At 35.6% G+C, this 268,923-nt stretch overlaps 2 protein-coding genes and 1 long non-coding RNA gene across 5 annotated transcripts; 1 reads left to right on the forward strand and 2 right to left on the reverse strand.

Moving 5' to 3' along the window:
• Positions 1-41,250: 41,250 nt before the first annotated feature.
• Positions 41,251-44,994, reverse strand: LOC127850754 (lysoplasmalogenase-like protein TMEM86A). Its single transcript, XM_052384046.1, has 2 exons — positions 44,819-44,994; positions 41,251-42,454 (listed from the first exon to the last, which is right to left on the reverse strand). Exons 1-2 carry the CDS (start codon positions 44,837-44,839, stop codon positions 41,594-41,596), a joined length of 882 nt encoding a protein of 293 aa, XP_052240006.1. The 5' UTR covers positions 44,840-44,994; the 3' UTR covers positions 41,251-41,593.
• Positions 44,995-45,067: 73 nt separating this feature from the next.
• Positions 45,068-235,486, forward strand: LOC127850649 (protein phosphatase 1 regulatory subunit 12A-like). 3 transcript variants are annotated; one of them, XM_052383821.1, is made up of 26 exons: positions 45,068-45,346; positions 66,613-66,693; positions 74,005-74,179; positions 78,706-78,780; positions 79,238-79,459; positions 80,137-80,320; positions 84,241-84,700; positions 85,447-85,535; positions 90,396-90,421; positions 90,842-91,733; positions 94,139-94,296; positions 99,643-100,477; positions 140,850-141,085; positions 143,083-143,221; positions 149,075-149,178; positions 154,582-154,693; positions 157,639-157,778; positions 158,965-159,129; positions 160,378-160,479; positions 161,196-161,327; positions 163,460-163,534; positions 165,567-165,590; positions 178,350-178,436; positions 179,655-179,792; positions 210,115-210,309; positions 227,196-235,486. In XM_052383821.1, exons 1-25 carry the CDS (start codon positions 45,195-45,197, stop codon positions 210,301-210,303), a joined length of 4,992 nt encoding a protein of 1,663 aa, XP_052239781.1. In that variant the 5' UTR covers positions 45,068-45,194; the 3' UTR covers positions 210,304-210,309; positions 227,196-235,486. The 3 variants fall into 3 exon arrangements, with proteins under 3 accessions (XP_052239781.1, XP_052239797.1, XP_052239788.1); XM_052383837.1 differs by lacking the exon at positions 143,083-143,221 and adding an exon at positions 146,877-146,970; XM_052383828.1 differs by lacking the exon at positions 165,567-165,590.
• Positions 235,487-257,233: 21,747 nt separating this feature from the next.
• LOC127868117 (uncharacterized) lies at positions 257,234-258,170 on the reverse strand. Its single transcript, XR_008043891.1, has 2 exons — positions 257,915-258,170; positions 257,234-257,539 (listed from the first exon to the last, which is right to left on the reverse strand). It is a non-coding gene; the product is annotated as an uncharacterized LOC127868117 (long non-coding RNA).
• Between the last annotated feature and the right edge of the window lie 10,753 nt (positions 258,171-268,923).

The raw sequence follows: 268,923 nt of genomic DNA on the forward strand, positions 1-268,923 counted from the left end.
TAATTGAGTCATACATTTGCACTTAAAAATGTCATCTTATATTTTCAATTAAAATGTCATCTTGCATTTGCTTTTAAAAATGTCATATAACAATTGTCGTAAAATGCCATCTTACATTTGCACGCACAAATGTCATCTTACATTTTCAGTTAAAATGTTATCTGACATGTGCTTTTAACAATGTCATCTTACATTTGCACGCACAAATGCCATCTTACATTTGCACATAGAAGTTAATCTGAAATATGTCCTTAAACATGTCATGTTACATTTGCACTTTAAAATTGCATCATACATTTGCACTTTTAAATGTCATCTTACATTTGCAATTAAGATGTCATCTTACATTTGCACTTAAAAATGTCATCTTACATTTGCACTAAAAAATGTCATCTTACATTTGCACTTTTAAATCTCATCTTGCAATTGCCCTTAAAATGCCATCTTGCTTTTGCCCTTAAACATGTTATCTTACATTTGAACTAAAAAATATCATCTTACATTTACACTAAAAAGGTCATCTTACATTTTCCCTTTACAATGTCAGCTTACATTTGCACTAAAAATGTCGTCTTACATTTGTATGTGAACATGTCATCTTACATTTGCCCTTAAAAATGTCATCTTACATTTGCATGTATAAAATGTCATCTTACATTTGCAATTACAAATGTCATCTTACATTTGCACTTAAAAATGTCATCTTTCATTTTTGCATGTAAAAATGCCATCTTAAATTTGCACTAAACATGTCATTGTACATTGGCACTTAAAAACTTCATCTTACATTTGCACTGAAAACTGTCATCTTACAATATTCCTTAAAAATGTCATCTTCCATTAGCCTTCAAAATGTAATCTTATATTTGCATGTAAAAATGTCATCTTACATTTGCACTAAAAAAATCATCTTACATTTGCACTTTAAATGTCATCTTACATTTGCACTTAAAAACGTCAGCTTACATTTGCACTTAAAAATGTCATCTTACGTTTGCACTTAAAATGTCAGCTTACATTTGCACTAACAAATGTCATCTTACATTTGCCCTTAAAAATGTCATCTGAGTGTTATGCTAAGGTTTATCATTTGGGTACCATGGCGCAGTGGATATGGTGTCCGCCTAGCGACCCGGAGGTTTTTCCCCACTGAGGTACCTAGTTTCATTTTAGCACCAAAAATGTCATCTAACAACTGTACCCAAAAGTGGCACCTGTCTACCCAAAAATGTAGTTTTACCCTTTTGCAAACATGCAAATCTTATGTTTGCATTTAAAAATGTCATCTAACATTAGAACCTAGGTGAAACAAGGAAACAGGAAAAACAACATAGCATATATAGGCATCAGCAAGTAAACAAGGTTCAGTTTTGCATTTAAATTCAATTAATACATGTTCATACTGGTAATTAAATATTAGTCAGTATCAAATATTCGAAAGCAGAATGCAGTATCAATATGTATCAAATTATACACAGACAGTAAGTAAATAGATAATGCACAGTTGAAACGAAATTGACGAAATTATCCATCCTTTTGGGAATTTTAAGATGGCCATTGGGAATTTAGTTGTTTTCCCTCACTTGAAGAAAGTACCTTTGACGTATACTTTATGAAGAAGGAAAAAAATTCCTGATATACAAGTTGTTCTTTCATGTACTTGTACTACAGAAGGATACTTTCCTACATGTGTACACTTAAGTAATGTGATCGGATGAATATTATCTTCGCGAAAGAAAAAAATGACTTAGATTGTCCAAAATTGTTTCTAGTTTTCCAACTCATTAACATTGATTTTCAATTACTGATGACTTAATGAACAAAAAAAACCTTTCAAATAGTGGTAACAGTCTGCGTATTTAATGATGGGTTCAAAGGAATTATTATTACTAGAAATTATGACCTATGGTTTAATAATAGTTATGCCCCCTTCGAAGAAGAGGGGGTATATTGTTTTGCACATGTCGGTCCGTCCGTACGTCCGTCCGTATGTCCGTTCGTCCGTCCACCAGATGGTTTCCGGATGATAACTCAAGAACGCTTAGGCCTAGGATCATGAAACTTCATAGGTACATTGATCATGACTCGTAGATGACCCCTATTGATTTTCAGGTCACTAGGTCATATGTCAAGGTCACGATAACCCGAAATAGTAAAATGGTTTCTGGATGATCACTCAAGAACGCTTAGGCCTGATATCATGAAACGTCAGAGGTACATTGATCATGACTCGCAGATGACCCCTATTGATTTTCAGGTCAATAGGTCAAATGTCAAGGTCACGGTGACCCGAAATAGTAAAATGGTTTCCGGATTATAACTCAAGAACGCTTATGCCTAGGATCATGAAACTTCATAGGTACATTGATCTTGACTCGCAGATGACTTCCATTGATTTTCAGGTCACTAGGTCAAAGGTCAAGATCACAGTGACCCGAAATAGTAAAATAATTTCTGGATGATAACTCAAGATTGCTTATGCCTAGGATCATGAAATTTCATAGGAGCATTGATCATGAATCGCAGATTACCCCTATTGATTTTCAGGTCACAAGGTCAAAGGTCAAGGTCACGGTGACTCAACTTAGAAAAATGGTTTCCGGATGATAACTCAAGAACGTTTACGCCTAGGATCATGAAACTTCATAGGTACATTGATCATGACTCCTCGCAGATGACCCCTATTGACTTTCAGGTCACTAGGTCAAAGGTCAAGATCAGGGTAACTTGACACAGTAAAATGGTTTCCAGATGATAACTCAAGAAAGCTTACGCCTAGGATCATGAAACTTCACAGGTACATTGATCATGACTCGCAGATGACCCCTATTGATTTTCAGGTCACTAGGTCAAAGGTCAAGGTCACAGTGCCAAAAACATACTCACACAATGGCTGCCACTATAATTGACAGCCCATATTGGGGGCATGCATGTTTTACAAACAGCCCTTGTTTTAAATAATGTAAAGGGATTGGTATTTGAAAATGTTTATTAAGTTTGGTGACAGCAAAATAAAATATATTCATGGTATCAAACCAAATATCAAATGTGATTTCGTCCCTTGAGGTATATAACTAAGCCTTTGCTGTTGCGGAAGTATTGAGAAACTCATTTGATGTAGTATGAACATTTAAAAGCTGTTAAGCCCGATATTGTGACTGATGTAAGTTTTCATTCAGACAGTACAAACACTAAAAACACTTACAAATCAGGAAAGCAAATGATAGGTTATTGAACTATTTGTCTATTTCTGATACAGGCTGTTTTGTCGGTTGTCACAACTGCAAACATGCCAGGCCTGAGCCATTCTCAATACAAATTACAAAGCCTTTTTCCCCAATCATTATTCACAGTAGCATGAACCAATGATTTTTTTCAAACATAAATAATTTATGTAAAATGCTTGCAGGAATACTATTTAAGGTTTAAGAAGGCATTTTCTTTATGTTTCAAGGGAATTTTTTGAAAATTATGTTTGATGTATTTTTTGGCAACAAGGAGTTACGCACTTTAAAATCATGTTATTTATTTCATAATAAAACACGGGTACCATGAGTACCATCTCTAAACGCACCAATTTGCACTGAAAGAAGCCAAAACTACATTTTAATAATTTTACTTTTTTTTCGACATAGCATGTACAAATATTCCAGTATATTTACTGATTTTTGTCATATATATAATGTTTTTTTGTCTTGAACGCCCTTCATTTATCAAAGCATCGACAGCGCAAGCCGATGGCTTATCAGGAGTTATTATAAAATGCATTTCAGGCATTGCTATGTGACAGATCGGTCTGAAATTTTGCATGCACATTAATGATAGATTAATAATTATAAAGAAGTGCATTTTTCACGATTTAAACAGTTCAGGTTGTCTTATAAACGCAAAACAGGACATGTCACAAAGGAGCAGTATTTACAGAAAAACCACCATTTTTATCGCGGGGTATTGTGCGTTCTTGTTAGTTTCACTAAATGAATGCGTTATGTTTCATAAATTTAACGAGCATTGCAAACTTTCAAGAACATTTGCTTTTTTATGGGAAAATAACTTTTAAAAAAGTACAGAAACTCGTCTTGAGCACCTCTAAACGCACCAATTTGCACTGAAAGAAGCCAAAAACATATTTTGATCATTTTATATTTCTTTTTCGACATAGCATGCACGAATTTTAGTGTATATTTATATATATTTTTTGTTATATATGTAATGTTTTTTTTCTCTTGAACGCCCTTTATTGATCAAAGTACCGACAGCGAAAGCCAGATGGCTTATCATGCGTTATTATAAAGTGCATTTTCAAGCGATTCTACGTGAAAGATCGATCTGAAATTTGGCATGCTTTATTCATATTTTGTGTTTATGTTGGTTTGTATTGTGCTGTTTTGTACTGATTGGGCAATCGGTCACTTGCCTTAAATAAAGGACCAACTAATTGTTTTAATGAAAATTCAATACTGCTCCAGCAGCTGGAGTTTCACTTCTTTATAATGCACATTAAGGATAGATTTATAAGGACAAATACGTGCATATTGTTCGCGATTTAAACAGTTAAATAGGTTGTCTGATAGGTAACATTATACTAAGTAATCGAGTCATGTAGGGCTGTACTCTCTAAAAAACATAATATTTTACTCGAAGCCATGTTTTACAATTTAGACTGGTGTTCTGGCTTTATCTCATTGCAGTATTGAAAGGGAAAGAATAGGTGCTTACTACCATATCCCTGACATATGAGAAGTAAGAGACTAGGGTACACATTTGCACTTAAAAAGGTTACATTCCACTATAAAATGGCCGGAAAAATTAAGGTTTTGATTTGTGTCAAGATCTTTCTTGGTTTTAAATGGATCTTTTCACGGTTTGGTAAATTGACAAAATTGAAAAAAGTTGTTTCAGATTCGCAAATATTCGTTTTATTTATGATATTTGTGAGGAAACAGTATTACAGAACATTAACCATAGTCCAATATAGCCATTATATGTATCTTTTGACGATTTGAAAACCTAAAAATTATAAAGCGTTGCAACGCGAAACGATTTAATAATTTGGAGAGTTCTGTTGTTGTCGTTTTAAATTACGGAACAACGAAGATTGCTTATATAATGTATAAAATGCTTCAAATGTGTATACCCGGCGGAATAGCCGAGAGGGCTAATGCGTTTTTACTTCAGGCTAACTCTAGGACTCCGGGGGTCACTGGTTCGAGCCCTGGTACCGGCTACTTTTTTACTTTTTTTAATTTTAATCTTGATTTTTTACTGGAGCTTTTAAGATCCAATGTTTAAATTTATCAATATAAAGCATTTAATGACAAATTTCAAAATATGCCACAATCTGTGAAAAGGCCCCTTTAACATGACATGCCTTTTATATTGCTTAAATCAATTCAGCTTAGAATGACGTTTCAGCAAAGGTATGATTATTGGGGTATCTATATGCAAAATGTTGCATTTATTTTCGCTTAAAGTTGTCGCTTTTACATTGAATTAAATAGAGAAATTATTTAGTATATTGAGACCTTAACTGCCAATTTGTGATATCACGAGTTGCCTCCCTTGTTGATTGAATATGATTTGCAGCTTAGAACAGTATTGAAGTTTATTTTGAAGAAATTTTCTGTCCACAAAAAAAAGAAAATCATAACATTTTGTTAGTTTATCAACTATTCAATGAAAAGAGATTTATATGTATATTGTTTTCCCGCAATTTCTTGTTTAGAAATGCACAATTTGAAACCAAATACCATTACCTAAACATAGGACGTACAGAACAAAATATACAAAGTGTGACGTTGACTTGATAATTTAATTATTTCTGCTGTAACGCAATAATCTTTGTAAAAAGGTTTTAAATGAGATTAATCTTTTTGAGTACTTGTGAAACAGGGTATTCACTCTGACATTAATCCTTTAATATTTAATATTACTAACCCATGCAAGAATGTGAGCGAGTATCAGTGTGGGTGCTAATTGGTGAGTGAATGAGTTACTAACACTGCATGTTTTTATGTGAGATGTTTTAACTATAGAATTTCAATGATTTTATACACTAGTTTATGATCATTCCTTCATAACGTCTCGGTAGAGACAGATGTACTTTGTATTTGGCATTTTCCAATTGCCAGTGTATATTTACTTTTAAACTTAAGTCCTCAGGTCGCTGGTGAGTTTACTTTTATTGTTAATATAATTACAGTGTACTGTATTGTATTGCTTATTGTAATATAAATGTATTTGATTATAATGTATTTCATTGCAATGTTTAATTATTGCAATTCGAATTAGTTAGATATAATTGCTTTTGTATTATTTTTCAGGCTATCATTTTCAATATTATAGACATCTATAAAATAAACAGTATATACGACAACCCACTTGTGTTCTATATACACAACTCGGCTACACTTGTATTCAATTATTTTTATTCCCCAAAAAATTGTTGCATCATTTCATTTCCGCGCAACACCGTATTATTGACATACCAGCGATTTCTGAAATCTCTCATGATGTTAAACCGATTGTCAATACAGCCCAGATTAAATATATATTCAAGTTTCCTGTTCCTTCAAAATATTTAAAATTGTATTAAACGTTTATTGGCCCCTTAAGTTGTTAATATTTTAAACATATGCATTTAATTTGAGTTTCCTGCCTTATTTTACTCTTACAACAGGCGACATTATGTTACATTTGTAGTTGTCGTATGTAGCAGTTTCAGTGCTATGCGTACAAAAAACATAAAAGTAGTGCACACATTATTAGCACAATTAATTTTAAAATGGAGTGACTTGAATAATTTAGTAGAAGCAGCCGCAAACTTTCGCGCAAAAATAGTACGCTTACTGATAAAAACTTCAATAATTATATAAGCAAATATAACAAAAAGCACGGTTATTAGTACAATAGAATCATACCATGGTGTTTGTTTATATCATGCATAACATCGGTAAGTGATAAGCTTCCGGTTTCAAAAAATCACTTCAACCAATAATAATTGCGAACATCCCCGGTATATATGCCTTGACTAGAAAGTATCCAATTAAGTTTAAGAATTCTTCACCACTTTTAATTACATATGAGGACAAAATAACAACATATGCGGTGACTCGTTTCGCGTGTTTGTCGTTATGCAATGAGGGATGCCGGTTTGCTGTGTATTCTGACAGAGGATCTGACGCTGATGTGTGCGATCTGTATTATTTGAAGGATGCTATGTATGACCGTTTGAAGAACTTGCAAGTTGCAAGCGGTTACATTAAGGTAAAGACCAGGTTTCACAATGATTAATTAGTTCTTAGGTAAAAAGTATTATATACGTGTTTTATACACGGGCTACTTTTTTTTACCTATGTCACACTTTTAAATATTACTTACGAGATACTATCAATAACATGAACTACTAACTTTTTAGTGGATACATATAGCAAATGAAGTCATCATACTAAAGGATTATCATGTATTTCTATATAATGGTATGTAATATTTAAAGAATACTATCAATATGAGGGACCATTTAACAAGAAAACGGTGACACAAAACAAGTGCGAATTAGTTTATATGGTTAACTGTATAATTAGTAAGGGGCTCTTTTTTATATAGAACTTCTATATTTAATTAGGTAAAGAAGTGGATAATGGTTTGACTACTTGAATTGCGGAATTTCCTTTAAACATTGTGGCCAATTAATATCGTGCAGATATACGGGAAAATAAGCACTACAAATTTGGCGGATAAATTTTCTTGCGAAAATTTCTTGTGGCGGAAAAATTCAAGTAGCTGACAGTCTCCTTTGGTAGGCACATTTTTGGAAATTTCAATAATATAATAATTCTGAGGGTGCTATAAGTGTGGCCAGTTGTCTTAGGATTGCTGAGTATAAATCCATTCTAAGGTGGTTACCTTCTTATTATTACAAAAAATATTTTATTACGAAAAATAGTTTTTTGCGGAGATGGGTTTTGTTCGGATATAGGTAACTCCCAGCTCTTATTTGGCTTTTATCTGGATAGTTCGTCACTTTGCTGATTTGCTTTACATTGCGAATTTGCATATTGCGGAATTGCTTTATATTGCGGAACTTTGCGGATTTGGATTACATTGCGATTACTTTGCGTATTTGGATAACATTGCGATTAATGTTGCGGATTTGCTCACTATTGCTTATAATAACTTTGCATTGACTGTCAGCTACTTAAAATCAGGAAGGCCACTTGGTGTAATCATTCATGATTTACATGTAGTTTTCTATCTGTGATGTTGTGGCTCATTTTTCCCAACTAAAATTTTGTTCTTACTGAAAAGTTTAATTATTTAACCTAGTCCATATGTTCTAGTCATTTGTTATTGCAAAGGGAAGGTAAAACAAAGAAGTTATAACTTTATTTTGTGTTATTCGAAATTCATATACTAAAATAATATATGAAAATATCATTTCCAACTGTTTAAGCATTGTTAAAAGAGTTGGCCTATACATTCAAAATCGCATTCATTTTTAACAGATTTTGGCATTTCCTATCTCACTTGAACATGCAATTTTACTTGCTGAATGCGATGATTTTTTTCGATTGGTTACTTTTTCAATATTGCAAATACTTGTAATGATTCTAAGCCGAATGTAATAGAAAACAGTATGTGATGTGATATGTAAGAAAAAAACTTGACAAGTACACAATTTCACTGTTTTTCTCCAGCATTTTTCTCCGCCGCCGGCTCAGTTTGTTGCGATAGCCTAAAATCTTAAAAAATAACTGTTATATTCTAGTGAGCATCAATGCTTTCCCAGTCCACACAGTGACAAAAGGGTAACATAACGAGCGTCATTAACTGAAACTATGTCTTGCAGTAAATCTACATGAGCCGTACTCTGTGAAAATGTGGTTTGATTCATGTGCGTAAAGTGGCGTTCTAGATTAGTCTAAGCTACCTACATTTATGCCTTGCCATTCAAAAATGTTTTTGCTTTAGAAAAATAAATTGATTTTAATGAAATGTTATAAAATTTTAACTTTTAACGCCAGCAACTTCTCGATTATCAGAAAACACAATAACGGATAAAGATAACTAAACGATTGGAATTTATACTTGAAGGCTTTAAATAATGTAGGATAAATCTTTCGCCGCAGATTCATCAAAGCACGGACAATTTTGAAATCTATCGGTAATATCCGCCGTTTCCGATGTATTTCGTAATCGCAGGATCTCCGCTCAGTTTTTGTAACGAAGCAGTTGTTTACAATATTTTAGAAAAGTATTTGTCTTAAGTATTATTACTTTCTGTAAACATAATTAATCTATCCACAAAGGCTGCCTATTGTGTCGATGTTGCATTTACAAGCACTATTGGTGGGTTATGTCTAGCGACTATCAATCAACTTGTTACAGTCTTGTAATCTATGCTGTGGGCGGGTGTCCTAGAAAATCATTTCGCGAAGTCAAAAAATAGATAAAGCGACATACTCAGAAAATATAAATAGCGACAATTTAGTTGTGGAAGAAAGAACTATCGCAAAATGTACATTCTGGCAATCTTCAACATTTTTCGCGGCTAGATAGACCAAAAAATAATTAAGATATGTAAAGACTTTTGGCCGGAAAAATTTGGCGTCTTGTCTGCGCTTTCAGGTTGTGTTGTGTTCTAGTGGTAGTGATAAATACCATCGCCCATTATCATCACATATTCTCAGTGTCTACGAAGTATTTATTGGTAACTACCTATAGCCGATAATTGTGCATAAACATTTGCACATTCGAATTGTTTGTCAATGTATCAACATGAAGCATTTCTCTATAACAAAACTGGAGTGTATATTTTACAGGTGTATCCAAATGATAAAGTGTTCGTTGGCATACCGAATCACCTAGACAGGAGCAGTTCCGAGCGATATGGCTCTGGGGGGTCTTTTTGAGGGACAGGAAGATTAAGTTTCATATTGATAATTTAGGTTTGGTAGTAGTGATAAACAAACAGTCTTCCAAGTCGAAACGTTTGATGTTTCTGGTTAGAACATTTGTGTTGTTAGTTATGAAATACTCGGTGGTGTTTAAAGCAGTACATATTTCATCAAAGTCCAATTACATTGCTGATGCAATTTCTCGTAAACAGTTTCACAGGTTACAACAGTTAGCACCAGAGGCACAAGCGAGTCCAGAATCAGTCCCGCCGGAGTTTTTACTGATGATCTGCAACAAGAGGCTAATAGATTGCTAGACAATTCCCTTGCTGCTAATACAAAAAAGGCATACATCGTTGGGTTAGAGAGATTCTCTGAGTTTAAAAGGCAATACGGCTTGTCAGATGCCTGGCCGCCTACAGTTGAACAGGTGGTTCGATTTGTAGCATGGCTATCCCTACAGAAACTATCCCACAAAACAGCAAAATCATACTTAAGCTCTATAGCTTTTCATTGCAAGCTGCTTGATGTTGTTGACCCTACCAAAAAGTTCATTGTTTCAAAAATGGTGGAAGGAATGCAAAAAGATAAGAAAACACACGATAATAGGCTTCCAATTACCCTCTCGTTACTGCAAGGGATAGTAAGCAAACTTAATATTGTGTGTTCCAGTGTCTACGAAGCAAAACTGTTCACTGCAGCTTTTATGCTAGCGTTTTTCGGTTTTCTAAGAGTTGGCGAAATAGCTGTTCCTAAAAAAGGTGATAGTATTTTACAGGCAGCGGTGTTGGCAATAGAAGATTTACAATTTGATCACAATGGGGTAATCATTTCAATCCGGCATTCAAAAACTGATCAGTTGGGCAAAGGGGTAGCGCTCAAAATTACTAGGTCAAACAGTGAATTTTGCCCAGTTGTGTGTCTTAACCAGTATCTTCATGTTCGTCCTCAAGGGCCTGGTCCCTTGTTTTTGCACTTTAACAAACAACCAATTACTCGTTACCAATTTTCTGCTATTCTTAAGAAAACGGTTTCTCTTTTGGGTCTGAATTATGGGTCTTACAAATCCCACTCCTTCAGAATTGGAGCAGCAACTGAAGCTTCCCAACTAGGCTATTCAGTGGAGATCATTAAACAGGCAGGCAGATGGGCTTCCAATGCCTACCAAACATATGTTCGTCCTGTTCCTGTTGTCATGCCCAGCATAATAAATAACCCCCATTAAAAAGGTATGGTTCATATAGTTAGATTCATGTGACTAACAAAAACCAAGTTGTATTTAGGGAAAACCATCTGGATACTGGGTTCATCAATAATCAAGCAAGCCTTCATAGCAGCAAGATTACGACCTGAAGGGGCCAACCTCTGCCTTGAACCCAACATCATCTGGTGGCAAGGGTACAGTGGGTTAACACTTGCAGAATCAAAGAAAAAATTTCTTTCGCTTGCCAATGTGGGTAATTCTCCAGACTATATTGTGTTACATTTAGGCGGTAATGATCTTGGTCGTCGGTCACTGGTGGACCTTCGACAATTGATTGTCGAGCTATTCAGGACTATACTGTTTATATTTCCAAGTGTTAAGATTGTATGGTCTGCAGTGCTTCCAAGGTCAAATTGGAGATATTCTGAGAATAAAGTTGCTATGGACAAAGCAAGAAAGCGCCTTAATAGTCATGGTTCATCTAGGGCTTTGGCATGTGGAGGGCATTACTTGGCCAACTCTGACTTTGGAAAATTTGAGGAACATTTGTTTGAGAAGGACGGAGTCCACTTGTCAACTCTGGGTACAGATATTTTTCTTTCTAATATGTCTGCAGGGCTTGAAAAATTTATAAGGCATAATACACCAATCCATTACTGAAGTTCTAGATGCACGAATTTGGGGGTTCTTACAATTTTAAATCCCAAACATTATGTATGTTGGTGTTGCTATTGAGTCCAAAAATAGATATTTGCAGTTAGTTTGTATGCATATTTTTCTTACTCATATGTCTGAAAAAAAAAGAAAAGTTTTTTGCTGCTAATTTTTATGCAATTTTTTGCTGCTAGTTTTTATGCATTTTTTTCTGCTGGGTTTTATGCATTTTTGCTGCTAGTTTTTATTCATATCTTTGCCTTGTGTTTACAGTTTACTGCTTCCGACTCCAAGCAGTGGCCACCCGTCATCTCTGGCCCAGCTGGTTTCGAGGTTGGGGCATTTGGGCCGCTGGGTCAGCGTTGTTGGGTGGCCATATGGCAATCAGTGCCGGATGGATGCTTTTTACCTGGCACATTTTTTGGGGAAAATATATATGATTTTGTTGGGAGTGCTGATGGCCGTCACCCGGAGTCAGCACTCATATACAATTTATTTGTGCAGTTAGTTATTTGCAGTTAGTTTGGGCTTGCCATGTTCGCACGTGGCCCTTGCTGCTTGGAGTCGAGACATTATATGCCAGAACCATTTTTTATGTTTTTATGTTATAAGGTCCTTTAATAAAAAGTAAAAATTTAGTTGAGTTTATATTTACTGTGTGAAAAGGGTTATTCATCGGAGTTTTCATATAGGCTTGCCCATGTAATGCTAGGTGGCAGTTTGGGTTTAGTTCTTGGCCTCTACAATAATATGGTCTATTACTAAATAATATACCTGTTTATTGTTGGGCCACTGCTGGGCTGGTTTTTCAATTTTCTTATTGTTGGTGTTTTTTAACCGAAGTAGCGAATTTTACAGATTTAAAATTTCTTTCTCATTGTTATCTACACAAACAAAAGGTTGTAAATTTTCTCCCCTCCCACCCAACCCATGTAGTTTGTTTTTACAAAGTGTTGTTCTGTCACACTTTACTGCGTCCGTTATATATTTAAAAATTTGGTCAGGCTTAGGGTAAATATAGATTTATTTTAAGTTTAATTTGCCTGTCCACATTAATTTTATAACATAAGGGGAAACTGATTGTTTTCGGTACTAGATTTGGTTTTAGTAAATTACATATTCTGCTGGTTTGAGTTGCGTTTTTCAGTTTGCCGTGTAGACGCAGAGTACCAAACGTCGGATACAGGTCGGTCACGACTCCACTTCCGATGGGGCAGTTTGTACACCTCGGGTTCGTCGACAGTCGCTTGAAGTTAACAGTTCCTTGGCAATCAGTGCCGGATGGACGCTTTTTACCTGGCACATTTGTTGGGGAAAATATATATGATTTTGTTACGAGTGCTGACGGCCGTCACCCGGAGTCAGCACTCATATACAATTTATTTGTGCAGTTAGTTATTTGCAGTTAGTTTGGGCTTGCCATGTTCGCAGGTGGCCCTTGCTGCTTGGAGTCGAGACATTATATGCCAGAACCATTTTTTATGTTTTTATGTTATAAGGTCCTTTAATAAAAAGTAAAAATTTAGTTGAGTTTATATTTACTGTGTGAAAAGGGTTATTCATCGGAGTTTTCATATAGGCTTGCCCATGTAATGCTAGGTGGCAGTTTGGGTTTAGTTCTTGGCCTCTACAATAATACATTAAATATGGTTGTACTTAATAGTTTGAATACCTTCTAGCTCCTTACTGCAGATTATTAAAAAGGCTAAGCACTGTTATTTGAAACTCATAATTTTATTATGTATCGATGGATTAATGTTGCAGATAATTTGATAATATAACTTTGAAATTACATTTACATGTATTATGTAAAAACAAGTTTAAAATAGCTTAACAACAAGGCAAAATCAGTAACGTGTGTGACGATTTTTGCCGGTACGTTATCCTTAAGGTTCATTATTCTTTTAGTTCTTCCTATTATTTACACCAAAACGGAAGTACATTTCCCGCGGGCAAGCATTCGACTATTCGGTAAGTTCCACGCAAATAGCGTGTGTATTTTGGATTGATCATTGTATTTTTATGTACATAATTTGATGATTTAATAATACAAGTCGGTTATTAAGATGCACAATATGTATTTCATAATATAGCCACAGTATTATACAATTACTGTTTGAAACGGTAGGGTTGTGTTAACATGAAATGAAATAATAGGGTGATGTCTTTAGCAAGCGGGTCACGTGATATATATCAGTATAAAAAGCGCTGCACTACTGGGAGAGGGCAGTCTGCGTTCGATCGTCGAACAGAACACAACGTTGAATACGTTATAGTAATTAGAGACCAAATACCATTGGAAGTACCTGTGACTTTGGATGCCTAGTGAGTAGGGGTGACCCAAGCAACTTTGCGCATAACATACCATAGCTTGCTGGGTAAGCTTGAGACTCATACTAGTCCGGGCACAGGTCTCCTTTGGTAATATAAGTCAGTGCACGTTTCTGGTCTCTCCGGTCAGCCTGAGCAAGGGACATCTCTGTGACTTTGGGTACTTTTGAGTGGAGGTGACCCTGGCAACTTTGCGCACAACATGCCATAGCTTGCTGGGTAGCCTAGAGACTCGTATTTAAGTCCGGGTCAAAGGTTTTCATTCCAGTTAGTGCACGTGTTAGGTCTCGTAGGTCAGACTGAGTCTGTCAAGCTTCTTATTGTCGCTTGCACAACACTGACCGATTGTCATCCTTGCAAAACGCATACATTGGACACTGCAGACACGTTAATATAGGTCAAGTCGACCCAAGTCAACTCAAGACGACCCAAGTCGACCCAAGTCAACTCAAGACGACCCAAGTCGACCCAAGTAAACTCAAGTTGACCCAAGTCAACTTAAGACGACCCAAGTCGACCCAAGCCAACCCAAGTTGACCCTAGTCAACCCAAGTCGACCAGAGCCAACCCATGACACCTAAGTCAACCGAAGTTGACTCAAGTCAACCCAAGTCACACATGGCATATGAAACCGGCTTGTAAAGTGATTAAGCGTTCATCATACCAATGATACAAAAATACAAATCATTTATAGTGTAAATATTCATTGATTCCAGTTTAAATTGAGGAAGTTGATTATCTAATCAAACGGCGAAGGAAAGCCCCAGGAAAAGCTGTGTGTTGAAACATACCACTGGTGTTTGGAGCCACCGTATATATCCCGAAGAAACGACGAACACGTTACAAAAATTGGTGGCAGCGGTGGGATATATAGGGACGACCTTTAAGCATCCCAACTCAGCGTCACAATGGCTTCACATCAAAGCGACTTTGATAGGATTAGAGCCGAGCTTGAGCATGTCAAGCTAGAAAATACAAGAGTAAGGCTTGAGGCGGAGATCACTGGTGTTGAAAGGGAATTGCACCTGGCTGCAAATAGATAGACCTCGACGTCAACACCCAAACCTTTGTTTGCTAAAGATCATAGGTCAGTAAATTTTAAGCATATCGAAACTCCGATTCATGGTGACCATTACCAGGCTGACGAATCGATAACGCCAGAAAGGTTCATAACCACGCGGAGACAGGGTATACCAAGGGCTCTTGATGAGACTCAGGGAAAAATGTTTGATTTATCTAGACGACGTGATTGTCACTGGGAAACATTTGACAAAATGTTGATCAATCTGAGTACCGTGCTAGAAAGGTTCAGGGAGGCTGGCCTTAAACTTAAACACAACAAGTGTCATCTGTTTGCGGAGGAAGTAGACTTTATAGGGCACATAATATCCTCAGAGGGGATACGTACGGACCCAAAGAAAACTGAAGCCGTACGTACCTGGCCGATTCCCGGATGTGTGCGGGATGTACGTTCGTTCTTGGGACTCTGCAGTTACTCCAGGCGTTTCATTTACCAGTTTGCAGAGCTAGCGAAACCTCTACATCGACTTACCGAGAAAGGTGTGAAGTTTGACTGGACACCGGAATGCATGCTTGCATTCGAGTCCTTGAAGCAGAAACTGATGGGAGCCCCAATTCTCAGTCACCCAGATTTTCGCGAACATTTCATCCTAGATTCTAACGCGAGTGATATGGCCATAGCAGCCGTACTGTCACAAAAGCAGAATGGAGAGGAGAAAGATAGTTGCTTTTGCTAGTCGAACTCTGAGCAAGTCAGAACGCAAGTACTGTGTGACACGCAAAGAACTGCTAGCGGTGGTACCCTTCGTGAAGTATTACCGGCATTATTTATATGGGAGAAAGTTCCTGTTGCGAACAGATCATGGCTCACTCCGTTGGATTATGAACTTCAAAGATCCAGAGGGTCAGTAAGATCGGTGGCTTGAGATTTTATCTGTTTATGACATGAAAATCGAGCACAGACCAGGTAGGTAGCATGGCAATGCTGATGCCTTGAGCAGAAGGGTATGTAAGCAGTGTGGTCGTGACTGTCCGGTATTGGGCAATGGCATGGTTCAAACACTGGAAGCGTATAGGCTTGGAGAAGTGTGTGAGTCTGAGAACAAAAATGAGTTGCTCTTTGATATCCAATCGCTCCAGAGCAATGACACCGATATAGCCACCGTGATAGAATGGCTTATACAAAATTACCACCCAAGCCGTACTAAAATTGAGCCACGAAGTATGTACCTTAAATCTCTGTTGAACCAATGGGAACGCTTATATGTGAAGGATGAAATCGTAGTCAGAAGATGGGAAGATTTTGATACAAAGACTATACAATGGCAAGCAGTTTTGCCTCTGGGTAAGAGAAGAGAGGTATTGAGATATGCACATGACATTAAGGCCTCAGGACATCTTGGAATAAAGAAGACAGTGATTAGGATAATGCAACGTTTCTATTGGCCGGGTCTACAGCATGATGTTCAGATCCACGTCAATGGGTGTGAAACGTGTGCTAAGCGAAAAGGACCCAACAAGACTAATCGAGCACCAATGCAGGTTGCAAGAAGTGGCTATACTCTAGAGCGTATAGCAGTCGACATTTTGGGGGAATTGCCAATGACCGAGAATTGGAATAAATATATTTTGGTGGTATCCGACTACTTCACCAAGTGGACAGAACCGTATGCAACGCCAAATATGGAGGCAGCAACTGTTGCTCGTGTCATTGTGGAACAATTCGTGTCACGATATGGTGTGCCAAGAAAACTGCATTCGGATCAAGGATCACAATTCACCAGTAGACTGTTAACAGAGATGTGTCGACTGTTACAAATAGAGAAAACTAGAACGACACCCTACCATCCGTAATCAGACTGGATGGTGGAGCGGTTCAATCGAACCTTGTGTGCAAAGCTCAGCGCATTTGTGAATGAAAATCATCGAGACTGGTATTACCAGTTACAATTCGTTATGATGGCTTTTAGGTCATCGGATCACGAAACTACTGGTGTCACCCCAAATCTTATGATGCTTGGGCGTGAAAAAAACTATTCCTCTGGACCTAGCATACGATATGCCAACACATGCTAAATTTACACCACCTAACGAATGGATGTGGCAGTTGCAAGAACAGCTTGAAACCGCTCATGCGTTTGTTCGTATATATACTGGTAAGGCAATTGAACGACAGAAGCAGTATCATGACAGATCACTTGCCTATGAACATTTTCATGTAGGGGACTCATTATATGTGTTCTTTCCGGTTAAACGTTCAGAGTGGTCTCCAAAATTTACTTCTACCTTTCGTGGACCGTTTCAGATTCTTGAGAAAGTGGCAACCGTTTTGTATAAGGTAAATTGTGGTTGGTCTGGATCTGCGCAGGTCATACACACAGATAGATTGAGGAAAGTAAGACCTCAAGTGCTGTTGGGTGAGTTAGACACAAATAATCCCGATTCTATGACAACTCAGGACAAAACTGAGGTGTCGGGTGACGACCCAGCGAGCCAGGCTTGCACGATTGTTGTTACAACGATGACCTTGGTTCGATAAGTAGGAAAAGACCTAAACCACTTTGGCATCATGACTATGTCTTTTCTACTTTCAGTTCCGGAATGCCCAACACAAAGATCACGCCCAGATCGAAGGCCATGTGTCCACTATGCAAAGAAGAAGTCACTGCTGGTGAAAGATTCGAGCTGCATGTAACCCAGTGCGCCATTAATCCGAAACGCCACAAGTTCCAAGTGTGTGTTAAAGACTACAAAAAGCTGGTGTACCTTAAAAGACACATAGCTAAGACAGGACATACTCAGACGCATAATGTGGAGAGCGTTTAAACACCCACAGCTGACAGCAGTAGTGTAAGCAGTTGGGACAGCGACCCAGAGGTGGAAATAGCTGCATTGATTTCAATATCGGTAGAGTTATCAGAAAGCGAACGGTTCCAGAGCCGGTAAGAGCGCCGAAGAAACTGCGTCTTTCCACGGAGGGCCAGTCATGCAGCACCTGGATAGAAGATCGCCCAGCTGCGGAAGCTGTCGCTACGAATGGCGATAGTACGACCAAGGACCTGCCAACGGTGGTTTGTACAGCCGTACAGACTGATAATCGTGGGATGGATGTTCATCGATGTAATGTATATGACATTACATTTGGGAATCAGGCAATGTTGTTTGTACACAAGGGATGCCGTTGTGTTGATAACCCCCTACGATGTAATGTTTGTGGGCAAACATGCCAAGATGAGATGAACTTTTTCATACACATTACAATGGGTCACACTGCCAAGTGATTGTGTTTTTCAGTAGAATAATGATTTTAGAACTGTTTACGTTAGCTGTGCAGTTTGTTTGTTACAGTTGCGTTAATGTTTTTTGTTGTTTTTATGTCCCCCACTATAGTAGTGGGGAACATATTGTTTTTGCCCTGTCTGTTGGTTGGTTGGTTGGTCTGTCTGTCTGTCTGTCTGTCTGTTTGCGCCAACTTTAACATTTTGCAATAACTTTTGCTATATTGAAGATAGCAATTTCATATTTGGCATGCATGTGTATCTCATGAAGCTGCACATTTTGAGTGGTGAAAGGTCAAGGTCATCCTTCAAGGTCAAAGGTCAAATATATGTGGCCAAAATCGCTTATTTTATGAATACTTTTGCAATATTGAAGATAGCAATAGCAACTTGATATTTGGCATGCATGTGTATCTCATGGAGCTGCACATTTTGAGTGGTGAAAGGTCAAGGTCATCCTTCAAGGTCAGAGGTCAAATATATGTGGCCCAAATCGCTTATTTTATGAAAACTTTTGCGATATTGAAGATAGCAACTTGATATTTGGCATGCATGTGTATCTCATGGAGCTGCACATTTTGAGTGGTGAAAGGTCATGGTCAAGGTCATTCTTCAAGGTCAGAGGCTGAATAAGGAAAAAGGAACCAGTTCCTTATTCCTTATTGAAGCCGAATAAGGAACTGGCATTTTCTTACTTTAACATCAATGAAATTGATCCAAAATTAACCACATATAAATGAACATATTATTTATATATTGGTTGTATATGTAACATTTTAATTGCAATACATTTCTACTAAGTTTTAAGTGATGAGTATCCAGTTTCTTTTTCAGTGTGAATAAGGAATAAGGAACTGGTTCCTTATTCCTTATTCAAATCGAATAAGGAACTGGAATTTTCTTTCTATAAATTTTAAGTCAAAATGAACCAACGAGACGAATAACTCAACGAAAATTATTGTAAATGTATATCGGGTGTAACAAATATTAATTGCAGTACATTTCTACTTTGTTTTATTTAATAATAACATAGTTCCTTATTCGGTTTGAATAAGGAATAAGGAACTGGTTCCTTATGTCTTATTCAAATCGGATAAGGAACTAGAATTTTCATATTTAACAAAATATTAACATGAACCAAAGGGACCAATTAATCAATGAACATCATTCTAAATGTAGGTTGGGTATCAACAAATATTAATTGCAGCACATCTCTATTACGTTTCATTTAATGATAACATTGTGCCTTATTCGGATTGAAACAGGAATAAGGAACTGGTCCCTTATTCCTTATTCGTATTGAATAAGGAACTGGCATTTTCATACTATTACTAAACAAACTATTAAAATGAACCAAAGAGACCAATAAATCAATGAAAATAATTGTTAATTCATGTTTGGTATCAAAATCATTAATTACAGTACATCGCTACTATGTTTCATTTATAGATAACTTAGTTCCTTATACGGATTGAAAAAGGAATAAGGAACTGGTTCCTTATTCCTCATTCAGATCGAATAAAGAACTGACATTTTCATACTTAACAAAATATTAAAGTGAACCAAAGAGATCAATAAATCAATGAAATCATTGTAAATGTAGGTTGGTTATCAAAAACATTAATTGCAGCACATCTCTATTAAGTTTCATTTAATGATAGCATAGTTCCTTATTCGGATTGTATTCACATCAAATAAGGAACTGGCGAGTTCATACTAAATAAAATATTAAAATGAACCAAAGAGACCAATAAATCAATGAAAGAAATCATTGTAAATTTAGGTTTGGCATCAAAACATTATTTGCAGTACATCTCTACTATGTTTCATTTAATCATAACCTAGTTACTTATTCGGATTGAAAAAGGAATAAGGAACTGGCTCCTTATTCCTTATTCAAATCGAATAAGAAACTGGCATTTTCTTACTTAAACATCAATGACATTGATCCAATATTAACCACGTATAAATGAACATATTATTTATATATTGGTTGTATATGTTAAATTATAATTGCAATACATTTCTACTAAGTTTTAAGTGATGATTATCCAGTTCCTTATTCAGTTTGAATAAGGAATAAGGAACTGGTTCCTTATTCCTTATTCAAATCGAATACGGAACTGGAATGTTCTTTCTATAAATTATAAATCAAAATGAACCAACGAGACGAATAACTCGACGAAAATTATTGAATATGTTGGACGGGTATAACATTATTAATTGCAGTGCATTTCTACTTTGTTGTATTTAATTATGACATAGTTACTTATTCTATTTAAATAAGGAATAAAGGAACTGGTTCCTTGTTCCTTATTTAAATCGAATAAGGAACTAGTATTTCTTACTTAACATATAAAATAATATGAATTAAGAGACGCATAAATCTAGGAAAATCACTGTATATGTAGGTTGGGAATAAAAAATATGTATTTATTACGGTACATTTCTTTTTAGTATTCTGTGTAATGATAACCTAGTGCCGTTTTCGCGGCTGAATAAGGAGAGCATAACCAGTTGCAATATCTAAAGATATCATTTATAAACACCGAGAACAGTTGTGCGCCAATGTTGAAGGTGGCCGGATGTAACGTAGGTATCCTAGAGCGAGGCAACGCGCTTTCGGAGATAGAAAATCTATTGAAATAAGACCACCCAAATACAGCTATGTAAGTTCTGGTTTTTAATTAAAAAAACAACAGCAACAACGAAATACAGAAGAATTTCGATGAAACTTTCCAGTCTAATAGGAAACCGTGGCCGCTGCTTCCGGTTCAGTCTCGCTTTATTGTGACGTCGCACTGATGACAACTCAGTCCGGAACATTGGCATTCGTCTTGTGCCGAGGTTGAAAGTCGCTAGTTCCTTATTCGGATTGAAATAGAAAAAGGAACTGGTTCCTTATTCCTTATTCAAATCGAATAAAGAATTGCCATTTTCTTACACACACATACAAATAAAATGAAGCAAAGAGACCAATATAGCAATGAAAATAATTTTAAATGTAGGTTGGGTATTAAAAATATGTAGTGTAGTACATTTCTAAATAGTTTTTTGCGTCATGATAACCAGTTTTGTGTGGAAAAAAGTAACCAGGTGCACTTACTTCGGAACAAAAAGGACTAGGGACTACCTAGACAAGCGCTATTTCGTCGTTTATCACGACCTTTAATCTGGTGGCAATGTTGAAGATCGCCGGATGTACCGTTGGCATCCAAGATAAGGAAGACGCGTTTTCGGAGATAGAAAATATATTTGAATATAAGCACTCAAGTCAAGCTGGTACATGTTTATACATTTGTTGTTTTTAATTAAAAACAAAATACGGAGGAATCTCTATAAAACTTTCCAGATGCCTGTGAGTCGCTGCTTCCGATGCAGTCTCGCCTTTATGGTGACGTCAGTGACGTCGCACTGACGAGAACGCTGTCCGAAATATTCCAACAGCATTCGGTACAAATAAAGTCGGAACTGTTAGGATAAGATCGGCGAGGGACTGCTTTCCAAAGAAGCCATCACCGTTTTGTAGACCCCACAGTCAATAGTCGTGTTTTGAGGTTAAAGGTCGCCGGATATACCGTTGGTCTAAGTGAGTGAGAAAACGCGTTTTCGCACTTAAACAAATCTATGAAGAAAACACACATTTAAACCTAGTATGCGCGCAAGCAGAGCTCTAGATAAGATGCGTATCTGCGTATTTACGCGTTGAAAAATTAACAAAACGCATTAAAAATCAGCCAGGTACGTAACATTACCCAATATAAATCTTGGTACGTATTTTTAATCGATTAAAGTATTTTAAAGAAAGGCTGTTCATATCATCATTATATCTTCTTTCCTTTGCATTTATTTATATAAATAACCAATAATAATATTTCTGAATTAAACACGCCATGTAATATATCAGTTATCTGTGTAAATATAAATACCCCTCAGTATTCCTCAGTATCCTTTATTGCAGAAACACAGGAGTAAAATACGCTTTAACAATAATATCAGAGGGTAACATACCCTTTCGACTAAATCCTTATCTGGAGCTCTGCGCGCATGCGTTTGAATGATAAAATAAAATATTGAGGCATCTCGATTAAACTTTAAAATCTACTTGAGGAACCTAGACCGATGCTTCCGTTGCAGTATTGATTTCATGTTGACGCATTGAAATCGCTTTGCATCTTTAATCATATCCATTTGTAACTGTTTATGTATAAGAACGGAATGGGATAGCTAAAACATGACTAGTATTTAGCTATCGGATATTCTTCTACAGAAGTTAGGATCAGAAAAATACTTCAAGAACTGTATCAAAGATATAAATTTAAAAAATCTTACATTAAAAATAGCCAATAATAACAAATATATAGCTGCGCTTTTTTAGAATGATCCGAATTTAAATATCTGAAATTATGGCATCTGAATAAGGAATTGGCGTAACGTTAGTTCCTTATTCAGAAGCTTGGATTTCGGACAATCACTTTCAGATATTTTCAATTAAAGATGTAGTGTGGGTTATTTAAGCTTGATTATGTTCTATGGAAATGTTCTACTGTATATTATATTTTGCGAAAAGCGCTGAAAATAAGATAATGAAGACGATAGTAAGAGACTGGCCTTTTCATAATCAAACATAAATACAGTAACCCAACATTAATGAATGTCAATGTTAATCATGGTATATGTAAGTTGGATAAAAAAAAATACTAAGTGTCGTACAATTCTACTTTGCTTATTAAAATGATAACCCAGTTCCCGTTTTTTTGCAACTAAATAATGCACTAGTAACCAGTAGCTATAACTTTAGACATACCACGTCCAGTAGGCCTGGTAATCAAATAGAATTTCTTCGCTTCCCGTGACCTTTTATCGCTCGCCAAAGTTGTAAGTTGCCGGATATATCGTTTGCATCCAAGATCGAGAAAACGTGTTTCCAGTGATAGAACATCTGTTTAAATGTTTAAACTCAATTACCGATTGTTTACGCATTTTTTAATGCAACTTTCCAGTCTAATAGAGGCACCCAGGTCGCTGCTTACAGTGCAGTCTCGCCTTGATGGTGACGTCAATCATGTCTTACTGACGGCAACGTTGTTTTAAATATCTCTGATGGTCCCCTAATATATAGTTTGTCTGCACGAGCGAGAGATATTAATCAACATTCAAAGGGTTAATGCAGTCAATTACACATTTTTTAAGCCAGCACCTAATTATACTGTAGCATAGATGTGAAATTCACTCCTCCTTGTTTATTTGATTTATTTGATTTTTAAATAGCAAACCTCGTTTTCTATCTTGTCCCCATGACATACTCAGTCGAGGGAACGACTTACTAACTTGTGGGAACGAGTGACCTTTGTCGTGGTCACGCCTTACTAAGTCGAGGGAGCGAGATTTACAAAAAAATAGGAGTGACAAACTGAATTAAGTAGGAGTGCAAACCTTATTCGATTTGAATACAATCCGAATAAGAAACTAGGCTATCATTAAATGAAACTTAATAGAGATGGACTGCAATTAATGTATTTTTTTTTGATAACCGACCTACATTTACAATGATTTCATTGATTTATTGATCTATTTGGTTCATTTAAATATTTTGTTGGGTATGAAAATGCCAGTTCCTTATTCGATTTGAATAAGGAATAAGGAACCAGTTCTTTATTCCTTTTTCAATCCGAATAAGGAACTAGATTATCATTAAATGAAACATACTAGAGATGTACTGCAGTACAATGTTGTGGATACCCAACCTAAATGTACAATGATTTTCATTGATTTATTGGTCTCTTTGGTTCATTTTAATAGTTTGTTTAGTATGAAATTGCCAGTTCCTTATTCGATTTGAATAAGGAATAAGGAACCAGTTCCTTATTCCTGTTTCAATCCGAATAAGGAACTAGGTTATCATTAAATAAAACAAAGTAGAGATGTACTGCAATAAAATGTTTTTGATACCCAGCCTAAATAAACAATGATTTCCATTGATTTATTGGTCTCTTTGGTTCATTTTAATGGTTTGTTTAGTATGAAAAAGCCAGTTCCTTATTCTATTTAAATAAGGAATAAGGAACCAGTTCCTTATTCTTTATTCGCACTGAATAAGGAACTGTGTTATTATTAAATAATACTAGGTAGAAATATATTGCAATAATTATTTTTAACTTCGAACCTACATAAACCATGATTGTCATCGACATTTTATATTATTTGGTTAATTTTAACTTATGTTTGAGAAAGGCAATACCATTTCCTAATTATCCTCTTTATAATACTTGTTTTCAGCGTGTATAGTGATGTAGAATATAAAAAGAAATGTGACAGAATACGTCCATATAACATAATCATGCTTAAATAACCCACACTACATCTTAAATATAACATATCCGAAAGTGATTTTCCGAAATACAGGCTTCCGAATAAGGAACTAACTACGCCAATTCCTTATTAAGATGCCATAATTTCGGATATTTAAATTCGGATCATTATAGAATAGCACAGCTGTATATACGTTATTATTGGCTATTTTTAATGTAAGATTTTTAAAATGTATATGTCGGATACAGTTCTTGAAGTTTTTTCTTCTATACTGCAATACCCAACCTAAATTACAATGATTTTCGTTAATTTATTGGTCTCTTTGGTTCATTTTTATAGTTTGTTTAGTAGGAAAATGCCAGTTCCTTATTCGACTTGAATAAGGATCTAGTTCCTTATTCCTGTTTCCATCCGAATAAGGAACTATGTTATCATTTAATGAAACTTTAATAGAGATGTGCTGCAATTAATGTTTTTGATACCCAACCTACATGTACAATGATTTTCATTGATTAATTTGTCCCTTTGGTTTATTTTAATATTTTATGAAGTATGAAAATTCCAGTTCCTTATTCAATATGAATAAGAAATAAGGAACCAGTTCCTTATTCCTTATTCAAACCGAATAAGGAACTATGTTATTATTAAATAAAACAAAGTAGAACTGTACTGCAATTAATATTTGTTACACCCGACATACATTTACAATAATTTTTGTTGAGTTATTCGTCTCATTGATTCATTTTGACTTATTATTTATAGAAAGAAAATTCCAGTTCCTTATTCGATTTGAATAAGTAATAAGGAACCAGTTCCTTATTCCTTATTCACACTGAATAAGGAACTGGATACTCATCACTTATAACTTAGTAGAAATGCATTGCAATTAGAATTTTACATATACATTTGTACAACCAATATATAAATAATATGTTCATTTATATGTGGTTAATTTTGGATCAATTTCATTGATGTTTAAGTAAGAAAATGCCAGTTTCTTATTCAGCTTGAATAAGGAATAAGGAACTGGTTCCTTTTTCCTTATTTAGCCTCGAATAAGGAACTGGATTATAAATAAAAACAAACATGTGTAAATGTACAAGATTGATTTTGTATCACATACATGTACAAGGGCTGTTTGTAAAACATGCATGCCCCCCTATATGGGCTATAAGTTGTAGAAGCAGCCATTGTGTGAATACGTTTTTTGGCACTGTGAACGGTGGTGGTGGTGGTGGTTGTGGGTGGGTGGTGGTGGTGGTGGTGGTGGTGGTGGTGGTGGTAGTAGTAGTAGTAGTAGTAGTAGTAGTAGTAGTAGTAGTAGAAGTAGTAGTAGTAGAAGTAGTAGTAGTAGTAGTAGCAGCAGCAGCAGCAGCAGTAGTAGTAGTAGTAGTAGTATGCATTACAAAAATGCAGTTAGCCTTACATTTGGTAAAATTTAAATATATAACAAGGGAGGCAAATGCTGTAACAATAAATTTAAACTTATTGCATTTGTTTCCCCTGTATATAAGAAAGATATAATAGTGTATTACCTCCCCTGTCCTGCTTTTATTTATATTAATCAACAAAATTAAACATTAACACAATATTTTATATACTAAATATACAAAAAATCTCATATTCTGATAATATTTTTACTGATCCACTGTATTTTACTAAAAGGATGATGTTTCATTGGACTGATAATTATAGATTTAGGATTACAGACCAGTTGCTTCAGTAATATTGTTTAGAGTGTGCCCTGTTGGCCGCGTATGCATTCTTGAGTTATCATTCAGAAACCATTTTACTATTTCGAGTCACCGTGACCTTGACCTTTGACCTAGTGACCTCAAAATCAATAGGGGTCATCTGCGAGTCATGATCAATGTACCTATGAAGTTTCATGATCCTAGGCCCAAGCGTTCTTGAGTTATCGTATGACAACCACCTGGTGGACGGACCGACCGACGGACAGACAGACTGACCGACATGAGCAAAGCAATATACCCCCTCTTCTTCGAAGGGGGGCATAAAAATAATAGTATATGCTTTAGTTTTTTTATGTGAAATAAGTATTCGAATTAGAAAATATTGGTTCGGGTAAAACAAGAAATCCTATGCAAGCGCAAAGCAGGAACATGAATATGTAACGTAATAAATAAATGTATTCGAGTTATTTTGTTTTGATTTAATTCAGAAATGTTTGCATTATTGTTCTTTAAAATCCTAAAACAAATATGTTATGCGTGAATAAGGAATAAGCAACTGTTCCTTATTCCTTATTCGAAAAAGGAATAAGGAACTAGGAAAAAGGAACCAACTTATCACCCATCATAAAATCTGACAAAACAGTTGCCTAGGAACTTCATATCTACAGCTGTATATGCAGTTGGATGCTGTTGGTATTCATAGTGGTTGGTTCACCCGCTTCTCACCTTAGTACCAGGGCTCAATTCCCACCCCTTGCACATGTGAGTTTGGTTGTTGGTCACCATACCCACTACCACACCAAAATCAACAAAATCAAAATTTCATTAACAACTCACTAGCTAGTAATTACAGTAGTTCAAGTAATTCAAATTTTGTCTCTTCTTTCAAGAGCCTTGTTAATAAGTAATGAGTGTTGGGTCACATTACATGTCCTTCGATGGATGTAATTAACTTCAAAATATACATTTGTACAGTAGGATACTTGATGATTAGCTGATAGGAAGGATATGCAATTTGTTATCTTTTGATTAAATGCAGATTATCTGAGAACCAAATAAGGAAAATGTGAATACTTTAATAGTTGTACATCATGGTACATGTGTCGCTAACAGTTTTCTGTGTATCAAAACAAACATTTAAAGGACCATTGTTAATACTTTGTACAATTCGTGTGTGTGTCACACGACTTGTTGCAGAGCAATGGGCCATTGAACTTAATAGACAATTGATTTGAGCAATCAACATGATGATTTCTCTTTGTGTGTGATCAATGGGTAGTAGCAAACTACAAAATTTTACTAGCACATAAGTTTTGCATCTGCTTGAAATGAGCTATTGCATTTGGAGGGGGGGTGGGGTATTTGTCATCTTCAATGACTGTTCTAGTTGTAATCAGGGTGCAGGATTATCGTGGTTCACATGTGTTTACACACGGGCTGGACATAATGTAAACACACTGTTAAGAACTTTATTTTGCAAATATCTCAAGTTATTGAAATTCGTTTGCAAAAACTTTAGTGCAGCTAGTGATGATATCTTAAGGTATAAGAATAAATTATTGAATACAGTATGTCTGCAATCTGTGCCAAAATTTCATGTTGCATGCAGCCTAATCGTGTACATAAATGCTGAGCACATCTAATTTTTCGACCAAGAACACAGGCTTATTAAATGAAGAAATGCTGATGTATTTTAAAATGCCATAAGCAGCATAAAAAACTGTCTTTTATGCACTAGTTGAATTTCTAAATAAAAATTGTTTAAAGTGATATTATGGGCATTTTTCACTGTTGAATTGAGCTGAAAAGAATTAACATGTCAAAAAGTTAGTTAATATGTGGTTACTGACCAATTATCTGCAACTCATCTTGCTACCAGTTGTTAATAAAAATAAATTTTATTTTCGATATTTTACGTGACTGGTGAGTCCTGTAAGCCGAAATGATCCGTAAAACAAAATTGTGTCTTTGTTTCGTATGAACGAACCTGCACTAAAACTAAATTAAGTATCACATTGTACATGCATGATCAGTTGTAAAACGAAAGTACGGTTGATATTCAAATGCATTATTTTTCTCTTTCAGTGATATTGTTTTTGTATGTTGATGCTGCATTAACAAATATAAGTGTATATGAAGCGAAAACACCAAAAATAAACAACGGTTGCGATAGACACCTATAAACTGTTAGATTCCCATAATATCACTTTAAAAAAGTTCTTTGAAAAAAAAGCCTCACTTTCCTGTGTGTTCACATCCATTAACGTTTAATTGTGAACCCCTCAAAGTCATGTGATCCTGCACCGTTATACATGTATATTTTTACCTCGCTGTTGATTGCTTCAATAATGACTATTGCATGTATGTAGTTTCAATAAATATTTTACAAAATTCATCTTGTATATTTTAATTAATATGTGTTTATAAATCAATTATTAAAGAATAACTTATGAAATGTGGCCAAATGTCTGGCTTTTAGAAAAAGCTGAGAAGAAAAGTTATTTACAAACAAACACTATCCTGTGAAACAATTTATTCTAGAATATCTAAGTAAACACTAGAAAAAAAGAAACAATTAAATAACATGTGAATGTGTAAAGAATGTGAACAGAAAGACCTCATATAATAACATCACATCTACCAATATCACATAAAGATTATAACAATACTTTCAAATTCTATCTTTCATTACAAGAGCTTTTTCTTCTAAGAACTTCTGCCCAAACTAAAATGTTGACAGTACTTTGACATGATTAAATTTAAAAAGTGTCTGTTTTAAGCAATAAGTTACCCAACATTAACTGAATACTGGTATACAATTGAAACAAAAGATAGCTACAATAGTAAATAGTTTTTACCAGATGTAGTTTAATCGCCTGAGTTGATATTAAAAATTTAATTTATCTCATATTGAAAATTATATACGTCTTCATTAAAGTAAAAAACACAATCTTTTATCTGTTTTGCATGAGGTGTTTTAATGCTAAAAATATCATAGCAAAGACCAGAAGTGGTATAATTTTTGTTATAACAATTGGATCATTGGGCAACTTAATACATGATAAATATTATGGATAACCATCTATTCTATTAAAACAATAATATAATATTTCCAAATATCCACTCAATAATTCGAAAAATTTGTAAACCATGAATTATCCCGAGTTGATAATTTAAATAGGAAAGACTTACTTAAGAAAAAAGAAACAAATAGAACAGCCAACAAGAGAGTACCACTAGCTATAACTTATTCTAACAACCTTCCAAATATCCACTCAATAATTCGAAAAATTTGTAAACCATGAATTATCCCGAGTTGATAATTTAAATAGGAAAGACTTACTTAAGAAAAAAGAAACAAATAGAACAGCCAACAAGAGAGTACCACTAGCTATAACTTATTCTAACAACCTTCCAAATATCCACTCAATAATTCGAAAAATTTGTAAACCATGAATTATCCCGAGTTGATAATTTAAATAGGAAAGACTTACTTAAGAAAAAAGAAACAAATAGAACAGCCAACAAGAGAGTACCACTAGCTATAACTTATTCTAACAACCTTCCAAATATCCACTCAATAATTCGAAAAATTTGTAAACCATGAATTATCCCGAGTTGATAATTTAAATAGGAAAGACTTACTTAAGAAAAAAGAAACAAATAGAACAGCCAACAAGAGAGTACCACTAGCTATAACTTATTCTAACAACCTTCCAAATATCCACTCAATAATTCGAAAAATTTGTAAACCATGAATTATCCCGAGTTGATAATTTAAATAGGAAAGACTTACTTAAGAAAAAAGAAACAAATAGAACAGCCAACAAGAGAGTACCACTAGCTATAACTTATTCTAACAACCTTCCAAATATCCACTCAATAATTCGAAAAATTTGTAAACCATGAATTATCCCGAGTTGATAATTTAAATAGGAAAGACTTACTTAAGAAAAAAGAAACAAATAGAACAGCCAACAAGAGAGTACCACTAGCTATAACTTATTCTAACAACCTTCCAAATATCCACTCAATAATTCGAAAACATACCGACAAACTATATAAATCAGACAGAATGAAAAATATATTCCCAGACGTACCAATAGTTGCATACAGACGAGATAGGAATATCGGTGACATTTTAGTTCATGGAAAAACAAATAAAGAAATAAACAAACGTTCTCAACTAATACCACAATCGTGTAAAACTAATTGTATAGTCTGTAAAATGTTGAAAAGAGGTTTTCATAACAACCCAAAAAGCGAAATTCCAAACGAAGCAATAAAACAGAACTGTAACATTTATAACTTGGTGTACGGTATATTTTGTATTAAATGCCAAAAGATGGTATACGTCGGAGAGACAAGCAGATCATTAAAGGAACGTGCCAAAGAACACGAGGCTGACGTGCGGCTACGAAGAAATAAACCGATCTCAGAACATTTCAATGGTGCTGGCCACAGAGTGCAGGATATGGGTGTATCAGTGTTAACACAAATAAGAGACAGTTCCCATTATTACAGACTTATTAAAGAACTGGAATTCATAAAGAAGTTTCAAACACAATCGCCAAATGGACTTAATACAAAAAATCAACTTGATGTCCTGCTACGGGAAACTATCTTGTAAAAAATATATGTGAAAAACATTTTATAGTAAACATCAACCTAAATGTATGTAAAAATAAGAGTACTTTATGCAATTTATCTTATCCATAATGTGTATATGTTATATAGAATAGCAAGTATATATGATTATTTAATCAAATATCATTATAATATTTTACATAGATATGGATTGAAATAATTAAAGTCATTAAATAAGTTTACCCTATTTAATTAATGATAATAAGTTTAGGTCGATTATAATTACATATGATGATGATTGTTTTATTGTAAAATATCAATTTATTAAATATATAAAGCACACATTTTACATAAGATTAAGACAAAATATGTAAGTGTTTAACGTCATTTCATTTTTGGCGCATTTTTACATTTTTTGGCGCCATTTTAAATAACGCCATTTATGACGTCATCATGTACAACGTCATTTGACGTTTAAAAACATTTTTCTTTGTTATTTAAATTGTGCAGTCAAAAGACGTAAAAATGTAGTTAACATATAATTTCCAATGTTTTGATAAAGGCATTATGCCGAAACGTCAATTAAAGGAGTATAATCAGAGAGTTATAATTATTTAATATCCCTTCGGATAATTCAACTGAGCTAATATTATAATAAATATTGCCATTTGGGCAATCAGAATGTTGCTTTTTTACGAAGATTATTATTAAAATTATTAAATTAAAAAGAAAGTGTAATATTCTTAGTGCAGCATAACCATAGTTGACCATTGAATGCAGCCTTTTACTGGAGTTTGACAACGTGCATTTGGCGAATATATTTAAAAACATTAACATTTGTTGACAAACAGCAAAAAAGAAAATCACACCACAAACAACTCATACAAACATATTTACATTCAAATAAACATAACAATTGAAAACATGCTGGAATTAAACCATATGGAGCCCAAAACAACAGTAACAATAAATGAGCTGTATAGAGCTAATTGACAAGGATTTATGGAGTCCCAATAGTGTTGTTATCTCACGAATATCAATAATGGCATCACGCTCCTTGTACTGGTACAAGTAGTACATATTAAATCTGTTAGCTATAAATATTTTATAGAAACACTGCAAACAAGTACGGCTTTCTATATTTCACCGAACATTGATGTTGACAGAGTATGGCCTTATTAAAATTACCAAAGTTAATGCTCATTGATTATATTATAAGACAACATTCCTTGTGTGAATTCAAACAAATTAATTTGATACAAGTGTAATCATTTGTAAAATACACCAACAAAGTCTTAACCGCTTAAAAAGGCATCAATGCTTTTTATCGTTTGTTCAGATCAACGCATTTTCTATTTCTGTGAAATTCCCTTGACAACTTTCTTGTTTTCTAGCATGCAATACATGTGTAACAAAACAGGCTTTCTTTGTTAAACATATGCCTGGATGTCATACAACATTGTAGTTTCCCATATTTAGAAAATGTTCGATACATGGGATGTGGTAAATACTGCATTTCAGCAGTGACAACCTTAGCTCTATTTTATCCAATAAATCAACTGCCATACACTGTATATACAGATATATAAGAACATATCAATAGGCCAGTCTTTGGGAAAACCTGTCTAAATGCATGTGTGAAAAGTATCGTCCCAGATCAGCCTGAGCAGTCTCCGCTAGCTAATCCTGGACCACGCTTTCTTCTGTTATGGTATTGTCGTTACAAGGTTGTCTCTTCTGAACCAAATTCCGGTCTAGACGGAAAGTAAAGTCCCTGATTAGCCAATGCGGACTGCACAATCTAATATGGGACTATATTTTATGCACTTGAATTATGCCCCATTTACCCTCAGAAAGGCTCATATTTAACCCTTTACCCTTTAGATACGTATTTTCACACATATGTAGTCCCTTAGTAAGTTATATTAGAAAGATCTTTATTACTAGATTCAAGTTTTTAAGGCTTCATTTCCAAACCTTTTGTTACTGATGAGCAGCAAACAGCATAAAACCGGAACAGACTGCGAGTTACTCTCAGGCTGTTTTGGTTTTATGCTGGTTGCAAAAGCCATTTTCACTTTGCTTCTTATGGGGGAAAGGGTTGAAAGTGCATTGATACGACAACGTTGCATTGTATTGCTGAGATTAACTTCCTCACATGAGTATCAATATGTGCCTGGTTCTGGAAAATGGGGCCTAATGCATGTGTAAAGTGTAGTTTCAGATTAGCCTGTACAGTTTGCTGACAACATGCATTAAGACCTATTTTGCCAGAGAGGCTCAGAGGCTCCAATATACATTTACTTTACATATAAACTCAGTTCAACAATATTGGAATAGATTTCAGTTAATAAGAACACAAATATATTTAACAAAAATAGCATACTTAAAATATAAAGTGATTACCGGTAATAAGAAATGAAAGAGTGATCATTTTTTACTACATGTATTAACAATTTTGTTCATCCATTTACATCTGAAAGCCAGACAATGGGATTGTTTTTCTCACTCCGCTTAGTCTTTAGCAGCACAAAAGTAAAATTATCATGAATACCAATAAAAATATGATCTTTTATCTTCATCACATCATCAATAAAACAAAATAATATATATCAAATAATACATACAATTAAGTACTACAACCATATTAATTAATTAAGAGAACATATTCCGAATATTCAAAAGCAGAACAACATTATTTATGGTAATTTTGTTTGCAGTATTGAGATGTAACCATACATCATTACTAATACATCTACCACCAAAAATATGCAAAATAATCAGAAAACAGCTAATAATTGCCTTCTACCTCGTATCTAAGCAACTGGATTACAACCCACACAGTGAAACAGATGTGATATTTTCTGGAGGTTTTCCAATACATTTACAACCTTACATTTATTTGTCACTAAATCAATACTAACCTTTACAGAGTATACTGTAGTGTGCATGGAAATTTCTACAAAAGGTGTATCTTTATGCTAAAAAGGGGCAGATACTTATACTGGGACACACTCAAAAGGAGAATTAATTCTTATGCTTAATGTTTACATTTGTCTGGGATAATTAACCTTTATATTGTCGGCAGTTCAACTTTAATAAATATGATACGTGCTCTGTGAAAAGGGGGTTTAGTGTATGTACGTAAAGTGTCGTCCCAGATTGGCCTTTCTTGAAACAAAAAATAGCATAAAAGCGGAAAATGTCGTCCCTGATTAGCCTGTGTACTGCACAGGCTAATCTGGGACGAAACTACACACATGCATTAAACCCCCTTTGCACAGAGCACGGGTCATATGTTAACAATATATCCATTTGGTTAAAGGAGGCTGTTAGAATAACAAATTATGTTGCGCATAGTGGTGATGTTTTATAAGTTCAACTTTATCCCAAACATTGTCAATTTTGTGAAAATGTGCAAATAGATCCTAAAATTCCACCCAAACAAAAAATTAAATGCTCATAAATATTGTATCCATTTCACAAACATTGTCCTGTTCACAGTATATATTTACATAAAACTCTTTGAAATCATACCATGTCTGTTACAGGAGGAAATGTACATTTACATCATCATCAACTAAAACAACATATCATGAGAAGTGTCAGACCACTATGACGTCAAAAAGAAGAATGAAGGCTTCATTTAATTTCAAGTAACATGTGCGATATTGGCTTAAGGAGCAATGTTCTTTCTTCTGAAAATAAAGTACCAAGTAACAAACAATGACCCTACACAGGCTTGGTATAAATCTTCTCTAGTCTACGCACTACGAGCTTTAAAGAACATATGACGCATGAATAAATGAATCATGCACCAACTAATCTTAAGTTAACCACACATTGTGCACACAATGTTTATTTCTCATTATATTACAGTCACATGCTGAACTCAACTCTTGAACTTTATCACAGGAAGTGATCATTTGAGTGTTATAATAACTAATTGCTTTTCATCATGTTATAATACTTATTCAAGTGTTACAAAATTATATGACACTCCATACATGGATTTCTTGTTTTTGATTAAAAGTTTTCTTAAGATACAATGATTTTCACTAAAATAATTGTAACTTCACAAAATGCAATCTATACCCAAAGTGCATATAAACTAACAAACTGCATGATGGCCCATTTTGTTAAATTTTTTATAAATATTGGTTCTGACTTAAGAAAAGAGGACCCAATACAATTGAACCCCTCTAAACCGGACAACCTCGGACCGACAGGAGTCGGGAAATTCCGATTTAGAGACGATTCTGGTTTAGAGGGGACTATTTTACTTTCAGAAAGTCAATTACATAGCCTAATGTGGAAAAAAAATTCAGCAAATTTTAATAGTTTATTTACATATATCAGCAATAACTGTCACAACATAAATCAAACAGTGCACCCTGAAAAACAATATTTTATACATGTATGCATTTGTTATGTGAATTTACTCTTTTCAAACGATATCCCCGATCGTCGATTTTCCTACCCCATATTTCTCTGACAGTATCTTTAGTGTAGGTATAGAGAACATCTCTGACTCTTTTATCAATTTGATTTTGTCTTGTAGAGACAATACACACACATTTGCTTAAAAGGAGGTTCATTCACTGTTTAAGTCTTAGTTATCTTAATCAACAATTTGAAATTCTAAATGAATATTTTACTGCATCCGCTTCAATAACTCTGCAAATCACCATTTTATGACACTAAATAAGCAATTGTAATAAACAACACAAAATTAAATAGCATTAAGATTATTAAAATTCAGCATGGCTTCCTACATCAAAAACAAAGCACACTAAAGAACTCTATGTTTGTTATCAGTAATTATAATCAATATTATCACCTCCATCGATCGATATGTACATCACAGGACAAGTATCTTTAAATTGTTTTGTGATGTTTATAGTTTGCAATTGTTTCGTCCACCTTTGTTAATTTCACTCGTCTTTAATCCGCTATTCACCACTTTTTGACACTAGGTCTAAGGTGCTATTAACCGGCCCTGAGCGGTTTTGAGAGGTACAATTACGTATGGATTGACCCAATTTTGATAAAAAAATGACCGGTATTCAGAATTGAGGGGATTCCGGTCTTGAGGAGATATTTTACGTATGGTTGTATAGGGGAAAAATGGGACCGGACAACATGTCCGGTTTAGAGAGATTCCGGTATAGAGAGGATCCCGTATAGAGGGTTTCCACTGTACATATATTTTGTTTCACAACTTACAATCATAACTAAAATTTAACATAAGAACAGCATCCAATTACCCTGTTAATGGTGTAAAGCATAACATTGGAAGACAGTTGTAGAGCTCATGTTCATAGAAAAAAAACAATAGCATAGAAAATGAAGCACATTAATTCCATTAGTTACAATACAACATACATGTTTCACACCCTACAAATCTGTTATCATATTTTTTCTCATAAGATTAAAAAATATATACACAGAAACACGCATCAAAACATAAGTATGCTATGCAATGTGCAAACAAAATATGCAAATAACAAATATGCAAGCAAGTACATCAAAGTTTCACAATACTTGATGTTGTATTTCCATTCTACCTAACAAACTAGTTTGCTCACCTTAGAGGAGTCAGTTCATTCAATCTTTACCAAATGTCAAACTTGACCCAGATATTGTCCAGACAAATACCCTGGTCAAGTTTCATCATTATTGAACCAAAACTCTGGCATATGGAGTGTTTTTGTTTTTGTAAGATTTGACGTGGTGGCCTATATTTTGAGTTGACCCCCCTTACCAAACTTCAAACTTTGCTTACAAAAATAAATATTATCACCAAGATTCATAAAATCTGAAACAAAATTGTGAACTCTAGAGTCTTTACAAGGATTTTGTATAATATAATGAAAATTTGGACGATCTACATGTAAGGGCAATAATTATGGCATTAATTATGTGAAATATATATCAAAGCAATCTTTTCACCAAGTTTCATGATGATTGGGCAAAAAATGTGACTTCTAGTGTTCAAAACTTTTATATCAATATAAGAACCCCCCCCCCCCCCCGCCGGCCATGTTATTCAACTGACCGGAACCATTTTCAAACTCAACTCTCATATCAAAGTAACAAATATTCTGACTAAATTTCATTAAAATTGGGCCAAAATGTGACTTCTAGAGTGTTCACATGTTTTCACTTTATACATATAGAGAAAAATGCCCCGCCCAATGTTTTGACCAACTTTCATGATGATTGGGCAATGATTGTGACTTCTAGAGTGTTTACAAGGTTTCTCTATAGCCAAATAAGGAAAACTGCCCCCCACCCCCAGCAGTTATGTTATTCAACTGACCAGAACCATTTTCGAACTCAACTCTCATATCAAGGAAACAAATGTTCTGACCAAAATTCATGAAAATTGAGCCAAAATTGTGACTTCTAGAGTGTACACATGTTTTCACTTTATACATATAGAGAAAAATGCCCCGCCCACTGGCGGCCATGTTTTTTCACCGATCTGGACCATTTTTGCACTCGTCAGGGATATCAATAAAACCAATGTTTTGACCAACTTTCATGATGAATGGGCAAAAATTGTGACTTCTAGAGTGTTTACAAGGTTTCTCGACAGCCAAATAAGGAAAACTGCCCCCCCCCTCCCTGGCAGCCTTGTTATTGAACTAACCGTAACCATTTTCGAACTCAACTCTCATATCAAGGGAACAAATGTTCTGACCAAATTTCATGAAAATTGGGCCAAAAATGTGACTTCTAGAGTGTTCACATGTTTTCACTATATACATATAGAGAATAATGCCCCGCCCACTGGCGGCCATGTTTTTTCACCGATCTGGACCATTTTCGTACTCTTTCGTGATATCAATAAAACCAATGTTTTGACCAACTTTCATGATCATTGGGCAAAAATTGTGACTTCTAGAGTTTTTACAAGGTTTCTCTTTAGCCAAATAAGGAAAACTGCCCCCCCCCCCAGCAGCCATGTTACTGAACTGACCAGAACCATTTTCGAACTCTACTCTCATATCAAGGAAACAAATGTTCTGACCAAATTTCATGAAAATTGGGCCAAAAATGTGACTTCTAGAGTGTTCACATGTTTTCACTATATACATAAAGAGAAAAATGCCCCGCCTACTGACGGCAATGTTTTTTCACCGACCTGGACCATTTTCAAACTAATCTGAGATATCAATAAAACCAATGTTTTGACCATTTTTCATGATGATTGGGCAAAAATTGTGACTTCTATGGTGTTTACAAGGTTTCTCTATAGCCAAATAAGGAAAACTGCCCCACCCACTGGCGGCCATGTTTTTCAACGGACAGGAACCACTTTTGAACTCAGCCAACATATTATTAAGACAAACATTTTGAGAAAAGTTACATGAAGATTGGGCATGAAATGTGACTTCTACAGTGTTTACAAGTTTTTTCTTTTTTCTGACCTAGTTTTAGACCCTGCACAACCCAGTTTAGAACTAGACATAGATTTTAATGGGACATAGCTTCATACCAAGTTTCATGAAGATCGGACAATAAATGTGGCCTCTGGAGTGTTTACGTACAAATGTTGACGGACAGACAGACAACGGACAAAGACTGGTCACAAAAACTACATAACACCACAAAAGATAGTTATGATGATAAATATTGCACGGTGACACTGACATTTACAACAAGTAATTAAAGGTGAACAGTTTTTTTTAGTTAGGATATGAAATTTTCTACTTAAAAATGCACATATGTGTGAACAAGTCCCTTTACCGGTAAATGCCTAAAAATAACAAGCATAATAAAGATTAAAGAACCAAGACATATAAAACAGTGTGTATTTCATTTCTGTCTAAAAATAACTTTATCACAACATGACATTACCAGGTTTACTTGTATTGGTAATAACAATACTAAATGATCCATCAGTTGATCAGATTTGTTCATATACATGACAATCATAACTGGCTGGCTGGGGCTAAACAAATTACCATCAATGTAATAATTATCTTTTGTCAATCAAATTTGTGTTTTTGTCCTGCTTACAAATATTATTAATTGTCGGTCAAATTGCCTATCAGGTTAATTCAATGTAATGCTACTTCCTGTAGTTGGTGTCAAATAAACCCTCAGGCATAATCTGTACAAAATATACAACCTACTGGTCGGGTACGTAATTCCGGCCACTTTTGGGACTATTTTAACAAAATCTTTTGTTTTAGGCAACTGGTTGAAACTAAACTTCACATATATAATCCTGGGTTCAAAACTCACCTAGCATGAACATTTAAATAGAATTAGATCAGTGTATGTTACTTTTATGAACAGTAATTAATGACATATAAACTATCAATTTTCGTAGGGCAATTGTACCTAAAAAATCGGCCACTTTTCAGTTTAATCTGCAGGTACAATTACAAAGCAATATCTTTAGACGAATGTCCTCATTTTAAGAGTATTTATACAGGATTACACAAACACAATTTTTGACTTGAAACTTAATATATATGCGACGTTTTTATACCAGTTACTCCCCCTACCTATTTTAATAAATATTAACAGGCCTGCACGGTTAATGGGGAACTGCAAATTCATAAAAAATATTTATTTTCAATAGTTTTAATCAATTTTTACTAACATAGCTAAGAAAGTAAAAACATTTTGTTTAAAAAGTTGACTTTAGTGTCGATTTTTAGTAAACGCTTATATTTAATTCTACAACATGTAAACTATTAGTATTCAAATCAAGGGAGGTAATTCATATATTAAAAGTTTATATTTAGGTCCTGATTTTTTTGTTTTAAATGTATGTTTTTATACAATTAATTAAAAAATACCTTAATAAAAGTTTATCAGAGAGAAATAATAATAATTTTATCAAATATATTTGTTTCTTATATAAGTATAATTTTTTGCATTGGCTAAGACGTCACTTTTCCCATGAGAGAAATATCTTGTGTTATGTTTGAGACATTTTAATGCAGACGTTTACAGTGATATGCTTCTTTAATTTGCAAAATATTGAGAGTAGGATTGGTTTTCAAGTTGATTGTTCTAAAAATAATCAAAACATGTGTGTTTAGATCATGAAAATGATTAAACACAGGTGGCCGATTTTTTACGTACAGGCCGGAATTACGTACACGACCAGTACTGTACTTGAGATTACATTTAAATGTAAATTTTAACTTAGGAACAATAAAGAATGACTTTAAAGTCATGTTTTTCGGATGACAGTGATACACATTTACATCAATAATGATGTTTTAAAGACATTTAAAAGTCATTGGAGGATTAACACAACCATAAACATTGAATATGTGCCAACTTGCCACCTCGCCAACAATTACCATAAAGCCCCGTCTGTTTACAATGTCATTACATGGGTTACAAATGATATCGTTGGAAGTATTGTGGCACACTACACAGAACTAGACCTTTAAGTGTTTTATTTTTAAGTTAGAAATATGTTAATGAGATAAAGACAAATTATTGTAGTTAGGAGAATTATTTTCATCATATTACACAATTTAATGTATTTGATAGCAGGTTTTTTATACTTTATTTCAAAACAAAAGATTCATGTACATCATGTATCTTGATCTCAAAATTCCAAGAGTCAAATGTATTTATTTATGTGATCACAGGAATTATAACTAAAGTAGAATCCTGCTTTCTGACAATTTACTAATGCAAATTATCTGGCTTGCATTATTTTGATACAAATGTTATAAAGATTAGATGCATAAATAAAATAATCCTGGACTTTTTTTTGTCCACATTATAACCCCTGATAATATTATGCACAGGGTCATTTGACTCTCTGTTTTCAAAATCAATTGAAATCCCTGAAAAATGAAGTAGTCAATATCCTATCATTGTACATGTCCTGTGATTTGAAAGTACCAATAGCATGAATTCTAAAATTAAATAAGTAATTGTTTATTTTGCTGAAAGCCACATGTTTAAAATATAAAAATTTAAAACATACATTTTTAAAAAACAACAACAATATCATGTAATAATTTGAAGGGGAGAACAAGAGCACCGCATAATGGGTGCCACGCTCGACTGCGAAAGCTTGTAAGAATATTTATTTAGAGGTCACAGTGACCTTGACCTTTGACCTAGTGACCCAAAATGGGTGTAGCGTGTCGAACTCATCAAGGTGCATTTACATATGAAGTTTCAAAGTTGTAGGTGGAAGCACTTTGATTTTAGAGCCAATGTAAAGGTTTTAGCACGACGCCGGCGGACATCGGACGACGAGCAGGCTATGACAATACCTCGGGTTTTCTCCGCCTCACTTATAAACAGCCTCACTTATAAAAAAAATGACTTCAACTAATAAAAAACTTGTAGAGTCCCCAAGAAGCCCAAACATATGCTTGCTTTTGGTTTAATCAAAAATAGTATGAAAATGAACCATTATTTATTATGAAACTATAAGCATTTTTATTACAAGTTCATTGAGACATGATCACTCTGTCAGTAGACTAGAATCAAGAGTAATGTTTCCACTGCACATTATTACTCTTTATTACTCTTTATAATACCATTGGTCCTGTCACTGAAGGTAGCAGAAAATACTGACAAGAAATGCAGGAACGCTCAATTCATTTCCTACAGTAAAGTTCATTTTACTGGAATGCATCGCTGTATCAGTGTTTTCGGCGTTGATGGTTCATTCATTGAGATGTCACTTTGGGAAGAATCACTTTCATTTTGTACATGTCCATTCTTAGTTCCCTTGTTTTCCATTGTTTCAACCAGTTCCTTTTCTTTCTGGGCCCTTTTGGAAGAGTCAATGAGTTCATCAACCTGGCTATCCACAACAGAGAGAGCTATTCCAAACTGAGCTGCGTAGTACGTCACCATGATTATTGGGTGTGCATAGGGAATCGGAAACTTGAATCTGTCAATGGCCAGGGTGACATCTGATATCACGAAAGCCAAAGCGCCGAAGCACCCAGACAGCTTGGTCCACTTAATCACGAGATCGCCAAAGAACTGAACTCGTGCCACTGCGCGCCATGCCATGGTGCATATCACAGTGATGTAAGCTGCCACCATGTAAAGCATTATTCCATGTAGGGCAGTGCTGAGAAACGAATACACCAGAAACCCGAGTCCAAACACTACCGCCCCTGCATATGGGTTAAACGGCTTCCATCCAAAGGCTCTTGAATAGCAAATCTGTGCAATAGCAAAGCAGGCAATTCCGACCTCAAAATATTTCTTCGCCCACACAAGACAAGCATCTCCTAAGCACGAAAATATGAGTCCTATAAGTATCCGTCTTGAATAGCGGTAATACTCTGTGATGTTCATTCCATTTAAGAGAACAAACAGAATCAGTGAAATAATTGGAAGACATTTCACTATGCAGAAGAACCAGGGTGCGCTTGTTTCTGTAGCTGGTGTATCAGCAAACAGCACAAAGAAAATGGTGCAGGTCTTGAAGAATGGAACCAATTTTGGTCCAACACTCTTCAGCTGCAAAATAATAAAAATTGTCCATGCATTTACCTGGTAATGGCAAACCCTTACAGAAAAATGGAACCAAAATGGGTACATCTTGGTAATAAATCTATTTTATTGATTTCATGGTTTTGAATTACATTAATACATTATTTTAAAGCATGTTTGGATGGGCAGAAACTGAAAGAATGAGAGACATGTGGTTAAAATTGTAAGGCTTGTAATATGTTATAGAGACAAGACAACGTTGATACACTACCTAATAAGGGTGCTGGAGGTTTCGGTAAATGACAAGTTCGGTAAATTGATTTATATAGTAAAAGCCGTGGAGGTTTCGGTAAATTGATTTTATAGAGGAGGTATACCTACAACGAGGTGTTAATGACACCTATAATCGGCTTACAATAACATTAGGGGCATTTATTTGCAAACTGTGGATTAATTTTGAGTTGAGTAATTAATGCTATGCCTAAGGTAAAGAATTAAGGGAAATGAATGAGCTACCTTTGAAAAACGAATGATGTTAGGAAATTGTTGGTTAATTTTACGATTTAAATAACGCAATACTGTTTTTTTCTTAATTGATGCTTTTATTTAAATAACATAATAGTAACATAATAGTAATAAGAAGTAATGATTTATGGCGGAATCAATAAAAATGATTTCATGTTGAATTTTATATTTATTTATATGTTTTATCATTTCTTTCTGGTTGAGAAAAACACAAGAAAAAACATTGAACGAGTGATAGGGACAAGTCCTGTGGCTAATCGTTGAAAAGATTGAAGGGGAGAGCCGTTTTAAATATGAAATATTTAAAAATTCATCTAAGGCATGCAATCTAAACACAGTTTGGGCATATGAAGGTATTGGGAAAATAAAATTGTATAATACTGAAAAGACACTGTTTAACTCGTATAAATAAAGTTGCTAGTATGCTTATTTTGATTTTTTTTGCATTAAAATAACCATTATTATTTATTTTTAGGTCATTTAGAAAAAATAAGAATTATTTTCCAAAACGTTAAGAATACATTTTCAGAGTTAAGAATACTTTTTGAAAATCTTGTAGTAATTTAAGAATTTCACAAAACCTTACCTGGAGCCCTGTTTCACTAAGAAATTACTTACATTTGTGTCTACGGTGACACCATCTTCCACATGCATCACATGCAATAGCGTGCGCACGAGAAATGACCTCAATATTGCAGAAAATACATGGATGTTCAGCCATGATTGTATGATACAGTAAAAGAAATCATATGCATATATACATACTTTAACATTTGAGCAACAACACTTACCATAATTACTCGACAACCCGTGAAAACCTTCTCTTCATCCTCTCTTTGATTTCTTATTTGACAATGACCATGATAATTTTATAATTACCCAATTACATAATAATGTTATTTTTACCACAAATAAACATCCTTTGATGTCACCACCAGTATTTTTTGGTAAACATGATTAAAGAAGGAAAACGTTTGTTTATTTCACAGTTTGAAAGTTACTGGTCGTGTATGTAAAAACTCGGCCACCAGTGTTTAAGCATGTTCACGATCTAAACATACATATCTAGATTAGGTTTTTATCAACTTATTGTTTAAAAACATATATAAAATACAAAACGATCATGACCTAAAGATAAACTTTTAATATATAATTTACCTCCGTCGATTAGAATATTAATAGGTTGCAAGCCTGGATAATTAATAATAACACTTTGCAAACATCTCTAACTTGATAAAATCAAGTCCGTACATTTAAACAGATAATTTAATTAGTGCCAAACAACTCAATTAATGTAATTTAATTAGTGCCAAACAACTCAATTAATGTACATCAAAATTAATCCACAGTTTGCAAATAAATGCCCCTAATGTTATTGTAAGCCGATAATAGGTGTCATTAACACCTCGTTGTAGGTATACCTCCTCTATAAAACCAATTTACCGAAACCTCCACGGCTTTTACTATATAACTCAATTTACCGAACTTGTCATTTACCGAAACCTCCATAACCCCCTAATAACACTGACACAATGATGCAATTTTCATTTAGGTCAGCAAAACCTTTGTTATGTCTTATGATTTAATGCTCTGAGCCCTAGGTAATCTGTGTATTCGTTCTTCAATTAAAACAATTTTATACTTTATTACAACTTATATTTCATTAAAAAAAAACATATCAAGAACTTTCACTTCAAGTTCAATATTTTCATTGTTGACCAACACAATACATTTAATACGCAAATTATGAAAATTCAGTTTTACGTCCATTCTTTTGTGCAATTGTCTTCATGTTTTATATAAACTGGTTCTTTATAATAATAATAAAGAAAATATGTAAATGTCTGAAAGATAAATAGTACTCACAACTGTAAGCGGCTTTGTCATGGTGAGAGTCGCAGATATATCAGTGTCGAGACAATGGCCTTCCAGTCGCACATATGACCATGAGCAGTTTGTTTACTGTTTATAAATTTTCTTCGGCTCAGTTAGAAGTTATGGGATTGGTCGTTATGTCGGTTATAGGTCACGTTTGTATCCAATGCAAATTGAGTTTTCAAGCAAAACAATTATTCGGATATGCTCGGATCAGTGACGATCATCGGAAAAAACAAACGCTGCAATTGGATTACGGTATTTTGCTTAGCCAATCAAAGATTGCGATTAAAACATGCAGCAAAAAATGGTAGCTGCCTGGAAAATAAGGAAGTAACTAAACTCATTATTAAAAAAACTTCAAAAAATGTCATTTTTTAATTTAGGCCTTCCTGGCATTGGAAAGGAACAAGACTTACTTGATGCTGCGCGTGTAGGAAATTTGTCTACAGTGGTCAAATTATTATCTAGCATCAAACATGATAAAGCAAAAAGATCAAAAGTTGACAGATTAACAAGGTAAGACTAAGAGAAGTCATTGCATGTGCACTTACATTTCACACGAAGTGGTAAATACAAAGGACAACATCAAGGCACTGAACACAGTTCATTAAATGGTATCGGAATCAGCAGCATATATAGACAAGTTAATTGTTATTGTTTACATTCGGGATTTTCCGCGCATGCGCACTGACTGGTTGGCAAAAACACTGGTTACAGTCACGTAAAACATGTATATAAGGCTTTTGTTTAGTCAATTAAACAATAAAAAATCCGAAATAAACATTACAACTCTTAAACAATAATTCAGATATATCATATTTAGTACCAATAAATGTATATTCATATATATAATTTCCTCTTTATAAAAATACAAATTAGTTATTAGCATCAGAGTAAACATGGTCGGAAGACTAAATACTGACAATACCACACATTAAAACAATAAATTAGCCCTATTCTTTTTTATAGTAAGACTTTAAAAATTGACAGGTTTTTTTTTCCACTTTTTGGGAAGATAGCCCGTGGCTTTGGAATTGGGAATTTTATCTGCATTTTCATGAAATTGGGAAAATTAATTCATTAGCCTTTTTTTCCACACGAAAAGTCCACTAATTAGGGAAATACTAAATTTGATATAACACTTTATTATCATTAAAATTAAAAGAACAAAATCATACAAAACTTTGTTAGATGTAATTGAATTAAAATTTAGATAAAATACGCATAAGACACTTCTTTCTATAAAAAAAAAAAAAATTTTTTTTTTTTTTGGGGGGGGGGGGGGGGAAATTGGGAATTTTTTGCCACATTTTGGGAAAAAAGTATACTTTTTGGGATTGGGAACATAGCCGAATTTCGGCTATAAAATCAGGCCAAAAAAAACCCTGATTGATATTTCAAAACTTATAAAACATTTCTTAATTTTATTTTAACTATAAACGGTGTGGATATTGTAATTGCTTATCAGCGATCAAAAGTGTATTATAAGAGGCGCATTTAATCAATTATAAAACAAAGCCAAAAAAACAGAATTGATAAATGTTGTGGTAAATTTCTTTTCCATAGAAAGAATTTTCGTTTCGTTTCCATTGAATTACAATATTAATACATTTTAATATACAAATGGAAATAAAACCTGCATCTTATGCAAATTGAACTGTCTTTGCATGTATATTGAAATCTCTTAGCAAGTAATAAGGAGTGATACATGTAACAATCTAGCATTTTATGATAAATATATATATTTATTTAATTTATTTTACACAAATATTGTTTATCCATTGTGATTGCTTGGTTTCATGATGGTGTTACGTGCACTGCAAGAACGTACAATCTTTACACTAAATTGCCAAGTTTACATTTGCCGGTATCAGCGTTAAATACATCAATTGTGTAGCAGTAATATTGAACAATATTTTAAAGTTATAAAGCACTGTATTATTATGATTAAACTGGCTAACATATAAATACACATGTTCCTGTTAATCCGTTTTTGACAAATATCTTCTTTTTTTAATATGTTAAATTATTTATTAAAGCAAATGTTACGTATTTTGGCTTAAATATTAGGCTTGCTCTATATGCCAAGAGATGACATGAAGGTATCTTAAAGTCTGCCACATGTGGTCTATGCAGGGACCCAATTAAAGTATAGGTCCCTATGTTTATGACACCGGCATGTTTTCTGTGTAATTGTCTGGGCAGTCTCCGATCATAACGAGATAATATGCTTGTGACGAACAACGGTGCAATTAAACACCAGGTTAGAAATGCTGAAGCAATTAAAAGTGTCAAAATTGGTTTGCACAATTAAATCAAACAATTAGATTTATGAATTTACTTGTTGTGTAACAAGGTTTAGTTTGTACAGATATATTAAGGTTAAAATTAGTTACTATATGTTGCGAAAAAAAAGTGATCTATTTGTTGTTTGTTTTTATCCTTATTTGTGTTCTTTCATTAAATTTAATTTATTCTAAAAGAATTTCCATTTCTGAAATTTTGTATCTAAAATGGACGTGGTGATGCGTTTAGTATAGATTTTTGTGGTTACCACATACCGAGCTCGTAGATAGTGTACGTTCCACTCCAGAGCTCGTTTTTAGAAAAAAACAAATAATAAAAACAATATAATCGATCCAAAAATGAATTTCCATGCATGCTTATGTTTTATTCAGACATAAATAGTAAAATTATATTTGATACAGTTCATGATTATCAATAAAAACGATGATTATGTCAACCTTCTCTATATGCGCTTATATGAATTCCACCTTTTTTTGCCATCCAGTGGGCCGAGTCTAATCTTTGCAGGTGGGTGTGACGTCACGCGTTAACTCGTCTATAGCAATCATTTATTATCCCCACGCTCCGAATTGGAGCGGGGGGATTATGTGGTTATCTCTGCCATCTGTCCGTCCATCTGTCCTGGCCACTATCTCCTCCTGCACTATTAGCACAAGAACATTGAAACTTAAACACATGGTAGCTGTGAGCATATGTGCAACAGTGCACTATTGGTAATTTTTATCTGACCCCTGGGTCAAAAGTTGCGGCGTGGGTATACTCGTCGGCCACAGCCATGCCATTTCTAGTTCTAGTTTAGCATAACACATGAACATTGATGAGAAGAATTAAAAAAAGATTTAAAAAATGAAGGTAATCGCATGTCACTCATAGACAAATAGTAATTGAAAGTCATTACAAACTGGCAACAAAATAGGTAGTCCAACTTGTTGACGCTGTCAAATATTAAGCTACTTTTTATATTGGTAATATTTGGAGCGTGTCTATATTGTTGCGCAAGGATTTTGTGCGCAACATTCAAGCCCAGATATGAGACGATTAATATCAACGGATTGCAATAATATTTACATACCTGTGTAGATAATTCATTTCTTGATAATGTCATGTAAAAATTATGTAATGACACTTTCAATTTTGCACGCCTGAGCAATTTAAATCCAACGACTATTCAAATTTTCAATATCTCTCGATTCGCTCGCTGTGGAGATATAAATCGATAACACAGCCTTGATGTAAAGCATTCGGAAGAATAAACGGCTTAAATACAGTTTGCGTTCGTCTGTTGTGGTGCAGAGCATTATATAGTTAACCGATGTTATTATAATTTTCTGGATTAATTAAACATTGTTTTTTTTCTAAAGTGAGAATTAAAAAGTTTTGAAATTAATAACATCTTTTATTTTTATATGGTACATAAATAATAGTGATACAGATCGTACAGTATACCGTCCTATGTAACATAGAATGTAAGTAGATAAAACAACACAGACAGAGGTGCGAAAAAGACATGTATAAAAAGTTGCTGAAACTTAGAAGAGTGAATAGAAACTGCACCATATCTGTTTTTAACATATGCTTATTAAATCGACAAAGATGAGCATACTAGATCTGCTTAGGTAAAAGTCGGTGTTAAAGCTCATGTTAAATAAAATTACGCGTACACATTACACCTTAATGCCTTCTTTTGATTGGTTCATATTTAAATCAGTTTCATGACATGACGACAGGTCAGTGAGTGTTTTGCGTTTTTAGCAGGATTTTAACTGAAGAATTTATGCTTTTGAAGTTTATAACTTCAATTCGAAGATATTTGAGATAAAAATGGACTTCTGAACTAAAACATTATGAGTTGGTAATATTAGTTTGCAATTTTACGCAAATTGATGAAAATTTAATCTTTCTGGTGTCCACCACATAATTGACTTTTCCCCGAAAAGACGTTCCAAAGAATTTAGCCCATATAAAAAGTATCTCTAAATTTTGTGCGCGTCTTATAAATAAGACTACAAAATAGGTTGTATATCATCTTGGAGAAAAAAATCAGCAAAACTAAATCACTGATAAATCACCATAATGATTAATAATTTTTGTTTGCTGTCCTGATAAAAAATGTTATTAATTGTTCGAGGTATGCTGATTTATCCACAACTGTTGCAATAATAGCAGAAATTGTAATCAACCACTGCTTTATATATTTGAAACAACTCAACAGAACATAAAGCCATCCTTAAAAATTCTTTTGTTTGGCATATCCCGACCGACCCACTAAAATTGGCCCGATTTTTGCTCGCCGAAAATTCTTTCCGCAAAATTTTGCCTTTCGGCTTTTTATCCTTTCCGGTTATTTGCGTCATTTAATTGAATGCTTTTTCAAGGATATCTAGAATAGCAATGAACAAAACGCGTACCCATATTTATTTGAGTCGCCTATTTATTTGGCTTATGCATATGCGATTAATTAGACTTTAAATACAATTAAACCGCTCCTGTTTTTAGCTCACCTGAGCACAACGTGCTCATGGTGAGCTTTTGTGATCGCCTTTTGTCCGTCGTCCGTCGTGCAGCGTCAATATTTGACTTGTTAACTCTCTAGAGGCCACATTTATTGTCCAATCTTCATGAAATTTGGCCAGAAGATAGGTCTCACTGATATCTTGAATGAGTTTGAAAATGGTTACGTTTGCTTGAAAAACATGGCTGCCAAGGGGCGGGCATTTTTCCTTACATATATATGGCTATAGTCAGCGCTTCCGTTAGTGGACATCCGGGCGTAAATTATGCTCGAAAACGGCAGTCGTACGTCCATTATGCAAATGGTGGAAGTCCCTTGGACGTCCGATAATCCACATGTACGCTGTTTGCGAATACACAACACGCACAATGTCAACAGTAAATCGGGTTATTTAGACGGTTAACTCCGCCCAAAGACCTATAGGTCTTTGCTCCGCCTAAGAGCTACAGTTTTCAATGAATTTCTCAGCGAGTGGTCAATATTGATTTTTCCAGCTATCAATCACATGCTTCTTGGTAAGCGTATCAGCCAATCAGCGCTTAGGCAGCAGAATACATGCTGACCCCACGTGAAGCTGTATACAATAATATTAGCGACCTCTGCGCTACGAAGTTTTTATTTAGCAATCAAATTTAATTAAGTCAACGCTTTCTTCGAGGAAGGATGGCGTGACGTTGTACATGAAGTCTAATTTTTGCATGATTTTCATGTGTGCACGAAAAACACGGGAAATGTTTATTTGTTGCTAGAATGTTCTTAACTTTCCGTGAATAATAAAATCTGGAAATGATTTCGGATTACACGTTTGATTTATAAGCATTTGAATATACTTAAATTGAATAACGTTAATTGTATACCGATTGTCATAACGCATAATGCAACAAGTAGTTAAATAACGTGTTTTGAAATTGCCAAACTAAGCATATTGGTCTACATGCATGAATGACCTGACAAGTTATATTGCGATTCGGAATTAAGTGTACTCGGTATAATTAAAAGAAAGATGCTTTTTTACACTCCAAAATTTGTTTCACTTATGCAAACTTTTCTGAAAGGAGGTACATGAAACATTTTAGTTAAGTAGTTGATTTGTTGTAATCACTAAATATGAACGTGCTCTATGCTCGCAAATCACGTCACGTGATTAACGCATGTTCAATGGGAATTCCCCCATCCCACAATTCAATTTGTATATGCCAAAATGGCGGACGTTGCAGACGTCAATATTGGTCGTATTTTGGTTTTCAAAATATAAATCGTAATAATACTGGATTATCGGGTAATGGATAGAGTTGGAACATGTACGTATATTAAAATTCTGAAATAAAAGTGGGACTTCAAAATTTATGTTTGGGACGTCCAAAATTTTAGGCTTGGAAGTCAGGACTTCCAACTTTTAAAAGCTAACGGAAGCGCTGTATAGTAATATCTTGTTAACACTTAAGAGGCCACATTTATTGTCTGATCTTCATGAAACTTGGTCAGAAGATTTATACCAATAATATCTTGGACGTGTTCGAAAATGATGCTGGTTTGTTGAAAAACATGGCCGCCAGGGGGCGGGGCATTTTTCCTTATATGGCTATAGTTAAACCTTGTTAACTCTCTAGAGACCACATTTTTTGCCTGATCTTCATGAAACTTGTATTAAAGATTCATCCCAGTAATATCTTGGACGAGTTCGAAAATGATGCTGGTTGGTTGACAAACATGGTGGCTGCCAGGGGGCGGGGCATTTTTCCTAATATGGCTATAGTAAAATCTTGTTAACACTCTAGAGGTCACATTTATTTTCCGATCATCATGAAACATGCTCTGATGATTTGTCCCAATGATATCTTGGATGAGTTCGACCATGATGCTGGATTGTTTAAAAACACGGCCGCCAGGGGGCGGGGCATTTTTCCTTATATGGCTATATATTGTAAAACCTTGTTAACACTCTAGGGGCCACATTTATTTTCCAATCTTGATGAAATATGGTCAGAAGATTTGTCTTAATAAAATATTGGATGAGTTTGAAAATGGTTACGTTTGCTTGAAAAACATGGCCGCCATGGGGCGGGGCATTTTTCCTTATATGGCTATATACAGTACAGCCAAGGCGAAACAAACATAATCCGCGGCTACGCCACGGCCAGAAATTTAGTATGCAGCGGCCGTTTCGAGTGTTCACGCGGCGTATCACCGAGGCACTCGGCATCGATCCGTGCAACGACGCCGAGTCTGTTTTAACCTCGCGTACTTTCGCGGAGTAAATCTGCCGCGGCGGATTGAGTGAAAAGATAAACACCTACATGTACATTTGTGTAGCATAGAAACCTAGATTTACGGTACTTTCATATTTATTATTTTCATGTTCTAATAAGTGATATGGCACAAAATGCGCTTTAACAAGTTATCGTTGAATAAATTATGCACAATGTTAATGTTTCGTTTGATTCTGAAATGAGCTTTATTAAATTTGTAATCCGAAACACACTTCCGAATTTTAATGCTAATGCGACATTAACAAATTCTAGCGTCAAATAAACAGTGCTTAAATATCCTTTGTCTCCATAAAGTGCGCGCGAAAATTATGCAGACATGTACAACATCGCATGGAAAGTTTGGGTGTATTTTGTGTTGTATAAAAACATTTACATCACGTCAGGCGATTTATGCGTGTTCAGTGGTAAAAAAACACCCCAATTGGACGTTATTTCATCACATCTTTAAATAGTAACAAATGCCAAAATGTATTTGATACTTAAGAATAATTGCTTTGTGTGTGCGTCTTGAGCATTTTTATCGTAAATATTTACCGGAATTTGCTTTAAAACTAAAATATACGGTATTATTGGGTAATGATTAGCGATATCAACTGTATAATATAAACAAGATGAAACTACTTTATATACGCATAGTCAAACAATAGTTATAATAAGCTGATAATTAACGAAACAACAATTAAGTGTTGGTTATTGATGTGGCATCAAACTGCTTATTGTCTCAGCTAAAATATAATAGCAAAAACAACAAGCAATTACAAATCCCCCAACTGCTGGAGTCCTGACAACTCCTATGTGCCAAAACATTATTACGTGACATTTATGTGTGAAATACATACACTACGGGCGGGAAACAAACTAACTTGGCCAGACACATTAAATATGCTTATATGCTTATACATGTTGTCGTAAAAATTAAACCCAAAACAAATATTTTGTTGATCGTTTAATATAAAGACAATAATCATACGGCGCAATAAAAGCACACAAAGTAACTTAAAGTACTTTAGCCGATTCTAAAAATGACAATGGCAAATGATTATTGGAATTTTATTAATATGTGCCCGTGATAATCGTATTTTGATTTTATAAATTAGATTTTTTTTATTTGCATTCTTTTAAAATAATAATTATTTCTATCCTGATGACAGCAATTTCTTTAGAAACGGGAATGCAATCACTAAAAACAAAACAACAGCATGCTTTTTTATTAACTAGTTTATCTATTTTGAATCCGCGCACATTAAATTATGATTTTAAATATTATTATAATTGTTCTTTTTAATTTCTTTGACTTACTTACCATTTTAAAAAGATTTTGATTTGAAGATGCGCATGGACTCGGCGTCATGTCGCGGATCGCGGCTTGCCTCGGCATGTCTCGGAGGACAGATGCAAAGCATTGCGGCGAAATGCGACTTGCCGCCGCATACTGACGCGGTTTTAACGGCCGACTCGGCATCGACTTGTTGCGCCTTGCCGCCACGGATCGCGAAATATGTTTGTTCCGCATTGGCTGTACTGTAAGGCTATAGTAAAATCTTTATAACACTCTAGAGGCCACATTTATAGTCCGATTTTCATGAAACTCGGTCAAAAGATTCATCCCAATAATATCTTGGACGAGTCAAAAAATGATGTTGGTTGAAAAACATGGCCACCACCGGGGTGGGGCTTTTTTCCTTATATGGCTATAGTAAAACCTTGTTAACACTCTAGAGGTCACATTCATTTTCCGATCATCACGAAATTTGGTTAGAAGATTTGTCTCAATGATATCTTGGACGGGTTTCGAAAATGGTTTTGGTTGCTTAAAAAACATGGCCACTAGGGGTGCGGCATTTTTCCTTCTCGAAAAAGTGCACTAAATGCGCATTTAATGCGCTTTTAATGCGCATTAAAGCGCATGTTATTGGCACCGTATTTTGCTAAAAAAATACGGTGCCAATAACATGCGCTTTAAAGCGCATTTAACTAAACAAGTGCATTTTTCTGTTCAAATAATACACTTTTTGAGTGTATAAATGCACTTTTGTGTGTTTTTATTAAAGTGTATTTAAGTGTTTTTAACCAGGTTTTCCGAAGCAAAAAACTGGTTATTAGATTGGCGAATGCGGGCGGGCTGGCTGGCTGGCGGGCGGGCGGAACAAGCTTGTCCGGGCCATAACTATGTCGTTCATTGTCAGATTTTAAAATCATTAGGCACATTTGTTCACCATCATTGGACGGTGTGTCGCCCGAAATAATTACGTCAATATCTCCAAGGTCAAGGTCACACTTTGATTTCAAAGGTCAAAAATGGCCATAAATGAGCTTGTCCTGGCCATAACTATGTCATTCATTGTGAGATTTTAAAATCATTTGGCACATTTGTTCACCATCATGGGACGGTGTGTCGCACAAAAGAATCACGTCAATATCTCCAATGTCAAGATCGCCACGACTAAAAATAGATTTAAAAAAAAAAAAAACTTACAAAGGGGGTTAATTTTGTTTGTTCATTTCAAAAGTTCAGTTTGAGTTTTCTCCCTTTATCAGATTTTTTTTCACAATGAAAACCTGGTTTTGTGACAATTTTGTCCCTTGTTAAGTGAATTAACATGCTTAAGTATATTTAAGCGTATTAATTAGCTTACGTTTTTTTTTTGTGCCCCAAAAAGTACATTTGAAGCGTATTTTAAGCGTTTTAATTTACTTAGGAATACATGAAAAAATACACTTAAAAACGCTCTAGTGTATTTTTTGAAAAAAAATACGCTCTAGTTTATTTTTATGCCCCCCTTCGAAGAAGAGGGGGTATATTGCTTTGCACATGTCGGTCGGTCTGTCGGTCCGTCCACCAGGTGGTTTCCAGATGATAACTCAAGAACGCTAAGGCCTAGGATCATGAAACTTCATAGGTACATTGATCATGACTCGCAGATGACCCCTATTGATTTTGAGGTCACTAGGTCAAAAGTCAAGGTCACGGTGACCCGAAATAGTAAAATGGTTTCCGGATGATAATTCAAGAACGCTTATGCCTAGGATCACAGTGCCTTCCCCAGGAATTTGTTCAGGCGCCCCGGGGCCGACCGGGGATGGGTTCGGGAGGCGTGTCCCCTGCCGACGTTGATTTTTTTTTTAATTGAACGTGTCAATTCACGTTCTGTGGTGCGTTATAACTCAAAGAAAAACAGCGTCAAAAGACGTCATTTGGTGCGCTATGACTCTTCAAAAAAATCCCCCAGTCATTAAAAAAAAAATATTTTTTTATATTGTTTAATTGTTTTAAAACTTTTCCGCACAGATAGTAAAATCCCGACTCAAACGATTCCCCAATACATCCGTTTCAACCCCACTCTATTACTGTATACTTACTATTTTTCAAGTTTCTATTTATTACCCGATAATCCCGTTTATTCCGTTTTTATCAATCTCTTTCTGGTAAATATTTACGATAAAAGCTTTCAGTTATTTCTTTAACACAAACCTTGCCATTTTTTAAGTGACTATTTATAGATTTGATGAAATATTGCCTCTGAATATGCGTCAATCCCCTGACCTGTTGTGTGCTTGTTAAAACGCTCAATACACGCCATTTGTATGCAATAGACGCGACGTTGTACATGCTACATAATTTTCGCGCTCTTTTTAATTGAGAAAAAGATTCGACACAAAATAAATTTGCACTGCTAATTTGAAGCAAAAATATTTAACGTTGCGGTAACATTTACATTCGGAAGTGTGTTTCGGATTAAAAACGCGTTAACATCGACTTAATGGGTTTCGGATTAAAAATTTAATTATTCCCATTTGAGATTTCAACAAATATTAACCGTTGCGTTATAAATTCAACGATAGTTTGTTTACACACTTTACGAGTCGAATAAATGTTTTGACGGAATTATGCATGAAATTCACGTTGTCCACGAGGATCACGACCGGTTGCCATCATCAGTCTTCTAACTATCGATTATTGGACGAAACATTTACAAGTGGGCGTTATTAATTCAACGAAAATTTGTTAAAGCGCATTACGTGTCGAATAAATGTCAGAAAAACGATGTGAATCAGTTCTATAAATGGACATGTTGAAATATACATGTACTGGAATTAAATAAATTGTTATCACATAATTGTAACCAGGAGTCATTTGCACAACTTACTCGCTATAATAATTAATTGTTTACCACTTGCAATTAATTTCTCGTATTAATTATGAGTCATAGGTAACACTTGTTTACAGTAAAAAGGTGTGATGATGATGCCCGAAACCGTCTTTAATGTTCTGTACTGTACTAATTACCGGTTTTATATTACTCAAATGGTACGACTTCTTGCTAATCAAGCTGCGATAAACTCGTACTTCATGCCCGACGTCAATCAAAAATAATGGTCGATAGTTAACCCCGCCCTCATAAGCATTCGCGTTACCGATTGGACGATGAACTTCACAGTTTGACGACTGGAAAGTTACCAGATACATCCTTGTCAGCATTTAAATGACCGTGTAATGTGGCTAGAATAATCGATACGCGCGTCATGCTATTCTCTTATCAGTGGATTATCCATTACCCCATGTGGTGTTTATGGCGATTACTTGTGAAAGTAGGAACCGAGTGCTCTTTTAAAAAAGGGAATATTGATACACTGATAGGGAAACCTTGATTTTTTTGGACAATATCCACTTTCTTTTACTGAAGAATACACTGATCGGAAAATTTCAAGCGCCCCGGGGACTCTGATTTCGAAATTCAAGCGCCCCGGCAAGGGGCGCTTAAATGGCCTGGGGAAGACCCTGGATCATGAAACTTGATAGGTAGATTGACCATGACTCGCAGATGACCCCTATTGATTTTGAGGTCACTAGGTCAAAGGTCAAGGTCACAGTGACAAAAACATATTTACAAAATGGCTGTCACTACAACTGAGAGCCCATATGGGGGGCATGCATGTTTTACAAACAGCCCTTGTTAAATAACAATTTAATGTCATAATTTGTTTTTTAAAAACCTGTTGCCATATATAGTTTAAATTCAAGATTATTACCAATGACAGCTTCTCGTTCAGCCTCTGGTAGGCAGACACGAGGATCCCCTATTGTGGTTATGCCACCCTTGAACGAACAGGTGGCCAGCTGTTCCTCTGTAAATACAGCTCTCATAGCTTTTGCCAGTGCCTTGGGCATTCTCCTCTCAAATTGGATCACACTTTTAATGATCTCCTGAAAAAAAAGCAATTTAAAACAATAATTCCGATCAATGTAAATTTCACCTTGGGGTTTAACCTTCAAATATAAAATATAAAAGTTTTTATTGAATATGGGGGAAAGAAATCTGTTCATTAATGACAAGAAATAGGTATAAATAAATTTTAAGATGACAATAACCATAAAATACAGCCATAATTATTCAAATGGTGTTTTTTTCTTTAAAATTGCATGACATTTACTTATCCATTTACATTTGCAAGTGACAATACATAAATATGATAATGATCATAATTAATTAAATTAAAAAGAGATGCAGAAATGAAAATACAAACCTGTTACAGCTGTTCTTCAGTATTCCAAAAAAACGGCAGTTGTTGAACTATGAGACCATATCACTTTAACCACCCACTTTGAATCTTCTTTGCAACAAACTTATTGTTGATTTACACATTGTAGTAAATACACATTGTTTTCATCACACAATATTTCATGTGCTGAAAGAATTTGTAGACATTTGACACTAGAATTATAAGTCTTAATGTTGCTCAATAATTTAAGTTGCTGAAACCAAATTGTTTACAAAAAATAACTTCCTGTGCTCCAAATAACTTGCTGTGCTCCAACCAATCAAAAGTGGTTTGTTTTCAAATAGATGGTGCCAGAACCAATCAAAAGTCTATAAACACCCCTTTGTTTGGGCTAGATGGAGCACTGATAGAGGGATTAGTGTTTATGATGCTAATGGATCTCTTATCTGATCCTGATCTTATCTGATATTTATTGAATAATACACAGCACACTTAGCATTTTATATTTAATTGTGAATATTTCAGTATAACATACTGATTGTTGTTAGCAAATAATAATAATATTATAAATATTATTTAAATTGTCTTTTAAAATGTATGTTAATAGTCAATGTGGTAGACATTAATGGAATTGGGGTTAAATATCGGTGTAAGAAAGTTCAAATACTTATTTTTTATGTTATGGAGATATAATTGATTCCGGCAAGCCCACATAATATTTTCGACACTTTCAATATTTGTAATAAGTTACCCACAGCCTGATTTAGTTGTACTTTTTCCTTTAAAAGCTGCTCTACTGATTCACATATTTTATGAGCAGACAAATTGCAACAATAAGACCATAAACATTATGTGAAGATAAAAAAGAATTCAGTACAATCCTTCTTTTAAACTATATCTCTGTCCTCTAACTTCAGTTATTTGCTATAGTGTTGCTCTTTTTTATGAAGATGCACTAAAACTACACTTGTACAGAAAGACTTTTTTTTTTTGGCAAATCAGAAGATACACTAATATGCACAAAAAATGCACTTGATTAAAAAATGCACTTATTGCATAAAAAGATGCACTTTGTCTACAGAAGATACACTAAAAGTACAGTAAAATACACTTAAAGATAATGAAAATACAGAAAAATGCACTTTAGTGCACTTAATTAAATTTGTATGAAAAAAGTGCAGAAAAAATACACTCTTCAGTAAAAATGCAGAAAAAATACACTTTTTAAAGCGTATTTTGTTAAAAAGTGCATTTTATTTTGAGAAGGGTGGCTACATATGGATGTAGTAAAACCTTGTTAACACTCTAGAGGCCACATTTTTTGTCCAATCTTCATGACATTTGGTCAGAAGATTGGTCTCAAAGATATCTTGGATGAGTTCGAAAATAATTATGTTTGCTTGAAAAAAATGGCTTCCAAGGGGCGGGGCATTTTTCATTATATGGCTATAGTAAAATCTTGTTAAAACTCTAGAGGCCACATTTACTTTCCGATGTTCATGAAACCTGGTCAGAAGATTCATCCCGATAATATCTTGGATGTGTTCAAAAATGATGCCGGTTGGATGAAAAACATGGCTTCCAGGGGGCGGGGCATTTTTCCTTATATGTCTATAGTAAAACCTTGTTAACACTCTAGAGGCCACATTTATTTTCCAATCTTAACGAAACTTGGTCAAAAGATTTGTCCCAATAATATCTTGTTATCTCAGGTGAGCGACTTTGGGTCTTTCAGGCCCTCTTGTTTTCGTATCCCTTTAATTAAAATACGCTGCTGTCGTTCAGGATAGTTTGGGAGTAAAAAACAAATTGATTTATTATCACAGTTCAATTTAATTCGGCAATCGGCAGAGATGTGTAATATTATCGCCATATAACTAATTATTTAATTATCACTCTGTAATTCAGATCGGTAAATATTCGGAAGAAAGATGAAAAGTGGTCAGCTTAGAAATATTTATTGACGGGTATCGTCACGTTTTTGTTTCATTTGTTTATCTCTAGCGACCGGCCGCTATTTTGTTAGCAGACTGCGATATTACATTGTAAATGTGTATTCAAATTATACAACATCTGCGCATAAATGACCCAATATTATCCGATTGCTCCACCAGTTCTCACGTTTCATTCGACAACATCATGTCATGTGAAAGCGAGCTCAATGTTGATTTGCCAGCTACCATGTGCACTTCAATAAAAATAAGGTCAGGTCAAGCGATGTCTAATCAGGTACAGACCGCGTTTTGTTAATTGTTCAAATTGCGAACACTTTCAAACAAAGAGACAAATATAGAAAACCAGTCCAGATTAAAATGGCGGATGTTTTCAACGAAATTTTACTAGATTTTCGAATTTTAGCAATTTAGATTTTTCTTGAGCCAAATTCTCCATATTTTTGCAAATGGCGCAGATGGCTCAAATTGCGCTGATGGCTCAAATGGCGAACGACAGCACGAGCATTGCAAACGTGTTATTATTGGAAAAAAATGCTTACTATTACAGGGCTCGCACTGTCGTTCATCATTTGCGAAAATATAGCGACTTCAGAAGTGTGATTTCTCCGTGGATCCGCGGATCGGGTTGTCCTGGGACATTTCCGCTATTCCCGTAAATACGAAAAAAATTGGTGAAAGTACGACCGAATCCGCGGGTGTATTTCTTCAGCGGCCGGAAAAATCCGCGGCCTGCAAAACCTCTCTGCATATTACACTGGTATTCTGTCTTAGCATTTTTTGAAACAAGCGATATCATTGGCTGTCCTTTCCCAATCTTACCATTAAAATCGGTCTCTTAAAATGTGTTTCATATCTTTTGGATGATTCGATTGGAAATGGCGCCTTTGTGAAGCGTTAATGAAGTCGAAGGAACGAATCTCACAAAATCTCGGAGATTTATTAATTTATTGAAAAACAAATTTAAATGGGAAAGGGAAGAAACAACAGTGGATATAAATCAGAAAGCGATACCACTTTCTGAACGGGTACGAAAGATCGACTGTCTTGGTAAGGCTGAAGTCATATTTTATTCATGTGAGAAAATCTTGAACTACGTAAACTGTGGTAAATTGTCGTTAATTGAACACTGTAACATTTTTGACCTTATGTAGAATTTAAAGGCATTGAGCTCCAATGAAAGATTCCCTTCATCGTTCACAGGTATCGGAACACTTATTGATTTTGATCACAATTAATACTGGCTACTTTGCGTAACATGTTAAGTGATTCTTAAAAAATTTTCATAAAAAAATCTTGCGTATAAGTTTAAGTCTAAGATGGTGTTTATTTAAAGGCCTGTTTTAAGGTTTCACCGTTTGCCATTGGGTTATGCACGCGATTCGGGTTGTAAAAATCAGTCTACAGAATTTTACTCCTCTCGGACTTCACCTCAATCACACCCCTGGAATTTGGCTCAAGAAAAATATAATTTGGGAATATGCTAAAATCTCATTAAATTTCATTGAAAACATCCGCCATTTAAATCCGGATTGTTTTTTTATAACTATTTTTCTCTCTTTGTTTCCATGGACGTTTTGAAGCGCATATGGTAGCTGGCCAATCAAAATTAAGTTTGCTAAGGGGTAATATTGGGTAATTCATGCACAGATAATGGAATGCACAGTTGAAATTGTCGTCTAGTGCCTGCAATATAATGGCCGATGGCAAAAGTCGTATAAAAAATAAGCAAATGAAAATAAGCGTAACACTATCAATTATTTTTAAGCTCATCACTTTACAACTTTCTACCGTCTATCGATCTGAATTAAAGGATGATAATTAAATAATTAGTTACATGTCGAAGATGTTACACCTTTCTGTTCTTGATTGAAATTAAAATGTTATAATTACTTTGTTGTTTTTTACTCACAAACTATGCTATTGTAAAGTAATATGTCAACCAAATAGTATATTATTACGTATTTGCTATGTTACTTGTTTTCATTTTCTGTAGTTAAACGATATGCACATTTTCATGTGCAAAATGCGTACAATTTTTCAGATTCTCGTTTTAGGATAAAGTATATTTTGCCGGCTATATTATATTTTCGATGTTCTTTATACAAAAAATAGACTTATGAATACACGTGCGGTGATATGCCTGACGGTGCAGAAAAATTGAAAAATATTTACCAATTTCCTTTCATGAGGCAGAAGACTTGGAGCTTTATTATGCCCCCCTTCGAAGAAGAGGGGGTATATTGCTTTGCTCATGTCAGTCTGTCGGTCGGTCGGTCTGTCGGTCTGTCAGTCCGTCCACCAGGTGGTTGTCAGACGATAACTCAAGAACGCTTGGGCCCAGGATCATGAAACTTCATAGGTACATTGATCATGACTCGCAGATGACCCCTATTGATTTTGAGGTCACTAGGTCAAAGGTCAAGGTCACAGTGACCCGAAATAGTAACATGGTTTTTGAATGATAACTCAAGAACGCAACGCCTAGGATCATGAAACTTCATGGGTAGATTGATCATGACTTGCAGATAACCCCTATTGATTTTGAGGTCACTAGGTCAAATGTCAAGGTCACGGTGACCCGAAATAGTAAAATGGTTTCCGGATGATAACTCAATAACGCATACGCCTAGGATCATGAAACTTCATAGGTACATTGATCATGACTCGCAGATGACCCTGATTGATTTTGAGGTCACAAGGTCAAAGGTCAAGGTCACGGTGACCCGAAATAGTAAAATGGTTTTCGGATGATAACTCAAGAACGCATACGCCTAGGATCATGAAACTTCATAGGTATATTGATCATTACTTGCAGATGACCCCTATTGATTTTGAGGTCACAAGGTCAAAGGTCAAGGTCACGGTGACCCGAAATAGTAAAATGGTTTTCAGATAATTACTCAAGAACGCTTTTGCCTAGGAACATGAAACTTCATAGGTACATTGATCGTGACCAGCAGATGACCCCTATTGATTTTCAGGTCACTAGGTCAAAGGTCAAGGTCACAGTGACAAAAATCGTATTTACACAATGGCTGCCACTACAATGGACAGCCCATATGGGGGGCATGCATGTTTTACAAACAGCCCTTGTTTGATAAATACCTTTCAGTTTGGTATATGTCGGAGTTCATTTTCAGAAAGAAAAAAAGGTAAACAATATAATATCCCTACCTATCTACCCACCCAAATTTACCTGGGTTGGGTTATGCCAAACAAACATTTTTTTTAAGGATGGCCTTATATTTAATTAAACATTAAGTGTATTACAAATATAGAAAATCAAGGTGCTTGGCATGACATACAGACTTTAGGTTAGATTGTTAGCAAGTATACTACTACAAATATATTCTTATAGGTACAGTATTGTTAGAGTTATACAGTAGAGTTAGAGTGTAAAATGTAAAGCAAAACATGGCATTCCCATCAACACAGTGATCATCCTAGAGGGCGACGTAGGCGACATGGTCGCCTTGATAAATACCTTCCAGTTTGGTATATGTCGGAGTTCAATTTCAGAAAGAAAAAAAGCTAAACAATATAATATCCCTACCTATCTACCCACCCAAATTTACCTGGGTTGAGTTATGCCAAACAAACATTTTTTTTAAGGATGGCCTTATATTTAATTAAACATTAAGTGTATTACAAATATAGAAAATCAAGGTGCTTGGCATGACATACAGACGTTAGATTGTTAGCAAGTATACTACTACAAATATATTCTTATAGGTACAGTATTGTTAAAGTTATACAGTAGAGTTAGAGTGTAAAATGTAAAGCAAAACATGGCATTCCCATCAACACAGTGATCATCCTAGAGGGCGACGTAGGCGACATGGTCGCCCTACTATGCTTGATATCGCTTTCTGATTACATCAAAGCGAAAACAAAATTGCCGACATTTTCCAATATTTTCTCCTTTGATAATCTGCTGCGCATGTGCGCAATGCTGTCACTAATACTGCCATTGTTTACTGTGTGCAAATATCTGTTATCTGATCTACTGATAGCGACAAGATTTGCTACGCATCACTGACCGCTGATGCAAGTCAACTTGGTTTATTCCAGTTGAGGCATTGTGTACACGCCGGTCTCACCAACAATAGTGTATTGTCTTAACCATCTATGTATAGAATGCCAGTAGAGGCTCCCGACCTCGTTTACAGTTTTTCAATCGGCTCTTTTTATTTGTCACGGCTGCCAGGAACCAATACAGCCATTGTTCACATGTTGGTCATTTATTGTTATACTTGACGTTTTGTACAACTTAAAACAGTCATAATATATTTGAGTAGTGAGCTTAACAAATTTCACAAACAAAGAAACAGACTTACAAATTAAAAGTTTAATCCAAAATAGCAGTAAAAGGCACGTGGGAACATTCCATTAAAAGTCAATGACATCATTCAAACAGAATTACCTGCACACGACACTCAGTTGGGACAATTACAATTTAGGTTATTTCAGAATGTTCAGTTATGGTGTGTTACATCAATTTATGTATAATCGAATAAAACACAACAAATCTTGAAATAATTAAGCTATGGCCGGCATAGAACATAAACATGTATTATTGAAGAATCTCCCACAAAATGTTCTGTAGGTTTATAAGTGTACACGTACGTTATTCTCTGTTGTTAGTCTAATTTGCAAATTGAGACTGGTGCATATTGCGGAATTAATTGGGATAAATTGCCTTTTTAAATTCAGTTAAAAATGTGCATATGCAATAAAAATTGAAGAGAAATAACCAACTGCTTTACAGTGACTTATTGTGCGCAAAGGGGATAACAAATAGCATTAAGAAAATATAGTATTTGCATTGTTATTGTTATGCGTTTATCATATCGCCATGAGACATTGCCCGGTCTTTTATTGAATGATTTCTGATTGGTAAGCGGCTGGCACTGACATGAGCAGTAACTGATGAAACCTCTTTGCTACTGTCCGAAAACGGTACAATCTATGAATGTTGCTAATGTCCGGCATCTTGCAATTTTAAACTTTCTATTAGCAAAGTAAAACACTGCAATATTATATTTTAAAGCAATATGTCACCCAAAAAATATATTGGTTGCGTATTTGCTAGGTTACAGGTAACTGGTTTTTATTTTCTGCAGTCAAACGATATGCATATTCTACTTCATGTGCAAAAGACGTTTATCGACATGTATTCAGACAGTCGTTTTCCGATACGTATGGTTCGTCGATTTTAATTATTTTTGACGTTCTTTATAACATTTTTATAGAATGACGAATAAACATGCAGTGTTAGGGATAGTCTGGTAGACAATATTTCGCAATGTACTAACCAGAAATTGCACCTAAAAGAACTAAAAAAGAGAACAATATGCTATGGCTCTGCCCTATATTCCTTTTATCCTACATCCTCAGGCTCTTGGCTTAAGAAGTAATTACATATGAATGAAATGTGTATTTTGGCCAAATAAAACACATGTTTTACAGTTCTTAGGAGAGCAATATCTATATAACATCATGGCATTTTAAAATAAAATGTTTAGTTAGTGTTTCAGCATATTTTATTTTAGATACATGTATGTTTATTAATTGTGAAACATTAATAATAAAGTACCTATAGCGTTTGATCAAGTCGGCTCATTTCTCCCTAATAAAATAGGAAGGAGAAGTCACTTCTCCCTAAAATTTTGGGCTAGGATGATCCCTGCAACATGCTATGCCTTAATTGTAACTTGGACAAATGTGGTGCATGTATACCCTTAATATAACCATGAATGCTAGATGAACGATTGGAATACACACATATTACTGAGTGAAGTTGTTAAATTTCGTACAGGTTATAATGCATAGTTTACATAGTTTGCTTGTGGGGAATGAATCAGTGGAAAGCACCAGTCAAAAAGATTGAGTTATTATCCCCTGCCATAGGCGGAGGGATATTGTTTTGGCGTTGTCCGTCTGTCCGTCCGTCCAGAGCAATATCTTGGAAGTGCTTTGGCGGATTTCATTGAAACTTGGTATGAGTATATATATGGATAATAGAATGATGCACGCCAAATGTCATTGTACACCATCTGATAATAACAGACTTATGGCCCTTTGTATCTTGAAAAAATGTTTTTTGTGTGTCTTGAGCCATATCTTGGAAGTGCTTTGGCGGATTTCATTGAAACTTGGTATGAGTGTCCAGAAGCATATTGGCGGGGGATATCAATTCAACGAATTTGCTTGTTTAATTTATTTTTACATACAAGCAAAATTGTCTCTTGAGCCATTAGCTGCCATACTGCTGAAAGTTAAAAAGATTGTGAAAAGTAGGAATATAGTATATGTATACAAACTTCTTAAAGGGGCCTTTTCACGGATTTTGGCATGTATTGAAGTTTGTCATTTAATGCTTTATATTGATAAATTTAAACATTGGATCTAAAAATCTCCAGTAAAAAATCAAGAATAAAATTTTAAGAAAGAAAAAAATGTTACTCTCAACAGGGCTCGAACCACTAACCCCTGGAGTAAAAAGTCTCCCATTTAGACCACTTGGCCATCCGTGCTCATACAATGAGTGATGTGTTTTATACTTTATATAAGCAATCCTCATAGTTACACAAAATATAACGACAACAACAGAACTCTCCAAATTATTCAATTGTTTCGCGTCGCAACGCTTTATAATTTTCAGGTTTTTAAATCGTCAAAAGATGCATTTAATGGCTATTTTAGAGCATGGTAAATGTTCAGTATTACTGTTTCCTTACAAAATGAAAATTTGCAAATCTTGAACAACTTTTTTTAATTTACTCAATGTTTTTATGCCCCTGAAGAAGGGCATATAGTGATACGTCATACTTTAGCGTTAGGTTTCGAGATATGCTCATAACTTCTATGTCGCTTCAGATGTAACCTTCATATTTGGTATTCATGTGTATATGGAAAAGGCCTTTTCATACACACACAAATTTTGACCCCCTTGACCTTGAACTTAGGGTCCGCATTTAGGTTTTCGAAATCTGCGTTTAGGTTTCGAAAAAGCGTTTTTCGGGGGCATATGTCCTCTGATGGAGACAGCTCTTGTTGTTTTAATGAAGTACTTTCTAAACAAAAATCCAGTCTAGGCAGAAAGTGTTGTCCTTGATTAGCCTGTGTGGACTGCACAGTCAAATCTTGGATGATACTTAACCCAATGCATTTAGCCCGGTTTTCCCATGGTAAGGTTCAATTTAATTAATACTAATATTCTGTTCTATATTTCAGTTTCCTGAAAACCCTGAATATCAACATTACAGACAAGAACGGCTACACCCCACTGCATCAAGCAGCTGTCAATGGTCACAGGTAAGGCCAGACATGTTCATTTTTTAATGAGTTTGCACTGGTTAATCAGCGACCACTCTTTCCATTTGTGTAGAATTTTGCATTTACAGGAAGTCTCTTCTAAATTAAAATAGGCTTTTCTGGGAAGACATCTTATGCACATGCATTAAGCCCCATTTTCTGAGAGCTCATGTTGATTTTGCCATCACAGATTCACACAAAGCTGACAGTCACTGATAGTATCCCATATTTATTTGTCAGGGGATAGTTAAAAAGTTATTAAAATATTAAACCCAAAGTATTACCATATATGCAGTCAGATTTAAATTGATAGAACTAAATGTCAATAATATTTTTTCACAGTCTCTTGTTATCATCCCTGGCCTTTTTTGTGTTACCAAAACATAATAATCCTTAATGTTAAAACACGGTCACAAAATAAAGCATGATTTGAATGCATCAGTGCATGTCACACAATGTTATTTCACAAGTTTCATCACTGAAGTAACAAGAAAACAAAATTAATTAGGTACACATGTGACAACTGTGTATGAAGGTAGAGGTCAAGGTCATCTTTCAAGGTCAGAGGTCAAACATATGTGGCCCTAATCGCTTATTTTATGAATACTTTTGCAATATTGAAGATAGCAACTTGATATTTGGCATGCATGTGTATCTCATGGAGCTGCTCATTTTGAGTGGTGAAAGGTCAAGGTCAAGGTCATCCTTCAAGGTCAAATATATGGGTCAAAATTGCACATGTAATGTCAATTCTGCAATTATGAAGCTAGCAATTGTATATTTGAGATGCATGTGTATCTCATGGAGCTGCACATTTTGAGTGGTGAAGGGTCAAGGTCATCCTTCAAGGTCAAACGTCATATAGTGGGACATTGTGTTCCACAATCACATCTTGTTAGCATATACAGCACATGTGAATCGGATCATATGACCGACTTTCTCGCATAATGCCCTACCTATTTATCTATCTACTCATAATGCTTTGTTTTGTTTTCTTTGCTTCCATTGTTTATTTTTCTGTTGTATTTCCTTGTATCTATCTACCCATAACCCTTTTCTTTGTTATCTTTATTTGCATTGTTTACTGTTCTGTGTTATTTCATGATGAAGGATTTGTTGATGCCCATAGGATTGTAGCAATTCGTGACATAGAGCACTCACAGTTTGTATTGTGTAGTGATGGATACTTATAGTATTTTATCAAGATACACGTCAGTCGGATTGTTCTTTGCATCGTTAAATGTGCTAGTTCTTATGTCTATACATACAAATGAAATTGCTCTAGAGTCGTCTCTACGAAACATCAAAGGCCAATCTCAACTTTGCCGGTGTATCCGATGGCCATATACACGCGCCATAGTTGGTAAACGTTACGTTTCTAACTCACTGTTCGTAATTAGATCTATTTTCGTCTTAATTACAGTCGTCTTATTTACATGGATTTATGCTATCATGTTGCTTTCTGGGGATATCGAATTGAACCCAGGCCCTGTATCGATTAGCTCTCTTGATTCCAATATAACGGAGTACAATTCACTAAACTGCTTATTAGCAATGCCCAATAACCTTTCCTTCTTGCAATACAATGTCCAGAGTATACGGAACAAAATAGAAATTCTTACAGCAGAACTTTCAAATTTCGATATATTATCCTTTTCTGAGACGTGGCTTAACAACTCTATCGAAACTGATGAACTCCTTATCCCTTCTTACCAATGTCCCGAACGCAAAGATCGAATACATGATAGCCATGGTGGGGTTATGCTTTATGTTAAAGATTGTATCCATTATAAACGCAGAGTTGACCTCGAACCGATTACGTTAGAGTGCATTTGGATTGAGCTCCACTTGCTGAGTATGAAGCGTGTTTTATTTGGAATATTTTATAGACCACCAAACGCGGATGCATCATATACCAACTTAATTGACGACTCGATTGGTTTGGCAATCGAAACTGGTATATCTGACATCATTATAACCGGTGACTTCAATATGAATAATAGTCAACCAATACTAGTAAGAAAGCTTGACTCCTGGTGCCTAGAATACAATCTTGTCCAAGTTATCAATGAACCTACGCATTTTACGGAAAGATCCTCGTCAATTCTTGACCTATTGCTATTAACAAACCCCAACAGCTTGGTATTGTCAGGTGTTGGTGATCCCTTTCTTGATCAACAACAACGCTATCATTGTCCTATATATGGTCTTTTTAAATATAAAAAGCCAAATGCGAACGTATACGAGCGTCATATATGGAGCTATGAGGATGGTAACTACGATTTGCTACGTGAAACGTTTTCTTCACTTAATTGGAATACAATTTCAAGTTTGGATACTGACACATATTGTACTAATATCACCGACACTATTATTCGTAATGCCAAACTTTGTATCCCAAACAGGGTTATAAAAATCAAACCGCGTAATGCTCCATGGCTAAATACACATATACGTCGAATGATTAGAAAACGCAAACGGGCTTACCGTATTGCAAAAACTAAAAAAAGTGATTATCATTGGTCCAAGTTTCGAACAATCAGAAACCAGACAATATCTTTTATTCGCCAAGCGAAAAATCAGTACTACGACAGTCTAAGCGATAAACTTAAAGAAAATAATGACACACCTAAGAACTGGTGGAAAATACTTAAGTCCTTTATCAATAAACCTAATAATAACATGAACTCTCATATTATTAATCCATTGGACAACTCCACCGTGACTGATTGTTTTGAAAAGGCGAACATTTTAAATACATTCTTTCAAAGTCAATCAATTATTAACATTGATAACGTAGGTACACCAGAGCTCACTTATGCTCCAAATACTAACTCTTTAGAAACTTTTATTATTTCACCTTCTGATGTCCATGACATCCTTAAGTCTCTTTCTGTTGACAAAGCATCAGGACCTGACGGCATAAGTAACCATATTTTAAAGGAATGTCGAGCTGAATTATCCACTCCTTTATGTGATTTTTTTAACTTCTCACTTAACAAATGTATAATGCCAAGCTGTTGGAAAGAAGCTAATGTCACTGCAGTACTTAAAAAAGGTGATCCTAAAGAAGTGAGTAACTACCGACCAATTTCTCTACTTAACACGATGGAAAAAGTCTTTGAAAAAATAATATTTAAACATGTGTACAATCATCTTGTAAGTAACAAAATTCTTACCCCATTCCAGTCCGGTTTTCTGCCGGGGGACTCAACCACCAACCAACTCACTTATATATATGATACGTTTTGCAAAGCCCTTGACAATGGATTAGAGGTCAAAGCTGTCTTCTTTGACATAAGCAAAGCCTTTGACAAAGTATGGCACCAGGGTCTATTACTTAAACTCCATGCCTATGGCATCCGCGGTAAGCTGCTATCTTGGATTCAAAATTATCTTAATGGTAGACGCCAACGAGTAGTCATTCCAGGCGCCGTCTCTAATTGGGCTTTACTAGAGGCCGGGGTTCCCCAGGGCTCTATACTTGGGCCCCTCCTATTTTTAATCTTCATAAACGATATTGTAAATGATATCCAAAGTAGCATCCGTCTATTCGCTGACGACACATCCCTGTACATTATTATAGACGAGCCCAACCATTCAAATGCAATATTACAAAATGATATCAATAAAATTTCTAACTGGGCTTTAAAATGGCATGTTCTATTTAATCCATCTAAATCAGAATCACTTACATTCTCCAGAAAGCAACAACCTAATCAATACAACTTCACAATGCTCGCTACACAAATACCTGGTGTTAGTTCCCACAAGCATCTAGGAGTCTTCCTGTCGAAGGATTGTAAATGGCACATACATCTTAAATATATAACTGATAAAGCATGGGGTAGAATTAATATTATGCGCAAACTAAAATTTAAGCTTGACCGAAAATCTTTAGAAATCATTTATACGTCCTTTATTCGCCCACTTATCGAATATTCAGATGTTATCTGGGATAATTGCACACAAGAAGAAAAATATGAACTGGATAAAATTCAAAACGAAGCAGCGCGAATTGCCTGTGGAGCAACCAAATTAGTGTCCCTAAATGATTTGCAACACGAAATTAACTGGGAACCGCTGCAAGATCGACGCGATAAACATAAACTCATATTATTTTACAAAATGCAAAACTCTCTAAGTCCTCAATACTTATCCGATCTGGTACCCCAACAGGTAGGATCTATTGCGAGGTATAATCTTCGAAATGCAAATGATTTACGCACTACCGAATGTAGATCAACCCTTTATTATAATTCATTCGTTCCCGCAGTAATACGAAAGTGGAACACATTACCAGACGAGGTTAAAAATAGTGAATCGCTAAACATCTTTAAATCCAAGTTAAACAGAACCTTAGTTAAAACTCCGGCGTATTATTATGTAGGTAAACGCTATCTCCAACTAACTCACACGCGGTTAAGAACCAAATCAAGTGCACTAAATGATCACCTTTTTGCGAAAAACATTATCTCGTCGCCTCTTTGCTCTTGTGGTGCTATTGAAACTACTAACCACTTTTTTTTCTTATGTCCGAAATATAACCACATTCGCACTGAACTTATTAACATCATAACCGGTATAACTAGTGATGTGGAACTCGATACACTACTCTTTGGATGTTCGCACCTCGACGAAAAGGAAAACTCCAAAATATTTAAATGTGTACAACAATATATTAAAGAATCCAGGCGCTTTTCATAACAATCTGATACTGACCCAGTCACAAATTGCTGCAACCTCATGTACGATCTCTTGCATAAACAGTCCTTCATCTCCATATTTCTCTTTCAACACTTTTTTTTATTTTTCAGATTTATCGCGTATAGCTCTTATTTCTGGCATATCCACTGCTAACTAGTCTTATAATACACCCATATATTGCGTAACTATTACTGCAAGGAGAGAAACTATATAAGATTTATTTCTTTCGTTTCAATCCTTTTCTTATACTGATTGTTTTGTAAATTACTTGATGTACACTGTGTTTGCCAAAAGAAATAAATATGTTTAAACTAAGGTAGAGAAAGCTTTTTTCATTTAACCATATCGCCTTTGCTTGGGAGAATTTGCATATGATTATTTAAATATTTGACAGAAATTACTTTATCTGTCTGTTGCAACATAGGCACAATATCTTTTTGTTGGTTAATAGACAATGGCAACATTGGGGAAAAAAATGAACCCACAGTCTTTGTAATGATATTGCATGTTTTGCAAAAATATATTACAGAACTATCTTTTTTGAAGAGTTTCTTTTTTAACTTGAAAGCTAAATCGGGTGGGGGGGGGGGGGGCCTTAATAAACAATTGTTATGTTTAGAGGAAGTATGGATTCAAACAGCTTGTAATAGCTGTAACTTGAACTTATGGTGTCTATTTGTAAATATTCAAGGAAATACATTGTCTACTCAAGTGCCATGCAAACACACAGTTTTAAATCAGTTATTAGAATAAGAAAGCCCTGGCGCGTGCCTTAAATCATTATAAGTTATTAGAATAAGAAAGCCCTGGCATGTGTCATGCTTGAAGAAAGGTAACCCCCAGTAAGCACGGGAAAGGGTCTGCACAGACTGTACAAACTACACAGGTTATTTGGGAGCCGGGATCCATGCTACAAACACCATCAGCAGCAAACAAGACCAAGACTCCAAGATAGTCTCCCTAACAGCTGCTTTATTATGAAGTTTATTATACTGCAGTTACATGTACCCTCTCACTGCAGAATACTTGGAAATGATTAGGCAGACAAAATTGCAGAAACACACTTATTTATGGAGAAAAGTCAAGCTCACACATTTAGAATTCTTTCAGAATTAAATACTGTAACAATCATTCTTATTAGAATGCAACAAGCATTGGTGGATAAAATGTTTCACCTTATTTGTACCTATGGATAAGATGAGATTCTCCAAAGTTATAGAGATCTCAATAATACCTTTTAACATTGATGTTCCCATATATATGTGTGTGTATATTTATTCCCCTGTGCTTTATTACAATCCACTCTGCTATTTACCATGCCATTTTCACTGTCACAATCCCTTCTCATATATAACTATCCCTACTGCTCTGTTACAATCCATGCTGCTCTGTAGCAATACCCTCTGCTCTGTTACAATCAACCCTTCTCTGTTACATTCCACTCTGCTCTGTTTCAATCCCCATTGCTCTGTTACAATCTCTTCTGCTATGTTACAACCCCTTCTATTCTGTAACAATACACTTTGCTCTGTTATGCTACCACATGCTCTGTTTCAATCCCCTCTGCTCTGTTACAATCCAGTCTGCTGTGTTGCAATCTCCTCCACTCAGTTATAACCCCCTCTTCTCTGTTACAATCCACTTTGTTGTGTTACAATCCCCTCTGCTCTGTTCCCTCTGCTCTGTTACAATCCCCTCTGCTCTGTTACAATCCCATCTGCTCTGTTACAATCCCTCTGCTATGTTTCAATCCCATCTGCTCTGTTACAATCCATTCTGCTTTGTTGAAATCACCTCGACTCTGTAACAACCCCCTCTTTTCTGTTACAATTCCATCTACTCTTTTACAATCCACTCTTCTATGATCCAATCAGCTCTTTAACAATCCATTCTGCTCAGTAACAATCCCCTCTTCTCTGTAAAAAACTACTCTGCTGTGTTACAATCCACTCTGCTGTGTTCCAATCCCCAGTGCTCTGTCACAATTCCATCTTCTCTGTGAAAATCCATTATGCTCTGTTACACTCCCCTCAGCTTTGTTAAAATCCCTCTTCTCTGTTACAATCCTGTCTGCTCTGTTACAATACTCTCTGCTCTGTTACAATCCACTCTGCCGTGTTGCAATATCATCTGCTCTGTTACAAAACATTTTGCAATCTTACAATCACCTTTAAATTGTTACTCCACTCTCTTTTTCTGTTACAATCCCCTCTACTCTTTTACAATCCGCTATTCTCTGATCCAATACACTCCAATGTTACAATCTCTTCTGCTCAGTTGCAATCACCTCTGCTCAGTTCCAAACTACTCTGTTACAATCCCCTCTACTTTGTTACAATCCACTCTTCTCTGTTACAATCCACTCTTCTCTGATCCAATCCATTCTGATACAATCCCTTCTGCTCAGTTACAATTCCCTGTTCTCAGTTATAATTTCCTGTGTTACAATCCCGTCTACTCTGTTACATTCCAATCTGCTGTTTTACAATCTCTTCGCTCAGTTACAATTCTTTCTTATCAGTAACAATAACCTCTGCTCCTTTTCAATAACTTCTGCTCAGTTACTACCTACTCTCATTACTATTATGCTGTTTATAATTACAGGGACATAGTAGAGGCCCTTCTGAAGGCTGACGCTGAACCTGGCCTGGAAGACAACCAGGGATGCACGCCTGTGCATCTCGCTTCATGGAGTGGGAACCCAGAAATTGTCATGCAGCTCCTCAATGCTGGGACCCAGCCAGAGTCTGCGGTGGAACCGGTACAGGTCAACCACCAGGTGAGGCGAGGCGAGGGTAGATGTAAACTTGTTCTGTTTGGCTTATGGATATGAGCCTGACTCTGGGAAAATGGGGCTTAATGCATGTGTGTAAAGATTTGTCCCAGATTACCCTGTGAAGGCCACGCAGGCTAATCAGGGATGACACTTGCTGATTTCATGGTATTTTTCTTTTAAAGTAAGTCTCTGCATTAGTAGCAAAATTTCCAGATAAGATGGAAAGTGTCATCCCTGAGTAGCCTGTGCGTTTTTTCACAAAACGATGCTTATATAATTATTTGCCAAACATACAGGAACCTGTGCTTGGAATTATGCACGAACAGATTTTGGATCATAACATGTGAAAGTTTCTTTTAACCATTTCCCACTTAAAAGCAAAATGAAAATGGCTATGTGCAAACAGCATAAAACCAGAACAGACTGCGAGTTACTTGCACTCTGTTCAGGTTTTATGCTGTTGGCTGCTTATCAGTACCTAAAGATTGGAAATGAAGCCTTTAAAACTTGAATCTAGTAAGAAAGTTATTTTACTGAATTCAGCTTTCTAAGGAACTACAAAGGTGTCAAAATACGTATCTAAGCGGTAAAGGGTTAACTAGAGGCTGAGTTGAAAACTGAAACAGTCCGGTTACATTTCTTGAAAATTGGTCCAGTGTCTAATTCTTACATTTTGAAGCTTTAAAGCGTGGTCTTTTATTTAAAGTATTTTAAAGATATATTTTATTTCAAAAGCTATTGCATGTTTTGTGTGGACCAATGGATGGGGGCAGAAGGGTAGAAGCAAAGTGGAGCAGGCTCCAGCACCTTGTTATATATTACTGAATAGCCTGTGTAGACTGCGATGACTGATCTTGTTATATATTACTGAATAGCCTGTGTAGACTGCGATGACTGATCTTGTTATATATTACTAAATAGCCTGTGTAGACTGCGATGACTGATCTTGTTATATATTACTGAATAGCCTGTGTAGACTGTGATGACTGATCTTGTTATATATTACTGAATAGCCTGTGTAGACTGCGATGACTGATCTTGTTATATATTACTGAATAGCCTGTGTAGACTGCGATGACTGATCTTGTTATATATTACTGAATAGCCTGTGTAGACTGCGATGACTGATCTTGTTATATATTACTGAATAGCCTGTGTAGACTGCGATGACTGATCTTGTTATATATTACTGAATAGCCTGTGTAGACTGCGATGACTGATCTTGTTATATATTACTAAATAGCCTGTGTAGACTGCGATGACTGATCTTGTTATATATTACTGAATAGCCTGTGTAGACTGCGATGACTGATCTTGTTATATATTACTGAATAGCCTGTGTAGACTGCGATGACTGATCTTGGACAACACTTGACGCACATGTATTTAGCCCCATTTTCCCAGTGCAAGGCTAGTTGAAGTATTTCATACTTCTTTTTGATATAGGTCAATCTAATTTTATTTTTTGCTAAGTTTATTACTTAAGGATCTAGTATAATAACAATTGCTTTTTTTCACAAAGTTGTTTTTGTAATGTAATGCAATGATGCAGACATGAGATGGGACAGTTTTTAATGTCTATCAGCATAAACAAATATGACAAAAAGACCCAACATGGATCAAGATAACTTGAACAAAATCTTCCTAGTATTTCATTATATGTATGATTCACACTTTAAACTACATGTACTTTGCCATTTATCAAAGGTTTACAAACCAACATTATCTTAAAAAACAATGATGACCGATCTTCAGTTTATCACAAGCAGATGCAATAACTTGTGTGTCAAAGTACAAAGTCCTTTTACAATCATTTTACTGCAAATTTTTATGAATGATGAAATCCTCTTTGGCATAAGTTTTCCCAAGATAATTTGAATAATTCAGAGTAGACCTACCCTTAGCTGATAATGTATCAAGATGATATTTGATAAACAAGTTATTTAGCATTTGTTGTTGACGTAGATATTTACAGTCATATCAGACAATCAGTGATGTGTAATCAGGTTTGATAAAAAGTTACTTTGAAAAACAAATTTTGAAATTTGTTGTAAGTGTCTACAATGAGTAATCATTTGAGCCCTTCTCTGAAAACACAGGGCCTTATGCATGTACATGTACACAAAGGGAAATCTGGGGCACCACTTTGTGCTTGTGCTGTATTTTTCATTCAAAGGAAGTAACTGATATCTCTTCTTAAAGTTTAGGTTCAAACTGTCAACCTGTGCTTATTTGGGAAGACATTTTGCACATGCATGAAGCCCCATTTTCTCAGAGCTATGTTCACAATGAAGATATTTCAAGTGAAAACTAATTCAGTTTGCTGACTTTGAGTCATACACTGGTTGTTCCCCTTCATTGAAGCCAAACTTTAAGGAAATACAGACTTTAATAAACTATTCACACGCCTTTCATCAATTTAAAAAACAAAGTTTTAATTATCCTCTGAGTATAAGGAAGCTTTGACATTGGAAGTGGATCTACCCAACAATGATAGTGGATCTACCCAACATTGATAGTGGATCTACCCAACATTGGTAGTACATTTGTAGATCTACCAACCATTGGTAGTGGATCTACCCAACATTGGTATTGGATCTACCCAACATTGATAGTGGATCTACCCAACATTGGTAGTGGATCTACCCAACATTGGTAGTGGATCTACCCAACATTGGGAGTGGATCTACCCAATATTGATAGTGGATCTACCCAACATTGATAGTGGATCTACCCAACATTGGTAGTACATTTGTAGATCTACCAACCATTGGTAGTGGATCTACCCAACATTGGGACGATTGAACTTTACCGGTACGCGACACTTAACATCAAACAGCGTACCCTAACCCTTAACACCTAACACATAACAACTAACGCAACACCTTATAATCCTTTTTATCCTATATATTTCCTTAGTATCGGGGGCTACCGCCCCAAAACCCCCGCTTTGTCGATAGTGATAAACAACTGTGTATCGGTAAAGTTCAATCTAGCCCCAACATTGATAGTGGATCTACCCAACATTGGTAGAACATTTGTAGATCTACCAACCATTGGAAGTTGATCTACCCAACATTGATAGTGGATCTACCCAACATTGGTAGTGGATCTACCCAACATTGATAGTGGATCTACCCAACATTGGTAGTACATTTGTAAATCTACCAACCATTGGTAGTGGATCTACCCAACATTGGTAGTGGATCTACCCAACATTGGTAGTGGATCTTACCCAACATTGGTAGTGGATCTACCCAACATTGGAAGTGGATCTACCCAACATTGATTGTGGATCTACCCAAGATTGGTAGTGGATCTACCCAACATTGGTAGTACATTTGTAGATCTACCAACCATTGGTAGTGGATCTACCCAACATTGCTAGTGGATCTTCCCAAGATTGCTAGTGGATCTATCCAACATTGGTAGTGGATCAACCCAACATTGGTAGTGGATCTACCCAACATTGGTAGTGGATCTAGCCAACATTGGTAGTGGATCTACCCAACATTGGTAGTGGATCTACCCAAACTTCTATAAATGCATTTCATGTCAACAAAATCTTACATAACACATTGTTCTGGACTAACAGATCATGGTAAATGAGAACTTGGTAACTATTCTATACATTCATGAATAAGTAACTTGAAACACTGAAAAAACCTACATAATTTGTAACTAACTTCCCTAAATTGCAGAAGATTTTTGCTGTATAAGTGTCGCTATAAATGACGATCACATCATAGTTCATAGACTATCAATACTTAGAATTCTCAATTGTGCACCAGAGATTAAGAATTTAAAAAATAGGACCAATTAAAAAAGCAAAATAGCCCTGCTAGCACAGAACTTAAGGTTGCAGTGGTTTATAGGAGATGTTCTTGGCCTACCCACCACAGGTCTTAAATTTAAAAGCCACTTTGGCAAAGCTCAAATGATTATTTTATGCCCCCGGTAGGGTGTCATATAGCAGTTGAACTGTCCCTCAGTCCGTCTGTCTGTCTGTCAGTCAGTCAGTCAGTCTGTCCGTAAGGTAAAGGTCATCCTTCAAGGTCAAAGGTCGAAAAACATAATCCAAGGGAAGTAACAAGGGAGATAATTTATATTCTTTATCATTTGGCAGGTACAGATCATTTTCAAAAGGGAAGTAATATTTTTTAAAGAGATATAATCAACAAAAAAAATCTAATTCAAAGCAGCGCAGAAGGGGTGATTGTGTTTCTGACAAACACGTCTCTTGTTCAAAAGACATTTGCTTTACCCAAGAAACTGACTCTGTTTAAAGTGATAAAAATTGATTGATTGATTGATATGTTGGTTGGTTGGTTGATTGATTGATTGATTGATTGATTGATTGATCAAGCAACTGATCTTTCTTAGAAGACACTTGCTTTACCCAAGAAACTGGCTAAACTGTTTCTCGGAGAGCTTAAAAAGCAATACATTCATTAATTCATTTTTTAATGGATAATCGGATGTGTTTCAATACATAACAATTGATTCATTGATTGATTCATTGATTTCAGAATAAGAATGGTGACACAGCTCTGCATAGCGCTGCTCAGTATGGCCATGTGGCGGTGGTAGATGTACTTTTGCAGGTTAGTGAATAAATGTATGAAAAAATGTAAGTACTTCTTCAATAAAGGCCTATCCCGCTAGTGCAGTGGTTGACACGCAGGCCTCTCACCTCGGCAGTATGCGCTGTCTGGTGGTAACTGTAGTTGACACAATTAGGCTTTCTTTGGGTACTGCGGTCTATCCCCCCCCTGCCACAGACACACACAAAGGCACAATACCAAAACCATATTGAATATATTTTGGCAAAAATAATTGATTGGAAATTGCAAAGCTATCGTAAATTAATAAAAAGAAAATAAATTCATCAGGTTGGAGTGCTGGGACACACACATGTTCCTCACATAACGCAGTCTTGTACATGGAAGAGCCTCATCAACTTCAAGTCTTTGAAAGCCTGTACTAAAGCCTTTGGGAGTGGTTCATACTGAGCTAGGAAAATTATAAAAATCATTCAATTTTAAATCAATGCATTTTCAGAAATCGGCCAACCCAACAATCCGCAACATTGAGAATGCCTCCCCGCTTGACTTGGCTGCCCAATATGGCCGCTTGGACGTCGTGAAACGACTGTTGATTTCACATCCCGAGCTGGCCAATCGTCCGTCAAGCGTCCAGTCCCCACTGCACCTCGCGTCTCGAAACGGACATACTGACGTTGTCAGCCACCTGCTAGATAATAAGTTTGATATCCAAACAAAGGTATACAGAGTTTAGTTTTAAGATACTGATTTAAGTTTTATGTAGATGATTCAAAATAATAAACAGTTGAATCTTTTTATTTCAAAGTCGCTTGGGCTGAGTAAACTTCTTCGACATATTCCATTTTCATTTAAATTTGGAATGAAAAAAACTTTGAAATAAAGAGAATTCTAATTGATGGTGTTCAAAAGAAAAAGATCTACTGTAGTCAAAGCTAGTGTAGATGGTGGTGACAAAGGGAATACCTCAAAATTAGGAGGTCCTATGTTCAATCACATGAATCTCAAGATCTTCTTTTAACCCTTTTCCCCCACTCTGAAGCAAAGTAAAATGGCTATGTGCAAACAGCATAAAACCAGTAAAGCCTGGGAGTAACTAGCTGTCTGTTCAGGTTTTATCCTGTTCGCTGCTCATCAGTATCTAAGGGTTGGAAATGAAGCCTAAAAAAACTTGAATCTAGTAAGAAAGGTCTTAAATTAAATATAACTTTTTAAGGGACTACAAATGCGTGAAAATACCTATCTAAGTGGTAAAGGGTTAATACACCAAGTACTGGTTTACCTCAAGATACAGAAAACCTAGTTTCTAAATAAAGATTTGAATTTCGATAAAATTGAGCTGAAAATAAATGCTCAACTAAATGCTTGAATCTTATTGGAATAGTTCTGTATGTACAGACGGAGTACGGCACTGCGCTTCATGAAGCCGCGCTGCACGGGAAGCTGGACTGCGTCCGTCTCCTGCTAGGGTGCGGAGTTGACGTGAACGCGAGAGATGGGCACGGACAGACGGCACTTGAGCTGGTCAGTGCACACTGCATGAAGCAGAAGTCCTTCACAGAGATCACAAAGGCTATTGCGGGTAACCTTATTTTTCTTTTGTGAACATTTAATCTTACTATCAGAAGACTTTAATTCAAGCCGTTCTTGGAAATAGTGCTTGTATTCTATTTCACTTAGAAAAAAATGCGCCTATGAAAGGTTAATCAAGAGTTTTTACGGCAATTTTGAAATACGGCTAATGAAGTCTAAAATACCCACATATACTTGCTTTTCATAGAAATTAATTTGAATTTATTGTCCACATCACAAAATATTAATTCAAATATGCATGTTTTTGCAATATCAACTGCAGAGTTAATTTACCTTTGATGGTCAGTGTGCATCTTATGTGACACACTTCATTCACTGATTTAACAAATGCCTTTGCAGATTAATTTGAGTTTTAATGATTGATTGGGCTTACTTTTTAAGTATTTGAACATGTGTTATTAGCTCCACTGGCCAGAGGCCAGCGGGGCTTATGTCATGGTCCTGTGTCCTTCGTGGGTGCGTCCGTTGGTGCGTCCGTGTGTTAACTTTTTCTTTAAACATCTTCTTCTCCTAAACTACTGGTACAATTCTGATGAAATTTCTCAGGAATGTTCCTGGGGTGAACCTCTTTCAAATTTGTTCAAATTATGCCCCTAGGGTCAAATTTGACCCTGCCCCGGGTGGTCAAAAATTGAAAATTTGCTTATATAAGGCCTATTTTGTGAAAACATGCGAGACAACTCTTCTAAATATTGCATTTAAGTTTACAGTAGTTACCCCCCCCCCTTTTGATTATTAATGTTTTCATAATAATACAGTGTAGTTGTGCGTATCATTTATGTGTTAATTGTTATTAGAGGTTGGGTGTTTTGAGCTCCACTGGCCAGAGGCCAGCGGGGCTTATGTCATGGTCCTGTGTCCGTCGTGCGTGCGTGCATTAACTTTCCCTTAAAACATCTTCTCCTAAACTACTGGTCCAATTCTGATGAAATTTCTCAGGAATGTTCCTGGGGTGAACCTCTTTCAAATTTGTTCAAATTATGCCCCTGGGATCAAATTTGACCCTGCCCCGGGGGTCACAAAAATGAAAATTTGCTTATATAAGGCCTATTTTGTGAAAACTTTCAAAATCTTATCGTCCATTACCATTGGGTCTAGGGCTATCAAATTTGGTATATAGAGACATCTAATAGTCCTCTACCAAATTTCTTCAAATTATGCCCCTGGGGTCAAATTTGACTCTGCCCGGAGGTCACAAAATTGAACATATGCTTATATAAGGCCTATTTTGTGAAAACTTTCAAAATCTTCTTGTCTATATTCATTGGGCCTAGGTTTATCAAATTTGGTATGTAGAGACATCTTATAGTCCTCTACCAAATTTCTTCAAATTATGCCCCTGGGGTCAAATTTGACCTTGCACCGGGGTCACAAAATTGAACATATGCTTATATAAGGCCTATTTTGTGAAAACTTTCAAAATCTTCTCGTCCATAACCATTTGGCCTAGGGCTATCAAATTTGGTATGTAGAGACATCTTATAGTCCTCTACCAAATTTTTTCAAATGATGCCCCTGGGGTCAAATTTGACCCTGCCCCGGGGGTCACAAAATTGAACTTATGCTTATAGAAGGCCTATTTTGTGAAAACTTTCAAAATCTCGTCCATAACCATTGGGCCAGGGCTATCAAATTTGGTATGTAGAGACATCTAATAGTCCTCTACCAAATATCTAGAAATTATGCCCCTGGGGTCAAAATTTACCCTGCCCCGGGGGTCACAAAAATGAAAATTTGGTTATATTAGGCCTATTTTGTGAAAACTTTCAAAATTTTCTCGTCCATAACCATTGGGCCTAGGTCTATCAAATTTGGTATGTAGAGACATCTAATAGTCCTCTACCAAATTTCTTCAAATTATGCCCCTGGGATCAAATTTGACCCTGCCGCGGGGGTCACAAAATTGAACATATGCTTATATAAGGCCTATTTTGTGAAAACTTTCAAAATTTTCTTATCCATAACCATTGGGCCTAGGTCTTTCAAATTTGGTATGTAGTGACATCTTTTAGTCATCTAGACTACCAAATTTCTTCAAACTATGCCCCTGGGGTCAAATTTGACCCTGCCCCCGGGGTCACAAAATTGAACATATGCTTATATAAGGCCTATATTGTGAAAACTTTCAAAATCTTCTTGTCCATAACCGTATGGCATAGGGCTATCAAATTTGGTATGTAGAGACATCTTATAGTCCTCTACCAAATTTATTCAAATTATGCCCCTGGGGTCAAATTTCACCCTGCCCCGGGGTCACAAAATTGAACATATGCTTATATAAGGCCTATTTTGTGAAAACTTTCAAAATTTTCTTGTCCATTAACGTATGGCATAGGGCTACCAAATTTGGTATGTAGTGACATGTAATAGTTCTCTTCTTAGTTTGTTCAAACTATGCCCCTGGGGTCAAATTTGAAACTGCCCCAGGGATCACAAAATTGAATATATGCTTATAAAGGGCTTATTTTGTGAAAACTTTAAAATCTTTCTGTCCATTACCATTGGATCTAGGGCTACCAAATTTAGTATGTAGTGACATCTTATAGTCCTCTTCCAAGTTTGTTCAAATAATGCCCCTGGAGTCAAATTTGACCCTGCCCTGGGGGTCACAAAATTGAACGTACGCTTATATAAGGCCTCTTTTGTGAAAACTTCAAAATGTCTTGTCAATAACCATCCAGCCTAGGGCTATCAAATTTGGTATGTAGTGACATCTTATAGTCCTCTACCAAGTTTGTTCAAATTATGCCCCTGGGGTAAATTTGACCCTGCCCTGGGGGTCACAAAATTGAACATATGCTTATATAATGCCGATTTTGTGAAAACTTTAAAAAATGTCTTGTCCATAACCATTGGGCCAAGGGCTACACAATTTGGTATGTAGTGACATTGTATAGTCCTCCACTTAGTTTGTTCAAATTATGCCCCAGGAGTCAAATTTGACATTGCCCTGGGGGCCACAAAATCGATTATATGCTTATATAGTGCCTATTTTGTGAAAACTTTAAAATTCTTTTGTCCATAAGGCATAGGGCTACCAAAGTTGGTATGTAGTGACATCTAATAGTTCTATACCAAGTTTGTTCAAATTATGCCCCTTGGGTCAAATTTGACCTTGCCTGGGGGGTCACAAAACTGTACATACGCTTATATGGGGCCTATTTTTGGAAAACTTAAGAAATCTTTCTGTCCATAACCATTGGGCCTACGGCTATCAAATTTGGTATGTAGTGACATCTAATAAACCTCTACCAAATTTGTTCAAATAATGCCTCTGGGGTCAACTTTGACCCTGGGGGGGGGGTTCACAAAATTGAATAAACGCTTATAAAGCGCATATTTTGTTAGATCTTTTAAAATCTTCTTGTCGAAAACCATACAGACTATGGCTACCAAATTTGGTATGCAGTAACATCTTATAGTCCTCTACCAAGTTTGTTCGAATTATGCCCTTTGGGTCAAATTTGACCCTGACTCGCAGGTCACAAAATTGAACATTATATACGCTTATATCTTGCTTATTTTGTGATAACTTTTTAAGATATTATTGTTCTTAACTCTAGGACCTAGGGCTACCATATTTTGTATGTACATGTAGTGAGATATAGTAGTCCTCTGCAAAGTTTGCTCAAATTATGCCCCTGGGGTTAAATTTTACCAAGCCCAGTGGGTTACAAAAGTGTACATGTGCTTAAATAGGGCCTATATTTAAGTATTTGCACATGCAGAGAATATTCGTTTCAGCCTTTTTTTAGCAGTGGAGCGATACAGGGCCATCATGGCCCTCTTGTTGTTATTTAGCTTAATTCATTCTTTTTAGATTTCAGAATTCAATCAGTTGATTTGGTCAGCCCCCACCAGAAGTCGCAAAATCCAAAGTTGACTTTTTTCTCATTTCCTCACCTTTAGATCACATTGAGCGGTCTTCTCCACCACCCCATGACATTGGCTTGTACGAGAGTCTTGCAGCATGTCGCAGCGGCTCTGAAAGCAAACCCACAGCCGCTGTACGGCCAATCACACATGACCCAACGAGCCACGCCCTTAAACCGACCACACCCAGTCCTTCCTTGAAACCACGCAGTCCGTCGTTGAAGCCACGCAGCCCTTCTCAACGGGAGGCTTCGAAACCTTCGTCACCCAGTTCTAGATCATTGTCACCTGGCTCGCCTACCTCACTTACTCTTTTCCCAAGTGTACAGTCACGCCCCACTACCCTGGATCAGTCAGACACTTTGTCTGGAGCACCAGATGTGAACAAAGAACGGCCTATTCCGGCCCCTAGAATGTCCCTTATACAGCTGACCCCAGAGGATGAGTCTAGCACTCCCTTGTATGCACTCCCTGCCAAGGATAACCCTGTGGAATGGCAAGTTATCTCTGTATAAAAGCAGTGCTCTGGAAAAAGTGAGATTAATGCATTTGCATAAAGTGGTGTCCCAGATTAAACTGTGCAGTCCGCACAGACTAACCAGGGATGATACTTTTCCATATTATGTAATTTTTGACTGCACAGGCTAATCTTGGATGACAAGTTATTTGTTGCCACCTTTGTCTAGTTCCCATTACCATGAGCTGAATGATACAGTTGGGAAGGAAACAAATAATCAAATATACGAAAACAGGCTTAGCATTTGAATCAAAAATACCAATATGAAGATTAGATTTTTTTGTTAAAGTATCGTGTATACTAGGCATACACATAAAAGTGGTTACTTCTACAAAGTTGCATTGAAATTTTGTGCAGATGACTGCCATGCATAAAGAACACATTCCAGGTTCTCACGTTATGTAGCCTCAGACGTGGAAGGATCTCGTGAATTGTTAAAGTATTCTTTTCTATTATATTTTATTAGAAGAGAAAAAGTCGTAACAAGGGAATTGTGTCATCACTGATTAGCCTATATGGATTGCACAGGCTAATCTGAGACAATACTTTCCGCACACGATTAAGCCTGGTTTTCCCAGACCTCGGCTCATACTGATTTACATCATAAGCAATATGTATCTATATGGAGTGTTTTCACATCTTTGACGAAATTTAACGCACATGCATTAAAGCCCTGTTTCCCCAGAACGGGGCAGCTTGTTTGACCTATTGATAACCATTTCCAGTGTTGTCCCCAGCCCGCCTGCTAGGGACGTCCCACCTCTACCACCTAGACAGTCCGTGTTTAGCATTGAGAGTAGGAGTCAAGCAATAGGTGAGCAAAGGCTGTACTTGTAGCTTAAGGTAGCGCACCCCTAATGGGCACATATCCAAATATAATCTAATTAATTATTTTCTTAATCAGCATCATTTCACTGAACTACATGCAAATTCGTAGGTTGGCTTTCAATGCTTTTTAAAAAAAATGTACCGATTTTTTTAAAACCACCCCCACGCTCGGCTTTGTCCAGTTTATTTTCACCCCTGGGGTATATAAAAGTTCCATAATTCATTCAAATTTCCAAATATGGGCATGCAGTTGGTGTGTACAGATGCAGCAAAGGTGTTTAAAGTTTAAACAAGATGAAATAAGTATTCTTTTACAGACATTTATTATGCCCCCCTTCGAAGAAGAGGGGGTATATTGCTTTGCTCATGTCGGTCGGTCTGTCGGTCAGTCCGTCCACCAGGTGGTTGTCAGACGATAACTCAAGAACGCTTGGGCCTAGGATCATGAAACTTCATAGGTACATTGATCATGACTCGTAGATGACCCCTTTTGATTTTGAGGTCACTAGGTCAAAGGTCACAGTGACCAGAAATAGTAAAATGGTTTTTGAATGATAACTCGAGAACGCATACACCTAGGATCATGAAACTTCATGGGTAGATTGATCATGACTTGCAGATGACCGCTATTGATTTTGAGGTCACTAGGTCAAAGGTCACGGTGACCCGAAATAGTAAAATGGTTTCCGGATGATCCCAACTCAAGAACGCATACGCCTAGGATCATGAAACTTCATGGGTAGATTGATCATGACTCGCAGATGACCCCTATTGATTTTGAGGTCACTAGGTCAAAGGTCAAGGTCACAGTGACCCGAAATAGTAAAATGGTTTTCGAATGATAACTCAAGAACGCATATGTCTAGGATCATGAAACTTCATAGGTAGATTGATCATGACTTGCAGATGACCCCTATAGATTTTGAGGTCACAAGGTCAAAGGTCAAGGTCACGGTGACCTGAAATAGTAAAATGATTTTCGAATGATAACTCAAGAACGCTTTTGCCTAGGATCATGACACTTCATAGGTACATTGATCGTGACCCGCACATGACCCCTATTGATTTTCAGGTCACTAGGTCAAAGGTCAAGGTCACAGTGACAAAAATCGTATTCACACAATGGCTGCCACTACAACGGACAGCCCATATGGGGGGCATGCATGTTTTACAAACAGCCCTTGTTTTTTACAAATTTTTATCTATTGAAGAGCGCCATGAAATGTAAGTGATTTTAGCCAAGTTAAAATTGGGTCGGTTAAAAACAAAGTGTCATAAAATTCAAAATAGTATCATTTAAGTTATATTTGAAATGTAGTTTTTATAGAAACACTATATACAACAAAAATACCAAGAAATAGACAGATTGACCGTTTACTTTTTGAAATAAAAATAATTCGTATTTTCAGCAGTTAATCACCCAATTTATCCATAACGTTGTTTTAATTTTAAAAATTGAAGGATGTGCATAAAAATTTCAACATATTTAACAATAAACATAGCTTATATGCTATATTAAATCAAATTACGTTAGAAAAGAAATAAAACGCGTCGCAAAAAGTAAGCGATGTCGGCAGGATTCGAACCTGCACGGGAAGATCCAAAAAGATTTGTAGTCCATCACTTAACCACTTGGCCATGACAACTTTACATTTGTGCAAGCTTAAATTAGATATCCATAAGTAAACAGGTAAAAAGGCTTGTCGATCTTTGAAGAAATCGCGAAATCGTATTTTTTCAGATGATATTTGGATCAAAGTCAATATTTATTGTGAAAATAATGTATTCTAAAGGAATTACGTAAACATATATCAAAGTTGGAAGTTTGAAAAAAATAAAATGCATCTCTCGGAAATAACAGATCATTGAAGATCGGCAATGATCGTAAAATAAATCGCGGGAAATCATTAGGGGTGCGCTACCTTAGACCCTATGCTTATTGAATGTACATATATTTTTTAGCTCACTTGAGAACAATATGTGCTTGGTGAGCTATTTTGGTACTTCTTTGTCTGGCACCCCGGTAGGGTGGCATATAGCAGTTGAACTGTCCATCAGTGTGTCAGTATGTCAGTATGTGTGTATGTCAGTCAGTCTGTCCGTCTGTCCGAAAACTTTAATGGCCATAACTTTTTCAATATTGAAGATTGCAACTTGGTATTTGACATGCATGTGCATCTCAGAAGGCTGCACATTTTGAGTGGTTGTAAAGGTGAAGGTCATCCTTCAAGGTCAAATGTCTAATATATGGCGTCTGTCCGTCCGTCCACAAACTTTAACATTGGCCATAACTTTTTCACTATGAAGTTAGCAACTTGATATTTGGCATACATGTGTATCTCATGGAGCTGAACATTTTGAGTGGTGAAAGATCAAGGTCAAGGTCATCCTTCAAGGTCAATTGTCAAATATAGGCGTCTGTCCGTCCGAAAACTTTAACTTTGGCCATAACTTTTTCACTATGAAGTTAGCAACTTGATATTTGGCATGCATGTATATCTCATGAACCTGCATATTTTGAGTGGTGGAAGTTCAAGGTCAAGGTCATCCTTCAAGGTCAAAGGTAAAAAAAACAAAAACATTTCAAAGCAGCGTTCTCATGAAGCTGCACATTTTGAGTGGTGGAAGTTCAAGGTCAAGGTCATCCTTCAAGGTCAAAGGTAAAAAAAAACAACTTTTTTTCAAAGCGGTGTTCTCACGAAGCTGCACATTTTGAGTGGTTTTTAGAAGTTCAAGGTCAAGGTCATCCTTCAAGGTCAAAGGTTAAAAAATAGGGGGCATTGTGTTTCTGACGAACACATCTCTTGTTATATCTAATTTTCATCAAAATTGGTCAGAATGTTTATCTTTACAATATCTTGGTCAAGTTGGGTTCTTTGTTAAAAGGGGCCAAAGACTTGGTCATGAGGTCACATCTAAAAAAAAAATCTTGTTACTACTCTAGAAGCCACATTTATGTCTCAATCTTGATGAAACTTGGTCAGAATATTTATCTCAACAATATCTAAGACAAAATCAAACCAGGGTCGTGTGCATTCAAAACTGTTTCACTAGGTCAAATCATTAATAAACTTTGCTTTCACTCTTAAATGTTTAGTTTGACATGATCTTGTAAAGTTTGATTCTGGGTCAAATGTGCTACAAAATACTAGGTTACAATGTTAATTCTAAGAAAAATATTTTGACCTATCTAGAAGCCACATTTTTCATCCGATGGAGATGAAACTTGCACAGAATGTATGTCTTGACAATATCTAGGCTTGAATCTGGATAACATGTGTTGACAAACTATATATACAGGTCACATCTTAGAAAACTGTGTTACCTTTTTAGAAACCACATTAATGTTCAATTCAACTTTTTAAATATTTATCATGATAATATCTAGGTCAAGTTTGCTGTTTGTTCATGTGTGTCCTTGTGTAAGGTCTTCAGGTCAAATCTTAGAAAAACCAAGTTACCACTTAAGGTTAATCTATGACATACTCTTGACGAAACTCTGTAAGAATTGTTATCATGTTAATCGCTAGTTTGAGTTTGAATCTAGCTCACACTTGTCCAAAAAGTAGGTCATGTGGTCCAATCTTAGAAAAACCTTGTTGCCACTCTAGAAACAACATTATGGCTCAATCTGGATAATACATGTACTGAATGTTTATCCTGACAGGAGCTAGGCTGAGCTCTTATCTGGGTCACAAATACAAGTTTGCCTGGTAAATCGGAAACAAACTTGTTACTTTTCTAGATGCCTCATTTATAACTCATTCTTGATGAAACTTGATCAGATTATTAATATTGACAATATCTCGTTTGTGTCCAAATCTTGGTCACCAGGTCAAATGATAGAAAAGTCATATTAACATTCTATTACCACTTTGGTAACAATATTTATCTTTACAATATCATTTAATCTGGTCAAGTGGGGCCAAAACAAGGTCACCAGACCAATCCTTTGACAATTGTTGTACCCTGAATTCATCTTAGTGCTTTAAGACCTCCATTGCCTTCTTGTTTATTTTTGACGCATTTATCAAGATGTCTGACAATTTGAAAATATATATATATTCAGTTGTGTTGATTGTAGAAACGTATATATATTTATTCAGTTGTGTTTATTGAATATGCCTGCTTCTTCGTGTACATTATATAGATTGGCTATCCAACATTAATCTGTCAATAAACTGTTTGCATGAATACATATATAAAATATTTATAATTATGTTAGTTTCTGTATATGAAGCAAGTTAAATCAATAAAAGTGCAGCACAAAAACTGTACTGTTCTGATATAAAACACATGAAATGCTTGCATTGACAAAATCGAATCCAAATATTTGAAATTATTCAAGCACATTTTTTTCAAGTGCAACTTAATGTTTATTGAGGGCCTGGATGTCAGGTTAGTCTTTGCATAGCTGAAATGTATGTACAGTTTTAACCCTTTACCACTTAGATACAAATTGTGTTGTGTTTGTTAATTGTAGCCCTTAGAAAGGTACATTTAATTTAAGGCCTTTCTTTCTAGACCCAAGTTTTAAAGGTTTCAGTTCCAACCCTTAGATACTGATGAGCAGCAAACAGCATAAAAACCTGAACAGTATTGTGAGTTACTCGCAGTCTGTTTTGGTTTTATGCTGTTTGCACATGACCATTTTCACTTTGCTTCTGGGTGGAAAAGGGTTAAAGGAAGTGAAATGACCATAACTGTTATAATTTAATTAGGATTTATTAACTGATTTTTTACAAGTAGCTTGTATGAAGGTTTTTTTTTTCACTTTTACTAATGAAAATTTTTATTATAGAAAAATGTGTCATGCACATATATTGATGTTTTCTCAAAATTTCAGATAAAGCTGTGGAGAAATCAAAATCGGTGAGTGGAGGAAGTATTCAATACATGTATTTCAAAACAAATTATTTCACCATAACTGATGCAACTTTTTTACCACTAAATTATTGTAATGGAAATTTATTTTTTATGGTTCTTCTATTGGTGTAAATAGGTTGACATTTAGATAATTAAAATTTCATTAATAATAATATGGCGATTAGGTGAAAAAATAGTCCCATGTTAACAAATATATGCTTAAGTGTATACAAGACAAATAAAATGTATTGGACAATAAACAACAGCAACAAAATCTACAAATAAATTGTGCGGACATTTAATTGATTTATTTAACAGTAGATTCATATTCATGTTTAAAGTATCACGTTCTCAATTCTGCAAATGTTAACCTTTATGGCTTTTTCTTTACCATAGCACTTTTTGCACGAATGGATATCATTGTAGAACATTCCAAAAAAGCCTCCAAGAAAAACCAAGCCAGTGGCTCCACATCTTGATCTGAAAATTGCTTCGTCAGAGACTTCAATGGTACAACATTCCCCACCACCCAATCAAAATGTATCACTTCCTGTCATGGCTGACTCAGCAGTTCCTGCTTCCCAGCATTCCACCCAGCATTCTGACCAATCACATTTCAGTATTGATGACAGCTGTGATAGTAGTTCTACTAAGGCAACTGATGCAACAAAACCTTCTTATACTGATTGTCAAGATGGAACACATTGCGAATCTAAATTATCTGACACTCTTGAATGCTCAGCTAACCCTAAAACTTGCAAAACTGCTGTAAAGAGTGTGAATTTACAAATGAACAAACCAAAATCACGTCCAGTGTCTGAAGTGAAACCTCAGGTCCATTCTAAAGAAGATAGTACAACAGAAACAAAAGTTGACAATTATGGCATTCTTTTCCCAAATTTAACCACTAAAATGCACAAGGACTCCAACAAAGAAGCTTTAAGTGCCACTGGTGATGAGTATGTCGTGCCTTCAACTTTGGCAGAAGATGGGAAACAAAAGAAAACAGTGGAGAGCTCTAAATGTGCGTCTGTCGAAGCTGCTGATGAAACTGCCTACATGCCAATGTCAGGATGTGGGGATGAGCTTGATGGTTCAGCAGACATCATGAAAGAACATGACTATTGTGAGATTTCTGAGAACAGTCCTTCCGAGGGGTCTGAGTGTTCCCTGCTTTATTCATCTATTGATGAGGTAAGCCAGTCAGGAAAGGCAACTGAAAAAGCGTCGTCAGTGTCATCTGCTGCTACAAAAAAGGCTACACTACCCGCTTTGACGGACAGAAGTGTTGACCTTGAAAAAGGTATTGGTCACATGAGTAAGTGAACTTTTGTTTAATAATTATATATTTTGTTCTTTTTATGCCCCTAGATTGAATGATTGGGGGTATATTGATTTTGGCCTGTCTGTCATTGTATGTGTGTGTGTGTGTGTGTGTCACTAAGTGTGTCCCAAAACTTTAATTAAAACTTTAACATTGGCCATAACTTTTGCAATATTGATGATAGCAACTTGATATTTGGCATGCATGTATATCTCATGGAGCTGCACATTTTGAGTGGTGAAAGGTCAAGGTCATCCTGACCTTCAATGTCAAAGGTAAAAAAAAAACAAATTCAAGGGAAGTAATAAGCTTTAAAGAGAGATAATTATCTGAACCTGCCAAATGATAAAAAATAAATACCGTATTTTACCATGTATAGCGCGCTACCATGTATAACGCGCATGCGATTTTTTAAAGCCAAAATGGAGGAAAAAAAGAATTCAAGACCAAAAACCTGAAAATTTGGCCGAAAATGGCCGCCATTTTTATATTGCGCAATCATTTAATCTGAGTTTTTCGGGGGCTTATTTTTTTGTTTTAAAGTAGGGAGTGTTTATACGATCAGGAGGGTTGGTTGCATAGCACTATATTTTCGACAATTTTTAAGATTATTCTCTGGAGAACACTGATACGTCCTTATTGCCGCCCACTGCACGTGTTTTTTCAAGACCCCTGCGCATTAAATTCGAACCACTATTACCTATTCCTCACACTTTAACAGTGTAACATTTTCATTACCTGCCGCTCACAACATCGTATGACATCTTCTGCAGACCCGCAACATTGCAATGTCCAATTTTACACAAATCGTCCGTGGATCCCATTTTATTTCTCATCGCCTTTAATATTTCCCCATTAAGAGATGCTCCCCATTAATTCCAGTTTGACCCAGTATTTCGCGCCTTCACTGCGTCTAGTTAATAAGTATTTATAGTGAGACAAACAATACACCCGAACGCTCAATTCCATACAGTTGGTGTTATCGGCGTAAAGCCATTTGACAAATATCATTTGTTTGTCTCTATTGAAAGAAAATAAAACTAGTCTATATATCTATTGTTGGTTTGTAACCTACGTAGTAAACCCGCACAGTAGCATATTAATGCAGAGATCGGAAAATCATTGATAAATGTATTCGTCGTTTCAATGCTTAGGGCCGAGTAATTTCGGCAAATCGGAACTCAACTTACGTAAAACACTTGCTCAATTAACCGTTGAACTCCACCTCCGTTCTCTGCAAAAGGTTCGAAGGCGGAGCTTTGCACATGTTATTATTTAATTGGACGATTGCCATTGAGGAACAAAAACACGATTGGTTCGGCATGTTGATTGCTAGACAAAGGAAGCCAATTTTGTCGGCGAGAAATTTGTCGCTTTATTGCTGCAGACAGGATGCGGCTTTCCTTTGATGACGTCAAACTGTTAATTCACATAGAGTGCAAATTTTCGGAATTGCTAACATTAAACTTTGGATTAAATTATCAAAATAAAGCAAAAGCGAAGTTGAGAAATATGATTGAAATAATTAGCCTCAGTTCAAATAAGACGTTTTGCGTTGTAAATCAACAAGTTTTCATGACAACAAAAACTTTAACAAACACTACCGCGACGCACGGGGATCGATATACCTCGATTTTTTTTAATGAACAATCAATGAAGAAGTGTGAAAACACCAACAAAGACATTTATTTCCTCTTTTAATTTTTGTCAAAACTGTTACTACCCCGTTCATTCCTAACCTTTCCCGCTATTTGTTGTTTCGACAACGGCCCCTTCAGTCTATAACATTATAGGGTGTAGTTTTCTTCAATAAAAAAAAAATGGCGGCAATTGTGAAGATTTACCATTATGAAATGGATTTTTTGCAATTTAGCAACCAGGAAAGCGTTGTGTCAATGTATTACGCGCACTGAATTTTTATTTTGAAATTTGAAGGTAAAAAACTGCGCGCTATGCATGGTAAAATACGGTAAATAAATCATCAAAGCGGCGCAGTAGGAGGCTTGTGTTTCTGACAAACACATCTTTTGTTGAATTTGTAACTGAAACAAGTTCTCGTAATGTGAATGTGTTTTAAATGTTAAGGCTTCTAACATCATACATGAACCACATTAAAAAACACTGAAAATTTATATAAATTGTATTTTCTTTATTTGTTAGAATTTAAGTTTGAATGGTCAGGTTTGATTATTTGAGCTTCGTATACATGCATAACATTCTCTTCTTCCAACCAAAATATAGGGAAAAAAAATTTGTATAGTTGTTCAGCTGAGATTATAACTTAATAAATGAAACGCCTCTATAGGATCAGTATAACTGTTGCTAAATGCAAAATGCGATCTACTGTGTACTGTTCCTCTTCTGATATATAACACGAATTTGAAATATGCATGTTCCAGGTCACTCAAAGCCTCTCCACCTTGATTTTCGCAAGGGTCGTGTCTCGGGCCACACCCCCCTAACCCCCACAGGCTACCATCAACCTCCCACCCCTGACTTTCCCCCACCCTCCCCCGCAACCGCATTGCTGGGTATCGAGAAAAAGATCAAACAAATGGTCAGTATAGTTATTTGAGAAAACTTGGCTGAATGCACGCGTTTCAAGTGTCGTCCTAGAGAAAACTTGGCTGAATGCCCGCGTTTCAAGTGTCGTCCTAGAGAAAACTTGGCTGAATGCACGCGTTTCAAGTGTCGTGCTAGATTAGGATGAACAGTCTGCATTAGCTCATCAGGGATGACATTTTCCCCTAAAACTGGATTTTTGTTAACAAAAGCCTTCCTTTGAAAGAAAAATATCATACAAGCGGAAAGTGTTGTCCCTGATTAGCCTGTGCAAGCACAGAGGCTTATCTGGGAAGACACATTAGGCACATACATTAAGCCTAGTTTCCCCAGAACAAGGCTCATATAATAGAGTTGTTATATTGTCAAGCATATGAGTCGTGTTCTGAGAAAAGTGGGCATAATGCATGTGCGTAAAGTGTTGTCCCAGATCAGGGACGACACTTTCCGCCTAAATTGGATTTTTGCTAAGAAGAGTCTTCATTTAAACGAAAAATGTCATAAAAGCAGAAAGTATCGTCCCTGATTAGCCTGTGTGGACTGCACAGGCTAATCTGGGATGACACTTTACACACAGGCATTATGCCCAGTTTTCTCAGAACACGATTCATATTGTCAAGTATATAGGCTTGCCAAACAAATTAAGTCTTCTCTTGTTGTCTGGTGCAAACAAAAAAAATTCTTTTCATCGTTGTCTTTTTAAAAAAAGGATGTTTAAACAAAGAAATCTTGTTATAACTTCAATTTCTATCATACTATCATACTCAAATATTATACAAAAATATTGTTTGTTCCAAAGGAAAGTTAAACACCTCTATTATTTTTAACTGTGTCAGATATATGCCTTCTTTCTAACAAGTTTTCCCCGCATTTGGTTTCTTTCAGAATGTTTATCTTATATGTTCTTGCTTTCATCAATTTCATTTTCAATGTCATGTTTTTAATATGTTTTTGATTGTTTGTAAGCAAAAAAAAATCACCCACACTTTAGTGCTAAGGGATTCCATTTCTGTATATTGTATATCTTCATATTTCAAAGTGTGAGGAGAGTTAAATTGATAAGCTTAATTTTCATTATAAATATAGTATAATAGACAAAAATGCAAGATTCAATGACAAATGACAGCAATTAATATGTTCATATTTATACTATGATCCTTTTATTAAATTATTATTGTAAAACTGTTCAACTTCTTGCTTCTTTGCTTTTCAGATGTACATTTTTCCCATAGAATGTTTTAATATTAGGTTAGAAAAAACAACACAAGTTTTTAATATTTGTTTTTTTTATGAAAAATTTGGCATTTGATTCAAATTTTAAGGTGTAATTGAATGTAATGTTCAATTTCAAAAGATGGTGATTTTGTGAATGTTTTGCGCAACAAGGACTGTATCAAAAATCGGTAAAGGGAGGTCACTAAATTAGGTGGTCAAAGCATGGAATACCTTCTTTAATGTTATTTACAGAGCATAAATAAGTGTATAATATTTCAATTTTATTGAACATATTCATATATTAATGGCTAGACTGTTGCTGGCGTCACCTCCAAAAATATAATAAGAAAGTTTGCTCAAGCTGCAGCTGTTTACGTTACAGTTCAAGTTTGAAGGCCTGGAAATTCAAACGAGTGAGGTATTGAATTGCATCCATGTGATTGTACAGTCTAGATTATATTAAGTGCAATGATCTGTGTAGCCACTGTACAACAATTGTGTCCCCTGAATATTGCTATTATTGGTGGGGGTAGAGTTATTGCCCTTAGATATTTAAAGGTGTCCATTCACCTGCATGATGCTCTTTTGAATATTGACAACAACAGTGTGTGATAAAAGTTTTCTGTCATAGATACTAGATAACCCCTGAATTTGTCCCTTCTTGCATGTTTTTCATAATGAATATACCTAATTTGTGTCTTGTTCTGAGAAAACTGGGCTTAATTCATGTGCGTAAAGTGTCGTCCCAGATTAGCTTGTGCAGTCTGCACAGGCTAATCAGGGACGACACTTTCGGCTTTTATGGTATTTTTAGTTTGAAGGAAGTCCCTTCTTACCGAAAATCAAGTTTAAGCGGAAATTGTCATCCCTGATTAGCCTGTGCGGACTGCGCAAGCTAATCTGGGACGACACTTTACGCACATGAATTAAGCCCAGTTTTATCAGAACAAGACACATTTTATCTCCCCATGGTGTGAGCCTTCTTCTGGGAAAACTGGGCTTCATTCCTGTCCCAGATTAGCCTGCGCAGTTTGCACAAGAAAATCAGGAACGCTTTTCGCGTTTATGGTAATTTTGGAGTAGAGGAAGTCTCTTATCAAAAATCCACTTTAGGCGGGAAAAAGTTTTCCCAGATTAGCTGGTGCAGACTGCGCAAGGACGTCACTCGATGCACATGCATTAATCCCAGTTTTTCTAGAACAAGTCTTATTAATTTTAGTGTACCAATAATTGTGTGATGATGCATGTTTGGGTTTACATTTTTATATTACTTAACGATAAATGTATTATAGCTTAGAATATGCCTTGATTTGTGGTGTGTTTGATTTATCTTGTACATTAGAATGGTAAAGTTTTTGAAGGCACACTAGAAGTAATTGTCATAATGTGTAATTTTAATGTGATCATTTTACTATGCATTCTTTGTAAATAATTATTACTTTTGTTAGGAGGCAGTTAGGGGCGGGTAAGGGGAGGGGGGGGGGGTGTAAAGGCATAATTATTGAAGACATTTTATTCATACAAATAACATGGACTGAACTTTAAGATCAAAATGTAACTGGTTAGCAGTTACATGCTAAAACCCTGATATTGAAATGTGTGATGGATTGAGAGAATCCTTTGTGGCCAATTGCATTTTAATGTTATTTTGTTGACTTCAAATAGGGGGTGGGGGCAACTGAAATGGAGCACTATCTATGATATAAAGTTGCTTATAGTTTAACAAAGTTTTTTTAATTTCATGTCTTATGCTTTATACTTTAGATAAATAAAAACATCAGATTTTTTCACATCCTATAAATCATATGTTAGTTAAAACTATTACAACAACATGTAATATTTCACGCACAGCTGGTGATATTTTAATATCTTTCTGTTGTAAGGCTAGAATAAAAGGCTGTGATGCGAAACACTGTGTCTACATTTATACATGCGCATGCATACATATTGAAGTGAATCTGTGTTCAAACTGAACTGTTTATCAGTTTAATGTTTTATATCACTTATTGGGTCATATTTTGTGATTGTCAATTTTGTATTTAGGACACAAGGAAATTTTGAATATATTGGAAAGAATTTCAACTTAATTCTGAATTCATATTTTGTTATGATGTGTTATTTGATGTTCCAGAAACATTTGAAAGATTGTAGAGAAAGGTAATACTGTTTTGGGTTTGTGGAATAATTATTGACAATCTTTCAATATATTTATTTTGCATTTATACTTTGTTTGTTTTCATAGTTAAGGGGAGAAGCATGTGTTTGTCTATTATTTTACCAAGTTCTCGGTACCATATTGAATTGTATTTAGTTTAAACCTATTTATTTTAGCTCAATTGCATTGAAAGCCTCAGTCTTATAGAAACGTTCTCAAGTCCATTTCCTGGGACAATAACCAGTACCTGTTATCTTTGGGGAAGATCCAGAGAAAGCTCCCCAAGTGGGGATCGAATCCATGACCTTCCGATCGCTAGGTGTACACCTTATCCATAACGCCAAGGCGAACTGTATATAGTTTCATGGTTAAAGCAACTATACATATGAACAATTTTTGGTGATCATGAATATTCTCAATTGACAGTAAACATTCTTCAGTTTCAATGGACATGCTTAAGTAACAATTCACACATTCAAAGCCCCTTTTTCTACAAACAATTTCTTTGCATGATTATTGCAAGTTCTGGGACAACCAGTTTGAATGAATGCTTTGAAGTGTTGCAGTCCCAGATTTTCCCCTGCATTACACACAGGCGAATCAGAGACGACACTTTTCGCTTTTATGGTATTGTTCATGTAAAGGAAGTCTCTTCGTGGCAAAATCCAGTTTAGGCGGAATGTGTCGTCCCTAATTAGCCTGTGTGAAGTGCATAGGCTAATATGGGTCGACACTTTATGCACATGTATTAAGCACTATTTGCTCAAAGCAAAGCTAATTTGAGATTTGAAGCTTTGTTATCATAGGACCAAGATTGTTATAGTAATGAATGATAGCACATTGCTAAAGTTTTGTCCCACGTCATAAAATACTGCAAAAAAAACAAAAACAGGAAGGTATTTGGTTTTAAACGGAAATTTAAGTTTAAATCAAACTTTGGAACAAACATCTACATCATTCTGTAATTATGTGAACATAAGTGTCATTAAGCCATGTTTGGAAATTGCTGGATTTGTTTTCGTTTTTTAGGAACTGTATGTACTACATTTACAATTTAATTTTTATATAAGAACATGTAAATAGTTCAGCTTTTTTTGGTCAAATTGACTTGCATTAGTGGGACTTGGTGTTTTGATAAAAGCATGCTTTAGACATTTATATTAATTTTTCGGACTGATAGTTTTATATTAATATAGGGTTATTTATGTTGAGTATTGCATACGTTATCATTATTATAATGTGGTCTTCTAATAAATTCAATGTAAAGTGTTAAAAGGGAAGTAAACAACTGTTGCATAATGGGTTCCAGAGTTTTTTCCCATGTATTCTATTTGCAAAATCGGCAGCATGTTATTTATTTATGTTAGAGAGTTAACTTCAAATAAAAGAACTGAAAATTTACATTTGTGCCTGCCTGTTGGAAACAGGGCTGAATGCATGTGCATAAATTGTCATCCCAAGTCTCTTCTAATCTGAAATTAAGTTAACCCTTTCAGTGCGGGAACCGAATTTTGAAGGCCTTTGCAAACAGTTTGGATCCAGATGAGACGCCACAGAACGTGGCGTCTCATCAGGATCCAAACTGTTTGCTATTCTGATAGTATTCTTTGAAAAAAATCAAAGAAAATGCTAATTTTAGAAATTCAGCAGACGACATTTAAGCAGACGACAAATTTCCCAGCATGCAAAGGGTTAAACCAGAAAGTATCATTCCAGATTAGCCTGTGCAGATTGCAAAAGCTAATCTAGAACGCCAATTCACACATATGCATTAAGCCCCATTTGCCCAGTGAGAGGGTCATATGTTGAACTTAAGGTCTCCATGCACTTTCAACTTTATTCAACTTTTTTAACATATGGGTATGAGACCCTTGGTATATCAATTGAAATAACAATATTCATATGTGTAAAATTATTGTGGAAATACAACAAGATTACAAACAATTTACTCCTTTATGATTTTATTTTAAGGATTCCAAACGCAAATCCAGGGATGGCTCATCACTAACTGACACACTTGCTGAATATGATGCAGTCAGCAAACAAGGCAAGGGAGCTAAAGTCAAGGTCACAGACACTGAACCAGAAATATCTAAAGTGCAAGAATCTGATGAAGAAAAAGCACAAGACACAAACAGTGGTGAATGTAAGGACAAAAGTGAGGCTGCTGTGATAATTGGTGCAGAAATGGATAAAGCGGAAACTGAACCTCAGTCTGTTGCAAGCGATGATGGCAAACAAAGAACTGTGATAGATCAACCTAGTTCAAGCATTCCAGAGTCTTCCATTCCAGTACAGGCTGTGATAGGGGCAAGTGATTCTGTCAAAGACGCAGGCATGGAAAAGCCTCAAGTGAACTCAAAACCGTTTCGTCAAAGGAAGCCAGTAGATGGAAGTGCTAGTATGAAAGCGTTAAGTGGAGATAGTGCTAACAAAGATACTGAACACTCTGATGAAACCAGTGAAGCCTACATGATAGAAGCGGTAACTGAAGACAAGTCGATTGAAGAAATATGTAAGACAGTTGATAATCCTGGAAATACAGGCGATAGTGTAGACGAAAGTAAACCTGTAGAGAGGTCAACTTCACCTAAAGGATCAGGAGGGGAGCCAATATCCCAAGGGTCAGTGTCACCTGAAGTGGGGTCACTTGCACCTGAGAAGGCAACTTTGCCCCTGGGTTCAACTATGAGCGAGGGATCAGCTATGCCCCAGGAGTTGGTCCCTCCCACTGGGTCTGACTCGCCCATCGTGATGCGCAGACCAAGCAGATCGTCAGCTGACAGGGATCTGGATGTATTTAAAGGTGAGCCCTGTGGTTATTATAGGAGTCTTGTTCTGAGAAAACTGGACTTAATGCATGTGCGTAAATTGTTGTCCCAGACAAACATGTACAGTCCACACAGGCTAATCAGGGACGACATGTTTTCCCCTTAAATGGCATTTTTTGTTTAAAGGAGGTTTCTTCTAAATGAAAATCCAGTTTAGGCGGAAGTGTTGTCCTTAATAAGCCTTTGCGGACTGAACAGGCTACTCTGGGACAATACTTTCCTCACATGCAATCACGCATTAAACCCGGTTTTCCAAGAGCATGGTTTAGTTGAAGTTTTCAGATATTGTATACCTCTTTGCTCTATTCTACGTTCTGTTGACCATGCTCATGTTGAATGTTTACAATCCTGATTTTGTTATTGAAATACGTATACAATTAAGTTCCAAATGTTTGTGGCAATATTTTATGTATTCTTCATCAGCTGTTATAATTTATTTTAGAAATGGCTTTTAACTAAAATAGTAAACAGGAAATAAAGGCACGGCGGTGTTTCTGCGCTAAAACCGCTGGAGGAAAAGCCTGATATATTATATTTGAGCCGCACTCTGTGAAAAGAGGGTTTAATCATTAATGCATATGTGTAAAGTGTCGCCCCAGATTAACCTGTGCTGTCCGCAGGAAGAAGAGACTTGTGGAACGAAAATTATCATAAAAGCTGAAAGTGTTGTTCCTGATTAGTCTGTGCAGACTTCACAGGCTAATCTGGGATGGCACTTAACGCACATGCATTTAACCCCCTTTCACAGAGCAAGGGCAATGAGTACTTTTGGGTACACAATATGATGTTGATTTCTTGAGTTTCTTTTTCTCCACCACTGCTGCCTGTGTTCAGTTGTTAAAGATGTCAGCTGTAAGTCTGTGGTGTTGTGTTGTGTTCTTTTGTTGCTTCTACTTAAAGATACATCAAGGGCTGACTGTAAAACTGTTGTATCTCATAAAGATATGTTAAGGAGACATCACACATATTCCTTGACTTAATGAGACCATGTGACTTGTCTTGATACTGAAAAATCATTTATATTCGTCACCATGAAATTTCATGTTTTTTTAATACTAAAATGACAATTAATTGACATGTAAATTCAAAGATTCCAGAAGAATATGCTTTGGTCATTTACTGATGTGCTTTTCATGGAAAATGTCAAGTGTCAGCTGAATACATAGCGTAACATACCTCCGTGTGTGTATGTCAGAGTTTATTAACAGGTCATGGCTGAGTCTTCACGACTACCTTATGTGCTGATCTGCCCCTGTGACTTATCAGGAAAAATATTTCATTTCATGCCAAAGTAGGTCAAATTTACCCTGGCTGCCCAGGTTTTCGCCAAAAAAAATAGTTTTTTTTAAATACAAATGCACCAGTGCATGGTGGCCAATGGGACCTTAATGTTCATTGGTAGTCATCATTATCATCACCATCACCATCATCGTTATTATTATCCTCCGCCATAGGCGGAGGGATAATTGTTTTGGCGTTGTCCATCCTTCCGTCCGTCCGTCCGGCACTTTTGTGTCCAGAGCCATATCTTGGAAGTTTTTTGGCGGATTTCATTGAAACTTGGTATGAAAATATATATGGATAAGAGGATGATGCACGCCAAATGGCATTGTACATCATCTGTTCATAACAGAGTTATGGCCCTTTGTATCTTGACAAAAAATGCTTTTTTGTGTCCGGAGCCTTATCTTGGAAGTGCTTTGGCGGATTTCATTGAAACTTGGTATGAGTATATATATATATGGATAAGAGGATGATGCACGCAAAATTGCATTGTACACCATTGGATAATATAGGAGTTATGGCCCTTTGTAATTCTTGAAAAAAAAAGCTTTTTGTGTGTGTCCGTAGCCATATCTTGGAAGTGCTTTGACTTTGACGGATTTCATTGAAACTTGGTATGAGTATATATATGGATAAGAGGATGATGCACGTTGGCATTGTTCATCCGTCCAGAAAACTTTTGTGTCCAGAAGTATATTGGCGGGGGATATCAATTCAATGAATTTGCTTGTTATTATTATTAGCTCGACTGTTTTCGGAAAAAACCCGAGGTTTTGTCATAGCCAGCTTGTCGTGTCCATTGTCGTGTTGTCCGCCGTCGACGTCGTGCTAAAACCTTAACATTTTGTTAAGGTTTTGAACATTGGCTCTAAAATCAAAGTGCTTCCACCTACAACTTTGAAACTTCATATGTAAGTGCCCCTTGATGAGTTTTACATGCCACACCCATTTTTGGATCACTAGGTCAAAGGTCAAGGTCACTGTGACCTCTAAAAAGACAATTCTGACAAGCTTTCATTTATTAAAAAATTAACCCGCAGCGGAGCGTTGGCACCCGTTCTGCGGTGCTCTTGTTATTATCCTTATTGCCATCATCACCCCATCACCATTATTATTATCAGTGTTTATTATTATAATTATTATAAACAGAAATTTACCCCCATTTGTGTAGTATCTTTATATATGGATTGCAATACAAACACCAAATTTGTGTGTATTACATTGTATTTAGTGTCTTTCATGTCTAAAGTAATTCGGTCAACCTCCCCCTCCCCCCCCCCCCCCCAAAAAAAAATAATTTAACTTTTGGAATAATTTTTTGTTTTGATCTTTAGATCAGGGATCAGTCAAAACACAATATAAACAAAATAATGTTATGCAAATAATAATGATTTTACAATATGCCAAAGCAGTGAAAGTCTCCTTTTATTCTTGGAATTACAAGCGCTATATCATATGCAAATATGTAACTATACTGATGTGATGGACCAATTCCTTAAATTTAATACACCTGCTTAACACTGTATACACAGATTTAGATGGGATATTTTGGATCTACCCTGTTTGTGAAAATTTTTGTTGGCTTGTTCGCAAAAAATGTTATAAGTTTGGTCACCTAGCACCTGCCACATTTCTCAAGATATTAAATTGAAACTTCAGGTATGTCATCACCATAAAGAGTGTATGTGAAAGACACTTCATTCCCAGTGATCCATTAATTATTTGCCCTTGAACAAAGCTGACATTCATGAGTTATTTGCCCTTGAACATACCTGACATGACGGTTATGACTGTTTTAGTCATGGTTATTAAAATGCTGTACATTTGTGTCTTTTGAACATAAACTCATAGTCTATAATTCATGGCAGATGTATCTAACAGGCTATTATAATTCTTCATTTCTCAGAAAACTTCTGTGGAAATTGGTACAGAAAAGCAGCTTATTACCTCTGAAGCATTAGGAAGTATATTCATGTAATCTCTATTGCTCTTTGATAACTTGAGTAGTTCTGGAACCAGCATGTAAATATTTTGATATTAGAATATTAAGAAGCAATTTGCACATTCAAAGCCAGAAAGGTTCATCAGCAGATGTGTGAACCTTGCTTATACAGCTTTGTGGCTTTCAGTGGCACTCAGTATGTGGAATGGTTTTGCTTGTACGTATTTTTCAATCCAGAATCCAAAGTAAATCTAATATTGTTTGATTAAACCTTTCTTCACTCGTGGGATAAATTTAAGTACACAATCACACTAACATAGTATTCTCTATATACACAAACATCCATTTCATTCAAAGAACGGTAAGGAAAGCACAACTTCCCTTGAAATTCAATTAAAATATGCCAACAGCATAGGCTAATCTAGGAGGACAACATATTTTATGCACATGTATTAAGTCTGATTTTCAAAGAGCATGGCTTTGTTGTAACGTTGTTACTGACTTTTCCTGCTGTTTGCTATAAATAGACAAAAACTTTTTTTACATGAAAAAAACACATGAAAAAACAATACTGACACATTTTATCCACCAATTTTAGTCCTATTCAAAAAAAGGATAACATGGTATGATATGTCTCCTCTTAGTTTGTACCAGCAGATTAGTGGATTTTTCCAAAAGCTAGCCAGGGTGTGTCCTTGTGGAGCCTTGCTAGATTTTATTGATCCAAAGAATATGGGATTGATTTGGAAATCTAATATCAGTCTTTGATGTGATACTGAGGGAAATGAGAAGTCTTACATTTGCATCAACAATTATTGCCCTCTGCATGTGGCATTGGATTTCTATTTCTCTGAAATATCCAACATAACAGCAGGCATCAGGTGAAAACAAAGAAATTAAGGGTTCAGGGATTTATGGGTGGCTGTAGGGAAAAATATTGTGGCTTTCAGATATTGATTAAGTTACAATGTCAATATTATCAATGACATGCAATTCTAAAGATACTTACATTTACCTTCCAGGAACACCTGCTCTTATTATTATTATTAGCTCGACTGTTTTCGGAAAAAACCCGAGGTTTTGTCATAGCCAGCTTGTCGTGTCCATTGTCGTGTTGTCCGCCGTCGACGTCGTGCTAAAACCTTAACATTTTGTTAAGGTTTTGAACATTGGCTCTAAAATCAAAGTGCTTCCACCTACAACTTTGAAACTTCATATGTAAGTGCCCCTTGATGAGTTTTACATGCCACACCCATTTTTGGATCACTAGGTCAAAGGTCAAGGTCACTGTGACCTCTAAAAACACAATTCTGACAAGCTTTCATTTATTAAAAAATTAACCCGCAGCGGAGCGTTGGCACCCGTTCTGCGGTGCTCTTGTTATTATCCTTATTGCCATCATCACCCCATCACCATTATTATTATCAGTGTTTATTATTATAATTATTATAAACAGAAATTTACCCCCATTTGTGTAGTATCTTTATATATGGATTGCAATACAAACACCAAATTTGTGTGTATTACATTGTATTTAGTGTCTTTCATGTCTAAAGTAATTCGGTCAACCTCCCCCTCCCCCCCCCCCCCCCAAAAAAAAAAAATTTAACTTTTGGAATAATTTTTTGTTTTGATCTTTAGATCAGGGATCAGTCAAAACACAATATAAACAAAATAATGTTATGCAAATAATAATGATTTTACAATATGCCAAAGCAGTGAAAGTCTCCTTTTATTCTTGGAATTACAAGCGCTATATCATATGCAAATATGTAACTATACTGATGTGATGGACCAATTCCTTAAATTTAATACACCTGCTTAACACTGTATACACAGATTTAGATGGGATATTTTGGATCTACCCTGTTTGTGAAAATTTTTGTTGGCTTGTTCGCAAAAAATGTTATAAGTTTGGTCACCTAGCACCTGCCACATTTCTCAAGATATTAAATTGAAACTTCAGGTATGTCATCACCATAAAGAGTGTATGTGAAAGACACTTCATTCCCAGTGATCCATTAATTATTTGCCCTTGAACAAAGCTGACATTCATGAGTTATTTGCCCTTGAACATACCTGACATGACGGTTATGACTGTTTTAGTCATGGTTATTAAAATGCTGTACATTTGTGTCTTTTGAACATAAACTCATAGTCTATAATTCATGGCAGATGTATCTAACAGGCTATTATAATTCTTCATTTCTCAGAAAACTTCTGTGGAAATTGGTACAGAAAAGCAGCTTATTACCTCTGAAGCATTAGGAAGTATATTCATGTAATCTCTATTGCTCTTTGATAACTTGAGTAGTTCTGGAACCAGCATGTAAATATTTTGATATTAGAATATTAAGAAGCAATTTGCACATTCAAAGCCAGAAAGGTTCATCAGCAGATGTGTGAACCTTGCTTATACAGCTTTGTGGCTTTCAGTGGCACTCAGTATGTGGAATGGTTTTGCTTGTACGTATTTTTCAATCCAGAATCCAAAGTAAATCTAATATTGTTTGATTAGGTCCTGGTTTGGCAGATAAAAAGACTATGATGTCTACCATTTTATAGTTAATTGCATACAGTGTAATCTGTGTTAAGCAGCCAATCTAGGGAAGTGGTCAAAGTGGCGGCTTAACCCTTTACCACATAGATACATATTTTGACACATCTGTAGTCCCATAGAAAGTTGAATTTTGTTAAAGACCTTTCTTACTAGATTCAAGTTTTAAAGGCTTCATTTCCAACCCAACTGATGAGCAGCAAACAACATAAAACCTGAACAGACTGCGAGTGGCTCGCAGGCTATTCTGGTTTTATGCTGGTTGCAAAAATCATTTTCACTTTGTTTGAGGGAAAGGGTTAAGGCAGGTGGCTGCATAAGATGACCACTCTTTAGATGGTTGGTCAGCTGATTTATCATTCTCATTCAAATAAACAAACGACACAAGCAAAAAAACACTGATTACTTTTTATGTCTTTAGTTATATACATGTACAAGTGCATTTGTATTTTATACTTGCATAATTAGTAAACTATATGCAATATCATGCTTAACTAAGTGAAACTAATTTTTATCCTACAGCTAAATGATTTTATAGAACAAATACGACTCATAAAGAAAAGATAAGGTTTTCTCCACTGTTATTTTTAGATCAGGTTTCTTCCACACTTATTTTAAGAACATTACGTAGGGACTAGTTTTTTTTTTGGCCTTTCACCCCTGATTGCGTCATTTAGGTCATTGGGTACGCAGTCGTTTAACGAGTTTACGAGTGTGTGTGTTTACGATGGATTATTATAATATTATGAATGTGAAAAACAAAGTGTTAGGATATAAAACTGGAATGAAACTGGTCAGACTGCATTTTCGATTTAGTTAAAATTACTCGAATAACGCGATGTTTTGTTTAACAATCGATGGATTAAATTTAAGAAAAGTGTCAGTGAATTGTTCTTTAACTTTTCGAAGGAAATCGATGTCGAATTAAAATGGTAATTTCTTTGATGGTTTAGTCGTTCCTTTGTCAGTCTATCAAAGAATGTCTATCCACTTAGAATTGCCTGTTTACATCCAGTGCTTTAAAATGGAAAAGATGGATGGCGATGAAGAAATTTGTCTAGAATTTTAACTCGTCATGGAAGCAAATTAAACATTACGAAAATAAACATGGACGTGGTTATTATACAACTTCGGTGAGTAGAACAATACTTTTATGTAAGTAAGTATAAAGTGTGTAAAAAGAAGAGTTGTTTAAAGACTAAAAAAATTAACAATATCGGCGGGAATAAATGCTGAATCATGCTTCACATAGCCACGGTATGTGTCTACACATTTTGTAAATTTCAAAATGGCGGGAGCCATGTTTGTTTTTTGGTTTTTTACAGTGGTGAAACAAGAATTGCAATTTGAACACAACCGTCTGTGTTCTACTTGAGTGTGTTACATTTGGAACGCTGATTAAATTTGAATCGGGGCGTATAGCGATATTTTGTCTCGTTACTTTTCTTTTGCATGGAATTCTTATGGACTATTTCGATTTCCGTAAACAGCAAAGATCACAATAAATATTACTAGGCAATGTAAGATTCAGTTAATTTAATGTGTTTTTGCTTTCATTTTAGGAATAAATTAAATAAAACAATATTGTAGGTTAAATAGAATACTATGTTAGTGTGATTGTGTACTTAAATTTATCCCACTCGTGTAAGGAAGGCTTACAAGGCTCGGCAAGCCTCGCCATGTAAACCTTTCTTCACTCGTGGGATAAATTTAAGTACACAATCACACTAACATAGTATTCTCTATATACACAAACATCCATTTCATTCAAAGAACGGTAAGGAAAGCACAACTTCCCTTGAAATTCAATTAAAATATGCCAACAGCATAGGCTAATCTAGGAGGACAACATATTTTATGCACATGTATTAAGTCTGATTTTCACAGAGCATGGCTTTGTTGTAACGTTGTTACTGACTTTTCCTGCTGTTTGCTATAAATAGACAAAAACTTTTTTTACATGAAAAAAACACATGAAAAAACAATACTGACACATTTTATCCACCAATTTTAGTCCTATTCAAAAAAAGGATAACATGGTATGATATGTCTCCTCTTAGTTTGTACCAGCAGATTAGTGGATTTTTCCAAAAGCTAGCCAGGGTGTGTCCTTGTGGAGCCTTGCTAGATTTTATTGATCCAAAGAATATGGGATTGATTTGGAAATCTAATATCAGTCTTTGATGTGATACTGAGGGAAATGAGAAGTCTTACATTTGCATCAACAATTATTGCCCTCTGCATGTGGCATTGGATTTCTATTTCTCTGAAATATCCAACATAACAGCAGGCATCAGGTGAAAACAAAGAAATTAAGGGTTCAGGGATTTATGGGTGGCTGTAGGGAAAAATATTGTGGCTTTCAGATATTGATTAAGTTACAATGTCAATATTATCAATGACATGCAATTCTAAAGATACTTACATTTACCTTCCAGGAACACCTGCTCTTTGTGACACATGTTGATTAATTGTTGTGTTAGGTGCTAGGTGCTTAAGTTATTTTAAAGAAGATTATTTATCTAAAGTTGCCATAACATTATGAACATGGCATTTACCATGCAGACATTGTTGTCAATTGATGTTATTTGCCAATGAAATAGGTTGAATATTTTGCCCATTGCATTAATCGAAGTAGAAACATCATATTGTAGATGGCAAAACCAAGCCTTTGAAGATTACATTTAGAGATTCAAGTTTTAAAAATTATGTCTTAAGAAAGCTTTTATTTTTTCACAAATAAATTATAATGTTGGAATATCAAATTATATTGCAAGCAGTATAAATCCTTTCACCCAATTATAAATTTAAAACTCTGTACACAAATTCCAACTATTGGGAAATAAGGTTTCCATTCAAGATACAGCAAACAAGTCATGTTTCCTTTTGTTGAGGCAAATGACCATTTGACTGTCAAGTCGGTTACAAGACAAAGATATAATATTGATGTATAGGTTATAGTACTAGGACGGACTTGTATTGATCAAGAACCCAGTGTCAACAGAGACTTTTGACCAATCTATGTGGTGTCTTTGGATGTATTGGAGTGTTTTGTGGTGTATAATTTCTAGTGTTGGATGAATACTTTTACTACTTGATGCGTAATTTGGTGTGTTTGGAGTATTAAAAGGTGTTTTGTTTGAAATTTTATAGAATTACCTTTTTACTTATCATCCATACATTTTGTGTTTTGGAGTATTCTGTGGTGTGTACTTGTGTGCATGCTATTGCAGTTTCATTGGGATAATTTTTGATTAAGTATGAATGATCAGACTAACAAAACATTCTGGAAGTTGCAGAATATTAGAAGAAAAGCATCACATTTATTCTGCTGTTAATAGGCATAGAAAATTGTTGAACAAGCTTCTGCATTCTGCATGGCTCTGGTGTGTAATTTTGAATCCATTGAGTTGTTAAATGGTTATTAAATTTAAAGTCACACACCTTGAAATGAAATAAATGGCACAGTAAATTTAAGTATACATAAGAAACATATTTTATCTATGCCAATTAGATTATATCTGGTGGTTACAAGGTAGAAATCTGTCTCTTTTGCGCTTTAAAACTTAAAAATAATCGAGTTTGTCGAAATGGACGTATAAGTCTAGAAATCCTACTATCGGTTTTAAAAGCGGTACAGTTAGAAAAATAATATATTACTTGCATAAAGCTATAGATTTAATTTTATCTATCTCAATCAGAATATATCTAATGGTTACAATGTAGAAATCCGTCTTTATGCGCTTTAAAACTTAAAAAATGATTGCGTTTGTCAAAATGTACCTTTACGTCAAGAAATCCTTCTTTCGGTTTTAAAATTTAAAAGAATAATAAATTACTTGCTAACGAGGCTTTAGATTTAATGACAATTTTGCACACTTTCAAATTGCATCTATAGGTATTGATTAACATGTACTTCATTTCAAGGTATGTGGCTTTGACTGTATTTTCTTTTATCGTTATTTAAAAAAAAATTACGCTATCAGGTTTAATTGTTTTTACACTTTAATGTTGTAGAAATAATTCTGGGCCAAGTTTGACATTAGGAGCTTCTTGATTTAGCAACTTTAAATCCCCAAAGCTTTGAATAGACTGTTCCTCATAGTTTGGCAATAGTTTCATTGTCAATCATAAAGGACCACATTGTATTATGAGGCTTATCTTCTGCTGGTCCAGCAGATGGTTCATTTTGTGTATATTTGGCATTGTTAATAACTGTTTGTCCAACATTGCCACAACTGAGAAGTAGTAGTGAGTTTAGCCTATTGTGCTACAGTGATAAACTACAGTGATGCATAATGAAAGATTTGTGAGATGTAATAAGGCACACAATTATATTAAACTGTATATTTTGTTATTTTGGGGATTATAAAGATTACAAAAAGCTCTTTGTTATCTTTGTATGTCCAGTGTGTATGAAATGTATTATTGTTGTTTACATTTCATAACCGACATTTAGCTTTAAACGTACTAGGAAGGACAAACTGTCATGTACAATCACTTACATACTATCTAGTGGTGTATTTAAACATTTGACCTCGACCAATTGACTTACTGTACAGGCCTGTCAATAAGTATCATGATGGAGGTCCATTCCTATCACTGATAGATGTTAGGCCAATGTTGAGTTATGAATGGTTTACGGGAGGTCCTTCCCTATCACTGATAGATGTTAGGCCTATCTTGAGTTATGAATGGTTTACGGGAGGTCCTTCCCTATCACTGATAGATGTTAGGCCTATCTTGAGTTATAAATGGTTTACGGGAGGTCCTTCCCTATCACTGATAGATGTTAGGCCTATCTTGAGTTATTAATGGTTTACAGGAGGTCCTTCCCTATCACTGATAGATGTTAGGCCTATCTTGAGTTATGAATGGTTTATGGGAGGTCCTTCCCTATCACTGATAGATGTTAGGCATATCTTGAGTTATGAATGGTTTACGGGAGGTCCTTCCCTATCACTGATAGATGTTAGGCCTATCTTGAGTTATTAATGGTTTACAGGAGGTCCTTCCCTATCACTGATAGATGTAAGGCCTATCTTGAGTTATTAATGGTTTACGGGAGGTCCTTCCCTATCACTGATAGATGTTAGGCCTATCTTGAGTTATTAATGGTTTACGGGAGGTCCTTCCCTATCACTGATAGATGTTAGGCCTATCTTGAGTTATGAATGGTTTACGGGAGGTCCTTCCCTATCACTGATAGATGTTAGGCCTATCTTGAGTTATGAATGGTTTACGGGAGGTCCTTCCCTATCACTGATAGATGTTAGGCCTATCTTGAGTTATTAATGGTTTACGGGAGGTCCTTCCCTATCACTGATAGATGTTAGGCCTATCTTGAGTTATGAACTGTTTACGGGAGGCCCTTCCCTATCACTGATAGATGTTAGGCCTATCTTGAGTTATGAATGGTTTACGGGAGGTCCTTCCCTATCACTGATAGATGTAAGGCCTATCTTGAGTTATGCATGGTTTACCAAAGGGTCCTCCCTATTGCTGAAAGTTGTTGGGCCAAGGTTGAGTTATGAATGGTTTACTGGTGGTATGTTGTGGAAAAGTAAACAATAATTTAGTGCTTTCTGAATGCTGGCCACTTTCTTGTTTATGTATGTTGAAAATTGGGGTAGGTTTGACAAGAAATATCTTTAAAAAAGATATACGGCGTTGATAGTTCAATGAATGAGATCAAGGATAGCGAATGTCTTTTTCTGTGCAGTTCTTAGCTGCATCACACGCAGTACGGGATGTTACGCGGAGTTTACGCGGCTTATTTTACATTATTATATATTGCTGGTCATAAACCTATAGATACAAAACAGAAAACCAAAAGAAGAATGGAAGTGAAATTAAAACATGTGAGTCAACCGGCCACACGCGAAGTATCCGTATTTATAGGCGCATTCTTCGAACAAATCTGTTTTAGTGGTTTGTCAGGCATTGCTATTTGATTCGATTATAAACAGTATCGAGAATCATCGCGCTCATGCTTAATACATTAGTCAATATGGTTGAATAATTATTGTTAAATTAATCAAAAATAATATGTATCATTGTATTGTTGAAAACACATTAAGAATCTATTATTGACATACCATAATTATATTGCTGAATATCTTCATTTAACATATTTCTGGTCGAAAGAAAATTCCAGGTCACCTAGTTCACGGATAGCGTCTTTGTTATATAACGATTATTTTACTGGCCGCGAACTCCGGTGATAACCTGTATATAAACTCTGACATTCACACACTGGCCGCGAATTGACCCGATACCTCGCGGGTTGAAATGCAATGCATTAAAGTGAGGCCTCGCTTCCACTGCCCTTTATACTTTTACATGCTAACATGTTGACAGAAATATGGAAGTAAGTACTAAATATGAGAACATTAAGCCTTTAAGTATAAACGCGTTTGCGCTGACAATCCTCTGAAAATAAAAGGTGCACGCACAAACTGTATTGATGTCGAGAATTGAGTGTAAAACTGTTCTATCTATTAAGCCTTTCATTAGAGATAAAATTGTTTCATGCAGTAAAACAGTGATACAAAGACGCGGATATGTTCCCAATGTTCTGGTGGTATACTCAAATCAGCCAATGAAATAAATGAAGTGTATTCATTTGTACCTAGCCGCGGGAAATTTTATTTGAGTTTAATTGGACACTTACAAAGGTCAGGTAAGGTGAAAAGCTGGCTTAATACAGCTACGCCGAAAAAGTCTGTAAATCAGCAGCAAAAAATCATGCTCATCAGCATCATGCTGAGTCATAAATTGCGCTTAACCCTTAACCACTTTGATACATATTTAACCCTTTACCACTTTGATACATATTTAACCCTTAACCACTTTGATACATATTTAACCCTTAACCACTGATACCTATTTAACCCTTTACCACTTTGATACATGTTTAACCCTTTACCACTTTGATACATATTTAACCCTTTACCACTTTGATACATATTTAACCCTTTACCACTTTGATACATATTTAACCCTTAACCACTTTGATACATATTTAACTCTTTACCACTTTGATACGTATTTAACCCTTTACCACTTTGATACATATTTAACCTTTTACCATGCACTTTGATACATATTAAACCCTTCCACTTAGATACGTATTTAACCCTTTACCACTAAGATGTGTATTTAACCCTTTACCACTTTGATACTTATTTAACCCTTTACCACTTAGATACGTATTTAACCCTTTACCACTTTGATACGTTTTAACCCTTTACCAATTTGATAAGTATTTTACCCTTTACCACTTTGATACGTATTTAACACTTTACCACTTCTCTTTACCACTTAGATACTTATTTAACCTTTTACCACTTAGATACGTATTTTGATGCATCTTGATGCATCTTTAAGTGCCTTAGAAAATTAAATTTACTAAAAGACTTTTCTTTCTAGATCCAAGTTTAAAAGTTTCATTTTCAACACTTAAATACTGATGAGCACCAAACAGCACAAAGCCTGAACAGACTGTGAGTTACTTGCTGTTTGCACATAGCCATTTTCACTTTGCTTCTGAGTGGGAAAGGGTTAAACTTTATCAGTTACATCTGTTCACTGAATCATTTATTTGTAAATAATTTAGTGTTAAACACACTTAAAATGCATTTAAGGGAACTAATTTATGGTGAAATGTATTTTTTTGTAATGAGAAATACCCAATTTGTAAGGCGCATAAGTGTATTTATGCAGACGAATGCAGAAAATACTTGTTTTAGTTAAAAGTGAGTTTTTGAAGTGTGTTAAATTTGCATTTAATGTGCATTATACACAGAACAAATAGGGTATATAGCTGAATTGAATTCGCTTTAAATACAATTTTTCTTGAAGAGGTAATACTGTGTTTGGAGGAGCAACATTTTCTTAAATTCTTAGGTTTCTTTGTCAATTCAACTGAGAGTGGTGTTTACACATTGATTGATCAAGAGATTCTGTTGTTGTTGTTTTTTTTCAGAGAATTTAGGTTGTAAAAACAATATCTGACATTAATTGTGTTGTCTGTCTGAATAAAGTATGGTCTTGGGATTTAATTATAAACCCACTGTTGTTTTTAGGCTACATCTGAATAGAAACTATGGTAACCATAATAATAACTGATTTTTAGTCTTTAATTTGTGTTTCATTTAGTTTATTACCAGTGCAACAGTCATTGTTGATATTAATTTCCTTGACAAGAGTGTTAAAGAAGAACACTTTCACAACCAGAAAAAGTTAGTTTGTTTCAGTGGCCTTAGTAACTTACTAGATCATAAGTTTGTTATTGTTTATTTGTCTATTTTTCATTAGTGTTTTCAGCATACTGTGTATATTACTTTTATGGCTTAATTTATTTGTGAGGATTATATAAGATAAAACAAATTTTAATTTTCAGTGTGGAATTAAAGTACAGTGTATTGAATGTTATTAAGAAAAGCAGAAATTTATTGATAGTTTTACTGTGTAAGTATAATAATAAGTTATTGAACAATTAAATTTTGTAATATGGTTTGTTAGTTAAATAAAGACAACAGGTCATATATAAATGTTTTGGTGTATGCAAATAACATCTCTTATAATTGAATGTCAACAATTCATACAGAAAAAATTATTTGCACTGATAATTTAAGAATTAAATTTAATTTGGACCTAATCTTTAAATGGCTAACTTAACATTATCAATCTATTCTTGATAGCGGTTCTGTGTTTCTTTGCATTCTCTATTTATATAAAGTTATATTAATATAATTCATAAAGAAACATTTGCAATGTTTAATATGAGCCTCATTCTGCAAATATGGGGTTTAATGCATGTGTGTAAAATAGTGTTGACACTTTCCACGTTTTTAAGATTTTTTGTTTAAATGTTCAAGTCTCTTCTAAATAAAAATCCAGTCTAGGCAGAAAGTGTCATCCCAGCTTAGCCTGTGCAGACATTACCGGCTAAGCTGGGATGATACGGCTATTACGCTGGGATGACACTGCTAAGCTGGGATGACACTTTGAACACATGCACATACATGACCAATATTCAAACCTGGCGTAGACATACAATGTGACCAAATTGTGATCTGGGTAACAACATCCTTGGAACTGAAGGTGGACATGACATGTTGTCAGATATTTCTAGTCTGTTAATTTTCAGGGATTAATTACCATTTTATACAAATACTTGAAATAGCACATTATCTTCTGATTTTGTTTTGTTTTTGTTTGCGATACCTTTGGAACAAAGAACCAGAAAACAATCAAAGTATGCAGGTTTCCTGCCAAGACAACATCCACAAAATATTGTCATGGTATTCCATTTTTATGATTTTTCAGAGAGTCATGCCTTTGCATAATAAATAAGCTGTTGTGGTTATCCACACTACCAAACTACTAATGAACCATTTAGGAAGGAATCGGAACATGGCTTCAAAGGGCAAGGTCAATCTGTACACTTGGACTTTGTGCATATTCTCTTTTTTTGCATATAGTGAAAGTTGATATGTCCAGCCTGAGACTTAATTGTGCATTATGCCGTTTTATGGATATAAAATAAATGGACTGTGCTCTGTGAAAAGGGGGTTCAATGCATGTGGATGCATGTGGATGCAGTCCGCACAGGCTAATCAGGGACGACACTTTCCACTTTAATGGTATTCTTTGTTTACTTAAAAGTCTCTTCTTCAAAAATCCAGTAATGGAGGAAAGTGTCGTCCGTGATAAGCCTGTGCCGACTGCACAGGCTTATATGGAACGACACTTTACGCACATGCATAAAAACCTTTTTCACAGAGAACGGCTCATAAAATGTCATTGTTGTTGAAGTAGCAGACACTGTCATGTATTTGAAACCTTCCTTTAATATGTTGAATAAGGGCCTCACTCTGGGGAAACCATTTTGCATGTGCGGAAAATGTGGTCATAGATTAGCCTATGTAGTTCGCACAGGTAAATGAGGGACGACACTTTTCCGCTTTATTGTATTTTTAGCTTGGCTGAAGAAAACCCGAGGTATTGTCATTATAGCCAGCTCGCTGTCAGCTGTCCACAGTAGACGTCATGCTTAAACCTTAACATTGGCTCTAAAATCAAAGTGCTTCCACCTACAACTTTGAAATTTCATATGTAGATGCACCTTGATGAGTTCTACAAGCCACACCCAGTTTTGGGTCACTAGGTCAAAGGTCAAGGTCACTGTGACCTCTAAAAAAAAAAAAAATCTGACAAGCTTTCGCAGCCTAGCGTTGGCACCCGATATGCTGTGCTCTTGTTTATTCATAGGAGGTCTCTTGATAGCAAAAAATCCGATGGAGGCGGAAAGTGTTGTTCCTTATAAGCCTTTGCAGACTATACAGGCTAATCTGGAGCAACTCTATACACACATGCATTTAGCTTGGTTTGGCCCAAAACAAGGCTCATTTATGTCGTCTTAAACAGGAAAATAAGTATGATATACTTATGTACCAGAATGTTATTAATGCTTGATTGTTGTAATGATAACACTTTCAAGCAATCTATGACAAATTTAAGAACTTTCGGAAGTGATAAAAATGGTCTGTTGAAGTACATTAACTTAGCAAATGTCCTGCAGTGTGTGCTTCACTTAGTTCATTACCACACTCACATGTAAAATAATGTCCTGCTTAAAAAATGCCTGTGCTACTATTGTTTAAAATGACAAGAGTGAATGCTGTTTTGTCAAAGGCACAGATCAAGTCAATGAGATTGTTGTCACTACTGTTGTTTTTATGCCCCCCCTCCGGTAGGGTGGCATATAGCAGTTGAACTGTCCATCAGTCCGTCTGTCAGTCTGTGCGTCCGTCCGAAAACTTTAACATTGGCCATAACTTTTGCAATATTGAAGATAGCAACTTGATATTTGGCATGCATGTGTTTCTCATAAAGTGCACATTATGAGTGGTGAAAGGTCAAGGTCATCCTTCAAGGTCAAAAGTCAAAAATACAAGCCAAGGGAAGTAATAAGCTTTAAAAGGGAGATAATTTCTAAACCTGCCAAATGATATAATTAAATTTCTTTCAAAGCGGCGCAAAACGGGGCATTGTGTTTTGGACAAACACATCTCTTATTGGGTTTGTATAGGCAATCGTGACATTTGAGTAAAACCGTTTCTGCAGTAAAAAATGTTAATAGACAAAGAGGAAGTGTCACACATTTTTTCTACAAGCTTTAAACTTTTTGTCACAGTAGTTCTTATTGAGTTTACATGATGTATTTACAATTACCTTAGTTTACTTTTGATTTACTGAGAATCTTAAGAGTTTCATTTCTTCGTAGAGCCAGCCCTTGATATCTACTGGTTAGAGTGATGGAAAACTGAGTTCCATTCCTTCGTACAGCCAGCCCTTGATATCTACTGGTTAGATCGATAGAAAACTGAGTTCCATTTCTTGGTAGAGCCAGCTCTTGATATCTACTGGTTATGTCGATAGAAAACTGAGTTCCATTTCTTGGTAGAGCCAGCTCTTGATATCTACTGGTTAGATTGATGGAAAACTGAGTTCCATTCCTTGGTAGAGCCAGCTCTTGATATCTACTGGTTAGATCGATAGAAAACTGAGTTCCATTCCTTGGTAGAGCCAGCTCTTGATATCTACTGGTTAGATCGATAGAAAACTGAGTTCCATTCCTTGGTAGAGCCAGCTCTTGATATCTACTGGTTAGATTGATGGAAAACTGAGTTCCATTCCTTGGTAGAGCCAGCACTTGATATCTACTGGTTAGATTGATGGAAAACTGAGTAAATGTATTGCTTTTGTCATCCAACTTAGGAAATCATTTCATCTTTCAACTGCTGCCATACCCTTTTTGAGTCTTACTTGTGATATCATTTCTAACATGTCATTATGTGGAAAATATATCAACTTAAAAATTAATTAAGTGATACTTGAATAAGATCTCTGATTTCCATTTTTATTTTACTGTTCCAGCAAAAATGTCACTATCATTCCTGACTGTAATTAAAAAATGGATACCTGCAGTTCCCAGATAATTTCAAATATATTTTGTGGGATATATTTCTCCATTTTTTGTGAACATTTGATTCTGAAGGAGAATTTTGTGTCTGGTTCATGCTGCGTTTCATCAGTTTGCGGCGGCAAAATTTGCGGTTCACTTTTTACTTTCTGTTTGGAGCTTCATGTGTGTGAGGAGGAAATAGTTTTCTGGAACTGTGTGCACATTTAATGGAGTGATGTTTCATCATTATTATGAGTGATAAAAGTGTGTGGATTTAGTAAGTGTTTTCTTGATTATTATGTTGAACACAATTATATTTCGAATCATGAACAGCTGTTACACTGATAGTCATTGTATCTTGTGTTTATTGTTACGAATAGCGTTGCAATTAAATTTGATATCAAGTATTTTCAAACAATTATAGTGTTCTTCTTTTCTTCAAAAGACAAGTGCATCAAGCCTTCCTTAAAAATCTCTTTTTGGAGTAACACAACACGTAAAAGGGCAAGTGGTAGGTAAATTAAAGGTATGTACACAGTAAAATACTGTGTGTATAAATGGAACCTTTTCATAAAGCGCCCAGCTAAGTTGTGTTCTTTTAAGAAAGAACAATTAGAGGAACAACTTGAGTTTGACAACTGGATGAAGAGCAGATATCTGCTAAAAAGCAAAGTGAAAATGGCTTATATGCAACCAGCATTTAACCATAACAACTGGGTGGGCTCTTTAGGTATTGTGCAGCTGTTTGCTGCTCATCAGTATCTTAGGGTTGGAAATGAAGCCTTTAAAACTTGTTTCTAGTAAGAAAGGTCTAAAATTTAAGTTATTTTCTAAGGGACTAAAAACACATCAAAACGCGTATAATCAATAAAGGGATATCTATTTAATGATGTTTTGCTGCGAGTTACTCGCAGGCTGGTCTGGTTTTATGCTGTTTGCACATAGCCATTTCCACTTTTCGTCTAGTAGTGGTAAAGGGTTAATGAACTATACCACATCCAGTTTTAATGCATTCACTGTTCATTCTGGTGAAGCCACATTCTAGACAATTCTTCCGGCATTTGTAGTGTTTATATCAGAAGTTATCGTGAGAAATAAACTGAAGTGGATCATAACTATTTATTTAGATGCTAGCAAACGGGGAACACTAGGCAAATTATGATAAATTTGTTCCCTAGTTAGATATTGGAATGTATATGTGTGAATAGTCCCTGTAAGGATATGAAAGTACTTCAGCTGTTGTCAATTTGTTGTGATATCAGTGATAGTGAGGTGTGAAACAAATACATGATAATAAGTGTGTTAGCATCTATCTGAGTTGACATTTGTGCATATTTATAAATGGATTGTTCTTTGTCGGATGATAAAGTAATTGGTGCTTAGTAATTGTCAGTCTGTAAGGTGCAATTAAGGATATTGAATTTTTAAAACATAGAAAAACTGAATTATTTGGAAATGCTGGTTCTAAGTAACATAAGATTCATTTGTGCCATGCTCTGTGAAAAGGGGGTTTAATGCATGTGTGTAAAGTGCCGTCCCAGATTAGCGTGTGCAGTCCACGCAGGCTAATCAGGGACTACACTGTCTGCTTTTATGACATATTAAGTTTAAAGAAAGTCTCTTCTTAGCAAAAATCCAGTTTAGGTGGAAAGTGTCGTCCCCGATTAGCCTGTGCGGACTGCAAAGGCTAATCTGGGATGACACTTAACGCACATGCATTAAAGTCCCTTTTTACAGAGCATGGCCCATTTGTATGTAAAATCTGAGGTAGATCTCAGTCTTATGTCAGGTTATGCTAAGAATTGTGTAATAAAGGAATAGTATCCCTTTCCCCCATAAGAAGCAAAGTGAAAATGGCTTTTGCAACCTGAATAAAACCAGAATAGCCTGCGACTAACTCGCAGTCTGTTCAGGTTTTATGCTGTTTGCTGCTCATCAGTAACTAAGGGTTGGAAATGAAGCTTTTAAAACTTGAAATTAGAAATGAAATTAGTCTGTTTTGTGCTTTTATTTTGTATGCCCATATGGTTATGTAATGTATCAGACTTTTTCATGCTGTTTCATTTATTTATTTCAATTTGGGGCATTTTATGAGGGTATTCAGGAGTTTAAAGTGAAATTAAAGAAAATAAATGCTGTAGAATCTACATCAATCTACTTGAAATCCATCAGTCTCAATTCATGCTTTTGCTTAAGGTGTTTTTAATGTGGCAATAAAAGAGTTTGAATTTCCTTTCTACTGGCACCTTATAGTCTTAAACAAGGGTAGGTTTTCTTAACATGTCTCTTTGTTCTTTTGAATTACGTTTTTTTGTAAGTCCTATTTTTCTTGAAAGCAACTTGCGGACAGGTTTTAATTATTATATTAGTATTATGTTGGCTTGTTAAAATCTGCAAAATGTGTTGCTTGTTACATGTGGAGATTCAAAAATAAAGTACTTATATGATGAAAAGCAATAACATGAATGATTGATGCTGATGTCAGAAGAAAAATATTGACCATGAACTTGCATTATTGTTAAAACATGAGTGTTAATATAGTGTGAACTACATAGAAAACATGCATGCACAGTGTTGGTTTGATGGAATGAAGTTTTATGTGCAATAACATATAAAACATTTAAGAATATCTTAGTCAAATTGTCTTGTTGTCAGAAATTCAGTGACCTTGAATTTGTGAAACAAATGCTCAGATTTTGTTATTTCATATGATAATTATTATAAGCATCCCTGACTTATAGCAATGTGGGAGGGAGTTCTGCATTGGATTAATTAAATGTGTCAGTAACAAAGCAAATGCCCTAGAGTGAATCCATTTAACTGGATGATACATAGGCTGTGTTTAGGTGTGAATGAAAACTGTGTGACTTGAACAACGAATCCTTGCTGCATCATATTTAAGTAGGAGTCTTATGTAAAAACTAAGCGAAATGGTAAGCTTTTTTATTGTGTATTGTTTGCAATGTTAAGGCTTATCAGAGATAGTAACTTATCAATATTTACTTAAACATGTGATTATCAGTAAATAGAAACAAAACTGTTACTGTATGCTACTGATATTTTATTCTCCTATGCATACATAATCATTAATTCTAAATACTGTATTTTGTTAAATTTGATAAATAATGAGGATTTTAAAGCAATGTACATTTACTGCAGTTTATTGTCGTGCTCTGGGACCCTACCAATTTCTTATCAGGACTATTTTTGAGCAACTATTTACCTGTAGTTTGCACATCAAGATTTTAATGTATTCTTGTTTGTAATGTTATCAAATTGAAATGTTAATTAAATTCTTAGCTACTTATTTTTATTCTATGAATATAACAAAAGTTAATTGGCACCTTGATAAATGATTTACAGCCTCACTTGCAGAAAACAGGGTAAAATGCATGGGCGTAAAGTGTATATAAGTCCCAGATTAGCCTGTGCAATCCGCACAAGCTAATCAGGGACAATACTCTCCGCTTAAACTTGATTTTTGCTTGTAAGATACTTTCTTTAAACAGAAAAAATCACAAAAGCGGAATGTGTTGTCCCTGATTAGCCTGTGCAGACTGCACAGGCTAATAGTATGCACAGGCTAATCAGGGACGTCACTTTACACACATGCATTAAACCCCATTTGCATGATAGCCAGCCACTGTATTAATTAGCCTCAATTGCATATAACAGGGTTAAATGCACGTGCATAAAGTGTCGTCCCAGATTAGCCTGTACTTGCTTTTTACTAAGAGGGGACATTCTTTCAATGAAAAATACAGTAAAACAATTAGTGTCATCCCTGATTAGTCTGTGACGACACTTTATGCACATGCATTAAAACTCCTTTTACAGGACCGAGGCTCAAATGTTATTTCACATGAAAGTTTAAAAAGCCTGTCCAAATTTATTATACCCCCACAAACGAAGTTTAGGGGGGTATATAGGAGTGAACTTGTCCGTCTGTCTGTCGGTCTGTCTGTTGGTTGTATTAAGTGTCCGCTCTCTAATTCAAGTAGTTTTCATCCGATCTTCACCAAACTTGGTCAGAAGTTGTATCTACATGATGTCTAGGCCAAGTTCGAACATGGGCCTTGCCGGGTCAAAAACTAGGTCACAGGGTCACTTAGTGCGTTTTAAACATTCAGCATGTTGTCCGCTCCCTAATTCAAGTACTTTTCATTCGATCTTCACCAAACTTGGTCAGAAGTTGTATCTAGATGATCTTAAGGCCAAGTTTAAACATGAGCCTTGCCGGGTCAAAAGCTAGGTCACGGGGTCAGTTAGTGCGTTTTAAACATTCAGCATGTTGTCCGCTCTCTAATTCAAGTAGTTTTCATCCAATCTTCACCAACTTTGGTCAGAAGTTGTATCTAGATGATCTTAAGGCCGAGTTCGAACATGGGCCTTGCCGGGTCAAAAACTAGGTCACGGGGTCACTTAGTGCTTTTTTAACATTCAGCAAGGTGTCCTCTCTCTTATTCAAGTAGTTTTCATCTGATCTTCACCAAACTTGGTCAGAAGTTTTATCTAGATGATCTGAAGGCCAAGTTCGAACATGCAGGGCCATGACAGATAAAAAGCTAGGTCACAGGGTCACTAAGTAGGTTTTACACATTGAGCATTGTGTCCGCTCTCTATTTCAAGTAAATTAAATCCGATCTTCACCAAACTTGGTCAGAAGTTGTAACTAGATGATTTGTAGGTCAAGTTCGAACATGGGCCATGCCGGGTCAAAAACTAGGTCACGGGGTCACTTAGTGTGTTTTAAACCTCACCATGTTGTCCGCACTCTATTTCAAGTAGTTTTTATCCAATCTTCACCAAAATTGGTCAGAAGTTATATCTTGATAATGTCTAGGGCAAGTTTGAATATGGGTCATGCCGGGTCAAAAACAAGGTCACGGGGTCACTTAGTGCATTTTAAACATCACAATGTTGTCCGCTCTCTTATTCAAGTAGTTTTCATCCAATCTTCACTAAACTTGGTCAGAAGTTGTATCTTGATGATGTCTGGGTCAAGTTTGAATATGGGTCATGCCGGGTCAAAAACTAGGTCACTGGGTATCTTAGTGCGTTTTAAACCTCACCATGTAGTCCGCTATTTAATTCAAGTAGTTTTTATCCAATCCTCACCAACTTTGGTCACAAGTTTTATCTAAATGATCTCTAGGACAAGTTTGAACATGGTCCAGGCCTAAAACTAGGTTACGGGGTCAATAAGTGCTTTTTTTAACATTCAGCATGGTGTCCGCTCTCTAATTCAAGTAGTTTACATCCGATCTTCACCAAACTTGGTCAGAAGTTTTATGGAGATGAAGGCCAAGCTAGAACATGGGCCTTTCTGGGTCAAAAACTAGGTCACTGGGTCACTTAGTGCGTTTTTCAAAATTGAGCATGGTGTCAACTGTTTTTTGTGAAGACGACATGCAAAATATTATGTGTCAATGCGGCATGTGGGGGTATTCGTCACGTCCGTGACAAAGCTCTAGTTTTGTCTGATGTGCCAGTTCTGGTTGTATCTGTTTCCACAATTAACTAATTATGTACCTGGTAGGTTGAAGCTATTGTTTCTCCATGGAAGGCTGAAGTTTATTTACAACCAGTTAGCCAGACCTACCTGTTGGTATCATCAGCCATGGATGATATGGGTGCATTGTTCATTAAGGCTCTGATAATTAGTGTGCCTTTAGCAGTACATTTCATGATTGCAGACCTGGTTTAGACTGTTTTCATTGTCTGTTGGTCTTTTCTATAACGACTATCAAAGCGCTGAAGGCACTGAAGTTGTTCGCTAATGCATAATCTTAGACGCAACTCAGTTTTCAAAATTATGTTATAGCTTTTTATATCGCAAGCTTGAAATGAACACAACCCATTCAAATGTATAAAGAGTGTGTCTTAAAGAACAGGTCACGATGTGTGTGCACTGTTTATCCTCATATTTATGTTATAGAGATAACTTAGACAAAAAAAACACAATATGTCTCTTTTTTTCACAATTGGTTGTGCATAAATGGTCATCCCAGTACCAGAGACTCTCTTTAAACACCACAAAATCAGAAAGTGTTGTCCTTGATTAGCTTGTGCACATTGCACAGGCTAATCAGTGTGCACAGGCTACTCTTATTATCCCCACGCTTTTTGAAAAAAAGGTGGGGATATTGTGGTTATCTCCGCCGTCCGTCCGTCCGTCTGTCCGTCCGTCCGTCCGTCCTGGCCACTATCTCCTCCTACACTAAAAGCACTAGAACCTTGAAACTTACACACATGGTAGCTATGAGCATATGTGCGACCCTGCACTATTTGGAATTTTGATCTGACCCCTGGGTCAAAAGTTATAGCAGTTGGGGTGGGGCCGCGTCAGAAATTATCACTCATTTTTTTAGGTTATTTTACATTTACTTCTTTATTTCTACACCGATTCACTTCAAATTGATACTGGACCTCTCTTATGACAATACGGTCAATCTCAACCATGCATGGCCCCATTCCCAACCCTGGGGCGCCCCGCCCACATAGGCCACACCCACCAAAAATTTCCATTTACTATAATTTTTTCATTTCTACACGGATTCACTTCAAATTGATACTGAACTTTTGTTATGACATTAGGGTCAATCTCAACTATGCATGGCCCCAATCCCAACCCTGGGGCGCCCGCCCACATAGGCCACACCCAGCAAAAAATTCCATTTACTATAATTTTTTCATTTCTACACGGATTCACTTCAAATTGATACTGAACTTCTCTTATGACATTAGGGTCAATCTCAACTATGCATGGCCCCATAACCAACCCTGGGGCCCCGCCCACATAGACCACACCCACCAAAAATTGCCTTTACTATAATTTCTTCATTTCTACACCGATTCACTTCAAATTGATATTGAACTTCTCTTATGACAATACAGTCAATCTCAACTATGCATGGCCCCATTACCAACCCTGGGGCGCCCCGCCCACATAGACCACACCCACCCAAAATTGCCTTTTACTATAATTTCTTTATTTCTACACCGATTCACTTCAAATTGATACTGAACCTCTCTTATGACAATACGGTCAATCTCAACTATGCATGGCCCCATAACCAACCCTGGGGCCCCGCCAACATAGACCACACCCACCCAAAATTGCCTTTTACTATAATTTCTTCTTTTCTACACCGATTCACTTCAAATTGATACTGAACTTCTCTTATGACAATACGGTCAATCTCAACTATGCATGGCACAATTACCAACCCTGGGGCGCCCTACCCACATATGTCACACCCACCCAAAATTGCCTTTTACTATAACTTCTTCATTTCTACACCAATTCACTTCTAATTGATGATGAACTTCTCTTATGACAATACGGTCAATCTCAGCTATGCATGGCCCCATTACCAACCCTGGGGCACACCTAGGTCAAACATTCGGCGTGGGGATACGCGTCGGCCTCTGCCGCGCCATTTCTAGTTTGACATGCATTAAGCCCTGTTTTCCCTGAAAGCAGCCAATATGTACAGATATCAATGATAAACTGGCCAATGTTGTAAGCTCTTTAAACACTATTTATTACATACAGGCTGTCTGCAGCACTGGTACACTGCAGACAGCCTGTATCTTAGCTACACTAGGAACCACCAGTGGTGAACTATAAACAGGCAGTGGTTATCGTTCCTAGCGTAGCTTACAGCAGACTCACTTGCAAAACTGCCTCTTCATTAGTTGATCACTTCCGCTCACAACTAGAAATGATTATGCTGCTGCTGATGATGATAATGATGATCTTGATCATGATCATGATGGTGGTGGTGGGAGTGGGGATGTAGATGATGGCAAATGTTGATTGTGGCGGTATTTTTGATGGTGAGTAGAATGAAGATGTTGATGATGATGATTATGATAATGGCATCTGTAGTGGTAATTATATGGTAGTGGTGGTAATTTACTGTTTAGTTTGATAATGATGGAGCTGATAATGATGATAATGATAAATGTGGAAGAATTTGTGTATTGGTGACGACAATAATTGTGATGGTTGTGGTAGTTAAATTGTGGTGTTCATTATATGTTGGTATTAGGATGATTTGAAATTAAATGTTTAAAAATGCTAAATTATACTCTAAATAATCATCATTATTATCATCATCATCATCATCAATCCCTTGACCGGTTTGGTCATTTGGGTGATTATAGTGTTACTCTAAATACCATGCTGTAAGACATTTTGCATCAGTCTGTAACCATTTCTATTTTTGCCTATAGATCTTGGCACCTACAGATAGTCTGGAATTACCTGACATTATTCCACTAATTGTTCCAATTTATCTCTCACAAGGTACCATCTTAGTGGGTGTTGTATATTGCATGTAAGATACAATGTATTGAGATAAAAACAAATAATTCTTGCTAACCAAACTTCAATATCATAAATGACCCCAGGAATTAGCAGTGTTCTAGGAAGACTTGTCTTAATACAAGTGTGTAAAGTGTTGTCACAGACTACTTTTTCCACCGTTTTGGAGTTTTTGTTTGAAAGATGTCTCTTCTTAACTTAAATCACGTTTTGGCTGAAAGTGTTGTCCCTGATAAGCCTGTTCAGATTGCACAGGCTTATCTGAGATGCCATGTTAGGCACATACATCATCGGGAGTCAAGTTTTCCAGAACGAGGCTTGGATGATAACTTTGTGAATAGGAAATGGTGAATGAACATTGTCCACTTTTAGTTGATTCATTCAATCATCAATGACATGGGAGTATAAATATCCCCCACCCACTGTGCTATGATTGGGTAAGAGAGCTCGTTAATTAGCTAAATTATAGACATGAAATCCTACCTGGACATTTGATATTAACTGCCCTAATTGTTTGATATGACATTGGTTGATTATTTTGTGGTAATAGGTCGATTTAGAACAGTTAGACTGACATGTTTTGTTTTAGGTTATTATGCAAAGTGAAGTACTGTTAGTTACCTTTTTATGCCCCCGGATCGAAAGATCGGGGGCATATTATTTTTGGCCTGTCTGTCTGTCATTCATTCATTCATTGTGTGTGTCCCAATTACTTTTGCATTATTGAAGATAGCAACTTGATATTTGGCATGCATGTGTATGTCATGGAGCTGCACATTTTGATTGGTGAAAGGTCAAGGTCATCCTTCAAGGTCAAATTTATGGCATCAAAGCGGCGCAACAGGGGGCATTGTGTTTCTGACAAATACATCTCTTGTTTGGGATTGCAAACGTCTGAAAAAAGGAGGTTTAGTTAGGGCTCTGGGTTTTTCTTGATTGTGTTCCATGGTGATTTCAGCGATTAATGGCAATATATCGACCAACAGTTGTTTTAGTTTAGTTACTTATTCGAATTATTCGAATTCATATATAGAATTCAAAGGAGTTCTGAGATTTTACAAGTAATCAACTAAAAAAAGCAATTTTGGGGGTTTCACTTGGCAGAGTCGGGTTGCCCAAAACACAGGACTTTATTTGTTGGCCTGACCTGAATGTTGCATTTAAATAAACACAACTACTTAGCTTTTAAGAGCTTAAAAATACATGTAACTTGCATGTATCCCCAGTCAAAAGTTAATTAAAAATAAAGTGTCATCCCAGATTTACATGTGCACTCTGTGCAGACTTTTATGGGAGCACACTTTCCACTTTTATGGATTTTTTTGTTGAAAGGAAGTCTTTTCTTAACAAAATTTTAATATACAGTGTAGGTGGAAAATGTCATCCCAGATTAGCCTGTTTGCTATGCACAGGCTAAGATAGCACAACACTTTATGTACATGCATTTATCCCATTTTTCCTGGCTCATATACCTGTCTGAAAAAAGTTAAAATTTGGGTATCCAGCTGTTACTGCACAGATGCAGCCCAATTTTCACAAGACATTTTCCTGAGAGTGAAGCATGTTTTGAAACATGTATACTCAAAATAACCAAAATAATTCCCATGTCAAATAAACCATTCCAAGCATTCATTGATAGGACTTGAACACATTTACTGGTATTTGCCAGGAGCCGTTGAGACTTACCAGCAAAGTGTAGGGGTTTGGTTTGGCAGTAAGTAATTGAATGGATTTGATGGATGTTTTTGTGGCAAGGAGTTATAGATCAAGAAACTTGTTGCTGTTGTAAATCATGGTTTGGAAATCATGCAGTTGATTTTGAGAGAGAAACATGTGTTCTATTTTTAATATAATTTATTCCTAGTAGCTGTTCAAAGATAATGGCAAAGGGTGATATTTAGGAGTTATTACTTACATTAGGAAATTGTTTGCAGAGAAATTGGTACAATGTGCTAAGCGGCATTTGCCTAAATTATTCTAAGCAAAATTGTTGAAGGATTTTATTGAGTTAGATTCTACTTGAAATAATTCAAGGATTTTGTTGTGTGAGGATTCTTGGAAAAGTTGTTAAAGGATATTATTCTGTATAATGGTAAGACCCACATGTTAACAAAGTTGATTGTTCGCTGGAACATGTCCTCCAAAATAAGAGTAGCTAGGTGTTCTCATTTTTAGGTTGACTATCATAATATGAAATATATATAGTGGAGCTATCCTACTCACCCCGGCGTTTCCGTTCCTGTTAGCGTTAGCGTGCAAATGTTAAAGTTTGCGTGCTACCCCAAATATTTCCTATGTCCTTTGACATATTGCTTTTATATTTTGCATACTCCTTTACCAACATGACCCCAATCTATAAACAAGAGCAGACAACTGTATCAAGCATTTTGACAGAATTATTGCCTCTTTTATACTTAGAATATGCAGATTATTGATAAATCTATGTTAAAGTTTGCATACCACCCCACTTATTTCCTATGTCCTTTGACATATTGCTTTTATATTTTGCATACTTCTTTACCAACATGACCCCTGTAATCTATAAACAAGAGCAGACAGCTGTATCAAGCATTTTGACAGAATTATGTCCCCTTTTATACTTAGATAATTGAACATTTTGCTTAAATTGCCATAACTTCTTTATTTATGATCACATTTGATTCATACTTTGACAAAACAACACTTACCTGACATACCACAATGCACTCCACCCAAACCATCCCCCATGCTCCACCCCAGAATCCCCCCCCCCCCCAAAAAAAAAAAATTAAAATAATATTTTTTTTCCCTTATTTTTGAAAGATCATCTATTAAATGACCACACACCCACATTATACACCCCCCCCCCCTCTCCATGATGGCTTACGTTATACTGTCAAGCACTCGAATAGACGAGCGCGCTTTCCTCTGACAGCTCTTGTTTTATTTTGGTTTACTTTTGTTATGGTGTACAAGTTATTTGACATTATATCTAAGGATATTTATTGACAGAAATGTTCCAAATGTAACAACATTTGTTTTGAAATTTCAATCAGGAATGCCAAAACAAGTTTAAATATAACTTTCTAAGGAACTACAAATGGTTGAAAATACGTATCTAAGTGGTAAAGGGTTAACAAAGTTGTTTGTTCACTGGAACATGTCCTCAAAAATAAGTGGAGGAATATCTTCTCATTTTGTTATTTTGGTAATTTTGTAATGGTGTACAAGTCATTTGACAAGGATATTAATTGACGGAAATGTTCCAAATGTAACAACATTTGTTTTGAATTTTCAATCGGGAATACCAAAACAAGTTTATGGTTTTGTTTTGGCAAACAAACAACTTTTTTAGGCCTTTGTATTATATGTGTTTTTTTATTGACTTTCAGACGAAATATGTTGCTATTTAATTATGGCAGTATTTACTATGTTTTTATGCTATGACTTATACATTCACTGTGTTGTGTGGATGTGAGTTTATTTGATGATGCAAAATGTATATGCTGAATCTGTCTGTTATCTGTTGTGATTATGGTTGTCAGAGTTTTATAAGAGTCTGTTCTCTTGACATTTGAGAAGTTACCCAGCTTACTATCAAAATTGTTCACAGAAATGAAGGGGAGCCGCAGTCTCTTAGAAAACGGGGCTTAATGCTTGTTCCTAAACTGTTGTCCCAGATGAGTATGTGCAGTCTGCACAGGCTAATCAATGACAACATTTTCTGCTAAGACTGGATTTTTTAAATAGAATCATACTTCATTTAAACGAAAAATCTAGTAAAGTGGAAATATTGTCACACTGCACAGGCTTATGAACCTGGTACAACACTCAACACACATGCAGCATAATGATTAAGCCCCATTTTCTCAGAGCACACCTCAACACTGCAATGGACTGGAAACACATTTTGCAGTTCTGGTATGTTATTGTGTGAATGGAAGAATGTACATGATTGTAGAATTCCTTGACTCTAATCATTATCCTTTCCTATTTCTGTTAATGGTTGAGCAGAAAATGGCACATATTAGTACTTTTTTGCAAGTCAGGCATTTGTTGTTGCCAGTTTCATTAGTGACAGACATTGTAGTAAATTCCTTGCCCCAGACAACAGTCAGTATTGTAACAGGTAATGAATGCAGAACAGCTCTAACCAGGGCTGTAAAGATCACATTGTTATCAAAGCTTTCTGGACAGGTTTCTCCCAATTCTTTATTGTGGGAATTGCTGGAGATTTTTAGCCAGGTGGAGATAACATTAATTGTTAATTTTTGACTTATCAGTGAAAATATATAAAAAATCAATTAGTAATCAAGATTTCTCAGGTCTAGAAGGTAAATGTATATTGCAACATTTCATTGACATTGACCTTTACTTGAACATTAAATTAATAGGTGTTTTCCTTCCATTCAAAGTAAACAGCATACAATAAGAAAATATTGGAAAGCAAGAGGTCAGACTTTCTATTAATATTTGTATGAACAGGTCAAAGGTTATGATCAAAGTGCCTTGTATCATGAAGTTTGTTTCTGCTTGATATCTAGAGAAAGCTTTGACCTGTAATCATCTTAATTGGTATTCTGGTGACTTGATAGGAGAAGAAATACTGACCCCTATTTACCTTGAGTTCACTAGGTCAAAGGTCATAGTCACAGGAGTTTTTAACAAGAAATCGTCTCCATACAATATCTAGATAACACTTAGGATCATGTACATTAGTTCTGGTTAGCTTTGAGTGAAACTGACCCCTATCAATTATGAACTTAAAAGATCAAAAGTCAAGGTCACAGGTTCAAACAATAGTGAAAAAAAATCAACAGTTTCAAATAGTGCTGGGAGAGGCATCCCGTGGGAAATGTTGTTCTGCAGTTCACAAATTATTCGTGAAATATTCATGAACTGTTCATGAACCAAGTTCATGAATAATTCACAAATAGTCGGTGAACAGGAAACGAGCCATGCCAGTGAAATGTTTTTGAAATTTTAGTTCATGAACTGTTCATGAACACTAATGGTATGAAGTGTTCATGAAATATTCTTGAAACTTAATGGCATGAAGTGTTCATAAACTATTCTTAAACCCTTATGGCATGAAGTGTTCATGAACTGTTCTTGAACCCTTATGACATAAAGTGTTCATGAACTATTTGTGAACCCTAATAGCATGAAGTGTTCTTGAACTATTCATGAACAACAAAATTCGTGAAAAATTCTTCAGGGATTACTGTTCATAAACAGTTCATGAACATTTTTATTCTATTTTCAATGGCTCATTTCCTGTTCATGGACTGTCAGTGAATAGTTCATGAATCATATTCATGAGTTCATGAACTGAGGTCAAACAAAGGTTATCATAAGTGTAAGCAAACATGAGAGACTACAAACAATATCATCAGCCACAGACTGCCATGCTTAGCACAGAAGCTAGTTTTCAAATTGTTTGTCCATGTCTTCAACACACTGCCATTTCCCTTTCTGGAGCATTTTTGAGGATATTGAACACCATGCACTGCCTCCGGGTCCTTTCTGGTATGAGGTATACTGTTCACATGTGCTCTACAGAATAAAAAATCATGAAATGGTCTATGGTAAAGAGTTATTTACATTCAAACTTAAATAAAAGTGAATCTATAATCAATGTACATTGGGATCTCAGACAACGCAGCAGGAAATGGACTGAAATTTCTGGTTTTGTTAGGCTACTGCATGGTGATTGGTCTGATATTGTTCTGTAGGACATCTATCTGGGGTAAATTAAACAAGACAAAAGTACTATTTAAAATTCATATTTATATCATAACATATTATATTAGCCTGAAAAATAAGATACTTCCCATAAGTGATTATTGTACATCATAACGATAAAATACTGACATAATACTCATTTAATGTACAGTTAGTGTAAGCCCAGTACCTTGAAGACAGAATACACCGCTCTGTTTGAAGCTTTTTCCAGCATTGGGTTGTGGATGCCCACTCAAGTTTAAAATTTGCCATGTGGGGGACATTTATCACCCTGAAATCGGTTTGTTTATTACAAGTACAAGTAACATAAAAAAAACTTAATTTATAAGCAATATATATGCATAGCATTTGTTATATTACCACAGCAGATTACTATTTATTGTAGTATTTGATTTCTTTCTTATTTAAAGAAAAATAACCAGATTTGTTCTGGAAGCGAATTATTTCAGTTAGAAATCTTTGTTATTTGGCATGGCAATAATTTTATAAGTTAATGAAGACTTTGTACCACTTTAAAGCTTGTATTATTGTACATAATAATATATCTTTTGGAGACTGTCACACTGTGCACCACAAGTAAATACATAATTTCCAGTAAAGTGTTACGTCACAGACTTATGGTACGAAGTCCACAGGGTACGAACTCTAAGCTTAAAGATAATTCCATTTTATATATAGCTAAGCAAATGATATAGACATCTTTTAAATTTTTCTAATCACATATAGCCATTTATACTTTGATTCTGAGTGGTAAAAGGTAAACAAAAAGTTTAAGAATTACTTAACTACCAAATTATCACGCGGATTGTTTATCTAAATTTAAATTCCAAATAGCACAAGAATAACTTTCAAACATACACCACGAAAATATATAACTCATCATTACAATAGAAATTTGCGAGCAACAACATCTTTCATCCTATACTTCACATTATTCTTAAAGTGTTTACCTGTTGTTTTTTTTTGTTTGTCACTTTTTCCCCAATAAAACAGTGTATAGTAAACTCTGCAGACCACAATATTTTTGTACAAGAGCAAATCAACGAATGTGTTTAAATAAAATAACGCCGTAACGTCACATCCGGTGTAGACCGGCATTTCCAGTCATCTATTTTCGTGACTTGTCAAAATGTCGTTCGTAAGAAATACAGGAGTTTCTAGTAAGTAAAAGTGACAGAAAAAGTAATTTAGACCACGACTCAACTTCGGGAGTTATATAAACGCAGAGAAACAATGTCTAGAGAAGAGCGTATGCAGCGATAGTTTGAAGGCTAATTGTTGTTGTTGTGCACAGCCATACCGCTGCAGTAATCTCCGCTGAACTTTGTGTATATATTGTTGGAGACGTTACGGTTTTTAAATACTGTGTTTAAGAGAAAGATTGATAGAAGTGTAATTATTAATCATATTTATGTGACTGGAGTTAATGATTAAAGACAACTATTGGACGGTAGTGTTGATAATTATAAAGAAAACTATTCGTGAAAATACTGTTGCGGTCGCCAGATTGTCGAATTCCGGACGCTGATTGACAATTCAAATGGAAATGTAGGTATTTCAATGATTTATGCCTTTTTTAATGTATATCCCATGCTTCAATTAATAAATCAACTGTAGCGTAAATAGTCAGTTTGGTATCCATTAGGAATAATACATGTATTTGGTATTAAATTTGGATGAAGAATGTTGTTTACCCTTATTTATTAATCCAGTTTGAAAGTGCTCATCATATTAAATAATAGTAATGGCATGCATTGTCACGAATGTCTGAATTAATAAAAGTGATGACACTTACACACTATTGATTATATCACACTATTAAACACTTATATCAGTTGGTAATTCCTATACAAGTGCTTGTTTATTTGACCTCAGTTTAGACTACAATTGTTTTGTTAAATAACGCGAAGAAAACGTCAATTATAGAAAACTGTACATGTCATTTCTTTCCAGGAAAAAGGCAAGGCGAGGAGGGAATTATCGGGGCAGTAACTGTGTAAGACCGTCAAAAAGGCATGTCAGTAGCTCAGGAAACTGCATGGCATAAACGGGGCTTTGACAGACTAAAATGTAAGTTTATTGAAACACTTAAACACTTCATTTGAAGCAATTCATTTTCACATTATTAAAGCAATATCTGTAGGAATGTATGTCTGTCTGACCATCTGTCTGTCAGTTTATTTTTAACTTTTAAACTTTTTAAGATATCAACTCCTTACTTCATGCATGAATAGTGCATGCACACATTAATACATACTGTATGTACAATAGCTGCATTTTATATGGATTTATTTCCCCTGTTCAGTTGTCCTTATTTTACTGTCCAAGTTAGTTGTCAGGGGTGATATTTAGTTCTTCTTCAAGGACTGTTTTAGTTTTCTTATAAAGTCAAATAATTTGTTTCAGCACACACATTCTTGATGTCCAACCAAAAGTATGGAGGGAAGATAGTGAAGTAGGTAATGTCTTAGCATATCTGTGGAACGTGCCAGTGGTGGCGAAGAAACCGGACATGCACATGACTGTGTCTACAAGTTTACTGGAGTGTCAGTGGTGAGAAGGGACTCAAGGAGCTTATTGAAGAGGGCACACCTGTTGAGATTTTAGAGGGTGATGGAGATAATAATTTAGTAATTCGGGTGAAAAGAAACTTAAACCTTACACTGCAGAAACATTTTGATAAAATCATGTCAAGAACATTTTCATAATGAAGAACTCAGACTGTCAGCCCAGGGTCACAAATACCATGCGGGTATTTTTTATTCCAAACCTGGCGGAGTTATGTAAAAATCGACCATCAAAATGATGTTTATATTTTGTATATACTAATAAGTTTTATGTTATTAATCACTATTCATTGATGAAGCTATTTTCCTTTTAACTGGTATGATTGAATGATTTAATATGCCATATTTTTATGTCCCCCACTATAGTAGTGGGGGACATATTGTTTTTGCCCTGTCTGTTGGTCTGTCTGTTGGTCTGTTGGTCTGTCTGTTGGTCTGTTGGTCTGTCTGTTTGCGCCAACTTTAACATTTTACAATAACTTTTGCTATATTGAAGATAGCAACTTCATATTTGGCATGCATGTGTATCTCATGAAGCTGCACATTTTGAGTGGTGAAAGGTCAAGGTCAAGGTCATCCTACAAGGTCAGAGGTCAAATATATGTGGCCAAAACCCCTCATTTTATGAATACTTTTGCAATATTGAAGATAGCAACTTGATATTTGGCATGCATGTGTATCTCATGGAGCTGCACATTTTGAGTGGTGAAAGGTCAAGGTCATCCTTCAAGGTCAGAGGTCAATTATATGTGGCCAAAATCGCTCATTTTATGAATACTTTTGCAATATTGAAGATAGCAACTTGATATTTGGCATGCATGTGCATCTCATGGAGCTGCTCATTTTGAGTGGTGAAAGGTCAAGGTCAAGGTCATCCGTCAAGGTCAGAGGTCAAATATATGTGGCCCAAATCGCTTATTTTATTAATACTTTTGCAATATTGAAGATAGCAACTTGATATTTGGCATGCATGTGTATCTCATGGAGCTGCACATTTTGAGTGGTGAAAGGTCAAGGTCAAGGTCATCCTTCACAAGGTCAAGGTCATCCTACAATGTCAAACATCATATAGGGGGACATTGTGTTTCACAAACACATCTTGTTTAATTTTGAATTGTTTTATTTCCCCTGTCATATGTTCAAGTCTTTTACTCATTTTTATCTTTTTTAACATTTGAACTCCTCGATATGCTCACATGTAAAAAGTCGCAAATTTAGTATGGTGTTTCTGGCAAATGTGGGTACCCTTAATTGTGAAGCAGGAACTTTTCATTTTTACTGGTGACCCTTTTGAATAGTTCAGGCTAAAGTATAGTGTTTTTTTTTTTTTCGATAAACCAAGTCAAGAATATTTCATGAACCATTTTTGAATTCTTCGGATTCATGAAAATTTCTTCATTAGTTCTTAAAAAAGGCAAAAATATTCAAATTAAAGTAATTAAAGAACTGGTACGTTTTGTATCTTGTTGGTTGGTTAATTAAAATAGATTATTTTTAGCAAGAATGATGTCTGGCTGAACTATTGCAAATATGGTTGGTTGCCTGAAGTAAAAAAAAGAAGCTTACAAGTACAATTTACGTGGTTATCATGTATAAAGTATGTAAAGATCAAGTATTTTAATAATAATAATCTTAAATGTTACTAACATTAATCAGTATGAAAATAAAGAACAAGATTAGTATGCTAGACATTTCAATATTACTTTCAAAAATATGTATGAAACATCTAGCACAAAGGAATTCATGAATTATTCATGATGGATCCTCAAAGTCTGTCTCAGAAAAGTCATTAGAAATAATTGTTCATGAAATGTTCATCACTAAGTATTTATGGTTAGATGAAGAACTGTTCATGAACTTCGAAGTGTTGATCAATAATTCATAAACTGTTCATGAACGTCTTCTAAGAACAGTTCATGTCCAAAAGTTCGTGAACCAAGCTTAGGAACTTTTCAAGAATCGTTCATGAACAGTTCATGATTGGCTTGAAGTGTTCATGAAGTATGATGATGAACAACATTTTGCAGAGGATACATGTGTTTAAGTGTTGACGTCTCAAGCATATGGTACTGTAGCCATTCAAGTGTGAAAACCGATTTTAAAACCCATAATTAATAACATACTCTCTTAGATGGAAGGTGCAACATAAATGTTAGGCATTTCTCCTGATAGAAATCAGGTAGTGTGCCATGTATTTCACAGTTTAGGCATAATAGCATGTTGGAATCTGTTTGGAATTCAAAATTTATTTGTAAAGTGGGGATGTGGAATGTTGGCATTCCGGTTTAAGTGAATGGAATAGTGAGAGTTTACTGAAGTGTTGAGTGCATCCCCAGAGATGAATCTGCATGCAAGTTGCCTCTTTGGGTTCAGAAAGTGAATGGAATTACCAGTCTAGTTCAAGTGTAGCTTGCCATATTGAGTTCAGCAAGTGAATGTATTATTGCCAGATGATAGTTGGTTGCATATTGGGTTCAACAATTCAATAGAATTGCCATAGGTAAATATGTTGCCATATTGGGTTCAACAATTCAATAGATTTGCCAGATGTCAGTTGGTTGCCATATTGGGTTCAACAATTCAATAGAATTGCCAGAGGTCAGTTGGTTGCCATATTGGGTTCAACAATTCAATAGAATTGCCAGAGGTCAGTGGGTTGCCATATTGGGTTCAACAATTCAATAGAATTGCTAGACGTAAATTGGTTGCCATATTGGGTTCAACAATTCAATAGCATTGCCAGAGGTCAGTTGGTTGCCATATTGGGTTCAACAATTGAATAGAATTGCCAGAGGTAAATTGGTTGCCATATTGGTTTCAACAATTTAAAAGAATTGCAAGAGGTCATTTGGTTGCCATACTGGGTTGAATAATTGAATAGAATTGCCATAGGTCAGTTGGTTGCCATATGAGGTTACGCAATTGAATAGAACTGCCCGAGGTAAATTTGTTGCCATATTGGGTTCAACAATTCAATAGAATTGCCAGAGGTCAGTTTGATGCCATATTGAGTTCAGCAAGTGAATGTATTATTGCCAGATGTTAGTTGGTTGCATATTGGGTTCAACAATTCAAAAGACTTGCCGAAGGTCAGTTGGATGCCCTATTGGGTTGAACAATTCAATAGAATTGCCAGATGTCAGTTGGTTGCCATATTAGGTTCAACAATTCAATATAATTGCCAGACGTAAATTGGTTGCCCTATTGGGTTCAACAATTCAATAGAATTGCCAGATGTCAGTTGATTGCCATATTGGGTTGAACAATTGAATAGAATTGCCATAGGTCAGTTGGTTGCCATAATGGGTTTAACAATTTAATAGAATTTCCAGATGTCAGTTGGTTGTCATATTGGGTTCAACAATTTAATCAAATTGCCAGAGGTAAATTGGTTGCCATTTTGGGTTCAACAATTCAATAGAATAATTTGCCAGATGTCAGTTGGTTGCCATATTTTGGGTTCAACAATTTAATAGAATTTCTAGAGGTCAGTTGGTTGTCAAATTTAGTTCAACAATTTAATAGAATTGCCAGAGGTTAATTGGTTGCCATTTTGGGTTCAACAATTCAATAGAATTACCAGGGTCAATTGCTTTGTTATATTGGGTTTATTAATTGAATGGAATTGCCTGCATAGCATAAGTATGTCATTAGAATGTGCACTTAGTTCTGGTAACTCAGCTATGCCATTTGTGATATGGTAAACTGACTGCCGTGGTCTGACTGAAACACTGTTGAAAAAGGCCAAAAAAATCCAAATAAACAAAGAACAAAATATCTTACTGGAGTCTTTACCTCCTACAAAAAAGATTTTGCAGTGCAGAAACACTTAAAATAATACAGACAACCATCAAACCCTGTTTCCTCATCTGAAATGTTTTGGTGTCTATTTAGATTTATTATAATGATTAGCAACTTGCCAAAATTTATCCAGTGAACTTCTTTAAACAGGAAAACATGGCACACTTTATGGCTTCCATTTATACTTGCAAGTGTGAAACACTAATTAGAAATGCAGCTGTTTGCTGCAAGATATTGCTGATAAGTCTGGGGTCACCTTGACACCCTGCCTGCTTTGATTGTCTGCAAGTGAAATTATTTGATAAAATTGGTTGTGTTTTCTCAATTAGTATATGAGATCAAAATTGGTCTTGGCTTGAATTTCCTGCAGATAAAATAAATAAAATATTTACATTTTGATTGTGCGCTTTGATATATTTCTATAAAAACAACTTAGAAAGATATTCATGTGTAAACAACTCTTATAATAAGTGAACCATTCTCTAGGAAAACTGGGTGTAATGCAAAGGCGTAATGTATCCTCTCAGATTAGCCTGTGCACTCCTATACAGGCTAATCTGGGACTACACTGTCTGTCTAGACTGGATTTATGTGTTTTGAAGAGACCTCCTTGGAATGACAAAACCCATAAAAGGGAAAAAGTCCCTAAAAGTGTAAAGTATCGTCACTGATAAGCCTGTGAAGGCTGCACAGACTTATCTTGGACAATACTTGATGCATATTCATTATTCTGTGTTTTCTGAGCGTCGCTAAATTACATCATGCATCATGAAGGTAGAAGAGTGAGGAAGAAGTTTTATGTCCGGGCTCTGAGTTATTTTGAGTAGAATAACAGTATTAGCAATAAACTAATCTTATGACATTAACATCATGATTGTGATTTTCACTACAAGTTTAAACAGCTGTAGAATATCATCTATTACGTGTAAATACCTTAAACATTAGCTGTGCTCTGTGAAAAGGGGGTTTAATGCATGTGTGTAAAATGTAGTCCCAGATTAGCCTGTGCAGTCTGCACATTATGACGACACTTTATGCACATGCATTAAACCCCCTTTTCACAGTACAAGGCTCAAATACAAAGTATACGCTGCTGGTAATCAAAACACTTCACAGACATTTAAAAAGGGGTTTGCCAATTTACGTGGGATTGTTTTGTGTTGGTGATATGTTTTCCTGTGATAAAAAACAAACACACAAGTAATGCACTGTTTACAGAATTTTATCTGAGAACACAGATTAAATGCACTTTAGATAAACAAACCATTAAAGAGGGGTAAACAGGATGTTAACTTCCCTAGAACTCTGAGAAATGTTTCGGGAGTGTGGGGGTTTCTAATCTTGATGGCAGTAGATTTGTTTATTGCTACCCTGCCATTTGCTCATCAGACAATTATGCCCCTCCATAGGTGGTTTGTGATAATGCCTTGATATTGGAAAATGGGCTTAATACATTTGCACAGTCTGCTTATTTGGCTAATCGGGGATGACACTTTTGGCCTAAACTGATGAATTCTTTGCCAAGAAGAGAGTTTTCCTTAGGACAAAAAAACTAACATGAAAGCAGAGTGTCATCCCTAATAAGCCTGTGCATACAACACAAGCTGATGTGGGACAACACTTTATAAACTTGCACTTAGCCCCAATTTTACCAGAACAAGGATAAATAGGCATGTATGATTTCGATCAGCACCCTTGATAAAAAAGTCTCGTTACTGGAATACAAATTAAAAGTTTAGGGTCAGAAAGAAGAAAAATAAGTGACAGTCAATAAGAATGTGGACACAAACAATTATTACCTCAAAAATGTAGACACAAACATTTTTTTTAGCTAACCTGTGCACTATGTGCTCATGGTGAGCTTTGTGATCACTGTTTGTCCATCATGTCTTATGCGTAGCGCCGTGTGCAGTGTCAACATTTGCCTTGTTAACACCCTAGAGGCCACATTTATTTTCAGATTTTTATGTAATTTGGTCAGAAGATATGTGCCAATGATGCCTTGGAAGAGTTCGAATATGGTTCCAATTGCTTGGAAAACATGGCTGCCAGGGGGTGGGGTATTTTTCCTTATATGGCTATATTAAAACCTTGTTAACACTCTAGTTAAGACTGTTTGCGCTTGATATTTCCATTGACTATTCACATCTTGTGCATCTTTTTCAGGCCTGTTTCGTGGATCCAACATCGGTACCCCACGGAAAGACACGACCTCATTCTACCAGGATGTGTTGAATAAGAACCGTGTTCAGTCAAGCGTGCAAGGGGCATCAGCCAAGATGGACAGCGCTGATGACATTGACGTTGATGCCGTCATGAAATCGATGGACGTGGAGATTACGAAGCGTGCGTCCGCCAGTCATGAGTCCTCGTCGTTTGATGATGCTGAAGAATGGGAGAAGGTGAGATTATGTTTTGAATTTGAGCCTCGCTCTGTGAAAAGGGGGCTTTAATGCATTTGCATAAAGTGTCATCCCAGATTAGCCCCTGAAGTGCGTACAGGCTTATCAGGGACAATACATTCAACCTAAACTGTATTTTTGCCAAGAAGATACTTTATTTTTACAAAAAATATCATAAAAACAGATTGCACAGGCTAATTAATTGAGGACAACACTTTCTGCATAGGCACAGGCTAATCAGGGACAACACTTTCTGTCCAAACCTGATTTTTTGCTAAGAAGATACTTTCTTCAACGTTACATATCATACAATCAGACTGCACAGACTGGGATAACACTTTATGTACATGCATTAAACCCCTTTTTACACAGAGCGAGGCTCTATTTCATTTTGTTGTTGTCCTGTTTTTGTTCTCTTGGGATTTATTGCTGTATAATGATAATAATCATTTGGGATTCTGTGTTGTCTTTGGTCTTTTGATTAATGAATTTTTAAACTGGGTCCATTTTGTATATACATTGTTTCATTTTTTATGCGCCCGTTTTCATAACGGGACGTATTATGGTTTCACCCTTGGCGGGCGGCGGCGGGCGGGCATCAGCATCCACAGCAGTGTCCGCTCTCTTATTCAAAACTTTTTCATCTGATCTTCATAAAACTTATTCAGAAGTAGTATCTAGACAATATATAGGTCAAGTTTGGCATATGCGTCATGCCGGGTCAAAAACTAGGTCACGGGGTCACTTTGTGCATTTCAAGGATTTAGATTGGTGTCCGCTCTCTAATTGAAGTAGTTTTCATCTGATCTTCACCAAACTTGGTCAGATGTTGTATCTAGACAATATCTAGGTGAAGTTCAAATATGGGTCATGTCGGGTCAAAAACTAGGTCGTGGGGTCACTTGGTGCATTTCAAGGATTTAGCATGTGTACGCTCTCAAATTGAAGTAGTTTTCATCCGATCTTCTTCTAACTTTGTCAGAAGTTGTATCTAGACAATATCTAGGTCAAATTCGTATATAAGTCATTGCGGGTCAAAAACTAGGTCACGGCGTCACTTAGTGCATTTCAAGGATTGAGCATGGTGTCCGCACTCTAATTGAAGTAGTTTTCATCTGATCTTCACCAAACTTGGTCAGAAGTTGTATCTAGACAATATCTAGGTCAAGTTCGAATATGGGTCATGCTGGATCAAAAAATAGGTCATGTGGTCACTTAGTGCATTTCAAGGATTTAGCATGGTGTCCACTCTCTTATTGAAGTAGTTTTCATCCGATCTTCACCAAATTCGGTCAGAAGTTGTGTCTTTATGATATCTAGGTCAAATTCAAATATTGGTCATGATGGATCAAAAACTAGGTTACAAGGTCACTTAGTGCATTTTAAGCATTAAGCATGGTGTCCGCTCTCTAATTTAAGTAGTTTTCATCTGAGCTTTACCAAATTTGATCAGATGTTGTGTCTAGATTATATGTAGGTCAAGTTCAAATATGGGTCATGGTAAAGTTATCAATTGTCCAAAACCTTCAAACGGGCGTATCTTGTGACAGTTTGGCACTCTTGTTGAAGATTTAAAAAAAAAAAAAACTAATTAAGCATCCAGTTTTTAAGTGAAATCCAAGTATGATGCAATTACCTATGCAAGGTTATATTGTACAAGTAATTTTTTAAAATAATGAATAAAACAGGTGAAAATGCATGTAATAAATTGTTTAAAAAAACGCAGTTTATTCCAAGATTGATGTCTTTGTCTCCAAGATTGATGTCTTTGTCCAACTTAAAGTTTTAAATAATGCCGTTGTGTGTACATGTTTACTACCAGTTGCTAGGAGAATAAAGTCAGCAGAAGTCATTTATGTTTCAAAACCTGTGACAAAAATTAGCACTAAAATATAACAATGTCATAGCAGGCCACTAGATGATATTTGTTGTATGATATTTTGCAGTATCTTAGTTTTGAATTTAGGCATTACAATTTTGTCTCTAACAATTTTCAGATAGCAGATATTATGTCCAGCTTTGGCGTGGACATGAACACTATGAATCCATCTCCTCTACCAGATATTGTACTTGAAGAGGATTACAATTTTGCTTTTGAAGCTTACATGGACCGATTAGTGACAGACAGGGACCAAGGTACCTGCAGTGACCTTGAATGACCTTGACTGCATCTTGACCTTTCACCTTAGACCTTATATTTAGCATCATAATATTTAAGACTTGTATAGTGTGTGTATGTGACTAAGTATTCTATATTCCAGTGTTTGTGTGAAGTATGCTATTGTGATCTTGCTTGCTTTTGGCTTTGACCTATTTATGACTCGACCTTTCAAACTGTGGTCTTGTCTCTTTAACTTATTACTGTAATCTATGGGAAGTGGTTGCTTAAGTCTGGAAAAAGGAACAATTTTGAAAATTAATTAAATTCCATGCATTTTGTATAAAAATGTTTTTGTTATAGTATAGTTCACCACTTAATCTGGCATTTGTTCAGTATGAAGTTGTATGTTGGAAATGGGCCCTTTTTACCATTTTTTAAGTTCAAAAGTTTTCATTCATTCTTCACCAAAATTGTTTTCGTACTGATCGCGTAATACTTGTAAAGAAAAAATTCTGGTAATCGTTTAGTTTGTTAACTTAGACCTAAAAATACTTGTTTGTATATAATGGATTTGGTGCCTACCCATGAGCTGAAGGGGGGTAGGGAATGGCTCTGTAAGCTACCTCTGTGTCATAGCTCCGCTATGTCAAGATGAATTTGTTCTTCAAATTCCCATGAAGCTGGTGGTGTTTGTTGGAAATCAAAGACTCTTCCTTTGTCAGTGTGCAGGATCAACGGGGTTCACAAAGGTTTATACACGGGCTGGACAGAATGTAAACACACAGGCTAGAACTTTATTTTTGCAAATGTCTCAAGTTATTTATATACATTTTTAAAAATCTTTAGCGCATAAAAGACACTTTTTCTAGCAGTTAGTGCCGATATCTTATGATTTAAGAATAAATCCTTGAATGCGTCTAAAGTTGGTGCCAAATTTTCACATTGCATGCAGCATAACTGTGTACATGAGTGCTGTACACATCAAATGTTTTGCAAAAAACACAGGCTTATTAAATAAAGTAATGTTGATGTATTTCACATTGCCATAAGTAGCATAAAAAACTGTCTTTTATGCACTTGTTGAAATTCTTCGGAAAAATTGTTTAAAAAAGTTGTTTGAAAAAAAAGCGCCACTTACCGGTGTGTTTACATCCATTAACATATAATTGTGAACCCCACAAAAAACATGATCCTGCACCCTGTTGTAGTCTTTCTTTTCTATGGAGTTGTTTCTTTTGCCCAAAAAACACATTTTGTGGTTGTTAATTGAATAGGTTGCGTGAAGTTTTTTTAATAAAACACAGTTTACTCATGATTTATTCAAAGCTTTTGGTGCGTCAGATGATGGTTAACCCTTTGCATGCTGGGAAATTTGTCGTCTGCTAAAATGTCGTCTGCAGAATTTCTTAAATTAGCATTTTTTCGATTTTTCTCAAAGAATACTATCAGAATAGCAAACAGTTTAGATCCTGATGAGACGCCACGTTCTGTGGCGTCTCATCTGGATCCAAACTGTTTGCAAAGGCCTTTAAAATTTGGTTCCAGCCAAAGGGTTAATGTGTATGTATGAGAGTTGCTAGTTCAATGTGAGTTTACTTTATCAGGTTTTCCCTTGAATTGTTTATTTGTACATCTTTTAAACATTTCAGCATGCATCCAGTCTAGACTATTAGTATGCTGACTTGAATATCTGTTATATTCCTTTAATACTTTTATTTATATAGAGTTCATTTCCGCCAAATATAACTCTGTTTCTGGCAACATCACTTTGTGAGGAGACTGAATCCTAAAGTGTCTTTGGAAGGTTGATGCTCAGTATTTAAAAAAAAATTCAGATAAATTCCAATGTTGTTTTTTTACCAGAATTTGTATTCAAAAGATTGAAAACACTACGTATCATTTTTGAGAATGCTGCTTAAAACACTCTTTTTGTGCAACCTAAGCGGTGCACTGCATTCCATAGCGTTTCATGTGCATTTCAACTACCTGTAACTTTACAACTTTATAACAACATATTCATGCAATTGCAAAACAGGAATTTTGATTTTACGATTACCAAAGTCGAGAAATTTCAATACCTGGGTAAGACAGCTTGGCCAAAACAGAACTTAAAAGATTAGAAAAAAAATTAAAAAATTAAATGTTTATCATATATATAGAGAGGGAGACAACATTTTAGAAGAATGATTAATCTTAATATAATTATGCACCTTATTTAACAAACAACACAGACTAGTTTTGCTGTTTTTAACCAGGTTTTTCAAAGGAAAAACTGGTTATTAGATTAGTGAATGTCGGCGGGCAGGCAGAACAAGCTTGTCAGGGCCATAACTATGTCGTTCATCTTGAGATTTTAAAATCATGTGGGACATTTGTTCACCATCATTGGACGGTGTGTCGCGCGAAAGAATTACGTCGATATATCCAAGGTCAAGGTCACACTTTGAGTTCAAAGGTCAAAAATGGTCATAAATGAGCTTGTCCTGGCCATAACTATGTCGTTCATTGTGAGATTTTAAATTCATTTGGCACATTTGTTCACAATCAGTGGACAGTGTGTCGCGCGAAAGAATTACATCGATATCTCCAAGGCCAAGGTCACATTTTGAGTTCAAAAGTAAAAAATGACCATAAATGAGCTTGTCCGGGCCATAAATATGTCGTTCATTGTGAGTTTGTAAAATCATTTGGCACATTTGTTCACAATCATTGGACGGTGTGTCGTGCAAAAGAATTACGTCAATATCTTCAAGGTCAAGTTCACACTTCGAGTTCAAAGGTCAAAAATGGCCATAAATAAGCTTGTCCTGGCCATAACTTTGTCATTCATTGTGAGATTTCAAAATCATTTGGCACATTTGTTCACCATCTTGGGACGGTGTGTCATGCAAAAGAATTAAGTCAATATCTCCAAGGTCAAGGTCACATTGTGAGTTCAAAGGTCAAAAATGGCCATAAATGAGCTTGTCAGGGCCATAACTATGTAATTCATTGTGAGATTTCAAAATTACTAGGTACATTTGTTCACAATCATGGGACGGTGTGTCATGCGAAAGAATTACGTCAATATCTCCAAGGTCAAGGTCACACTTTGAGTTCAAAGGTCAAAAATGGCCATAAATGATGTTGTCCAGGCCATAACTATGTCATTCATTGTGAGATTTTAACATGACTCTGTACATTAATTTTGTATACAGTCATTGGAAGGCATGTCATGCAAAAGAATTCAAGAGTTCAAAGGTCAAAATGGCCATAAATGATAATAGCATTATAATTCTTAAAACTGGCCATAAGTTAGCTTCCTTTGTTTTGTGAAGACAGCATGCAAAATATTCTGTGTCAATGCAGCATGTGGGGGTATACGTCACATCTGTGACAAAGCTCTAGTTATAAAAAAAAATTGAAAACCTGGTTCTGTGACAATTTTGTCCCTTGTTTTGTTATCAATTCAGCTTTTTAGTGTGACCAAAGGATTAGTTTTGTACAAGATATGTTTTCAGAACACAGCAAGATGGGGAAAATCTTTGGCATGCTTTAAATCTTTTGTAGTCAAGGGTCCTTGGTGATGTTAGTGTAAGCCCTGCAGATCTCTTGCAGCCATGGCCCCAGTGTGATCCTCTAGCCTGCGTATGTCAATATTAACCATGTCTCTCTTGTGTGTGTACATGCGTGTATGATTTGTGTTTGTAGATTCAGGGCATTATGGCCTCGTTTGGCTCCAGTATTGCACGCGAATCCATATTCATAAAGGACATTGAGTCGAAGTTTATGGAATTCATGTCAGGTACATGGATGTTGTAAATTATATGCAGAAAAGTGAACTTTTTCATCAAAAAGCAAAAACTTCTGATTTTTTTAAAATCTCATGTTGTCCATTGTATCAAATAATATCAGTGTTCCTTTTTTGCAGTATCTTCAAAGTCTTTTAGATAATGTCAAGAAAAGCTTAAATAAGGTATACATATAATATTGATTAACCTTTCCTTATTTAAAGGATTTATATTTAAATGTTATGGATAACAGAGAAAAACTATCCTGTAGTCATGCATTAGATTACTTTTATGCCCCCTTTGAAGAAGAGGGGGTATATTGTTTTGCACATGTCGGTTCGTTGGTAGGTCGGTCCGTCCACCAGATGGTTTCCGGATGATAACTCAAGAATGCTTAGGCCTAGGATCATGAAACTTCATAGGTACATTGATCATGACTGGCAGATTACTCCTATTGATTTTCAGGTCACTAGGTCAAAGGTCAAGGTCACAGTGACTCGAAATAGTAAAATGGTTTCCGGATGATAACTCAAGAATGCTTAGGCCTAGGATCATGAAACTTCATAGGTACATTGATTATGACTGGCAGATGACCCCTATTGATTTTCAGGTCACTAGGTCAAAGGTCAAGGTCACAGTGACTCGAAATAGTAAAATGGTTTCCGGATGATAACTCAAGAATGCTTACGCCTAGGATCATGAAACTTCATAGGTACATTGATCATGACTGGCAAATGACCCCTATTGATTTTCAGGTCACTAGGTCAAAGGTCAAAACACAGTGACTTGAAACAGTAAAATGGTTTCCGGATGATAACTCAAGAACGCTTACACCTAGGATCATGAAACTTCATAGGTACATTGATCATGACTGGCAGATGACCCCTATTGATTTTCAGGTCACTTGGTCAAAGGGCAAGGTCACAATGACTCGAAACAGTAAAATGGTTTCAGGATGATAACTCAAGAATGCTTACGCCTAGGATCATGAAACTTCATAGGAACATTGATTATGACTGGCAGATGACCCCTATTGTTTTTCAGGTCACTAGGTCAAAGGTCAAGGTCACAGTGACGCGAAACAGTAAAATGGTTTCCTGATGATAACTCAAGAATAATTATGCCTAGGATCATGAAACTTCATAGGTACATTGATCATGACTGGCAGATGACCCCTATTGATTTTCAGGTCACTAGGTCAAAGGTAAAGGTCACAGTGACAAAAAACATATTCACACAATGGCTGCCACTACAACTGACAGCCCATATGGGGGGCATGCATCTTTTACAAACAGCCCTTGTTATCTTTTATTTTGATTGGTCATGAGATTCTAAAGTTTTGCTAGTCGATATTTTTATAAATATATGACCTCCTGCAAAATTATTTTTGTTTGCTTAAATCGGACCTCAATAAAAGGTTTTTTGTTTTGGATTGCTGCCACATTTCATTTAAAGTAGTTGAAAATGATTCTCATTCAGTACCTTAATATTAGGAGTCTGTACTAGAAAATATTGCCATAACTCATTGATTTTGGAAAGAAAATCAACAATAATGTGTAATACTTACAATATTTGTTGTGAGCGCATGAACATTCTGAATAAATGTGGGATTAAAACTGGAACTAACCTGTGAACAAATGAATGCATGGTAATTGATACTATATTTGCTCATCAAACAAAATTTATGTTATCTGAGAGCATGGAATTTCTTTACTCCCCTTTATTGCATGTCTGCATAAGAAAAATGCATTCTTATATGTGAACTTTCGTTACTGCTGCATCTCTAACATATTCCTTGAGGTGTTAGGTATTTTTTTACTTATCATAACTTAAATTTGCTCATAACAAATGTCTGTGTGCTAAATGTTTGAAGTTTCTTTTGATTATTTATGCTTTTATTTCTCAGTTAATGTATTTATAATAAAAACAAAGTGTGGAAAGGAGTATAAATGAAGGCATTTTTAAAATTCAATATATTAAGTATTATAAAGCTTTTTAAAAAATGTTTTACATTCATAAAATTCATAGTTTTCCTGACATAATATATAAATTCTAGTATTAAATTAATTATATATGTATGTATATATAATAAACAGTTGTTTATATTGTGATTTCAAGGTGAAGGTCAGATACTGAGTGTGGGGGAGTGGCTGGAGTCACTGGGCTTGAATCAGTACGAGAACAACTTCATAGCAAACGGTTTTGACAACATCGATTTTCTGGTAACAACGAAAACATTAAATAGTAGAAAACATACTGCAAAGTAAATGCTTTAATGAAATGAGCTTCGTTCTGGGAAAATAGAGCTAAAGGCATGTGCGTAAAGTGTCGTCCCAGATTAGTCACTGCAGTCGGCACAGGATAATCAAGGATGACACTTTCCACATATATAGCTTTTTCCTTTTAAAAAGAATTCTCTTCTGAACAAATATCCAGTCAAGGTGGAAATAGTTGTTGCAGATTAGCCTGTGCAGACTTTACTTGCTTATATACATGTAGGAGGACTTTTTATGCACACGCATAATATCCTGTTTTCCCAGATTTTGACTTAAATAATCTGCTGTAAACCTATGGGGTTTTGTGACTCTAAGCTTAAAATTCTTTAATGATAATTGCACTTTAACATTTTCACCCATAAAAAGACTTGTTACACTTTTATGTTGTTCTCCCTAAGATACAAGTTTAAGATTAGGACAATTATTATGCCCCCTTCGAAGAAGAGGGGGTATATTGTTTTGCACATGTCGGTCCGTCCGTCCATCGGTCCGTCCACCAAATGGTTTCCGGATGAAAACTCAAGAACGCTTACGCCTAGGATCATGAAACTTCATAGGTAAATTGATCATGACTAGCAGATGACCCCTATTGATTTTCAGGTCACTAGGTCAAAGGTCAAGTTCACAGTGACTGGAACCAGTTAAATTGTTTCCGGATGATAACTCAAGAACGCTTACGCCTAGGATCATGAAACTTCATAGGTACATTGATCATGACTTGCAGATGACCCCTATTGATTTTCAGGTCACTTGGTCAAAGGTCAAGGTCACGGTGCATTGACACAGTAAAATGGTTTCCGGATGATAACTCAAGAACACTTACGCCCAGGATCATGAAACTTCATAGGTACATTGATCATGACTCGCAGATGACCCCTATTGATTTTCAGGTCACTAGGTCAAAGGTCAAGGTCACAGTGGCATGAACCAGTAAAATGGTTTCCGGATGATAACTCAAGAACGCTTACGCCAAGGATCATGAAACTTCATAGGTACATTGATCATGACTCGCAGATGACCCCTATTGATTTTCAGGTCACAAGGTCAAAAGTCACGGTGACTTGACACAGTAAAATGGTTTCTGGATGATAACTAAAGAAAGCTTACGCCTAGGATCATGAAACTTAGTAGGTACATTGATCATGACTCTAGATGACCCCTATTGATTTTCAGGTCAGTAGGTCAAAGGTCAAAGTCACGGTGACTTGACACAGTAAAATTGTTTCCGGATGATAACTTAAGAAAGCTAACGCCTAGGATCATGAAACCATGACTGGCAGATGACCCCTATTGATTTTCAGGTCACTAGGTCAAAGGTCAAGGTCACAGTGACAAAAAACGTATTCACACAATGGCTGCCACTACAACTGACAGCTCATATGGGGGGCATGCATGTTTTACAAACAGCCCTTGTTTAGCTTAATTTGTGTGGACAGATCTGCTCTTTAAGTGCTTGCAGTCGTTTGCTGAAACTTTCACAGCTCAAGAACCTTCATGTGAAGCTATATAAAGAACCAATTAAAGTTGCAACCAGTTTTGGAACAATGTTGCAATTTTTGCAAGTATTTTGGATAACAAGAAATTTTTTTGGTTTTTAGCTCTACTGGCCGAAGGCCTGAAGAGCTTATGTCATGGCGTGGTTTCCGTCGTCCGTCTGTGCGTGCTTTAGACTTTTTTCTTGTTTACGCGATAAAGTCCTTAGTTTTCATCCGATTCTTTTCAAACTTGTTCAGTGTCTTTATATTAATGAGGACTCGAACCATATTGAAAATGGGTTACATCAGAGTAAAAAGTCCAGAATTATCTCCCCTTGAATTTGAGAAAATCGTGAATTAAGGCTTGTTTAAACAATAAAGTCCACAGTTTTCATCCAAGCATTTCCCAACTTGCACTTGAGTTATAAGTCCAGAATTATCTCCCCTTGAATTTGAGAAAAAAATGAAAATTCAGTTTTTTATGTGATAAAGTCCATAATTTTCATCCAATTCTTTGCAGACTTGCACAGTGTCTTTGTATCAATGAGGACTCAAACCCTTTTTTAAAAAGAGCAATATCAAAGCAATAAGTCCAGAATGACTTCCCCTTGAATATGAGACAATTTTGAAATACCGCTTGTTTACGCAATTAATTCCACAGATTTCATCCAATTATTTCCAAATTTGCACAGTATCTTTATATCAATGAGGACTTGAACCCTATTGAATATGAGCAGTATCTGAGAAATAAGTACACAATAATCTGCCCTTGAATTTGAGAAAATTCTCCTTGTTTGCGCGATTAAGTACACAGTTTCCATCTTATTCTTTCCAAACTTGCACAGTGTTTATAGCAGTAGAGCGATTCAGGCCCTCATGGGCCTCTTGTTAGTAAAAGCGTGGCCTCGTAAAGTGAGGCTAATCAGCGACGATTCTTTGGGCTTTTATGGAATTTTTAGCTTTTGTGACCGGTGTTTTGTATGTCTTCCGTCCATCCGTCGTCCACATTTGGTTTGTAAACACACTAGAGGCCACATTTCATGTCCGATCTTCATGAAACTTGGTCAGAAGATTTGTCCCAATGATATCTCGATCAAGTTCGAAACTGGGTCATGCTGGGTCAAAAACTAGGTCACTAGGTCAAAAAAAAGAAAAAACTTGTAAACACTGTAGAAGTCACATTTCATGCCCAATTTTCATGTAACTTTGTCGAAATGTTTGCCTTAATGATATGTTGGTCAAGTTCAAAAGTGGTTCCGGTCCGTTGAAAAACATGGCCGCCAGTGGGCGGAGCAGTTTTCCTTAATAGAGAAACCTTGTAAACACTCTAGAAGTCACAATTTTTGCCCAATCATCATGAAAGTTGGTCAAAACATGGTTTTATTAATATCTCGGACGAGTTCGAAAATGGTCCAGATCGGTGAAAAAACATGGCCGCCAGTTGGCGGGTCATTTTTCTCTATATGTATATTGTGAAAACATGTGAACACTCTAGAAGTCACATTTTTGGCCCAATTTTCATGAAATTTGGTCAGAACATTTGTTTCCTTGATATGAGAGTTGAGTTCGAAAATGGTTCTGGTCAGTTGAATAACATGGCTGCCGGGGGGGGGGGGGGAGCAGTTTTCTTATATTTACATAGTAAAAAAAGCTTGTGAACACTCTAGAAATCACATTTTTTGCCCAATCAACATGAAACTTGGTACAAAGATTGGTTTTATATATATCACATAATTAATGCGGTAATTATTGCCCTTGGATTTTCCAAATTTTCATTATATTATACAAAATCCTTGTAAACACTCTAGAGGTCACAATTTTGTTTCAGATTTTATGAATCTTGGTCATAATATTTATTTTTGTAAGTAAAGTTTGATGTTTGGTTAGGGGGGGTCAACTCAAAATATAGGTCACCAGGTCAAATCTCACAAAAACAAAAACACTTTATATGCCAGAGTTTTGGTTCAATAATGATGAAACTTGACCAGGATGTTTGTCTGGACAATATCTAGGTCAAGTTTGACGTTTGATAAAAATTGAATGAACCAACTCCTCTCAGGTGAGCGAACTAGGGCCATCTTGGCCCTCTTGTTCATTTTAAAGGGGCCTTTTCACGTTTTGGTAAATTGACACAATTTAAAGAAGTTTTTTTATATTGGAAAATTTTCATTTTAGTTAATATATATTTGTGAGGAAACCGTAATACTGAACATTTACCATGCTCTAAAATAGCCTTTATATGCATCTTTTAACGATTTAAAAACCTGAAAATTATAAAGCGTTGCAATGCGAAACGATTGAATAATTTGAAGAGTTTTGTTGTTGTGGTTATATTTTGTGAAACTACGAGGATCGCTTATATGAGGTGTAAAATACATCTATCATTGTAACAGGAAGGATGGCCGAGTGGTAAAATGCGCAGACTTTTTACGCGCGGACTGCAGGGGTCATTCGTTCGAGTCCTGCTGAGGCTTACCTTTTTTTTTCTTGTTTTTTCTTTTATTCTTGATTTTTTACTGGAGTTTTTTAGATGGAATGTTTACATTGATCGATATAAAGCATTTAAGGGGTGTTGCAGCAGTTTATTTAACCGCAGATATATTTATAGCAACACTGATGATGCTATTATCACAACTCAATATTTTTGTTATAAGTATCATCAGAAATGACCGAGTTGGTTCATAATTCAATTGTCAGTGGTTCGATCCCAGGTGGGGTTAACTTTTTTTTTACTTTTTTTTAATTTCTTTAATTTCATTCTTGTTTTATATTGGAGCCCTTTAGTCCTGTTGTTTACATTTATCAATTTAAAGCATTTAATCACAAACTTCAAAACATGCCGAAATCTGTGAACAAGTACATGTAAGTTATTAATGATTAAGGTCGAGTTTGATACTGTATGGTATTATATTTATGATTAAATTTTTTTTTTTATTAATGTCTTTTGGTAAGCTGTTTTGATCCCAGTTCAGATTGTACACAATTTCTAATGGTTATGCATATTTCTAACAATCTATGTACCGGTACTTGGGTTTTGCCTAATTGCTGTATTTTGTTAAATTTGACGTAGACGGTAGGGATAGTTAAAACTAAAAATCTCTGTTAAAAGTGCGTTGACCCACCTATTTTATTTGTGTTTTATGATGACAATACGTAGATGAACATATTTGAGCAGTTTCGCAGAATTCTATTAGACAGAAAAAATAATAATTATATTTGTGTCGTTACAATAGTAAAAAAATGACGTTTTTTGGGGTGACATAAAAATTATAAAAAAAATTATTTCTTAAAATTTGACTTGTGTACTCCATTTTATTGGTAGTGTGTGGTTTAATCAAATGGTTTATGATGAACCTTAGCTTATATAATATCTACATGTTGCCGAATTCATATGTTATTAATCAATTTTACGCAATTAGAGATTTTTCAGTGTTATTGAAAAGGTACATGTTATATAATGGTGAATACAATCAAAACAAGGTCGGTGACCCAATGTTTTTATTTCATTTTCATATAGTATTTGTATATACATCTTAAATATAAACTTTGGACAATATTCTATTTGATGAAAAAATCAGCAAGACTGCAGCAACACCCCTTAAATGCCCCTTCAAGGAAGTGTCTTCTGAATGAAAACCCAGTCCAGGCAGAAAGTTTCTTCGCTTATTAGCATGTGCAGACTGCATAGGCTTATCTAGGAATACTCTTTAAGAAATGCATTAAGCAATGATGTTTTTCCTGAACATCATTTAAACAATTAACATTTTTAGTTAAATACATATTTACTGTAGTTGTAACTCTAATTGTCAGTATCATAAAAACTAACAACATGAATATTGTTATGTATTTCAAAGATGATGACTGTTCATTTCAGGACCCCAGAGTTCTCGAGGAACAAGATCTGGAGCAGATCGGGGTCCTATCGCACCCAGACCGATGTAAAATACTCCAGAGTGCGAAAACCTTACCACACCTCAAGCCTATAGGTAACTCAAACCTATAGAATTATTCACTTTTTTGCCTGTTCAAAGTGTAAAAGTAATCTATTTGATATTTTATCCGAAACCTGCAGATGCAATATTTTATATTCAATGAAGAAACGTGCAAGCTTGCTAAATTAAACAAATTAAAAAAACTTGCTTGACATCAAGGTGTGGATTTCACGCTTGCCAGTGCTCAACTTGCAAAGTTGTTTGGTGATAGTAAAGTGAAGAACAGTTCTTAAATTGAGAATATTGTGTAAGTAAGATTGGTTAAAGATGTAGTGGATCATATGAGGTTTAGAAAAAAATGCACATCAATTGAAACAGTCTCTGGGAAAACTGGGCTTAAATGCATGTGTGTAAAAATAGTCCCAGATTAGCCTGTGCAGTCTCCACATGCTAATCAGGTGTCATACTCTATGCCTGGACAGGCCTGTGCAGTCGCCACATGCTAATCAGGTGTCATACTCTATGCCTGGACATTCCTGTGCAGTCTCCACATGCTAATCAGGTGTCATACTCTATGACTGGACAGGATTTTTGTTCAAAAGAGACTTCTTGTTAACGAGATCTCCATAAAAGAAGAAAGTATTGTCCCTGAGTTCAAGAATGCACAGGCTAATCTGGGACTTTTTATCATGCACAGGCTATATCTGCTAATCTGGGACAACATTTTCCAGCATACACAGGCTAATATGGGACAACATTTTCCAGTATGCTCATGCTAAATCTGGGACATTTTACCATGCACAGGCTAATCTGGGACAACATTTTCCAGTTTGCACAAGCTACATCTGGGACAACATTTTCCAGTATGCACAGGCTAATCTGGGACATTTTACCATGCACAGGCTAATCTGGGACAACATTTTCCAGTATGCACAGGCTAATCTGGGACAACATTTTCCAGTTTGCACAGGCTAATCTGGGACATTTTACCATGCACAGGCTAATCTGGGACAACATTTTCCAGTATGCACAGGCTAATCTGGGACAACATTTTCCAGTATGCACAGGCTAATCTGGGACATCATTTTCCAGCATGCACAGGCTAATCTGGGACAACATTTTCCAGTATGCACAGGCTAATATTGGACATCATTTTCCAGTATGCACAGGCTAATCTGGGACATTATTTTCCAGTATGCACAGGCTAATCTGGGACAACATTTTCCAGTATGCACAGGCTAATATTGGACATCATTTTCCAGTATGCACAGGCTAATCTGGGACATCATTTTCCAGTATGCACAGGCTAATCTGGGACAACATTTTCCATTATGCACAGGCTAATATTGGACATCATTTTCCAGTATGCACAGGCTAATCTGGGACATCATTTTCCAGTATGCACAGGCTAATATTGGACAACATTTTCCAGTATGCACAGGCTAATATTGGACATCATTTTCCAGTATGCACAGGCTAATCTGGGACAACCTTTTCCCAAAGACTTCCTCAAATGTTTGATGCCCTGTAATATAAATTAAACTTTATTGAACCTTCTATTAACCATATCATCTCCTGATCTTGTTAATGACCTAGTTCTTCTTGAACGCTTTGAGCATTTATGATTAAATACGCAGCTCACCATATCGGAGGGTCAGTAGCCGGTAGTAGGATTATTTGCTAGGGTAAATGACTTGAATATATGTAACAAATACAAAACAAATTACTTTAGGTTACAAATTTGAGAACTGGGTTTTTCGTTTCTTAGAAATAGAAATGTGAATGTTTAGTTTGTTACAAACATAATTGTTTGTGACAACGTCACATTGAAATGCATGGCGTTCTAAAATTAGCAAATCAAGAAATGTATGTTAAACTAATGGAAATAATACAACTAAAGTTTAAACTGTGGGCTAAACAGGTAGAAGGAATGCATGCATAATTTGTTCATAATGTTAAATCTTTTTAAAAAGTCTATTGCAGAATGTCTCAAAAGAAATTCATCAGGAATGTTTTTGGAAATTCTTTAAAAGTTTATATGTAAGAAAAAATTTCACATTCCGGGACAGTTTCGATCCACCATTGGTGAATCTTCATCAGACTGTGACTTCGCTTGAAGTGAACGTCACAGGGCGGGCTTACTGCTAGACTGGTTCCCAGCAGTAAACAAAGGCCTGTAGTAAGCCCGCCCTGTGACGTTCACTTCAAGCGAAGTCACAGTCTGATGAAGATTCACCAATGGTGGATCGAAACTGTCACGGTATGTGAAAAATTTTCTTGGAATGTACATATACAAATCTATTGCAGAACTAATACATGTACAATTATTGTTACTTTGTATTTGTGTCATATCAATTTAGTGCAGTGTTCTTCAAGTATGAATTAATTAAAGTACAACTTTGCATCAAAATGACATCTTAAATAAAACACATCTGGTATTTTTGTCTGTTTTCCATGAAACAGTAAGTGCTGTCTCTTGTGATGTTGTTTTAACAAACAAAGTATAAAATACTTTAATAAATTCATATGAAACAGGTTTACTGACAAATTAAAAAAACACTGTTCTAATTCATACATTTTCACAATATAAAGTATATTGATCAAGATATTTCTCGGCCAGAAGATTTGAATATGTGACCAAAAGATATACATGTTTTTTTCATTGTATGGGTGGTTAGATATAACATATTTTTAGGCGTGGAATAATCATCTTGTTGTTGTCTTTATCTTCCGCTCATTCATCACCAGATTGTGAACAATAAACGGCCCAGGTTACTCGCAGGCTGTTCTGGTTTTATGCTGTTTGCACAAAGCAGTATTCACTTTGCCTCTGAGTGGGAAAGGGTTAAGACAGAAAATTTTGTCACTGATAAGCATGCAAGCAGCACAGGCCTATCCGGGACAGCACTTATAGCATATGCATGGATTCCATATTTTCCCAGAGTTATTTTCATATGTATTTGTACTTTATTTTATGGACCTTTTTTTGTCTATTTCAGATAATGCCAATCCACCCAAATCAGTGGAAGAGTGGCTCATGTCTTTACAACTTCTTGATCATTTGGAGACATTCCGTTCCCACGGTTACGACACCATCGAAAAAGTACAGAGCATATTGTGGGAACTTCAGTTACGAACGGTAACGCCCCCTTATATGATTTGTTATCCATTTTGTTATATAGACCATCCGTCTAAGAGACATTTGGTTTTACTATTGAAAGGCCAATATTTATTCATTTTAAAAACACATAAACTGTCAAAAACAAAATGCGTTGGGTTTTTGTTATGCCCAGGCCATGTTTATTGCAGAGAGATATTTAGTTACCCTTGTGAGTGTGTGTTAGTGTCCTGCCCATAACTGTGACCTGAATCCTCCAATTTGGATAAATTGTCACAAATTATCGTCACATGAAGATGACTTGTTGCTTGCAACAACCAGGCTGCTCTATTGAAGGTCAAGGTCACATTGGTTACTGCAAGTTTTGCATAGTCCTTATATGGTAATGGTGATAGGAGATGATGATATGACTGTGGGCCACTCTCTGTGACAAGGGCGTTTAATGCATGTGCGTAGTCTATCTTTAAATGAAAAATACTATGAAAGCGGAAAGTGTCGTGCCTAATTAGCCTGTGCGGACGCACATGCAATAAACCCCCCTTTTCACAGAGAGTGGCTCAAATGCTATACATTATGTTAAGACACAAAATAAATGAACATATTCAGATCCAACACTACAAAAAAGAACAAAGTGAAAGGTGACAAAACATGAAAATAAAATCTTTAAAAGCAGATTTTTTTGCTCGGCTGTTTTTGGAGAAAACCCGAGGTATTGTCATTGCCAGCTCGTCGTCCGCTGTCCGGCGTCCTACATCCACCGTCCGCGTCGTGCTAAAACCTTAACATTTTTTCAAGGTTTTGAACATTGGCTCTCAAATCAAAGTGCTTCAACCTACAACTTTGAAACTTCATATGTAGCTGCACCTTGATGAGTTCTACATGCCACACCCATTTTTGGGTCACTAGGTCAAAGGTCAAGGTCACTGTGACCTCTAAAAAAAATAAATTCTGACAAGCTTTCATTTATTCACAACTGCAACCGCAGCTGAGCGTGGCACCTGTTTTGCGGTGCTCTTGTATAAATTTTGAACTTATCTTTCAAAGGATCATCTAAAGGTAAATCCAGTCTAGGCGGAAAGTGTCGTCTCTGAGAAGCCTGAGTGGACTGCACAGGCTAATCTGGGATGACACTTAACACAGACATTTACCACAGTTTTCTCCGAACCAGGATCATTAAAAAACAAAAACGTTTGCTCACACAATCCAGGTGCTGGATATATCCATGCTGGGTCATCGGAAGCGAATCCTTGCGTCCCTCGGGGAACGAAAGCCAATCGAACGACAGAGTTCTCAAATCACACCACCAAAGAAACCGTCGCTGACGAGCCCTACGTCTGAACCAAAGTCGCCGCTAGATATCAATTTATACAAGGTTTAGAGCGGGATATTGGTGTTAATGTTAGACATTTCTTAATTAAGCGTTGATTGGTGCCCTGCCGAACGACTGCTTTTAAACCAATGCTATTCTTAATTTGATATTGGTCTTTATTTGTAGACATTTCATAATTTAATGTTGATTGGCTTTATTGCGAATGACTGCTGTTAAACCAATGATATTCTTTATTTTCAAATGATATTAGTACAGTTTAGTTAGATAACATTTTCGGATATTGATATAGAAAGTAGGAAATAACTCAGATGTTTGTTCATAAATATTTTATGAAATTATTGCAACATAGGCTGAGGAGATTTGTTGGATTTTATTCGCTGGATTATGGATTTAAATTCATGTCTGATTGGAGAAATAAAAATGTTCACAGGTGGTGCAGTCACAAGTGAATATAACTTGATAATCTACCAAAAATCAACTAATTTTCATATTATGTTATGCTTTTTTCTCTATCATTTATATTTTGAAAGAGTTAAAATGGAGAATTTTGCTGGAATAGTGATGTGCAGACACTACAATATTATCAATATTTTCTCTGTATTTTTTTTATAGTTTGAAATATTTGTAGTAGATAATTTCCGTATTAAATAACTGATATTTCTCCATAAACCACAGAAAAGCATTGTGAAAATAGTTCAAGCATTAATTTATTCTTAACAATCACGGGCAATGTGTCCCAGGTATATCATTAATTAAAACATAATAGTTGCTGAAAAATATAACAAAATGATCATTTTTAAACTAACAAATGAATAATGAGCCTTCTTTTGAAAATCATGGCTTAATGCTTGTGCACATAGTGTCTTCCCTGATTAACAAGAGACTTCCTTTTCATGAGAAATACCATAAAAGCTGAAAGTGTAGTCCCTGATTCGCCTGTGTAGACTGCCCTGTTTTCACAGATCGAGGCTCATTTTATAATGGGAAATCTGGAATGAAGCGTTTTAACCCTTTCAGTGCGGGAACCGAATTTTGAAGGCCTTTGCAAACAGTTTGGATCCAGATGAGACGCCACAGACCGTGGCGTCTCATCAGGATCCAAACTGTTTGCTATTCTGATAATATTCATTGAAAAAAATCGAAGAAAATGCTAATTTTAGAAATTCAGCAGACGACATTTTAGCAGACGACAAATTTCCCAGCATGCAAAGGGTAAAGTCACTATCTGCAAATAGCAATGAATATTCCTAACCTATAAACATCATAACAAAAACTCTTTGTCATCAACAGGACTACAGCAAAGTGAAGCCTGTGTCGACGTCAGACGATGACAGCAAGCCTACGCAGATGGTCCTTGATCCTGAGGAGGAGGAGGAGGTCTTTAAAAAACGGGTATGTGGTATACTAGAACTGCTGAACGACTAATTGTGAGCTGTGGTCTCGGAAAATTGGGCTTAATGAATGTATGAAATGTGATGTCCCAGATTAGCCTGTGCAGTTTGCACAGGCTAATCAGGGACGACACTTTCCATCTAAACTGAATTTTAGAAGAGACATCCATTATACAAAAAAATTCATAGAAGCGGAAAGTGTCATCCCTGATTAGCCTGTGCAATCTTCATAGGCTAATCTGAGACGACTCTTAACTCACATGCATTAAGCCCTGTTTTCTCAGAGCGCGGCTCAAATACTTGAACAAGATAGTCAACAGTGGATTTAGAAACTTGGCTGTCACCTTCATTGACTTCATTGTCAATGAAGTAATCAATAAATGTAATATTAGGTATCCACACATGTTATTGATGGAAGATCTTCAAATTTATGGTTATATGTATATCAGTTGGGTCAATCAGTTTATAAATCTAACGAGCAGAATCTGATTCGAAAATGTGCTGCTTATTATTTAGACTTGACATCAAATTACGTTTCTGTAACTCTCAGGCTGTTCATGTTTTATGCTGTTTGCTGCTCTTCGTTATCTTATGGTCAGAATTGAAGCCTATAAAACATGAATCTTGAAACAAAGGTCTTTAATTTAATCTGATATTCTAAGGGACTACAAATGGGTAAAAAATGGTGTCTGGGCAGTAATGGGTTAACTATTTCAGTCGGGTCAGTCAATACGTAACAGCACCATCCATTTGCGTCCCCCACACCTTGCACAGACCTCCAGTCCAGCACGCCAGTGGAGACACAAACCTGAGATGCTCATCAAGGGCTGCTGTAACTACACTGCGCAGGTTGGTAATGTGCTCTTGATGTTGGAGAGCCTGGCCCTGGGGAAACCTGGCCTAATGCATGTGCATTTAGTGTCATCCCAGATTAGTCCCTAATCAGGGAAAGAACTGTCTGCCTACACTGGATTTTTGTTTGGAAGAGACTTCCTTTAAAAAAAATCCATAAAAATGATTGTGGTTTGTTCAAAAGCATGGCTGCCACATTTTGGGGCAGTTTTCTTTGTGAAACCTTGTGACAGCTATTGCTCAAGAATAGTTCAGTTCCATGAGGTCTCATGCGAGGGAACTAGGGTCTGCGCCCTCTTTTATAAAGACTGCAGATATTCAATAAGATATCAATGTCAGTGTCTCATTGGTCTTCATATATGGTCCCTGACCAAGGGCCACAACTCTGACCTGCAATTGAGCTGCATAATTCCCCTTTTGTATGTGCAAAATTTAGGTTAAGATTTGTGTTGTGATTAACTTTGTATAAAGCAAGTTGCATTATGGACCAGTTGGGTAAGTTCACTGTTGCTAAAAAAATATTTAAAGTTTTGTTTAAATAAGTTCAGTTACGATGAAGATATTTTGAGTAGGTTGCTTACATTCTGATCTAGTGTTGCATTGCAAAGGTCATTGTTACTAAATATAGAAAACAAACTAGGTCACTAGGTCAAAGGTCAAGGTCACAGTGACAAAAAACGTAATCACACAATGTCTGCCACTACAACTGACAGCCCATATGGGGGGCATACATGTTTTACAAACAGCCCTTGTTATTTTCAGGTCACTAGGTCAAAGGTCAAGGTCACAGTGACAAAAAATGTATTCACACAATGGCTGCCACTACAACTGACAGCCCATATGGGGGGGGATGCATGTTTTACAAACAGCCCTTGTTTTAAGTTTAATATGGCAAATAACTGTGTTACTATCACAGCTATTTACCATAAACAATGTCTTAACTGTAAATATGCCTTCCTTCAGAGGAGTTGGAGGTGTTGCTTTGCTTTGACCTCAGTCTGTCTGTCCATATACCTTTTGTTTCCGCATGATATCTAGAAAATGCTTTGACCTGCAACCATGCAAATTCATATGATGGTTCCTTGGGACGAAAGGAAGAGACAAATTATTTTTAAGTCACCAGGTAAAATGTCAAGGTCTTTGGTGATGTTACAATAAATTAGCTTCCACAAGATATCTTGAGAATGCTTTGACCTAACATCATGAAAGTTGGTATGGTTTTTCTTATGATAATTGATTAGGTCACCAGGTCAAAGGTCAAGAACATAGGGTCTGATATAATTTAAATTGGTAGAGTGGTAACATGGGAAGAGAAACAGATGCTGTTTGATAATGTGATCACCAGGTCTAAAGTGATGGTCAAAGGAACTTGTATCAAGAAATTGGTTTTCTAGAGAATGCTTTGATCTCCAATCGCTTTAATTGGTAAGCTGTTTACTTTGAAGAAAATCATGTCACATGTTGATTTTAGGTCAACAGATCAAAGTTCAATGTCACAAGGGCTTATGATAGGAAAATTGTTTACACAATATATAATGCTTTGACATGAGACCATGCAAACGGATATAGTGGTAACTATGATTGAAAGTAAGACACTTATTTAAATACAGGTCATCAGGTCATAAGTCGAGGTCACAGGGACTCATGAAATTTGTTGCCCCACAATTTATAGAGAATTCTAAGCATCATATAAATTAAAATGCCGATAACAAAGGCTGACCCCTTATGATTTTCAAATCAAGAGATATAAGGTCAAGGTCAGGTCAAGGTCACAGCATTAACTTTGCTGCATGTCAGGGGCCATACATATTTAACAATAATCTCTTATTACATAAGACTACATATAAAAAATATACATTACATTATCAAAGAAAAAATGTTCCAGCTCACTGTTGTGCTACAGCTCTTGTTAAATATTCCAGCTTTGGTTTTAGAGCAAAATGTTGTAGTAACTGACATGCCTTAGTTATCTAATGCAAATCTGATGCATTCAATAATTCAAGATCACAATCAATTAAAATCGGGATCATTATATATGTCCTTCACTCAGAGTATTGATGCTTTGGGCATGTAGTGGTTGACACTTTAAAGTTGTTATGAAATGCAAGTTTGTGTTTATATATTTTTAGTATCTTGGTTCAACATTGGTGCAGGAGATTACAGGAGGGGTGGAATGTACAAAGGCTGGAATTACTAAATTGAAGGTATATTGTCAAGATTTATAAATTAATGTTGATCAATGTACAATATATATGTGCATCTTAATTCAAGTTATAACACTAAAACAACCAAAATGGAATGAGGAAAATAATATATGTGTTTTAGCTCGGCGTTTTCATGTATTGGCATCATTGTGCCCTGTAAGTCAGTCTGTCTGTCTGTCTGTCTGTCTGTCTGTCCATCTGTCCAAAAACTTTTCCAGACTGTAATTTACCAATGTATTGAAGCATTTATAAATAACTTAGCACAAATGTTGACCAATATAAGAGGGTGTGTCACATGCAAGAAGCATGCTGCTACCTTCCAAATTAAGGTCAGACCTTAAGATAAAAGATTAAATAACAGCACCTTATTGTCAAAATTGTTTTTTTCCCTTTATAAATTGACCATGATTTTAGGACATTACAAAAACTTTATGCAAATGTTCACCCATAGGGCACAGTATGCAGCATGCAAGAACCATGGGTCTATTATCAATGTCGAGGTCAAAATTTAGTGTAAAACATGAAAATACAGCATTTTATTGCCAAAGAAGGGCTGGTCCACTCTATAACTTGGCATAAATGTTTTCTAAAATCATTGAAATAATATGGCATGCTCTAACAAATCATAATTAGCTAAATGTTTAATGTATACAACTACAGCCTGGCTGTTGTAAAGATGGTGTCGCATTTTGTAATGTTTACTAGGTAAATCAACAGGATCAGATCTGGGTTAAAGAGGTGACAAAACAATCTGTTTCAGAAGCATGCACATGTATGCGTCTTCCCCATCATTTCTTTTGAGTTCTGTTAAGGTGTGTATGCTTTTGGTCTCGTGGACTTGAGTTCTGATGTAAAAATGCAGCTTTTCCGCACAGACATGACAAGTTCTGAGCATTGCTCTATCATATCTCCACTTCTGTTACAGGCCACATGATTATGGTCAATTTAAATATTAGGCAACATAATTTTGAACAATTAAAGAGTTATTGTTGTTATCTGAAAGTGTAGAAGATATCAACATGAAACTTCATGGGTGTATAGATATCAATGAGGAGAATTGGCAGTGGATATCAATCAACGAATTTGCTTGTTTAATGTGTTTTCAAAGATTTATTTAGAGGAGAAGTACATGCTGGAAGGCATATAGCGCTTAGCCTGTCTGTACCTCTCTATGTCCATATGAGGTTAATCCTTGGATACTTGCATGGATGAGGTCTTTGAAAACTATCAAACACACTCACATCACCTGGACCTTGACATTGTCCTTTTTTATGACTTGCTTGACCCAAACAGACCATTTGCTTAGCAACATAACTGCTAAAGAGCATTTAATTATTCCATTCAACAATCACATCACCATAGTTCCTATGGCCTTGACATTGACCTACTAATGGACTTAGATTTATTCTGATGGGCAATTGAATGAATGCTGATAAGGCTTCATTAGGGGGTATCTGCATTTAATGAACACAAAATTACCATTTTGACTGTAAACCAAATATTTTATGATCAAGTATGCAGGAAATAACATGCATGTCATAACAAAAGTTACAAACAGATCCGGAGGGATTTTACTTGCGCATGCATTGTCTACTGTCAAACCCATAGGGGAGGTAATAGGTGTTAGTAATGGTCTACACAACAATTGAGGGAAAAAAGTCTAACCAACATTACCATAAATAAACAACACAAGTTACCCCCCTTTCATTTACAGTTGCAATCAATGCTATATACACAAGATTCATGCTGCCATTTGCAAAAATAAAGAAATTTCTCTTCTACTTTAAACATTTTATGAACAAAACAATACGAAAAAAAAGCAGCTGCATTGAAATTTATTTAAAAAGAGTATATTTTCAGTAAAACATTGGCAATTTGATTTATATGCTGTTAATATGATGTCTTCTCATTTATAATTCAGGAGAATGACTATGTAATAGTGGCATGTTTATTGTTTATACATTTTAAATGATAAGAATTTTGTTGTATTAACTTAACATAGTTATTTCGTTGTTTCTCCTGAATTTTGCAGCGTCGATTTGTACGCGAGCTACAGGTCAGTTCTCATTCAGCATGTAAAAACAAATTACTGGTAGCAATTGATATCCATATTATTTGTGGTATTTCTCTGTGCCTTTGGAAATCAGCATGGATGTTGTTTTTTTGCCTGTATTTATTTTAAATTTAAATTCTCCATAGAGTAAACATCGTTCAATTTTGTTTTGTACTAGGCCTAAAGTGTGCTATTTATAGCCTCATAACAATTTGAATTCATTTCTTTCTTTTTATACAAAACAAAATGTTTTTATTTCCTTTTTATTATGAAGCATGAATGTTGTTCTGTTTCTTTACATTTGTTTTTGTGCAAACATTTGAAACATGGGTATGCCTTCTTAAATTATGTTTGATTAGATTGTCTGGATGTACTCAATGGAGTTGTAGTAGTGTATGCTTCATTTCATAAAATGTTCGTTTTGCTGGATTTAGCCATTTATTAGTTATTAAATATCCTCTGCATGTAGTTATTGGGTTATTTGGTCTTTTACTTTTTTCAATGACAAGAAAACATGGTTTGCTGTTAAACAATATTCATATTTCTAAGAAGTTGGGTTTCTTTTAATGGTTTTGCAACAAACTTAAGAAGAGTCTTGTATAGTATATTGCTTTTTGATGTGATTTGACACCATTTTAAGTGAATATTGTCAATGTATTCTAAGTTGGATTATTTAAAACTTACCAACGCCATAAAAATGAAAGAGAAAAATGAAACAAGTGTGAATATAATATTTTTTTTAGCATGGTCAAGGACTGGGCTCATATTCACCATACAATTCTTAAAGTTAAGAATAAATAATAGACTTAGAACCAAGAAAATATGTCCAGCATTTGAATATATACAGGCTACCACTGGTGGTTATGCCATAAAAAAAATGTTCTACATGAAGAATGATGTAGATATAGCAATTAATGCCAAATTCAACTAAAATTAATGCAATTATTGAATATTCCAATGAAAGAATATTCTTTATTTTAAGACTTAATCTTAAGAATTGTTTGGTGAATATTGACCCTGGTTCAATGAAAAATTTAATATTTTTTCTAACTAACTGGTTATCTTAACCAGTTTCTAAATCAAAGGTAGACTACTCTTCTAGGCTTAGCTATTAAGTGCAATATTCTAACTTTCATAGTTACCTCTCTTTGATAGCTGCTGGATTTTTTCGGTAATTTAACCATTTTCAACTTAAATGTTAAAAATAAACTGATCAATGTTACAAATGTTGAGACCTTTTAGACAAGTTTTAATCAATCAGATTTATAAACCAATCAAATTTGACTGTTTTTATTCTTACCAAAGATGTGTAACTTTATAGTCACTTCATGGAATTACATACAATGCAGGACGCTTTGTTTTCAACAAGCTACCTAACAATTTGTGTAATCAGGCAATAGATCATGTCAAGTTAAAATACGTAGAAAAGATCTGTACGTCGATACATCGGATACCTTCTTTAACGGGTGAGCAGCGGCTTTCTAAATGGAACAAAATCGGTGTTAGTGATGTAATTGAGGGCCCACACAAAGTTGTGCACATACTTGTTACCCTTTCCCGCATAGATACGTATTGTCACCCCTATGTAGTCCCTTAGAAAGTTACATTTAATTGAATACCTTTCTTACTAAATTCAAGTTTTAAAGGCTTCATTTCCAACCCTTAGATACTGATGAGCAGCAAACAGCATAAAACCTGAACAGACTGCAAGTTACTCGCAGGCTGTTCTGGTTTTATGCTGTTTGCATATATGCATTTTCACTTTGCTTCTGAGTGGAAAAGGAACATTATTATGTACAGGAAAAATGTACAATAATCATCATCAGTGATACAGAACCTTAAAATGTTGTTTTTTTCTGTTCATTTATGTGTCTTTGTTGGTTTCCATTTTGATAATGTATTACTGTTTTGATGGTATTAATGAAATACACAGTCATGTATTAGTGATAATATATAATTCCTTACCTTCTGACACGTTTTTAGACTCGGAACATTCCTTGTGTACATTCATTGTAACGTAAGTCTTCACATAGAATTAGTCCCCAAATCTTGGATATGACTGCATGCTTGTTTAATAATAATGAGTGTTAATACAAAATGTATAAATGTTTCCCAGAAAGTATAATAACATACAAATATATGTTAAAAAATGCTTGAATGGAACATTCCAGTATACTGTTCTCTTTAGAAGTTGTGACTGGTTCTTCCCATTTAATGTGCTCATTCTTTTAATTTATTCGTCTTCAGAATCTGTCATAGCTTATGTTGTAAATGACTGAGGCAGTCAGAAATGTCAGATTTTGTTGCTTAAGTAGTAATAAGGAATAGTAAACCATATTTCACTGTATTTGATTAAACATGTTTTTTGGTGGTTAGGATTTTTTTGGATACAAATTTGCTTGATACTCATATATATTATATGGAATGAAATAATAAACAACAATTGCGTGTTCTTTTTCTTGGAAATTTCTTGTTATAAAGAATAATCTGTTTTAAAAGATTATTATTCGAAGTCATTTGTTCAAAATGGCGGCTTATAACAAGTGCTTACATGTTTTTCGTTACCGTGAATTAACAAATGGGATAATTTACATCTTTTTTATTTTTGAACGCAAGGTCAAGACCTAAAAATAAAGCATAGACTCATTATTCTTTTAAACATTTTTATGTAATTCGCATAAAAAAAACAGTTAAAAAACAATTACGCCTTACAAGTTTTACATGTTTATATCAGTTCGTCTAAATAACCTCGCGAACTCAATGACACCAATGTACTCCAAACCTTCTTACCGACATGCATAATTTTATTGCGATATAAATTTGTAATATTGTGCAAAGGCATGCTATGTTTTCGAGCCATAGGCATTTTGAAAGCTGTAATTTAGTTTGAACTCAGTTTACCCGTTCAGTTTTTACAAACACGGCATTTGACCTACTTTAGAGCAATTACCAACTGCGGGTTTATCGTTACATGAGTCAATGTGTAATTGAATATTTTTTCCAATATTCAAAATGGCCACCAGATATTTCCTGTTTGTTTAAATATCAGTAAAATATGTAATGATGATAAATTATCAAATGGAAAATTTTAGTTTAATGCTTCGAATATGTATCGATGCCGAATAATTGCATATAAAGCATCATATTTATTCGCAAGAGTAGGGCGTAACAAACTGTCTAATTTTTTTGCACTAAATGTCAGGTCAAATGCAAAAAAAACACACAAAAACTACATAATTCCAACTAGCATGTTGGTAGAAAGCTTGACAAGGTTATGTAAGGGATATGACTGTCAGGATGGAAATAAAGTTTTCTAAAGTTTCCAGACAGCTTTCAAAGGCAACGTGGTGTAGCAGACTACATTCAAGTTTATTTGGACTTAACTATCACCTTGAAGTCATTTGGTTCACTTTGATGTACTGTTTCATTCTTCTTACCTTTTTTACCCCAATTATTTTTTTCCTCTCACAAAAAAGATGATCTGAACATTTTGGGTATAATATCAATGACCTACGAGGGTTGTATCATTAAAATAACATGAAATCACCAAGCGATTATTTAACGATTTATGAAATTAATGAAAGTTAAAATATTCAGCGTTACACATCAGAGATCTAAGGGTATGTATCATTTGATGATGGGCCAGTAAAGGTTTTGGATTCACGATTAAGTTCACTTGATTACATTTTTGGAAAGCTGATAGGAACTCTCCTAAATGCAGAGATTATGATGCTGTCATTCTTTCAGTCTGAGTACTGATTTGACTTCGTGCTTTGCTTTGAAAGCGTTGAAATCATAAACATCACAGATATTTGTAGTATGCGAGTTTACATAGCTGCGTCGAAATTAGTGCCTCGCTGTATAAGGAGTATTCAATCTCACACAAAATGAAAAATCATTTAACCGATAATACTTTGACCCACGCTCAATCAATAATACTGTAATTAGCGCAGCTACCCAATGGAAATTTGCGTTACATATGGTAGGTAGGAAAGTTCGGTCAGAAGTCACAGCAAGGCAAGGTGACACGCTATATTATCTGTCAGGTAAATAGCTGCCTTTGTTCAGATAACTGCCGCAAATCATGTGACTCGTAATGATCTTGAGCACGGGATTATGGGATTGAGTTATGCTGAGCTTTAAATAACTTACACGGGTAAATAGAGGAAAACTGACTTTGGCATATTTAAGGTCGATTTAGCAACCACAGTTTACGGTCCGCTAGTGTAACCATTTTCTTAAGTACTTATTAAAATGACGATTTAGTAGAATATTTTGTGTTGGTTGTCAATTTAACGGTTGTCAAAAAATGTGTTTCGTCTAGATTTTAACTTTATTACGCTGGTCAAAGGCAAGAAATTCAAATATGGCTAAATCCCTAAAAGTTGAATCGCAGTTTTGCAGAACTTACATTGGCTTATCTACTCATAGAAATGAAAAAGCAAATTAATTTGCGGGTCTTACATATTCCATTGAAATCGTAAATATTAAATTATTTCACTTTGTATAATGTTCATTCTGTTAATGTGAGAACATCTATAGCCATGTAATTAAACAAAAATAATCAAACCAATATTATTCAATAATTGCAAAATACATAAATCTGTAAAAATTATAGATTTTTTACGGATGAAGAATTTGATCACTTTTCTAGTACATGGGAGTTGTCTCTCTTTCCTTAAGAATTTTGTCAACAGGTAAACAATAGGTGCTACAAACAGAGTTTGCTGATTGAAGTGAATTTCTCTTTGGGGAATCAGCATATTCCTGCCCTCTCTCTCCCATAATATTCTATTGTTTTCAATTTAAACATTATTGCAAACAGTTCTTTAGTTATTGTCTTAAAGACAAGAATGATGTGTGAATTGTCCCCTTATATGTGGTATAAAACCAAGTAATTAACTTTGGGAATGGGTTCACACAGCCAGTAAACAATACAGCACAATTGATTGACCAGAAGACATGCACTGATGGTATAAAACCAAGTAATCAACTTTGGGAATGGGTTCACACAGCCAGTAAACAATACAGCACAATTGATTGACCAGAAGACATGCACTGATGGTATAAAACCAAGTAATTAACTTTTGGAATGGGTTCACACAGCCAGTAAACAATACAGCACAATTGATTGACCAGAAGACATGCACATGTGGTATAAAACCAAGTAATTACCTTTTGGAATGGGTTGACATAGCCAGTAAAAACACAGCACAATTGATTGACCAGAAGACATGCACTCGTAGCCATTAAGCAAAACAGCGCAATTGATTTACCAGAAGACATGCACTGATAGTATAAAACCAAGTAATTACCTATTGGAATGGGTTCACATAGCCAGTAAAAATACAGCACAATTGATTGACCAGAAGACATGCACTGATGGTATAAAACCAAGTTATTACCTATTGGAATGGGTTCGCATAGCCAGTAAACAAAACAGCACAATTGATTGACCAGAAGACATGCCCTGATGGTATAAAACCAAGTAATTACTTTTTGGAATGGGTTCACATAGGCAGTAAACAATACGGCACAATTGATTGACCAGAAGACATGCACTGATGGTATGAAACCAAGTAATTACTTTTTGGAATGGGTTCACATAGGCAGTAAACAATACGGCACAATTGATTGACCAGAAGACATGCCCAGATTGCCCTGCTTTTCTGTTTGTTAACCCTTAACCCTTTACCACTTAAAAACGTATTTTGACGCATTAGTAGTCCCTTAGAAAAGTAATTTTAATTAAAGACCTTTTTACTATATTAAAAGGCTTCATTTGCAACCCTTAAGCAAATCAATATTTGATTATGTTACATTGTTCTATTATTTGCCACATAAACTTGAACAAATTATTTCTCAATTGTGGTATCACACTGGTCAGTTTTAGAATCATATTAAATGAAATTGTATGGTTTGAGTTAGTTATTAATCTGATATTACCCAATGTTGCAAAATAAAAAAATAATATCATTCTGCAGATGTATCAGCCAATCACTGTTCTGCTGTTTTATCGATATGGCAATTTTAAATTATCATCACCTGCAAAAAGTATGTTGCCGATTACCATCGTGTTATCAATGAGATCAAAAGGCTTGGAAATAAAGGATATATCCCGGCAAAAATTTGCTTCCCCAAAACCCGCAAGTAATGAGTTTTTAGCCATAATATATTCACCAAATTTCATTTCAAACAGATTATTTTGCAAAAACTTGTAAACCTGGTGAACCTTGCATTGTGATGAAGCCATCAATACTTGTGTTTAATAACCTCAAATGAATCAGACATTAAAACTCACTTTCGCGGGACTTCTGGAGAAAAGGTCCTTTAATGTGTGAAGGAAAAATAAATATATCATGCAAATTAATTTAAAAAAATCAAGATGTATATTTTTCGCGTGATTCAAAATATAATATTTAAGACTTATAACAGTGTCCATTCAGGATTCAGTGAGAGATAATGCATGAATGTAGCCCTTCACAGAGAGACGCTCAGCTTAATAAGTCCTTCCCTTTTGAAAAAGATATTTTCTGCTGTCATTCATTTCAATGGGAATCATTTCTTTAAATGCTAATCATGGGAAATCAAACAAATTCCATCCACCAATAATCCATATGTTGCTGCTTTGATCAAATATTTCTCCCCACTTTCACCATTAAGCCTGACTGGTCGCACCCCATGCAGGAGAAGCAAGTGGCTTTCCACGCTTTTACTTTAAACAACTGGACGATAAACACATAAACACTGCATCCTTGGGGCACCATGGACATTAAAAAACATCGTCATCCCATTGACATGATTTGAGTGCATCACATGCAGTGGAGTGTGCTTGAAAAACAGTCACCAGCTGATTTTCAATGTTTAATTGAGCTTTTTAACGGATTAGCTGAATTCCATACGGACGTTGGTTGGCTTTCATGTTGCATAATTTTTTGTGCAAGAAGCTTTTTGGGGTAGAATTTTCGTCAAAATGGAGCCAGATATTGAAATGTAAATTACATGTAATGTGTATTTTAATCTGTTCTGTTGAAGCCCTTCAAGAAGTGCGAACTGCTGGCAGTTCTCGACAATTCCAGGAATCAAGAACCAGTCAAAATTATTGCCTGTCAATCATCCAATTTTTTAAGCACCTGAGTGACAAGGGCCTCAGTCTAAATACAATGATTGCCAACCAATCTGCCATGATAATCCCGTTATTATTAGAATTACTTTGCTCCGAAGCTTTTAAAACAATTGTCATTATCCATCAACTTTGACATTTGAATTTATTGTATTGCTCGCTTGCAAGGGTGCGAAAAAATATCTGCATTATGAAAACGTATGCCACGGCTGGGACCCGATGTTTAATTGTGCGCAAATATTGTAGAAAGGTTGCTTCATATTAATGCATCATAACCTGGTTGGCTGATAAATTGAGCCCAATTAACAGTCCACTATTCATGGGAAGGTCTTTATTAAAGTATTATGGTATGTTTTCTTAGTTAAAAATCATTGTTCTCAAATTCGTTCAATTGCAATCAAAGCATTTTAACATATATTCTAAACTTGGTCAAGTATGAATGAAAGTTTGCAAATATTTGCTAGGGGGGAAAAAGAAATACTCAACTAAGTCTTCATTCATTGTGCAGCATTTTTATGCCAGGTTGTAAAATTAATATCTCTGACAATAGCTATAGCAAATCTGTGTGAGATACTTGAATTATAACTGTTACCCCATGAAATTGTTGTAGACATTGTGCTTGAAATACGAGCGTCAGTAAGTGTAATTAATTTTTATCGCATTTTATTTTCCGCTGTTGTTCTGCTGTCCCACCAAACAATTGATACAGACCGATCATGCAAGCTTCATCAACTCGCAGCGGAGAGATATAATAAAATTCTGTCATTAATTTTTGCCGCTGATTTGGTTTTCTCTGCTGATTTGGTTTTCTCCTCTATTCTGCTATTCCCTAGATTTCCGTGTGGAAAAATGACCTTTGGATATTTCCATACAGTGATGAATGTGCAATTAATATTTCCCTGTCTCTCGCTTTCACGTACAGAGCAATTGTCACTGCTAGCTGTCTGTTCTCTTCCGCTTATTTACCGTTCCCGAGTAACATAGCTACCACAAGTTTGCCAGCTCGATTGAACAAGTCTAATTCATTTGAGCCGCGCTCTGTGAAAAAGGGGGTTAAATGTATGTTTGTAAAGTGTTGTTCCAGAATAGCCTGTGCAATTCTCACAGGCTTATCAGGAACAACACTTTCCCCTTTTATTATCCCCCGCCATAGGCGGAGGGATATTGTTATGGCGTTGTCCGTCCGTCCTTCCGTCTGTCCGGAGCCATATTTTGGAAGTGCTTTGGCGGATTTCGTTGAAACTTGGTATGAGTATAGATATGGATAAAAGGATGATGCACGCCAAATTTGCAATGTCCACCATCTGTTAAAAACGGAGTTCTGGGCCTTTGTATCTTGAAAAAATGCTTTTTTTTAGTGTCCGGAGCCATATCTGGGTAGTGCTTTGGCAGATTTCACTGAAACTTGGTATGAGAAAATATATGGATAAGAGGATGATGCTTGCCAAATGGCATTGTACACCATCTGTTAATAGTGGAGTTATGGCCCTTTGTGTCTTGAAAAAATGCTTTTTTGAGTGTCAAATATAACACTTTTGTGTCCAGAAGCATATTGGCTGGGGATATCAATTCAACGAATTTGCTTGTTGTATTTTTCGTATAAAGTAAGACTCTTTTATTGTATTATTTGTTTAAAGTATGTCTCTTCTTGACAAATATCCACTTTTAGCAGAAAATGTTGTCCCTGATTAGCCTGTGCAGACTTTACACTTAATGTGCATTCAACCCCCTTTTCACAAAGCAAGTCTGGAATGGTTCTGTAAAATATTCTGGTTATTTATAATGCAGCTTCATTGCCTGCCTCCTCATAGAGTTGTTGATATAAAAGCCTTCAAGTTTAATTTTATAAGGTTTTGACACATTTTCTTCCAAGATGGTGGCCCTTTTATGCGAAACCATTCTAGTTGAAATGGAACAAAAATTAATGAATTTGCACAGTTCTTGATATCATGCTGTGTCACATAGATGCGGTTTCTTTGGTGCTCCCTGGTTACATAAGGTCTGTTGTAATTCCATGCTTGTTGTGTCCTGTATGCATGGGAGCATTGTGGGTCGGTTCCGTAGTCAGTCGAGCATTGTGGGTCATTGTTCAGCGGGTATTCAGTCTCCACACTTCTACAGTGATGAGCTATCGCCGTTAATTTGTAACTTTTCCTCCATGCTGTCAGATCGGTTGATGGGCCGGAAAACCGAAAATGAAACCTCGTAAAACAATATAGATGAAGCTTGTGATTCAATTTAAAACATCACTGCATTATCAAGAGGTATAGAGCTTGGGACGGTTTGTTCAATTCAATTAAGATCTTTTTGGCATCCCTGTGGTTCTACCCTAACCAGTGGCCTAGATTTTTTGCCCAGTGATTGCGGTACATTTTTATTTCTGACCTTCGACTGCAGTTTCAAACCTATGAAAGGAAAGTTGGTGTTTTTTTGCCCCTACAGATGGCGTCCATGGTTACTGAAACGTGTGCTGCAAAATGCTGGTGCAAATACCGCAGACAGAAGGCATGTTGTTGTTGTACTTTGGCATTGGGATGGAAGTGATTTAAGTCAAAATAATGATTTGAGAAATACATTTAAAAGCTTATCACTTGTAAATGAATGGACCTTACCAAAAAAATTATTCCAATACTTGAAGCTTTATTTATAAGTTTAATAACTTGGCCCTGTTTGAATGCCTTAAAGAAAAACTTAAGTAAAATAAAAAAGAAATAATTATACATATGTACACATCTATTTAGATTGTTTTAATACATCCCATTTAATTTCAAAACTGTCACTTTGTGAACAAATACATTTGATTCCCACTCTGAGAACTGCCTGTGCACACTAAACTTCATGTGCAGTCTGCACAGGCTAATCAGAGTCAACAAAGTGTCATCCCTGATTAGCCATTGTAGATTCATTTTTTTTTTGGTTGATTTAATTCATAAATCAAGTGGAATTCAGGTCCATATCAAATACTATTTGGCACAAGCTGCTCTCAACCAATCAAAATCCTCTCCCTACTAGTCAATATTTTGTATTATTACGGCTGTCATCAGTGGTCAGTGAAAATGACCTCTTCATTTATTTCCTAAATCATATTTTCTGGCTGTAGACACCCTATTTCCTATGTTTCACGCATGAGTGATGACTGAATTTGTGTTCGATCATTAATGAAAGGATAGTTTCCCTATTTGGGAGTTTTTATTCCGATGGCTTTTAAGAGATTTAATGCCGTAATATTCAGAACTGATTGTGATTTTTTGTAAATTGAAATCTGCTTCAGAAGAGGTGCTTTTGAATAATAATCTGAGATGACATAATGGGTTACTGTAGTAGATGTTAGTAAACCTATTGCATATTGCTTATTTTATTGGCACTCCTCTGTGCTATTTTAGAACAGGGAATTTCTTTTGACATTTCAAGTCAAGAAATTGTTTAAAAAACAACTCACAATAAAAAACAATTTAAACTACAACAGAGCATGATTTTATTTTAATATAGATTAAGAAATGGGCATGCAAGTTTTTATTACCAAACGATGGAATTGATATTGTATTGCTTATCACTTTTTTTATCTTAATATGCATTGGGAAATATAATATGTTATCTTTTTCTAGTAGAACTGATAGTACAATTAATAATTCATGCACAGATAGAGCAGCATTTAGGGTTTTTATGCTTCAACGCCCTTTGTTCGCAAACAATTTTCATGATCACACTTCTCCCTAGATAGAGATATTGCTAGATCCACCCCCTTGATGAATTGTTACAGACATTTTCATAGCAGAGTCACTTCAACTTACTTCCGCTTGTCGCTTTGCGATTGAATTGAATCCACTGCATTATTTCACACCTTATTTTGCAATGTGTAATTTGACTGAAAAATTGTGAAAATGAGTGAATCCATTTAGAAAATTAGTGTCAAATATACGATATCGTGATCATTTTACAATCATTTAAACTGAATTATGTTGTTATTGTATTTAAGGTTTGCTTCAGATGTTCTTTATTCGAATATTTCTTTGAAAAGGCTGTTAATTTCATTAAGGTTTTTTTATTAACTTGTATTTTATATATAATAATCTTATTTCTCATTTTATATTGATTATTTTATGGTTAAACATTTTTATATTGATTCATTTTATGGTCTGAATTATTTCTTCCTTTGATAGTGATAAGATTTTCAGGTATGTCATTGTACAAAGGATTTTTTTAAAGGTATACAAAATTATAATCCCTCAACAGGGAACTTCAAAATTATTGCTAATATGTTTTTCTTTCCTTTGTACCTTTTTTCGTAACCATTTTCAAGGATCGTGAACATGTATAGGTGAAAGCAAATTGAAAACCTCAGGATGCTGGAAGTACGAAATGTCGCAGGCCATTTTTCTTTGATCGTACACCAGCGGTTATTAATTGTTCAAGGGTCATATGTGTCTTGCTGCTTGGTTCCTTACATCTTTACGAGTGTCACGCTGGGCCCAATATTTGCCCATCCTCGTTGATGCTGAGATGTTTGAAACACAGTTTTTGGGTGTCCTGGCTTTTCATTGATGTAAACTATCGCAGTACTTTTTCTGTGGATTTAATTTAAATATGATCTGATGATCTATTAGTCATTCTCTAAATTCAATTGAAATAAAAGTAATCAAATTAATAGTTATTTGATGTTGAATACAATTATATTTTTAATTTTAAGGCACTAATAATTATTTATAAATTACAAATTAGAGATTTTTTTTATAAAAAGCATTGCTATTTTGTTAAAACATAAAAAGCAAGGGTCATTGCCACAAATTAATCTGGACCACTGTGTACTTTCTTTTTTGTATTATACCATTTTAATGTTCATGTTGCTCAACAGGACGGGAAAGCAAAGGCCACAAAAAAGTGAAAACAAGAATTTTCAATAAAAAATTATATATATGGACCGTGCTCTGTGAAAAGGGGTTTCAATGTATAAGCGTTAAGTGTCGTCCCAGATTAGCATGTGCAGTCCGCACAGGCTAATCAGGGACGACATTTTGGGTTTTTATGATATTTTTCGTTTCAAGAAAATCTCATCTAAGCAAAAATCAAGTTTAGGCAGATAGTGTGAACCACACAGACCAATCTGGGATGACACTTTTTGAACAGGCATTTATCTCCTTTTTCACTGAGCACGGACCATAGCTATAACCAATATTTGTTTTTAAAAAGTCAGTTGAATATTTAAAGTATTCACACTAATAGTGAAACTTTCACCTTAAGGTTAGTTTACATCCTTTTACATATATTTTTATATGTCGATCTTTTTACTATGCCATTATACATACCCTCTGTTAGAACTTAAGACCAATTGAGTCGTGTTCTGAGCAAACTGGGCTTAATGCATGTGCGTAAAGTGTAGTCCCAGATTAGCCTGTGCAGTCCGCACAGGCTAATCAGGGATGACACTTTCCGCTTTTATGACATTTTTCGTTTAAATGAAGTCTCTTCTTAGCAAAAATCCAATTTTGGCGGAAAGTGTCGTCCCTGATTAGCCTTTGACAACTGCACAGGCTAATCTGGGACGACACTTTACGCACATGCATTATGCCCAGTTTTCACAGAACGCTGCTCAAATAGAAGAAGACTGTTTTCTCTATGTTAAAAACATTTTCTATTTTCAGAAGTCGACTGATATGTTGGCGAAAGTTCCAATCATTATGTTGTCCATCTCTTATAAAGGTGTCAAATTCATAGACGCCAAATCCAAGGTATGCAAAATACAGTAACAAAAGTAATCAAAACATAATTAATATAAATTTAAATCAATCATGCAATGACGCATATCAGAATAATTTCTTATTGTCATCACTCACTTTACATTGTTTCCTAATGATCATCATGCTCTGATGCTCATGTACTGACATTTCTATTAAAAACACTTGACCTGCCATCATGCAAAAATGGGTCTTATGCCATATAGCCGCTAGCGTACCTCCAGACCAACCATGTGTAATCACACATTCTGGTCAGGAGCTATGCTGTCTGTTATCATGTCATGCAAGGTTTCGTGGTCTTATTAATGGACAGGGTAGCTCCTGACCAGACTTCCCGGTTTCACGGCCTTGTCCGGAGCTACACTTGGCGCATTTGGCATAAGAACTGAGTTGACAATGTGCCACATGTATGGGCTGTGCTCTGTGACAACACTTTTCGCTCTTATGATATTTTTCGTTTCATGAAAGTCTCTTCTTAGCAAAAAGTTAGTTAAGGGCGGAAAGTTTCTCCCTGATTAGTATGTGCAGACTGCACAGGCACATCTGGGATGATACTTTATGCACATGCATTAAACACCCTTTTTTCACAGTGTGCAGCTTATATGTTATTTTATTCTTTCCTATCGTCATACCTGCATTAACAAAATCACATGCCTTTCAACTTTGCTGAATACATCAAATAGGCAGAGTAAAGTGTCATTGTTTTTTTTTTATGATGGCTTTTGATGTTTTAGTGTTGTTTGAGTATATATTTTTTACTCTGGAATGAAGACAAACAATCCATGTGTTTTGAGATATATATAATACAAGTTTCGAACACAGATATGTTCATTTGCTAAAATCTGTGTTTTTAAGATTTTATAAGCCATACTAAATAAATGCAACTGTATTAAACACTTACTATTCTCTGTACCTGTGACATCTCTACAAGAATTACGGAAACTTAAAAACTCTTTATTGTATTCAAATATGCTGATATTATATTTAAACATTTTTTTACTGATCTAATGGTTTAAGTGATGTTGAAAATGTCATCTCATTCATCTAAAAAAAACGTCTTGAAAGAAAAGGTGGTCAGTGAAAATGATCAAGCATATCTATAACAAGAACAGCATTAATTGTTATATCATTCATGATTTGTATTACAGGTGAATAAGGCAAATCATATTACAGACAGATCATTATTGACTCCATGTTTGTTGTTTTTGACAGAAAGTGATCTGCGACCATGAGATTGGGAACATTTTCTGCGCCTGTCAAGACTCCGACAATCTCAACTTTTTTGCGTACATCACCCGTGATATCCAGACAGTTCAGCACTACTGCCATGTGTTCAGTGTCAAGTCATCTGTAAGTATCCTTGATATCCAGACAGTTCAGCACTACTGCCATGTGTTCAATGTCAAGTCTTCTGTAAGTATCCTTGATATCCAGACAGTAAAGCACTACTGCCATGTGTTCATTGTCAACTCTTCTGTAAGTATCCATGATATCCAGACAGTTCAGTCCTACTGCCATGTGTTCAGTGTCAAGTAATCTGTAAGTATCCTTGATATCCAGACAGTTCAGCACTACCGCCATGTGTTCAGTTTCAAGTCATCTGTAAGTATCCTTGATATCCAGACAGTTCAGCACTACTGCCATGTGTTCAGTGTCAAGTAATCTGTAAGTATCCTTGATATCCAGACAGTTCAGCACTACTGCCATGTGTTCAGTTTCAAGTCATCTGTAAGTATCCTTGATATCCAGACAGTTCAGCACTACTGCCATGTGTTCAGTGTCAAGTCATCTGTAAGTATCCATGATATCCAGACAGTTCAGCACTACTGCCATGTGTTCATTGTCAAGTCTTCTGTAAGTATCCATGATATCCAGACAGTTCAGCACTACTGCCATGTGTTCAATGTCAAGTCTTCTGTAAGTATCCATGATATCCAGACAGTTCAGTACTACTTCCATGTGTTCAGTGTCAAGTGATCTGTAAGTATCCTTGATATCCGGACAGTTCAGCACTACTGCCATGTGTTCAGTGTGAAGTCATCTGTAAGTAGCCATGACATTAAGACAGTTCAGCACTAAGTACTGCCATGTGTTCAGTGTCAAGTCATCTGTAAGTATCCTTGATATCCAGACAGTTCAGCACAACTGCCATGTGTTCAGTGTCAAGTCATCTGTAAGTATCCTTGATATCCAGACAGTTCAGCACTACTGCCATTTGTTCAGTGTCAAGTCATCTGTAAGTATCCATGATATTCAGACAGTTCAGTACTACTGCCATGTGTTCAGTGTCAAGTCATCTGTAAGTATCCATGACATTTAGACAGTTCAGCACTACTGCCATGTGTTCAGTGTCAAGTCATCTGGTAGTATCTATGACATTTAGACAGTTCAGCACTAAGTACTGCCATGTGTACAGTGTCAAGTAATCTGTAAGTATCCATGATATCCAGACAGTTCAGCACTACTGCCATGTGTTCAGTGTCAAGTCATCTGTAAGTATCCATGATATCCAGACAGTTCAGCACTAAGTACTGCCATGTGTTCAGTGTCAAGTCATCTGTAAGTAGCCATGATATCCAGACAGTTCAGCACAACTGCCATGTGTTCAGTGTCAAGTCATCTGTAAGTATCCATGATATTCAGACAGTTCAGCACTACTTCCATGTGTTCAGTGTCAAGTCATCTGTAAGTATCCATGATATCCAGACAGTTCAGCACTAAGTACTGCCATGTGTTCAGTGTCAAGTCATCTGTAAGTATCCGTGATATCCAGACAGTTCAGCACTACTGCCATGTGTTCAGTGTCAAGTCATCTGTAAGTATCCATGATATCCAGACAGTTCAGCACTACTGCCATGTGTTCAGTGTCATGTCATCTGTAAGTATCCATGATATCCAGACAGTTCAGCACTAAGTACTGCCATATGTTCAGTGTAAAGTCATCTGTAACAACCCGTGATATCCAGACAGTTCAGCAGTACTGCCATGTGATCAGTGTCAAGTCATCTGTAAGTATCCATGATATCCAGACAGTTCAGCACTACTGCCATTTGTTCAGTATCAAGTCATCTGTAACTATCCGTGATATCTGGACAGTTCAGCACTACTGCCATTTGTTCAGTGTTAAGTCTTCTGTTAGTATCCATGATATCCAGACAGTTCAGCACTAAGTACTGCCATGTGTTCAGTGATAAGTCTTATGTAAGTATAACCTAAGTGTGTTTCTTTTTCAATTTGCCTTGCTCTTGGAAAAAGTGGCTTAATGCATGTGCTTAAAGTATTGTCCCAGATTAGCCTGTACAGTACATATAGGCTAATCAGGGACAACACTTTGCTCTTAAACTGGATTTTGACTAAGGAGGGACTGCCTTTAATAAAAAAATCCATTAAAGCTGAAAGTGATTAGCCTTAGCAAACTTCACAGTCTAATTTTGTACAACAATTTATGCACATGCGTTTAACACAGTTTTGCCAGAGAGATGCTTCATTGGAAATTAAGTCACCTAAACCTTTAATTGTTTTAAGTTGCTTTAAAATGTTATTAGTCTTAACGTGTTTGAAGCACTGAAACAGACAATAGGGGCTTATGTGTTGCAGCATTATGTAACCTCAACCTAAAGCACTGAATTTATGTATCGCATCATTAACATGATTTCTTTGACAATCTGCATGAAGTATTTAAATCATATTTATAACATGTTGGTGGTCTTAACTTAGCTTTAAATTTACATATTACATGAAAAGGATTCACAATCTTTCAAATTATTTAAGTAAAATGATATATTTTATGAATACAATGAACATGCAAAGAACACAATTGAGTAAAAAATTGCTCACAAAGTGACTTCTAACAGTTGGATATCAGTTGAACAGGCGAGACCAGACACAATGGCTTTAATGAATATTTAAAAGAAAGTGTCAAATTCTTAATCATAATGATATCATCTCGAATAGCCAAGTGGGATGAAGGAGAACTCAAATCTGAGCTTTCCCTCCAGCCATTCACTTATCAAGATTGATAAAACGAAATGCTATAATTTGTCACTAATTAACATAAATTTGGATGTGATTTTTTAATGATAGTGACCCTGGAAATACTCCTATTTGTCAGCCTCAGGCTTTGACAAATGTTTTATTGTTTGGTGGCAGTAACTGAAGGAAAGACGTTTGTCAAATGAGTCTGGTTCACGTAAAAATGGGCTTAATGCATGTGCGTCAAGCATCCTTCAAGATTAGCTTCTGCATCCTGCTTTCCACGTACACTTGATTTTTATGCTCCCCCAAAATTTATTTTTGGGGGAGCATATAGTTGCTGCTTCGTCTGTCCGTGTGTGTGTGTGTCCGTCCGTCAGTCCATCCGTGCACAATTTTTGTCCGGGCTATTTCTCAGCAACTAATGACTGGAATTCAATGAAACTGTATGGGAAGCTTCACTACCAAGAGGAGATGTGCATATTATCAGCGGGTTCTGGTCGGATGATTTTTCACAGAGCTATGGCCCTTTGATATTTTCTATAAACAAATTCTTGTCCCCCCAACTACTGTGCCCTCAAGACGTTTCTTTTTATCTGAATATATAGTGCAATATTGTGACAAAACAAAACTTTTGGGGAGCATCACCCGTCTTCAACGGTTTCTTGTTGTAAGAAGAGACTGTCTTAAAACAATAAAACGACATGAAAGCGGAAAGTCACTTTACGCACATGCATTAAGCCCAGAGAGAGGTTCAAACCTTGTGAGTTGCTGGAATTTGGAACAAGAATGTTGATAGAGAATATGAAATAAATGTTGTTACTTTGTAGTCACGTGTTTAAATCCAGCTATTTAACTCTAATACTAAAAGAACAAACTGTATTTGTAAACATTTAGTTTATAATAATTATCTATGAAATAGTTGATCATTGATAAAAACACATTTTTGGTACAAAATTTAAAATATAATATTAAAAAAAAACGGTTAAAAAATTATTGAAATTTGAATGAGTTCTTTTTAAAACTTAAAAGGACATAATTCGTGTTCTGTTTTGTTTGTAAAACCTTGAAATGAATAAGAATGTGTATGTAAAATAAATGGCGTTAACAACTCTGCATGACATATTTGTAAACATCAATTTGGCACGGGCCATTTCTGACCACAGACCATTAAAAATGTAACCATATATTTTTCACATTAGTGAACTCATCCATATGTCCATGTTTATTTTGAATCAGCAAAATATGTCACTTTGTTGTAGATAGGTTTCGGTTAGGTTTTCAAGGCGGAAAATCTGAGAAAATTGCTTTTGACATTTAATATGCAGTGTCCAGTTTATTGGAGCGGTCATCCAGCCAGTGGGTCAGTATGGTCAGTTTGACCACTTGCTCCCACCCACACGACAGTTGGTTATCACCGCACAATGATCTTGGCATACTAAGTGGCTTGGTGATAATGTTTTGATTGGCAAAATGGGTATGGTCCCCTTGACACTGGCTATTGCAAATTTGCAATAAAAATGGTTTGAAAACAATCCATTGTTTTATCTCAGGAAGTATAGTTTATTCATCGTTGAATTAAAAAAATATACACAAGATATTTGTTTGCTTTACGGGAAATCTAGTTTATCTCTTTTTCAGTAAAGAGAGACTATAAATATTGATTTTCTCAGTGGCAATTCAAGTTCAAAAGTTGGAGAAATTAAATATAATATTAACCTGTCATTTTATTGTTTAAGAAATCCACATGACAATTTATATAAACTATGTAACACAATACTGCATCAAAACCTTGACTTGTTTATTATATATTTTTCATTATTAAAAAAAAAAGTTTTTGAATGAAATGACCACACCTCATGTTTCCGGTTCACTCCCGATCTCAATACCCGATAATACTGACACGAGCCAGCGTGTCATGTTTCTATTGTACACTAGCTATAGAATAATATTTAGATTGGTTACATTGTGACCACTGGTATTTTGATTACATACACTGTGACCTTAGGGGCAAAGATTGAAATGATAGAGGTATGTGGTAGTTTTGATAATGATACAGAAAAATAATTACTTATAATGTTCATCCAGATGCTATATGAGAGACAGACCCATGAAAAATATTATTGTGTTCTATAATAAATCCCTTTTATTTGTATAGAAATATTAGTGAACGATATTTGAATCAAATTACAAATTAATTTGTTACAAAAATGGCCCAACTAAAAGACAGAATTTCAACAAAACCTTCTGTTGCATCTCATGGTGTTCTGCTGCATCTCAGGGTCATCTGTTGCATCTCATGGCATTCTGTTGCATCTCATGGTGTTAGGTTGCAACTCATGGTCTTCTGTTTTATCTCGTGGTCATCTTGTTGCATCTCATGGTCTTCTGTTTCATCTCATGGTATTCTGATGCATTTCATGGTGTCTGTTGCATCTTATAGTGTTTCTTTGCAACTTATGGTTTACTGTTGCATTTCATGGTTTTCTGTTGCAACTCATTGTCTTCTGTCGCATTTCAAGTCTTCTAATGTATCGTATTGTCTTATGTTGCAACTCAAAGTCTTCTGTTACATCGCACTGTCTTCTGTTACAACTGATTGTCTTCAGTTGCATATAATGGTCTTATGTTGCATCTCATGTTCTCTTGTTCCAACTTGTTGTCTTCTGTTGCATGTCATGGTCTTCTGTTGCAAATAATTGCCTTCTGTTGCAGCTCATTGTCTTCTGTTGCATCTAATGGTCTTCTGTTGCATGTCATTGTCTTCTGTTTATGTATCTCATGGTGTTCTGTTGTATATTGTTGTTTTCTTATGCATCTAATTGTCTTCTTATGCATCTTGTTGTCTTCTGTTGCATCTTGTTGTCTTCTGTTGAATCTTGTTGTCTTCTGTTGCATCTTATGGTCTTCTGTTGCATCTTATTGTCTTCTGTTGAATGTTATTGTCTTCTGTTGCATCTCAAAGTCAACTGTTGCATCTCAAAGTCTTTTGTCATTACTTAATGTCATCTGCTGTATCTCAAAGTTTACTTTTGCTTCTCAAAGTCTTCTGTTGCATCTCATTGTCTTCTGTTGCATCTAATTTTCTTCTGTTGCATCTCATTGTCTTCTCTTGCATCTTACTATCTTTTGTTGCATCTCATTATCTTCTGTTGCATCTCAAAGTCTACTGTTGCATCTCATGCTTTTCTGTTGCATCTCATTGTTTTCTGTTGCATCTCAGTGTCTTCTATTGCATCTCATGGTGCTCTGTTGTATCATATTGTTTTCTTTCTCATGGTCTTATGTTGCATGGCATTGTGTTGTTTTGTATCTTGTTGTTTTATTTTGCATCTCACTGTGTTCTGTTGCATCTCATGGTTTTCTGTTGAATCTGACAGTGTTCTCTCGTATCTTGTTGTTTTCTGTTGCTTCTCATTGATTTCTGTTGTGTCTTCTCTTGCATCTTATTTACTTTTGTTTCATCATATTGGCTTCTGTTTTATTTTATAATATTATATTGTACTTCTCGTAGTATAATGTTGGATAACATCTTGTATTGCTTGTCATTGTCTTCTTTTGCATCCCATTGTCTTCTGTTGCATGTTATGTTCATGTTGCTACACATGTTTGTCTATTTTATCTCATGGTCATTTGTTTCTTCCACGTTATCTCATGGCAATGTGTTGCCCTACATAACCATCTGTTGCAACACATGGACCTCAAATTCATCCTGTGTTATTCTGATTTTCCGTTGTATATTCATAGGCCATATTTCTCGCAATACAATATAACATTAGGCAGTTTTATATTTAAAAAATAATACTAGAAAGCAAATGCAAGTATTGCATGTTATGTTGCCAATTTTGGGTACTTACTGCAAGAATGTACTTGGTACAATGTACTTGTACTTTATCTACATTTTTGCCCAATACCTTGTGGTCGTATTTGTGGATTTGTGGTGTTAATATATTCCATACAACATAGAATAATTAATTCAAGGTAAAAAACCCTTCTGTGGAAGGCCACCAGAATAGCAAGACTGCTTATGAGTGATTATCATGCAGACAGATTGCGGAGGAAACCCCTGTCATTGTCACACGTGTGTCTGGGATAATGACACCTCAGTTACGCAAAATTAAGAGCCAGTAATTAGTCTTTGACCTTTCATAGATGTCGCAGGGTGGTCTGGGCTTAAGTTATGAGGCAGCTCTTTGTGATTTATATTTTACCTGCAGTCTGCTTGTCTCGCTAAATTCCTGAAGCTTACTGACCTGATTTAAAACATGAGTGTCAGTTTGGGAAAATGGGGCCTAATGCCTGTGTGTCAAGTGTTCTCCCACATTAGCCTGTGCTGTCCGCATAGACTGATCATGGAGGACACTTTCCACTTTTATTGTATTTAACATTTCAATAATGGCTCTACTAAGCAAAACTCTAGTCTAGGCGGAAAGCGGAAACATTACGCAGATGGATTAAGCCCTGTTTTCCCAGAGAGAGGTTTAAGTATACCACAGGAGTTGATGCAGAGCTAATGTAATGTTGTAACAGCTTGTTCTGGGACCTCACTGCTCTGATTTACTGGTGTACGATCGGCTAAAATATTACCACAAGTATGTAAATCACCCCCTTGAAGCAAAAGAGATTGAATAGAATTGCAGAACATTGTACATAATTTGAATCAAAATCATTTTTTCCATCCTGTTTCCTGCCATTTTTGCATTGACAAAAAAAGATATTAAATGTTTTTTTAATGTTCATTAATGTCTGATAATTTTTCAATTAAAGTAGTGTTATGACAATTATATCTTTGAGTCATTATGACCATATAGACTAATTTGCTAAAATTATTGTGCAGGATTAACATCTGAATAACATAAGCCCAGTCGTGCAAAAATGGGACTTATGTCAAATGTGGTATGGTTAGCCTCAGACCAGCCCATACAAGTACGCAGTCTGGTCAGGAGTTAACCTGTCTGCCATAAAGTCACTCAATGTTCCATGGTCTCATTAGAGGACAGTGTCCACCATAAAGTCACTCAATGTTAATTCAGGTCTCATTAGAGGACAGAGTAGCTCCTGACCAGACAGCGCAGACCCTGTCAGCCATTAAGTCACTCAATGGTCCATGGCCTCATTAGAGGACAGAGTAGCTCCTGACCAGACAGCGCAGACCCTGTCAGCCATTAGGTCACTCAATGTTCCATGGTCTCATTAGAGGACAGAGTAGCTCCTGACCAGACAGCACAGACCCTGTCCACCATTAAGGCACTCAATGTTCCATGGCCTCATTAGAGGACAGAGTAGCTCCTGACCAGACAGCGCAGACCCTGTCCGCCATTAAGTCACTCAATGTTCCATGGTCTCATAAGAGGACAGAGTAGCTCCTGAACAGACAGCGCAGACCCTGTCAGCCATTAAGTCACTCAATGTTCCATGGCCTCATTAGAGGACAGAGTAGCTCCTGACCAGACAGCGCAGACCCTGTCAGCCATTAAGTCACTCAATGTTCAATGGTCTCATTAGAGGAGAGAGTAGCTCCTGACCAGACAGTGCAGACCCTGTCTGCCATAAAGTCACTCAATGTTCCATGGTTTAATTAGAGGACAGAGTAGCTCCTGACCAGACAGCGCAGACCGTGTCAGCCATTAAGTCACTCAATGTTCAATGGCCTCATTAGAGGAGAGAGTAGCTCCTGACCCTACAGTGCAGACCCTGTCTGCCATTAAGTCACTCAATGTTCCATGGCCTCATAAGAGGACAGATTAGCTCTTGACCAGACAGCGCAGACCCTGTCCGCCATTAAGTCACTCAATGTTCCATGGTTTCATTAGAGGACAGAGTAGCTCCTGAAAAGACAGTGCAAACCCTGTCAGCCATTAAGTCACTCAATGTTCCATGGTCTCATTAGAGGACAGATTAGCTCCTGACCAGACAGCGCAGACCCTGTCAGCCATTAAGTCACTCAATATTCCTTGGCCTCATTAGAGGACAGAGTAGCTCCTGACCAGACAGCGCAGACCCTGTCAGCCATTAAGTCACTCAATGTTCAATGGCCTCATTAGAGGACAGAGTAGCTCCTGACCAGACAGTGCAGACCCTGTCAGCCATTTAGTCACTCAATGTTCGATTGCCTCTTTAGAGGACAGTTTTGTTCCTGACCAGACAGCGCAGACCCTGTCCGCCATTAAGTCACTCAATGTTCCATGGCCTCATAAGAGGACAGATTAGCTCCTGACCAGACAGCGCAGACCCTGTCCGCCATTAAGTCACTCAATGTTCCATGGTCTCATTAGAGGACACAGTTGCTCCTGACCACACCACACAGCCTGGATTGGAGATACTCGTGCCGCATTTGGCATAAGGTCTATTTTCGCATTATGCGGCTCATATATGATTACTGTTTATTGCATCTTGCTGAAGCAATTCTTGTGACCAGTGATTTCTTTGGATTCATATTATACAGTGTGTGCCTTTTGGATTGGGAAACATTACAGGTTAAACCATACATTGGGAAAAACGATACGCATTATTAATATGATTTTAAACAGTATTCAAATTGTTTATAAGTGAATGTTTAACTGCATTCTAAAGTGTAAGTTACAAAGTGTTACAGAATTATATCCCTGTATTATAAACTCAATAAATCAAATTAATAAGTTTATTGGAAAAATTCTGCATCTTTTGGTGAAAGTTTGGTAAGATTTTGGGGAAAATGTTTTATTTTTTGCTATTGGGAAGGAGTCTTCCCAAAGAGGTTGTAATTTTGGGCAAAAAATCACTTGTGACAGTGATGATGTGAACTTGAATCTTGTATTCAGCATAACTGAAAGATCCATATCCTATTTCCCCATCCACTTTCACACTTTGGTGTTGACAGCACTGACAAGAATGGCTAACAATACTGTGTGAAGGTAATGTAAAAGTTACTACAATAAAATGATAATTAAACGTATTCAAATATGTTTACCTTCACATTTCTGGGTTGATGTTGGATGTCATTGTTACCGTCGGTTACATAGAACGCTTTGCCAACTATGGAGAAAATACCAAACTGGTGAGCAGACATTATTCATTAAGTGGTGAAATCTTGTCATTGAAAACTTTCTGGCATTGGATTCAGAAAGATATAAGCAGCTTTCTGGAAAAATAGGGCTCAATATATGTGAATAAACCATTCCAGATTAGCCTGTGCAGTCTGCATATCTGGCTTACTGTGACAACACTTAGAGCAAATGCAAGGCTCATATGTATCAACATCATTTGTTCTTTAATTTTTTTGTTAGTACTTAAATCTTCATCTCATAAAAACTCTGCGGATGTCTTAACTTTGTGACAGTAGTTTTGTGATTTTTGTGTATGAAATAATTGTGCTAAATCTTAGTAATATCTAATTGGATGCAAATGTATATCTAAAGCTTAACGAAGCTGTGACATTTACCAGTAATAAGTCTGCATTTTATACTTACATCACATGGTCTTAATTATTTGGTGTAAACTACACCTATTGTTTAAAAACATTTATGTAAAATAAGTGGCTACAGACCGTATCATTAATGACAAAACCATGTTCAGAAGGTGCCTGCAATAGTTATTATTCCTGATAATAAATGTTTAACAATCATATAAATGTTTAAACAATCATATTTGATAAATGATAGCTGCAATTAAAACTTTTCGTATTCAAGATTTAATTGTTTTCTGACAACCTGTTCTCAAAACATTATTTCCCACATGTTTTTGTCATTAAAAACAGTTTTGGTTTTTACTGTTAGAATGCCCAGACAGAGTGTCAAGACGACAGCATTCAACATTCTGTACATCATTGTTGTTTCCTTTATTTTTATTTAACATTTATTTGTAAAAGTAAACTAGGGGTTATCCCAGTTTTAATCAATTTATGATTATAATTAGTGTTTTATTATGCCTCCCTTCGAAGAAGAGGGGGTATATTGTTTTGCACATGTCGGTAGGTCGGAAGGTCGGTAATTATGGCATGGAAAACATACATTTGTATGTATTTGTGATTGGATTTTATTTCTGAACTTTAAAACACTGCCTGTCCTCAATCATGATGAATTTTAACATGAATAGGGGAAGACAGTTGTTATTTCAACAAATAAAGAACTTGTTTGGAAGGAGGATTTATCACTCTGCAAGTAAAATGTAATGTTGATATTGTCATATATTTTCGCGACCTAACAAAACTGTCAACGTTGTTGACATTAGTTGAAAAAACGTGTTGTGAAATAAATATATCTTATTATTAATAATAACAATGTTTCATTTTAATCTCCAGACTGGATGCTACTTCATGGTGACATTGATCATTGTTAAGGCTTTAAATTTGTCAATATAGATTTTTGTTTTAATTAATATTATTATTGTGGACAAACATTGGCTTAAAGTTATTTAAAGCAATGAATTTACCCGGTAAGTAGTGACAGTCACAACGTTTTTTTGACCGAGTGAAACCCCTGAATTTATTTCATGTTTTCTTCATTTTATTTTCTTCTAAAAGGCCACTGATGCTGAAACTGGAACCTGAAAGATTAACATGCAGTTCAATGATGATAGATGATAAAAAAAAACATCAAAATTTCCCCCACACACACACGCACACACCAGAAAGAAATATGATATCTACGTATCTCTAATGCGTGAAGTCGGATGCTAGCCCAAGTCGGTTAGGAAATTGGCTACTAAGTTGTTTTCCTTAGCGCCAATGTAGATAGTAATATATTGTAATTTCATTACACAAAATGAGGAACAGCATACAATTGGTGGTCATCCAATGCACTAATGTTTAATAAGTATATAGTATAACCAAAGTATAAACTTAAGTATATTTATAACCAAATGCCCTATTTTCTGCGTGAAATGTGCCCTTTTTGGCGAAGCTCCCCTCTATTTTGAAAAGCTGGCTGGAGCACTGGGTAGGTCGGTCGGTCGGTCCGTTCGTCCACCAGATGGTTTCCGGATGATAAATCAAGAAAGCTTACGCCTAGGATCATGAAACTTCATAGGTACATTGATCATGACTGGCAGATGACCCCTATTGATTTTGAGGTCACTAGGTCAAAGGTCAAGGTCACAGTGACTCGTTCTTGGATGCAGTTTAGGACCACATTTGCAGATTATATTATGTACTGTTGTGGTGGGGTCTCCGTCCGTCCACCAGATGGTTTCCGGATGATAACTCAAGAACCCTTATGCCTAGGATCATGAAACTTCATAGGTACATTGATCATGACTGGCAGATGACCCTTATTGATTTTGAGGTCAAAGTTCAAGGTCACAGTGACTCGTTCTTGGATGCAGTTTAGGACCACATTTGCAGATTATATTATGTACTGTTGTGGTGGGGTGTCTGTCCACCAGATGGTTTCTGGATGATAACTCAAGAACGCTTACGCCTAGGATCATGAAACTTCATAGGTAAATTGATCATGACTGGCAGATGACCCTATTGATTTTCAGGTCATTAGGTCAAAGGTCAAGGTCACAGTGACAAAAAACGTATTCACACAATCACACTACAACTGACAGCCAAAATGGGGAACATGCATGTTTTACAAACAGCCCTTGTTATAAAAGTTGTTGGAAATAACAAGATTTATTCTCTTGATAATGTTTCATCATTTGTTACAAGTTAATCACTTGATTGATATGACCCTCACTCTGCAAAAACAGGGTTTAAGGCATTTGCTTTAGTGTTGTACCATATTAGCCTGTGCAGTCTGCTCAGGCTCATCAGGGACAATACTTTCCTCCTAGACTAATGATTTTTGTTTAGAAAAGACTTCCTTTAAGGGAAGAATTCCATAAAAGAAGAAAGTGTGATCCCTAACAGTCATGTGGCAACTGCAAAGGCCTATCTGGCACAACACTTGACCCTGGCACATATCCTGTACATTAAGCCAATTACTTTACTTTTTGCATTTTTGGCCTTCGTAAGGAAAATATATATTGTTTGAATCCAAATCATATGTTTCATTTGAATTTAAATGTCAGCAGAATTATTTCAATTAAAAAAAAAAATCTATTGTGTTTAAAAATCAAAACCAACAACATATTCATGTGTTGCAACTATAGAGAAGTTTTGATGAATCAAGATTTCCTCTTGTGATATCCCGGATAGGAAATAGGCTCATGAATATAAAATTAGCACCCTTATATACCGCTATGTTCTGACTTCAGGCCTGCATTGGTCATTTTGAATGTTGCAGCGAGTCCTGAAAGAGATCGGAACTCATCTATTGAGTCTGAAAACGGCAATATCCTCTGACTTACCAGTCAGGCGTGAAAAAACAATAATCCAAGTCATGTTCTATTAGCTTTCTGTTCTAAAATCATTAAGACAGATTGAGCAAAATCATGTCTGACAATGCTCCGTTCTGATTGGATAGGATTTTGATTTTGTAATTTTCCACAACGCTGCATTCATGGTGGAAATCTTTCTGCAGCCTTTCCAGGAATTATTGATTCAGATGTGCAAAGTGTTCCCTTCATTTGGATACCCTTGGTTTTTTATGCCTCTCTGTGCTGGCATGACCTTTTTGACCGTGAATGACCTTCAGCCCTGGTGTCCTGGTCAAGCTGATTGGAAGGTCTAATTAATTGGCCAGATTACTTTGTCTATCCTGGACATCCTGAACATTTAATTAAAAGTGTTTTGCCAACTTTTGGTGGCATGTGTTGTACCTCAGATTTTCTATTATTTAATTATGGACTGATTGCAAAAAAAATGTTTGTTAACACAAATGTTCCTTTTTATGAGAATACAGGGCTTAATGCATGGACATGGATTTCTGCATTAACAGGATTTTTTTTGTCGTCAGAAAATTTGTTACTAACAAAATTCCCGTCTAGGCCGAAAGTTTCATCCCTATAATTAGCCCGTGCAGAATGCACAGGATAATCTGGTCAGCACTTTAAGCCTCGTTTGGCTCATATGGCTCATATAAATGATTTGTTAACAGAACTTTACTATCAATGCCTGGGTGCAGAGTCTTGTGTTTAAAAGTCTTCCTTTAGGCTGAAACATGCTTTACGAAAATAATTATGATAAAAAAATTAACACTTCTCTTAGGCAAAACTGGACACAAGTTGACCTACAAATTTGGCTGGTTCTATTTCGGGATATTAAATCCTGTATTTTCACTTTATACTTTTTTGCCGAACTAAAAAAATTTGAGTCTGATGTATAGGAAAGATAAGTTCAGAAATAATTTATTTTTTTAAAGTATAATACATAGAAAACAAACTCATTTCAACAGGCTCTCAACACAGGAGACAGGTATAAATCTAGGTGCACATCACTGGTCACTTTTTAACTGCACTGAATCATTCTAAGACACATGTTACTAAGTAATATATCATATTTCCTAGATAATTTGGGCTCTGTGAAAAGGGGGTTTAATGCATGTGAGTAAATTGGCGTTCCAGATTTGCCTGTGGAGTGCACACAGGCTAATCAGAGATGACACTTACCGCTTTTATGATATTTTTAATTTAAAAAAGTTCTTAACAAAAAATCAAATTTAGATGGAAAGTGTGGTCCTGATTAACCTGCGCAGACTGCACACTTCTGGGATGACACTTTGTGCACATGCATTTAACCCCCTTTTAGCAGATTGCTGCTTTTTTATACATCAGCTGACTATTTTATTGTTGCTAATTAATCCGTGGTTACAGTTGTCTTCTTTTTTGAAGCGATCAACATGGACTTTTATTGTGAGTGGAAGCGTTCTCTGACACCTTAAATGTAACTTAATTTGAATGAGGACATTTATGTGATTTGCTAGTAACATTTGAGGCCCACTCTGGAAAAACAGGGTTTAACGCATATGGGTATAGTGTGTTGCCAGATCAGCCTGTGCATTCTGCATAGGCTTATCAGGGATGACACTTTCCCCATTATGGAATTTTGGGTTTACAAGAAGTCTCTTAAGTGAAATCCAGTCAAGGCGGAAATTGCCGTCTATGGGAGGACACTTTACGCACATGAATTTTCTTGGATCGCTGCTAATTATTTTGCAAGCTGAGAAAAACACATATCTGTTTTAAACTGAAACAATAAAAAACATAGATACAAAATTTTATATGTAACTTTATTAGTTAATGTGTGTGCACATATTGTTTGTTGCAAGTGCAACAACCTGATAACTTGCTAATCTGATTCCTTGACTTTGACCAGCTTTTACTTGTGTATGCATGGACAAGAGGAACAATATTATGACAGAACTAGAATGGCGCACCGAGGCTGACGCGTAACCCCACTGCGCATGTTGTTAGTAAAATGAGTGAAAATCTCTGACCAGGCCCCACCCCAGCCCCCATAACTTTTGACCCAGGGGTCAGATCAAAATTCTAAATAATGCACTGTCGCACATATGCTCATAGCTACCATGTGTATAAGTTTGAAGGTTCTAGTGCTAATAGTGTAGGAGGAGATAGTGGCCAGGACAGATGGACAGACAGCGGAGATAACCACATAATCCTCACGCTTTTCGAAAAGCATGGGAAAATTAGCTATGATCGAAGGTCCTATTAATGAATAAGGCTAATAGCTTTGTCTTATTCTCAAAAATAAAAATGTTAGAAGGGGACATATTGTTTTCGCCCTGTCTGTTCGTTGGTCTGTTGGTCTGTTTGCTCCAACTTAAACATTTGCAATAACTTTTTCAATATTCAAGATAGCAACTTGATATTTGGCATGCATGTGTATCTCATGGAGCTGCATATTTTGAGTGGTGAAAGGTCAAAGTCATCCTTCAAGGTCAGAGGTCAAATATATGTGGCCAAAATCGCTCATTTTATGAATGCTTTTGCAATATTGAAGATAGCAACTAGATATTTGGCATGCATGTGTATCTCATGGAGCCGCTTATTTTGAGTGGTGAAAGGTCAAGGTCATCCTTCAAGGTCAGAGGTCAAATATATGTGGCCAAAATGGCTCCTTTTATGAATACTTTGGCAATATTGAAGATGCCAACTTGATATTTGGCATGCATGTGTATCTCATGGAGTCGCACATTTTGAGTGGTGAATGGTCATGGTCATCCTTCAAGGTCAGAGGTCAAGTATATGTGGCCAAACTTGCTCATTTTATGAATACTTTGGCAATATTGAAGATACCAACTTAATATTTGGCTTGATGTGTATTTCATGGAGCTGCACAGTTTGAGTGGTGAAAGGTCAAGGTCATCCTTCAAGGTCAAAGGTCATTTTTTTTTAATTCAAAGCTGCGCAGAAGGGGACATAGTGTTTCTGACAAACACATTTCTTGTTTTAAAATAAAATTTGACATGCCAGAGCTTTTCCCTTTGATGATAAAAGCTTCAACATGAAATGTTACATGATGTATATGAAGTATATAATAATACATCATTTTTGTTCATTAAAGGGCCAAGAATGCACTGTTTTATGATTAATTACTGGAGCAGGATTGTATTTCTTGTCAAGAATGTTTTAGTAAAATGTTTTCATTGTTTTATTTCATATTTATTAATAGCTCTGTAAAGTCGCCTCCAGTATAGAGCTGTGGTGCGGGTCAAACTGCTGACTTGTTTGTGTTGTTTATTATCTTTCTATGTTGTTTATTTGGCAGTTAAGTTAGCTGGAAATTCATTATCATAAATATGATTTTTTTTATCTGTCAGACAAAGTTATTAAATGTTATAACAAAAAATTACATTTGTATGCCCCTGAAGGGAGGCTTACAGTTTAGACACTGTCCGTCCATGTCCACAATGTTTTGCTGTTGGCTCTGTAACTCAACTAGTTTTTATAACTTCATCACCAAACTTTCTAAAAGTGTTAAATATCGAATCATTTACATCAGTTTGTTTTACCAATTAAATCCCAACAGCCACTTTGGAGTTATGGCCCTTGAATTATTGCCAAATGTTAATCTTGTACATTAAATTTTGTCTAGAGCAATCAAAACTTGAATGAGGTATCAACTTGACACATCTGTATATAATTTACACATTTCTAATTATTAAATGCTTATTCATTCCAACAGATAAATCATAAACTTCCAAAACTGACTTCCATGGATGACCATACAAAAATCTCTTCTAAAACAATTTTATTCTTCTATAATTATTCTTTTTATCTCACTTTATTTCCCCAAAAACTCTGCAGCAGACATCATATTTGATCAGTGTCTTTTGAGAGCTTGACAAGCATTATATGGAATCTGGACAAGCACTTCAACGAGTCTGATCATGGTAATGGCTAAATTGCTGATGGTTCTTCAGATGTTGTGGTCATCTTAATTTCATTGCGGAAATCCAGGACTTATGGCACTAAAGGCAAAGTTCCACAAATTTGATGAGAAATATGCTTAACCTAAGAATCTCTCGGAGAGTGAAAATTGCTCAGAAGACATGTTGTCATGATTTGTCAGTTGGTGGCACTATTTGTTGTATCTCAGGGCATCTGAGGTCGTTCCTATGACAGATAAAGTGGATAGAATGACTGTCACAATTTCGATTGTGTTAGGAAGACATTTTTTTGAGAGAAGTTTGATGCAAGGCTGTTGTATCACTTTGTTAAGTTTTGTGTTTGCTTTGTCTTATGTACCAGCATATAAGTACTTGTACATTGAGAATGTAATTTATTTGTCAAATTACTATTTTTTTACCAATAAGAGGATTTTTTTCATTATATCCCCATACTATCCACAGCCTCCTGATGCAGAATTAATAAAATAATAATTTTTTAGCTCGACTATTATATATGGAGTATATATAGTGGAGCTATCCTACTCACCCCGGCGTCGACGTGAGCGTAAGCTTGCAAATGTTAAAGTTTGCGTACCACCCCAAATATTTCCTATGTCCCTTGACATATTGCTTTAATTTTTTTGCATACTTCTTTACCAACATGACCCCCAACCTATAAACAAGAGCAGACAACTGTATCAAGGATTTTGTAAGAATTATGGCCCTTTTTTCACTTAGAATATGCATAATTTATTATTGATAAATCTATGTTAAAGTTTGCGTACCACCTCAAATATTTTCAATGTCCCTTGACGTATTGCTTTCATATTTTGCAAACTTCTTAACCAACATGACCCCAATCTATAAACAAGAGCAGTATCAAGCATTTTGTAAAAATTATGGCCCTTTTTCCATTTAGAATATGCATGCTATTGATAAATCTATGTTAAAGTTTGTGTACCACCTCAAATATTTTCAATGTCTCTTGACATATTGCTTTCATATTTTGCAAACTTCTTTACCAACATGACCCCAATCTATAAACAAGAGCAGACAACTGTATCAAGCATTTTGTAGGAATTATGGCCCTTTTTTGTCTTAGTAACTGAATATTTTGTTGAAGTTTGTGTTTAGATCCACTTGACTTCTAAAGTATCAAAGCTATTGCTTTCAAACTTCAAATATTTTCTTACTATCATGAGGGTACTGTACCTGGCAAGTTCAATTTGACCTTGACCTTTGAATGATCTTGACTCTCAAGGTCAAAAGAATAAATTTTAGTTAAATTGCCATGACTTCTTTATTTATGATCAGATTTTATTAATACTTTGACAAAACAACACTTACCTGAATACCACAATGGATTCCACCCAAACAATACCCCACTCCCCAACCCAGAATCCCTGCCCCCTCCCCCCCCCCCCCCAAAAAAAAAAATATAAAAAAAATAAATCATTTTTGAAAGAATGTCTTATAAATGACCCCACCCCACATTATACCCCCTCTCAACCCCCCCTACCCAACCTAAAAAGATTTTTTTTCTTTGAAACATGGTTAAAAACAAATAATATTTATTTACTTTATTTTTAAAGGACTGTCCAAACTTCCCACCCAAGCTATTGCTATCAAACTTGAAATAAAATCTTATTAGTTTGTTTTATGTCTTTACAAATGTTCAATAGATTGTGGAAAATATACCTGAACTATTACCTTGACCTTATTGAATAATTTGAACGATTTCCCCATGATGGCTTACGTTATACTGTCAAGCACTCGAATAGTCGAGCCCGCTGTCCTCTGACAGCTCTTGTATGAAATGTTTTAGCATGGAGTTGTTTGTAACTACAATCAAATGATTTAGTTAAATTATTTTTTTATTTGGATAAATTCATCAGTCATTAATATTGCTTGAACAAGTTGCAAATAGCCTTATTATATTCATAATATGTAATTCTCTGTTATATTAAATAGTTCTATAAATTCAAATAATTAATTTAAATAACAACATTAAAATCTTCTTTCTTATTTCAATGTTAATAATAGATGATAAACAAACTTCAGATTTGTGCTCCAAATGTGTATTTTTTTTAGTGTAAAGATTTTCCTTTTAACCTGTCACAGCTCTTGATTATGATGAACTTGTCAACCACTTTGTAAATGTCACGGTTTGCTGTGCATTCCAACGAGCTGTCAACAATTATACCTTAAAATTATATCTCTGTTTCTTCAAGAAATCTATCATTATGGTAATAAAGTCAGAACCTTGTTTTCTCAGTCGTAAAATTTGTCTCAAGTGAGTGGAGCAGTGTAATTCTTATGAAAGGCTTTAATAATGGCCTATCGTCCCTGTGCACTAACTAACAAAGGTCTTTGGGATCGCTTAAAATATCACTTGCAATTCAATCCCTTTATTTTCTTTTTATAAATTTCATAGCCATGCTGTTTATGTGATCATTAGGCGCACATTTTGCATCATCAGATTGCATTGTGGGGTATTTCAGAATTCTGACCAATGGGAATGCAGAATGACAGATGCTGCATGGTGACTGGTTTTCAGAATGTGTAATTCAGCAGCAAATTTGACTAATCAGTCTGTGTCTCGTTAGGCCCTATTAGCGGCACTACATGGCTTCGGAAATCGGCTAAATTGACTTGTAATAAGAAATGAAACCTTTAATCTGTTATTGACCCCTAGTAAAATACATCGCAGTTAATGAATTTTTCATGGCAATTAAAATTATAATATCATAATGACATAATTATTTTGTGTGATGTCATTTTGTACCTTAAATTCACAGAAATTATGTCTTACATAATCATAAATGAGCTTGTAAAACTTGAAAAGCTAGATTGAGTTGAAGAATGCATTTTGTTGTAAGGTGTTGATTTTTGCACAGATAGTGCTGTATAACTAATTGCTAATATTAATTACATTAGACAGATGTGCCAGTGATTTGTGAAATCCATTCTGGGGGTGCCAGTCTTATCATTACATCATCCTGTTAGGTCTTATAGCTTAAGGGCAAGAGCTTTTGTCAGGTTACTTTGAAAGCTGAAAGGTTTTAATCTGAATGGATATTGTTGCACATACGTCGTTCGTCGCCATGTACTATGCACAGAATGGCAAATGGTGGCAGTTGATGTTTTCGTTCGATTTCAAACGTCTGTTTGTGTTAAATTGACACCATGATTTCGAGGTGTCTGTTTACAATGTTTAAATACCCATTCAAGTTGAAGCTTCCATCACATGTCGTCCCCTCAGTAAGAGGTATTTCTACCATTATCTAATTACATACATTAAAAGTGATTTAAATTATATGATCAGAATGTTATTGTTCAAGTAAGAGGTTCAGCATTCACGCCATATGAATTTAGATTTGCTATTTAATAATGATTTTGAATTGAAAATACAAAATTTGTATTCAGTTGTAGTAACCATTTGAAAATTCATAAAGATTGTGGGTAATTTAGCTGAAATAAATGTAAATGTGAATAAAAATAAAAGGAGTGTACTGCTTTAAATTAATGACATGGTTTGTAAATTTCTCAAAATGAATCAAAGTATAATTTTAATATTCCAGCTCGGTAGATTTGTATACTCATAAAACTGTTATTTCAGGAGATTTTATGATCCTTTTACAAGTTAACAAGCTGTGAGAATAAAAAATTATGAATGAAAAGGACAGGCTCAACTTGTGTGTGTAATGGGAAAAACAACGTAATATTACATTTCAAACTTGATTTGCTTTCGATGAAATCTACAAAAGATGGTTGTTGCATTTCTAGATGATCTTTCTTGATAAGGTAACCCATGTTTTGGAAAACGTTCACGGCGACAAAATCATTGTAATCACACATGTCTCTGTTTACAAGGTGATTGCATAATTTTAATTTTTTGTCTGAACATTGTATCATTGATTTGTTATGGAAAACAATTTGACCTCTGAACTCACCGGATAATATAGTCTCGCTATTGTGAAATTGCCCGTGTTATTTGGTGCATTAAAGCATAAAGATTGCTAATCAGTAGAATGTGTGATTATGTAATAATTGAGCCATTCATCGGAAGAATTTGTATTTATTGAGTCTTCTTATTTTATTGGCTATTAAAGTACACATATATTATGTATTAAATGTTTTTGCAATATTTTCTCTACAAACATGTAAAAACAACATAAATAGATGTTTTATAAAGCGTCCCACCCTCGTGCCTTTGAGCTGTTGTTGAACAGCAAGTGAATCAGAAAATTTGAATAGATAAAATCACATTTTTAATTGTCGGATACAAATTGTCTCAAGGTATTTACTATGCCCTAATGTGTTGCTGGAGGGATAGTAACTTGCATATGTATTCTCCTCCGAAAAATAAAAAAGAGCCGATAAATGAATCTTATCATTGAATGATGAACCTTTTCATCACTGAATGCTGAATCTATTTGTTACGAATATAAAGTTTATTTGCCTACGGTGGATCGCTGTATTTAGAAGTCTAAATGATTAATTCTTCACCACTAAGACACGTATTTTGAGATGTGTGTAGTCCCTTAGTTAAATTTAATAAAAGACCTTTCTTACTAGATTCAAGTTTTAAAGGCTTCAAGTCCAACCCTCAGATACTGTTGAGCAGCAAACAGCATAAAACCTGAACAGACTGTGAGTTACTCAAAGGCTGTTCTGGGTTTATGCTGTTTGCACATAGCAATTTTCACTTTGCCTCTGAGTGGGAAAGGGTTGACATGAGTTTTTGATGACAATCCATCTGAGATGTGTGTCAACCAAAAAAAATGTCTAGAGATTGTTGATACTAGTAATTATTAATGTAAAAATGTTCGAGCAGTTCATTGTTCGTTCCAATATAATAATCCAGTATTAACCTAAGGTTGGTCCATTAAGGTTTATAGAGTCTTTTTAAATTGTCCCAACAAGCATGCATTTGAGTCAGTGGTTCATGGGTAGAACCACTACTTATAAATGCTCCTTCATAGAGAATGTACTGTTACAATTAGAGAAGATCCTCACTATATATTCCCGTTCCTGTTTTCACAAAAAGAGCGCTTGCCTTTCCCTGGATACATTGAACAATATCCTGTTCAACATATTTGGGTGTTAATTGTTTACATTATAACTTATTTATTCATTTGTGAAAAAAAGTTTCGAATCATGTTTGCACTTGTAAGAACTATAATGTTAACAAAATTAATAAAGAATATCAGCAATCAGTGTTTTAATTTTTATTGTACATCTTTTTGACAGTTTCATTATCTACTTAATCAAATACTGTTCATGCATATTAAGAATTAACAAACTAACCATGGCTATCAGATCTTTGGCGTAGAAGGGGGAAAGTTTGAACCTATTTACCCAGCCAGTTAGAGCAACCTTCTTCAATACAGGGATGTCTGAAACTTTTGGGTTATTATTATTTTATGTATTTAAGATGTTCAATTCATAACAATTTATACCAAATTAAAGACAGACATCTTTTGAAAATCTAAAACATTCTTTTATACATTCTTTCATATATGGAAAGTAATTTGTTGAAATACATTATTTAGCTTAATTGAGCAAGAAGTGCCACTGTATAGTTTTTTTGTATAGTAATATGTCTGCAAACTATGGTTTCAAAAGGGGGGTGGTTAAAGGAAATCAGCAGGATTTCATCCCTCAGTCTGTCCATCAATTGAGCCGTGTTTTGAGAAAACTCGGCAAAATGCATGTGCGTAAAGTGTCGTCCCAGATTAGCCTGTGCAGTCCGCACATGCTAATCAGGGACGATACTTTCCGCGTTTATGGTATTTTTCGTTTAAAGGAAGTCTCTTCTACACGAAAATCCAGTTAAGGCGGAAAGTGTTGTCCCTGATAAGCCTGTGCGGACTGCACAGGCTAATCTGGGACGACACTTTACGCACATGAGTTAAACCCAGTTTTCTCAGAACGCTACACAATTCATAACAATTTGATGTCTGTTTCATGATCTATGAAGGGATGTTCATGAAACTTGGTCCCAATGCTCAGGTTACATAGACCTTTCCCATCAGCAGAAGGTCAAGGTCGCACTTTTTACTTTTCCTTTGCCTTTCAAATGAATTGCATGACATTTGGCTGAAAAAATGTGTTGAGGTCATTTAGACAATATCATGAAGGCGTGTCCTTTAATATGAACTCAAGGTCATGATCCAGCGATTTTTTTCCTTCTTTATAAAGTACCGGTAAACGGCACTTTCCCAATTACGAAAAAACTACAAATTTCCCAATTGCTGGCCAAAAAAATCCCTATTTAAGGTAAAAAAAAAACAACAAAACATTTTATTGTTTGTTTTTTTTTGGGGGGGGGGGGGGGGGGGGGGGGAATGCAACATTTTGTTAGTTTCCCTGTGCAGCTCTATGGTTTGAACCTAGGTAAATATAATATTGACAGCTTGAAAACACTTAGTTATCAATTTTAAAGTATTTGGGAGCATAAAATCAAATACACCAATTTCCCAATTTGAGGGTTTCACGACTCGATTTTTCCCAATTGGACTGGTACGGGTACTTTTCCCAATTGGACAAAAAAAATCGCCGTGGTCAGACTTAAAGGTTAATTTTGTTAGCTGCCATTTTTGTGTTCATTTTTCACTTAAGCTCCAGATATCAGTTATACCTCTGAAGTAGTGGCAAGTAATAATGATTCTCTGCAGAGTGTTACCAATGCATTAATGCACTTAAATCATCAGCACCTGAAGGTCAGTCTTGAAGATCTAACTGTCTGAAACTGTACTTTCAAATTTGTTACTATATGCTCTACTGTATACTGACACGTATATGGGGCATTTTAAAGTTTCCTCTAAAATCCAATATGGGACGACATTTTCTTCTTAGACTAGATTTTTGTTTCAAAGAGACTTCCTTTAAACAGAAATTCCATAAAATTGGAAATCACTAGTTTTTCACCTGCATGTGAGTCCAACAAAAAATTACAAATTTTTGAAACAAGCATTTTCATTTAGCAAGTAACATTTCACATTAATTATATTTTGCAGTCCCGTTCTTTTTCTTTGGACAATAATAATTGTCTCATTGTTCCATAAATTTCATGAACACATCTCTTTCCATGTATGTAGCATTACTCTTAGCATCTATAATACTTTTTGTAGTGTGGAAGCCAAAGGAGTATAATGTATTTTTATGGGGAAAAAATTGGGGGAAACATTAAGTATGTATCATGTCACAACAATATGTTTTAACACCACTATTAAAACATTTATCCTGAGTTATGAATGAGCAATGTTGCAGTCTTCCCAGTATTAATGTAACGCCATTTAAATTATGACATCTTCATTAAATCTGAGGTAAAAACTACAGCTTGATAATTACTCCAGTCTCTCTCACTTGTTACCTACACAGAGCTCTTCTTGTTTCCAAACAAACGAGAAACTCAGGTGACTTATAAGAAGCACTTAATTTTCAAATTGTCTGTGACAGTGGCTTTTACACTTGAAATAATGTCATTTTATAAGTAGTTAATTTCATGTTTCATTCTGTTTCTTTTTCTAACGAAATAAAATAAAAGTTGTGTACTTATTTTTTTTTACTTTTTTTTTATAGCTTATTATGTATTTATTTGACAGGTATAAATTAGTTTGTTTACTTCATCTCCTTTAATAAATCCTGAGGCATGCATGAGGACAAGTGAGCCTCTCGTCTGGGAAAATGGGGCTTAATGTATGTGGGTCAAGTGTCCTGTCATAATAACTTATGTATGTGGGTCAAGTGTCATGTCATAATAACTTATGTATGTTGGTCAAGTGTCATGTCATAATAACGTATGCAGTCCTCACAGGCTAATCAGGGGTGAAACTTTTCCATGTTTTGAAATTTTTCGTTTAAAAGAAGTCTCTTCCTTAATGAAAATCCATGTTTATACAGAAAGTGGTGTCCCTGATTAGCCTGTGATTTCTGCATAGGCTAATTTGGGACTAAATTTTCGCACATGTATTGCGCCCCATTTTCCAAAAGCGACACTGAAGTTAGAATTTAATATTCCTAGATCACATTTGGTCCAACAAAAATGGATGTTAAATAAAAGTGGTGAATTCAGTCTAACTTGTTATTTACGCAGTTTACTAAAGATTTGGATGTCTTTTTATTGTTTATTTTTTAGTTGAGGAAGACCCCGGGAAACATGTTCATGAACTTCATGAATTAATTTGTGAAATTATTTATGAATAAATTCATGAACAAGATATTCATGAAAAGCAAAATTTATGTTTCACGATTTTTTTTATTCATGAACTTATTCATGATCTTATTCATGAACTCTTAAACAAAAAGGTTAATGAACTTCATGAAACTTTTTATGAACAAGATCGTGAAAATCAAAATTTATGTTACATAAACTTTTAGAGTTCATGAACTTATTCATGAAAAAATCATGAACTCTGAAACAAAAAGGTTCATGAACTTTATGAATTTGTTCATGAACAGGTTTCACAAAGATAAATAACGAACTGTTAAAAGACAAGTTGAGAAATATTTTAACAGGACAAACAATGGAAATATGATAATAACAGAAAAATATAATGTTATTCCCAGTTTAATATTTTTCATAAACATTGTGTGATTTGAGGATCTTCATTTAAAAGACGAAGAATAACACAATAAAGTTATGTACTAAAGCTTATTTAACAGTCATTAAAATCTACAGGAGCGATATTCCTGGTTAACTGAAACAACTTAAAGATAAAATTCAACAATGTAATAAAATCATTAGAATTGCTGATGCTTCATTGGCATGTTGGCGAACTTATCTTGTGTAGCAAAAATAATTGGGAAACATAAGTGAACACAGTGCCAAAGAAGTTGAAATGGAACTAATGGCTAATCAGTTTAGCCGGTAATTTGTTAAAGACTTACATTTCCAAATAACATAAACCATGTTGCTTCATTCAGCATGCTTCTGTTTTAACTTCCTGTGCACACAATATTCTTCCTTTGTAAAGAAAACAATATTCTGTTCATGAACCAGTTCATGGGGTGTATTAAGTTCATGAATAAATTCATGAAGTTCAATAACCTGTTTCAAGTTCATGAACTTGGAGTTCATGAATATGTATGTGTTATTCAATTAATTTTGTCCATTCTTGAACTGGTTCATGAAGTTCATGATGTAAGTTCATGAATAAATTCATGAAGTTGAAGAACATGTTTCAAGTTCATGAACTTGGAGTTCATTAATATGTATGTGTTATTCATGAATATTTTGTCCATTTGTGAACTGGTTCATGAAGTAAATTCATGAAGTTCATTAATAAATTCATGAAGTTCATGAGCCTGTTTCCCCGGGGTGATAATAGTTTTCTTGGTCAGCAAAAATATCTGTGATTATCATGTTATAACTACAGGAATAATGAAACTCCAGAAAAATTTCCAGGAGATATGTTATTGTTACCCTCAGCTGGTCTTATATTACACCTTTACCACTTAGATATATGTCTTTGTACGCATTTGTAGTCCCTTTAAAAGTTAAATTTAATTAAACAGCTTTCATATTGGATTCAAGTTTTAAAGGCTTCAATTCCAACCCTTAGATACTGATGAGCAGCAAACAGCATAAAACCTGAACAGACTGTGAGTTACACACAGGCTGTTCTGGTTTTCTGCTGTTTGCATATAGCCATTTTTACTTTGCTTCTGAGTGGGGAAAGGGTTTAAGGTTAGTGACCCCTGCAGTGTCCAGGACAATATATACAACAAACAACCAAACATACGAATTATTAAAGGTTTTAGTCACTGCCTTGGAACAGTCAAGTCAATCCAAAGTATTTAGGGTTAAAACCGGAATTCTGAATTTGCAAATTAAATCAGTGTCAAATTGGACTTTATTCCTTTAAACACATGAACCCTTGTACTTGCTATGAAAGTTCGTGTTGCATGATTCATACAGTTGCTTTGTAACATTTGACAGGATTGACTGTTACCAAGTTTTCCAAGATATATATCATGAATAGAAAAATAAATATGTATTTAAATGTTGTAGTTGTTGTAATAAACAACAACAATTTAGTGTTTGTATAGCATCAAAATTAAAATAATTATTTTGAAAAGAAAAAATCTTTTAAAATGATATATTTTTTTTGTTTTTAATAATAACTCAAATTGTGTGTGTGTGTGGTTGTTTCTTGAATAATAATGAAGTTATACTGGTAATTTTAACGCCTCAAAACCTTGGGTGGGCAGTGAACTTTCATTAATCACACGAGCATGTAATTTATTACTAATTTATTACTGTTAATGTTTTCTGGTGGTCTTGTGCCTAACTTTGCACACTTCTGTTGCGTTTTTGACATTCTGCTACTTAATACCCTTCATGCGCTTATGTCAGTTCTGTGCATTATCTACTCAAGGTGTTGAAAAATTACTTAGTCGTGACAAACACATAGCTTGTGGTGCCTTAATTATGTTGACAGAATCATAACTTTGGATGTATGACTAATAATTCTTATGTGGTAAAAATGTTATCAGCTGACTGTTAAGAAAAAAAATAATGTGAAGGGACCTAACTTATAGACTAAAGTGTATGAGACCATAATTGTAAAATCTTCAAACATGGTTATGGACATCATTTCCTTGTGTTATGCTTTGTAATTTAAATAAGATTATTATTATAATATTTATGTAATTGATTATTGTTCATCTTCAAAGCTCAGAAACTGTTATTTTAATTTCTTAGATTTATGTTGTTGTTCCAAAACATACTCAGATAAATCTTTAATTGTACTTCATTCATTCAATTTAGTACAATCATTTGATTCTTATACTCCAAATTGTTGTATTTGAAAAATAACACCGTCTCACAATGTCTATTTTATGACCATTTAACATTAATCCCTATTGTTGGCCAAAAGAGAACATGTTCTCCATTGGTCATCAACGTCAATGGGGAGCCTGACCCATGATTCGAATCACTTGAAGGCTTTATGTTCCTGGCTATTGACCAATCACGGGTGTTCAGTAATCTGAGGCATTTATTCTATGGTAAAGCTATGACGGTATTGTGGCAGCTGACAGTTCTATTTCTTAGTCGACATTTCACGTTAACCCGAAAACATTCCGTATTAAAGGTTTTCATTAACCTTGGAAACAAGAGAAGAAAACTTCGGAGGGTGTGCAGTATCATTAAGCTTTTCTCATTGAACACTTCTGACAATCTCGGACCCTAAACTGATCTGAAGGGCTGCCTTTTTAGAGCCGCAAATGAGGCGTAATAAGAGAGTAGATGGTTATAATTGTTAGTGCTTTATTGACGGCAGGACAAGTTTTCCATCCAAGGAGAGAAGACCAGTGGTTCTCACAGTTGTGAAGCCATCCACGAAAAAGTCCAAAGCAGGGACTAGCATATGGGAACTCCAGGGGAATGAGTGGAATAATGGCAGAGGCTCTTTTGTATTGGGCTTGTGTCACGGTCTATGGTCAGCCGGTTAGCCTGGTAACGGATATTCTTTTTATCGGGCAGATAACGCTATTATGGATGACTTCTTGATTGATCTGTCCTATTTGATGGTATGATGAAAAGAGGAGCAGTTAAGATTGTCATAAGTAATAAATGGGATTGACTGTGGTCGATTTCTGTATTTGAACAGCCAGTGTAAAATATAGGATTAAAGAAATTGAAACACCTTTATGACAGGAACAACTTTGCTGCCAGTTCAAGTGTGCAATAAATTTGAACAGAAAATTAAACACAAATTTTGTACAATAAACACATTTTTTTGTAGATGCTTAAATTATAAAGTTTTTGACTGAGATAAAAAAAAAATAAAGTTGAAGGAACTCAAGGAATTTGAAGGAATGTTAGCCCCACCCCTGCTATGGATAAATGGGGCTAAATTCATGTGTGAAAAGTGTTATCCAAAATTAGCCTGTGCAGTTCACACAGGCTTATCAGCAGCTACACTTTCTGATTTAATGGTTTTTTTTGTTTAAAGGAAGTCTTTAAGCAAATAACCAGTGTAGGCAGAAAGTGTCGTCCCTGATAAGCAAGTGCAAACATCACAGGCTAATCAAGAATAGCACTTAACGCATATGAAGTAAGCCTAGTTTTACCAGGACTAGGCTCATCTAGGGCTTTGATCAGCTTGGTTTCTTATGGTCTTGTCACAGGAGTGAGATTACTATAGTCTCTTAGTGCAAGCCAACAATAGCAACACCATATTAATATTTAAGCCTTGTTCTGAGAAAACTGGATTAAATGCATGTGAATACAATGTCATCCCATATTAGCCTGTGCAATCTACACAGGCTAATTGGGATCAATACTTTCTGCCTAAGCTGGATTTTCAATAAGTAGAGACTTCATTGAAAAGAAAAGGTTTTACAGAATTTACTTTAAAATCACAGCACAGACCAGATGGCTTTTTTCACACCATTTTGGGAATATGAACTTTACACATAAATTTAAGCACTACTTAATTGGGAATGTTTACTTTACACATGAATTGAAGCACTACTGAATTTGAAATATGAACTTAACACATGAGTTAAAGCACTACTTAATTGGGAATGTGAACTTTACACATTAATTTTAGCACTAATTAATTGGGATTATGAACTTTACACATGAGTTTAAGAACTACTTAATTGGGAATATGAACTTGACACATGAGTTTAAGCACACTTAATTGGGAATACAAACTTGACACATGAATTTAAACACAACTTTATATCATTTGGGTTATAGTACATCTGTAATTCTTTATAAAACTTAAATATAATAGTTAATTCTTAAAAGAGACTAGGTTTAAAATAGTTAATTAAACTTCAGAGTCCTTATTTCTACACTCACCACCTCTTTGTTGCCATACATCTGAAAAATAAATCATCATATGGGAATTTAGGGACACTTTTGCCATTAGGAATATGACCTTACAAAGGCTGTAAAATAAACACTAAACAAGCAAAACTGTTTTTCAAACTAAATTTAATAAATATTAACAAAAAATGTTGCTGTCTCGGAACTTAACATTCATGAAAAGAATAACAATGGAAGAACTGCTTGTACACTGCCAATACATTTTTGATGAACCTAAGAGAAACCACAAGCAGATGGCCAGAATTGTTCATTAAATCGAGCTGTGCTGTGGAAAAACATAGCTTAATGGATGTGCATAAAGTGTCATCCCATATTAGTCTGTGCAGTCTGCACTGGCTTATAAGGGACAACTCTTTCTGCCTAATACTGGATTTTTGCTAAGAAGAAATTCCTTTAAACTTTAAATAATACTAAAGAGCAGAAAGAAGGGTCCCTGATTCTGTGGGGCCTATACAGGCTTATCTTGGACAACACTTTACGCTCATGCTTTAACCCCCATTTTCCCAGAGTGCTTCTCAATTAAATGTGTGCCTGATTCCAGAGCCTGACTCATGACTTCATCTGCAGAGAATCAGTTGAAGTGTGTAAGTAAAGGTATGAAAAGGTTCATGAAATTACATGTTTTGTCTGTTAACAGAGCCTAGCCCATGACATCATCCTGACGCTGGGGGAGTCATTTGAGGTGGCGTACCAGTTGGCCATGAAGGAGCGGTCACTGGAAGAAGCCATGGCCATGGACCAGTCCATCCTGGAGCAGACCATCAGCTGTAGTGACACTGATGACAGCATGAGCCTGCACTCAACCATCTCAACAAGTACCGTCTAGACCTAGGTGGGTACCATCTCAACTAAAACCGTCTAGCACTGGGTGGGTACCATCTCAACTATTACCGTCTAGACCTAGGTGGGTACCATCTCAACTAGCACCAACTAGCACTGGATGGGTACCATCTCAACTAGCACCATCTATTACTGGGTGGGAACCATCTCAACTAGTACTGTCTAGCACTGGGTGGGATACCATTTAACCAGTACTGTATAGCTCTGGGTGGGTACCATCTCAACTAGTACCATCTAGCACTGGGGGGTACCATCTCAACTAGTACCGTATAGCACTGGGTGGGTACCATCTCAATTAGAACTATCTAGCACCAGGTGGGTACCATCTCAACTAGAGCACTGGGTGGGTACCATCTCAACTAGTACCGTCTAGCACTTGGTGGGTACCATCTCAACTAGTGTAGTCTAGCGCTGGGTTGGTACCATCTCAACTAGTTCCATCTAGCACTGGGTGGGTACCATCTCAACTAGTACCGTCAAGCACTGGGTGGGTACCATCTCAACTAGTACTATCTAGCTGCGGGTGGGTACCATCTCAACTAGTACCATCTAGCACTGGGTGGGTACCATCTCAACTAGTACCGTCTAGCACTTGGTGGGAACCATCTCAACTAGTGTAGTCTAGCGCTGGGTTGGTACCATCTCAACTAGTACCATCTAGCATTGAGTGGGTACCATCTCAACTAGTACCGTCTTAGCACTGGGTGGGTACCATCTCAACTAGCACCATCTAGCACTGGGTGGGTACCATCTCAACTAGTACCATCTAGCACTGGGTGGGTAACCATCTAAACTAGTACCATCTAGCACTGGGTGGGTACCATCTCAACTAGCACTGGGTGGGTACCATCTCAACTAGTACCGTCTAGCTCTGGGTGGGTACCATCTCAACTAGTACTGTCTAGCACTGGGTGGGTACCATCTCAACTAGTACCATTTAGCACTGGGTGGGTACCATCTCAACTAGTATTTTCTAGCACTTGGTGGGTACCATCTTAACTAGTACCATCAAGCACTTGGTGGGTACCATCTCATCTAGCACCATCTAGCACTGGGTCGGTACCATCTCAACTAGTACAGTCTAGCACTGGGTGGGTACCATCTCAACTAGTACCATCTAGCACTGGGTGGGTACCATCTAAACTAGTACCATCTATAACTGGTTGGGTACCATCTCAACTAGCAACATCTAGCACTGGGTGGGTACCATCTCAACTAGCACCATCTAGCACTGGGTGGGTACCATCTCAACTAGTACCGTCTAGCACTGGGTGGGTACCATCTCAACTAGTACCGTCTAGCACTGGGTAGGTACCTTCTCAGCTAGTACTGTCTAGCACTTGATGGGTACCATCTCAACTAGTACCGTCTAGCACTGGGTGGGTACAATTTCAACTAGTACCATCTAGCACTAGGTGGGTACCATCTCAACTAGTACCGTCTAGCACTGGGTGGGTACCATCTCAACTAGCACCATCTATCACTGGGTGGGTACCATCTCAACTAGCACCATCTATCACTGGGTGGGTACCATCTCAACTAGCACCATCTATCACTTGGTGGGTACCATCTCAACTAGCCCCATCTAGCACTGGGTGGGTACCATCTCAACTAGCACCATCTAGCACTGGGTGGGAACCATCTCAACTAGAACCATCTAGCACTGGGTAGGTACCATCGCAACAAGTACCCTCTATCACAGGGTGGGTACCATCTCAACAAGTACCATCTATCACTGGGTAGGTACCTTCTCAGCTAGTACTGTCTAGCACTTGATGGGTACCATCTCAACTAGAACCGTCTAGCACTGGGTGGGTACAATTTCAACTAGTAACATCTAGCACTAGGTGGGTACCATCTCAACTAGTACCGTCTAGCACTGGGTGGGTACCATCTCAACTAGCACCATCTATCACTGGGTGGGTACCATCTCAACTAGCACCATCTATCACTGGGTGGGTACCATCTCAACTAGCATCATCTATCGCTGGGTGGCTACCATCTCAACAAGCACCATCTATCACTGGGTGGGAACCATCTCAACTAGCACCAACTATCACTGGGTGGGTACCATCTCAACTAGCACCATCTATCACTTGGTGGGTACCATCTCAACTAGCCCCATCTAGCACTGGGTGGGTACCATCTCAACTAGCACCATCTAGCACTGGGTGGGAACCATCTCAACTAGAACCATCAAGCACTGGGTAGGTACCATCGCAACAAGTACCCTCTATCACAGGGTGGGTACCATCTCAACTAGTACCATCTATCACTGGGTGGGTACCATTTCAACTAGTACCATCTACCATTGGGTGGGTACCATCTCAACTAGCACCATTTATCACTGGGTGGGTACCATCTCAACTAGCACCATCTATCACTGGTTGGGTACCATCTCAACTAGCACCATTTATCACTGGGTGGGTACCATCTCAACAAGAACCATCTATCACTGGGTGGGAACCATCTCAACATGCACCATCTATCGCTGGATGGGTACGATCTCAACTAGTACCATCTAGCACTAGTTGGGTACCATCTCAACTAGTACCATCTAGCACTAGGTGGGTACCATCTCAACTAGTACCATCTAGCACTGGGTGGCTACCATCTCAACAAGCACCATATATCACTGGGTGGGTACCATCTCAACTAGCACCAACTATCACTGGGTGGGTACCATCTCAACTAGCACCATCTATCACTTGGTGGGTACCATCTCAACTAGCCCCATCTAGCACTGGGTGGGTACCATCTCAACTAGCACCATCTAGCACTGGGTGGGAACCATCTCAACTAGAACCATCTAGCACTGGGTAGGTACCATCGCAACAAGTACCCTCTATCACAGGGTGGGTACCATCTCAACAAGTACCATCTATCACTGGGTGGGTACCATTTCAACTAGTACCATCTACCATTGGGTGGGTACCATCTCAACTAGCACCATTTATCACTGGGTGGGTACCATCTCAACTAGCACCATCTATCACTGGTTGGGTACCATCTCAACTAGCACCATTTATCACTGGGTGGGTACCATCTCAAAAAGAACCATCTATCACTGGGTGGGAACCATCTCAACATGCACCATCTATCGCTGGATGGGTACCATCTCAACTAGTACCATCTAGCACTAGTTGGGTACCATCTCAACTAGTACCATCTAGCACTAGTTGGGTACCATATCAACTAGTACCATCTAGCACTGGATGGGTACCATCTCAACTAGTACCATCTAGCACTGGGTGGGTACCATCTCAACTAGTACCATCTAGCACTGGGTGGGTACCATCTCAACTAGTACCATCTAGCACTAGATGGGTACCATCTAAACTAGCACCATCTAGCACTGGGTGGGTACCTTCTCAACTAGTACCATCTAGCACTGGGTGGGTACCATCTCAACTAGCACCATCTACCACTGGATGGGTACCATCTCAACTAGTACAATCTAGCACTGGGTGTGTACCATCTCAACTTGTACCATCTGGCACTGGGTGGGTACCATCTCAACTAGCACCATCTAGCACTAGGTGGGTACCATCTCAACTAACACTGTCTAGCACTGGGTGGGTACCATCTCAACTAGTACCATCTAGCACTGGGTGGGTACCATCTCAACTAGCACCATCTATCACTGGGTGGGTACTATCTCAACTAGCATCATCTATCACTGGGTGGGTACCTTCTCAACTAGAACCGTCTAGAACTGGGTGGGTACCATCTCAACTAGTACAGTCTAGCACTGGATGGGTACCATCTCAACTTGAACCGTCTAGCACTGGGTGGTTACCATCTCAACTAGTACCATCTAGCACTGGATGGGTACCATCTCAACTAGTACCATCTAGCACTGGGTGGGTACCATCTCAACTAGTACCATCTATAAGTGGGTGGGTACCATCTCAACTAGCACCATCTATCACAGGGTGGGTACCATATCAACTAGCACCATCTATCACTGGGTCGGTACCATCTCAACAAGAACCATCTAGCACTGGGTGGGTACCATATCAACTAGTACCATCAAGCACTGGGTGGGAACCATCTCAACTAGTACCATCTAGCACTAGTTGGGTACCATCTCAACTAGTACGATCTAGCACTGGATGGGTACCATCTCAACTAGTACCATCTAGCACTGGGTGGGTACCATCTCAACTAGTACCATCTAGCACTGGGTGGGTACCATCTCAACTAGTACCATATAGCACTGGATGGGTACCATCTAAACTAGCACCATCTAGCACTGGGTGGGTACCTTCTCAACTAGTACCATCTAGCACTGGGTGGGTACCATCTCAACTAGCACCATCTATCACTGGATGGGTACCATCTCAACTAGCACCATCTAGCACTGGGTGGGAACCATCTCAACTAGAACCATCTAGCACTGGGTAGGTACCATCGCAACAAGTACCCTCTATCACAGGGTGGGTACCATCTCAACAAGTAACCATCTATCACTGGGTAGGTACCTTCTCAGCTAGTACTGTCTAGCACTTGATGGGTACCATCTCAACTAGAACCGTCTAGCACTGTGTGGGTACAATTTCAACTAGTACCATCTAGCACTAGGTGGGTACCATCTCAACTAGTACCGTCTAGCACTGGGTGGGTACCATCTCAACTAGCACCATCTATCACTGGGTGGGTACCATCTCAACTAGCACCATCTATCACTGGGTGGGTACCATCTCAACTAGCACCATCTATCGCTGGGTGGCTACCATCTCAACAAGCACCATCTATCATTGGGTGGGTACCATCTCAACTAGCCCCATCTAGCACTGGGTGGGTACCATCTCAACTAGCACCATCTAGCACTGGGTGGGAACCATCTCAACTAGAACCATCTAGCACTGGGTAGGTACCATCGCAACAAGTACCCTCTATGACAGGGTGGGTACCATCTCAACAAGTACCATCTATCACTGGGTGGGTACCATTTCAACTAGTACCATCTACCATTGGGTGGGTACCATCTCAACTAGCACCATTTATCACTGGGTGGGTACCATCTCAACTAGCACCATCTATCACTGGTTGGGTACCATCTCAACTAGCATCATTTATCACTGGGTGGGTACCATCTCAACAAGAACCATCTATCACTGGGTGGGAACCATCTCAACATGCACCATCTATCGCTGGATGGGTACCATCTCAACTAGTACCATCTAGCACTAGTTGGGTACCATCTCAACTAGTACCATCTAGCACTAGGTGGGTACCATCTCAACTAGTACCATCTAGCACTGGGTGGCTACCATCTCAACAAGCACCATCTATCACTGGGTGGGTACCATCTCAACTAGCACCAACTATCACTGGGTGGGTACCATCTCAACTAGCACCATCTATCACTTGGTGGGTACCATCTCAACTAGCCCCATCTAGCACTGGGATGGTACCATCTCAACTAGCACCATCTAGCACTGGGTGGGAACCATCTCAACTAGAACCATCTAGCACTGGGTAGGTACCATCGCAACAAGTACCCTCTATCACAGGGTGGGTACCATCTCAACAAGTACCATCTATCACTGGGTGGGTACCATTTCAACTAGTACCATCTACCATTGGGTGGGTACCATCTCAACTAGCACCATTTATCACTGGGTGGGTACCATCTCAACTAGCACCATCTATCACTGGTTGGGTACCATCTCAACTAGCACCATTTATCACTGGGTGGGTACCATCTCAACAAGAACCATCTATCACTGGGTGGGAACCATCTCAACATGCACCATCTATCGCTGGATGGGTACCATCTCAACTAGTACCATCTAGCACTAGTTGGGTACCATCTCAACTAGTACCATCTAGCACTAGTTGGGTACCATCTCAACTAGTACCATCTAGCACTGGATGGGTACCATCTCAACTAGTACCATCTAGCACTGGGTGGGTACCATCTCAACTAGTACCATCTAGCACTGGGTGGGTACCATCTCAACTAGTACCATCTAGCACTAGATGGGTACCATCTAAACTAGCACCATCTAGCACTGGGTGGGTACCTTCTCAACTAGTACCATCTAGCACTGGGTGGGTACCATCTCAACTAGCACCATATATCACTGGATGGGTACCATCTCAACTAGTACCATCTAGCACTGGGTGTGTACCATCTCAACTTGTACCATCTGGCACTGGGTGGGTACCATCTCAACTAGCACCATCTAGCACTAGGTGGGTACCATCTCAACTAACACCGTCTAGCACTGGGTGGGTACCATCTCAACTAGTACCATCTAGCACTGGGTGGGTACCATCTCAACTAGCACCATCTATCACTGGGTGGGTACTATCTCAACTAGCATCATCTATCACTGGGTGGGTACCTTCTCAACTAGAACCGTCTAGAACTGGGTGGGTACCATCTCAACTAGTACAGTCTAGCACTGGATGGGTACCATCTCAACTTGAACCGTCTAGCACTGGGTGGTTACCATCTCAACTAGTACCATCTAGCACTGGATGGGTACCATCTCAACTAGTACCATCTAGCACAGGGTGGGTACCATCTCAACTAGTACCATCTATAACTGGGTGGGTACCATCTCAACTAGCACCATCTATCACAGGGTGGGTACCATATCAACTAGCACCATCTATCACTGGGTCGGTACCATCTCAACAAGAACCATCTAGCACTGGGTGGGTACCATATCAACTAGTACCATCAAGCACTGGGTGGGAACCATCTCAACTAGTACCATCTAGCACTAGTTGGGTACCATCTCAACTAGTACCATCTAGCACTGGATGGGTACCATCTCAACTAGTACCATCTAGCACTGGGTGGGTACCATCTCAACTAGTACCATCTAGCACTGGGTGGGTACCATCTCAACTAGTACCATATAGCACTGGATGGGTACCATCTAAACTAGCACCATCTAGCACTGGGTGGTTACCTTCTCAACTAGTACCATCTAGCACTGGGTGGGTACCATCTCAACTAGCACCATCTATCACTGGATGGGTACCATCTCAATTAGTACCATCTAGCACTGGGTGTGTACCATCTTAACTTGTACCATCTAGCACTGGGTGGGTACCATCTCAACTAGCACCATCAAGCACTAGGTGGGTACCATCTCAACTAACACCGTCTAGCACTGGGTGGGTACCATCTCAACTAGTACCATCTAGCACTGGGTGGGTACCATCTCAACTAGCACCATCTATCACTGGGTGGGTACTATCTCAACTAGCATCATCTATCACTGGGTGGGTACCTTCTCAACTAGAACCGTCTAGAACTGGATGGGTACCATCTCAAGCTAGTACAGTCTAGCACTGGATGGGTACCATCTCAACTTGAACCGTCTTGCACTGGGTGGTTACCATCTCAACTAGTACCATCTAGCACTGGATGGATACCATCTCAACTAGTACCATCTAGCACTGGGTGGGTACCATCTCAACTAGCACCATCTATAACTGGGTGAGTACCATCTCAACTAGCACCATCTAGCACTGGGTCAGTACTATCTCAACTAGAACCATCTAGCACTGGGTGGGTACCATCTCAACTAGTACCATCTAGCACTGGATGGGTACCATATCAACTAGTACCATCTATCACTAGGTGGGTACCTTCTCAACTAGTACCATCTAGCACTGGGTGCGTACCATCTCAACTAGTACAGTCTAGCACTGGGTGGGTACCATCTCAACTAGAACCATCTAGCACTGGGTGGGTACCATCTCAACTTGTACCGTCTAGCACTGGGTGGGTACCATCTCAACTATTGTCATCTAGCACTGGGTGGGAACCATCTCAACTAGCACCATCTATCACTGGGTGGGTACCATCTTAACTAGTACTGTCTAGCACTTGGTGGGTACCATCTCAACTAGCACCATCTATCACTTGGTGGATACCATCTCAGCTAGCACCATCTATCACTGGGTGGGTACTTTTTCAACTAGAACCGTCTATCACTGGGTGGGTACCATCTCATATAGTACAGTCTAGCACTGGGTGGGTACCATCTCAACAAGCACCATCTATCACTGGGTGGGTACCATCTCAACTAGCACCATCTATCACTGGGTGGGTACCATATCAACTAGCACCATCTATCACTTGGTGGGTACCTTCTCAACTAGAACGTCTAGCTCTGGGTGGGTACCATCTCAACTAGTACAGTCTAGCACTGGATGGGTACCATCTGAACTAGCACCGTCTAGCACTGGGTGTGTACCATCTCAACTAGTACCATCTAGCACTGGATGGGTACTATCTCAACTAGTGCCATCCAGCACTGGGTGGGTACCATCTCAACTAGTACCATCTAGCACTGGGTGGGTATCATCTCAACTAGTACCATCTGGCACTTGGTGGGTACCATCTCAACTAGTACCATCTAGCACTGGCTGGGTACCATCTCAACTAGCACCATCTATCACTGGGTGGGTACCATCTTAACTAGCACCATCTATCACTGGATGGGTACCATCTCAACTAGTACCGTCTAGCACTGGATGGGTACAATCTCAACTAGTACCATTTAGCACTGGGTGGGTACCATCTTAACTAGTACAGTCTAGCACTGGGTGGGTACCATCTCAACTAGAACTGTGTAGGACCGGGTGGCTACCATCTCAACCGATACTATCTGGTTGATGCCATGCGCCTTCTTAACTTTTGCCCTTTGTCAATTCAATCAATACAATATTGCCATCTTAACCAATTGTGTATTGCCATCTTACCAATTATGCGTACAAATTGTCATTAAAGAGGTCACCCTGTCCAGTTTAAGGCCCTCCATCCCATTTTTATGCCCCCCGATCGAATGAGGGGTATTTTGTTTTTGGCCTTTCTTTCTGTCTGTCATTGTATGTTTACTGTCATTGTATGTGTCACAAACTTTAATCTTGGTCATAACTTTTGCAATATTGAAGATAGCAACTTGATATTTGGCATGCTTGTGTATCTCATGGAGCTGCACATTTTGAGTGGTGAAAGGTCAAGGTCATCCTTCAAGGTCAAAGGTAATTTTTTTATATTTCAAAGCGGCGCAATAGGGGGCATTGTGTTTCTGACAAGCACATCTCTTGTTTTAGTCTGTTAACCGTTTCCCACTCAGAAGCAAAGTGAAAATTGCTATGTGCAAACAGCATAAAACCAGAACAGCACTGGAGTAACTCGCTGTCTGTTCAAGTTTTATGCTGTTTGCTGCTCATCAGTACCTAAATGTATCTAAATGGTAATGGGTTAAATGTCAATTCTTACAATAAATAAACATGTAAAGTGAGGTTCCTAGACATATGCTGTGGATTATTACTGTTGCAAAATGTTCTTATAAACCAAGGGGGTGTACTCGTTTGCGCCTTTTGTATGGGTATGCCGGGTTGTTTCGCTTCGCTTAGTACATGAACTTTTTATCAACGTTTTTTTTACCAAACATTCATGCGTTCTCATATCATGTTTGACATAAGTATATAGTAAGCTTTTAGCATGGAATTAATACATGGTATGTTTTATAACTATATTGTTATTTTATGAAAATTTTCGTAGACGTCAAGATTCTTTCGATTTTTGTAACTGATTTATGTAGCAAAACTTCATGATCAAACAATCTAGTTCAGTTGAGAAGTTGTTATTTGCGTCTTTAAAAAAATCCAGGACTGCAATTTTCATTGCTTACCTGAAAAAAATTACAAAATGAAATAAGACGCTAAAAAAATTACTGCTTTGTTTAAGAGTTTTTTTTTACAAGAAGCATGACAAGGGGAGGAACTCTTGTGGCTTGCTAAAACAACGCAGGTCACCTGAAGTTAGAAGGTTAAGAACAACACTATTCTTGTAAAACAAACAAGCATTCCAGTGTGCATTTTAAGTGCAGACATGCATAATTACATGCAATGGGCGTTGCATGCACTTGCATAAACTGCAGTTTCCAATAGTTTATGATGCCTTTATTGCGTCTGTCTGGGTATTGCTCTTTCAAGTTAAAAGTCTGCCAGTTTATTAACTGAAGTTTAAAATATTCCTCTGCATATTGTGTTTTTGTCAACAGTAAGAGTATTTTGGTTTCATTGTACGCCAGAAACGTATTGGAATCTTTAAATTTGTATTTTTATTAATGTGTTTTATTTAGAATCCACATTGGTGATTTTAAGGACAATAATTTTGGATGTGTCACTATGGAAAGTGTATAACATACCTTTTAGGAAAATTATACTGTGTTTCTGGTATGTATATTGATCATGCTTTTTCTGTATTCTTTGGGTTTTTTTAATTTGTCAATATTATATATGAGGTCATGGTCAAATTCTCATTATGTAAGTAGGATGAGTCTATTTTAAGACTGTCAGGAGGTCAGGGCATGATCCGCGTGTTCAAGTATTGAATAAGCCGTCTTTTGTGTGAACAACATTTAAAATTTATTGCGCTGGTAGGCATTCTATTATTCATTTGACATGTCTTTTGTGTAACTTAGCGCAACAGGTAATTTGATCTCAAAATTAATGTGCGCGCAATTGCCGCAGAGCAATTACCGCCGAGTAAAACGTTTTTGTCACACAACAAGAGCAGCTTCAAATCTGGATCCCATTTGCTAGGGGAATTTTTCTTGCAAACTAGGGCACGGGCTGACCAAAACATACAATTGTATGATGAAAAAATAAAGTGTCACACGCGCAAGTTATGCATCATGTAAAATGACAGTAAATAATGTACTTTGAATGAATGCACATAAATAGTTGTGCATTTTGTTGTGCAATGTTACTATTTTGAAGTTTTATTACATTTTGTTTCTTAGGAAAGGGTATTAAAATTGAAAAGCCGTCTTTATCTGTTTAAGTGGGAAAGTTATTGTTTTAATTGTGTTGCAATAAACATCGCTCTATTAATATTGCACTTGAGTTCAGTGTACAATAAGTTATAATCGGTACTTCATTACTTGATTGAAGGACATATGGCAGGTATGAAGTAATATTAAACGCGTCACAAAATGACTGACATATATGCTTACACAACTTACGCCCAGATAAAAAAACATTGGCTAAGCGCCAGCCCGCTTTGTGCACTTGTCAGCGCAAATATGTTTTTCTCTCTTTGTGACGTATTGTTGTGTTTTTTAAGTCCACCTGCTTTAATATTTTAGAACATAATATTATAAATCATTTCAAATAAGGATTCTGTTCTTTTAATATATTGTTTCTGCCAAAACCTGTTATCTGGAAACCTGGTCAATTATAGACTTCTATTTGTAGCGGATAATTCCACATGTCACCTGTTGCGTCGTGGGCGACCAATTTTCCAACAAAAGATCTTTGTTTGCGTATTGCGTCATAGGGTTGCTTGGCAATATGCCGTCTGCAAAGCGCAAACTGAAATTGTGTGGGTTTTTATGCGCGCGCATGAACTGAAATTTGGTTTGTTTGTTTGTATGCGCATATATTAAAGAATTATATATTTGCTACATATACTTAATTGTTATAAAAAGATTCAGCGTTAATTGTTGGACATAATGCTTCGACGATGTATATAATCATATACCAAATTCTGCTAAAAGTATGTCAAAATGTCTGAAATTCAACGTAAAATAATGTGGACTTACAATTAATATAAATAAAACCCTAGACCGTTTTTAGCTCGACTATTATATATGAAATATATATAGTGGAGCTATCCTACTCACCCCGGCGTCTGCGTTAGCGTTCCCGTTAGCGTGCAAATGTTAAAGTTTGCGTACTACCCCGAATATTTCCTATGTCCTTTGACATATTGCTTTCATATTTTGCATACTTCTTTACCAACATAACCCCAATCTATAAACAAGAGCAGACAACTGTATCAAGCATTTTGACAGAATTATTGCCCCTATTTATACTTAGAATATGCATATTATTGATAAATCTATGTTAAAGTTTGCGTACCACCTAAAATATTTTCTATTTCCTTTGACATATTGCTTTCATATTTTGCATACTTCTTAACCAACATGATTCCAATCTATAAACAAGAGCAGACAACTGTATCAAGCATTTAGACAGAATTATGGCCCCTTTATACTTAGATAATTGAACATTTTGCTTCAATTGCCATAACTTCTTTATTTATGATCACATTTGATTCATAATTTGACAAAGCAACACTTACCTGACATACCACAATGCACTCCACCCAAACCATCCCCCATTCCCCACCCCAGAATCCCCCACCCCACCCCCACCCCCCACCCCCCAAAAAATAAAAAATAAAATTGTTTTTTCCTTTTTTTTGAAATATCGTCTATTAAATGACCACACACCCACATTATACACTCCCCCCCCCCCCCCCCATGATGGCTTACGTTATACTGTCAAGCAACTCCAATAGTCGAGCGCGCTGTCCTCTGACAGCTCTTGTATTAATACTACTATGTCATTTAAAACACAACTAGAATATAAGTTTTATACATAACCTTCGCCCATATTTCCAACTTTTCTCATTCGTCCTATGTTTCCATCAGTCTGTATTTGTAATGGTGAAAAAAAACTAAATGAACAAGCTTTTGGCTGGTATAAGATCTGCGTTTATTATACACCTTTTATTTATCTGCCATGATTAAGCCTCTTTTGGAATAATTCATTGTAGTTTTTATTTCATCAAAAAATGAAAATTCAGAGAATTTCACTTACCATCATTATGAAGTACACATATAAGGAAATAGTTCAATAGAAGTCAGTTTTTCCAGCCTAAACATACATAATTCTGATCTGTTGTTCTGTATGTGATGCCATCAATTATCATATAATAAATAGGGAATAAAACATGACTATGAGACCAATTGGATGTATTGCACGAGTTGAATGTGTGACATTTTATTCTAGGTGCCCATAGGGCAGGTAAGTTGAATGTTGCGCCATCTATCGGAACATCAATCCATGCAATATTTCATTTATTTTATACAAACTGGCCGTGCTCTGTGAAAAGGGGTGTTAATGCATGTACGTAAAGTGTCGTCCCTGATTAGCCTGTGCAGTCTGCACAGGCTAATCAGGGACAACACTTTCCGCCTAAACTTTATTTTTGCTAAGAAGAGTCTATCTTAAAAATGAAAAACACAATAAATTGAGAAAGTGTCGTCCCTGATTAGCCTGTGCAAACTGTATAGTATTACTTGAATATTTACCAGTGATCATGATGGCATATTGCTGTGTACATTAACCCTTTGCTGCTCAGAGGAAAAGTGAAAATGGCTATGTGCAACCAGCATAAAACCAGAACAGCCTGCAAGTGACTCGCTGCCTGTTCAGGTTATATGCTGTTCGTTGCTCATCAGCATCTACCGGTTGGAAAGGAAGCCTTTAAAACTTTAGTCTAGTAGGAAAGCTCTTTCACTAAATTTAACTTTATATGGGATTACAAACGCATCAAAATACCTATCTAAGTGGTTCACAGTGTGCAATATGGAATTTCTGTTCTTGAGCTTGTATTTTGTAACAGAAATACCCCATTATTTAAGTCAGATTATTTCTATGTATATAATAAACTGAAATATGAAACGATTATCTATTGAGCTTTGTTGTTAGAAAACTGTACTATTTGCATGTGCGTAAAGTGTCGTCCCAGATTAGCCTGTGCTGTTTTCACAGACTAATAAGGGACAAAAACTTTCCACCTAAATTGGCTTTTCATTAAAAAGAGACTTACTTTAAACAAAAATAATCCATAAAAGCAGAACGTGTCATTCCTGATTAGCCTGTACAGACTGCACCGGCTTATCTGGCACAACACTTTACGCACATGAATTTAGTCCAGATTTTCTCAGAATGGGGCTCAATACTATTGACAGAAGTCCTCAAAGGCTTGAAGCTTTTGAAGTGCAAACCAGGGTAAAAGATCATTATACGAGGGTAACATGGTCTTGAATTGTCTTTGAAATACCCCTTTAAACTAAGAAGAGATGAAATGTTCAAAGATAAGACACATTTATTGAAGTTCATTTTCTTGTCACGATAAAGGGCATACAGGTCTAGACTTTGAATAGCAGGGTGCTCACATTTGTTACAACTAATTTGCAGTCTATAATGCAACCTTGCGTATTGTGCACAACGCTAATGAAGCAACTTAATTTGATTATAGGAAATCGGTCTTTTGTTCGCGATAAGAGTTTACAGGTTAGCAGTTGTGTCTATCAAGCTGTTAAAGATTGGGGCAAGCTTGTTTGGGCGTTGCATTTTGCAAATGACAGAATTCGGTTATGCATATGCAGGTTTTATCATATATAATTATAAGCCTTGTTGTATATTATTTCTGTTTAATTTCTCCTTTAGATCTGGGGATAAAAAAATTTGGTTGTGTCTTGTTACAGCAAAAGTAAATCCCTTGCTTAAAATGACATAATAATTGCGCCATGAATGATTTGTTATGTTGTTTCTAAAATGACCATCTTGTTCTATGACTTTGAGCACGCACAGAAAAGTCGATAACGAAAATACACTCAATATGGTCGACATTTGTGCGCCTTGATAATTTGTACACAGGGCGGAGTTATGATTGGGGTTGCCAAGTTACTTGCCCCCATATCATGAATGCTTTGACACGTATATGATCAAGTATGTGCCTTAACGCTTAATGGCAATGCGGTTACACAAATGGACAAATAGGTTGGTATCAGGTTACGCTCCACTCTAAAGTTCATTGCGCAACTAATGGGTTGCACCTAGGTTCTAAAAATAGGAGACCATGTGACTTTGAAAACTTATGCAACCTGTTATTAGTATGTATTATCGTTTATGCTTTGATTTATGATCTTTTATGAACATTAATTTTGTTGCACATGTCTTGCAGGTTATCATTAGTCATTATGAAAGTTTTCCTGGTGCAATCGTTAAAAAGATTAATAATTTTCCGATACATGAATCAATTTATGTTTGACCTAGAACTGTTAAAAATAGCTAAGGTCATACTGTTCTTTTTTAAATTTAAACAACAGAATGATAATCCATTTTGCACTTGTATGTTTCCAGTCTGTTTTTGAAAGAGTAATGCATGTTTAACATTATGATGTATTTAATTTCTATTTAATAGACATTAATGTAACATAATTCTGAATGAATTGTACTCTATGTGACAATCTTTCGTAACAAAATGCATTGACTATACAGCTTAAACACAGCTTAATGCGATTTGTAACAACCAATCTCATTGGCCAGTATGTCTGCAAACAAAGTTATCTCGCTCTTTTGAATTTTGTGTTTATACGGACTATTTTTCAAATTTGCATTCAAGTGCATAAACTATCCTTAACTTGTAATGAAGTGCATTTGTTTGATTCAACGATGCATTCGCAATAATGCGGTGCACGTTGCATATTTCATTAAATATGCACTCATGGAATTACACGCCCCAGCGATATACTGACCTGCCCTTTGAAACGCCCATCATTACACGCCCATATTGCAAAATGGCGTCTTTGACAAAAATATGTTAATAATTAAAAGTGCAATCCTTTCAATTTAAAAGTCCTTATTGTTGTTTTGGGAGCGTTTATTGAATCACTGTACAATAAAATAAATGACTACAGACATCCTTTGATAGTGTGTGTATTAATGTTTGAGCGTTCACAATATGCATAAAAAATATCGAATAAAACACTGCGCAGTGTTTGTTTATGTTTTTGCGTATATCTAACAGTCTTAAAAGCATATTTCTATGTTTTTTTATAAATGAATGAAACATATTTAGATTTTATTATCTGTAGATATATGGTTTTATTGGAATGATAATTTTATTCAAGTGTATTGTCCAAGAAACAATTGCAGAGTTTCACATGAATCTGCCGATGCTGCAAGTGTAATTTGTATGAAGGTATTTCAAGTTTGAAAATATAAATAATTATTTGTCAAGTATCTTGTGATATTCATCATACAATTCCGATGTATATGCTGCTTACGTTTAGTTTATAGTAATTAGTACCTTTGAAAATCATGGGTTTATTTGCTTCATTATGGAAAATAGAGGGCATCATGAAAGTCAGGATTTCAAATAGATGTAACTTTAACATCTAAAGTCATAAATTGTTATTAATATAATTTTGGAATATACTTATCACATTTGGAGTAATGGTTTTCTTGGAAAGTAAGTAAATTCATGGAGGGTAGACAAAAAAATATTACAAAATAATCAGTGTGCCATAGTATCATTATTTGCACATGTACTCAGACTTTAACTTATTTGGGTTCTGTCGTATAGTTTCATTAATATTTTCAGAAAAATATGGAATTTAAAAACTTTTTTTAAATGTTAATGAGTGAAGTCTGTTAAAAAAATATTATTTATATAATATCATGGTATAACTGTATGACCCATGTTTTTCTACAAACCAAAATGGGAGTTTATTTTAAGGAAATCATGACTTCAGATTTTATTCCGGTAACAATTGTTTCTGTAGCAAAAATATTGTAGTTCAATATTGATGTCAGTCTTAAACTTGAACACAATACTTGATGATTTCCATAGGTGTAGATATGTAAGAACACCTGCATGGTATAACTTCTTGTAAACAACAAATAAAAAGAAGTGGGAAACCATAGAGACTAGCATAGTACAAAAAAGTTCTAATTTATTTTTAAATTATATTATTAGAAATATTAATATAAAAAAATGATACATCCAAATCCTTTTTTATCAGTCAATACAAAATTGTTTGCCACTCAGATATTCAGCTATAAGAAAAATCGGATTTACACCGTCTTAATTTAATATCTACGCATCTTGACTTCAACTATGATTGTTGATTTTTCTTATTAATAACTTAGAATGAAAAAGTGTTTCATATTTATGTACTTAAGTGTTCAATTAAATTAGTAATTTAAGACATTAAAATACTAACCAAAGGTTTTTTACATTTATTTCAGAGATTTCCAATTGTTACAATGTTTCGCATATGCGTGAAAAGACGGCCATCTTGGAAGTCTAAATCTGGAGACGGAATTATGCAGCGATGTCTACTGACATATATGACGGAGAATCGATAATCTGCATGCGGAGAACATTCTGGAAGTCTGCAAGTCTCACTGTCTTATGGATGCAATTCGAGGATTGTGAAGCTAAGAAGTTGGAATGTTTCGATATATCGCTGGGATATTAGCTAAAACGTTCGATTTTTCAGTATAGTACTTATAATAGTTTATTCGTAAAATAGCCTTATAGCTTATGTTGAATCTGTTATATGTAAGATATTCTAGAATTAAGCTTACTTCATCTTGTATGTATATTAATTAATATATATAGCCACAAAATGATTGTTTTCAATAAATAGTTACTTTAATTCATATCAATTTCTAACTCACATTCTTTTCAAAAAATAAATATAAGCTTCAATGAAAAAAGAATTATTTAAAAAAAAAATATGATTCGATGCTAGAGGAAAGTTGAAGACTTGATTGTGATTAAGAAAATGTTGTTTCTTCATTCTGCATGTTTGTTTATGTTCAATACATGCAATATCTGCCATTTATGTTTTAATTTCCTTTATTTTGCCATACTACTCTCCAGATATTCTTACAAATCATGGATTTTGTGTGTTCAAGAATTATACATTCTTATAAAAATTATATGCGCATAATGAAATTAATTGTATATTAAATTTTCCCAATATTGAAGGTTCACTGTGTCCGTATGAATATATGATTGTGTATAACACAGAGGCATTGTGGTATACAAATATGCACATTTAATTATAAGACCTTCACATAAACATATTTGTCTATGATTATTATGTGAAACAGTCTTAATATAAACTATATAATAGACTTTGCTTAGAATAATGCTTCTCTTAATGTTCCACTTAAAAAGCTTTGTTAATTTCTTTCATTTTTTAATTATACATTGTATTTGAATGTAAAACTTTTCTGAATAACTTTTAATGCAGAAAATATATTGTTCATATATGCAGTTCATGGACAAAAAAAGGTTTATCTATGATAACATTTAGTTTATCAGTTAAGATATAATATTGTATATGATGCAATTTTACAGTTAAGATATAATATTTTATATCATGAACTAGAAAATAAAGAATAAATAATGCAGATAATCAAAACTGTTTACTTCAGATATGAGATAAGATTTATCATAAAAATCATTTTGCAGAAATTAGTCTAATGTATTGATTGTTATTGTTGATGTTATATACTTAAAAAGTTGTTGAAATAAGTAGTTAATTAGTAAATAAAACCTTTGAATTATAATTGAATCATGTTTATTGACAAATCACTTTTAATTAAAGTATTAAATTATTACTGTCTTGTATGCTGATATTTTACTGTACTGTACTCATGATCAGGAATTCTGTTTTTTTTATTTCCCGGCGTTACTAAATTAACCGTGCTCTGTGAAAAGGGGGTTTAATGCATGTTAGTAAAGTGTCGTCACAGATTAGCCTATGCAGTCCGCACAGGCTAATCAGGTAACGACACTTTCCGTCTAAACTTGATTTTTGCTTAGAAGAGATTTTCTTTAAGCCAAAAATATCTTTAAGCGAAAAATATCATAAAAGCAGAAAGTGTCGTCCCTGATTAGCCTGTGCCGTCTGCACAGGCCAATTTGGGACGATGCTTTACACACATGCATTAAACCCCCTTTTCACAGAGCATGGCTCATATATATACATTACCAATTGTGTTCTTTGTTGACAACAAGCAGTCATGTTTGGATAATACATTAACAATTGGTGCTTTAGATAGTTTGTTTATCTTTAATAATTGAATTCTTCAAATGCAAGACAATTTGATCAAAAATATTTTACTCATCTGTAGTTTAAGTACAAACTGGTCTTTTGCTTGTAAAAATATTCAAAGAATCTATATGTTAACAAATTACCACAAATTTTCTGAACAAATTAGACAATATGAACAAAATTATCTATCTACATGTATATCACTTTACATTCTTTTATAAAGCATTTGCTCACTGATAAAGTGATACAACCCATAATTTTTCTGGCCCAAATCGAGACTAAAAAAATTAAAAAAATTGTGACATTTGACCCAGGTTTGGACACCAAAAAACATTTTTTTTTGGTCGAAAATGCAAGAGAAATGTCAACCATTACCATTTGTTAAAGTAAAATTTGTTCTATATGGACAATAGGCATGTTTAAAAATTGTATAAAGACAAACATTCACTCTTTTTTGGAAGTATACAGTTAAGTGAGTTATGGAATATGTTTCTTTTTATGCCCCCAGAACATAGGTTCTCTTCTTCTCAAAGAACGCTCCCACAGTGGTGATCGAACAAGTGACCTCCTAGTCGCTAGACGGACACCAAATCAATTACACTGGCAATTTAAAGCTTTGAATGTATAGTTATGGGACAATAATAATGTGAGGTCATTACACAAATACACATGTACAGTGGGTGTTTTTCAGAAATAATCTAATAAGAACAATGGCTATAGGTAGAAATTTGGGACCTCGGTTAAACACTTTAGTGTGTCAGCATAACATAATCAATAGATTTTTAGCGCTGTTTTTGTAAATTTGCAAAACAGAGCTGGCATTGCAAATGTTATAGCAAACTTAACAAAGAACAAGCATTGTTTTTGACAATCGTAGGGACAAATTTGGTTATGTTGGGACAGCAGAACAAGCATCCCTAAAGCCGGACTGGCCTGCTGATATCCATACATTTGGCATGTATAGTGAAGCAATGAACAGAAAGACACAAGTGTCTGTGCAATTACAAAATATATTAAAGAATGCATTATTGAATCAAAACATGAAATATTAATATAAAAAATATAAGATTTTATTTTGTTACATCATGGTCTCCGTAATTATGAATACATTTATTATGTCATATATTTACTTACAAATGCCTATGTTTTCTACATAGTTCTCTGCATATCATGTCCTTTATTCCCAATGTTCTGTCATTTATATTTTTGCTATACATCATTGTGAGATTTCATTTTAAATGTAGTAAAAATGTACAGACATCTGTTATACTCTGTATAGAAAAATGTGTTTGTGTGATTAATTTTTTTTTATGTCAATGTTTAAAGATAGATTAAGGCATTTACTGAGTCTGTATAATTATTATTTTACTATGTGCTAATTATCCTCCGCCATAGGCGGAGGGATATTGTTTTGGCGTTGTCCGTCCTTCCGTCTGTCCGTCCTTCCATCCTTGCTTCTGTGCGGAACTTTTGTGTCCGGATCCATAGCTTGGAAGTGCTTTGGCGGATTTCATTGAAACTTGGTATGAGTATATATATGAATAGAAGGATGATGCACGCCAAATGGCATTGTACACCATCTGTTAATAACGGAGTTATGACCCTTTGTATCTTGAAAAATGCTTTTTTGTGTCCGGAGCCATATCTTGGAAGTGCTTTAGCAGATTTCATTGAAACTTGGTATGAGTATATATGGATAAGAGGATGATGCACGCCAAATGGCATTGTACACCATTGGATAATAACGGAGTTATGGCCCTTTGTATCTTGAAAAATGCTTTTTTTGTGTGTCCAGAGCCATATTTTGGAAGTGCTTTGACGGATTTCATTGAAACTTGGTATGAGTATATAAATGGATAAGAGGATGATGTTGGCGTTTTCCATCCATCCAGAAATATTTGTGTCCAGAAGTCTTTTGGCGGGGGATATCAATTCAACAAATTTGCTTGTTTGCAATGGTTATATACTTGGGTTATTTTCTGTCAAAAAGAGGAAAAAAATGCGATGAATAATGAGTATATAAAGCATGTTTGTTGACAGCAATGTTGTTTCTTTAATTTAAAATATAGTTTTATGATCTCTAACAATAAGTGCATAAAATGTGTAATATACTGAATATAATCTGTTCCTTGGGTCAACTTTACTTTTAATAACAATTTATATTTAATATTGAATAATCGTTGATAAAAATGATATGTGTGAAGCAACAATTAAAAACATTCAAAAGTTAATATAAATCCGAAAATAATTTACCCTATAAACCATTGATATGCCCCTTCAATATGAAACATTCAATGATACAGTATTTGATAAGATAAAAGAAATAAGTTTGCTTGTATAGATATGTAAAGTTTAAATAGTTCTTTCAAATTATTATTAGACTTTGCATAAGTATGTATTGTTTATATTGAACATTATTGAATGTATATATCTAGTTAGTTTTTACATAGCCAACATTCCTCGTAGAAGTCCATTTTGTGTAATACAGTTTTTACTCATGTGGACTTTTTATTATTGCAGTGATAAAGGAATCAACTATCTTAACTCTTTCCCACTGAGAAGCAATGTTCAAACAACATAAAACCAGAACAGCCTATGAGTAACTCGCAGTCTGTTCAGGTTTTATGCTGTTTGCTGCTCATTAGTATTTAAGGCTTGGAGATGAAACCTTCAAAAAAATCTAGTAAGAAAGGTCTTAAATTAAATATAACATTCTGAGGGTGTACAAATGGGTGAAAATACATATCTAAGTGGCAAAGGGTTAATATTCGTTGTATTATTGTCACACGTTTGATTTTTTTTTCAAAGACCTATAAAATACATGTAAAATATGTATTTTATAGGTTTTTGTTATTTTGCAATCACAAATGCATCGACATTTTTTGTCTGAGCTTAAAATATGCAATAAAGATATTGGTGAATATTGCAATTTAGAGAGGTGTAGTCTGGAGCAAGAAATATTGCCAGACCCTTTACAAAATCTAGTTATAACAGGTAAGTTAGAAAATGTTTTGACAATATAATAAGTAATTTAACTTTATCATTTGCAAGATATCTGTTTAATAATATGTCTTTGTTTTGTTTTTCAATATTATTGTTGCAATTGTTGGATGTTTCAATTTTAGAAGAATGTTCTGCAATAAATGTTTTTTTCTGTATTTTAGTCAGAATGTGTTTTTCTTTCATTATGAATCATGTACAGTTTAGAAGATGATATTGTTAAATGTATTACTTTATGATATATTTTTTTTTGCTTTGCTCTAACAATTTGTTTTACCACCAAAAAGTATAGTTTGGTTAAAGCACCTGCCTTTAATTTATTCTTTAATTAGTTTTGTTGTCTTTTGTTGTTATGTAATATACATTTTTGTATGCATAGTTGAACTGCATATCTAAAAATCAAAGCGCTGAGGCACAGAAGTTGTTCGCTATTGCATAATCTCAGTTTTCAAAATTATGTTATAGCTTTTTATATCGCAAGTTTGAAATGAACACAACCCATTCAAATTTGTAAAGAGTGTGTCTTAAATGGGGGCTATGTAGGAGACACTTTGTTGGTCTGTCTGTCTGTCCCGAAATTTCATCTGATCTTCATGAAACTTGGTCATAAGTTGTATCTAGATAATGTATAGGTCACATTTGAATATGGGTCATGCGGGATCAAAAACTAGGTCAGGGGGTCACTTAGTGCGTTTTGACCGAAAGTTTGTCCAGACCATAACTATGTCATTTATAGTAAGATTTGAAAATGACTTGGTACATTTGTTCACCATCATTAGACGGTGTGGCGCGCAAAAGAATTACGTTGATATCTCCAAGGTTAAGGTCACACTTGGAGTTCAAAGGTCAAATGCTTGTCCGGGCCATAACTTTGTCATTTATTGTGAGATTTTGAAATCATTTGGCACATTTGTTCACCATAATTGGACGGTGTGTCGCGCGAAAGAATTACATTGATATCTCCAAGGTCAAGGTCATACTTTGAGTTCAATGGTCAAAAATGGCCATAAGTGAGCTTGTCCGGGCCATAACTTTGTCATTTATTGTGAGATTTTAAAATCATTTTGCTCTTTAGTTCTCCACCATTGGACGGTGTGTCGCACGAAATAATTACGAAAGAATTATGAAAGGTCAAGGTCATCCTTCAAGGTCAAGGTCAAAGGTCAAATATATGGGGGGGGTACATAGTTTTTCACAAACACATCTTGTTTCAGCTGAAATCCGATACGATAAATGCTCTTAAAAACAGTGATATGGCTGTCCGACATCCAGTTTATTATTTTATCAGGTTACTCTTGCTGTTTCATGTTATTTGAGTGTTACTCATGTTCTTTGTGTCTTATGTATGCTAAACCAGTTGTATTACTGTAGGAGAAGGAGCAAAAAAGGTCACACTTTTAGTTCAAAGGTCAAAAATGGCAATATTTAAATGATCTTGTCCAGGCCAAAACTATGTCATCCATTATGAGATTTTAAAATGACTGTGTACATTATTTTTTTTTCACAGTCATTGGACGGCGTGTCATGTGAAAAAATTCAAGAGTTCAAAGGTTAAAATGGCTTTAAATGATAATGGCATAATAATTGTTAAAAAACGCCATAAATTAGATTCACTTGTTTTGTGAAGACAGCATGCAAAATAGTCTGTGTCAATGCGGCATGTGGGGGTATACGTCACGTCTGTGACAAAGCTCTAGTCTTTAAATAAATGAGCAACAATTTTGCCCACATGACAGACTTTTAATGCAACATTAAGCCCAGTTTTCCTGAAAGCAGCAAATATGTACAGATTTCAATGATAAACTGGCCAATGTGGTCGCACAAGCTATTATAAACACTATACTGGCCAATATAATCGCACAAGCTCTTTTACACTATTGATTACATACAGGCTGTCTGCATTGTACCAGTGGTTAATTATAAACAGGCAGTGGTTATCGTTCCTAGCGTAGCTAATAGCAGACTGACTTGCAGTTATCATTCCTAGCGTAGCTAACAGCAGACTGACTTGCAAAACTTGCTAACGCTCACAACTAAAAATTATACAGAAGTTTTACTTGAACCTTTTGAAGGTCAATCACATTGGTACGATGCACAGTGCACAAGAACCATAACTCTTTCTCTTCTTATTTGATAAAAATTGCCCTTTGTTATTTTGTATACTTATGCTTTCCATAGCATATCTCAATACCTAAAACAGGTTTTAATTTTAAAGTTAATTCATACTTAGATTTCATGAAGGACATGTCCAGTGTACAAGAAATGTAACTCTTTCTTGCTGCTTTTCAGACTTATTGCCCTTGGTCAGTTATTTTGTACCCAAACCTGTCCTTAGCATGAGTTGAAAACTAAAAGATGTGTCAACTTGAATCTTTGTAAGTATTTAGAGTTAATCCTTTTCCCCATAACAAGCAAAATGAAAATGGCTATGTGCAAACAGCATAAAACCAGAACAGCTCCCGAGTAACTCGCAGTCTGTTCAGGTTTTACGCTGTTTGCTACTCATCAGTATCTTAGAGTTTTAAATTAAGCCTTTCAAACTTGAATAGATTAAGAAAGGACTCAAATTTAATTTGATTTTCTGAAGAACTTCAAATGCATCAAAGTGCGTTTCTGAGTGGTAAAGGGTTAAACTCATTACTCTTGAGCCTCTATGTTTAGGTATCAACTTGACACTTAATAGGGCGATACGTCTATTGCTCTACTATTTTTAGAATTATTGTCAATTTTTGTGAAGACAAATTTTGTCCTGAGCATATCTTGAAAAATAAAACCAGTATCAACATGAATCTTTAAAGGTTAGTAGATCTCATTATGGGTATGTGCATTGCTTTCAACTCTTGCTTCCATAGTTTTATAACTATTGCCTTTTGTTATTTTTATTTATTATTCCAGGGCATATCTTGAAAACTAACAGAGGTATCAACCTGAAACTTCATATCTGTGACACATTTCTAGTGTAATAATAAATTAACATGATTGTCCAACCAACCCTCATGTGCCCTTAACTGGGGAATCCATTCACAGGGGATTTTGTATTGTCATCAATATGTTTTTAAATAAATATATTTAAGTTTAATAAGAAGAACTAATTGATCCTACTTTTTATAGTTAAATTATCGAAATGGTTGTCCAGATTTTAACATATGGTGTATAAATTGTCTCCCTTTGAGGCAGCAATGCAGTAATTGTTAAGTCCTACAATTGAGCTTATAATATGAAAGTCTCATTCAGGTCGTGTACTTCCATATACTTAGAAAAACTTGTTTGAAAAGACATTTGAAATGTAGGAATACTTTGATAAATATGTTATTCTATCACTCGTGTATTAAAACCTGTGTACACTATGTTAGAGCCATATTTGTGTGTTATTGTGTTATTGTTATTGTTATTTCTAAGTATAGAAATGTATACATCAAACTTCCCTAGAAAAGGAAATAAATACACTTTAATAAATAATGTCTTTATTGCTGTTGTATGTTGGTTGTTATTCTGTACAGTTGTTTTTAGCTCACCTGAGCACAACGTGCTCATGGTGAGCTTTTGTGATCGCCTTTTGTCCATCGTACGTTGTCCGTTGTGCGTTGTGCAGCGTCGACATTTGCCTTGTTAACTCTGTAGAGGCCACATTTATTGTCCAATCTTCATGAAATTTAGTCAGAAGGTTGGTCTCAATGATATCTTGGATGAGTTCGAAAATGGGTACATTTGCTACATTTGCTGGAAAAACATGGCTGCCAAGGGGCGGGGCAGTTTTCTTTATATGGCTCTATATGGCTATAGTAAAATCTTGTTAACACTCTAAAGGCCACATTTATTGTCTGATCTTCAGAAAACTTGGTCAGAAGACTCATCCCAATAATATCTTCGACGAGTTCGAAAATGATGCCGATTGGTTGAAAAACATGGCCGCCAGGGGTGGGGCATTTTTCCTTATATGGCTATAGTATAACCTTGTTAACACTCTAGAGACCACATTAATTTTCCAATCATCATGAAACTTACTCAGAAGATTTGTCCCAATAATATCTTGGATGAGTTCAAAAATGGTAACCTTTGCTTGAAAAACATGGCTGCCAAGGGGCGGGGCATTTTTCCTTATATGGCTACATTGTATATATGGCTATAGTAAAATCTTGTTAACACTCTAGAGGCCACATTTATTGTCCAATCTTCATTAAACTTGGTCATAAAATTCATTTCAATAATATATTGGACGAGTTCGAAAATGATGCCCGTTGGTTGAAAAACATGGCCGCCAGGGGGCGGGGCATTTTTCCTTATATGGCTATAGTAAAACCTTGTTAACACTCTAGAGGCCACATTTATTTTCCGATCTTCATGAAACTTGATCAGAAGATTGTCCCAATAATATCTTGTTATCTCAGGTGAGCGACTTTGGGCCTTTCAGGCCATCTTGTTTTAATCACTTTCATTGCCATCCTCAGTGTCAAATGGCTGGTCTGACATTCACCATACTTAATTTTTGGCAGTTCTATCTAAGCCATGTTCCTATAATTCGCCTCTGATATTTTTCAGTTGTGGGCGTTGGAATATCAAAACATGCGTTTTTGGTATGTATGCAATCAATAACATAGTCAAGCTTGCTTTGCAAGTAGAGGTTTACACCTACATTAAAAACAACTTGTTTTCGTTGGATTGATATCTCTGATCACTTTTGGGGCAAGTGAGATACACTTAAGTTCAGGATCTTATTTTTCAAAGGCTCTTTGCAGTTTTAGTTTATTTATTCAAAATGTCCACAAGTCTTAGGATCTGTGGGGATGTGTAGCAAAGGTCGTTCAAATTTAGTTTTAGACACACAAACTTATGTTTTCTCTCGATTCGAAAACTTAAATCATAGGAATTCTCCATGATTGTGCCTAGAAGCAAAGATGATGAGATCAGCATTATGCCAATCAAGTTTGACCTTGAAATAAAACTAAGATTCAAATGACTATGCAGGAACAGATTTCTTGAATGAACCTGAAATATTTATCACGAAAGCATGTCCGGTGCTATATTTCTCGATCCTTTTACCCTTGCCCGAACAACGCGTGTTCAAATGATATATACTTACTTTTCCATAGAGGAGTTAAAATTTTACGTAATCTCGATTAAATTTTATGGTGTCATTTTATCATACTTAAAACAAATAGAGTGTAAGGCTTCTACAGTTTCTTACTCCATCATTAAGGCTGCGATGTTTACTTGATTTGAACTGTGTTATGTCATTGTGTCCTGCCCTTAAAATATAGACTGTCACGCTTTTACAGTCTTTTATTTAATCATTTTAGGGTGCAAGCATTAGAGCTTAATTGTCAACAAAAGTAAGTCAGGCCAAGCAAATCCGTCGTCTGACAAACAATGTCACGTGACTTTCCTGTGACTTTGGTGTATGCATTTAATATTAGCAAAAGGTGCAGTTAAATTATGATTTCAAATGCTTCATACATCGACTAAAATTGTATAATTATTCATGGTGTTCAATGAATTGAATTCAGCGGATTCTAATATTTCGAGACATTGATTCTTAGCTGATATATTTATATTACCGAGGAAAGATACGAAGTGGAAAAATGATATCAAAGAAGATTGCCATTTGAGGCACGGGCATCCTATGCGTATATTTACTGCCACTATGTGTCCAAAAATGGTTTGCATCCCCAGATATTGTACAGCGAATAGTTTTTCTATATTAACGAAAAAGTTATCCAACTAGCGACATTTGAAATTTCCAATTGAATATTGAATGATACAAACATATTCAAAAATGTGTAGTTCAATACATTTTACCACCGATATATTTTATTCGGCGTAGCTGTTTTATGTCACTTTTGACCTTACCTGACCTGTGTAAGTGTCCAATAAAATTCAAATACAATTTCACGCGGCTAGACACGAATGAATACACTTCATTAATTCCATTGGCTGATTTGAGTATACTACCAAAACATTGGAAACATGCCCGCGTCTTTGTTACACTGTTTAACTGCATGAAACAATTGTATCTCTGATGAAAAGGCTTAATAGATAGAACACTTTTACACTCAACTCTCGACATCAATACAGTTTATGCATGCACCTTTTATTTGCAGAGGATTGCCAGCGCAAGAACGTTTGTTCTTAAAGGCTATGTTCTCATATTTAGTACTGACTTTCATATTCCTGTCAACATGTTAACATGTAAAATTATAAAGAGCAGTGGAAGCGTGGCCTCACTTTAATGCATTGCATTTCAACCCGCGAGGTATCAGGGTCAGTTCGCGGCCAGTGTGTGTGAATGTCAGAGTTTATTTACAGGTCATCGCTGCGTCTTCACGACTACCTTATGTGCTGACCTGAGTTCGCGGCCAGTAAAATAATCGTTATATAATATAGACGCTATTCGTGAACTAGACCTGGAATTTTCTTTAGACCAGAAATATGTTAAATGAAGATATTCAGCGATATAAGTATGGTATGTCGATAATAGATTCTTAATGTGTTTTCAACAATACCATGATACATATTATTTTTTATTAATATAACAAGAATTATTCCACCATATTGACTAATGTATTAAGCATGAGCGCGATGATTCTCGATACTGTTAATAATCGAATCAAATAGCAAGCCCGACAAACCACTAAAACAGGGTTGTTCGAAGAACGCGCGTATAAATATTAAAAAAATGTACGGATACTTCGCGTGTGGCCGGTTGACTCGTATGTTTTAATTTCACTTCCATTCTTCTTTTGGTTTTCTGTTTTGTATCTATAGGTTTATGACCAGCAATATGTAATCATGTAAAATAAGCCGCGAAAACTCCGCGTAACATCCCGTACTGCGTGTGATGCAGCTAAGAACTGCACAGAAAAAGAAATTCGCTATCCTTGATCTCATTCATTGAACTCTTTACCTTTAATAAACTCCAACCACAATCAACGCCGTATATCTTTTTTAAAGATATTTCTTGTTATATATATATATGGGTAGATATTTTATTTTACAAAGTTGCTCAATAAATTATGCAGAAGATGAATGGGCATTGCTGACAACTTTAGCAACGGTGTCGATGACTCCAAAAGACATCGACAAGACGATTACCATATTTCCTGGATCCCCTGTTATTGCCTCTCAGGAAGATAATAATTTATCGCCCCTCATTTCACAAATCATCCCTGCCCGGTTGGGTTTTACGTTGGAAATATGGATGTACAACTCGTAAAACCGCCAGCGTTATTGGCCCTAATCTAGACTTTATGACATAATCTCGTTTGATGCTTGTCGGGTCTTTGAGTTGCATAAATCAAATACAACGCGAGACATTGTGGTATAATTGCTCCCGTCTTTGATACTTCCTCGTGACAGCAGAGCAGGATATTTCCGAGCGTTTTAAAAGAAAACACATCCATTCTAGAACGAATAAAACAACTATTTAATGATACAATTGCCTCATTCCGGTTTATAGAAAGCAGGGACTATCATCGCAAGAAACGTAATTATGTATGTGTTTACATTGCAAGTTCAAGTGAAGTCTGTATAATTTGTTACATACGCAAAAGATGCGTTTTTCTTTGCAAATTCGAGTGGTGTTTAGTGCCTATATTGCAGTAAAATTTCACTATTTCAACTCAAACGCTTTGAGAAATCACGACCCGATGAGTAAATAACCGAAAACTGATCAAGCAAGAGGTCGAGCAAGTATGGCAGGGCTATGAAATACCGAAACAACGGGACACTATGTCACGGCGAAAAAAACCCATAGCAACGACAAATATTGCTGCAATAAACATAACAGTTACGGTGTTATTCTCGTAATGTTTCTTCAATTAGGAATGGTTTAACTTAAAAAACAGGGCAAGGACAGAGTGAAAGCGTTTTCCATTCCCAACTTATCCAATACTTGCACGTGAATGTATTTACATTTGTATGCGTCGGTTTAAGCTGTACACAGAATATTTCAATGTATACGTATGTTACATAAACCCGAATCATTTTAATTGCACTTGTTTTGCCTCACTATTCATTATTAATTAATAAAACCCGTATTTTCTAATCTTGTTCCTTTTTTTTTGACCTGCCGATGACCTCTTAAATGCGATTCTTAATAGAATTACAAGCTGCTTCATTTGCCTTTTAGGTAATAAGCGAGAGCTTTTGAGAGCAACATTGTATTAACCCATTTATGCAAAGCGTCTAGAAAAAAGGCCTTTGCTTAAAGAAATTTATGTAAGAAATATTCTAAATATAGAAATAAATATACTTGACATCCATAATTTTGGAAATAAATTGATTCAATTTAGAAGGATGAGAGAGTCCACTAGGCATAAATGGGTAAATTGTACATGCGTTATAATTATAGTTTTGTCCTGATTGGTCGCAAGTGTGCTTGAATGTGGTCGGAATAACATATCTTTGATAGTGACAGCACAGTGTTATACCGGCAAGCAGTTTTGCTGCCATGTTTGGAAAAAACAAATGATCTAGTCAACTTTAATTGTGAATTTTGCCAGTTTGTGTAAAACAAACATATTTCAGTAAATCCTACATATATTTAAATATATTTTATATCTCTCTGCATTGACACTATTCTTACAAGAGTAAATTGAATGTAGTAAAACCAGATAATTTCACAATATTGTGCTCTGTTCATTTGAAGTTTATGTACATTTGAACGCATATGAAAGATTCCATTGCAGTTAGAACATAATGTTCGATTCGATTTCACCCCGATCATATACGATAAGATTGCACCTCGGGCCATTTGACGATTATTTTGCATCACATGCTTCTGTACGATCACACTGCAAGTCGACCTATGAAAAATAATATTGTATCCTGGCATATGAACAATTCTATTGCATATCCGGCATATGTACGATTTCGTTGCATCCCCGGTGATAAGAATGTACAATTGGATTCTATCTCTAACGTATGCCCCTCCCCCTTTCGCTTGTTTAATTACATTGCCCCCCCCCCCCTTTAATGTTAGAATCCTTTATACCACTGGCCTATGTACGATTCCATTGCACTCGTGGACTATATACGCGTCAATTGCACCATTGACGTATGCACGATTCCAATGCACCACTGGTCTGCTTACGATTCTATTTCACCCATACAGTATGTACGATTCCACTGCACCTTTGGTCTACATACGACTAGATTGTAATTATGACGTATGAACTATTCGATTGCACAGTGTCCTATATACGATTCCATTGCAACATGGTCCAAGTTAGATTCCATTGAATCACTGGCATAAGTACGAATCCTTTGCAATCTTGGTCCATGCACGAGCTCAGCATTACCCTGGTATATGTACAATTCTATAGCAATACAATTCTTGTCATATGTAAGATTCCATTGCAACCTTTGCATGAGTGCGATTTCATAGCAACCCTTTTCTGTGTTCGATTCCGTTTTAGCGTTGGCCTATTAACAGTATTACGGCAACCCTGGCATGTGTACGATTCAATTCATCCGGGCATATGTACGAATATTACTTCGTTGCACTCCTGGCCTATGTACGATACTATTGCACCATTGATGTACATGTATATACGATTCCATTGCAACCCTGGCATATGTTCGATTTTATAGCAATTTTGGCCTATGTACGATTCTATTGCACCCCTGTCTTATTGAGGATTTCATGACAGCCCTGGCATATGTACGATACCATGCCCTCGGTGCCAGTTTTTCTGTTTCACTATAGATGTTCTGGAATTAAGACTACAACTACAGTTACGTTTCAATGTCAAACAAAGTCTCAATTTAAAAAGTCTCCACTAAGAAAATATTGTTATTAAATATATATCATATAAAGATATAATTATAAACAAAGATAGCTGGCTGGTCAGTTGACCTGTCATATGTCTTGGGGATCCTCAGACTCTCCCTCGCGGCGTCGGACCTTCCCGCTGCCGACCATCTTCCCGTCATCTTCCCGCCGTTCCCGGTCACTTCTCGTCTGCGAACAGGCCAATCCAATAACGAGCCGCGCTCTGTTGTCCCGGGCGACGGAGCGCGTAATTGCATCGCACCCCTCCCACCTTCACCGACCGTAGATTACCCATAATCCTACAAGAGAGTGCGTTGCAACGATGACAACATGGTGGCACGTTTTTCGTTGCTTTGATGTAGGCCAGCATTTGCCGTAATGCGGTAATCCGGAAATAATTTGAATACATTTTCATCCCGATTTAAGCAAAGTATATCAATGGCGTGTGTAAAAGAAACACACACGATCTGTTTTATATTTTAAAAAATAACGTGTTTTGCTATTTTTAGCCGAATGTTGATGTATAACGTTAAAACATTTCTTTAAGGTCATCTTTGGACTTGCTTTCACGAAATTTGCACACAATGTGAGTTTTATTAAAGATTTATATAACAAAAAACAAAACTGGATTGTAAAATAATATGACTATTAACTTATCCTTTCTGACTTAAAACAGCTAGCCGGTTAATGTAGACTTGACTGACTCTTTACTAAACTTTTAGAGTGGTAAGAGCCTTTTTATTTTATCATGTATTCCATTAATTTTTAATGTTCAAACTTTAATTATCAATATTTGTGAACACACTTTAATTTTGCCTATCTTGCGGAATACATGATTTGTTTCCTACCACACGCGATACACCAGAAGTAATTTCATGATTTTATTTGATAAAAAAGTATAAAATAATAAAGATCTATCTGCGCATTAAACTCAGAAGTTACATGCATGTGTCTTGTTCTGACAAAACTGGGCTTAAATCATGTGCGTAAGTGTCGTCCCAGATTAGCCTGTGCAGTCCGCACAGGCTAATCAGGGACGACACTTTCCGCTTAATGGTATTTTAAGTTTCAAGGAAGTCCCTCCTTACCGAAAATAAAGTTTAGGCGGAAAGTGTCGTCCCTGATTAGCCTGTGCCGACTGCACAGGCTAATCTGGGACGACACTTTACGCACATGTATTATGCCCAGTTTTATCAGAACGCGACACTTTAAACTGCAAGCCTAATCATGCAACAATTCCCTCTAATTTTGTGTGGCCCCCTGAAACATTGTGATTTCGATAATTTTCGCTTCGTTCGATATTTTATGCTGCATAATCGATTGAGTTTCCGACCATGTTTGCTGCATTTTATCACATTTCCCGAATAGCCTTAAGATTAAATGAAATAATCTTGCGATATAAAGTTAAACAAACAAACAAGCAAATATTTTAAGTCTCAATCACATTGCATGTTCATACTACAATTTACACATACAATATAACACAATGACATGAATGTAACCAGTCATAAATGACTTATTAGAGACTGTCCATTTTAAAAGACTTTTACATTTAACATGACTACAACATTTATAAAAAACAACAAGTTTTCATTCTAATTAAAAAAGTTTTTACCATTAAAACATACTAAAAGATATTCTAACTAAGACTCTGCTTATACATATATACAGTAAAAGTATGGTTATGTCCTAGAGTATAAAAATTGTTTGCGTTCATATAAAATCTTAAAGCAGGTTTTGGCAGTAACATATGCGTTATTATCATTTTTAAAAGTCGCAAGTAATTTTTCATCATCTGACAAATTTTCATAACTGACACTTGGCATATTATTAATTACAGAAATAAGTTCTGTTCTACACTTATTGTACAATAGGCAATGATATAGTACGTGCTTTTCATCTTCTACAACATTCTGCCAATAAAGACAACATCTATTTTCAAGTGCTAAATTCTGATATATTCCCGTCTCAACTCGTAATGGTGCAACACCGCATCTAAATTTGGAAAAGCTGAACGGTAATTAAAAGGCATATTCATTTTTAAATAATTCTCTGTACAGAAATCTGATTAAAAAATTCTATATTTGAAAGATTTCTGTATACCACTGCATATTCGTATTAGATTTGAAAATAACAAGTGTATCATCCATGTTAATGGAGAATTAGATAGATATATATTGTATGTAAACAGGTTTTGTAAAAATTATAAAATATTGGTTTAAAAATTTAACCAGTGAAAATAGTATTATGCAAATTGTTTATTATTATGCAAATTGTTTACAAACAAGCTTTAAACGATTGTAATATAGGTTGTACGATTTGGGTCACACATGTCAAAAACATGTTAAATAATTATGGATTTGGTTATGTATTCTGTCTGTCTGTCTGTCTGTCTGTCTGTCTGTCTGTCTGTCTGTCTGTCTGTCTGTCTGTCTGTCTGTCTGTCTGTCTGTCTGTCTGTCTGTCTGTCTGTCTGTCTGTCTGTCTGTCTGTCTGTCTGTCTGTCTGTCTGTCTGTCTGTCTGTCTGTCTGTCTGTCTGTCTGTCTGTCTGTCTGTCTGTCTGTCTGTCTGTCTGTCTGTCTGTCTGTCTGTCTGTCTGTCTGTCTGTCTGTCTGTCTGTCTGTCTGTCTGTCTGTCTGTCTGTCTGTCTGTCTGTCTGTCTGTCTGTCTGTCTGTCTGTCTGTCTGTCTGTCTGTCTGTCTGTCTGTCTGTCTGTCTGTCTGTCTGTCTGTCTGTCTGTCTGTCTGTCTGTCTGTCTGTCTGTCTGTCTGTCTGGTCTGTCTGTCTGTCTGTCTGTCTGTCTGTCTGTCTGTCTGTCTGTCTGTCTGTCTGTCTGTCTGTCTGTCTGTCTGTCTGTCTGTCTGTCTGTCTGTCTGTCTGTCTGTCTGTCTGTCTGTCTGTCTGTCTGTCTGTCTGTCTGTCTGTCTGTCTGTCTGTCTGTCTGTCTGTCTGTCTGTCTGTCTGTCTGTCTGTCTGTCTGTCTGTCTGTCTGTCTGTCTGTCTGTCTGTCTGTCTGTCTGTCTGTCTGTCTGTCTGTCTGTCTGTCTGTCTGTCTGTCTGTCTGTCCATAATTTTCTGGCGATGTAGATGGCAGTTTTTGTTGTTGCCTAATCAAACATTTAAAATATAATAAAGACATATAACATGTCTCTTTTGATACGGGCAGCTGCAACTGTCGTGTTTTTCCTTAACAAATGACATAAAACATGAACAAACAACAGTGTCTATGTTCTATTTGTTTGCAGTGATTCTACATTATATCAGCGACAAAAACAAATAATTAACATTCAATCATTTAAATGGGGTATTATTTATGCCGGCTAATTTTAAATATAGCGACAAATTTCCCCGAAGGTACCTTCATGCCGGAGTGTGTGATAGGTCTTTCCGAGCGGGCAAACAAATCTGATTATATGGATTTACATGCTAATTAATTTGGTTTCATAGCTATTATTTGCTGTCTCAAACCGGATTCCAACAATCTCAACCTTCCCATACAATCCAATTTGATATTAATATATTCCTCCGACTTTGTTGTGGATCGCAATCGAATCGCACGTGCCTGGCGCGCGCTCGAACTATCCTCATTTTCGAATCCCTCGGTTATTTACATAGAACACTTCAGTAGCAGACGAAAACACGTGTAGAGGATTAAAAGTCTGTTTACAAAACTGCCAGGATTAGTTTGTTCCATTCAAGTGATGCGCGAAAAAACTGAAATAATCAGAGAATTAATTTGTGTTTCACAAAGACCTCGTGTATTAGTATTCTATTTAATTATCTCTGTAAATATGCCGACATTGGCCCCTATGATGTCGAAGGATTTGATATTTGTAAGACGGAAGCCAAAGGCCTATTAAAACATGTGCCATAGACGAAACCGCCAGTTTGACAATAACAGCAACAACGAGATAAACAACTTTTAATTTACATTGACAAATATATATATATTTTAGATTTCACTAGAATGTGAGATACATGGTTATAAATTTGCAATAGTGAACTGGTATGACCTCAAAATGAACGATTTGTTTGTTATTTATTTTCGTATCCAGAAATCCATATTAAGAAACAATGTATATTGTTATTACCGGTAATACAATATTTATATAATCTTACGCAACAATTGATTACATTTCTTTAGAAGTATACATTCATATTCTATAATTATTTATATGATTACAGTAAATTATTATTATTATAATTATTATTATTATAATTGTTATTATTATTATTATTATTGTTATTGTTATTATTATTATTATTATTATTATTATTATTATTATTATTATTATTATTATTATCATTATATGTTACATCTTGTGCAGGTTTCGTTGAATTACGCATACTATTGTGTTTTGTTTAGTTGCAAGTCCGACACAATTTATAAAAAAATGAATTAACATTGAAATCATCAATATTAACAGCTGGGACATATGTAGTCAAGTCAATAGTTGTGCAATACAATTATATATTATAATGTCATTAATTTGAATAACAATAAAACGATTTGTATTATTGTTAATACTAATACTAATAGGAATACATTACTTATACTAATACTTTTACTAATACTAATAATTAATAATAATGTTAAACTAATTTGTAAAATCATCTATATTCATCCAAATTAATATGTTTTTGATCCACCGTTATGAAAACAGTAGGTACTAAACAGCGTTTACCATTGAAACTTTTCACAAAATAATAACAATCGAATTAAATTTAAATATACGTCTGTTTATCCACTACTCGGTTTTATATTGATAAGAACATCGTGAATATTATATACAATTTTATATTTGCACACATATCGATAGAAACAACTCTTCCGAATAAAACGTAACTTAAAGATAATAATGCTTACTGCCTCAATGTTCGATTATTAACTAATGTGTGATTGCGTGGGAAAATTCATCGCTGTAGTTGCGGCACAAGCTTTTTTGATCTAACAACAACAACAATATCAAATCTATTCTAAATACATCTGTACATCAATTATGTTAAAATATCAAACAATTAAGTGTTTACAGTTTTTTAGTATTTTTCATGTATAGTTGATAAGATATTAAAAGATCCGTCCACGAGTTCACAATATCCTACAACATGCAAATAATAATACATAGAAAAAAATCACCAAAACACACAAAAACTCACACGCACGTTCCAACGCATGCACATTTAAACAACAAAAGTAACAACACATTGCTTTATTTGCTGAAAGAAAAAGCTGTACTTCCACTTCGGTATTCGAACCACCAAATTGACGTCATCGTAATTATTTCATTGTAATTGTGAATAGATATTACCGAATTTATTATTTAAAGATCCTATGAGTGTATATGCTCTAAGATCGCATCTCCATTGAACTATCCATCTGATACTTACATATGAGAAGTGCTCTGTGAAAAGGAGGTTTAATGCATGTGCGTAAAGTGTCATCTCAGATTAGGATGTGCAGGCCGCACAGGCTTATAAGGGAAGACACTTTCCGCAAAAACTGGATTTTTGTTAAGAAGAGATTTTCTTTAATCGAAAAAATATCAAAAAAACGGTAAGTGTCGTCACTGATTAGCCTGTGCGGATTGCACAGGCTTAGATGGGACGACACTTAACGCACGCGCATTAAACCCCCTTTTGACAGAGAAAAACCCATATTCTTATTTTTAGTATAGTTTATTTAATTTTGTCTTGAAATGATTGGTGGCTATTTCTTATTCTAATTTAGTCTAATAACACATATCAAAGTAGTCATATTCTTTTTACACCTAGACTTTAAGTGCAGTCATATTTCATATAAAAGAACATGCATTGCTTCAGAAAATGACGAAAAATACAGGTCCATTAAGAATAAATAACTTGACATCTTCAGATCACATATTTTTCTTTCTTTTGCAATTTCATTGGTTGGCGGTCTCCCCTTTGTAGGCAACTCGCCTCACCTTTGATGCGATAAAATCCGTTCAGTTTCTATTATGAACATTGTCAAAGGTTGAAATAAATTTTGCTAATAATTTCAATCGCATCTTAAGTCCGCTTGTTAAAGGCAATAGAACATCAAACGTTATGCTTATTGCAAAGAAATATTTCTGATATAATAAGGCGTACATATCATTAATTTAGCTTTCCTGCATAAAGAAAAGATGAAAGCTGATACATCGAAATGTCCTCCAGCCACCCAGGTGTCGCTGTTCTAGTGATTTGAAATGTCTTTGCACTGTGTGGCTTACCGCTATTCTGTATTTATGCCTTTCAGGATCAGGGAGCCGTATGTCATCTCCCCAGACGTGTGGCTTTAAGGATTCGGGCGCCGCCCTTTTCCGCTCCCTGACACTTTTGGGATATATTGATTAGCTTATTGCCTACGTTTGGGCTGTTTTAATAAATGATTTGACTACGTTTCTACATACTTGATGTCAAATTTTACAAATATATCTACCTCGAATTATTGTATTTTAGTTCTTCGGTAAAGGAATGAATTGAACATGTTGGTGGCATAAATGAATGCAAAAGAATATTTTATTTAAAAGCTGTTATCACCAGAAAAACTAACAGTCAACACACGTGTTGCAATTGCAAACAACAGTCATTTACTAGTTTATATTATGATCGGCACATATTTGTGCCGCTGACACCATCCTAACCGCTTTTCGGCGGCCATACGCCCTGAACGTGTCAATACATTTTCAAACAATGTGCAATAGCAGAAACATAAAGATAACTCCCGCTATTTTCAAAACGGTGAGCGCATTTGTCATCCAGTACCGGTATATTCAACAATTGACGTCTCACTGCAATTTAGATGTCTTAGTAACGCCATGTCATCCTCCGCAGCCATGTCGGACGGCATTCACTAAGCTACAATTCGCTTAACTGCATCAGCATCTGTTGTCACACTGTGATCGAACCGAGTATGAATCGTATGCACCTAGTTTACGATTTGCTTACGACACATTTCAGGCCCATGATTTTACATGCAACATGCACGAGTTTGGCGTGTCCTGAAACGCAGCATTAGCTCACTGCCACATGAACGCATGTCCATTTTCACCAACAAAACGGTGGTACGTAACTCATACATTAGTCGAATACGTTTATGCGGCAATGCGCAACTCATATACATGTGTATTAATCGGTACTTAAAAGTTAAATATTTCTTGTGTACTCATGTACAAAACTTACATCTTATTGAGCCTCGTTCAGTGAAGACCTGGCTAAATACATGTACATGTAATGTCGTCCCTTTATGCGTTCATGGATTCTTTTTAAATAAATGAAGTCTTTAAAAAAAATCCAGTTGAGAATGGAAAGAGTAATTCCTGATAATACCATTTTCTAACAGCGAGACTCATATAGTATACATGAAGGCGTCACGACGAAATACATTGAATAATGACATACTAGTATGCGGACAATACATAACTGGGATAACTGACAGATGTGGATTAACGATTCGCTCTTAGATCTGCTATTGTTTTCTTCGTTGTTTGTTGATCTTATGTCATTTTGTTTGTGGCCAAGAAAAGAAAAGGTAAAAATGTATCTTGTATACATTTTCAGGCTAACGGACAGCGAGACACACGAACGAAAATGTGGACCATCTATTTCAAATATCTTCCGTCAATGAACTTAATTTGGGCCATGCTCTGTGAAAATGCATGTGCAGTCCGCACAGGCTAATCAGGGACGACACTTTCCACTTTTATGATATTTTTCTTTGAAGAAAGTCTCTTCTTAGAAAAAATCAAGTTTAGGCTGAAAGTGTCGTCTCTGATTAGCCTTTGCGGACTGAACAGGCTAATCAGGGATGACACTGTACGCGCATGCATTAAACCCCCTTTTCAAAGAGCACAGCTTATTTATAATCGACATGTTAATCATCCATATTCATATTGGCATAATGCTCATGCATGTAATATGGTGTTGATTTTTTTTGTTTTTGTGTAGTGTGTTTCGCGGCTAGTATTTGCGTTGATATGAAAAATCGCATCTACGTGAAGCTAACGTTTGCAAAAATGTGACGTTTAAATGTGGTGTCACGGAGGTTGGTCTGCTGTTCTTCTGTCAAGTGCGAATCAATTGGCTTCAGTAGAGATTCTTTTATTGTAATAAGATTTCTTCTACTGTTGTTCGAATCACGATTCCCTCGAGAAGTGTATAGCTGTCTGGTTCTAACATATGCAACATTTCTAACAACAACTACGATCAAGGTACGACTCGTTTACGATCAGTGAATGACTCTCTTAGCACCGAGTACTAGTATATTGCCCACAATAATGCACACACACCAGTAGCGTATAAATCTGGATTACTTGTATCTAGCAAATAAGTTTTGGTTATCTTCAATTTTAGGATATCTTTTTTGGTTAGCGATTGTATAAAAAAAGATACTCGAACAGGTGCATGTTTTTGTTTAGTTTTGGATACGATTAAGACAAAGTTTTTGACTTCGGTCATCTTTATCCGAATAAGGTTAAAGTTAACCAATCCATACAATTAGCCATCGAAGAAGAACAGGAACAACGTCGAAAATATGTTATGTTAAATGGCTATAATTAACTTCCTAACCATTAGGCAGCTTATTAAAATACGCACTATATTGTTTGGACTCTTTTTAACCATTTCCCACTCAGGAGCAAAGTGAAAATGGCTATGTGCAAACAGCATAAAACCAGTACTGTACTTCGCAGTCTGTTCAGGTTGTATGCTGTTTGCTACTCATCAGTATCTATGGGCTGGAAATGAAGCCTATACAACTTGAATCTAGTAAGAAAGGTCTTTATTTAAATTTAACTTCCTTTTAAAGGGACTACAAATGCGTAAAAAAATACATATCTAAGTGGTAAAGAGTTTTAACTAATTGCCGCTTTTCCCAAAACTATGTTCAATTCAATACAGTAAATGCACTCAAAGTCAAACGATGCGCATTAAAGGCATGAACAAGGCAAGTCTTCTGTAATAATTTGTAAAATTTAAAATATTATTTCAAAAGTTCAATGCTTGATATTTGGGCACTTAAAGGGGACGCTATTTGTATCATACATGTAAAACTGTTTTATTTGGAGATATTCTTTCAGGATTATGAAAAGAAGGTATCCAACGATGTGTTAATTATACTTCTAATACTACTGCTGTAGATGAGATTTCTGCTACTAGTGTCCGCAGAGTCTGTTTCGTATTGTGTTTCTTTTTCCGTTTCTTCTTCTCCGGACTGCAGTTAGTAATGTCAGTGTTGTTGTTGGTGTTGTTACTGCTATTATAATTATGTTGGTGTTGTTGATGCTATTATTATTGTGAATGGTGTTGGTTATGTTGCTATTATTGTTGCTGACTGTGGTGTTGATGCTATTTTTGTTATTGGTGGTGATGGTGATGCTAGTATTGTTGTTGCGTTGGGTGTTGAGTATAATTATTGTTGTTGTTAGTTTTGATGTTATTATTGTTGTTTTTGTTTGTACTGATGCTATTATTGTTGTTGGTGGTGTTGAGGCTATTATTATTGTTTTTGTTGGCGTCGATGATATTATTATTGTTGATGGCAGTGTTGATCTTCTTCCAACAATAATACTTATTAATATTACTAAAATAGTTGTTATTATTGTATTATTGCTTATTTTGATTTTAAATTGTATTATTTCTATTTTTATTTCTCGGTCATGTATTAATATATATTTTTAAATAAACATATTGTCGACTATTATTCGTGTATTTATTTATTTATGAATTCATTTATTTTCTACCTGTATCTCTTTCTATTTATTTATTTAAATTATTTATTAATTTATTATTTATATATTTATTTGTTTATTTATTTAAATATATATATGTATAATTTTTGTATTATTTTGGTCTATTTCGGTTAAATGCTTTTAACCATAGTACAAATTGCAAGAATATAAACTTAAACACTTACAAACAAACTCTTTTAATAGTTTTCCCCCAGTTAAAAAAGCATGTTCAGTATATTTAATTGTTGAAATTCATCGGGAAAAATATGAGCTGTCGAATATATGTTTTGCTATTTGTAAGTATCCAACCTTTTTATTTCTAAGTCGAGGAAATTTAACTCGAGGTCATCAACTTTTTTTTAATAAACGCGTTTAAAAATGAAAATCTTTGTTTATTCTAATACATTATTAAACGATAAACTGACAGTTATTTCGATCGTAACACGATATAACAAATAAAAAAATATTCTGCAAATACTTTGCGATATATGATTTTTTTTCCATTGTGGAGCTGATTATTCGAGTTGTTTATTTAGTAGTTTTGTAAGGTCATTTTTGTCTGTTATAATCTAATAGTTTGTAGGTAATGTGGCAGTAAAAAAATTATCTTCATATTTGTCTTAACTATATTTGTTCCCGTATTTTATTCTATGTGATTTGTAAATGCAATTCTTCTTTCGTTCAGTTGATTTTTTACATAACATGTTGTTTATCAGCAGTGTGAACAATACTTACGAATTAAAAGGACTATGCCATTTAAAAGGGCCCAAAGAAGCAACATCTAAACAACTCTAAATATACACAAACATTATTGGAATATAATAACGGATATAGCTTGATATAAGTATAAAAAGGAAATAGTTTATTCTTTATGAAATACAATCATTATATTATATAAGGTTGTTTTTTGGCCATTTTTATGTTTAGTTTCGTTATAACTAAGGCACCTAAGTCGTGAGTTCCACTTGGTGTTCTTTCAGAATATTCGCTAATTTCTAATTTTGTATAATATTATATTGAATTAAATTAATAATATTTTTTTGTACTAAAATTGATGTAAAAATAGAGCTTAAATTGCATAAGTAATCCAGTTAGTATAATAAATGTTGAAGTGTTTTCACTAAAATATCATACTGTTGATTTATTACGTTGCGTATAGTAAAAACATATATGTTATTTGTATTATAAAAATGCATATCATACTAGTATCCGCTTTTTTAGGCATTTTTACTGTAACTTTGACGGATGATGAAAATATTTTAGTAGAACAATTCAGCCTTTTGCGTTTACTTTTACTTTTTTTTTTAATTCAATTAGGGTCAATATACATTTATACATGTGTGCGGTTTTGCATTAGCTTACACGTATCCAATTGATTACATTTATTTTATTCATGTTACTCGGAATATATCAAATAAACATTAAATATACCAATACTTAAAAAAAATACATTTCATAAATATCAAAGCCAAATATGTGGGTCTTTAAATTATAATTTCGTTCATTTCAATACTTTATGTGATATAAATATAGTATAACTCTTCTGACCTTTCTTGTTCTTTCTTGATAAAGGCAAGTAACTTTATCAACTTTCAGCACAAGTACATTTTTTTTGGCACAAAAGCGATGGTTGTTGCCGAAGGAAAATATCTTATTGGTCATCCCTCGTTGTTAATATTTAAGTCGTCCGCAAACAATATTCATAAATGAAAGTATTACAGAAATGTTGTCACCTGAACAATAAAAGCAATAGATGATATATTCACGAGGCATCACACAAACCGTTTGTATTCTCTTCACATTTTTAGAATTTGAAATCTGGTCTGTTTGGAAAATGTTTACCTTTTCTTGAAAATGCATGTATATGTATATAAACAAATATTTGTGTATGCATCCTCTAAGAAAATGCATATCCCGTGCATGCAGTCATAAGTAAGATATACCAAGTTTATTTAAAGATAGATTTAACTGGTATGAAAACACGTTTTATGATGTTTGTTTTAAGTGAAATGTATTCAAGCGAGTAATACGGACTGCGTGATATACTTTCTTCTTTCGAATATATTGTCATTTAATTGTTCTGGAAGCAACCATAAAAAAGAAAATCTGTTAGTAAACTTAATGCGTTTTTCGTTAAACAAACTAAACTGTTATTGTGAATAGTATGAACAGTAGTCCTGTTGGTTTACATTTCAAATAGTAAGTACTATATGAGCTAGAAAAATGGTACCATTCCGGTACGTAAACTTATGAAGGGAAATGCAAAAATATTGGTCAGTGTTCAGATTGTGCATAAAAAACTTTAAGCTGAAGTTGCACATTGTTATGCGGTTATAACAAGGTAGACGTAAGGAAAAACGGCTTCACAAAATGAAATCATGAAACATTCAGTTATAAAGGCTTTATAATGCCTCCCTATAATCAATTAGCATTTTAAAACGTTTAAGTAAACTTCCAATGAAACACATTAATCTGAAATTAGGAAGGGTGAAATCTCAATTGTCATATTCTACAACAGTTGTGTGCGGACCGTTCGAACAATGAGTATATTTACTTAAAGATAAAAAATAAATAAACGGGACTTTCATACATAAAGCTTCGCTTTGGCATAAATGAAGGTCCATTACCATTTCACTTATGCGTAATTACCACAATGTCAGTTAAATGCAATATCATGAACATTAACAGCTATAAATCACAGCCATTAAGTTCGTTAGCCATGATTTTCCACAAACTGATCGATTCTGCTCATGCTTTTCAAAGTTCAACTCGACATGAACACGTGATATATGTATTTGATTTCATTGGTCGAAATATATATTAATTACTACTAGATCGATACACGTTATGAAACAATTACTTTGCGCATTGGATCGTGTAAAAATTCTAATCCGTCGGGATAAACGTTGTTACTCTCATTGTAAGTTAACCTTCAGTCACTCAGAATATGAAATAAATTGAAATACGACAAGTTTGAAATGCACATACGACACAAGAACAATTTATCTCGCGCTCCAGGGTTATGATTTATCATGATTTGATAATGATCGTAATTAACTTGAGTGTCATTGGCTTGTGTGTCCTTATTTAGAAGCAATATACACAGGAGTTCACAACAACAACAACCACTGCGCTTTATAATTCCTGATTGATGGCAATGAGTGAATACTTGGAACGTTTCATTATATACGCCAATTATTTATCGTCGGATAGTAATCTGTTGTTGACATCAAGGTCGTTTATTAGATAAATAAAAGTACACTGTTGACATCAAATAGAGTGCTCTGTGAAAGTAACGTGTTGGGATAAGAACAATATTTTGTCTTCCGAGTTTTTAGTGTTTAATTGGTTGCTATATTAACAAACAAATCTGTTATGCAACATCTACATTATGTAATATGAACGAGAGTTGTTCATACACGATTATATGCAGACAAAACATATAAGTTTGTCAAATTTCTTGAAAACCGAAAGAATACATTAATTGTAACGAACATATTGTATTTTGTTGCCAATCATTATATAAGCAATGCATTTGAGTTGTATATTGCATAGCCTCAACAAAACATTATCTTTGCGCTTGCCATATCTATAAACAAACTATCTTACGTCAAATTGTAAAAGGTTGCTCAACATAATATGATGAAAAGAATGGTCAACATCATATGATGAATATCTGAATAAAAAATTACATAATGCTATTTATCTTAAGTGTTTTAATCAAAGATGTACATGTAGTTGCTACTCGCGTTTGGATATTGATATCGGGCCTCAGAGAGTTACTATATGGGTTCTCTGTTCAGAAATCCAACCAGTGAGTTATTAATAAAATGGTAATCAAATTTAAATTTTATTCTTTTAAAGTTACTCAATGGAAGTTGATGCTATGATTTTTTTTAATTTACACGTACATTTTTTGTAAATAATTCTGGATCCAGTTTTATGTTTTGAGCTCCTTAAAACCGGGTTTCAACACCAAATCTGTGCAATGACCGCTCCAATGCGGCGACCCCAGTTTCGTTGGTTTGTTTTGTTTGGTACGTGAGTGTCTTGTCTAGTGTATCGTTTTTGGCAATTGGTTCCTTGCCATTTAAAAGAACCGCATTGTAATATGGTTTCTATCCTGCTAGTGCAACTGAAGCTTCTTTTTGCGCATGCAAGCATTACGCCGTACTCGTCTAGCTCATTTGAGAGAATGTAGGATATATGTCCGCTTTATCTTTTTCGGCTTAGCCAAAGTATTATTTTTTGCTATATTTCTTTCAGCGGCAACATTGAATGCCAATCGAATGGAACACAGTTTCAGGGAATGAAAAAATACAGCAGTCGTTTAAAGTATACCAATAACTTTTCCATTATTTGTCGTGTTTAAAATGTACACAAGTTTTTCAATTTGGATGTTAAAATTTATTAAAATGGGTATATAAAAAATATACTCTAGAAAGGAATATACTAATTTATTATCAGAATTAAATGTCCTTCCATAGTATGGAATAATTATTTTATTAAGGCTTATGTAAACGGGTCACGGATAACAATGAGGATACTGCCAAGTGGATCATAATATTCTTTGCTTCAGTAGCTCATGGTGACTGTCAGAAGTATTAGTTTGTTCGTTTTGAGCAACAACAAAAAACACACACAATAAAATGTTGATTTTTTGTTTCATTTTAACGTAATGGCGAAATAGAAATAGCCAAGAAGATTGAGTTAATACTACAATTGTGTTGTATCAGTTTGTAACCGCAGTAACCGACTCGGGTCCCGGAACTAATGAATCGTTCTAAAATAAGCGGCTGGTAGCGTTTTTGTAGTACGTGTATACATTTTAAAACACAAAAGTGTACACGCGTTGATGAGTGATCAAAAATAATAAAACAAAGAATTACACTAAAATTTTTTAAATAAAATTCTGTCTGTGTAGTATTCGGTGTTAACTTTGCCAAGTGGTCATCAACAACGCGCAAAACAATACCCCTGTGGTCAAAACCTCACCATACTTCAGCGGTACAATCTCTATTTGCATATAGTATATAATGGGTTCGCGAAAAATCACGTAACCGACCATCTTGGTTCTTTTGTTCTCTATTAAATGCATGCTTTCTAAATATTCATTCCAACGTGGATTGCCTATTATAGATAAATCTTGTTGCAATACATAAAAACTAAGCGTTGTTAAAGAAAGACATCGAACTTTTTTCTTGGTAAAAACAAATCTGTTAACAGGTATCTTATCAAGACACAATAACCTAACAAAAACGGACGGCTTTCTTTCGCAGAAGGCCAAAAGCAGTAATTACATATTAATGATTGATGCGATCATATTGAACGGTATCTTTATTCATTTCTACAGATAATATGTGACCTAGTATTTGTTTTAAATTATCATATAAATGATTTTTTTTCTGAGTTTCGCTAAAAATAACATGAATACAAAAATGGCTTAAGATAAACGCTTTTAATCTGTTAAAATAAACAATTTTCATATACATGTAAGTCAAGTCAAATTGTAGTTTGTGCAGTACATACTGAAAGTTTACAAATATGTAAAAGCCACTTGCCATGCATGTGGGTTTATTTCGTCCTACCCATATTAGGGACCTTTACGACCCATCCACAGGGGGATTTAGCAAGTTTCAAATATGCCCATCTCATTCCGAATTAATTTATTAATTTTGTTTATTCCAATATTTTTTATATAATAAATGAAATAAACAAATAATAAAAATCTTTATTACCGTGACCCTTAATAATTAATGATTATTAGCATAACATATACAACACATTTGCATATTTAAGATCCATTCTTTCATCAAAATAACTTTATGAATGCAAATAATGTTCTGTAAATAATATTTCAATAAGTTTCTTTGTCCGTTCATTATGGCCGATATGACCTGCCAAGACCGAATGTCGAGAGGAAAATCTTACATACCGATTTACGGGTAAAAAATACTTCCAGAATCCCAAATATGTGTAACCAGGTGCAGGATCAACGGGGTTTTCAGGGGTTTACACACGGGCTGAAAAGAATTTGAACACACCGTTAAGAACTTTATTTTTGCAAATATCTCAATTTATTGAAATACCTTTGCAAAAAGTTTTAATGCATACAATACAGTTTGTCTTGCAGTTTGTGTCGATATCTTAAGATTAAAGATTAAGTCCTTGAATACGTCTGAAATCGATGCCAAAATGTCATGTTGCGTGATGCATTTCTGTATACATGAATGCATTATAGATATAATTTTTTGACAAGAACACAGGCTTATTAAATAAAGTAAATCTGATTGTATTTCACATTGACATACGCAGCATAAAAACTGTCTTTAATGCACAAGTTGAAATTCTTAAGAAAAATTTATTTAAAACGTTATTTGAAGTAAAGCACCACTTACCGGAGTGTTAACATCCATTAAAGTTTAATTGGGAACCCCACACATCACGTGATCCTGCACCCTGTTTACTACAGATGAAACCCGCTGGTCTAAATGCCAATGTTCATTAACACATTTATATTGCTTCGAAAGGAAAAACTGTTGGCGACACGGATTCCACTGGAGAAGTTTTTTTAAATATAAATATACCAATATTGTTTCTGAAACAGTTGTTGAACCCGGTATAAAAACATGTTACTGAATTCCTTATTACATAAAAAAATGAATACAAATACGATACCTAAAGTTTTCAAATCGGAAACCGACGTCTTAACGTTAATTTATCAACACGAAAAATATTATTGTTTAACGGAGTTGTTAACAATTTACACTTGTGACTTTTTTATAAAAAAGTTAAAGAAATGTTATCATATTAGGCCGTCTTTTTATAAAGTCCACCAATTGCTGAATACAACGAATATATTTGAACTTATTAAATTAGCCGAATTTGTAAAAGACGCTCTGATTTTAAGAAATAATATTTATAATGTTGTTACTTTACTTCAAATAGGTATCCTCCATATATAACACAGTATTTTACATAGTATTTTCGTAACCGTATACGATGCTGCTTATATGTATATTATTACTATGTTATCTTCGTGACATTATTGTATGTACACTATCAAGTGTTTAGACGATGTACAATGTGCAAGTCTGAATAAATATTTGTTTTGTCTTGTCTTGATAAAAAATATTTGATTGATATTAATTGGATAACACGAGATTACAATAAACAATTGTTGTTGTTTGACCAGCAGAAAGCTGACGATATCTATAAAGATATACAATAATATTATGCACGCACGGTATTTCCTCCATTAACAACATAATGGAATGTCCATAATATATTTTTTATATAAATAATTCAGACAGAATGCTTAATTACAAACTTTTTCGGATTTTAAATTAACACATTCACTTTGCGCTGCTGAGCAGCATATGCTTTGACAATGTTGATCTTTTAAATGCCTTTATCGAGTTAATCCATCCGTTTGTAAAAATGGTAAAACTCGCCATTTTCATGGAAATATACGTAAATGAAGCATAGCTTTCATCGAGGTGGTAACATGTTTGATTGTTTGTATTCGCAGTGCATTTCCTCTGAAGGCTTCCACGAGAGGTCCCACTTCACAGGAGGCCGTCGAGCAAACCTCCGTCTATTTACCATCACAATAAGTGTGAGTCGGTACATACTCATTAATTGGGGAACCATGCGCATAAATGAGCATATTTCCCGCGAATTTAAAACTAATATTCATTATTAATGTCGGGTTGGTAATGATCGGTGAACGTCATAATGTACATCAAGATTTAATAAATTTCATATTAGTGATGTCTTGCGTACTTAAGTGCTACACCAGTACACCAGGACACACATGGCTTTAAGTCATGGAATGCGTTGACATTTGTTCCATTGGTGGTCACTGACAAAATGACCGGGTGGGCCCGATAGCAAACTGTGCATGAGCAAATATATTAATAAACTGAAATATTAAATACAAGAAACAGATGCGTTCATGTTTTTGCATGATGATAAAAAAAAATAATTGCATCAAAATAATTTATCTAATATTTTAAAATTAGCTTTTTAAATATTACACGCATGCTGATTACTTAAAAAACTGTATAAAAAATGTGTGATACTCATAATGAGATATTTATGTTATTTTACTTTCGATAAATTTTTCTCTGTTTTTATGTTCAAAAATGACGTTGAAATATAAGTGGGATTGTAATATACATGAACGAGTGTTTTACGCACCTTTTAAAAGAATAAAATTTGCAAAAGGTATTCATTATTTGTAAAAGATATGTCAACAAGTTGCTGACGCCGTCCATTGACCCCTGTTTATATTGCGTATACGCATGCGCAATGGTTGCGTGGTATTCTGTCGAAAGGTCGAACAAGTACTGTTGTGATGCAAAGAAATACAAGTTTCTAATTATAGGGGCACGTTTTATGTCTCCAAACTTAGAGTAAGATGTATTGATATATACCCAGTGACTTTGGTCAGCTATTCTACTTATTTGACGTATTGCCCGTGCAAACCTATACATGTAACACGAGCTGAAACATTTTTTCAGCAATCTCATGATAACTTAGGACATGCGATTGAAACAGGTTAAAAATGACCTTGAAAAACAGGTATTAGACTATCTTAAGCTTTGGATGGATTTCTATTTGACAATCTAAAGGTTTTGATGGGTTCGTTAAATGTTTGAGTGTTTTAAACATGTTTGCCTCGTTTTCCTATAGCACTGGTTGATAACGGTTCAATACGTTAATATTGAATCTTATTTAATAAAAAAAGTGAACCTTTACCATATGTGACCTTTTGATTTTGAGTTTTTTATGGGTTTTATGTTGTTTGCGATGACAAAGTACAATGAAAACACATGTTTAAATAACCAATCTAATTCCATGAGTACATTATTTCATTTATAAAAAAACATAAATAAACAAACGAACGAACTGACTGACAAAAGACACAGTTGTAAAAATAATAAAACAAAACGAAAACGAATACCATACCGAACGAACAAACAACGAAACAAACAATAAACAAAAGTAATGTTTAGGTGTTATGACCCTAGTAAATGAATAAAAACATTATTTTCATTAAAACTTAACAGTAAAATATGTTATTTTATATCCGCTCTTTGAGGAAATTTTGTTTTGTAAATATTTCTAATCACGATTTTCTGTTTATTACCTTTGGATGAATTTACCCGGAAACCGCGAAGTCAAAACATTTCGTTTTGTGTGTCTCATGTAAGCCAGCTCCAGAAACAAGTATGTCATACAAGCCTTTGAAGACGAGTACAGGGATTCTCTTAAGCCAGATCGTCTTAGGGCGAGCAATAATTATGTTGATAGCAACAATGATTAAAAGCTTTGGTCTTATGAACATATAATTGAAAGTTTATTATTTTCTGATTAGAGTGGAATTTCCAAACTTCCTCCATCATGTGGGGGATATTCGTATTTTTATTGTATCAAGGGTTTTGCCTATAATATACACCATAAAAATGTGGGCAAATCTAAATATAAAAGTTTCAGCATAACAACAATACTTAACATCTCTGTCGTAATGGTTTACGTTTTTAATATTCAATGTTCTTCTAAATCGACTGCTGGATGTTAAATATGTTCTGATATCGAGTTTTACAAACAAACTGCATCTGCTTCCTTCAAAACTGTATCGATATCATCTTAATTGAAAATGATCTTAATAACCAAAGAATATCAGAGCATTATGTCATAGTATTTACAACTGTAAGCTTTTTCAGAAATTGTTGTAACTTTTTTTTGCACTAACATTTATGGTTTATTATTTTTATAACTGATTGAAACAATACTTTATGGTGCCTGTGTATGCATATCATGAATATAACTGTTATACAATACCTTCAACGACATAAATGTGCAAACATACGTAAAGAAATATAGGCTAAATAATTTAATACGCATTGAAAATACATATGCATTTCGATTTCAAAATATGTGAAATAACAGTAAACCTTGTATTGATACACTCAATTAATAATGTTTCATATTTGTGGTTCGTTTTTGTTTGCAAACAATTTAATAAGACGTTTCATGTATTTCTTCGATTTGAATCATAAAACGTATGTTAAAAAGTTATTTAACCTGATATATGAAGTACTTGCATTTGTTTCATAAAGTGTTGATAAGCAGTTTTAAAAGGGCCTTTTCACAGATTTTGGCGTGTTTTGAAGTTTGTCATTAAATGCTTTCTATTGATAAATGTTAACATTTGCTCTAAAAAGCTCCAGTAAAAAAATCAAGAATAAAATTAAAAAAGGAAAAAAGGAACTCGAACTCGAACAGGACTCGAACAGGACTCGAACCACTGACCCCTGAATTCCTGGCGTAAAAAGTGTCCGACTTAGACCCCTCGACCATTCTTCCGCATAAATGTCTGCTGTATTTTATACTATATTTAAGCAATCATCGTAGTTTCATAAAATATAGCGACAAAAACAGAACTCTCCAAATTATTCAGTCGTTTCGCGTTGCACCGCTTTATAATTTTAAGGTTTTTAAATCGTCAAGAGATGCATATAATGTCTATATTAGAGCATGGTAAATGTTCAGTATTACTGTTTCCTCACAAATATCATAACTAAATCGAAAATTTGCGAATCTGAAACAACTTTTTTAAATTTTGTCAATTTACCAAAACATGAAAAGGCCCCTTTAAGCCACAATATGCTCAACTTGGATACAACAATCACCAGCATATTTACATTGTTATTTATAAATTACTTGTGTATTGATCTAATCATCATTCTCATTCCAGGTCTGTGAAGTGCAGAGAGAAACAATCGTCCGTCTCTAAATCTTATATAGTCCGCCCTATATTAAGAAATATCACTCTACCGCCTCGATCGCGGATATTGTTTTTCGTTATTTCATTTAGTAATTGAGAAATTGTAAATACGATATGTACTAGATTGTGTCGTGCGACTTTGTACAGCGTTGTTGTTTTTGAATTGCAAAATACATGTTTAATAAGTACTATTTGTTGTTTAAGTTCATAGTTTTCTTTTCAACGTTTATACTAGCATGTCTTTTAAAAAATAGCATGCATCGTGATTTGTTTTGTTGACTTAAAATATTTAGAGTCCAATAACATCAGCTTGGTAAAACATACTACAAGTATTTGTACTAAAATAAATATTTATTAAATCTGAAATCGTTGACTTTGATTCTGAATATTAAACGGAAAATACAACAAAAGCGGAATGTGTCGTCCCTTATGAGCCTGTGCTGATGAGCCTAAATTTGACGCACATGCATTAAACCCAGTTTTCACAGAGGGAAGCTAACATATTTAAGCGCTTTTTGGTTAATCGATGTTGACTGACAAGGATTGTGATAATAAATGCTGTGTTTAAACCTTTATAGATCAAATATAAATACAATTACTGAACGTTGTGCAATTGGTGAAATACTTAAGTGTTTAAGACATTTCAAGAAAAGAGGAAACAATATAACCAATTGTTTTATGTTAAATTACTGTATTACACAATGTGTTTCCAATCTGTAAAGCAATATTAAGAGTAATTAATGACCACTTATGCTGAAGTGTCAGTTCAATAAAAAATGTTTCGCAAAAGCAATTTGTGAACATTGAGAAATAAAAAAATGTCGCAGTACAAATCAAATTGAGCCGTGCTCTGTGAAAAGGGGGCTTAATGCATGTGCATGTGCGTAAAGTTCGTCCCAAATTAGCATGTGCAGTCCGCACAGGCTAATCAGGGACGACACTTTACGCTTTTATTTTGTTGTTCGTTTCAAGAAAGTCTCTTCTTAGCAAAAATCAAGTTTTTTTGCAGAAAGTGTCGTTCCTGACTAGCCTCTGTGGTCTGCACAGGCTAATCTGAGACGACACTTTACGCACATGCATTAAACCCTTTATTCACAGAGCACGGCTCAATTATATTGTAGCGATTTTATTCCATGATTACACATATTGGAGTTAAATGTCCTGGCGAAAGCAATAATCGAGAAGCGTGTGTAAGTTCTCACCATTTTAGAACATTATTAAAATGAATAGTTAAAATTAAGAGTTAAATAATACAGCATATTAAAGAACACACACACGTTAAGTCATACCTGTGTAGTGGACTATCTATTGATGACCTCAGAAAAAAGGATTATGTCAAACACTCGAACTAAATGCTATGTATTTTGCATCATATCTTTTAATCCGAAATCAGTCACCACAACTTACTATGTGTATTTTATTTTACTGGTATTGTATAAGGAGTGTAATAATTAGGGTCGAAAGTAATTACTGCTTATAAACATATGTCTTACTTCCGGTCTATGCGAAAGACATGTTGGACCAAGTGTTTGCAAATTCGTCATCATGAAGCTAAGTTATTGTTTTTTTTTTATTAAATCACTGTTGTATGTGTATGCCGGTAGTTTAACACGTTCAGTACACGGGTATGAACAAAGTTGTAATTACTTATTCTGGTGTAATGCATGCCTAAGCTAGGTGGCAGAGTGTAGGTTTTGACATATACACATGCATATAGCATGCTTACACATGACATTGTACTTTCGCGAAGGCGATACATGGTAACTTGTCATATAAAAGTTGTCATCCGACACCTGTGCCGACCCTTAACTTTTGGTATTTCTGGTTAAACATTCAGTTTTGCCACATTCTGCCATATTTCTTCATACATTTTACATATAAAGAAAGTTGAATACAGATTTTGACGATTTCTGTCATTGAAAATCCTTATTAAAGAGGGAAATGACTTGTGTATCGTAAAATAACGCAAGCGTGTTTAGCTGACCTACTTACACTATTCGTTGGACTAGTGTAGAAACAAACAGCTGTTTTGCTAAAAGTGCGAGCGTCGGGGCATTTTTTAGCCTGTGGAGTTTTCTTTAGTAAAGAGTTAAATCTGTTTTTCACCAACCCATCCTGCGACGGACACTTTAAGACTATTTAAGACTTGGAGTAAATAATACAATTGTTGAGTGCTAATTAATACACTAGAGCAAACGTCATTTACATTATTAATACGATAGTGCCAACATCCCTTACATCATAAATACGATAGTACAAACGTCCCTTACATCATAAATACGATTGTACCAACGTCACTTACATCATAAATACGATAGTACCAACGTCCCTTACATCATAAATACGATAGTACCAACGTCACTTACATCATAAATACGATAGTACAAACGTCACTTACAGCATAAATACGATAGTACCAACGTCACTTACATCATAAAAACGATAGTGCCAACGTCCCTTACATCATAAATACGATAGTACCAACGTCCCTTACATCATAAATACGATAGTACCAACGTAACTTACATCATAAATACGACAGTGCCAACGTCAATAACATTATAAATACGATAGTGCCAACGTCACTTACATCATGAATACGATAGTACACACGTCAATTACATCATAAACACGATAGTACAAACGTCACTTACATCATACATACGATAGTACCAACGTCACTTACATCAAACATACGATAGTACCAACGTCACTTACATCATAAATACGATAGTACCAACGTCACTTACATCATAAATACGACAGTGCCAACGTCAATTACATTATAAATACGAAAGTGCCAACGTCACTTACATCATGAATACGATAGTACCAACGTCAATTACATCATAAACACGATAGTACCAACGTCACTTACATCATAAATACGACAGTGCCAACGTCAATTACATCATCAAAAATCTGAAAACTGAATAAAGAGGCTACACAAAAGTTTTTGAATAGCAAGTAAGATTCGAATTAAATTTATTTTAGAACGTATCGTTTTTAGAAATATTCTTTTGTAATTCCAAAGTCTTAGGGGTGTTGTGAGAATAAACGATAGATTAAAAAACGTGTTAAGTTCCATAACTGAAAAGATGCAACTTATTCTGACGTTTATATTCACAACTCACTATTTTCATGATGTGAACCTTATGTTTGGAATCAAGTGTGCATTGCTAACGAAAGCTAATTTAATGAAATACATTTTCTTTCTGATCTCTTTTTGATAGATTTGCTCACTCTACCTTCCTCTTTTCATGATCATGGCGTCGTAATGTTGTAACATTATCAATAGCTCTATCTCATCATCATGACGCTAGTGCATTTCTATGATGCCGTCATTGAAGTTTCGTGACGTTTCGACTTCATGGTTATCGCATAATATAGGTTCAACGCGAAACCATACATACAATGTAATATCCACATATCTTAATAAATCTAATTATAAGTAATAAAATTCAGCATCTAACAATACTAAAACTTGATAAGTGACACGTTTATTTTGTTGTTTATGCTATTCCTAATTTACGTTCTTTGTTCAATAAAATTGTATAAAAAATTAAAGCGCAATCCATGTTCGCTGTCACAGAAAAGCTCAACAATCCCTTTTATGTCAGATGTTTCTGTCACACGGTTGAGCTAATTATCCATGTTTTCTGAATGAAAATTTGCTTTTAACTTCAAGTCGTATCATGTTTAGTGCCTATCGTGTTCAAAGTGGAAGGCGCATTTTTGTCAATGAAGGTATATAATATAGCATGTCTTTGATAAACCGCCGTATCAAATGACATGTTTCAATTGTGGAAGGAAAGATTATCGCTGATAATTTCATTACAGAAAATGTCCGCCAAGTTTAAACATTTATTACACCGTAGCGTTTATTTCACTACATATGGTATCTATAGAAGTCACGCACTTATAATTGTTATTTATTATATCCTATCATATGTGGTCTTTAGCAGCAAGTAAGTACAAATGTGGAGATACTCGTTATGCGATCTTGTGTTCGTATACGCATGACTTAACAAATTTCACACTTATTGCACACAGCTCTGCCGCACATAAAGCCTTGCGTTGCACTTTTCTGTACTGACCTAACGACACTTTGGCAAGGCACACCGTTGGTCAATATAAACTCATAAACGTAAAAAAAATAATGCAAATTTACCAATAATCATTTATCTTAACTCTTGTATTTATGCAAATTATAAATATAAATTATAACAGCACAGTGGGGAAAACAATCGTCATAAAACGAATGTTAGAATCGTTACGATTAAGTGTGTACAAGTATGGTATTCTGTGATCTTTGTATGGTCGAACTATTGGACACATTTCTTGCACTATTTTGGAATCGACACACACATGAAATAGAATCTGGACAAAAACGCATTAATTGTATATGCTTTTGTTTTTTTTCAATATTTTAGAATCAACACTCCAAAGAAATTGATTCTGGACAACAAGTGAATTTGACGTGTGCATCGAATGTATGCTGTTGTATTGGGGGGGGGGGGGGGGGATTCCACTGGGTAATCTATCACATTTGTTCTGTGGTTTCTGAATTTCATAAACAAGTCCCTGTCATTGATCGTTAGATGCACAATAGATCGCTTAATCGATGCATACTCGTCTGTCATGACTCATCAAATGTTTATTACACGGTTATGAAATGACAAAGAGTAATTCCAGCGTGATTTTAATTTTTATAACCAACCAATTTTCTTGGATGTTTTTTTATTGAAACAGCCGAGTATTTTACGTGATTTCATTGAACGTTGTTATAAGTATAACATTTACTGTAAAACTTACACGTTGTAGTTGCACATCCGATATTGTAGTGAGAATATCATGTTTAGGTCGACTTTTGATTCGCAATAATACGTACAACACAGACATCAAACATAAACAAATGATCAAAACTGGTAACGGACTCTTATGATTTGCCAATTAAAACAGGGACCATGGACCCATAACATCCGCCAAACGTTGTGTTGGCTGCTTTTTGCAGATATCCTTGCATTCGTCAACAGAAAACATAATTCCTTAGCAATTGTTTATGGAACAATACCATATGTTACATGTTTAATTAGTGCGGCCGATGTTCCAGGAACATGTCAAACAATTGGTTAAAAAAAACACTTTGATCTTAATATACGAAGACCAAATACGTAATATTGAGAATTGTTAAGTAGTATTTGAAATAATTCGGATAATGTAATCGCTTGAACATTTGATAACATCCCACATACAGGTTTTTAAGGGATCTTTTCACGTTTTGGTGAATCGACAAAATAAAAAAAAATAGTTTCAGATTCGCAAATTTTCTTTGTAATGATATTTGTGAGGAAACAGTAATACTGAACATTTACCATGAATTAAAAAAATCCATTTTATGCATCTTTTAGAGATTTAAAAACCTGTAAATTATAAAGCGTTGCAACGCGAAACGATTGAATAATTTGGAGAGTTCTGTTGTTGTCGTTATATTTTGTGACACTACAAGGATTGCTTATAAGTATAAAATGCATCACTAATGGTATGAGTACGGATGGCAGAGTTGTCTTAGCATTAGACTTTTACCCAGGGGTCAGTGGTTCGAGCCTATTTGAGGGTCACTTTTTTCTTTCTTTATTTTTTTTACTGGAGCCTTTTAGATCCAATGTTAATATTTATCAATATAGAGCATTAAATGACAAACTTCAATACATGCCAAAATCTTTTAAAATGTCTCTTTAAAGGTGAATCAAATTTCAAAGAAACAACATCACGAAAAGCGAGAGTGAGAGTGATGTCTACTTCGTACGCTCGAATTTACTTAACGACCATCAAACTTATAGCCAATAAAATATCACACACTACAGGCCTTATTAAATTTGCCTGTTCAGATGTTAATATTGCATTTATTTGGTCGCTCATAAAGGTCTCTACGGAGCGCATCTTTTGCAAGACAAAAGTCACAAAACACAAGTAACACAGCAAAGAATTGTTTAATATTTTTATTTAATTTTTAAGTTTATAAGTTTTACATTTTAAAAAGAAATTGCTTTATATACTTATAAGACCTTTTAACAGTCTTAATAATGACACAAACACACATTGCTGCACTAACATTCAGCGTGGATAATTAACAATGAGGATGACGCTACAGTAACGACATATGGAATGATAGAATACCAGTTGATAACCACGAAAACACTCGAGTATAAAAACGATAACTAATTAAAAATTACCACACGTTAAGGTAGTGCACCTCTAATGATTTCCCGCGATTTCTTCGAAGGTTGAAGAGCCTACTATTAGGTGCCGTAGCCTAGTGGTTAAGGAGATAGACTAGAAATCTTTTGGGATATTCCAGCGCAGGTTCGAATCCTGCCGACGACGTATACTTTTTTGCGACGCGTTTTATTTATTTTCTAACGTAATTTGATTTAATATGGCATATAAGCTATATTTATTGTTAAATGTGTTGCAATTTGTATGCACATTTTTCAATTATTAAAATTAAAACAACGTTATGGCGAAATTGGGTGATTTACTGTTGAAAATACGAACCATGCATGTTGCATTTTTATTTTTATTTCAAAAAGTAAACGGTAAATCTGTCTA

Source organism: Dreissena polymorpha, chromosome 1 (genome assembly GCF_020536995.1).
Source record: "Dreissena polymorpha isolate Duluth1 chromosome 1, UMN_Dpol_1.0, whole genome shotgun sequence".
Classification (NCBI taxonomy): Eukaryota; Metazoa; Mollusca; class Bivalvia; order Myida; family Dreissenidae; genus Dreissena; species Dreissena polymorpha.

What these genes read in the sequence shown, in the direction of transcription:
- LOC127850754 (XM_052384046.1), bottom strand. Translation starts at nt 44,839, where the DNA reads ATGACAAAGCCGCTTACAGTT. An exon ending in TGACAAAGCCGCTTACAGTT is followed by an intron (nt 42,455 to 44,818) that starts GTGAGTACTATT and finishes ATTATTTTGCAG; the next exon opens with CTGAAGAGTGTTGGACCAAA.
- LOC127850649 (XM_052383821.1), top strand. Translation starts at nt 45,195, where the DNA reads ATGTCATTTTTTAATTTAGGCCTTCCTGGCATTGGAAAGGAACAAGAC. An exon ending in AAAGTTGACAGATTAACAAG is followed by an intron (nt 45,347 to 66,612) that starts GTAAGACTAAGA and finishes TCTATATTTCAG; the next exon opens with TTTCCTGAAAACCCTGAATA. An exon ending in GATTTGTACGCGAGCTACAG is followed by an intron (nt 165,591 to 178,349) that starts GTCAGTTCTCAT and finishes TTCTATTTTCAG; the next exon opens with AAGTCGACTGATATGTTGGC.